At 38.0% G+C, this 288,358-nt stretch overlaps 6 protein-coding genes across 16 annotated transcripts; 2 read left to right on the forward strand and 4 right to left on the reverse strand.

Annotated features, from left to right (window-relative positions):
- Positions 1–2,150: 2,150 nt before the first annotated feature.
- Positions 2,151–20,494, forward strand: NPR2 (natriuretic peptide receptor 2). 2 transcript variants are annotated; one of them, XM_074280333.1, is made up of 23 exons: positions 2,151–2,272; positions 2,875–3,592; positions 4,452–4,657; positions 10,783–10,896; positions 11,211–11,346; positions 12,106–12,200; positions 12,440–12,572; positions 12,793–12,877; positions 13,400–13,520; positions 13,875–13,949; positions 14,155–14,232; positions 14,424–14,528; positions 14,621–14,692; positions 16,745–16,904; positions 17,135–17,290; positions 17,518–17,686; positions 17,856–18,002; positions 18,262–18,385; positions 18,581–18,649; positions 19,368–19,542; positions 19,617–19,715; positions 19,938–20,029; positions 20,214–20,494. In XM_074280333.1, exons 2-23 carry the CDS (start codon positions 2,926–2,928, stop codon positions 20,277–20,279), a joined length of 3,144 nt encoding a protein of 1,047 aa, XP_074136434.1. In that variant the 5' UTR covers positions 2,151–2,272; positions 2,875–2,925; the 3' UTR covers positions 20,280–20,494. The 2 variants fall into 2 exon arrangements, with proteins under 2 accessions (XP_074136434.1, XP_074136435.1); XM_074280334.1 differs by lacking the exon at positions 12,793–12,877 and having other exon boundaries at positions 12,440–12,576.
- A 73-nt stretch (positions 20,495–20,567) lies between these two features.
- SPAG8 (sperm associated antigen 8) lies at positions 20,568–24,393 on the reverse strand. The gene is made up of 7 exons (XM_074280346.1): positions 24,284–24,393; positions 21,820–22,449; positions 21,534–21,705; positions 21,347–21,392; positions 21,146–21,257; positions 20,925–20,983; positions 20,568–20,786 (listed from the first exon to the last, which is right to left on the reverse strand). Exons 2-7 carry the CDS (start codon positions 22,309–22,311, stop codon positions 20,645–20,647), a joined length of 1,023 nt encoding a protein of 340 aa, XP_074136447.1. The 5' UTR covers positions 22,312–22,449; positions 24,284–24,393; the 3' UTR covers positions 20,568–20,644.
- Positions 24,242–29,801, reverse strand: HINT2 (histidine triad nucleotide binding protein 2). The gene is made up of 5 exons (XM_074280347.1): positions 29,625–29,801; positions 24,986–25,126; positions 24,749–24,853; positions 24,557–24,629; positions 24,242–24,393 (listed from the first exon to the last, which is right to left on the reverse strand). The coding sequence occupies exons 1-5, from the start codon at positions 29,694–29,696 to the stop codon at positions 24,302–24,304; spliced, it is 483 nt and encodes a 160-aa protein (XP_074136448.1). The 5' UTR covers positions 29,697–29,801; the 3' UTR covers positions 24,242–24,301.
- Positions 29,802–42,333: 12,532 nt separating this feature from the next.
- Positions 42,334–92,719, reverse strand: FAM221B (family with sequence similarity 221 member B). 7 transcript variants are annotated; one of them, XM_074280354.1, is made up of 8 exons: positions 92,531–92,719; positions 91,622–91,715; positions 82,082–82,505; positions 64,200–64,343; positions 45,227–45,337; positions 44,854–45,051; positions 44,031–44,150; positions 42,334–42,617 (listed from the first exon to the last, which is right to left on the reverse strand). In XM_074280354.1, exons 3-8 carry the CDS (start codon positions 82,503–82,505, stop codon positions 42,469–42,471), a joined length of 1,146 nt encoding a protein of 381 aa, XP_074136455.1. In that variant the 5' UTR covers positions 91,622–91,715; positions 92,531–92,719; the 3' UTR covers positions 42,334–42,468. The 7 variants fall into 7 exon arrangements, with proteins under 7 accessions (XP_074136455.1, XP_074136454.1, XP_074136456.1 ...); XM_074280353.1 differs by having other exon boundaries at positions 92,431–92,719; XM_074280355.1 differs by having other exon boundaries at positions 42,334–42,431; positions 92,531–92,718.
- Positions 92,720–92,850: 131 nt separating this feature from the next.
- On the forward strand, positions 92,851–168,749 carry TMEM8B (transmembrane protein 8B). Of its 3 annotated transcripts, XM_074280350.1 has the most exons (13): positions 92,851–93,618; positions 119,357–119,546; positions 129,818–130,025; positions 138,428–138,561; positions 141,996–142,261; positions 142,891–143,216; positions 152,340–152,433; positions 152,611–152,734; positions 157,940–158,082; positions 158,602–158,780; positions 161,368–161,514; positions 162,852–162,968; positions 165,893–168,749. In XM_074280350.1, exons 1-13 carry the CDS (start codon positions 93,150–93,152, stop codon positions 166,226–166,228), a joined length of 2,733 nt encoding a protein of 910 aa, XP_074136451.1. In that variant the 5' UTR covers positions 92,851–93,149; the 3' UTR covers positions 166,229–168,749. The 3 variants fall into 3 exon arrangements, with proteins under 3 accessions (XP_074136451.1, XP_074136453.1, XP_074136452.1); XM_074280352.1 differs by lacking the exon at positions 119,357–119,546 and having other exon boundaries at positions 93,534–93,618; XM_074280351.1 differs by lacking the exons at positions 92,851–93,618; positions 129,818–130,025 and adding an exon at positions 139,257–139,431 and having other exon boundaries at positions 113,010–119,546.
- A 1,236-nt stretch (positions 168,750–169,985) lies between these two features.
- GGT6 (gamma-glutamyltransferase 6) lies at positions 169,986–174,971 on the reverse strand. Of its 2 annotated transcripts, XM_074280360.1 has the most exons (4): positions 174,691–174,971; positions 173,798–174,021; positions 173,568–173,681; positions 169,986–172,553 (listed from the first exon to the last, which is right to left on the reverse strand). In XM_074280360.1, the coding sequence occupies exons 1-4, from the start codon at positions 174,870–174,872 to the stop codon at positions 171,439–171,441; spliced, it is 1,635 nt and encodes a 544-aa protein (XP_074136461.1). In that variant the 5' UTR covers positions 174,873–174,971; the 3' UTR covers positions 169,986–171,438. The 2 variants fall into 2 exon arrangements, with proteins under 2 accessions (XP_074136461.1, XP_074136462.1); XM_074280361.1 differs by lacking the exon at positions 173,568–173,681.
- Positions 174,972–288,358: the final 113,387 nt, after the last annotated feature.

Below are 288,358 nucleotides of genomic sequence, written 5' to 3' on the forward strand. Positions count from 1 at the left end.
TCCAGAAGAGGAGTTAGTGACTCATCCAGACAGGTAGTCCCTAACCAACATGAGATTCTGATTCAGGTTCTCTGATATCAAATCCATTGTTTTTTTGCTACATTTAGAAAATTTATGCTAACTTCTGTACTTCTGGTAGGTTTGTAGGAAGCCATGTGACTCTTTAGTGTCCAAAACCCTATCATCTCGGCATTAAATTGTACTCTCCTGGGTAGCAGGGACTGTCGGTTTTTGGACAGGCAGAATACCTGGCACAAAATGTTTATTGAATAAATGTTATTTGCTTAATCTCTGACTATAGCTATGCTTTATCTCAAGTTGTTTCTTTCCTTTTGGATTGTTTCTCCTTTTTCCTTTCATTCAAGATGTTTTCACTTCACTAATTGAGTGCTGACACAACTCATGTGGTTTTGACTTAATTACTGTACACTAGATTTGTCGATACCTTTGTTACATACCTACAGTCTGGGGTGCCTGGTTGGGTAGTCAATAAAGAATTTAATTGAATTTGTCCTGAATTTCCAATTATGGCCACCAGATGTCGCTTTAATTTCAGGAAAATTGCATGCATGTCAGCCTGGGAGTTCACTTCCCCAGGACAGTGACATCTGTTAACTGTGGCTGGAAGGAGTAGAAATATCAGAGGCAAAGAATCATAAGATCTCCATCTAGTGCTAGCTTTTGGTCTGACTTTGGCCAGGACTCACTTTAGCAGAGAAGAAAGTGAGGTTTTTAATCTCTATTTTTTTTTCCTCTGGAGAAGGAATTCCTCAAGATTTCATTTATATTCCCTCCTAGCAGTCATGATATGACTCATGATATGATAAGCTGTTCTTCAGGAATAGAACAGTATCCCCAGAATGGAATTAGACTAACAGGGGAGAAAGAAAGGAGCCATAGTTCAAAGAGGGAATGTAAAATTGGAAGTGAAGTCTTCTAGGGTCCATTTTAGCTGCAAAGGACTTGTTGCAGGACTTTCATTTTGTTCCCATTAAGCCAAAAGAAAGATCTTTCTTGCCTCGGGTTGGAATGAATTTTCATAGTTATAAGAAATCTTGTTTAGTCAGCAAGGACTGATTAAGGGTCTCTGCTGCTGAACATGATGGGGCTATGCAAAGACTAATCAGCAAGACGAAGGAACAGATAGACTATCTTAGTAAAGGGAAAGGAGCTCAGGGATCATTTAGTGAAATTGGTCACTTGGCAGATGAAGAAACTGAGGAACATTGAGTCTGAGTGACTTGTGGCCAGACAAGTAGTGAACCTTAGAAAGAGAAATATGACTCCAGAGTCAGGGCACTTCCACTCCACCTCTGTACTGCTCCCTTCTCTTGAAGTAGTATAGATCATAAGGGGTTACATTGACATGGGTTTGGAAGTTACAAAGATAAGAGAGGAAAGATGGGGGTACTGGTAGGGAGATAAGGATCCCATTGCGGTTTGTTGGGAAGTTGAGGGACCTGCAGGGACATGGAGATACAGAAAGGAGTGAAAGGGAAGGCATATGAAGAGAAATAGAAAAGCCCACTTATCTAGCAATGCTTGTTTCCAGCCAGCCCCTCAAAGGGTATCCTGAATAAAGTAGAGAGATGAAGGGTTAAATGGGCACGAAGAGGAGATTAACCTTGGGGTTCTAGGTCACCTTTTGGAGAAGTGGATGTATTGGGGGACTGGAACAGACCGTATTCCGAGAGGGGCCCAGGGAAAGTGTAGGGGTGAAGATGTCGAGCGGTTCTCCAGAGAGAAGGGAGAGAGATGCTTTAAAGAATGGGAGAAATGTGTAGCCTTCTGGGAAAGCTGGTCGGGCTCTGGGGGGGTATCCAGGGCCTTTAGGAGAAAGTCATTGCGGGCCCTTTTGGGTGAGGGAGCCGGGTACCCCTTCTGCGGGTCCTCCAAGGGGCCGAGCCCTCTCCAAGGAGGGCAGCCCCGGTGGGAGGCAGGAGGCGCCGCTTCGGGAGGGTGGGGCCGGCCGTGGGAGGAGGAGGGGCTGCTGGGGCGGGGGCGGGGGCAGGGGCCGCGGGAGGGAGGCGCCGGGAGGGGGCGGGCGGCCTGCCCCGGGAGTCGCACTCGGCCGCCACCGGCGCAAAGAACGGAGACGGGCCCGGGCCGGGCCGGGCGGACCTGGCCGAGTACACTGGAGCCCGGGGGCCCGGACGGGAGGAAGCGACAGCGAGCGCAGGCCGGGACGCGGGAGAAGCCGAGCGCCACGGAGTGGAGCCGGGACACGGGTGGGGCCGCAGCCTCCGACCGGACCAGCGCCCTGGTCCGCTAGGTCAGCCCCAGCGGGAGCCTCCGAAGAAGCCTTTCCAGGGAGATTTAGCCTCTCCTTCCTCCCTTCCCTCCCACTCCCTAGCCTGATAGCCTCCCCAACGCTGACACCCCCTCATGCCTCCTCCTGGTCGCCTTCTACCCCGCTCTCCCTCTTCTGGTCCCTTTGAGCTGTGAGTGTGATCCCCCAGTCCCCCAGGCCGCTTCTGGGTACCTCTCACTGCCTCAGCTTCAGTCCCCCAGGCCCAGGCCCCGGCCCCCACTGGCCTGCACTCATGCCCCCTCTCAGCCCCAGAGCCATTTCCCCGCTGGAGTTTTAAGTGCCTGGGGTTCCCTCAGCCTTAGACTCTTTCTTCAGCATCAGGCCCCTCTTAGCTCCTCCCTCCTCCTTAGGCCCCCCTCCCCCTCTTCCAGCCCCAGGCCGCCTCTCCTACCATAGCTTCAGGTCCTCTCCTCTCCAACTCCATCCTTACTTTCCTTCCTGGTCCTTTTCTCTGGCTGCCTATTTCTCTTCCTTTTCTATGCCCAGGCTGTCCTAGCTCCGGTCTCCAGCTAGCTCCCGGTGCCTTGAGGCCTCAGGCTGGGGCTTGTGTCTTTCCCTTGTAGGCCAAAAGGGACTCCAGAGTTCTGAGGCGGTGGGGCAGCTGCCTTCTCCTCATGGCGCTGCCCCCACTCCTGTTGATGCTGGCAGCCTTGGTGGGTGGGGCACGCCCCCCGGAGCCCCGGAATCTCACACTGGCGGTGGTACTGCCTGAACACAACTTGAGTTACGCCTGGGCTTGGCCACGGGTGGGCCCTGCTGTGACACTGGCCATGGAGGCACTGGGCAGAGCGCTGCCAGTGGACCTGCACTTTGTCAGCTCTGAGATGGATGGGGCCTGCTCGGAGTACCTGGCGCCACTGAATGCAGTGGACTTGAAGCTCTACAATGACCCCGACCTTCTCCTGGGCCCCGGTTGTGTGTACCCCGCTGCTTCTGTGGCACGGTTTGCCTCACATTGGCGGCTGCCCCTGCTGACTGCAGGTGCTGTGGCCTCGGGCTTTGCAGCCAAGAGTGAGCACTACAGAACTCTGGTCCGCACCGGGCCCTCTGCCCCCAAACTGGGCGAGTTTGTGGTGTCGTTGCATGGGCACTTCAACTGGAGCGCCCGGGCTGCTCTGCTGTATCTGGATGCCCGCACCGATGACCGGCCCCACTACTTCACAATCGAAGGGGTCTTTGAGGCCCTGCAAGGCAACAATCTCAGTGTGCAGCATCAGGTGTATACGCGGGAGCCAGGTGGTCCTGAGCAGGCCACACACTTCATTCGGACCAATGGGCGCAGTGAGTGTAGCCTGGGCCTCTGCTTGGGGTTGTCTGGCTGGAGACGGGAGCCGTGGGGGCTTTGTGTGGGAGAGAAGTGATTGTGAGGGAAAGCTTCTGGGTATTGTGGTTGGAATACTAAGGGACATTGTGAAGAGATAAGTAACAGGAGCATGTGGAAATAGCATGTTGTAGTGAGAGGGAGGATCATTTTTAGGGAGGAGTGGGGCTATTGGGCTCCATGAGGTTTTGTGGGTATTGTGGGAGGCATAGAATGTTGGAAATGAAATTATCCTGTAGTTATTGGATATGATGGTCTAAAGGGCACTCTTCCCCTATTTCCAGACGCCTTATGCCTTTTGTAAGTTCTTTTTTAAACTAACATCCTTTGCTTAGGATGCACTACATTGGGTTAAAGTTGAGTGTGTTTTAGTTGGGAAAGCCAGCTAGGATTTAAATTGAAAGTTTCTAAACTCATGACCCCTAAATTACTTGTTTATTTCCAGCTTTCCATTTCTTCACAATCCTGCTCCAATCAAAAACAGGATGGGGGACTGAGGAAGTGAAGGAGAAAGTGGGGAAAGTGGGGGTGTGAGAGAGAGAGACTGGGGATAAGGAGAAACTTGAGGGAGTACATCTCTCCCTGTGGAGGTCAAGCTATGACTTATGCCAAATGTTCCTTATGGCTCCAGGATACTTGGAGCACACTCCTGGGAAAAGGGATGCATTTTCTGAGTATTTTAATGGCTCTCACTTTTCTGTTGTGGGAAAATAGAAAAAACAAAAATAAAATCTTCCTTCAAGTCCCAGGGGAAAGAGCTAATTTGAAGATAATGTTGCCCTTCCTAAGGGTACTCCATTTTAAAATCCCTGCCCTCAGTTGTATACATTTGTGGCCCCCTGGAGATGCTGCATGAGATCCTGCTTCAGGCTCAGAGAGAAAACCTAACCAATGGGGACTACGTCTTCTTCTATTTGGATGTCTTTGGGGAGAGTCTCCGTGCCAGCCCCACCCGCCTCCGAGGTCGGCCCTGGCAAGACAATCGCACAGGGGAGGAGGCCCAGGCCCTCAGGGAGGCCTTTCAGGTAACATATGGATGGGAGCCAGAGGTGGATTAGATGGACTATCAGCCATGGGAAAAGAGGAGGAGGGAGAAGTGTTTTCTGCTTAATTTATTGCCTCTTCTCCCACCCTATAGCTTTCCCCAACTAAAGTATGGATTCTAGAATGAAAATGTTCTATTTCCTTTAAGTTATTTTCCTTTGGCTTGTTATTATTGTTTATGATGAGATTGTTGATTTTCTTTTTCAAAGAATTTTTAGTGAATACTTACTTTGTGCCTAGTCCAGTGTTAGGCTTCTGTGGAGGAGATAAAGGAGAGAAAAGGCATTTTCCATGTCATTAGAGATCTTATATCCTAATTGGGAAACACAGTACACATTGGACAGTTAGCTATTTTGTACCAAAACATTTGGCACAGATAATAAGTGCTTTTGAAGTTGAAATGAAGCATAATTCTGTTTGGGCAGAGCTTCTCAGAAAGCCTCATAGATGAAGTTGGGCTTCAAAGGTGAGTCATATCTGAATAGCATAGAATGGGTTCAGGGATGGAAACTGGGGAATGTGTGGACAACATGAGCAAATATACAAAGATGAGACTAAGCTTAGCATATAAAGAGACGACCTTGACCAAAGAGGGCTTATTTTGGTGAGCAGTGGGAAACAGGTTAGATAAACAAGGTCAGATTATGGAAAGCTTTGAATGCTAGGCTAAATCAGGACTTTATTTGAAGTCAGTGAAGATCCATTGGAGCATTTTGAGGAGATGAATGCTATGATCAGAAGTATCTTTAGGAAAATTGTTCTTTCAGTGGCAATGGGGGTAGATCTGGAGTTAGAGACACCAGCTAGGAAAGACTATAACCTCAGCTGTAAAGGATAATGATAGCTATTATGGAAATGAAGGGATGAATTCAAGATAATACTTTGAAAGATGTATCTCCAGGACTTGGTCATTGATTGAATAGTGGAGAGATGGAAACTCAGTGGTGATACTGAGGATTTGAATATGAGGCGAACTGGAGTACCATCATTAGAAATAGAAAAGTTTTTAGGGGGCACTAGTTTTGTAAGAGAAGATAACAAGTTTGGTTGTAAAAATACTGATTTTAAGATAATAGCAAAATAGCAAAATAAAGATGCCCAATAGGTGGCTCTATAACTGGACCTCAGGTAAGAAGGATGGGGGTGGAGTAGGAACTAGAGTTGGAGACCTGAAGTGACAGTTACCTGCCTTCTTGTTTCTCCTCCCCACCCAGGCCTTCCCCCCCTCTTCCCCCTCCCTCCACCCACCTTACCTATTGGAAATATTTCATTTCTGCTCATTATGTGCTCTGTGTTGCTCTGTAAAGCTCTTTTTCTTTTTATATGTGATGTTGATGAAAGCTTTTGAAGTCTCTCCTGCCTTTGGGAGTTTATATTCTAAAGGAATTACACAAAAGCTGGCAAGAAAGGAGAGAGGTACATTTTTGTTAAAGAGGCAATAACTTGAATCTGAGGTATAAGGAAGAATTTAGGCTTATTCTATTCCTCCTAAGAGGGCCTAAGGAAGCTCTTTGGAAACAAGAGGAACACACAGATCTGGAGAGTAGGGGAAGTAGGAATGATGGCAATATGGATGGTAATTGGGCATGAGAAAGAAGAAATCAAGCCAGGAAGTAGGATATGAGAGAACATAGAATTGGATGGAATAGAAATGAGAAGAAAAGAGGAAGACTAAGAAACCAGATTCGGGCCACCAAAGTATAGATGTATGCTTTTCAGAGAATGGCAAAAGGCATGTAAAACAAATTTCTGTCCAGACACTGTTAGATTATCTGTAATAGCGAGGTGGCATAGTGAATGGAGTTCTAGACTGGAAGCCAAGACCTACTTTCTTTTCTTGCCTCAGACACTTTCTAGCTTTGTGATTCTGAACAAGTTACTGAAGTTCTCTCTGCCTCAATTTTCTCATTGTTCAGTATGGGGATATACATATCTCACATGATTAAATGAATGAGGATCAAATGAGGTAAACTGTCCCAAATCTATCCTTTCTCCCATCAGACACATGTCTAATAAATTTATCTCTGGATCAGGGAAGATGGGTAATTGTCACTGTGGTATTGTTGGGGTGTGGGGTGGGGAATAAAGCCCTGGATGAGGAATTAGAATACCTGGGTTTTAGTCCTATTCCAGTTTGTGATCTTGAGCAAGATATTTAATCTATATCAGCCTTGATCCCCACATCTATAAAGTGAAAATAATATATCTGTATTCTTCTGTTGTTGTGAGGAACAAATTAAGTAATATGGATGAAAGGGCTTTTTAATTTTTATTATTTTGAAAGAGAGGAAGCTTTTTTTTCTTTTAAACATATTTCCACGTTTATCATGCTGCACAAAAAAATCAGATCAAAAGGGAAAAAAATGAAAAAAAGCAATCAAACAAAAACAACAACAAAAGGTGAAAATATTATGCTGTGGTCCACATTCAGTTCCCACAATCCTCTTTCTGGATGCAGATGGCTCTCTCCATCACAAGTCTATTGGAATCGGCCTGAATCATCTCATTGTTGAAAAGAGCCAGGTCTATCAGAGTTGATCATCACATAATCTTGTTGCTGTGTACAATGTTCTCTTAGTTCTACTCACTTCACTTAACATCACTTCATGTAAGTTTTTTCCAGGCCTTTCTGAAATCATCCCGCTGATCGTTTCTTATAGAAATAATATTCCATTATATTCATATACCATAACTTATTCAGTCATTCCCCAATTAATAGGCATCCACTCAGTTTCCAGTTTCTTGCCATTACAAAAAGGGCTGCTACACACACTTTTATCCATGTGGGTTCTTTTCCTTTTTTTTTTTTTTTTTTTTTTATGATTTCTTTGGAATACTGACCCATTGGAGACACTGCTGAATCAAAGGTTATGCACATTTTGATAGCCTTTGGGCATAGTTCCAAATTGCTCTCCAGAATGATTGGATCAGTATTGTATTAGTATCCCAATTGAAAGTGATTTTTAAAAAAGTGTATTTTTACCTAGCTATAGAGTTAGGACAAAGTAAATAGTGATATATTGTTAGAACAAGTAATTCAATAGTCGCTGTTAATAAGTCTGAATGTGAGTTTGTTTCTCATAAACCATATACAGAATCCAATTTCACAAAGTTTTAAATTCTGTGTCCCACAGTTAATATTGGAGAAAAGTTCTTCCAGCCCTCATCCTTCTTCTCAACATACATAAACTTTAAATACTCCATAATTTTTGTCCTTACAGGGATGATATCACTTTATCTTCTCTACTCCCTATGTGGAAACATGTTCCTTCTCCTGCTGAGTTTAAGTCCTGAATTGATTTTCAGCCATATCTTTGAAGTTATTTCTTTCCTTCTTTCCTCTGTCCTTATGGGACTGTCTTTTCTGACTTTGGTTACTGATGTGAAAAAAGAGGGATCTAGGCACAGTATATTGTTGGAAGCTAGTTAACAACTGAATAACTAATTGAATCTGAAAGAAGATAAAGGATAGAGGTAAAATGATAATGTTTTACTAATATTTCAAGGGTGCCATCTTTGAGTTTTTGTTCTTTTTCATCCTGGACTGGGAAGATATGGGAAGGGGTAAGGGGAACTTTGAGCAACATGAGAAATGCTCCATGGCTTTATGTGGGTCTACAGTTGGTATGACAGTTCAGGTCACAGCTATTTAGTCATGACTTTGGATTGGTTATTTCTAAGGGCTGAATTTTCCTTTGGATTGTAAAGTTTCATATGACCAAAATTGTGGAATCAAATTTGACTGTGTACACATGTGGCTGATTATTATACTTGGGTAGCAACTGAACCAAGCAGGTCTAGGATGAAGAAAGGAAAAGAGGGGAAGAGGATGGTCAGGATTGGGTATTTTCTTAGAATGGATCAGAGCAAGCAGATTATATAAATGAGATAGATGGGCTAGAAGTCAAACTTAGGAAGATTAGCCAAAGCAGGGAAAAGCAGGCAAGTACCATGGGTCTAAAGTAGGCAAAGGGTCAAAAATCCATTGACATCAATAGATCAGGTAGCCATGGCTTGTAGACTAAGAAACAAAAGGATCAGGGACTAAATGAGTAGCTAAGACTCTGGGTAATAAGCCTAACTTTGGGTAATAAGAAGTCAGGATCTAGACAGTGTATCTGAGTAATAGATACAGAGCACTAGTTAACAATAGAGCTTAACACTAAGCTAGTCCCCATAAGGCAAGAGAGATTTCCTGTGTATAATAATTCCTTTCCAGGTATAGATCTGGCTTTAGGATGTGAGCAAGCAAGCCAGAATGCAGAAGGTACATCTCACAAGAAATGTTTTGGGATAGGCATGGGTGGGGAGCTTCATGGATGGATCTCTTATCTGGACACCTTATAGGAGTGTTGTTCTCACTCTCAACACCTCATGTTATTTCATCCTTTACCATTAAATCCCTTTCCTTCCCTCTTACCAGTATTACCTAGCAGGATTTCCTCCTAATCCCTAGAATTATTCACATATGGATCTTTTTTTTTTTTTGAAAAAAAATTCAGTAATACCTTTTGTTTTTAATATTAGTTATTTCTGGATATAACCCTTTTTCTTCCCTATCTATCAATCTTTTAATCAACAAATATATCATCTAGGTACTATGCCAGAGACATAAACAAAAATTGGACAATTTTTCAAGAAGTGTAAATTCTGTTGGGGTAGAGAGGGACAACATGAACATAAACAGAACAGACACTAAAGGGAATTGGACCCTCCCTTGAAACAAAGAAAAATGATTAAGCAAAATCAACCTATACATATATGTCTTGAGAGACAGCATAGACTATAAGAGCAGAACATTGTATATACATTGTTAGATGTGGTCATTGTATAAGTTGTTTTTGCTTAACTATCTTTATTACAAGTTTCAATACCCTATAGCATCTACCTGTATATGTACTTGCTGTCTCCCCTGATAGAATATATAAGTTCCTTGAGGGAAGGGAGGGGGAGATTTTTTTTTTATTATCTGTTCTGGTCCTGCTTATTGACTATTGTCAGCTCTTACAAATGTTTCATTTTTTTCTTTGAATTGTTCATTTATCATTTCTTGTTGTACAATAGTATTCTATTTTATTCACATATCACAGTTTGTTCAGTCATACCCTAGTCAGTGGGTACCCACTTTGTTTCCATTTCTTTGCTACCACAAAAGTGCTGTTATGAATATTTTATTATGTAACAGACCTTTCTCTTCAGTTTTGACTATTTTAGTATATATGCCAGTAGTGGAATTGGTAGTGGGCCTATGGGCATTAACACTGTAATCATTTTTTTTTACATAATCACAGATTATTTCTCTTCCTCCTCCTCCTCCTCTTCTTTTTCTTCTTCTTCATCTTCTTCTCAAGTAGCATTTTATTTTTTTCCAATTACATGTAAAGATAGTTTTTTTTTTCGTAAAGATAGTTTTTAATAATTATTTTTTATAAGATTTTGAGTTCCAAATTTTTCTCTCTCCCTCTCTTCTCCTCTCTCTAAGATGGCAAGCAATCTGATACAGATTATACATGTGCAATCATGTTAAATATATTTTCACATTACTCTTATCTGAAAGAAGAAATAGAATAAAAGGGAAAAAACATGAAAAAGCAAAAACCAAAAAGAGGGTGAAAATTGTTTGGTGTGCTTTGATCTGCATTCAGATCCCATAGTTCTTTCTCTGCATGTGTATAACATTTTCCATCACAAGTCTTTGAATGTTGTCTGGGATCATTGTATTTTTGAGAAGTTAAAGTCAATCAGAATTGGTTTTCACACAATGTTGCCAGTACTGCATAGAATGTTATCCTGGGTCTGCTCACTTCACTCAGCGTCATTCATATTACAAATTATTTTTGAGAATAGTTGAACTAATTGAATAGCTCCATCAACAAATGTATTAGTGTTTCTGGTCTTTCTACTATATCTCCCAACGTTTACTTTTTTGTTCTTATTTGCATGATGTGAAGTAAAACCTCAAGTTATCTTAATTTTCATTTTTATTAGCCTTTTTTTTTTTGGAGCAAAATATTACCTTATATTAAAACTATCTGATTGGATATTTTCTTATCTTTATATCTGTCCTGATGTCCTTGCCTATTTGGCCCATTGTTCCTGTTTATAGACTGTGTTAGTTATTACATATCGAGAGCCTCCAAATCCTGAATATCAGGAATTTCAGCATCGTTTGCTGCTAAGGGCCCGGACTGACTTTGGTGTGGAGCTGACTCCCTCCTTGGTAAGAAGCTCTTTCCTTATTTGAGGTGTGTATACCTCAGAGAAGCCCCTTCCTGACCCAGGCCACTCCCCTTACCCTCCATTTCTATTCATTTAATTCTAAATACAAAGTCATCTTATTCATGGATCTAGATTATGAATTCTTACCATTCTGCTCTCCCTTCACTGGGAAGCTTTGCAGGTTGGAAGTGGCTCCTGGGAGCCTCTAGAGACAAAGGATGAAAGGAAGTGGGGGGAGACTGGAGAGGGGAGGAAAGAAAAGGGGGTGGTCTTTGAAAGTATGGGGGAGAGTAGGGCTGAGTTTGCCATTCCCAGATGAACCTCATTGCTGGCTGCTTCTACGATGGGATTCTGCTCTACGCTGAGGTCTTGAATGAGACACTGCAAGAGGGGGGTACCCGGGATGATGGACTTCGAATAGTGAAGAAGATGCAAGGGCGCAGATACCAGGGTAATCATAAATAACTCACATTTATGTAGTACTATAAAGTTTAAAAAGTGCTTTTTTCCTTAGAAGGGCAATTTAGAGTATTGGAGCAAATAGTGATATAATGGAAATAGCTAGCCCAGGGTATGGGGTTAGAAGATTGTAGTTCAAATCATGTGGGCCACTTACTACCTGTATAACTTTGGGCAAACCACTTCACTTCTCTAGAGTTCAGTTTCTGTATCTCTGAAATGAAAGGATTGTACTAGATGGCCTCTAAGATCCTTTTCAATAATAAGTCAAGTGAGATATTTGTAAGGAACTTAGCAGAGTACCTGACATATAGTAGACACTAAATATTCCCTTCTCTTCCCCTAAGATTCTGATACTTTTTAAAAATTGAACTTGTGAAACTCCTGACAATGTAGATCCAGATAGACTCTTAAAAAGAGTTGTCTGGGGGAGAGAGGTTAAGTGATTTGTTCAGTCACTCAGAAAGCATGTGTTCAGAGGTCGGACTTGAACTTAGGATTTCCTGACTTTGAGGTTGTCTCTCTATCCAGTAGTGCAAGTTCCTTGTAATGATTGTGGTAGAGGGTGGGTACCAAATATCAGAGAGCAGGGGCTGCTAGATAGAGTAAGAGGAGTAGATGGGAAGTAGAAGCATGGGGGTGTCAAGATAAGAAGAGAACCGAGAGAAGAGTGTGTTGGCAAAGAAGATGAGAGCAGGAGAACCAACAAAGACTATCCTGAGCATCAATGCATCTTTCTGTCCCATCTCAGGTGTGACAGGGCTTGTTGTAATGGACAAGAACAATGACCGTGAAACAGACTTTGTCCTTTGGGCCATGGGGGACCTGGACTCTGGGGACTTCCAGGTGAGGGGGGGGTGTTCAGTCTGTGTCCTTTTTTTTGGCTGTGTATGTTTGGTCTAGAGTCCTTGAACCTGACCAGAAGGCAGTACTGGAGTGACAAATGGTAGAATTTTTTTTTTGCATAGTTATAACTTGTGATAGGGGTGGTGGCTATTTTGGGGAGTTTACAAGGAAAGGAAATGTTTTGTATATGAAAGAAGATGGGAAGTTGCTGTCTGTGATCCTTGCTCTCTACCATGTAGCCTGCAGCCCATTACTCTGGAGCTGAGAAGCAGATCTGGTGGACTGGACAGCCTATCCCCTGGGTGAAGGGGGCCCCTCCTTCTGATAATCCCCCTTGTGCCTTCGATTTGGATGACCCGTCCTGTGATAAAAGTGGGTGTGTGCAGGGGCTGGGGGCACAGCCTCCTCCCTTCTTTCCCAAATGACCCTTTCTTCCCCAAGTAACTGCCAAATCCTTGATTTTGGGACTGCCTCCTTCCACCTGCCTTCTTTCCTAGCTTTACACCTCCCTTTGAATACCCTTGCCCTTTCTTAAGGCATCTCCTTGCATACCTTCTTCTCAAGTGACCACATCCTCCTCCTTCCTATACAGCCCCTCTTTCAACTCTGGCCATTGTGGCTTTGGGTACAGGGATCACTTTCATAATGTTTGGTGTTTCCAGCTTCCTCATTTTCCGGTGAGTTCTTGATATTTTATGATGCCCTCTGTCACTACATTGTCCCCACCCCATCATTATTTTCCTTTAAAGGCTTAGGAGCAAACCCTAATTCTTAAACTGAGCCAGGGAAGCATCCCAGAGGCTAATCCATTGCACTTATTTACTTGCCTCCTTTCTATCTTAGGTTTTCCAAAATTGGCCTGTGTTTGAAAGTGGTATCCCTAGTGGGGCATATCTTGAATATGGTGGCCTATCTACCAACCCAAGAATCAATAATGTGTTTAGAATCTCTTGGGATTGGGCTCTTGCCTAATCTTTGGACTGATTTCATGTCTCTGGGTTTGAAGAACAGTTCATGTAGAATTAATTTATGTAGAACACATGCTTATATATATATATATATTATATATAAGATATGGTGATTGCATTATTAAAATCTTTGATCTACCCAGGTCAGGGTCTCTCCCTTGTTCCCTTGTCCCAGTGCTGATCTATGATGTGGACCTGGGCTGGGCTGCTTGAAGTGTGCTGTCCTTTTAGGAAGCTAATGCTGGAGAAGGAGCTGGCCAGCATGCTGTGGCGAATTAGATGGGAGGAACTGCAGTTTGGCAATTCAGAGCGTTATCACAAGGGCGCAGGCAGCAGGCTCACACTGTCCTTGGTGAGACTGCTGCAGGTTTGGGGCTTCCTCTCCCTCCTACTTTGAAATTTCATCTGTCCTCAATTACATTCTCCTCCCTTGCCATATTTCCTTGTTACCTTCCTTACTCTTTCCCCAAGGAGAGCTCCAGTTCCATTCCCCAGTTCTTCACCCTCATTTGATTAACTTTCAGGCTCCCCTCTAATAAATATTCCTCCTCTCCCACCCCCATTACTTTACTTTTCCTGGTTCTTCCCTGGCTCTGAGCTCTTTCTACCAGCCTCGGCTCTCTGGCCTGTAATGATAGCTCCATGTACTGCAGCTACTGTCCAACCTTCCTTTCCTTCCTTCCCCCCATGTCGCCCTTGACCCCAGCGGGGATCCAGTTACGGCTCGCTCATGACAGCCCATGGGAAATACCAGATCTTTGCCAACACCGGTCACTTCAAGGTGAACAAACTTCTGCTCTCAGCCCTTGTCCTATTCCCTATGTTCCCTTACCCTCTGGTCACCCTATTTTTCACCCCCTCCTCCTGCTCAGCAGTGTAATAACTGGGCTCCTGAACCTGTCCCTCCTCCACCATCCCTAAGCCCCACAAATTCCTTCTTCTTGCTTGGATCTTAATCCTTTCTCTCCATTCTACTCTTTCTCCAGGGAAATGTTGTTGCCATCAAACACGTGAATAAGAAACGCATAGAGCTAACACGGCAGGTCCTGTTTGAGCTCAAACATGTAGGTCCTGGTATGGGACACTGGACAAAGGGGATAGTGGGAGGAAACTTGAAGATCAGAAAGAAGCAGATAGGGGAAGGGATTAAGGATTTAAGGAAGATTTAAAATTGGAAGAAGGGTTGAGGTAGATTTTACCAATTTAGGTAACTTTGGATACCTCTGACCTGTTATTTTCTTCCCAATCCCTCCAGATGAGGGATGTTCAGTTCAACCACTTGACTCGATTCATTGGAGCCTGCATAGACCCTCCCAATATCTGCATTGTCACAGAGTATTGTCCCCGAGGGAGCCTGCAGGTGATAGTGTTAAGGGGAGGTTGGGATTGTGCAAGCAATGAATTTGGTGATAGTGTCAGAATTGGGACAGATATATCCTTTGTCACTTCTAGGACATTCTAGAGAATGATAGCATCAACTTGGATTGGATGTTTCGTTATTCACTTATTAATGACCTTGTGAAGGTGAGTATTCCTTTTGCTTTGGGGATAAATTAAATTACTCTTCAGTCCCTTTTTTCTTGGGAATTGAATATGGGGGGGCTAGGTGAGGGAAAATCTTTGGAGATAAAGGAGAATGAATAGAAAGATGACACAATAGCAATCCCAGGGAGGTTACTTTGACTCGCCCTTGCCATCACAGCCTTCCTTGTTCCTCTTTACCAGCGAGAACCTGAGAAAGAATTGGCAGAGTCACATTTAGGGGAGGATTAGGCATTGCTCACTACTGACTGGAACAGTTTAATGCTTTGGGTTTGGATCTACTTCCCAACCTTCTCATGGCTCTGAAAATGGCAAGTGAGCAGCCATTACACTGCTACCCTTATCTCAGAGGGACACTTGAACCCCTTCTTTTTGACCATCTTTGTAACATCTTCTCTGCTATTTCACAAGCAGAATCCTGAAGCTTTTTACACCTTTTAGGGAAAAAGAAACACAAAAGGGAGAGTTTATGGAGCAGAGGGTTCTGAATGTCTAGATGTACTTTAAAATTGTGGTGGTATGGCTGGCTTGATTCCTGGCGATTTTTGGTGGATTTTCAGTTCATACCTCTCTTGCTGTCCCAACTTGTCTAGATGAGGCTCCAGTTCTCTTTAATTCTAGCTACTTGGGCCTTTTCTGTGACTTGAGGCTGCCATAACTTCTGGTTGCTTCCTTTATTTACTTTTTGCTAGAAGATTTTGTAGCTCCTGGTTTCAGGAGCTCTTCTTTCCATGGTTTAGTTTCTCTTTGGTTTGAGTGTAGATCTAGCATCTTCCCTTTTACATCTGAATCTTCTAACATTACCAGGCAGTCTAGGCAGGCCATGGGAAAAGCATTACATTTTAAATTTAGATTTGGGTTCAAATCTCAGCCTGGATAGTTGTTAACTTAGCCTTTCATTTCCTCATTTGTAAAATTGTGCTTTTACTGCCTATCTCATAGAATTATTGTGAGGAAAATGCTTTTTAACCATAAAATGTTGCATAAATGTGGGTTATTATTAATTATTATTAACATGCTCATGAGCCAGTATTTATATCTGGTACAAGTTCCTAGTTGCATCATCTCTTTTATCTGGCATCTAGATACTGCCTGCCTCTAATAGTCATATAGTGGGGTGTCTGGGAGGCTTGCCAAGCTCTTTTCAGGGCTTCTGATCCATCTTTGATGTTCACCGTCACCTAACTTTGACATGTGGCTCCAAGAAACCATAGCGTATACAGTGGTCACACCATGATAGATCTAGGCAGACAGCCTGGGTGAGGTTGAGGGTAACCCACAGACCCAAACCCATCCGAGAGTTGGGGTATCTGCCCCAAATATGTGAAAACTCCCCCTGACAGAATGGGCAGATGAGAACAGTTTGTTGCAAGTGCTCTCTGGGTGGCTAAAATAGCACTGTGGAGCACTTAGAGCTTAGTCAGACATTGAAGACACCAAGGTCCTTCACTGCCTTCTGGGCCAAAGCTAGGTCATTCTCACTTTTATTTTGCTACTTTGAAGAGAGAGTGCGGCAGTGACTTTGTGCAAGTGCCATGCTAAAATTCAATTCACACTCAAGTCAAGATATCACTTCATGACCCCTTTTTGAAATAAAGGACAAACAACAGTCATAGTTTTTATTGTATTGAGCTGTTAACATGCATGTACTTTATCTGGAGTTTTCTCACTTGGCTTCTGTTCTCAGTCACCAAAAAGACTAATTTCTAATCTACAAATCACAGGCACCCTTTGACCTGTCAGCTGATCTGCTAATTACTGATTAGAATTTTTAGCATAGTTGACTCTCCCACTAATGTATATATTTTTTGGTTCCTTCAGAGGGGTGGTTTTTCAAAATCAGCTCATTTAATTTTTATAATATAAGATCCTTAAAACATACATTGAAACTAATAGTTCTATTAGGAAAGGGCAGGTGTGTGTGTGTGTGTGTGTGTGTGTGTGTGTGTGTGTGTGTGTGTGTGTGTGTGACAATTTGTCACAGACCTCTCCGTTAACTTTATTGGTCCCAGTGACTTGGTTTGTATCCTGCAGGGCATGACCTTTCTCCACAACAGCATCATTGCTTCTCATGGGAGCCTCAAATCCTCCAATTGTGTGGTGGACAGCCGGTTTGTGCTAAAGATCACTGACTATGGCCTGGCCAGCTTTCGGTCAGCTGCTGAGCCAGATGACAGTCACGCTCTCTATGCCAGTGAGCCCCGCCATCCTAAAGTCACCTTTTTTTCCCTCCCTCTTACTTGTGATTGTCTCCTTTTGGATTATGGTGGGATGAAAATAATGGGTTGTTCCAAGAGGGGGCGGGATATGGAATTTTTCTCCTCCTGGGGCATTTGTGAGTTGAAATGTTATGGGTTTGAGTCTTTGGGAAGACCTGGGTGCTGCCCCATTTCATAGCTCAGATCAGCCCATTTACACTTTCAGAGAAGTTGTGGACAGCACCAGAGCTATTAAATGGGAGCCGCCTACTGACTGTAGGTATCCAGAAGGCTGATGTTTACAGCTTTGGGATCATTCTGCAGGAGATTGCACTTCGAAGTGGCCCCTTCTATGTAGAGGGCCTGGACCTCAGTCCCAAAGGTGACTCTTCTCCTCCTTGCCTGCCCCTCCTGCACAACTGTCTGAGGCCAGGTTTGATCTCAGGTCTTCCTGAGCCCATGGCTAAGGGCTAAGGGCTCTGTCCCCAGGGCCTCCTAGCTGTCCCAACTCCCTGCCTCTGAGTGGAAGGTGATGGACCCAGAGTCCAGGGATGCGCACTGTAACTTTCTGGGCTCTCCTTCACCTCCTTTTGCTTTCTCCACCCTCAGAGATTATCCAAAAGGTCCGCAACGGTCAGCAGCCATACTTTCGGCCAAGTATTGACCGAGCACAGCTCAGTGAGGAGCTAGCTTTGCTGATGGAGAGATGCTGGGCTCAGGATCCAGCTGAACGACCAGACTTCGGACAAATCAAGGGCTTCATTCGACGTTTCAACAAGTGAGAGGGCGTCAGAGGCTGGAGGGTTTCCCAGAGTGAAGCTGAGTCCTGGGTGCTTTGGAGGGGCAGGCAAGGAGGACTTAAGTGGAGGCTCAAAGAGAGGTACGGGGGTATTTATATGTGGTTTTGGGGGGAGGTTCTCTGAATAAAATGCCCTTTCCTCCCATAGGGAAGGTGGTACCAGCATCCTAGATAATCTCTTGCTTCGAATGGAGCAGTATGCAAATAATCTGGAGAAGTTGGTAGAGGAGCGGACACAGGCCTATCTGGAGGAGAAGCGCAAGGCTGAGGCCCTCCTCTACCAGATTCTGCCACAGTGAGCTCCTTGAGAATCCCTTCTCTCCCCTCCAACTCAGTGGCGCTTTCCCCTTATCCACAAATCTATCCCAGGCCCCCCTTCCCAAGGAAGCCTTCTACCTCGGGGTCACCCTCCCCTTCCTGCTTGCTCCTTCCTCCCCCCCTCCCCCCGTTAGAGCTTGTGCCCCTCCTGTTGGAAGAGGGAGCGAGCTGCATACTTTCAAGCCCTGCTTCCAGGGCTTTCTGCTGCCACACATTCATCCTTCCACCCTTCCCAGCTCAGTGGCTGAGCAGCTGAAACGAGGGGAGACTGTACAGGCTGAGGCCTTTGACAATGTCACCATTTACTTCAGTGACATCGTGGGCTTCACAGCCCTTTCAGCAGAGAGCACCCCTATGCAGGTGAGAGATTTTTGTAAGCCAGAGGCTAGAGGGGCCTTGGAGAGGATTGGGGTCTCTCTGGGGGGGACTTGGAGTACTGGAATTTGGGAGTGATATTAGATTTCTATCGATGTCAGGATTCTATCTCTTGGGGAAAGTCATAACCTTTGTAGAAGTCAGGAACTTGAATCTCAGAATCTCCCTATCCCATGTCAGGTGGTGACACTCCTGAATGACCTATACACCTGCTTCGATGCCATCATTGACAACTTTGATGTGTACAAGGTGGGAACCAGGGTTAGCACCCCTCCCCCCAAACCTGAATCTGGTTTCCTGAAATCCTGAAACCAGATTACCTGGGGCTTCTGAACATGAGCCCCTGTGACAAAATGTGGGTCTGGGGACATTGTATACATGTATTCCCAGGCTCTTATTTGATACTTTCTTTGGAAACTCATCCCCACAATTATAGGTCTTGGGCTGATAAGGGAATTTGGGGAATAAAAGAAACTTTTCATTTAAATCCCTCTGTTGGCAGAAATTGAATCCTTATTCCATAGATCCTTACTGTAGCCTAAGAGCCTCTAGCTGTAGTACCCCTGGGTTATTCTGCCTCCTCTCTGCAGTCTGCCATAATTGTGCTTGTCCACAATAGCTTCTAGGATTCTGCTTTTCTCTAACTTGTTAGTTTCCTCCATTCACAGTTCCCAGCTGCAGACGTGATATGTTTATATTGATATAACTTCACTTATGGTCAAGGGGAAGGCAGTTTCCAGTATGTGAGATGAACTTTTTTAGTTCCTCACTTTGGGTCTCAGATAGTAGGACTAGATGAGTAAAACTGTCCGTGGTCCTTAGTCATTCCCCTTTCTTTTCGCCTCCTCCTATCCTTTCCATTCTCTCTCTGCCCCCTTTGCCCCATCACCTTCCATATTAGTCATCACACAAATGGAAGTGATGGAGAGTACGCTTCCTCACTTGACCCTGCTATTTTCCCTTATAGGTGGAGACTATTGGTGATGCCTACATGGTGGTATCTGGCCTGCCTGGGCGTAATGGTCAGCGCCACGCCCCCGAGATTGCTCGTATGGCCCTGGCCTTGTTGGACGCTGTGGCTTCCTTCCGAATTCGGCATCGGCCTCACGATCAGCTCCGACTGCGAATTGGTGTGCACACTGGTAAGACTAGCTCCGGCTTCTGACCCCCACCCTCACATGGCTAGAGCAGCTCTCCAACTTGTCCTTCCGTATAGGGCCAGTCTGTGCTGGAGTTGTTGGCTTAAAAATGCCCCGATATTGCCTGTTTGGGGACACAGTGAATACTGCCTCACGTATGGAGTCCAATGGTCAAGGTGAGATATTTCCCCAGGGGTCCTCTTTGCACTCGAGTTATGAAATTTTTTTAATCACCCTACAAGGTTCTTCATTTGGTGCAAGACTTCTCTTCCCCTCCCCTCCTGTTTGTGGCAAGTGGATGGGAAGATACGGGGGAGGGAGCCACAGTTTCATTTCTTTCCCTTATTTCCCATCCCTAACCTTGGTCAGCCCTTCTCTGACTGTTCTTGACTTCTTAGCCTTGAAAATACATGTCTCATCCACAACCAAAGATGCCCTGGATGAGTTTGGCTGCTTTCAGCTGGAGCTTAGAGGAGATGTGGAGATGAAGGTGATTGGGGACTGGGTGGTAATAGGAGGGGATGAAGGAAGGGGTTGGTAATGGTGTGAGGAGAAAGGAGATAAAGGGGTACCTGGAAAGTAGAGAGAGGGAAAAAGGGGACTGGAACTAATAGAACAAGATACTGATGTGGGTGGGATTGGGGGGGTGGTGCTTTGATTTTCTGTCATCACAGGGAAAGGGAAAGATGCGAACATACTGGCTCTTGGGAGAGCGAAAAGGACCATCTGGACTGCTGTGACCTCAAATACCTTTCTCTCTCCTGCCAGCCCCCAAGAATCTGTGGCCATAATCTTTATTATTCACTAGCCATATGGGACACTATCACAGAGCACTGTGTGTGCACTTATTATTTGCCCTGGGGCTTCTGACTCTGGGCCTTGTACATATTCTCCTTCCTTGTAAATATCTGTATCTAAACCAGAATATTTTGGTCAAATACAAAATGACAAAACCAGTCTTGGGTTTATAATCATAACTCACGGCACCTCTCCCTCCTTTATCCAAATAGGTGTCTCAGGACAAGGAATAATATCCATTTGTGTGATTTATTTTCTTCATCCCCCTTATCCAATCTGCTTTTCTACCACCATTCCCACCTCAAAATCAAGGACAGTTCTCAGAATTGCAGGGTAAGGGCTGGTCCATGCTGCAGGGTAAGGGCTGGTCCATGCATAGAGGAATAGATGTTAGAAAACTACAATTTTTTCCAAATGGGATGACATCATGTCCACATATTGGTGACAACCTGAAAGGTTCTCTAAGTTAGGAGGATAAAACCTCTTCCCATCAGCCTACCCAGCAATGTTTCTGTTCACCATTTCTCCCCCAAACTTCAACATGACCAAGCCCTCCCTCCTTCCCCCAGGAAGTTCCCTTAACACACCCGAAGTCTTGGATCTCTTGGATGCAGTAGGGCTCTGGGTGTTGCTGCAGGTCCTGAGGCTGTATGGGGAGGAGTGGAGAGTTGGGGGCAGGGGAGAAGAGCCTTTTCCCTCCCTTTATTTTCTTGGGTGGCCTTTCCTTGCTCAGCATCCCAAAAGCTTCAGCCAGTAGCCCAAAAATCTCTTCTCTCCAATTTATTGAAGATCTTGAGAATGTTCTCACCTGGGTGGGAGGTGGTGGCCTGGGTCCATGCTGCTTCCTCTTATAGTCATGGTGTGTTACAGACTCATAATTGAAACACTCCGGGGGCCTCGATTCCTGGTTTACTTCCTTCCTGCATAATCCTAGAGTTGAGAGCCATTTCCACCCCTCCAAACCCTCCCCTACTTGCCTGTCCTCTCCTCCCCCCCCTCCATCTCTCACCAAATCTGGTCGTGCAAAAACATCTCCAGCATGGCTTCTCTCCTGCCTAAGGGAAGGATGAGACAAGGGGGAGGCTGGTCAGTGGGTGCCAGACCTAGGCCGGAGGGATGCCAGGAGGATGGGCCTTCAGTTCCTACTTCATTATCACCCTCTCCCACCCACTTCTCTCCTTTGCTATTGTGTGTACCTCGGAGGGCTTTACGAGGATTCCCTGGGTCTTGGTAGGAATCTTTGTGGGTGGTTCTGGAGGGCGGGGGGGAGCATAGCTCCAGGGTCAGCAGTCCCAAATGTCCGTGGCGGTAGCAGAAACCTTCGTTTACCTCGTCACCGAGGACCCGGTCCAGCTCGTTGGTGGCTCTCTGTGGGACACGAAGTCTTGCGTGACTCCAAAGCGCCGTCCCCCTCCTTCCCCCCCAATCCCGGTGGGTGGGCACCACCCCCGTCCCCAGGGGAAGGAAAGGAGGCCGCTCTACCTCTTCCACCCAGTTATGGATCAGGCATTGGCCTCGTGGCAGCCGCTCAGGAGGCGCTTGGTACTCGGGGTAACCAGCTGGGCCTGGGACTCCCGGCTCGGGGATCTGCAGCTCTTTCCAGGCCTCCTGCTCCTGAACTTGAGCTTGAGCGTGAGCTTGAGCTTTAGGCGGCCGGTAGACCGGTAGTTTTATGCAAGGCTTGGGGGGTGAAGGAGGGGGCTGCAACAGGAAGCATAGGGGCGTCAGTACGGGAATGCAGCAGGTGTCCAGGCTGCTGTCCGTGCCATAAAGAGTCCCGCTGCTCTGCTGGGAGTTGAGCAAGGGTTCTTCTCCCAAGAGGGGCAAGGTCTCATCTGTGGAGGTGTCCCAGGCCGTCGAGGTCGTTAGCGAGGATCCCTTCCGAGGGCTCAGGCTCCGGCCCCGGACCCGGGCCCGAGTCCCTTTGGGGATCCCCCCTCCGATCACCTCGCAGCAGTACGTCTTCCCCGGCATGTTAGCGAGTCGCTATGGAGATGTCTGGTGACCGCGCGAGATTGTGCCGGCCGAGGCTCCGAACGTCTGGACCCCTCCTAAGACACTGGGCTTCGGAGGCGCTCCCAGCCGGGACTCGGGCTGGAGACCTAGACCTTCCTGGAGCGAGGACGAGAAGGGAAACCACCCCCGCTGGGGCCGGGTCTTCTTCCTATTTCGGCAAGGGCTCCATCCCGGAGGCTAGCCTTCTCCCGCCCCCCCCCCCGCCCCGCCCACCACATTAGTGCCACCGATGCAGCCCCAGTTTGGTTGGCAGAGCTTCCCGCTGGTACCAGCGAGGTTGTGCCAGATAACTGACAGAACCATTCAACAAACATAGTACACGTAGGGTAAATACACTTTTGAATGTCAAAATATGAACTTCCGTTAAGAAGTTGCTGAAGATCGGATGATCAGGGCATTGTACCAAATTAATTAGGAGAGCGCACGTCGGAAGCTGCTGGTCCGGATGGATAGTAACTGGCCCGGATTAGGGTGATGGCAGTGGGAAGCGCGATGGATATATGATGGTGATCAGTTTATGTCCTTAGTATCTTGGGCCCTAACTAGCATTTTGTACTTCTGGTTTTAGGCAAAGCATACTAAGTATGAGATGCTGTGGTCACTTAGCAGGCTCCCATGCAGCTGTGTTCCTGCAACTGCTCTCCACTCAAGTGTGAAACTCCTGGAGGTTTTTTTCTTCTTCATATTTCATTTTCAAGTCCTGACCAGCTCAGTATTTGGTCCTCATTGTCTGCCTCGTTTTATGCTAATGATGCATTTGTTCCAACCGTTAAACATCCCTTTACAAGGTGCTTGAGACACTCCAGGGATAGCTTAGCCTCTCACTCCACAGCTGGCACAGACATTAAATAGCTCCACAAGAGAATATATTCTTCTTCATACAAACTGAATATAGAGTGTTATTATGATTGTGAATCTTTTTCTCTATTGCTTAAGTAAAATTTCCTTTGTGTGTGTGTGTTTTTTTTTAATAGTATCTATTGGGAAATGGGATATAGATGAAGAGAAACCCAAAAGTACCCTTCTCAGTACCAAATCTTACAGAAGTTTTTCAGTGGATTGAAAAATGCAATGCATCAACTAACTCCTTGCGTTCCAGCCCAGTATTTAGCTTTCATTCTCTTTCTATCCAAGAACTGTAAAACTGCCTTCTTTTACATTTCTATTATTTCTAACAAGTGAGACATGCTTTTAGATAATCTCACAAGGCACTTGCTTATGAAGAAAATAATTTGTAAACAAAGTGCTACAGAAATGTGAGTCATCATCTTAATATATTAAAAAAGCCTGGTATACTGGTTTCTCTGTGATCCTGTTCCTTCAGTCAAGGAATATAAACAAAGAATCTTTCCCCCATTTAGATCAGAAGCAACATGAAGTAGAATGAACCCCAGATTTGGAGTCAAGTATTTGGATTCAAATCTCATTTCTGACTTATTTTCTGTGTGACTCTTAGTCATCCTCAGATTCAATTTCCTTACCTATAAAGTCGGGATACTGTAGCACCTTTACAGGGTTATGGTAAGGATCGAATAAAATGATGTAAGGTGCTTTATAAGCATTAAAGCATGACATAAATGTGTACTATTACCACTACTGTGGGATCTGGAAAAGTCCCCTAATTTAGGCCTCAGTTTCTTTATAAAATAAAGGGTTGAACTAGACAACCTTCTAATGCTTCTTTCAGCTCTAACTCTAAGAGGCTTTTCTTTACTCCAATCATTTTCTACCATTGGTCCCAGGGCATCCCTCAGGCACTTGCTGAGATAGTCACTGATAGAAATTGGGATCACAACATCTATCTTCCTGTGCTCTACTTTTCCCATCTCCAATAATCAGGTTAGAGGAGCTTTGTTAAAATGGCTGAATACAGACATGGAATCAGAAGTCAAGGTTCAACAGGTTTATTAACAATCACAGATTCCCACACCTTTCATCCTGTTCAGGGTCAGCCTGGTGGCCACTGAAGTTGCCGTCCCCCAAGTATGTGCAGATGCAGGTGATACACAGACTGTGCTCCCAGCTTCCCATCGTTGATCACTGAAATTAGGTAAGGTTAGGGACATTAGGCACCTAAATCCTTGGTCAGGGGAAGCAATGCAATGTAAGGGTTAGGATTAGCACTGAGAAATGATGGGGGGCAGGGTAGGCTCAGTGGCTAGACAGCTTAAAAGGTTTGGAAATCAGGGCTTGGATCACTCACCTAACCGATATCCATCTCCTAGACCCTCGGCTTTTGCTGTCTGTGCAGCCACAAGCAGTAAGTGGCCCAGAAGCTGGGACAGGATTACCAAAACAAAAGAAAAAGTTAGGGACAGCACTCCCTGGTCTATAGTTAATTAAGCACCCCTTAGTCCAAACCTAATTTTCCTCCTGACCCCATACTCTCCAACACCTGTTTGTCCTGCTCTTCAGCCTGGCTGATCCGAGGAATGGGCTTCTTGGGAATGACTAGAAGATGCACTGGGGCCTGTGGGGCCACATCTCGGAAGACAAGACACTGGGAAGTAGAAGAAGAATATATAAAATAGAGTGTAATTGCAAAATGGGGTGTTGATGTATGTGTTTATGTGAAGTAAGGAGGTGATGGAGATTCTGTGAGGGTAGTTACAGGCTAAGGGGCTAATTCTACCTGTTGGTCCTCATAAAGGATGTCAGCAGGAATGCTTCTATCAATGATCCGGGAGAAGATAGTAGGAGCAGCTCCTCCAGGGGCTGCTTGCTGGGCTTTGAACACCTCATCCCCACCAGGGACCCCTGAAGCTCCTCGAACCTGAGATAGGGTAATAGATTAACCCTAGGTCAGTTAATCATTCAACAAACATGTAATGATTCCATTTTTTCTCCCTATCCTCAACTCTCCTGTACATAGGTCTACGCCAGGCAGAACTGTGGAGAAGAGAAAAAAAATCGTAGTTATAACAGTACAATTAATGGTACAGTTTATAAACTATTATAGGAGTCTAGAGAATCATGTGGGTTAGGGTTATGAAGGAATAATTTATTGGAGACTGCATGGGTTGGGCGATGAAGGTGGTTGGACTTAAGTAGAGAGGCATGGCGATTGGGGGAGGTACAGGCACAGGTTATATCATTATTATTACTCAAGTTTGGGCCAATAAGCTTAGACAGAACCCCTTTAATCCACTTTAGGTAAATCCCTTGGCACTAGGCATTTTGATAGTGCCTGAAATCTCTTCAGCCCTTGGGCATTATGGAACTTGAATAGTAATTTGCTAAACCATTCATTAGAAAGTTGCTGTACTCCCCAGAGGGCAGATCTTCTATTCAGGTTTAACTCTACCCTCAGCAGCTTGAGAGACCCAACCGGACTATCTACAAGGTTTGATTGCTTTTATTAAGATACTGCAGATAGATACATCTAGAGAGATTAAAAGAGCCTAAATATCCAAATCTTTATTAAATCGGTAGACCTTTTTCTAAAAAGTGATTTAATACCCATTGTCATCTTCACTGTCACTAATTAGGTAGGTGAAGTCACCTAGACTCTTTGAGCTTATTTTTTGGTCTATACCATGGGGATAAATGAAATAAGTATGCACTGAAGTACCAAGTACTGAGGCCACAGATGGAAAAAGCTGAACCTTGTTCTCAAGTTCACTAAATTGTAATGAGAAAAGACAACATACATAAGAGACAGTTTGGGCTTCAGGGCAGATGGCAAAAGGAGGCCTTCCTTAGAATATAATGAAGAAGGAGGCAGCTAGGTGGCCCAATGGATAGCGCACCACCCCTAAAGTTAGGAGGACCTGAGCTCAGATCTGACCTCAGACACGTAACAGCTGTGAGACCCTGGGCAAGTCATTTGACCCCAATAATAAAAACAAGAATATACTGAGGTTTCTTCCCCCACGGAAGTCCAATATCCTTAGGAAGTGGGGAATGGATCTACAGGTTAGAGTGAAGAGGTGCCAAGTTCCACTGAAAAGGAAGGGGATTTCAGAAAAGAATTTTTATTGGTAAGAAGATTGCACAGGAAGGCATTCAAGAGAAAGGGGAAGTTGGGTTCTCAAATAAGGATGATACTCAAACTACTTACCTCAGAGAAAGTCTATTCAAAAGCACTTTGTAAAACACTATGTACATATTAGTGAAGCAGACTGCTTTGTCTGGCCAGCCAGCTCACCATTTACCAATTTGTAAAAACAGACTAACCAACAAATCATCTCAGTTCGAATCTTAGAAAATGTCAGAGTCTAATACAGAATTATTCGAATGTTGAGGGTTTTGTTCATTTTTTTTTAAAGTTCATGTACAAACCTGATTTGGGAAACAAATTAAATATCCTGGCTAGAACAGAGGGGAAGTGGTATATGTAGGAAGGCAGTGGTGGTAGATAAGGTTGGTTAAAGGAAAATTTGCCCATATTGTGGTAGACCTTGGGAGCTATGTCATGCCTAAAATGATACACCACTGATATTTTTTTAAAGCCGATTTTATAGTTCTTAAGAAGACATATGATACTTTGTTATAAATTACTAAAATATCACTGTTTGTTCTATCAAATCAACTTATTAGTAAATCATAATACCATTCTAAATGAGAATTATTTTGTCTTCCAGCCTCTCCCTTTACTTCAGACCAATATTTAACTGCCTAATAAACATCTTCATCCCTCTGTCCTACCAGTATTTAAGTTTAATTTATTTCAAGTCAAATGATCGTCCTTGCTCCCAAATCTGTTTTCCTGACTTCCCTATTTCTGCTGTTACTATGATCTTCAATTTCAAGTCTCAAAACGGCATCATCTCTAAATTTTCACTTTCCTCATAAACATATATAATCAGTTACCAAGTAGCTACTAAATATTCTGGATTTACTTTCAGTGCCATTTCTTCAAACTATCTCCTTCTTTCCATTCTCACTAAAACTACTGTGTACACCCTAATTACCTTTTAGCTAATCTGCTTTTCAGCTTCAAGTCATGACCCCCTCAAATCCATTTCATGCAGTAACAATTTTATTTTCACAAGTTTATTTTCAGATTACATCACTGCTCAATAGTCTTTGATGACTTCTTATACTACTGAATAGTCCAAAATTTTTAGGCTGCTGTATCAACATAATTTGGGGACAACCTAGCTTTCCAGTCTTCTCTACCCACTGAGATTTCCATCCTATAATTCTATACTTCCAATTAGACAACTCAACAAGTGTTGGTACGTTTTGTATCACCTCTGTACCTATGCTTGAATCTATGCTTCCCTATGGAAGCATCCTAACCATCCTTCAAGGTTCAGCTCAAATGTTAAACCCCTTTCCCTAAGCCAAAAAATATTTCTTCCCTTCTCTGAATGCTGATAGGAGTTTGTGCTTATGTAAATTGTTCTATTCCATTTTATATTTGTTATTTTGATCTATTTTCTTATTAGACTATAAGCTCCTTGAGAGGGGGGGAGGGTATATCTAATTTATCTTTGAATTTCCTGCCACCCAGAGCCCTGTGCTCAGTTTGTAGTAGGTATTTGGTAATTATTTATTAACCTTTGTATTCAGTAATATAGCTAATCTCTTTCATCACAGAGGAGAAAGTCCATCTAAATCACTTCAGTTCTTCTGTGTACCCCAGGCAACACATATTTCCCAATAGTGGAATGGAGCAATCCTTTCCTGGAGCCACTTTTCAGTTTCTATTTTCACTGGATTCACAATGAAGAGAATCATTGCATTGGAACAAGTTGTCTGTGGACAGTAGGGAACTGATTCAAGCGCTTATGTAAGCACTCTGAAGGAGATGTGCTGGCAATGGTTAGGGACAGTCTTTCCAAATGTCATCCTCCCCTCTCTCTCCATAGATCTATGAAAGCTCTGAATCAAAAATCAGAAAACTGGGTAGCATTTCTGACATAATTTCATTTTTTCTTTTGTGTGGTTTATATTAAGTTTAACAGCTAAGATTTAAACAATGATGTATTCAGAAAAAAAAATACAATTAATTTGCACCCCCTCAGTATACCCCTCTCCTCTTAGAAGCCCTCACTGAGTATAAATAGGAAACCAACGAAGCTATAAATTTAGGATGATTCACACATGAGAAAAAAAATTGACTTTACGGATAACAGATTCTAGATGTTCAGTAAAGAAATACTGGGGAAAACCAGTACTCAGAAACTTGTTACTTGTTGTGCTTCATTACAGGCCCTGTGATATCATGGAAAATGTATCAGACTGGTGCCTCACTTCTTGGGTGAGGCATTTAACTATTCTGAACATTTTCACAACCGTAAAATAGGAATGAAAATTCTTGCTCTGCCACTCAAAAAATCATGTTGAGAAACACATTAAATGTAAAGAGGATTTGTCGTTGTAAATTGCTATGTGACTGTAAACTATGGTTATTCTCGGGCATGACCCAATAAAGTGTCCTACAAATCTTTCTATGAGAAGTTCAGGAGTGGGCCTAAGGAACGCTTACTGAATTAAGTTGCTTTCTTTTTTAAAGGAAAAAGTGTGTACCTAAAATACCAATTATGAATAAAAAAAGGAAAAAATTTACTGATATTTGCATTCACAAAATTCTTTATTGTTTCCTATTTTCTGTCTAGAAGATGCTTAAGTCGGTGAATTGTGGATTGTTGTCCTTCCTGCTGGAAAAGGACCCCCTAGTGTTAGGGGCAAGTTACGGGGCGGCGCACGGCGGTGATCAGAGCCGTAGGAGCTCGCCATATCTGCCACAGCGGGGAGGGGGGGGGGCAGACGGAAGAACATGACACGAAGCGCGCTGACTCGGGCTCCCACCCCGTTTCTGCGGGACCTTGCGCCGTCCACTCCTTCTATCCTCGGTTCTAGATTTCCTCCTCTCTAGCTCGCGAGGAAGAGAAGGTGTAACACGAACACTAGGAGGGGAGGGGGCGGGAAGGGCCTGCGCGGAGTAAAGACTTAACAGCTGACTCGGACGCAGCGCTTTACGGCTTGCAAGGCACTTTACACCCGAGTTGTCTCAGGTGGCATCTGGGCTTTTGAAGGAGGCCAGGGATTACGGAGCGCGCACCACGCAAAATCACGGGGGGGGGAGGGGACGGCACTCCGCACGTGGGCTACGCTTAGCAAGCCAGTCTGACACAAAGAGGAAGTAAATGGAGGCAAATAGAGGACTGGAAGGGTGGGCAAGCCGCAGCAGGGCCAGAATCGGGCTAGGCGGGGCGGAGGGAGGCAGGCGCGGAGCAGCCCAAGGTTCGCTCAGCTCAAGCCGGGGACAGAAGGAGCGCCGGTGGGATCTGGGCAGCAAGCGCACCTCACCCTCACCTCACCTGTAGCCGGGCGGCGGCCCCAGTTACGCGTCGGGTCACACCAAGGGCAGCCCAGGATATTACAGCCGCCATAGCAGCCCCGGAGCCACCGTCTGTTCCGAGCGCCTCAGGCCCCAGCCGCCGGAAGCAAAACAAACCTTTCCTTCCATTGGCTGGTCTACTCGCCTGTCTGCGGGCTCTGCGGGCTCTTTCGTTTCATTGGCTCTGTCCCTTCTAGACCTCGGTCCTAGAGTTTCGCTCTATTGGTTCCGTTCCTAGGAACTGTAAAGTCAGCTTGCTTTTCATTGGCTCCATCGCACGGGGGGCGGGCCTTACCTTTCACATCATTATGTGGCCTATTAGGAGCCTGGCTGGAACTGTCAAAAGGGTGCGGATCTCTTTCAGCTCTTAAGGTTCTACTATTGGGAGGACATCTTTTATTCCATTGGCTCTCCTAAAGGAGGGACTGAAGGGCGGAGGGAGAGAGAGAGAGGGACAAGAAACTGAGACCTAGGGGAAGAGAGAAAGAACTCACTGCTTATTGGTTAGTTTCTCTCCCGCCTCCAGTCCTCCCTCTTAAAGTTAACTCCGTGCAGTCGTATCACTGTGATGGAACTTGTAACTTCTCGGAGATTTTCGTGTTCTCTGAGAGTAGTCGGCAGTGAACGTTCCATTTTGTAGATAAGGAGATTGAAAAGTTCTGCCATCCTCTCAAAGAGACAACGGTGGCAAAACGGAACGCGCACTGCACGGGCATCCGAAAGCTAGAGCCTCGTGTGTCACACGCGCTTAAATTACTAGCTACTTACTAGTTCCTACCTTGAGTTATGTTTTAGGATGTACAGATCACTTTTCTTTTTTTTTTTACAATAGATTTTTATTTTCAAAACGTTGTGCTCCTATTCAGTCCCACAATCCTGGGTGCAGATGGCTTTGTCCAGTACAAGTCTAACGGGATTGTCCTGATTCAGGGTTGTTGAGAAGAGCCAAGTCCATCCGCGGTGATGATCACGTAATCGTGTGGGTGCTGGGTGCAATGTGCTCTGTACTTTCCTCACAATCCTCATGAGCAAGGATCATTATAAGAGTCCAAAAGCTTAAATCACATTACCCAAGGTTATGGTTACTCGAATCCAGATCTCCCGCCTCAGAAGTGTTCGGCTTCCGTAAACCTCAGTTTTTCCCCTTTGGAGAATGAAGGGGCCGGGCAAAGAATCTATCCTCTGGTGGTCTTCTAGGTTCTTCCAATTACCGCAGTTTGTGATTCTGGGCTAAGCATCCTTAGGCATGTATGAAGCTGCCAGGTCCCTTTTTTTTTTTTTTTTTTTTTTTTTCGCCCCTAGCCCTTGGCACAGTGCCCTTGATAAATGCTTGTTACATCAATGTCTACACCTACTAAAATCGCTTCGAAAATAATCATCTAAAGTCATCTCATGTCCTTCTATCCCTACCCCTGTGATAGTGCAAAGGTTGCAGTTTCTATTCCAAGAAAGAGGAAACTGAGACTTAGACGCTCCCAAGGAAACATCGAGTTGGCAGCGGAAGCAAAGACTGGAACCCAGTTCGTGGTTTTCTGCCTCCTGGACCCTTACTCAGGAAATGGAAGAAGCTCAGGAAAGAGATAAATAAGGAAACGTTGGAGGATAAAAACAGGTCTGTAAAATAAAATTAAACCCTACCTTTTTGATGGAACAGGTACATGGGTACAGTGAAGAGAAAATAAGTAATCTGTCCTCCTTTCCAAATGATGGTTGAACCAATTCCTTCTTTTTTTAAAAGGAAAGATCAAACTGAATACCTAGCCAAGGAATAAAGCTACGAAATTCATTCTCAAAACTGTCATTTCATTTGATTCTCCTGCGAGACAATTAGTACAAATATTTTTACTCACTTACATCAGTTCATAGGAGTCTTTCTAGGCTTTTCTGAAATCAGCCTGCTCATCAATTTGTATAGAACAATGATATTCCATTACATTCATATATCATAATTTATTCCCCAACTGATGGACATCTTTGCCACTACAAAAAGGGCTACATTAAAAAAAATTATAGCTTCCAGGATGAAATACAAACCCTTGTGGCATTTAAAGTTCTTTATAACTGGGTATTAGCATTTATAGACTTATTGGGCAGTATTTTCCTTTACACATTTTTTCTTTTTTTGTTATGAACTCAATAAACACAAACATGACATTTCACTGTAAAAAAGAAAACAAACAAAAAAGATTATATATGCAACAGTGAACTTCAGTTATATATTGTTTGTTTTTTCTACTCCAGGCAGCTTAAAGTAATTGTTTTACATAATTCCAATTTTAAAAAAATTATTTTTAAATTATGAACTCAACACCAAAAGAGTATTTCCATACATCATAGAACACAAAGAGAGAATGCTATATGAAACCATGGTTTCCATTTCATACTACCTGATTTGTAAAAAAAAATACATAATAAATTTTATATCCTACTTTTGAAACTGTCCTGCTTGTCTGTGCTTCCTTCTCAACTTTCATTATTTTCTGTGCATTTGAAAAAAATGTTATAATGACATTTGGGGGGGGCATCACTATTACTAACTTCACCTTATCACCTCAATAATTAATCAAGAAGAAAAAAGGGGGGAAAGCCTTGTAACAAATATTCATAGTCAAACAAAACCAGTCATAAGGTGTACATTATCTGAGCTTTGTATCCACTAGTTCTCTGTCAGGAATCATCATAAGTGCTTTGGAAACATTGTTGGTCATTTCTTAAATCAGCGTTCTTAAGTCTTTCAAAGTTGTTTTTCTTTTTCAGTGTTGTTCTTGTACACATTCTTTTTCTACTCCACAGTTCATATTGCTCAGGATTCTCTGAAATAATTTCTTTTGTCATTGTTTATGGCTCAATAATATTTCTTTACATTCATATATCACAATTTGTTTAGTTATTTCCTAATTTCTAAGAAACAATATAAGGTATCCCCTCAGACTCTATTTTTTCTCTACTTCCTTTTTTAATCCTCCCTTTAGAATGAGAAAATTGTGACTATTGTCTCTCTAGTATTATCCTCCCTTTTTACCCCATCTTCCCCTTCCTTTTCTATATATTTGCCTGTGGTTTGATGCATTTCCACACAAAATGATGTGAATTTTTCACCTTTGTGCATTTCAAAGCAGAGGGAAGTTAATCTAAATTTTAAAAATTAATTTAATTCTTTTTTTATTTTTATTTTTATTTTTTTTATTCATTTTTCCAAATTATCCCCTCCCTCCCTCCACTCCCTCCCCCCGATGGCAGGTAATCCCATACATTTTACATGTGTTACAACATAACCTAGATACAATATATGTGTGTAAATACCATTTTCTTGTTGCACATTAATTATTAGCTTCCGAAGGTATAAGTAACCTGGGTAGATAGACAGTAGTGCTAACAATTTACATTCACTTCCCAGTGTTCCTTCTCTGGGTATAGTTATTTCTGTCCATCATTGATCAACTGGAAGTGAGTTGGATCTTCTTTATGTTGAAGATTTCCACTTCCATCAGAATACATCCTCATACAGTATTGTTGTTGAAGTGTATAGTGATCTTCTGGTTCTGCTCATTTCACTCAGCAACAGTTGATTTAAGTCTCTCCAAGCCTCTCTGTATTCCTCCTGCTGGTCATTTCTTACAGAGCAATAATATTCCATAACCTTCATATACCACAATTTACCCAACCATTCTCCAATTGATGGACATCCATTCAACTTCCAGTTTCTAGCTCCACAAAAAGAGCTGCCACAAACATTTTGGCACATACAGGTCCCTTTCCACTCTTTAGTATTTCTTTGGGATATAATCCCAATAACATTAATGCTGGGTCAAAGGGTATACACAGTTTGATAACTTTTTGGGCATAGTTCCAAATTGCTCTCCAGAATGGCTGGATTCTTTCACAACTCCACCAACAATGTATCAGTTTTCCCATATCCCTTCCAACATTCATCATTATTAATTTAATTCTTAAAATTAATTTTATAGTTATAATTTTTTTGACAGTACGCATGCATGGGTAATTTTTTACAACATTATCCCTTGCACTCACTTCTATTCTGAATTTTCCCCTCCTTCCCTCCACCCCCTCCCCTAGATGGCAGACAGTCCCAATGCATGTTAAATGTGTTATAGTATATCCTAGATACAATATATGTGTGCAGAACCAAATTTCTTGTTGCACAGTAAGAATTGGATTCAGAAGGTAAAAATAACCTGGGAAGAAAAACAAAAATGCTCACAGTTTACACTCATTTCCCAGTGTTCCTTCTCTGGGTGTAGCTGATTCTGTCCATTATTGCTCAATTGGAACTGAATTAGGTCTTCTCTTTGTTGAAGATATCCACTTCCATCAGTATTGTTGTTGAAGTGTATAGTGATCTTCTGGTTCTGCTCATTTCACTCAGCATCAGTTCATGTAAGTCTCTCCAGGCCTTTCTGAAATCATCCTGCTGGTCATTTCTTACAGAACAATAATATTCCATAATATTCATATACCATAATTTACCCAACTATTCTCCAATTGATGGGCATCCGTTCATTTTCCAGTTTCTAGCCACTACAAAAAGGGCTGCCACAAATATTTTGGCACATACAGGTCCCTTCTCCTTCATTAGTATTTCTTTGGGATATAAGCCCAGTAGTAGCACTGCTGGATCAAAGGGTATGCACAGTTTGATAAGTTTTTGGGCATAATTCCAGATTGCTCTCCAGAATGGTTGGATTCTTTCACAATTCCATCAATATATCAGTGTCCCAGTTTTCCCACATCCCCTCCAACATTCATCATTATTTGTTCCTGTCATCTTAGCCAATCTGACAGGTGTGTAGTGGTCTCTCAGAGTTGTCTTAATTTGGATTTCTCTGATCAGTAGTGATTTGGAGCACTGTTTCATGTGAGTGGAAATAGTTTCAATTTCATCATCTGAAAATTGTCTGTTCATATTATTTGACCATTTATCAATTGGAGAATGGCTTGATTTCTTATAGAGTCAGTTCTCTATATATTTTGGAAATGAGGCCTTTATCAGAACCTTTAACTATACAAATCTTTTCCAAATTTGTTACTTCTCTTCTAATCTTGTTTGCATTAGTTTTGTTTGTACAAAAGCTTTTAAATTTGATGTAATCAAAATTTTCTATTTTGTGATCAATAATGATCTCTAGTTCTCCTTTGGTCACAAATTCCTTCCTCCTCCACAAGTCTGAGAGGTAAACTATCCTATGTTCCTCTAATATATTTATGATCTCGTTCTTTATGCCTAATCATGGCCCCATTTTGATCTTATCTTGGTATGTGGTGTTAAATGTGGGTCCATGCCTAATTTCTGCCATACTAATTTCCAATTTTCCCAGCAGTTTTTGTCAAGTAATGAATTCTTATCCCAAAAGTTGGGATATTTGGATTTGTCAAACACTAGATTGCTATAGTTGTTCACTATTTTGTCCTGTGAACCTAACCTATGCCACTGATCAACTAGTCTATTTCTTAGCCAATACCAAATGGTTTTGGTGACTGCTGCTTTATAATATAGTTTTAGATCAGGTACAGCTAGGCTTCATTTGATTTTTTTTTCATTGAGGTTAATTTGATGCCTACTTCCCTTACCCTTTTCTCCATGCTTGTATATAGTTCCATCAATTATATGCTTTCTCATAGTCCCTCTAAAATCAGTTTCCTCTTTTGTGTTTTTGTCTCACATGACATTGAACCTCACAATTGCTTTAAACTGAGTATCTTTAATTATTAATGATCGAATTTTTAAATATAGTTGTTGATAGCTTAGATTTTTATCTTTTGACAACTTATTTCTTGGGGAATACAAGCCTGTATTTTTTGCCTTTTGGAATATTTTATTTCTAGTCCTCTCATTTATATTAGAAGTTGTTTAATTTTATGTGATTTTGATTTTAGTTTCCTGGTACTTAAACTCTTTCTGGATTCTTACAGGAATTTTCTTTTTTTTTTTTTTTTTAAACTTTATTATTTATTTTAAAGCATTTACATAAAACTTATTTTTATGTGAGCCACATGACAAAAAAAGACAAAAAATAAAGCCAGAAAAATTAACTTCAATTTGTACTCAAAAGTTTTTCAGTTTTCTCTCTGGAGGAAGATAACATTTTTCCATCATTAGTCTTTTGGAATTGTCTTGTATCGTATTGATCAGGATAGCTAAGTCTCTTAAAGTTGATCATTGTGACACTGTTGGTACTATGCACAATAATTTCCCAGTTCTCATTTTAGTTTGTATCAGTTTATATAGATCTTGCTAAGTTTGTTCCTGAAACTACCCCTTTGTCATTTCTTATAGCATAACAGTACTCCATCACAATCATATACCACAACTTGTTCAGCTATTCTTCAATTGATGAATATCTCTTCATTGCTCAATTCTTTGTCACCACAAAAACAGCTGCTCTAATTATTTTTTATATATAGATCCTTTCACTTTTTTTTTTGATCTCTTTAATATTAGTGGTATTACTGAATCAAGGAGTAGACACAATTTTACAGCCTTTGGACATAGTTCCAGATTGTCCTTCAAAATAGTTGGACCAATTAGTGCATAAATGTACCTATTTTCCCTCATCCTCTCCAGCAGTGTGCCTCAGAATTGTTTTTAAGTTGCCTTTCTTTTCTTTTTTTTCTTTTTTAATTTTTTTTATTATATATATATATATTTTTATAATATTATCCCTTGTATTCATTTTTCCAAATTACCCCCCCTCCCTCTATTCCCTCCCCCCGATGACAGGCAATCCCATACATTTTACATGTGTTACAATATAGCTAGGTACAATACATGTGTGTGAATATCATTTTCTTGTTGCACAATAAACATTAGATTCCGAAGGTACATGTAACCTGGGCAGACAGATATTAGTGCTAACAATTTACATTCACTTCCCAGTGTTTCTTCTCTGGGTGTAGCTACCTCTGTCCAGTTGCCTTTCTTTAATCAATAGTGATTTAGAGCATTTTTCATAAGACTACAGGTAACCTTTAATTTCTTCAGAAAACTGCATATTTATAGGCATTAAACAGCTATCTATTAGGGAATGGATCTTATTTTTAAAATTTGATTCAGTTCCTTATATATTTGAAAAATGAGGCCTTTATCAGAGAAATTTGCTGCAATTTTTTTCATTGCCTGTGGTACATTTTAGCAAGATGTAGTTTCCCTGCTGATGGTTTTAAATTGCATCTATTTCTGTATTTGCTTTATCTGAGATCATGATTGCTACTCCTGCCTTTAGCTAAAGTATAATATATTCTGCTCCAACCACTTATTTTAGTTTTGTGTGTGCCTTTTTATTTCAAGTTTGTTTCATGTAAACAATATATAGTTGGATTCTAGTTTCTAATCCATTCTGTTATCTGCTTCCATTTTAATGGGTTAGCTTTTCCATTCACATTCACAGTTATGATTACTATTTCTCTCCATCTTGATTTTCTTCTATTCTTATCTTTTTATCCTGCCTTCTTCAAAAATCTATTTTGCTTTTAACCATTTGATCTGCATCCCTTAAGCCCTTCTTCATTCCTCATCCTCCATATATAATATTCCCTTTATTTCCCTATTAGACAAGATATATTTCTATGCCCATCTGTGTGTGTGTGTGTGTGTATTTTCTCCCTTTTAACCATTTCTAATATGAGTGTGATTCAAGAATTGCCCACCTCTCCTATTTCCCCCTCAACTATATAAAACCCTTCCTTGTGTGTCTCTTTTATGCGAGAAAAGTTTCCCTATTTCAACTATCCTTTTTCTCCTTTTCCCAATGCATCCCTTTTTCACCCCCCTGTATATTTGGAGATTTCAACATAATTCAAATCTGTGTAGTCTATGTAGACTCTTCTTAACTGCTCCAATGATAAAATTCTTAGGAGTTTCATAAATCTCATTTCCATAAAAATAGGAATAAAATCAGTTTAGCTTTGAGAGCCTTATGGTTATTCTTTCCTGTTTACCTTTTTATACTTCTCTTGAATCTTCTGTTTGAATGGCCTATTTGAATAGGCTTTTGTATTTTATATCAAGAATGCTTAGAAATCCTCTATTTTATTAACTATCTATATTTGTACCAATTTGGCTGGGTAGATGATTCTGGTGGAATCCTAACTTCTTTGTCCTCTGAAATATCAGATTTTAAGTTCTCTGCTCCTTTAAAATGGAAGCTGCTAAATTTTGCATGATATTTGAATTGCTTCTTTCTGGCTGTTTGCAATATTTTTTCCTTGTTGTGGGAGCTCTGAAATTTGGTCATAATGTTCCTGGTAGTTTTCATTTTGGGATTTCTTGAGGTGATTGGTAGATTTTTTTCAGTTTCTATTTTATCTTCTGATTCTAAGCTGTTTGCAATTTTTCATGATAATTTCTTAAAATATTAGGTTCTTTTTTTTCTTTTTGATCATGGCTTTTAGGTAGTTCATCAATTCTTAAATTATCTGTTCTTGATCTATTTTCAAGGTCACTTTTTTGAATTAGATATTTCACATTTTCTTTTCTTTTTTTTTTTTTTTTTCTTCTTTTGACTTCTGATTTCTGGGCCTGCATTCTCCAATAGATTTCTCTTACAGATTTCCCAAGTTGTTTTTGGCTAGAAAAATATCTTCTGACCTTTTGTTGGTTCTCCTGCTCCAAAATTTGATTTGAAATATTTTAAAATTGTTTAGAGGGGAATGTTGGAAGAGTTCCGCTAGAGTCCTGGCTTTTAAGTTACCATCTTGTTGGGTTTTCCTCTTTTGATGTTGAAGCTCTGGATTTTGGCTGTGATATTCCTGGGACTTTTCCATTTTAATCTCCTTTTAAGAGGTTATTGGTAAATTGTAATATTTTTACTTTGCCTTTTGGTTCTAATAGTTCTGGATAGATTTCACTTCCAAGGTTTTAAAAATTCATAGTTTTTAGGAAGTCCAATAATTCTCAATCATTCCTTGACCTGTTTTTCCAAGTCTGTTTTTTTATATCAGATTTTTTATATTTTATTTTTTCAATTTTATTTTGTTCAAATATTTTTTTGACTCATGGAGTCTTAATTATTCTAATTTTCAGGGACTCAATTAAGGTTTACAATATTTTCTCCTAAGTTGCTTATTCTCCTCCCAATTTTTTCCTCAAGACCTTTATTTCATTAAAAAAAAAATCTATTGCTTCACTTCTAGGTATTCAACTAGTTCTTGAAAATCTTTCTCCCCCCTCCTTTGAGTCTCTTCAGTTGTTATGGGGTTAACATTTGCATTAATTTTTGATACTGTAATTTTAAAAAATGTAATCATTTCTCCAGTCTTTTTTTCTCAACTGGAGTTTTGTGTTAAGGCCAAGCTTCATCTCTTGATACATCTTTGAGTGGTGTGTTCAACCCAGCTTAGTCCCTGGATTCTTAGGCTGACCTCCATTTTTTAGAGTTTGGGCTCCCTAAATTTTAGAGATTGAGAACCCTTAATCCTCAAATCATTCTTTACCATCTAAGGGACTGAGTGTTAGCATCCTCAAAGATATTGTTCTTGTCCTCTCATCATTGTGGCTTCTACTGGGCAACATTGTGCTTGTTGCCTGCTGCTGCTCCCTGAAGTTTAATAAGTCCCTATTTGGGGCTGTTTAAATAAAATACACTGGAACTTAAGCAGAACACTCCACCCTTGTTCCTGGACACAGAATTTTTCAGGTTACAGGTATTTAATCTCTGGTTGTGCTCTGTAGGTAAGGGCCCTTTTGTTTATGGTCTGCTAGCTGACTTGTGTAGTTTTGAGAAGGAAAAAAATCACTAATTTCTCATTGAATTTCTTATTGTTTGGTCTGGAAAACTTCAAGGTTTTGTTGGTATATATATATTTGTTGTTGGAATAGGTGGCTGCTACCTATTCATGTGGCCATCTTGGCCAAAAGAGTTGTATAATTCAAAGTTGCCACATCACCTCTTAAGTGTTGTCCTGCAAAATAATCCCACACATTGTGTGGATTGAGGCAGCTGGGTGGTGTGCTGGTGGGCCTGGAGTCAAGAAGATGAGCTCAAATCCAGCCATAGACACTTACGGGGTGATCTTGGGCAAGCCACTTACCTTGCAGGGTGGTTGTGGGAATCAAAATAATATTTGTAAAGTACTTAACAAAATTCCTAGTACATTAGTAGGTATTAGTAGGTAAAAATGCTGGTTATGATGTCAGTGTCTGAAAATGTTGGTTGTTTCTTTCCTTTAGTCCATTATCTCTCTGCCAAGAGATGGTAAAATATTTATTTTTAGTTTTCTGAAGTTATAATTGGTCATTGAAAGATCAAGTTTTTATTGTATTATAGTTATCATACAAATCCTTTTCGTCTGAACATTTTACTTTGCATTAGTTCTTGCATGTTTTAGATTTCTCTGAATTTCTTCCTTTCATACTTCTTTTGCATCACATTATTTCATAATTTATTTGTTGTTCAGTTGTGTTTGATTCTCTGTGATTCCATTTGGGGTTTTCTTGGCAAAGATACTGGAGTGATTTGCCCTTTCCTTCTTCAGCTTATTTTATAGATGAGGAAACTAAGGTAGACAGGATTAAATGACTTGCCCAGGGTCATACAGCTAATTAGCATCTAAGTATGTTTGAACTCAGATTCCCCTGTCTCCTGATCTGGTGCTCTCTCCACTATACTACCTGGCTGCCCCATCATTTATTTAGATATTCCTTAATTGATGGGCACTACACTGGTTTTTTCCCCCCTTGTTGCTACACTTAAAAGTGCTGTTATACTTTTTTTTTTTTTTTTTTTTTGCATTTGTGGATCCTTTTCCACACTTTGATTTCTTTGAGGTACCCAAACTTAGTAATGGTTAAAAGTTATAGTTTAATGACTCTTGGAGTATAACTCCAAAATACTTTCGAGAATGGTTGGACCACTCCATAGAGCCACTAACAGTTTATTAGTGGCTGTGCTTCTCATAGCTCATCCAACAATCGTCATATTTCCTTCTTTATCTTTGAAAGTCTTATACTTCGTACACTTTTTATTCCAGGCAGCCACTTTTTCTACTTGTTCTGTATTCATGATACCCCATCTCCTAACTCTATGCTTTCCATGGCACTGTTCTCCATATATTGAATGTATTTATTTCCTTCTCTACTCCACCTTATAGAATCCCTAGCTTCCTTCACAACTCAACTTAAGTCATATATCTTATAGGAAGCTTGTTTTGATCACTCCAAGTTGCTGGTATCCCTGGAAATCTCTCTCTCTCTCTCTCTCTCTCTCTCTCTCTCTCTCTCTCTCTCTCTCTCTCTCTCTCTCTCTCTCTCTCTCTCTCTCTTCTTGTATATATTTTTATCTATCTCAATATAAAGGTACAGATAGATAGACTTCTAAGCTCTTTATATCTATATAACTTGTATTCAATTTTCTATGCATATATTTTCCTTCCAACAGAATATAATCTCCTTGAAAGCAAATACTGTTTGCCTTTGTATCTCTGGTGCCCAGGCATAATGCTTGACTTATAATAGCTCTTAATATTTATTGAATTGAATCATAAATCATACTTCCTATATACCATTGATGATTAATACTGTAACAGGGCTGGCACATCTGGTGGGTCTTATGAATAGAAAAATTCAGTGCATCTCCTTCAGGTAGGGTTAGTGACTGATGAAGCCTTGATCTCTCTCCTTTTCTTCCCTGCCCAGAGAAATTTTTACACTAACAGGGAAAGGTAAAGACTTAAATCCAGGGACAAAGCTTTAACAGATAGATTTTAGGACAGGATTTAGATTTGTCATAGATATCATAGATGATCAGTTCTAAGTACCATTTTGTAGGAACAGGTGATTGGTACCTAATTTGGCAATAAAGATAGTTCTAAGTTGGATCCAATCACATTTCCTCATCATTATGCAAGCTGGGTATGGGTCTAGCCTACCACAATGACAACAAATGAGGAAGGGACTAGGGACCCAATAATGAGGGAACAGCACTGAACCTCCCAACCTTCATTAGCAATTCTTTGCATTCAATTCACTTTTACTTCTCAGACAGCATTTCCAAATCTTATGTCCTGTACCCTGATCATCATTCTCATCTCAACTTCTTCCCCTCCCTTTAGAAATGTGGACTCTTGTCCCTTGGATGGTTTTACATCCACTATGTTGACATGTATACATACTCATACATATCTGAGCTATTGATGCAAATATAGGCTGTACTACCTGCTCTTTTCTGATTAATTTAAAGCCCAAGAGAGGTCCACTATTGATGGTATCAGTGTTTACTTTTTCTCTTTTCAAAAAGAGAAAATTTTAAGAGTAAGATATATATCAGGTGTTTCAAAGGTCTTAGTGTAGTTTTGAGCTTTTAAAACTTAAAGTTGTACTAAGACTTTGGGATACCTTAAGTATGTGGTAGATCACCACACTCATATCCCCTATATTCACCACACCCACATCCCCTATATTCAGATCAATATTGGAGATATATATATATATATATATATATATATATATATATATATATATATACATACATACTCAACATACTAGAATACATGTACACATGTAGCTATATGTGAGCATATCACATAACATACTGCACACACAATATATATATATATATAACATATATGTATATATATATCCATATCCACACCACACTATTTTACATGTATATGCGTTCATATGAATTCATATAGAGGCAATACATACAGAATGCACTAGTATATTCACACACATCTGTGTTTATCCATGTCCATATACTGTGGACATATCTTTATTTCCTGGCGTTGGAGCCCAGCTCACATGTTCCTGTGCCGGGTGTAATACTGCATGTCCCTGGGGAGGGAAGAGCAGAGTACGTGAGGGTTGAGGATCAGAAGGGCTTGCTGGGGCCAGGACCAGAAGGTCCAGGGTGCCCAGAAGGGCCTGGGGGACTCTGCTTCACAAGGGCCTCATATTCCGAGGAAGGGAGGATGATATCTCGGAGGGCAGGCATCTCAGCAAAAGGTATGCAGTCAGCTCCTGAGGGGGAAACCAGCATGGGGGGGGGGGAAGAGGGATGGTCATGGATAGTTGTGGGGGGGTGGCTATAAGGAGTGGATGACAATAAATAAGATGGGCAAGAAAAATGGTTAGTTGGAAGATACTCTGAGAGGTATGAGAAATGATAACATGAGAGCTGGTCCTAGACCCAAGGAGAATGGCACGGGAAGAATAGATATAGACAAAAGGATTTAGGGGAAGAGGTGGGAAATTGGAGCAGATACATAAAAAGAAAGTCAGGGGGTGTGGGTAGGTTATGGGAATTGGGAAACCCCTTACCATATTAGCCTCCTGCACTGCATGGCTTTTCTTTCCAAATAGAATTCTTCACCATATGGTCTTCCTTACCTTTTGACTCTTCCTCCATATGGCCCTCATATTTCTGTACAGCCAGCTTCATTATATGGCTAACCTTACCATATCACCTTCCTTGACATATGGCTCCCTTGTCCATCTGGCCTCCCTCACCACCCTCATAAAGCTATTTTTCCATCTGGCCTTGTAAGGGGAATGCTCATCTTGCTTTGTTGGGATTTAATATGCATATCCAATTTTAGTGTTTATTTAACATATTATATGTATAAAAACATAATTAAGGGACTTTAGGATAAGTCCTTTTCCCCTGGACTGAGGATCCCTCAAGGATGAGTCTTCAGGGAGAATTTGGGGAATTGAGCCAATCTGATAACATAAGTTTGAGCCACAGTTTCCTCCTTCTGCTCTCTCCTGTGTTTGATACCTCCAAGAAGAGAGGAAGGCAAATGGAGCAAAAACCTTATTCTTTCCATTTAATTATGAGAATGGAAGGAAGTGGGTCAGAAATTGAAATAAAGGAATAGAACCAGTGACTTGTTGCTCTCTAAGCTGAATCAGTCAAACCAATCAATTTTGTTTAGACTTCAGTTAAGTTTGGATTAAAAAAAAAATCCTCCTCTCTTTTTATACCAATGTTTAGTTACTCTTATTAGTTTTGTTCTCTTTCCCTCTAATTTTTGAGTAAAAAAAAAGTTCCTTTCGTATAAATTGTAGCCTTGTGTTAGCTACAACTAAGGGGTCTGGGGAATATATGAACCCCATAGGAAGTATGTACGGTGATGGCAGCACCAAGCCACCTCCAGAAGCTAGACAGAGAAGGCAGAATGGGGAAAAAGGAGAAGACCCAGGAGAGATGGCTGTGGATGCGGCAGTGCTTTCTACCTGGTTCTTCACCATGTGGTGTAATTGATCATACTTTTGTACACATGGCTCCATTTCATGTACGAACCTCCTCACTCCTCCAGACGCCTCCCTCACCATGCCCCCCCTTAGCGCACAGTCCCCCTCACCATAGCGCTCCACTCTCCATATGTCCCCCTCATTGTACAGCAACCTTCGTCGAACGGCTCTTCTCACCAATTGGTCGCCCTCCCTGCCTCCTGGTCTCCTCCGACTCAAAGAATGTCTCGTGCTCCTCCCATCTTCGGTCACACGCGGCACAAAGGAAGTTTGACTGGAAGAAGTTACACTGGCAGCCTATGAACCGGCCGAGGGAAGGGGGCAGCAGCAGCAGAGGACATGGAAAGAAATAGAGCATCCTCCAATCTTGGTTCCCCTCTCCCACTTAGATCTTCCCATTTTCATTCTTTTCATTCATATTCCTAACACACCTCCCTCTCGCTTCTCATTCCTCTCACCACTCCCATTTTAAACTTCACCCCATCCCCACTTGTATTCCAACCCTATTCTGAACCCCGATGTTTATATAACTAGCCTCTATTCCCATGCCCAATCTCTCATCATATCCCCATTATCTCTGCTCACTTTCCTATTCTGATTTTGTCACCTTTCCTTTTTCATTCCCAATGCTATTTCTATCCCCTATTTCCATCCCTAAAATGACACTTTTGTGTGAAACCAGATGAGTTGTAAATAAATCTCATTCTTTTGTCCATCTGGAAGACCTGAGTTTGCATTAAAAAAAAAAATCCTGAGAGGAGGGCTTTGGTTTCCCTGATTCCACTTGTTTTCCATTACTCTAGCAAATAAATCTCATCTGAGTCTTTTGTGCTTCCGAAGAACTACTATCAATACCCTTGGTTGCTTTCCCTCCCCAAGTTACTTCCCGCACTAGCCATTGCTCCATCTCCACTGACAATTCTATTTTCTCCAATCAATTAGTGCTTTTATCCCTCCCCCCATTAGCATTTCCCATCACCCGTTCCCAGGGGAGTGATACCGCGATGTCGACAGGCATGGGACCCAGTGGCTAAGTGCTCCTCGTGGTTGTGTTTGCAACGACAAAGGGCCCTCCAAGCTTTGGGATCAAAACCGGATCGTTTCTGAAGCCAGAACTCTCCTACTTCTTCTGGCCGTGATGGGATGAAACAGAACATTTGACACCGGCATGCAGTCTTGGTACAGGGAACAGATATATCTGTGTGGGGGAGAAATAGGTAGGGAATGATCTATCCCTCTCATAATTGACATTCCCCAGTGCCCGAGAGGATCCAGCCTTTATCTCCCTGCTGTAAAACTGGATCTGGATGCCCTCTGCTCTCTGTGATGGGAGGATTCTTCGGCTACCCATCTTCTACCTTTTTCTTTTCTACCTGAGATGATCCGGTGATGGGCCAGCAGGTGTCCACAAAAGCACTTTGACTCATTTCCAATACGGTAGCAGTCCCATAGGTAATGAGGGCAGCGCCAACCAATGTAAAGACCTGAGGACAGGAGAGACAGAAGAGAACTGAGTGACCAGAAAAGGAAGGGGTCATGCTATAGGAAGCTGGGGTAAATTAGGTGGACCACTTGACTGGGCAGTCTGGAAGACCCTCATTTTTTCTCCTATCCATTCACTTCTTCAGGGCTGATACCTCTATTTCAAGGGTAACAGTGTTATGGTTCAGTGAAACCAAACGACCTTTTTGCCACTCATTACTTGCATAAGCTTGGTCAAGTTATTAAACTTCTCTGGTCCTTAGTTTCTTCAACTGTAAAATGAAAAAGTTGGATTACATGACCTCTAAGGTCCCTTCTAGCTCTTTATGAATGAAATTATGGACATACTGCAGCAGCTAGTCCCTTCTGTTCTCCAAATATTTTACTTATGCCTCAAGAATTTTTAGTTGTCCCCAAATAGTCTCACCTATTCTTGGAAGAGTTTTCATTATGAGTGAACTTTTCTAATCCAAATTGGAGGATAGAGCTCTAGAATGTTAGAGCTATAGGGACCTTAAAAATCATCTAATATAACTTCCTCAATTTATGAAAAGGAGACATTTCTGGGATTTTTTCTTCTAGTCCTGAACTTAATACTAATTAGCTGCATGCTTTTGACCAGATCATTTCAGATTTCTGGGCTTCAGTTTCTCACCTATCATATGAGGATTTTGGATTAAATGGTATTTTCCTATGATCCTATGAGAGGCAAAAGAACCTCATTTAAATTAAAAGAACCACTATCAATACCAATATCAAATTGGAAAGGGGTTGCCTTTTTCCCTAAGCTAATTCAACATTTATTAAGCAGCTACTATGTGCAAGGCCATGAAAACTTACATCAGATTGGAAGGTAGAACATATAAAGAGATAAAGGAGTTTTGGAGGAAGAGCACTAATAATTAGGAGGAATCAGTAAAGGCTTTAGGGAATAAATGACACCTGACCTAAATCTTGAATGAAATTAAAGATTCTATTCAGCAGAGCCCAGAGGGAATGAACTCTAGACCTCTGTTAAAGGATGGAAAGTTGAGTTTTGGTGGGGAGGCCAATTTAGTTGGAACAGAAAGTGAGTAAAAAGTAATTACGTGCAACAAATTTGAAAGGCAGGTATAGCCAGATTATAAAGGGATTTCCAGGGCAAGTAGCTTGTATTTTATCTGAAATACTTTATGGAACCCCTGGAGATTTATGAAAGAAATATGGTAGAACTGCGAAAAGGGCCTTTAAAAAAAGAAAGGGACACCCAGGAGCCATTGGATTAAGTGGTGTTAGCCCCAGGAATAAAATAATTGAGAGATATGTTAGGATTGGCTCTAAAGACAAAGAAGTGAATTAAGAAATAATCAGTGGAGTCAATCTGTAGTCCCTGAACACTAGGAATAATTTTAATTGTCAAGATATCTTGTAGCCATGTTTCCTTATTTTTTTAATGTATGCCACAGTCTATTTAACTTTAGTTACTAACAATAAAAACTCTTAAAACCTGAAGTGTACAGAAGCAAACCTTTGTGCATTTGCTTCAGGGACAGGGACAGGGACAGGCAGAGAAGTTTAGAGATTTTGTTTCCATGCTGTTGGAATGAGGGGAAGGAAGGAGTGAAATTCTTCCTAGTCAGAAGCAATGATTAACAGCAGCCAGAAGGAGTAAGTGTTAAATTCCTGGGGCCCACTAGAAAGAACAACCATAAAAAGGTAGTCACACTGGGTCAGAGAAGTGTCCCTGAGAATTCGTAATGATAGGAACGCTTCATCCCAACAATTTGATTATAAGTATAGGGATCTAAAACTTCTTGGGACAGGAATAGCCCATGTCTTTAGTGGAAACTTTATAAGATGCTTTCAACTGCTCAGAGTTAAGAGTTCATATTCATTAGAGAAATTCCAGGATGTCAGAATCCTATGATGTTATTCGTCAGATGTCCATACCTGAAAAAAAAAAAAAAAAAGGAAGAGAACGGGTAGTATATAGAAAGGAGTAGACCATTAGAGAAATGACTAGGGGTAGAGATGGAGGTATTTCTAAAGAACTGTAAGCAAAGAGCCAAACTCTGAGACAGAAATAAGGGGAGAAAGGCTGTGATTCATGGAAGTGAGTAGAGATGGGAAGAAGTCTTAGTAGATAGTGATGCTCCCATAACTTAGCCAAGAGGTTTCAGAGACATACAGTTTATCCTCGGAGGTTGGTAGTTTTTTTTTTTTTTTACTTAGCTGCTGAGATAGTGCTAAGAAGTGAGGATTAATCTACAGTTTCCCTAGTATTCCTATAAATTTTCTATGGAAGTAGATTGTACACAATTATATAAAGGGCAATGTGAATTCTACTACTTGACTCTTTTACTTTGTGTTTCTTTCACGTCTTAATTAAATGCTTTTGTTGTTGGAGTTAGGTGTCTCTTATATGTTTTGGTGTCTCTTGTATTGTGTGATGGCTAGGAGCTATGAGTTGTTCAGTTGTTTGTCCCAAACTTATACATTGAAACCTAAGATGTAAAAAAGGTTTCTGAGTTGTCTGAGATTTGTACTAAAGATGCTTGAGGACTTGCATAGAGAACTGAAACTCTAATTTAGAACAGTAGAACTATTGCGACTTCACAGGGTAGACTGAGCTCTAGGTTATGAGAAAATAGTTGGAGAATAGAATCCCAATTAACAGGTGGTTATATTGAGCTGGGAAATATGCTAAGGTATAATTAGTTCAGAGGTACAAATAGTTGTGACTAAGATTATTCAAAGATAGAACTATCAAAATTATATGGAAGTAACTTTGTCAAGAGGGATAGGGAAAGGAGATCTTGAATACCAAGATACTTTGGAAGGAGATTTCCAGAAGAAATCTATCAAAGATTATCACAGAAGTTGGTAGAATATTTAAGCAATGATCGAAAGTTCTCTAGATTATGAGAAGTTCACTAAGGTCCTCCCAGAGGGCTACCTTAACAATGCCTAAGGTGAGAAATATAAGCCTATAAGGGTAGAAGGACAGAGAAGAGTAGTTTTGGACTGAATAGGGGAGAATTGGGAGGACTTTTGTCAGTCTGAAGGATAATTCTCCTTTAAAAGATGAAATTATTATTTTAAGAGACTGTGACAGAGGGAAGAAAAAGCAGAACCAGTAGAAGAAGTGGAGTTAAAAAAAAGAATATTAGGTGGCTGAAATGCCAGAGTTCTTTTTGGAAGATGGAAGTCACCTATAGTAATATTAAAATGATACTCTACCTGAGGTGCAGCTCTAACCAGAAATGATGAAGCAGAGATCATTCACTGCCTTGCCCAATCCAGACTGTATGTATAGCTCTGTAAATCCCAGACAGGCAGGGGACAAATGAACCCTAGACTCAGGGAAATAGGTAAACTGAGGCTCAGAGACAATGAGTAACTTACTTGCAGACATTATTTGTAAGGCCAGGGTTTAACTCATTGAAAAGCTTATAAAGCCTTGGCCAGGCTGAATTCTATGAAAACCCACCCTTCTGAATTGCAGAAGTGAGAATGGGGATAATAAGACATTAACACAGACTTAAGAGCAGGGAGCCACTATTAACAGGGTTGCTGAAGTCTTCTCCAGGAGTTAATATTTTGCCTCCTGACTCATTGAGGGGGAGAAAGAGGAGAGAAGGTTAAAAATAAACAGTGACTTGGTTTTTATTTTTAAGTCAGGGGAGGAAAGGAGGGAGGGAGGGAGGAAGGGAGGGAGGGAGAGAGAGAGAGAGAGAGAGAGAGAGAGAGAGAGAGAGAGAGAGAGAGAGAGAGAGATACACAGAGAGAAAGACAGAGGCAGAAACAGAGAGAGAGAGAGAGAGAGAGAGAGAGAGAGAGAGAGAGAGAGAGAGAGAGAGAGAGAGAGAGAGAGAAATTGTCAGGAAATGACCTAAGATGACTCCAAAGTAGGAGAAGAAGAGAGATACAGGCTACAGTTTTCTCTGAGTAATAAATGAATCTCGTCTACATATTTTGTGTATCCCAAACCCAGTATTCATATCTGTGTTCACTTTCTGCCCCCCCCTTTTATCCTACAAGGCTTGAAAATAAAGCCCCTTAGGATAAAAGTCAGATTGGTCATATGGGGTCTGTTAGAACAAGTTAAAAATGATTGTTCTTGAAAAGCCTGAAACGGAGCAGACTAAGTTTCCTTTGTATATTAAAGAACACCAAATACAGTACATGCAAGCTTTGTGCTCACTCTTAAAGCCTGTTCACTCAGATCAGAGAGTCAGGTTCCTTACACAAACATAAGGCTTGATAGCAAGACTTACAAAAAGTTTAATATTTTATTCCCCCCCTCCAATTGCATGTAAAAACAATGTTAATATTTTTTTTTTCAAATTTTGAGTTCTCTCCCTTCCTCCCCTTTCCACTGAGAAAGCAAATGATTTGACATAGATTACATATATGTAGTTATGATTATAAGACTTATGTTTCTTAGGAACCTAGATTTAGAGCTAGAAGTAACCTTAAGAGATCATATAGTTACAGGCAAGGAAACTGGGGCTCAGGGAAGTTGGGTTTTAATCAACATAGTAAAATAGTAACTGGTAGGGTCAGGATTTGAACTCAAGTCTTTTGACTATTGGGTTTGAATCCCAAGCTCTGCTCCCCAGTCCAGTGTTCTTTTTACCACACTAAAGTTTCCCTTAAATTTTTCTAATATTTTTCCTATTATACTACATAATGCCCCCTACACCTTTTCTGATCTGTTTCCTTTTAGCTACAGATATTTAAAAACTATTAGAAAATATCCCAGACTAAGTGCCCAAGGTCAAGGGGAGGAAGAAGAAACTGGGTGACTTTAATTATAGTTACATTACAACTTTTCCCCATCAAGTTTCAGTATATCATAGAATGGCAGTAGAAATCAAATGTGGGGATTCCTTTAGGAGTTTTGCGGAAAACACAGATGACCCAACATGGGCAATAGCAGACACAGAGCTTATGACCAAATATTTACCCACATTTTATAATAAGGTTTTGTAAATACCCTATAAAAAAGAAGAAAAAATTCAGACTTCTTTGGTAAGAAGAGATGGCTAAAATATTTTATGAGATTTTGCAGATCTCAGAGTGTCCTACCCTTAACCTCCACAATGTGGAAGTACAGTTATTACTTCTTATTAAGTAATTACTCTTATACTATACTATAGTATAAGTATTACTACTTATTAAGTAATAACCGCATTTCTGTGAGGAGTGAAAACCTCCCAATAAGAAATAATTGGAGATACCAAGCCAGAAGGGAACAAGTACTTCAATTCTTGGGGCTCACAAAAGAAAAAATGTATGAAAGGGGAATCCCTAGATTTGGAAGTACATTGGCAGAAGGCTCAATATCCCTAATGACCCATCTACTAATTATCCCCACTTTTCTTCCCTTTGGGGAGGAATATTTTATTTTCTCCGCAATTACATGTAAAAACTATTTTAACATTTAAAAAAAAAATTTCAGTTCCAAATTCTCTTCTTCCTTCCTTCTCTCCCTCCTCCCTAAAAAGTAAAGAATTTGACATGGATCATGCATACCTTATTTTTCTCCCTAGTTGTCTTTATCTATCACCAAGTATTCTCACCTATTCTTCTGACCAATCATATTGTTACCCTCAGGTGTTTCCCTCCACTTTTGTAATTCTCATTTGTCAATTTGGTGTCCTCACTTCTATTTTCCAAATATCTTCACCAGAGTTAGCATCTTTTGATTTTCTGCATAAAATATCACCCAAGACATAGATGGCACACTAAGAAAAGGTTTGTTTTTTTTTTTTTTTTAAGAGGGAAAGAAGTTGGAAGGGCCAAGTGAATATGTTGGATTTTAGGAGGATCCTAAACTCTCTTGATGGATTATATTGGATTACAAAATTTAGTAAGATGACACTTAAAGAGATAAATGTGAAACTCCAAGCTAAGCTAGAAGGGACATCACAATTCAACTATTCTAACTCCTGTATGTATAGATGAGAAAATAGAGGCATAGAAAAGATGATTTGTTCAATAAGACAGAGTAAATGGCAGAGCAAGAATTTAAACTCAGGACCTCTGAGCCCAAATCCAGGTTTTTATACCCTGTACTATTAAGTTTCTTTTGGATCTAGGCTCAAAAAGTAATTTCAGGATAGAAAAGGAATATATGCTCTGTAGACAAGTTTTCCCTTAAACATTTTTTCCCTTAGTTTAAAAAAAAGTTCATTTGGGGGAAATAAAAACCAACTTGTCTGAAAAGAGAAAAGAGATTTGTATGCATTCTGGCTAAAATGTCATTAAAAAGGATGATTCACATATAGAATGTTTTAAGAACTAGAAAATTTTCTTACCATGTGATATCATTATTTGTATTATTTAAATATGAGGAAACTGAGGTTCTGAGGGGTCACATGACCAGCCAGGTATTAAACTAGTAAATGTTGGAGCTAGAATTTTCCTTTTTCATTTTTGAATTTAGAAAGTTTTGAAATTTTCATTTAAGTCTTTCCTGAATCCAAACAAGTATTCATTGCAGTATTCCAAAGTGTGTGGATGTAACAGTGATAGGGATTGTCCTAACAAGAGCCTGTAGAACTGAAATGAATGAATAAACAAACAAACAAAACATTTATTAAATGCTTACTATGTGCTAAATGCTAGAAACAAACAATACCTGGAAGGGAACATCAAAGCTAGGTTATCTAAGGAAGCTGATTCCTTGCTACCCATAAAGTTTTCCCTTATAACTGTGGCCCCATTCTGCTACTATGTAGCACAGCAGTGTACACAGTAAAGATTTTAATACCTCTTTCACTGGTTGAATGAATGAATGAATGTTGAATGTCCTAACATTTGACCTCTAATTGTCTCCAGCTACTCCCAGATGGTTTCACTTATTTCTAAGGAGAATGACTTAGATGAGTTTAGAACAGTCAATAGTAGACAGAGTTCTGACCTAGGCACTACAGAGGAATACACAGAAGGGGAAGGGAATAGCATTGGGGTGGGGGAGCCAGTTCTTCCATCTTTGGGGGTCTGATTATTAAATTTTCAGTGTAAGTTTTTATGTTTTGAAAATTGGCAAACACTACAGGAAATGATTTATTGTTTGCTTAGATTTAAGAAAGTGATGGAAAAAAGTTAATTCAGGTTAAACATAAAACTGTGTTGTGTGTACATTTTCTTCCTGCCCTGCCCTGAGCTAGATGTTAAAACATTTACCAGCATGCTCCTGGAAAAAGGTGATGTAACTCTGGATGGAAGGGAGCTTACAGATGCAAGGAAACACAGAATATACACAAAATTAACAAGGCAGGATATTTACAAAATAGATACAGACACAGTGTATAATTTAGTCAGCCCCAAACATCTGGATCTTAAATTTCTTGTCGCTACACAGTTTATGTATATATATATACTGTCATCTGTGAATAGTAGACTACTTGTTCCCAATTAGGTTGTTCTCCAGAATCTGAAGATGATGTCAGAGAATGGCCCCCTCTGAAAGTGAAGTTAACAAGGATAAACTCATAATGGACTGGAGCCAATGAGTCAACAGGCAGGGTGATGTGGCTGCCAATAAAGCTGAAGTGAGCTGCTCAGGCTGTAAGAGGAGAAGTGGAGAGGCTAGGAGAAGAGGAATGTTAGATTAATTGAACAGGTTAAGCTATAAACCTGGAGTACTGAATTCAGGTCTGGAACACCACATTTTGACTACACACAGAGTAGATATGGTCTCCAGAGAATAGTATCCAGAAGGAAGAAGGAACTTGAAGCTGTATTATGGGAAAATTGCTAATTAGCTTGAACAAGCCACTATGTAATGGGGAAGTCAGGGGCAAGCTGGAGCCTGCTATAGCAACATTATATATATATATATACACACACACACACACATATATATCTATATCCCAAATATCCTTTCCTTTCCTTTTCTTCTCTTCCTTTCCTAAAGGCCAAAGTGTCTTTGTAGCACAAGAATAGAATTACAATATGTGGGAATAATTAACTTATTTAACTATAATAATTTAATTAGCAATATAATATGTTATAACAAGAATTAGTGGAATAAAAATCATATATTCTCTGAATTGGAAGCGACCTTAGAAAGTCTGTTGTAAAAATTACTATAAATCACTCTGGCATCTCTGGCAAATTGTTATAGACCTTAGATGAGCACCTTTATCAATGGGGAACTTATTACTTAACGAGACAATCTATTTCATTCTGTGATAATTCTTTCTCAATTCCTCAATAGTCAGAGCTTTTTCATCTTTCACTTATGAAAACTTGGATTTCCTAGTTATTCTAGAGAAGAATATGCTGGATTTGGAGTCAGAAAGACCTCAGTTCAAATAAAGCCTCAGATACTAACTAGCTGTCACTTAAATCTCTGTTTGCCTTAGTTTCATCATATATAAAATGGGGATAATACCTACTTCCCAGGGTTGTTGTTCCTACTTTTACTCTGCCATCTTGGCTCCACCCCCCCTTCCCAGAGATGTTTTGAATTTTCAAATAAGATAATAATCGTAAAAGCTTAGCAGAGTGCCTGGCACATAATAATGCTATATAGATACTAGTTTATTATTATTATTATTTCTGCCCCTGCCAACCTGATTTATGAGGTTCAGAGATATGTCATAGCTTAGCCTTAATTATCTACCTCTGCTGCTACTACTGTTGTATCTAGGTGCCCTTTCATAGAACTTCCTTCCTATCTGTTCCCTGTCTTCACACACTTCCAAGCATAGAAGTGTTTCTTTTCTTTCTTAATTTATGTATGTATGTATGCATATTTTATATCACTCATATTTCCCAGCATTATACCTTTTAGAGAGCCATCTCTTATAAGAAAGAATAAAAATGAAAAAGTAAGAAAAAACAGTTTAGCAAGACTAACCAAGACATCAAACATTTTCAGTATCATAAACCCGTGTTCCACACTTTTTGTCCCCCACCTCTGCAAAGATAGATGTGTCCTCTTTTATTTCTATTTGGTATCAGACTTGGTTATTATAATTTTATAGAATTCAATTTTTATTGTCCTATTATTTTAATTCTATTTACATTGATGTAATAATTGTCTGTAGTATATATGTTAAACACATGCCCCTGAGGCTCCATTGCAGCCTTTAGCACTATCCAGTGTGATCCCAACCTGATTAAAATGCAACCGGGAAATACTGAATAATATAAATACAAATAAAATATAACACAAGTAATAATGTATGGTTTTCTAAGTCAATGCAGGGAGGTTTATTGGCCCCCTTTTCCATTTCAATTTGATACCACAGATATATAGTACTTTCCTGGTTTTGTTTATTTCACTTTGCATTACCTTCACAAGAATATTCTTATGCTTCTCTGTATTCATAATATTCACCATATCTTATAATGTGGTAATATTCAATTCCATTCATGCATCACCTTTTGTTTAGCCATTCCCCAAATGATAGACATCTACTTTGTTTACAATTTTTTGTTACTACAAAAAGTTCTGCTATAAATATTTTGATGTATATGAGACCTTTCTTTCTTATCATTGACTTCTGTGGGATTTTCCAGAGAGGATGGACCAATATACAGCTCTATCAATAATTTTGGTTGTTGAGCAATTTCAGTAATATCAGACTTTTTGTGACTTCATTTGGGGTTTTCTTGGCATGTTTTTGACTTTTCCTTCTCCAACTCATTTTATAGTTGAGGAATTAAGACAAGCAGTTTAAGTTTTTCCAGGGTCACATAGCTAGTAAGTGTTTGAGACTATATTTGAACTTAGGAAGGTGAGTGTTCCTGTATTCAGGCCTGGAACTCAATCCACAGCCTCATCTAGCTGTTCCAAAATGTGTTAAAATTCCTGTCTTTTCACAATTCTTCCAACATTGTTTATTTTCATCTTTTATCTCATTTGCCAGTTTGCTTAATGTAAGGCAAAATCTCAAAATTGTTTGCATCTGCATTTCTCTTATTATTAGTGATTTATATAGGATGTAAACAACTCTAAAGTAGGGACTTTGATTTTTATCTTTATATGGCTAGAGTTTGGCAGTGGTTCTCAAACTATGGCCGGCGGGCCACATGAGGCCCACTGAGGATGTTTATGCAGCCTGCCGGGTTATGGCAAATGGGCTGAGGGGTGGAGACAGAGTGTGAATTTTTGTTTTTACTATAGTCCGGCTCTCCAACAGTTTGAGGAACAGTGAACTGGCCACTGATTTAAAAAGTTTGAGGACCACTAGACTCTAGAGCACCAATCCCTGATATATTGTAGGTATTTAATAAATGCTCATTCTTTGGAAAACTGAAGCAATATTTTGTATAGTTAGTAGTTTTCAATTCTTCTGAGAACTGTTCATTTCCTTTGGCCACTTATTTATTAGGGAATGACTATTGTTTTTTATGTATTTGTGTAACAAACAGTTCCCATTTGTATAAATAACGAATCCCCTTGAAGTGGTAACATTATTCAAATTTGTACTGCATGTTTTCATTGCATATATTTTATATAATTATAACTCGGATTTGAATGCACACAACCACTTCATGGGATTTATTATTGGTACTTATTTAGGGGATAAGTTATAATTCCCTATGGATGTTGAATATCAAACCTGGTTCACTGATATTTGAGATAGATTTTTCCCCCTAATAAACATCCCTCCTTATCACAACCTCCTGATTGTGTTAATTTTGTTTTTACAAAAGTTTTCAATAAAAACTTGTCCTCTCAGATTTTTTTATGAAAGAAGAGAGCACAGAAGGCATAGTACATTGGGAAGTATGTGCCATTATTATTTCCATTTTATAGATGAAACTGAGGGTTAGGGAGGCAAGTAATTAGTTTAGGATCATATAGCTAGTAAGTGTACAGGACAGACTCTGAATCCAGGATTTCCTAACTCCAGATTCAGAGCTTTTTCCATTCATTAAGTTACTTTTTCAGAGGCCTTTGTCCTAGCATAAGTTAAGAAAACTTCCCATCCTAAAAGGGCTAGACAGTCTTAACATAAGATACATGTAAGATACTCATCCAGAGAATAACAAATAAATATTTTAGACTCTGAAATGCTAAATGTTGATACTACTTAATCAACCAATAAGCATTTATTTGGGTGGGTATGTATTTTGTGATATGGGAGAAGCTGTATCTATATATGAGGGACTTCAACTGTGCTTTTGGCAAACCATAGAGAAGTAGTTTACCATGCAATTGATTAATAACTCAGTCATAAAATTTAATTATGGCACTTTCCTCAATCAGCTAGATTAATAGCAATATCAGAGGGTAATCAATACATATATGTTGGCTTTTTCCAATGGTTGTAGTATTTCCCATTGCTCACCAGAGGGCACTCAGAGTACAGATTGGTACCACTCCCTCTTCTACCAACCTAAGCTTTTTCTGGCTTGAGGGCCTAGAAATATGATCTGAATCATATTCAAAAATTAAGATAGGAAAATCAGCTTATCCCTGTTTATAGGGTGAGCCTTTATTATTTATCACTACTGGCTCTATTCATAGGATTTAGGTCATTTTTAATGGTCATTTGATTATTCCCCACACAATTCCACAAAATGAGACAGACATTTCTTTCTTACTCTCCTGCCCTCCACCATCTCTATGTCTGGGTCACAGGAAGAAAGATAAAGGAAGGGAATTTGGATTAAAAACACATCAAGATTGACTTGACAAGCAATCAAAGAAACAGAGGGAACATGTTGGATTGGAGACTGGCAATATCTCCTGCTTGATCTCCTATGACTAAGGGTAGTTGTCAGTCTTATTTATCTCCAATCCAAAGTTGGCTTTGCTCTGCAGTCTCTCCTTTTGGATTTCTGCTTCAGCTATCACAGGTCTTTAGGACCCTTTTCCAATCTTTGCTTTGCTCTGCTCTGGTTGACTGTTTGGTAAGGGAGAGGCCCATAGCTGCATGATTGCCTTGACCTACAAGTCAGTCAACAGATTTTTAGTAAGCACTTACTATGTGTCAGGTATTACCCAAAGTGTACAAAGAATAGGGATACAAAGAAAATATACTCTCTGTACTTGACATCACCTTCTAAGAGGAGAGACAACATTTAAATACCTATGTTTATACAAAATATGTAGATGAAAGGTTATCTCAGAGAAGAACTTCTAGCTGGAGGGACTGGGAAAAGTCTCCTAGCAGAAGTTAGGATTTGAGCTGAGTCTCAAAGGAGGTTTGGGGAGTTTGGGGGAGTAAAGGTGGGTAAGGAGAACATTCCAGCTATGGGTATAGCTAGTGAACAGACATAGAGTTGGGAGGGCACTACAGTAAGGCAGATATTGCTGGATTATAAAGTACCCAGAGGGGAATAAAGTGTAAGAAGATATATAGGAAGGAGTCAGCTTATAAAGGAATGAGGGCTAGGGTTGCCAATAGAATATTTATGTTTAATAAATACTGAGAGTAATAAGGAGTCACTGGAATTTATTGAATGAGAGTGGTGGTAGTAGTGACATGATCAGATCTGGGCTTTAGGAAAATCTCCAGAATACCCTGTCAGATACCTTTCTTATCTAATTTAGAGAAAGAAAGGCCCCCTATGCTTTCTTAAGGTATCTAATCTCTAAACTCTTATTTGCATAGAAGGAAATTATATGGAATGCTGGAACTGGGCATAATTCCCCAGGTGACACCCTTAAACACAGTCCAGGGGACAAGGTTTCTCTCATGTACCTAGCTAATAAGTCTTGTTGTGCCTCTCAATTACTTGTGGGGCCTTTATCCTCTCATTTACTTATAGGGCTTTATCCTACTCTTGAACCTATCAAAGATTCTCAATTCTACCTAAGACTGGGGGTGGGATGGAATTGATAAATCAAAAACATAGAAAAAAATGGGGCAATCCAATCTTTCCTGCCAGGGAGGGCATGACCCACTATTATTAGTTACTTGTCCTTGCAAAGACTCCAAGTCACTATGAGCTCACATTTACTGAAATCCCAAGAGGAAATTATGTCATGCTTGGGGAAGGATGATTGCTGGCATATATCAGATCTTGATAATATAGGTCTTTCTAATCAGAACAATAATAGAAGTATTCAATTGTCCCTAGGCAGTGAAAGGCCTTGATCACAGAATTAGCAGCTGAGTGGAACTGCTAGGAAAATAACTGTTAAGTTAGGTGAGCCTTTTCTCCAACTAAATATTGGGGAGATATAAATTATTTGCTTGGCATCTACAAGAAGGAGATAGCAAAAGAACAGAAATAATGCTTATTCATCCAGTCATTTTTTTCACCTGTCATGTCTGATTCTTCATGACTTCATTTGTTGTTGTTGGGTTTTTTTTGGCAGAGATATTAAAGTAATTTGCCATTTCCTTCTCCAGCTCATTCTACACATGAGGAAACTGAGGCAAATAGGGATAAGTGACTTGGCTACAGTCACACATCTAGTTAAGTGTCTGAGATTAGATTTGAATTTAGGAAGATGAGCCTTTCTGAAGACTACAGGCTCTTTTCATTTGATCACCTAGCTGTTGTATGGGAAAAATGCTCAAGGACTCTCAAATGGAACTGATAAAGAGGCCAGAGTCCCATCCCCTATAACAAGAGGAGCAATAACAGTGTATTAAAAAAGCTCCATCTTGTGAAAGAAAACAGAGAGCAATTCTGTAGATTGAGTGTGTCAGATTTGAAGAGTCACACACTTTCCCTGGAGGAATCAATACCTGTTATACATATGGAGTGACTCATTCCCTAAAGGGGAGAGGAGCTCAGTTAATGGATGGCAAGGGGCCACTCTGAATTCAGAACATCCTCATCTATAATCGAAGAGTCAAAAGTATATTGGAAAGAACTTAGGACTAAGCAGGAGAGAGCGCTTAGTAAAAATGATGAAAAGGAGAGGACAGTTTGTACCTAGTAGATTCTTCAGAGGACTATTTGTGTCCAAATTTCAAGGTTTTCAAAACACAGGAAAAGAAAATTAAAATATCAGATGTTCAGGGAAAGCCTGAGGGACAGGCTGAGGAAAGGGACTTTTAGAAAGATGTATGAGTTGGGATGAGGGGAACTTTTGGACAAATGTGTGGATTGAAGACAAGATTTTTAGGGGAAGAGTGAGTGGGTGGGAAAGTGGAGAAAGAAGAATGGGTATACAAGTTATGGTATATGATTGTAAAGGAATACTACTGTGCTGTAATATAATATAATATAACATAAGGTAATGTTATCAGTATACTTAAAGCTATGGATCTTTCCCAGATGGTTGTAGGTGGTGGCAAATAAAAAGCAGTAGATGACTTCTAATGATTTTGAAGCTTAATTTCATACATGCTAGAATTCTGATGTAAGCTTGGGAAAAATAACTGGAATAGCTCTATTTGAGTACCAAATATTGGGAATATTTATCTGAGGCCCTTGTATCCTCTCTTTGGCAAATGATTATCATAGAAGCTTTTACAAATAAATATTAAACATGATATGTGTGAATGTGTGTTTTATGTTTTGACCCATCTGTATATGAACTTGATATTTAAATGCACATATTCACTTATTTTTTGAAGTTATTTTGGTTAAGAATATATTGTTCCTTTATTTAGTCAAACACAAAGAACTTTCAACACTTAACAGCTTTCTGCCTGTGTGGGTGTATGTTTGTGCAAGTTAATTACTTCAGTGAAAGAAGAGATTCAGAAAGTCTAGATAATTGGAACTGTGGGCCCACAAATTTTAATGAATAGTTGGTTTATTTCTCTTGTTTGGATACTATAATGGTATAGATTTCAATATAAGATTAAGGGCTGAATAGTTGGGTTACTTTGTTGGGAATTTGTACATCAGTAAATATGTCTGTGTGAATAATCTGAATCCTGTTTTTAGGCAAAAGGCAAAATCTTGTTTTTAGGCTTGGCAAAATCATTATAGTTACATTGTGGTAACTATGGCTTTGGTTTTAATTGTAAAGTAGTGCCTGAATTCTCAATGAATTTTCTTCCCCTGTACCCTGCACCCACAATTTTTTTGTGTGTTCACTATAAGAATGAGAGTGATATTGAGTTTCTAATTAGAATTGTTCCATCACTATTTGGAACTTAAATCTGCATTCATAGTATATTGTAGGTATATGAATTTTGATGTTTCTTCCATTAAGCCTTTGGATGCATCTACTATGGTCTGTTAAACAAATGATGGATATCTATTAGGGATTTTGTAGAAGTGATTACTGTAGTGAAGGGGGTTGGACAAGAACAATGCCTTCCAGATCCTATCTAGCTCTAAAATTCTGATACAGGTAAGACTTAATGCCAAAAGATCCAGTTTGGGTATGTGGGCACAGATGGCAGTAGAGTTCATGCATAAGGGTAGGATTTAATTTCCAGGGCCCAGAATAAATTTGAAGAAATTGCTGACTAGAAGTTGCATGTCAGAATCTGGCAGAATTTAGCTGTTCACTAGAACTAATTAGAAGGCATTTATTAAGGTCAAACTGATGACTTATTTATATATATGAAAGTGTTATCAGTATACTTAAAACTATCAAGCTCCTTACTAAAATAGTTTGAAAGAAAGGTAGGGGCTGGGTTGTAATGATGGGGGTGATTTTTAAAAAATTGGGTAGGAAAAGGTAAAAGGGAACAATTGTATTATAAAAATAGAGTGAGAAAGGAAAAGCTAAAACAGAATGGGGGGAAGGCTGTTAATAGTGGAACCTTACTTTCATCTGGGTTGAAGAAGGAACAATCTGGAAGGGTGTTGAGGTCGTCTGAACATGTAGAGAGATGAAAAAATTGGGGAACAGGCTGGGGAAAGGGACTTTTAGAAGGATGTATGGGTTGGGATGAGGGGGACTTTTGAACAAGCGTATGGATTTGTTGGGGGCGGTAGCCCCTTTGATATTTCTTGTTTAATCTCCAACTTCCTTTGGGCTAGTTTCAGTTTTTAGCCCCCATTCTAATGATCTGAAATTCCTTTCTGGGGAGAGATTGAAGGAGATAACAAAAGAGAATCTTTGTCTTATTTACAACAACAGAGAATTCTTGTATTATTGACAAATATCTCCGGAACCTCTTGATAACATCTCTGTGCAAACATTGTTTTGATGACTCTAGTAATCATGTATGTATATAAGGCAGGCTGAAAAATGAAATCTTTGCATTTGGTGTATACCAGCCAAATGCCCGTCAACTGACGTCCTCCTTTTCAGGCAGTTTGGGTCTTCCTGAAGGCCAAATGCCTGTCTATCCCTTTACTATCAATAAAGACTTTGTTTCCATACAGCATTTAAGTAGCAAATTCCTTTGCTGCCGAACCCTGCCCTTGGTTACTTTGGGGAAGGAAGGAGAGAGAAAAAAGGAACTGACCCATCTCAGTTTAGAACCTCAGTTTACTCATCAGATTGAGACAGGATTTTTAGGGGAAGGGTGAAATGGAAGTTGTGGTGTATGGTTGTGAGGGAATACTACTGTGATGTAAGAAATGATGAGCTCTAAAAAAAGGAAAAGGACCCATATGTGCAAAAATATTTGTGGCAGCCCTTTTTGTAGTATCAAGGAACTAGAAACCAAGTGGATGCTCATCAGTTGGAGAATGGCTGAATAAGTTATGGTAAATGAATGTTATGGAATATTATTGTTCTAAAAGAAATGATTAGCAGGATTTCAGAAAGGTCTAGAGGGACTTATATGAACTAATGCTAAGGGAAGTGAATGTAACCAGAGAACATTGTACACAGCAACAAGATTATTTGATGGACATGGCTCTTTTCAACAATACAATGAGGTGATTCAGACCAATTCCAATAGAGTTGTGATGGAGAGATCCGTCTGTACCCAGAGAGAGGATTATGGAGACTAAATGTTGATCACAACATAGTATTTTCTTTCTAAAACTTTTTTTAAAATTTAAAATTTTAATTTTTTTATTATAACTTTTTATTGGCAGAACATATGCATGGGTAATTTTTTACAGCATTGTCCCTTGCACTCACTTCTGTTCCAACTTTTCCCTCCCTCCCCTCCACCCCTTCCCTAGGTGGCAGGCAGCCTTATACATGTTAAATATGTTATAGTATATCCTAGGTACAATATATGTGTGCAGAATCATACAGTTCTCTTGCACAACATAGTATTTTCATCTTTTTTTTTGTTTGTTTGCTTTTTGTCTTTCTTATTTTTCCCCCTTTGATCTATTTTTTCTTGTGCTGAATTATAAATGTATTAGAAGAATTGTTCATGTATAGAAGAATTGTACATGTTTAATCTATATTTGCAGTTTCACAAGTAATCTTTTTTATTGTACTATGTCATTCAAATACATGTTTTGTTCTCTGAATTGGAAATAAAATAAATTGTAGGAAATAGATTGTCTGCCTTCTCACCTGGTTAAGTATCTTTCTTAGTGTCAGTGGATGACTAGCAGGAGCGTGCTGCTCTCTAGGGTTATGCTGAATGGGGAAATCAAGGTTATGCAGAGTTTTATAAGAGTTTTTAGTTGATAATTACAATATAGGCAGAAGACTTAAGTGCTTTTCCTCCCTAGCACCTATAACACTTGGCCTAAACCAGCTGGTGAGCCTCTACCGTTTACATCATATTACAACATGCACATAATGTCTACATAAAGACAAGGAATATTTCAACTAAGCAAATGTTTGTATCTATGTATCTGTAGATGAAGATATTTACAAATAAAATTTATATATATATATATATATATATATATATATATATATATATATATATATATATATATATATATATATATACATATGCTCACACACTTGTGCTTACATATGGTATAGGCAGAGCAGAAGATAGGGATTAATATATGTACTATATTAATACACAATATATGTGACAGATTATACATATCAAAGAATTGTTAGAATCCCCAAACTTTGACCCTGGACTGAAAGGATCCCAGAAAAAGAACTGTATGATGACGACAGAGTCCTCCTAATTAGCCTCTTCTTAGAGGAATTTCTTTCCCCACAGAATTAAAAATGTGACTTTCTCATCTGATACAGAGAACCAAAAGTTCTTGGGGATGGGTGAGAATAATTATTCACTTCCATAGGGATTAAATTTAACAGATATGCCTTGTATCCTTTTAAGAACCTAAAAAATTCCAAGAGGGCAGAGCTTTCTGTAGAGACTTAGAACTCCGAAGACAAAAAAAAAAAAAATAAAAAAAAAAAAATCTCAAGAATAATTTCACTAGATAATTCTTTGAGTATCCTAAGCTTCTGTGGTCTAACATTCTCCCTGATCTAGGAACCATAGTACCTGGAACTTCAGTACCTGGTCCAAATTCTGACTTGCTGATTTTGACAGCCCTAGATCTTGCTCACATGATTTTGATTGGGCAGCTGGTGCTTCTTTTATCTTGACTAATCTTCATGCAAGCTGTCTTTTCTGGCTTGTGCTTAGCCTGGCCTTAACTATCACAAAGGACTGTGACTGCTCCAGTTGGACCTGGACTAGAAGCCAGATTCCTCAAAAAGACCACTATCTGAATTTGCACAAGGTAGCAGATTTACAGATAGATTTACAATGTGAATATTGTTTATAACAACAGAGTATCAAGTGCTGGAATGCCAAATGACTGACACATTGTAAGCACATAATATTTGAAGATTGAGTAATAAATCCATGTTGGTCGGTATGCAATACTGTGGAACTGGTTCTCTAGATATTTCCAAACCAGCTGTTTTTTTCTTGTAACTGATTGATTATGTTGATCTTTCCCCTCCTTCCTCTCTTCCATCCATCTTGCCTCATGTCCTCTTCACTCATATAAATAGTTCTTGGGTTCTTATGCCTTACCTGTGTGCAATACTAAGGTTTCCTTAGTTTCAGATCCCTGATTGGCCCTTAGTTTCCCCAGTCAGTCTTATCTGTCTAGATCTTCTCATTCCCTCTTCCCACTGCCGAGGCTCACCTGACTGGATGGCTTGCAGTGTTGCATCCTTCTCCCACTGGAAAAGTTGCTTCATACGACATCCAAACTTCTCCCTGTGCATAGCTTTGGCAACTGCTAGCACCTCTGGCTTGTCGGATGGGGCAGTGGCACGTGCTGTATAACCTGTGGGGAGTGGGCCACATAACCTGGGGAGCCCTGTAACCTGGGGGTAAGGATGTTCATGAAATCTGAGGGAAGAGAGACATGTAAGTAATCTGGGAGACAATGGGGAACAAATAACTTGGGGGTTTGATTCTGTGTTAGCAGAACAATGGTCATATGACTGGAGGAAAGGGAATTTTTGTAATTTAGAGGGAAGATGATATAGTGTATACTATATCTATATATATCTATATAGATATATACACTAAATACATAGTAGAAGGAGTGACAAATTTAGGGTCAAGAGAAATTACTTAAATATTGACTCTTTTTCTAACTTTGGGCAAATAATTTTACCTTTTGAGATTATTACCTACCTCATGTGAAGAAAGAGTTTTGCTAAGGTACCATTTAAAATATTATTATAATGGAGAGGGGTATGATGAAATATCCTATTTTCCCATAGTGAATGAAACTTAACTTTTATTTTTAAAATCCTGCATTGTAAATTGTAAAAACATGAAATATAATAGACAAGTGCACAGTGAATAAAGAACTTCAGTTTCATTGGCACTTTCAATCAATAAAATTTTTTGTTTTTCTTTGAGGTCTTCAGAAAACTTGTCTAACATAATTATCCCTTCCACATTGTGACTTTCTTCATAGTGTTTTTGCTATATTGTAGATTGGCATGAGAAATTAAATGGGAATTTTTTGGGAGTTTTGCAGAAGTTGCAGACAACTTGTAAAGGCCAGCAGATGACAGAAAAAGTTTAGTAACTTAGAAATGTATTTAAAAAAAAAATATATATATATACACACACAAACATATACATATAGTATATATATAAAATGTGTACATACATATACATAATTGTACAAAAATACATATATAACACATATATAGTATATATATATATAATTGTATAAGTCAAATTTTACAATAAAGTACTCTAAACACTCCATAAAAGAAAAAAAATATTCAGACTTTTTCTCTGGTATAAAAGTTTCCAATTTGTAGTGGTATTGCTCCCTAACTAGGGATAACATTATTAATGGTGGTTAATTTTTGATAATTCTACTTCAGATAATCAAAAAATAATACATTGAGAAGCATTTTAAGATCAACATCTTCAATTCTAAGTTTTTCTTGGGTCTGAGATTTTCCAGGGATTATTTGTGAATTATTTCTATTGATGCTTTGTTTTCTGTATTCAGTAGTTTTGGGCAGCTTTCTTGGATTATTTCTTGCATCATGGTATTAAGTTTTAATTTTAGTTTTTAATTTGTAATATTCTTCTGGGAGACTTAAAATCCTTAAGTGTCTTTTTGCATTCTACCTTTGAGAGAAATGGATTTTGTTTGCATAAGGAATAAGGATCACATTTTTTGGACATTATTTTTCTCTTCCAGATTCTTTTACTTCAGCATATTTGTATTCCTAATCACTTAATTATTCTCTCCTTTGCTTCTTTGGAGAGACTTGCCACCATGGATACAATTATTTCTGCTGGATAGGATATGAATTCTGCAATTTGCTCATTTTTAGATTTTTGTTTTAAGATGTCTAATTTTCCTTCTGAACACTTTGGGAGCATCCTTCTGTACTTCTATGCTTTCTGGGGAATTCAGATGGTCTTTAATGTCATTAATGATTCAATTTCCTTTGTTTTGCAATAGTTATTTGAAGATGTTTGTGGTCTTTTAATTGTCTTCCCTTCTATTTTAATATCTTCTATATTGATTTACTTGCTTGTTATCTAGTTTTCTTCTTCCTGAGGTCCTTGGTAATTTTTTTATTCTTTCATTTCCTTATTCCTCACTCTCTGGGTTCAAAGTTATCATTCTCCTTCTAATTTTCATTCATCTCAGTTCCTGTTCTAGGGTTCAGTGAGAATAAAACAGAACTGATCTTAAATGGATGCCAAATCCTTTATCTTAGTCCTGGTATAGTCTCATATGCATCTTACTAATTCCTTACCCTAGCTTTCTTTGTCCTTTAGCTTTCTGGTTGGAATAGCTTCCCTAAACAGAGCAAACTTCTACTTTCCTGTGCCTCTTCTTCCTCTGAAAGTGGATGGTCAAAACTAGGTTCTTCTGGTTGTTTTTACACAATGGTGATAAGGGTAGGTATAAATTGCCCAAAAGAAATGGAAGTAGCAGCAGGAAAAGTGCTCAGTGGATTGGATCTCAAAGCACAAACTAGTAGGTTGAGTTGTGTGTCCTGTCTGAATCTGGGAGCTAGTTATAGATGTGTTGTGTAAGAGGCTTGGAAACTGAGTATTATCTGTTACTAATTCACAAGTCTTGTTAGGTATTTTAGTGTCAGAATATGGAAAGATTCTTTGTGCTCTGTCCTGAAAAAAAAAAAGAGAGAGTGTTTTTTTGGAATTAATGAGGACTAGAGAACATGTAACTTTAGTTCTCCGTTTTATTTGTCCTGAAATTTTTCAATGTTTCAGGAAGATTCTGATTTTTAGGATTCTGAAACTGGCACCATATTTCAATGATGTCTTGATTGCTGATATATAAAAAATCGTGGAAAGATTTCAGAAAGGTCAGAGTAGTTTTGGACTTTGATAGACAAATTTACAAATAGAAATGTGACTTCAAAACTAGTACCCACCTTTTTAAGCTACTGAGTCACTACCTTTGAAGTTCACCTCATCCAATATAATGAACATGCCAATGAATATAATGTTCTTTGCCAATGTTAATTTGTCATGCAGGGTTGAAAATGTGCTTCACCACAAGATGTCACTGAGGGACAAATTGTTTACTACTCAAGCACAATATTATCCACAAAATAAAACTACATATGAATGTATATCCCTTAATATCATAGAAGGAGGAAGTTCTATAACTCACTCTATTCATCTGCGGTTAATTGGGTCCTTTCTCTGACATCTTAAATCTATATATAGTTTTTGGAAAGTTTTTCACAAAGTCTTCTCATATCTATATTAAAGGTTTGCCCTAGGAATATAATAATTTTACTTGTTTCTCTCAGTTCTCTTGCAAGCATTCAGGATAATGAGATATTGAACATAATTTAGATTTTTATTTAATCCAATGGAAAACATGGAATTATGCTAAAGTTTCTCAAAAATTGAGAAAAACTGCTCATCCTTCTAGAAGGTATCAAATAATCTTATTCTTGAATTTCAATTTCTCTTGGTTTCTATGCAGATAGTATTAATACAACTTACTTCTTAGTTTATATGTTTTTTTTTTTGTTTTTTGTTTTTGTTTTTTTTTGCTAAGCGATTCTTTTTTCAGATCTTTTTCCAGGCCCTAGTAAAACTGGGCATCTGCATTTCCTCTTCTGTACTCTCTTGATCAGAATTCAAATCCATTTCTTCCATTTCCATTCAATGTTCCCTCTTTTTAGATATATAATTAGCATTCTTCTCTAAGGGTACATGCTTTATAGTAGAGAGTGTATGAATCATACTATTGTAGTATATATACCTTTTTTGGATGGAAGCATTAGTTAGAAGCTCTTCTAATTTTCTGGAACTGATCCATGATAGCAGCAGTTTTGGGAGCTCTCAGACCAGAGACAGTAAGAAGGTTGGACAACTGGTTGGAGAAAGATTACAGGGGACTCTTCACAGGCAATGGATGCAGTTTGTACTCACTGGCAACTCTACTACTTATAAAAAATTATGGATCACAGTTCCATGTTAGACAGGAGTCAGAGTAGAGCAGGAGCCTTGGATTCAGTTCTAGGACAACAAGGACCACTAGTATTTGGGCCTCCAGTGAGGCAAGAACCCTTCCTAGTAAAGACGAGAACATAGACCAGGAGAGCAATGACTACACCTCTCCTAGGATCACATTATCCTGAAAGCACTGAAAACTCTCAGAACTCCAGAACTTACTTTGAAAACAACAGCATATAAAAGCCTGAAGCTTGAAAGAGTGCTTACTCAACTCTAGGTGAACACAGCTCAACTTTAACATACAGGTCAAAGAGAATAAACAGGATGGGAAAATGAACAAATAACAATAACAAACAACAACAATAACAGAATTTGACCAAAAGAAGCTACTGTGGTGGCAGGGAAGACCAATACTTAAACTTAGAAAATTCAACAATATGAAACCAGCTATGAGCAAGGCCTCAAAGAAAAATGCTAGTTGGACTCAAAGCCAGAAAGAATTCATTGAAAAATTAAAAGAATAAAAATGATAAGATAAAAATTGGGAAAAGAAATTAGAGTAATGTGAAAAAATTATGAAAAAGGAATTAGCAGCTTGGTAAAAGAGGCACAAAAATATTGAAGAAAAAAACTTTAAATAACAGAATAGGTCAAATAGAAAAAGAGATACAAAAATTGACTGAAGAAAAGTAATCCTTAAAAATAAATTGGCAAATCAGTTCCAATTGATCTGTAATGAACAGAACCAGCTACACCCAGAGAAAGAACACTGGGAAATGAGTATGGACCACAACATAGCATTTAAACTCTTTCTGTTATTGTTTGCTTGCATTTTTGTTTTTCTTCTCAGCTTATTTTTACCTTCTTTCTAAATCTGATCTTTCTTGTGCAGCAAGATAACTGTATAAATATGTATACATATATTATATACATATACATGTATGAGACTAACTGCTATCTAGGGGAGGGGGTGGAGGAAAGGAAGGGAAAAGTTGAAACAGAAGTTTTTGCAAGGGTCAATGTTGAAAAATTGCCCATGCACATATGTTTTGTATATAAAAAGCTATAATAAAAAATGTAAAAAAAATAAATTGGCAAAATGTAAAAAGAGGTACAAAAGCTCATTGAAGAAAATAATTCCTGAGAATTTGGCAAATGCAAGCTAATGACTCCATGATACTTTAATAAGAAAAAATAAAATGAAGTCAAAGGAATGAAAAAATAGAAGAAAATATGAGATATCTCATTGGAAAACCACCTAACCTGGAAAAAAGATCAAGTAGAGATAATTTAATAATTAGTGGACTATTTGGAAACCACGATAAAAAAAGAACCTAGACATCTTCTTGCAAGAAATTATCAAGGAAAACTGCCATCCTGAAGAAATAGAAATTGAAAAAAAAAACCCCAAATTATCTACTGAAAGATATCCAAAAATGAAAATTTCCAAGAATATCATAGCCAAATTTCAGAGCTCCCAGATCAAGCAGCCAGAAATAAACAATTCAAATAACATATCACCACAGTCAGGACCACACAAAAATTAGTAACTTCCCTGATAAAAAATCAGAGGCTTGAACTATCAAAAGATCATAATGAAAAGCATAGGAATTAGGATTACATCTAAGAATCACCAACCCATAAAAAATGAATAAATATAATTCTTCTGGGGGAAAATAGATCTTTAATGAAATTGGGGATTTTCAAGCATTCCTGATGAAAAGACCAAAGTTGAATAGTAAATTTGACATTAAAACAAAAAAGTCAAGAAAAGTATAAAAAGCTAAATGTGAAAGAATAATTATAGGAAAATTCCTTTGTGGGGACATATATATGTAATTCTTAGGAACTTTATCATTATTAGGGCAATTGGGAAGAGTGTGCAAAGACAGAGGGTATAGGTTTGAGTTGATTATGTTGAGATGGTCTCCAAAACAAAAAGTAGGGGTGTAGAAAGAGGAATGTAGAGGAAGAAGGGGAAAGAAAAAGGTAGAATAGGGCAAATTTTCTTACACAAATGACATACACAAGGAAGAGCTTTTACAGTGGAGAGGAAAACAGGAGGAGATTGAGAGAAATTCTTGAACCTTACTTTCATCAGAATTGGTTCAAAGAGGAAATAATATATATACACACTCAGTTGGGTATAGAAATCTATCTTACCCAATAGGGAGATTATAGGGGAAGAAGAAAAATATTGGGAGGGGATTGTGTTAAAAAGGAGGGCAGATTGGAGGAGGCAATGCTTAGAATCAAGACAAACTTTTGAAGCTAAAAATAGAGAAGGACAAAAAGAAGATGAAATGGAAGGAAGATGAAATGCACAGTTATTGATCATAAATAGCAACATATATGGGATGAGCTAATGCATAGAACATAAGCTGATAGCAGAATGGATTGGGACCGGAATCTAATAAAAAAGTTGTGTTCAAAAGATATACTTGGGGCAGAAACATAAAGAAGAGCTAAATTAAATTGCTGGAGCAGAATATGTTGTTGAAGTGAAAAGGGCAGGGGGTGCCAATCATGATCTCAAACAAAGCAAAACAAAATATTAAGTCAATCAAAAGAAATAATCAGGGAAACTACATTTTGCTAAAAAGGTGTCATAACAAAGCTTTTACAGAAAATTTCTCTGATAAAGACCTAATTTCTCAAATATATAGAAAAATGAGGCAAATTTATAAAAATGAGCCATTTCCTAATTGATAAATAAATCGTCAAAGGTATGAACAGTTTTATAAGGAAGAAATTAAGGTATCTAGGAAAAAAGGAAAAAAATGTTCTGAATCACTATTGATTAGAGAAGTTCAAATTAAAAATAACACCTACCAGAAATAAAAAATCCTGGAGGGGATGAAGAAAATAGATACATTAATGAATTGTAGGTGAAGTAGTGAACTTGTTTAATCATTCTGAAGGACAATCTGTGCCCAAAGGACTATGAAACTGTGTCCACCATTTTATCCACCAATATCACTATTAGGTCTGTACACCAAAGAGATCAAAAAAAGGATCTTTATGTATAAAAATATTTATGGCAGCTATTTTTGGTGGTAGCAAAAAATTGGAAATTAAGGGGATGCTCATCAATTGATGAGTAGCTGAATAAGTTGTGGCACATGATTGTGATAAAGTACTATTGTGCTAAAAGAAATGACAGGGAAAGATGGTACAATAAAGGGATTTGTTTGAGCTCTTAGTTCTTATCCAAACAATATTAAAATAACACCTGAAAAATTAATTCTGAAATGGCAGACTCATTAGAAGGATATGGTGAAACAATATTTCAGCTAAGTTAAGTTAGTCACCAAGGAAGATCTGTCTCTCTCCCCAGTGAAGGCGCAAAGACAGTTTAGGATGCACCAATAAGCCAGCAGCAGGCCTTGGCAGAAGTAATGATTTCTGGAGCTCTCAGCTCATAAACAGTGAGAGGGTTAGAGAGTTAAGTTATAGGAGAACTTTGCTGGCACTAGGAGAAGGACTCTGTTGTATTGCCTATATCAGGTTTCAGCTCTCAGTCCCAGGGGGAAGAGATGAGCAAGGACCCTGTTCACAATTCTAGGGTAGAAAAAAGTATTTGTGGTCACTCATAGACCACAGCGTAGACCAAGAGAGCAGTTACCCCTACTTCTCAGATCATATCATCTCAGAAAAATGGAAAACTTTAAAAAAAAGACACACCCTCTCCCAGAACTACCTATGAAAATAGAACTAGCATCAAAAACCTAAAATTAAGACAGTGCCCCTAGGTGCAGAGTCCAACTTTAATACAAATATAAACATATTTATATTTAACATAAATATAACAATATAAAGTTAAAATTCAAGAAATCGGCTAAAAAAATGAGCAAACAACAACAAAAAAGAACCTGATCATAGAAAGTTACTATGGTGACAGGTCAGACCAAAACACAAACTCAGAAGAAGACAATGAAATTAAAGCTGCTACATGAAGAGCCTCAAAAAAAGTGAATTGGTCTCAGCTTCTAGAAAAGCTCAAAAAGGAGTTTAAAAATCAAATAAGAGAGGTAAAGGAAAAATTTGAAAAAAGAAATGAGAGTGATGCAAGAAAATCATGAAAAAATAAATCAAAAGCTTGGTAAAGGAGTTACAGAAAGTGTTGAAGAAAATAACACCTTGAAAAAAAGAATAAGCCAAAAAGGTATAAAAAAAATCATTGAAGAAAAGAACTCCTTAAAAAAGAAATTGGCCAAATGTAAAAAGAAGTACAAAAGCTTACTGAAGAAAATAAATGCTTTAAAAATTACAATTCAGCAAGTGGAAACTAATGAATCCATGAGCTATCAAGAAACATAAAGCAAAATAAAAAGAATGAAAAAAAGAAGAAAATATGAAACATCTCTTTAGAAAAACAACCAAGCTGGACAGCTGATCAAAGAAAGGTAATTTATAAATTGTTAAGACTACCTGAAATCCACAATCAGTGAAAAGAGCCTATAAATATATTTTAAGAAATTATCAAGGAAATTTGCTTTGTATCCTAGAATTAGATGATTAAATAGAAATTGAAAGAATCTACAGATCACCTACTGAAAGAGATCACAAAATAAAAACTCTTAGGAATGTTATGGCCAAATTTCAGGAGAAACTATTGCAAGCAGCCAGAAGGAAACAATTCAGATATCATGTCATCACAGTTAGGATCATACAAGATTTAACGATTTCCATATTAAAGATCAGAGGGCTTTGAATATGGTCTTCTGGAGGATATAGGAGCTAGGAGTACAACCAAGAACCACCTATCCAGCAAAAAAAAAAAAAAAAAAAAAAAAAGGATAATTAAACTGAGTAATTTTCAAGCATTCCTGTTGAAAAGACTGATAGGAAATTTGACATCCAAACACAAAACTCAAGAGAAGCACAAAAAGTTAAACATAAAAGAATAATCATAAGGGACATTCCTATATGGGAAGATGACACATATAACTTCTAAAACTTGATCATTATTAGGGCAGTTAAGAAGAGCATACATAGACAAAGTGCAAAGATGTGAGTTGACTATGATGGAATGATATCCAAAAAATAAAATTAAGGTGTGGAGAAAATGATATATTGGAATGAGGTTTTATAATCTCACATAAAAAAGGTGCAAGAGTTTTTGTAGTGGGGGGGAATGAGAGTATTAATAGGAAATGATCATCAGAACTGGCTCAAAGAGGGAATAATATACATAGTATATAGAAATCTATCTTACATTGATGGATTCTGAATGTAAATTAAAGTGGACTATTTTTCACTTTCTTTTTGGGGGGGAGGTTGTGTCTTTTACAATGTAACTAATGTGGAAATATGTTTTGCATTATTTCATATGTATAAGTTATATCATATTGCTTACTGTCTTAGAGAGAGAGGAGAGGAAGGGAGGAAGAAAATTTGAAATTCAAAATTTTCAAAAAATAAATGTTAAAAAATGTTAAAAAAAAGCTATTATATCATAAAAAGAAATAGGACAGGATGGATCAAAGAAGGGAAGTTTAATAGAAAGGAGGGCAGACTAAGGTGAGATAGTGGTCAGAAAAAAAAAGTTTTAAGGAGCAACAGGGTAAAAGGAGAGAGGGAGAGAAGAATAAATAGCAGGAAAAAAACAGGATGAAGGTAATCAATAAAAATGGGATGCGCTCGCTCATAAAACATAAATATATAGCAGAATCAATTAAAAAAGAATCTTATATATCTTTGTTTACAAGAAGCAGAGACATACACAGAACAAAAGTAAGGGACTGAAGTGGCATTTGTTATGCTTTAGCTGAAAATTTTAAAAAGCAGTAATATATATATATATATATATATATATATATATATATAATCACATCAGACAAAGCAAAACCAAAAATAGATCCAATTAAAAGAGATAAGCAGGGAAACTACATTTTGTTAAAGGTACCATAGATAATGAAGGATTTTCAATACTACACATATATGCACCAAAGGAAATAGCATCCAAATATTTAAAAGGAAAAGTTCAATGAGTCATAGAAGGAAGTAGACAATAAAACCATACTAGTGTAGGACCTCAACTTTCCCATTTCAGTCATATAAGACTAACCAATAATAAGAAAGAAGTTAAGCAGGTACATAGAACAATTAGAAAACTTCAGAAAAGTTAGAATTGCTAGTCTCTTGAAAAAATTGAATGGTAATAGAAAGGAATATGTCTTTTTTCAGTAATACATGGCACCCACACAAAAACTGACCATGTATTAGGTTATAAAAACCTCAAACCAAACACTGAAAATCATGAATTTTAAATGAATTCTTTTCAGATCATAACAAATAAAAATGCAATAAAATTACATTTGATAAAGTTCCATGGAAATCTACTTTAAAAATCAGTTGGAAACTAAATCTAATACTAAAGAATGAGTGTATCAAAAAACAAATCATAGAAACAATTTCGTTAAAGATAATGATAATGGGGCAGCTAGGTGGAGCAGTGGATAGAGCACCAGCCTTGAATTCAGGAGGACCTGAGTTCAAATCTGGTCTCAGACACTTAACACTTCCTAGCTGTGTGACCCTGGGCAAGTCATTTAACCCCAGCCTCAGGAAAAAAAAAAAAAGAAAAAGATAATGACACACTATACCAAAACTTATAGGATGCTACCAAAGCAGTAGAGAAAGTATCTCTAAATATTTACATCAATAAAATAGAAAAAGAGATCATTCAATTAGGCATGCAATTAAAAAAACCAGAAAAGGGATAAATTAAAAATCTCCAGTTAAGCACCAAATTGGAAATTTGAAAATCAAAGGAGAGATTAAGTTGAAAAATTGAAAGAAAACTATTAAAACTGAAAAATAAAACTAGAGGATAATTTTAAGGAAAAACTCCAGCAAAACAAATTAGTGGTGAATTTGACTAAAAAAAGAAGAAAACCAAATTACCAGTATCAAATTCACCTTTAACGATGAATTAAATGATGAATTAATGAAAAGGGAATTAAAGCAATTATTAGGAGTATCTTTGTCCAATTACATGCCAATAAATCTAACAATTTAACTGAAATGGATGAATATTTACAAAAAATATAAATTGCCCAGATTAACAGAAGATGAAATAGAATACTCAAATAACTATTTTAGAAAAATAAATTGAGTAAGCCATTAATGAGCTAGCTAAGGAAAAAAAAAAATCAAGATTAAATGGATTCACTACCAGGAATTCAGGGCTGGCTCAGTATTAACAAAACTATCAGCATAATTGACCATAGCAATGCCAAAATAACACAATCATATGATTATTTCAATAGATGCAGTAAAAGCTTTTAATAAAATACAATATTCATTCCTATTAAAAACACTACAAAGCACAGGAATAAATGGAGCTTTCCTTAAAGTGATTAGTACCACCTACTTAAAGCCTCTAGAAAGCATTATTTGTGATGGGAATAAGCCCTAGTTCAGGGCTTCTTAAACTTTCTACTTGCAACCCTTTTTTGCTGGATAAATTTTTTGTAACCCCAGATATGTAAATATAAAAAATAGATATGCAAATCACTTATTGATAATTTCATGACCCTCACATTCATAAGGCACCAAGTTCCACAGTTTAAGAAAGTTTGAGCTAGTTAGTTGTACTTTGTGCTTGAGGAGTATATAGTGATATCACTATGTTGGGGTCAAGGTACAATGTGTCTGATTATGGTCAATCAAACCAATACAAGCTAGAAGGCTCTACCACAGGTTGGGCATAAATAGTTTATATGAACATTTGGGATGGCAATGTTGCTAAATTTGTGCATCTCATGTTTCCTTTCTGCTATTTCAATTCTACTTTGCTCATAGAGCCCAGTTCCTTCTTTGATAGGGCACATCATGCTGGGTGGTCCTGTGAGAGGGTCTCCCATGTCTCACAATTGATTACACAGTTCTTCACAGACCTCCTATCAATTCTTCTGACCTCTGTTTGAATGCTTGTCTTATGTGGATTCTCTGTAAAAAGTCTTTAAGGCAAACATGTATTTGGCATTTGAACAATGTGACCAGCATATTGAAGTTGTACTCTCTGCAATAGAGTTTGAGTGCTTGATAATTCACCTGAGAAAGGACTTTAGGGTCGGGTTACCTTATCTTGCCAAGTGATTCAGAATCTTCCTAAGACAATTCAAACAGATGTGATTCAGTTTCCCAGCATGTCATTGGTATACTGTTCAAATTTCACAGACATGAGGAAGTCAATACAATGGCTCTATAGACCTTCAGTTTGGTAGGTAGCCTAACACCTCTTCTCTCTTACACTTTCATTTGAAGCCTCTCAAAAAGTAAATAAGCTCTGGCATTGTACATATCAATCTCACCATCTATGTGTACATCTCTGAGAAGTATATTGTCAAAGTAAGTGAAGTTATCCACAAGATTGAAAATTTCTCCATTTGCTGTAACCAATGCTTCCACTTATGGATGGTGCCACACTGACTGTGGAGAAACTGTTTTTTTGGTGTTAATTGTCAGGCCAAAATTAGCACAAGTGACAGAAAAATGATCCATACTTTATGGCATCTCAGTCTCAGAGTCTACATTGAGTGTACAATCATCTGTAAACAAAAAGTTGCATAGCAACTCTCCCTTACTTTAGTCTTGGCTTATATTATAGCCTTTCTAAGTTAAATAATTTGCCATCAGTGCAGCAGCTGACCCTGATGCCATTTTTATCTTTGTTCTAGATATCTGACAGTATCACTATAGAAACAAGCACATAGTCCTGTTTTACTCCATTGGTGACTGGGAAAGAGTGAGAGTATTGTCCATTATCCAGAATACACGTAAGCATGTCATCACTTGAACTGGCATATAATAATAACTTCTTTGAGCATTCAAATTTTGCCATATCTTCCACAAGCCCTCATGACTGACAGAGACATCAAAGGCTCTGGACTGATCGATAAACATTGTGTACAGATCTTTCTTTTGCTCTTGGAATTTCTCTTGGAGTTGTTGGGCGGGCTGGAAACAACTTATCAAGCATTTCTCAGCCATTTCTGAAGCTACACTGGTTCCTGGGCAGATGATCATTTTCAGGTGAAGGATCTGCTAATTTAGAACAACTTTGGCAAGAATCTTATTGGCAATGACTAAAAAGAGACCACTCTGTAATTGTCACAGGATAGCTTATTTCCCTTTCCTTTTTACAGACAAGACAATGGAGCAATCTTGAACTCCAGAGAGATAACCTCCTATTGCCATATAACCCAGACGATTTCAGTCAGCTTTTGTATGAATAAATTTTGTAAATCTCATCTGGAATAGAAGGAACAACAGGCACTTTGCCACAAGACATTCAATGATATTCAAATACTCTTTTTGAGTTAGAAATTTAGATAGAAATGGATTAAATTCAACCTAAGGTATATGGTCAATAGCTTTAGCATTTAAGTGTTCAGTCCATCTCTCCAGGATCATATCCCTATCACTAATCAATGCTGAGTAGTTGAGATACACCATAGATCTTTGGTCCATAAATACCTTTTGGGAAATCATAAAAGCACTTAGAATTGTTACTATCAGCATAAACTGAATTTTAGCCGCCTTCTTACTGAGTAAAGAATCTTACATTTCTCTAAGCTTTGTTTATACTTTACTTTTGATGGAATTAAATGCTGCCTCCTGGTAAAACCTGTGGAGTTCTCATTTTGCATTTAGCAGCTTCTGAATTTCTATATCATTTTCATCAAACCAGACCTGATGTGTGTGAGTATTCTGGCCTGGAAGAGTAAATGTGATGCTGTACACCAAATGTCTGAAAGCTGCCCACTCCTTTTCTACTTCACTGTTGCCAATGTATAATTGGCAATAGCTTATTGGCTCAGCTTTCCCTCCAAGTCAGTAACAAACTGTTCAGGCATGAAGAAGTGCTCTAATTTGTTGACATTAAGTTTTCTTGTGGTTATCTTGTCTCGGGGCCACTGCTTTTGCTGAAAGCAAATGTTTATCTTGGAGAAGATAAGTCTTTAGATTGATATAACACTCTGTGCCATTCATTGCTTTCATCACCCATCCTGTATCTTCTCTTTACAATAACAAGTCTATTCAATGCCAATGAGTGCTGCAAGGGTTAATGCACAAAGTTTTATGGCATTAAGTATTGATGAGAAGGTTATGAGACAAACAAGTCTTCACTAGTAAGTGCTACCATTTCTGACTCCATTTCTTTTCAGAACTTTCTGCCATGTCTTGATAGTTCATGGCTATTCTCTATTAAAGTCATCTAGGATCATAAGCTTATCTCTTTCATCACATTGATGATGAGTATTTCCAAGCCTTCATAACATTTTTCTTTGACCTCATCAGGGTTTATCATGGCAGCACATGCACTGATGCATAGCTTTCCTGTAAGTAGCAATCACATTGTCATAAATCTGTCATTCACTCCTTTTGGGAGGCATATACGCTTGTTGACTAGATTAGTTTTTGCTGTAAAACCTATGCTAGCTTCACTGTACTTTCCATTACTGTAGCCATTCTAAAAAAAATACAATGAAAAAAGGTATATCCAGCTCCAACTTCAGTAAACTGGTATTTATTTGCTAGCCTTGTTTCACTCAGGGCTGCTATTTGGATGTGATTTCTACTTAGCTCGTTCATAACCAAAACTGTTCATCTTTCAGGTCTCCTGAATTTTGTGTTGTCTAAAAGTGTGCACACATTCCATATACAAATGATGAATGAACTCGTTTTCACAAAAGTTTTTTGTACTCTTTTTTTGCTTGTTTTGACTGCAAGAAATCCTACGATTTCTGCCTGCCATGATAAGCAGACCAGGGTTGGGTTAGGTAAAGTAGATAATTCTAAAAATCCTTTTCTAGCCTCTTTCTTAGGCTAGGTTGAGAGCAGTGTGGTCCTTTAAAAAGGCTGCTCAAAGAAGAAATAGGAAGAGGAATTCCATATAAAGTAATTGTAGACAATATGAAATACTTAGGATTCTACCTACCAAGACAAACCCAGAAACTATATTAACAAAATTGCAAAACACTTTTCACACAAATAAAGTTAGACCTAAAGAGTTGGGAAAATATCAATTACCCATGGGGAGGCCAAGCTAATGTAATAAAAATGACAATTTTACCTACATTAATTTACCTATTCACTGCCATATCAATCAAACTACCCACAATTGTTTTTTTTTTTTTTTCCCTGAGACTGGGTTTAAGTGACTTGCCCAAGGTCACACAGCTAGGAAGTGTTAAGTGTCTGAAACTAGATTTGAACTCTGGTCCTTCTGAATTCAAGGCTGGTGCTCTATCCACTGTGCCACCTAGCTGCCCCCCACAATTGTTTTATAGAGCTAGAAAAAATAGTAAGAAAATTAATCTGGAAGAATTTAAGGTTAAGAATATTAAGGGAATCAATGAAAAAATTGTGAAGGATGGTGGCTTAACTGTACCAGATCTCAAATTACATTATGAAGTGGTAACTATATAACAATCTGTTATTGGCTAAGAAATAGAATCAGTGAAGAGATTAGGTACATAAGACACTGTAGCAAATAGTCACAGTATTCTAGTGTTTGAAAAACTCATAGACCCAAGGTTTTGGGACAGGAACTCATTATCTGACAAAAACTGTTGGGAAAATGGGAAAACAATAGGGCAACAACTAGGCATAGAGCAATGTCTTATAGTATATACTAAGATAAGGTAAAAATGGATAAATGATTTAGATATAAAAGGTGATATCATAAATTAAGGGAGCAAAGAATAGTTTACCTATGAGAGCTATGGAGAAAGTAAGAATTTATAAACGAAACAGATAGATAAGAGCATTACAAGATATAAAATGGATAATTTTGATTATGTTAAATTTTAAAAAATTCACACAAACAAAACCAATGCAAGCAAAATTAGAAGAAAAAGTAGAAATTTGGGAAAAAATCTTTACAAATATCTTTGATAAAGGCCTCATTTATTAAATATAGAGAACTCTGAGTCAAATTTGTAAGAATACAAGTCATTCTCCAATTGATAAATGGTTAAAGGATATGAATAGAAAGTTTTCAAAGAAGAAATCAAAATTTTCTTTAGTCTTATGCAAAAATGCTCTAAATAACTATTAGAAAAACATAAATTCAAACACCTCTGACATACTACTTTATACCTATCAGATTAACAATATGACAGAGAAAGAAAATGACAAATATTGGAAAGATGTGGAAAAATTGGCACATTAAAGAACTACTGATGGAACGGTGAACTGATCCAACCAATTTGGAACTATGCTTAAAAGACTATAAAAATGTGCTAACCTCTGATTCAGTAATATCCTTATGAGATTTGTATACCAAAGAGATTTAAAAAGTAAGGAAAAGCTATTTCTACAAAAATACTTATAGCAGTTCTTTTTGTAGTGGCAAAGAATTGAAATTTTGAGAGGATGCCTCTCAACTGGGGAATGGCTGAACAAGCTGTAGCATATGATTATAATGGAATATTATTGTGCTATAAGAAATGATGAGCAGAATATTTTCTGAAAAATCTGTACTTATATGAGTTGATACAATGTGAATTGAACAGAACCAAGTGAACACTGTACATAGTTAACAGCAATATTGATGACCCCACTTAACCATTTTCAGCAATATAATGATTTATGACAATTCCAAAAGATTCATGTCCACTTCCAGAGAAAGAAAATAGATGCAGTCTGAATAATGGAGTCTGAATGCAGATTGAAGCATACTTTAAAATTTTTTTGGGGGGGGCATCTGTTTTTCCTTTAGAATGTGTTTAATATACAAATATGTTTTGCATGATTGTACATGTATAACCTTTGTCAAATTGGTTGCCTTCTTAATGAGTGGGGTGAGAAGAGAGAGAAGAGGAGAATTTGGAACTCAGAATTAAAAAAAAATTAATGTTAAATATTTTATATGTGATTGGGAAAAAACTAACATATTTTAAAATAATAAGAATCATGGGTAGTTTTTTTTAAAGGAGAAATACCTATATGATCAATGCAAAATATAGTGAGAAGAATCAGGAGATCATTGTGCACAATACCAGCAAAGTAGCAATGATCAACTGTGGAAGACATAGATACTCTGATTGATACACTGATCCAAGACAATTACAAAGGACTTGTAAGGAAAAAGTGATATCCACTTCTTGAGAGAGAACTGATAAACTCTAAATGTAAATTAAGATATAACTTTTTCTCATTTTTGGTCATATGGAAAATGCATATTATCACATGACCGATTTTTTTTCCCCCCTGAGGCTGGGGTTAAGTGACTTGCCCAGGGTCACACAGCTAGGAAGTGTTAAGTGTCTGAGACCAGATTTGAACTCCTGTCCTCCTGAATTCAAGGCTGGTGCTCTATCCACTGCGCCACCTAGCTGCCCCTACATAACTGATTGATATCCTATTATTTGTCTTCTCAATGGAATGGGGAGGGATGGGAGGGATGAGAAAATCTGGAACCCAAAATTTAATTGGAGAAAAAATGTTAAAAGTAAATAATAAATATAAAAATAAAAAATAAAAAGAATTACCAGATAAACAAAACAAAACAACAACAAAAAAAAGCAAGAGGTATCTAATAGAGAGGAGTTATAGAGTTCAAAAGAAGGAGATCATTTAACTTGGAGGTGGTGACGGCAAGGAGGATTATATAATTTTATAGGAACATGTGAGCTTAAAGAGAATAGGGAGTGGCTTAAAGAGAATAAGAAAGGCATTGTATAATCTGGAAATAAATCTGTAGGAAAAGCACTCTCCCAAGGAAAGCTGATAAATGGGGATCTAATTTGAAAAGGGGGGTTATATAATTTGGGAGGAGAGGTGCAGTATAACCTGTGGGCAGGAGGAAATCCTTATAACTTGGGAGGTGAAGTCCTTCTAACCTGAAGAAACAGGAATGAAGGTGGAGGTGGAGATGGAGATGGAGAAGAACAATTGAGGTTTTGAACAGTGCTTTTGGGATGGAGACAAGAGTAGCTTGGAGGGAAAGTATGTGTCTCAGGACTGTGATGATGGTTATGGGGCAAGGGCTTGGGGAAGTGGATAAGGGCTCTGGAGAAAAGGAATAGGTTCTGGGATTGGGGGTGTGGAGGGAGATTCTGGGGGAGCAGTTATTACGTGTGGTTGGTTTCTTCACTGTCTTCTTTCCTCGGCCACTTCGATGGCTTGTTTGGATATGGTCATCACTGATGCCTTCTTCATACTGTTCCTCTTGGTCTTTAGATGTGAAATTTTTGGGGGATTTGACTGGATGGAAATGGCCTGCAGACAGTGGCTTCTCTGCTGGGCTCTTAAAATCTTCAGCATTGTGGGCCTCTCCTTCCTTTCCAATGGTATGGGCCTCAGAAATAGAAGATCTACTTAGCATCTCTGCACCGAGAGCTTCAGTGATAGGTTCCTCAAAGAAGATGGATTCCTCAAGATTGAGGACCTCCTCAGGAATGGGGGTCACCATCGATGTGGGGAACTCAGGAGCAGAGGCCCCATAATTGGTAATCTCATAAGTGGAGGCTTTCTGTTTTTTTTCCTCATCAGCCTCCATCTGTTGGTAGAAAAGCAAATATGGTTTATTAGATAGAGTTTGGAGGATCAAAATCAGGATTACCAGGGATATAAAGAGATGAAGAGTAAGATCACAGAATAAAAAGCAGGAGAAGTATAAAAGATCAGGGAGGCAGGCAGTTCTAGTTCTTGAGGGAGCTCACTAGGAAGTCCAGTTGTTCTCTAAGAAAGATAATACAACCTAGTACTCTGGGGAGATAAAGAAGGTAATGATACGTTAGTCCTTTTTGTCATTGGTGGCATATGGGAAGCAACAGACTGTGAACATAAGATAAAGATCTCATACCAGTAGAGTTGTGTTTGGGGGATGGTTGGTTTGGGTTGGAAGATAAAGTAGAGAAGATCAGTGATAAGGTAAAATAAGCACAAATATGAAGAGTTTGTGAAGTCTATGAGTTAGCCTATAAGCATATAAAGAGCAGACAACGAGGCATAAATAGTAGTCAAAAATCAAAGGCTGGCAAGTTGCTAGGAGGGAAAGGGACAGAAGAACAAAGAGAGAATGTGGGAAAAGGAACTATTGTCAATGATGTGGTCATTAAAACAACTTCATGTTCTAATTACATTTGGACTAGAATTAACTTCCAGCATCTTTGGGAAATGAATGTAAACTGTAAACTGTTATTTTTACCTTCTGAATCCAAATCTTCCTGTGCAACAAAAAATTCGGTTCTACACACATATATTGTATCTAGAATATACTGTAATATATTTAACATATATAAAGACTGCTTGCCATCTGGGGGAGGGGGTTGGGGGAGGAAGGGAAAAAATCTGAATAGAAGTAAGTGCAAGGGATAATGTTGTAAAAAATTACCCATGCATATGTACTGTCAAAAAATGTTATAATTATAAAATAAAATAAAAAATTAAAAAAAAAATTAAAAAAAAAAAAAAAAAAAAAACTTCCAGCATCTTAATCTTAGGCCACATCTACCTTGGCTTTATAACCAAGGATAAAGACATTGCCTAGGAGAGATGGCTTAACAGTTATAAAAGGTAAGATTTTTTTGGATTCAGAAATATTTTATTTAGATGTTGAAGGCTCATGTTGTAGGTTTATGTTCAAACAAATATATATAGCTATGAAAATGAAAAGGCCATAAAGAATGTGGGATTGGACATCTACTCTTTGACAGTATTACATTTATGTAATTTTGCTATATCATATACAATAAACATTTAATTAAAAACAACTAATAAAAGAAAATTAAAGTCTGGTCCAATCTAGAAATCATTTGAGTCAAGGTGGGAAGTGGATTGAGAACTGGTCCTGGAATAAGGAAACAGGAAACTTAATCCTGCTTCTGATACCTACTGATTGTGTGATCATTGATAAATTACTTAAACTCTCAGTGTCCCAGTGAAAGATTGTGGCTTGTTCATACAATCTAAAGATAAATTGCTTATTTGCATTAGCAAAGAAAGATCTCATAACAATGAGATCATAGGTTTGGACATACACAAAAGAACAATATAAATGGAAAGAAGCAAAAGAAAAATAAAAGCAGAGAAAAATATAATTTTAAATGTGAATGGTTTAACATTAACATATAACAGTGATTATATTAAAAGAACAAAATCAAAAGCCTAGCATAATAAAAGAGAGGTGTTTCTGGGAGATTTCAGATAGGGAATACTTCTAGGTTTGAAATATATTGACACAACTCATAAATACAAGTTTGAGGAACTTAGGGTTATGCTATAATTATGGCAAATGGGGGAAATTTTGGAGCCAACCAGAGAAAATGAAGCCCTTCTTCTAAATTTTCATATTTAACAAATAAATGTTTATATAAATAATTTCTTCTTATCACAAGAAGCTTATAGCAGGACTTTTTTCTCATCATAAGCCTAATAGTGGAATCTCTGGGGCAGAGTATGGACATTTTTAATCACTTTGTCTGCATGGTTTCCAAAATGGTTGTACTGATTTATAGCTCCACTATGATCAATGCACTGCAGTGCCCGTCTTTCCATAATAGCCTAGTCCCCTGCCTTCTCCAAACCTGCTGATGCTGACTTAGTCTTATTTTAATATCTTTGTCAATTTGCAAGGTATGAGGGGAAACTTCAAGTTTGATTTGAACAATTCTTCCTCACAATTGTTAATAATTTATAATTTTTCTTTTGAAAACTTCATAACCTTTGATCTTTAGTTTTTTATTTTATCTGTCTGTCTGTCTATCTATTCATCTATCTAGTTGTTACATATCTTGGATACCAAAACTCTTATCCTAGATAAATTAATTTTGTTTGTGTAAAAGCTTTCCTTTTCATAAAATTAAAATTATTGATTTTATCTGTTGTAATTGCCTCTCTTTCTTGTTTGGTTAAGAATATATCTCCCATCCATAGCTATGAGAGGCCTATGATCTGCTTCTCTTTTAATTTTTTTATAGTGTGATCTTTAATATTAAGGTCACATATCCATTTAGAATGCACTGTGGAATAGCTTCTGAGATGCTGGGTTTAAGCCTAATTCTGCCAGACTTCTTTAGAGTTTTCCTAGCAGTTTAAAAAAAAAATCAAATAGGGAGGAGTTTTTTTTTTTTTAAACAAAACAGAGTTTTTAAAATATCAAATAGGGAGTTCTTTCCTAAGTAATTAATGTTTTCCAGTTTATTGAACACCAAGCCATTGGGTTTCATTTTAAAAATTATTTTCCCTTGTCTAAACTTTGACTTACTTCTCTATTCTTTAACTATTACCAGAAAGTTTTGATAACTGCTACTTTATAATATAGTTTGAGGTCTAGGAGTACCATTTCTTCTTTGTATATAAATATTTTCATGATTTCTTTTGATATTCTAGATTTTTATGTTTCCAAATTTATGTTATCTTTATCAAATTCTATAAAGTATCTCTTCAATAATTCAATTGGTATAGCATTAGAAATATACATTAATTTTGTTAATATTGTTATGGCACAGCTTAGTCAGAAGCATTGAACATTTCTTCAGCTATTCTTTTTTTATGTTTCCAAATACGTGTAAAGATAATTTTCAACATTCATTTTTGTAAAACTATATGTTCCGAATTTTTCTCCCTTCCCAAGATAGCAAGCAATCTCATATGGGTTAAATATGTATAATCCTTTTAAATATAGCTCTATATTTGTCATATGGTGCAAGAAAAATCAGACCAAAAGGAAAAAAAAAACCCATGAGAAAGAAAACAAACAAAAAAGTGAAAAGACTATTCTTCAATCTATATTCTCTCTCTCTCTCTCTCTCTCTCTCTCTCTCTCTCTCTCTCTCTCTCTCTCTCTCTCTCTCTCTCTCTCTCTCCTAAGACAATTGGGGTTAAGTGATTTGCTCAGGATCACACAACTAGATAGTGTTAAGTGTCTGAGATCACATTTGAACTCAGATCCTCCTGACTTCAGGGCTGGTGCTCTATTCATTGCACCACCTAGCTGCCCCCACATTCAGTCTCTATAGTTTCTCTCTGGATGTGATTGGCAGTTTTTGTCTCAAGTCTATTAGAATTGCCTTGAATCATTGCATTGCTGAGAAGAACCAAGTGCATCACAGTTGATCATCACATAATCTTGTTACTGTGCACAATTTTGTCCTGGCTTTGATCACTTCACTCAGCATCAGTTCATGTAAGTCTTTTCAGGCTTTGCTGAAATCAGCCTGCTCATCATTTCTTATAAAATATTCCATTACCTTCATATACCATAACTTATTCAGTTGTTGCCCAGCTGATGGGCATCCACTTTTTATTTCATTACAAAATTTCATTACAAAAAGAGCTGTTATAAACATTTTTGCACATATGGGTTCTTTTTACTTTTTAATTATCTCTTTGGGATATAGACTCAGTAGTGAAACTACTGGATCAAAGGGAATACAGAGTTTTATAGCCCTTTGGGCATAATTCCAAATTGATCTTCAGAATGGTTGGTTATTTTACAACTCCACCAACAATTTATTAGTGTTTCAATTTTCCTAAACCACCTTCAACATTTATTATTATCTTTTCCTGTTAAATATCCAATCTTAGCCAATCTGAGAGGAGTGAAGTGACACCTCAAAGTTATCTTAATTAATTTCTTAGCCATTATCATTGTTATTTATTTTTTTGTGGAGAATTTTGTAATTGGGTATTTTTGATACATAATTTCATGAGGGGAAGTGTGACAATAAAAAGAAAAATGGCTTTCACTAGAAATTGATCTGGATTCAAGTCCTGCTTCATTGGGTTAGTCATTTAACCTATCAGTGCCTTAGACAACATTGTAAGACTATATTTCAAAGAAGGAATGATATATATTAGTAGAGGAAACTGCTTATCAGGAGTTCCTTATAGATCTAATTAATTTAATTTAATATTGAATATTTTAGACAGAAAGTGTAGCTAACATGAAATTTTTGAAAATAGAATTCTCATCACATGACATGGAACAGAGTTTCAGAAATTCTGACTTTGGGAATGGATGATTCCAAAAACTATTTTACTTGAATGAGTATAAGAAATATAGCAAAGACCATTCTAGAATTAGCTACTCCACTACCTAGTCACCACAGTAAAAGATAACATTTAAAAGCTAAGAATATCAGACATTTACTAACTGCCTACTAGGCAAGCTAGTGGCACAGTTTCTAGGGCTTGAAGTCAAGAAGACTCATGGTCATGATTTAAAATCTGGCTTCAGACACTTACTAGCTGTGTGATCCTGGGCAAATCATTTAACCATGTTGGCCCCTGTTTCTTCATTTGTAAAATGAGTTGGAGAAAGAAATGACAGAGATTCAACAACAACAACAACAAAGTGCCTGCTACATGCCAGGCACTGTGCCAAGCCCTAGAGATAAAAAGAAAGGCAAAAACCAGTTGAATCTTCCAAAGAATTCTCAGTCTAATCCAAACAATTATATGAAAACAAGCTGTTCAGGATAAATTGGAGAATATCAATAAAGGGAAGAAAATAGTAGTAAAGGGGATCAATAAAGGCTTCTCATTAAAAAAAAAAAATTGAATCTTAGCTGGGATTTGAGGAAAGCCAAGGAATCCAGGAGGGAGATGAGGAAGATTATTCCAGGCATGGGGAAGAGCCAAGGTAAATGTCCAGAATGTGGAGATGGAGTTGTGTTGTGGAAGCAACAGTGTTAGTGTTAGGACTCAAAATACATGTCTGAGGTAAGGGCAGGAGAGTAAGATGTAAGAAAAACTAAAAAGATGGGAGGAATCAGGCTATGAAGGGCTTTGAATGCCCAACAAAAGCTTTTATATTTGATTCTGGAAGTGATAAGGAGCCTTGGAATGGGGAATTGATATGGCCATAACTGAACGTTAGGAAGACTAATTTGATAGTTCAATGGAGGATGACAAGGCTGGGAGATCAATCAGCAGACTAATGGAATAATCTAGGTCTGAGGTTATGAGGACTTATACCGGGTGTATTAGTGTCGGAAGAGAGAAAAGGATGTATTCAAGCAGTGTTATGAAAGTAAAATTTATAGGACTTGGCAGCCAATTGGCTATGGGGGGTAAAAATGAGGATTTGAGGGTGACACTTAGGTTGCAAGCCTGGGTGAGGGGATAATGATATCCTTGACAGTAATAGGAAAGTTCAGAAGGGATATCCATTTCAAAGAAGGAGTATTCATTCCAAACAAAATAGTAATACAATTCAAGAGGCAGACCAAATTTGGAGTAAGAGGACTTGGGTTCAAAATCCAATGCTGCCACTTCCTGTGTGACTTCGAAGAATCACTTTACCTTTTTTGGGTTTCAGTTTCCTCATCCATAAAAAGGGGTGCTGGATTTGAAGGGGGAGCATGTCTTAGTTAAAAAATGTCAGCAATCATTTATCAAGAGATGGGAAATTAGAAGCCTCTGGAAAAGGGAAGAAGTTTGAGCCTCATAATGCTGACAGTTAATAACTTACAATAACTTATAGAAAAACATACAGGCTTGAGAGCCAGAAGTGGCTTTATTGCACTGGGGCTAGGACACTGCTCTTGAAATCTGTAGATCTGGAATCTAGCACTTACTAGCTGTGTGACTTGGGGAAGCCACTTTACCATTGTGGGTCTCAGTTTCTTTATCTGTTAAATGAGAATAATTACTTCTTTGTCCTGCTTTCCTTACACTGTGATTGTAAGAACCAAATGAGATACTGAATATAAAATGGTTTGTAATTGTCAAGTGCTATTAAACATGCAAGTTTTTTTTTCTCTAAAGAAGGGTGTCAGCAATAGAATGTCAGAAATGGATGAGGTACATGTATAGGGACAACATTCCAGGTCTGAGCTTCTAGTTAGCAGCCTTTCTAAATTAATTGAGCAATTATAGTTGTTTTCTCTATCTCATCTAGGTATTCAGAATAGTGCAGACTTAGATGATTTTCTGTTGTATTTATGTATTAGAGGATTCTGAATTAGCAGGGTAGCAAAGGAAGAATAGGATATACTTGGAGGATATTGTGGAGTTGAATTTATAGGCCAAAGGAATGATAATTTGGGGAAAAGGGAATGATCCAAGAAAATAGTCATTTAGTCTTCTGGAATTCTGGGCATTTTAAAAATCACATATTTTTTCAACTAACAATCATGTATTTCCTCTTTCACTGACCTCCTCCCATTCCCCCACTGGAAATAAACAACAAAACTTTTGTTAACTAACATACAGGATCATCAAGCAAAACAAGCAAGGGTCTCATTCTGCACCTTGAATTCATCACCTCTCTGTCAGGAAGGATGTGAATAGCATGATTCATTGTTAGTCTTCTGGAAACATAGTTGATTTTTACATTGATCAGAGTTCTTAGTTTTTAAGGGTTTTTTGGTACAATGTTCTTTTATAGTATAAATTTTTCTCCTGGTTCTGCTGACTTCACTCTATATTAATTTAACAAATTCTCAATTTGAGTGGTGGAGGAGTAATTTTCTCTTGCTAGAGAAGGACAAGACTATACCCTATTATTATATTGGAGGCATTAGTAAAGGATCATTATGGCCCAAGGTTGATGTTGCATATTTTTATCTCAGGATAACAAAGAATTGTTGGGCTTCAGAGGAATCATTAGAAAATATTAATCTTTTGCAGTAGGTTAGTGAGGGAGGAATGGTTAATGGATCAATTGTAGTATGAAAAGACAATTAGCCCTCTACAAATTTCAGGAAACATCCAATATCTTTGAAGGGTAATAAAATATGTCAGTTTTGGGTTGTATTCACCTTGTACAGATTTTTTTTTGAACACTGCTGAAAGATGATATATGGAAAGATCTATTAATTCAATTCAAGGTAATGCACATATTTAACACTTTGTATGTAGGTAAATACAAAGTTTAAGTTAAACATAGTTCCTGCCCTCCTGAAGTTTATAACCTAGTAATGTAGATAAGACATTTATACAAATAACCATAATATAAAATGATGAGGGTGATAGCCCCTTTAAGATTCCTTGTCTGATCTACAACTTCCTTTGGGACTGATCTTTGATTACAAGATTTGGTCAAAACCACCCTTTTGTAAGGGGAGAAATCCTATCTGAGCGAGTTTGGGCTTGTACCCAGCCCACCAGTTCTGAGCTGGCTTGGATTTTCTCAACCCCTAACTATCTGCTCAGGTTTCCCCAAAAACAGTTTCTTCCTTATCTGAAAAGCCCGCCAAGAATTTGCCCACTGCCCTAGGCTTCTTGGAGCAAATAAAAGAGTCAAGGTGAAATCATCCCTTGGCTGAGAGTTGAAAGATGCCAGCAACCATGCTTTGCATCACTCTCTGTCCCACCACTTGTGGTGTATTTCTTCCTCTATCTAATGCCTTTTACTAACTAGACTTTAACCTTGCTTCCAAACCCTGCAATAAACCTCTTTTTATCAATCTAGGTTTTTGGGCCTGTAAATTCATTTACAGGGGACTCTCGCAGCCACTAGACTTTATTTAACTTTGTATCCTTGCACTGAATCCAAAGGGGTTGGAGGGGAGCTCTATTTGACTCCCTGTACCCCAATCCTGCCAGCAGACCTCAATTAATCCTAATTTCAATGAGGTATAAACCTCATCATTAGGTATTTACCTCATCAAAACGAATGGATAAATATATCAGGAAGGTGCAATGTGAGTTCCAAGTGGGAAGGTAACTGTTACCTAGGGAGGGTGAGGAGAGAGAAATGAAGCAGAAAAGACTTCCTAAAGGAAGTATCATTTATGTTTGACTTTAAAGGATAGGTAAGAATGGGGGGAAAGGGTTAAGGAAGAGAGGAGAGAGAATTCTAGGTATAGGGAAGAGTGTAGTCAAAAACAGAGTTAAGAAAATATAGGAAATCTAAGAGATAATAAATAGTTCATTATGTTACTTGGAAAGATGTAATTCTCTTCAATTTTTCCATGAAAACTTTGAGTGTGTATACTTGTGAGTGTTTTTTGTCACCAAAAAATTCTCATATAAAGAAATTTTATGGTAAATTATGTGTTTTTTTGAGGGAGAATTAGGAATTTTCCAAAATAACTAAGTTGAATTTTAGCCTTTTGTATTTGATATACATTTCTATTTTTAAGGAGAAATCTGTGCATGTGCATATGTGATTTACTGGATCCAATAAACAGATATACTATTGTCATGATTGAAAGGTCTTTAGGTTTCCAAAATTAAGAATATTCTGGGGAGCAGCACTCATTCTTTTGTCTGCTGGTCTGCAAGATAAATGAACAGAAATGAATGGACAAGGATGAAGGAATTTCAGAGGGGCAGAAAAAGAGATGACTGTTGAAAATGGGGATATGATAAAGGGAGAATGGAGATCTAATTGGATAGAATGGCAGGAGAATGAGAAGGTAACACATAAGGAAGAGAATAAAGAATATGAAGAATGGATGTGATTCGAGATAGTTAAGGTGTTATATGATGGGGGAAGAGGAGAGAGGGTCCTTGATGTAGGTGGATAGAGTAAATTGTGGGGCAAAGATAGAATATGATGGAAAGAGCAGGAAGGACATAATTTGGAGAAAATGAGAATGAAAGGCATTTTGGAAAACTGGGCATATAATTTAGGACATGAGGGAAGGATAAGGGATATAAAACGGGGAAAAGAAGAGTGAGAGAATACAGAGATGAAGGGACATACAGGAAGCTTTGTACCTCTAGTTTACTTGGAACAGCTGATCCTTAGATGCACTCCTGGAACTCTGAGAACAGAAAACTTGAGGGATGATCAGAAAGGGCAAGCTGGAGGCTGCGTAATGAAAAGTGAGAGCCCTTAACAAAAAGTCTAACATTTGGGGTGAGTAAATTAGGGAAATCTCCAGAATTAAGGGAAGCTGATCCTGGGGGTAGATCTAGGATCCAGGGAAAGGTTTTTTTGGGAGAGGGTGAGGTCTAAAAAAGAGGAGAAAGGCCCAAAATGGAGGGCCAGGATTAAGGATAAAAGTCCTCTGGAGGAGGAGTATGTAGAGAATTGGGGTAGGGAGCCGACCAAGGGAAGACAGGTCTGTGGAAGTAATTTGGGGGAGGGGAGGGACTAAAGATTTCCTTTAAGATATGAGGGGGAGGGATTTATAAAGAAAATTCCAGACCAGTAATGGAAAGATCCATTACCCTGGCAACTAGAATCCCTACTCCATAGCAACAACAATTTCAATTGTTAGGGAACTGGTTCCTGAGAGGGTGACAGAATGGAGATGCTGGGAATATCTGGGAAGGGATGCTATGAGTAAGGGCAATGATATAAAGCTGGCAGTGGAGGCCCGAGATAGGGAAGGGGGTGGAGATGAGGTGTTTGGAATGGGAACTTTGAGAGGGGTTGGCAAAAGGGATATAAGAGGATTGTCAGTGGGGACGTTGTGGAAGCTAGTTGAGGAGGGATGTGAGATGAGGCCTTAATGGAGAAGGTTAGTAGAGGATGTGGAGAGGGGTTAGCAGAAGAAATGATGGAAGAGGGGATGTAGTACTAGGGGCTGTGGGAGGCCAAGGTCTGAAGTTAGCTTTTTCTTGAGGCGGGAATATTTCTCTGCTGAGGGTTGTCACTACGAGGAAGAGGAGCAGTCTCACTGGTAGTCGTGATGGGGTCAGATTCTGTGGAACGTCCGGGAAGCGTTCTTCCAGTGGGGGGGGCAAAAAGGGGCGGGTAAGAAGATGAGGTTCTGTCTCTGGAGCGGGAGGGCAGTCTCTGTATGGGGCCAATGGGGCTGGTCAAACTGACCCTGAGTATGACCAATGGGATCGGGTAAGGGGGTGGGCTTTATCTTACAAGGCCTATAGAGCCAGTGGAAGGCGGGGCGTCAGAATGACGTTGGAATGGAGGGCCTCTGCTTGGCCTGGTCTTGCAGCTCAGAGCCGCCCCCGCCCCCGCCCCCGCCCCCGCGCCTGGCCCAGCCCTGGGACCCCAGGCCCGGGTCGCCGCAGCCAAATGCTAGGGGCCCGCCCCCTCCTTTCCATCCTCTCACCCATCCTCCACTTTCTCTTCTAGGAACCCCAGCATCAGAATTTGGACTCCAGCTCACATCCACTCATTTAGGACCCTCAAACATCGCTCCCCCCCCATTCCGGGACTATCTCCTTCTCCTCCTATTCCTGGAGCCCCCTTTCCTCCGCCCCTTCCCCTTCGCCTCATCTCTTCTCACATCCTGGAAACACGCCTAAATCCTTGCTTCATCTCGTCTTTCTCGTTATGGAGCAGAACGGCGGCCTTTTCCCACTTCAGCACCAAGAACAGCCCCTCTTCCTGCCTTTTTCTCACCCGCTCTCCCAGTCGCAACCCCTCTACTTATCTCTCTCTCAGCAGGACTCCCTTCCTCTTTCCCAGCCTCTCTCTCAGCCCCAGCCCCTTTCCCAGCCCCAACCCCTTTCCTTGCCTATTCCCCAACCTCTGTCGCTACCTTTGAATCAGCCCCTGTTCCTCTCGCAGCCTCTTTCACAGCCGTTACCCCTTTCTCAGTCTTTGTCTGTTTCCAAGCCCTTATCCCTCTCCAGACCTTTATCTCTTTCCCAATTTCTGTCCCTTCCCCTTTCCCAGGCTCTGCCTCTCTCTCAGTCCCTGTCCTTGTCTCTCTCCCAGCCTTGGCTCTGGTCTGGGCTCCAACTGCCACCTTCACTATTCTTGCTGTTGCTGCTGCTCTTTGTGCTGTGCCCAGGGGCTGGTGAGTGCAGAAGCAGAGAGGCTTTGGAGGCTAGAAGGGGGTTATCCTGGAAGAAGGAAAAGAAGGAGAAAGGGGAGGAAAGGAAGAGGGAGAGAGGAAGGGGAGGGATAAAGGAGGGAAGAAGCTGGGCATGAATTGGGGAAATCAGATTGGGGAAGAGGTATTGAAGAAACAGGAAAGTCCGGAGAAGAGGGACTATAAAAGCGGGGACTTATAAGATCAGGGACGGGGAAGATGAGCTAGAGGCTCTGTAAACTGTTTTTCCCGCAACCCTCATTCCTGTTGCTTGCTTTCTCAAATAGTGTTTATTATTACTGGGGAATAGGGCTAAAAAGGGGAAATGAGAATAATAGTTGCCCGGTTTTACTATTAATTTTGCCATTAAAGTCTGAAGAGGGAAGCCATAGCCTTTGTCCTTGGGAAGCCTCCAGTTTGATGCTTAAGACAAGAAACACATAGGTTTAGAGTAGTTTCCTAGAAGCATTTTTAAATATAAAGTGACAAAGGTAAAATCCTATTATAATTGACTTTAAGGGAATGTTCAAGTTCTTTACCATATTGTGTCTTTTCTTTATAAAGGAATATTGATCAAAGAAGTTGAATGTCTCAGATAACTGCAAAATTTTAATATTTCTATCAGCTGATTGCGTTTCTAATTAACTTTAGATACAGAAAATTTTAAAGTTGGAAAGAACCTTTTGGATAATCTAGTTTAACATCCTTAATTTACAGATTAGCCGGCTGAAGTCCTAAGGAGATTAAATGATTTGACTGAACACATAGTGAATTAATGGAAAGCCTGGAACAAGAACACACGTCTTCTAATTCCTAGTTCAGTGGTCTCTTATAACTACATCATGTTGTTTCCAACAATAGTTCTCTGTCTGGGACAAAGATAAAGGCAAAGGCAGTGAAAAGGCTAACTTCTAACCACTAGACCACCAGGGATCATATGTATACCATGTCTGTGGGTGAGACTGAGGTTTTCCATGGAAAAGCATCTCTCTTGTGCTTTCTGCTTGTGTTCTGAGTCCAATCAGGTTGTAGTATGAATTGTATATGGAAGGTAAGTAGACAGGGTAAGGCAGGATAGGGTAGCTACAAGTCCCAGATAGGAGATAAGAGATCTTGTACTATACTTATTAGTGCAAGAGAACTACTTGTATTGTAGTGATAGCTATCATAACCCTTCTTTGTTGGTGGGATGTCCTTAAAGAGCAGAGAGAATTATTCAGGAAATTGAGATAATAAGTCCCTTCAGGGAAGCCAGAGGAAATGCTGAAAACACAAAATTCTGTCCTTGTGGCTCAGCTTAAAGGTAGTAGCATAGAGGAAAGAGCAATGGACCCAGTGTAAGAACACTTACAACATGTTTGTTCTAACTTATTACTGTGGAAAAGAATGATGATGATAATACACTACTTTGAGGGGAAAATATGCTTTAAACTTTAAAGTGTATATAAATGAGAACTATTCTTTTTGTTCTTAAAATTATAAAAGAACATTTTCTTCATTTATTCTCATTTATGTTTTTACTATTTTTACTATAAGTAGTGAAAAAGTCCACATCATTGAACTGAAACAGTGGGAACCTTCCGGGGGTGCCTGGGGGTTTTTCTGCTGCTGCTGCATTTACTCTCAACTTGGATTTACACATTAAAGTATAGGAAAGAGGGATGTAGTTGGGGGAGGGGGAAGAATTGTACACACTAGTCATAGGATCAGAAGATTTAGAACTTGAACAGATGTTAGGGTCCCATCCCTTCATTTTTACAAAGATAGGGACTGAGATTTAGAGAGGATAAGTGATGTATTTAAGATCAAACAGTAAATAGAATTCAAACCTGGATTCTCTACACCCCTTCAAAATTTCTGTTGATGTTAAGGTGCTCTAATTGGCAACAAATGCTCTATGGCAATATGCTACCCTTTCTCTCTCTCATTTTCCTTTTCTTAAAAACTCAAAAAATTAATTTTATTTCTAAGACAAATTTATTGAACCACTGTTTGAAGTATGATTAGAAGCACAGAGTATTGTTTGAGGATAGGGAAGAATGTGTTAAACTAGAGACTTGCTCACTTAACAAGAGAATGTTAAACTGGAATAATAAGGAAGAGAGAAAAATATTGGACAAGGCTGTTGAATCAGAAACTCTGAAGAACAGAAAGGTAGCAATTGTGGAGGAAATGCACAGTAGTTTACAAGATAAGCAAAAATAGTGTTCATAATCCTACTTGTGAAATGAGATGTCTGTTGAAAATAGTATGAATTAGAAACAAAGGGAAAGCATAGTGGTAGATCATTTGGCTGAGGATAGAAGAGAACAGCAAGTAGTAGTGTTGAACTATGTAATAGACTTCCAGATCAGATGAAGAATATGGATAATACCTTTACAAAACAGGTCACAAAACTGGTACAGAGACAAGATACAGAAATTGTGGGGAATTTAAAATTTCCCAGTCTTTTCTGGGAATTTTATTCTACTAGAAGTAGAGCATTTGATAAATTCTTGAGTGACTTCTAACAATTTGATTTTTAGAAACTAGAAGTTACAAAGGGTAATTTCTTCTTTAGACCTTAGCCTAATATGGTGAAATTTGATGACCTGAATCAGAAGTATACTAATTTTGTATGTGTGTGGCACTTAACATTTTTTTGAGCCTTAGTTTCCTCTTCTAAAACAAGAAGCTTGGATTAGATGATCCAAGGTCCTCTCAGTGTTGTATCCTAGGGTACTATAATTTTTTTCTTGTCTTACATATTATGTTGTTCTTCCTTCTACTCTTCCTCTTTTCTCTTCCTTTTCCTCCTTCCACTGTGGGTTCATGAAAGTCATGCCACATTAATCCACTTTTTTTCTGAGACATTTGGGGTTAAGAGACTTGCCCAGGGTCACAAAGCTAGGAAGTATTAAGTGTTTGAAGTAGGATTTGAACTCAGGTCCTCCTGACTTCAAGGCTGGTGCTCTATGTACTGTGCTATCTAGCTGCCCTACTTTTTTTTTTTTTTAAAATAGAGTTATTGCACTAATATTTGAAGGAAATATTTTAGAACTAGCACAATTGTGTTTCAGTAAAACTTTTAGCAAAGTTTTACATGATATTCTTGAAAATAAGGTGAGAAATGTGGGTTGGATAATAATATGATTAGATGGATTCATCATTGATTGAATAACCATATCCAAGGAATGGTGACTAATAGACTGATGTCAATATTGAAGGAGATCTTTTTTTGTGTGACTCAGAGTTGTATCCTTGACCCTATCCTCTTCAACATGCTTTTCAAAGACTTGGAATGAAGACATGTTGAAAACATGCCTAAACAATTTGTCAATGGCATAAATCTGGGAGGGATAGCTATTACACTGTAGATAACAGAATTGGAATCCAAAAATATCTTGATAGATTGGAATAATTGATAAAAATCTAGCAAGATATTATTTAATAGATGTACAAAATTCATCAAGAGAGTTTTTTTTTACTTCATGAATTTACAGTGTCTTGAGTTTGTTAGACTTTTGATTAGATTTCCTATGATGACGATAAATCTATTTCTTGGTACTTCTAGAAGAGTTAGGTCTCAGTGATTATAGATAAATTGATTGGATTGAACTTTTGTGAGACAGATTATGGGAAAAGATGCTTCTTTTTACTGACCTATAAAATTCTTTTAAAATGTTTTTTTTTTCTTTTAAAAATTACTTATGCTCTTTTAAAAATATTGCAATAAGTTCTCTACGATACTCCTTTTATCTTCTTGTATAAACCTTGCTGGTTATACAGTACATTGAGCAATGCTAGTTAATATTTAACCATGCTTGACAACAAATGCCTTATTCTACACCAACAGTATACCATCTCTTTGATGAGAATTGGGAGATGGGCTACTGTACCCATCAGTATTCTGAAGTATAAAAAGGGAATCTTTGAAGACTCTAGCCTCTTTTCTCCCTTTGGTCTTTTTCCCTTTTTTTCTTTTTGGAAGACCAGAGCACAGCAAAGCTAAGAAAGAACTTGTGTTCTAGGGGTAGACAACTTTCTTTCAATAGTCAGTAATGTCTGCCTTGGGCAGAGGCACATGGCAATTGCATGTACTCTCATGTCCACAAAGCCCAAGAGTTGGATCCCATGTTCTTGACTTCAGTCTTAGAGAGTCATTTGCTTAACCTCTTAACCTGAGAGAGCCCTGTAAATAAGGGTCAGTGTTTCTGAAACCTAGCCTACTGGCTTAGAGCAGGGGAGAGAGTTCCTAGGTAATGTGACTTGGGCTATTTGAGAAGTTTTCTGCTAGCTACTCAAAGTTCAAGTATTTGGGGACCTAATTTTATATTGAGAATGAACTTTTTGACCGTGCTAATTTCTTGGAAAAAGAAGAACCTACATATGACCCTCAGTCTTGGAGTAGCAGGAGAATTATCTATGCCATGATAAACAAAAGACCTGACCTGGTGTTATTTAAACAATGGAAGTCTGATGAATAACTTGTAACATCTCTCTAGCAATCCCTAAATTTGTTTCCTGATAGGGGAGTATAAATATCTTTGGGTAGTACCATAAATCTGAGTATTTCTGTTGTTCCTGGGAGCCATTATAGGTGTCTCATATGAATCAAGAACTTACTGGAATGTTGGGGGATTGCTTATTTGCCAGTTGCAAATATGCTTCCTTTCTGAAGGACGTGCAGATCATAATGAGTTGCTAGTTGGAAGATTTTAGGATCATGAAGGAGGGTGAAAATCACTGTGAGGGAGAATAGCATTGATTGTTCATGGGTTATGTCAATTTTTTATATGTTTTTATCCACATTTGTGAAGATTCTAGTCTTAGATCTAGTCTTAAAGTACTTTTGGGTTATTTTTAAAAAAATGTTAATATTATTTCCAATTACATGCAAGGACAATTTTTAATTTTATTTTGGAGGGTTGAGGCAATTGGGATTAAGTGACTTGCTTAGAGTCACACAGTTAGTGTTAAGTGTCTGAGGCTAGATTTGAACTCAGGTACTCTGATTCCAGGGCTGGTGCTCTGTCCACTGCACCACCTAGCTACCCTAAGGACAATTTTCAAAAGATTTTGAGTTCCCAATTTTTTTTCTTCTTTCTTTCCCTCCTCTCCAAGAAGGCAAGCAATATGATATAGGTTATACATGTGCAACCATGTTAAACACATTTCTACATTAGTCATTGTGAAAGGAGAAGCAAAATAAAAGGAAAAAAGTGCCAAGAGTATGCTCCAATTTGCATTCAGACTCCATAGCTCTTTTTCTGGATATGGATAGCATTTTTTTTTTTTTTTGTTCCTAAACTTTTGGAATTCTTGGATTATTGTATTGCTGAGAAGAGCTAGTCTATCATAATTGCTCATCATACAATGTTGCTGTTATTATACACAGTGTTCTCCTGGTTTTTCTCACTTCATCCAGTCTCAGTTCATGTAAATCTTTCAGCTTTTTTCTGAAATATATCTCATCATTTTTTGTAGCACAATATTATTCCATCACATTCATATACCCAACTTGCTTAGCCATTCCCCAGTTGATAAGCATTCATTCAATTTCCAACATTTTGTCTCCACAAAGAGAACTGCTACAATTAAAAAAATATATATATATATGTATGTATAAGTCCTTCTCCCTCCCCTTTTTATTATCTTTTTGGGACACAGACCTAGTAATGGTATTGCTGGATCAAAGGGTTATATTATGACATTTACTACAAGTAATCTTAAGTGAGGAAGATAAAATAAATCAATGTTTTTTGATATTGGGAATTTGAATTGGATCTTATCTATGTAAACCAGATTTTGGGGTAATTAGGTCATGGGTTACATGGAGAATAAGATACTTGATTTGATAAGTTAGGCAAACAGATTTTAAAAAATCAACTGCCCAGATAGAAGATATAAAATATAAGAAGATGATGTATATAATAGCCAATAGTAAAAAAAAAATGAGTTTAGTTAAAAACTCAATAGGAATTAATGTTATGCTATGAAGAGTAATAACTTTGGAAGTAAAGGACCTACTGTCTTGATTCTAGTTCTGTTAGTTTTTACACACACATGTGACCTTAGGTAAATCACTTAATTTTTCTGGACTTCAGTTTCCTTATATGTAAAACAAAAGGATGGGACTGAATATCTTCTTAGCATCTATGAGCTCTTGAGTAAGATGTAGCCATATAGAAAGCAAATAGACAACTTCTATATGAAATTGGAGTACAACATGGAAACTTTCAAAGTAAGGCATGTAAATAGCACAATTATCAAATTAAAGGAGCAACTTCAGGAAAATATTTGAACTGGTCACTAGGAAACAATCCTTCTGTTCACAGACATGAGATCACCTCCAAGTATTTATCACCTCCAAGTATTTATCCTTTCTTGGTACCTGATTACAGAAATGTATTGTTCTTGGATTTTTATACATCAGAAATCTGAGATCTAGAGTAGTTAAGACACGGACCCAATGTTAAATGGATAGTAAGTAGCACAACTATGATTTTAACTTCATTTTCTACTCTTTTGGCCCTCTCCATTATACCCCCAGGAACCTTGTTATCCTATAAGATTCTATCAGTGTTAGTATTCATCTTATCAGTGTCTTTGGTTCTTAGGATCTCTCTGATTTGAGGGCAGAGCAGGGAAGACCTTCTAAAAATAGAGCTTTTTTTTTTTTTTTTTTTTTTTTTTTTTTTTTTTTTTTTTAAAGGAGGGCACTGCAGGCCTTCTAACTTTTTTTCTTATTCTCATTTCTCTAGCTGCATTCCTTTGTATTTCTTCATCATACCTCCATAACAGGCATCTTCCTTTTTCCCTCTAAAATTTTCAATTTCCTCTTGTATGTTGTCTTCCCCCATTAGACTGATTGAACCCATATTCTTTGACTACAAAGCAAGTAATTTTTCCTACTTGTTTTTTAGAAATTTAAAGTATATGGTATGTGGTATACCACATTGTCTCTCAAGTGAGAGAAAGGAAATGGATTTATTGGCATATGATTCTAATTGAAAATGATGATGTAGGTGAGTAACCAAGGATAGTGAGGAAAATTAAAACCATGCCACTTGAGGATTGTTTGAAAGAACTGGAGATGTTTAAAATGGAGAAGAAAAGACTAGGGAGACCATGATAGGTACTGTATGTATTTGATGGACTATCAAATGGAAGAGAGATTATCTTTGTCCTATTTGGATCTAGGGAATAGACTGAGGAGTAGTATGTGGAAGTTTCAGGGAGACAGAATTTTACTTAACACAAAGAAAAACTTTTTAATGATTATTTTTATCCCAAATTAGAATGGGCTAACCTGCCAGGCATGAATTTTCCCTGTTACTGGAGTTCTCCAAAGGCTGGATAACTCCTTATTGGCAATGTTATGGAAGGGATTACTTTTCAGGCATAAGTTAGATTAAATGGCCTCTGAAATCCCTTCCAATGCTGAGATTTTATCATTTTTGTGACATCTCAGATGCTGACTTATCCTATATACAGTATGACATGAAAGTCAAAACAATTGATGAACTTTAAGGCTATATTGATAAAAGTATGGTATTCAGAACAAGATAGATAATGGTTCTGCTGTTCTCTGCCTTGGTTATATCAAATCTGGAATAGCATGTCTAGTTCTAGCAATCATGTTTTAAGAATATAACATGCTTTTTAGGTCAGCTCCATCTTGTCCCCAGATTGAAAGGCATGAATCCAGAGGAATAATAACATATGGAGTGATACTTAGAAGAGAGTCACCAGAATAATCAGGGAACTCAAGACTATGTCTGACTAGAAATAGTTACAAGAATTAGTAATGATTATCCTGGAGAATTTGTGTTTTGGGGAGAATGTAGTGCCTTTAACCTGGATATTATGGTCTTATGCATTCACTTAGATGCTTCTATGTGCATATGTGACATGTGATTATAAATTAAGAAAAGGAATTTCAACTTAGTGATACTGGTATTGTGATGAAAAATTTTATAGCATATGAATACAAGTATGTTGATTTTAGTTGTCTAAGTACAGTAATGCAATATATCATGCAAAACAGTGGTCATTTGTGTGAAGATATGCTCTATAATGATCTCAGTGTTGTAAAGAAATTTCCTCTTGGATAACTCAGGCTACAAGAAGTAGCTGGTTGATGAAATCACACATTCTTGAGATTTGACCCAACATATAAATATATTTCTTAGTATGACCTGTATGTTGGCAATTGATTTTATATTAGGTAATGAAGTCATCTGCAAGAGTTTACAGATCTTCATGACATTCAAAATCTTTTCATTATCTTTTTCTTCTGATTATAGTATTTAACTGCTATTCTTTTGTATATATTTTTGGTGGGCTTTTGTGTACAAGTAATTGACATGACTTTAAAGTAATGAGACAAATTCCATTAGCCAAATGAAGAAATTAGACATTTTTACTCTAAGGTCACCTTTCCACATTTATGATCCTGGCCTTTGGTTTGTAATGAGTGGGATTCGACCTGGTTCACCCACGCCATTATGTGAGTATATTCATGACCATGGCTTGGGGAGTGTAAAAAATTCTTCAGCCTGTATATAATGACATTTTTTATTGTGAATTTGGAAATATTTTCATTACTGTGGACTGGATGTTACAATAGTTATTTATAACATAAATATTATTGGTACCTTTTGTTTTTATTTCACATCATTTTTGTAGGCGTTTCTTTCCCTTTGTGTCTCAACATTGAACTCTTTCATACCAAATTTTAAAAAAATAAGCAAAAAAACCCCCAAAAAACAAAAAACAAAAAACCAAATGATATAGTGATCATGTCTGACAGTGTAAGCAACATTTTGCCCTTGTAGTCACTGTTTCTCTGTTGAGAGAAGGGAGGGACATGCTGTTATTTATACCTTTTAGAGATCCTTTCGTTTACATTGTGACATTGAGTGCATTGTTCTCCTTTGTCTCTTTATTTTATGCTATTTATCAGTTTACACAAACCTCCCTTCTTTCCTTTAAATTCATTTTATTTGTTATTTCTTACTACTACACAATGATATTCCATCATGATATTCATATATCACAAACCATTCCCCAGGAGAAGGCCACTCACATTATTTTCAGTTAATTTGTTACCATAGAAGTACTACTATAGATATTTTGGTATGTATGGGACCATCTGTTCTGTTTTTGTTTGCTCTGGAGTACTATCCAGTAGAATCCATCCATGTCTTTCGAGTATGCTTATATGCATATAACAAGGTCAAACTTATAACTAAACTGCATTTAATAAATTGATGATGAAAATAATAGGTTGTTATACATGTTTTATTGTTTAACAAAGCACTCTAACTCATCTCATTTGAGCCTTATAGAACTCTGCAAATTTGTCATTCCCATTTTAGATACAAGAAAATTGAGGTTCAGAGAATTTGCATGGCTTAACAATGTTGACACAACTAATAAATATCAGAGGGGAACTTTGAATTCACCTTCTTGGCTTCAATTGTAACATTCTATCTTCTGTACTCCACCATTTCTATCATCTTATTACCGTATAATACATTATTCATGGAATTAGTTATCATGGTGGGGTTTATAAGGAAATTTATTGCTATTTGTTTAGGTAATGTGACTTACCCTGGACATTGTTGGTTCTGTATAGAGAATTCAGCTGCCATCCTTATCTTGGTGTTACAATGGGATTTATTCAGGATAAAGCAGTCTTTATATGAATGCCCTCATTATCATCTTGGTATTATAATAACATCTGGCTATAACACAGACTGTGTGTGTGTGTGTGTGTGTGTGTGTGTGTGTGTGTGAAGGCTTTTCTTTCCATGACCTCGGTGTTGTAGGATTTGCCTCTGATAAAGGAGGATATGTATATAAAATTTCTATAGAAAACATAGTACACTGGAAAGAACATTCAACTAGAGTCAGAAGATCTACTAGTTTATTTGTTGTTTGCTCATTGACAAGACCCTCAATTTCTCTGTAAATTTAGAATGCTAATACCTGTACTATCATAGAGTTGTCATCTGACTCAGATAATGTGATTTATATTATTATAGTTTTTCTGGTATTGTGATGGCATTTCTCACGTAGGCCATATGAATGGAAGGATTCTGTTAAATTATTTGGTGGGTAGAGTCTAGTAGTACACTTGACTCAATAATTCTAAACATCATTCTACTCTTAATGCAAATCATTTTTTGGTGCCTCATGTTGAGCTTGCAAATATCATTTCAGGGAAAATTATGAGAAAGCAGGGATTCTGGAGAGGACATTGGCAAGTTGCAGAAGTTAGTGCTACTGAGAATTTAGTGGCACAGCATGAAAATGAAGTGTTAAGACTTGGGTGGCAATGAAGAAAAGTAGGCAGTGATAATTCCCTATTTTTCTTTTTCCAGACTATGTGATACATGGGGGAGAAACAGGGTTGTATTGAGCCAGTTGGACCCTGTTAGAGATCAAATTTTCAGTGTGACCATTTATACCATATATAAAAAATATGGTATATATAAAATGTGACCATATATAAAAATTAGCAAATGCTACAAATCAGAGCTTGAATTGTAATTTTGTTGATTGTATAGACTTAAGAAAATGATGGAGAAAATATCAACAATATCAACCTTTAATATAAAAATATCAATAATCAATAATGAAGATTAAGCTAAAACATGGATTGGTATTAGTATACATTTTTCACCATTCTCCTGACACCATATAGGTTTCAATAATGGACTCACTTTACTGATCCTTTCTTTCTTGTATAAAACTGGGTGCAGCATGTGATCATGCTCTTAGTATTAATACAGTTTACACATTACTATTGCTGATCTCTACAGCAGCAGTAGTAGAAACCATAGAAACTTGTACTACCCAGGAGGAACTTTGTGGCAGAGCTCTTAAACTGTAAGGGAGCCTGATCCACTTATTGCCGAGAGTTTCAGGGCCAGATTGCCCCAAACTTCTTAGAGAAAAAGGAACTCAGCAAAATTCTGCCTCTCCTAACTCAATTCCACCCCCATCGCTGAAGCTGAGAAGAACTGTTAGAAGTGGGTAGTAAGAGGAGAACTTTAGCCCTTTCCGAAGAGTAAGTACTTGGTCTTACACTTCACTTCTGACCCATATTCACTCTTCTCCCTCAGAGCTGATTGTTTATCCAAACAGAAGCAGCCCCATAGGGTTCACTGCAGATAAATAGGCAGGGAAAGAGACGTCAGGGAAGAGGGAAAGGAATAGAGAATCTCATGAAGCAGTTGAACTTCCAATATTTCCAACTGTTCTGGGAGTTGTCTTAAGAGTAGAATGAAAGAAGAAACATATACAAAGAAGTGGAGGAAAGTAAGGAAGAGGACAATAATGTGTATTAGTTTCTTCCTCAGCCAGAGATAGACTGACTACTTATGTTTATTGACTGTTCAATTTCCCCACTTTCCTAGGGTAACTTTAACTAAGGGAGTTTCTCCCAAAGTATCTTTTTAACACACTTATTTATCTAATTAGTTTCAGTAAATACTTTTTTTTTTCTTTCAGAGATAATGAATGAATGAAAAAATACTTATTAAATGCTTACTATGTGCCAAACATTTTGTGTTAATTGCTAGGGACACAAAAAGAAAATCGAGATAGTTCTTGCTTCCAATCAACAAACACTTTAATTGGGAGAGACAACACATAAAAAAGTGTTTTCAGTTGCAGGGTGGATGGAAAGTCTTAAGGGTGAAGAAGTAGGTCAGATGGCAAAGTCTAGGGATCCCTCAGTTACCCCGTAGGTTGATGGTGGTTCTTGTTCAAAATTTAGAGGCAGGACATAAGATTAACCTGGAGGTAGGAGGCAGTTTCATAGTAGATAACACCTGATGTGCTTTTGTCTCTTGGAAAGGGATAGAGTTAATGACCCCATTTCATTGAAGTATTGTGAACAGTTAAGGAGCAGGGTGGTTTCTGGGGACTGGAGAGGGGTAAGAGGAGATAATAAGCTTTAACTTCAGTAACACAGACTGTAAACATGGGTTTTTATGTGCTTATTGAGTGTTCAAAGGTATGCACAAGGTTTCACTATAAAATAAGGAGACTGATTTTACCTCCAAACAAAAATGAATCTCATTACTTTATTGTCTTACTCTGTAGCTTTGTTATTAGGAATTTGACTTTATAATATGATAATACTAGCCACATATTTGAGCACTTATATGGATCTTAGGTTTTATTTTTGATAGAGAATCACTCAGGCATCTTTTGCCTAGGGACATTTCTCATAGGATCACTTCTGAGTCTGGCATGAACCAAGTCACCACTTTGTCCTTTCATCTGCAGGCCCTTGAGGAATGGAATACCTCTTCCCTTTCTTTACTACTGCTGTCCATTATTTCACACTTTCAGTCTTTTGGATCTGAGAAACAAGATACAGTCTCCCAATTTCTCCCCTATCTTCCTGCCTTGAGCAAACTTTAAGATTTTGCTATATGTAACATATATAACAGATATAGTCTGAATGCTGCATTGATGCATGAATGAATATTAAAAGATCCAAAGGAAGGCCTCCTGTTCATGGGGTAGATGGTCATCTGTGGAGCATTTATGAAAGGATATGGACATGGATAAACATGTTCCAGGAGAGGGAGTTCACAGATATCAAAAAGACTCACTGTGTTCAAGGGATGAGTGAAAAAAAAAAAAAGGGGGGGTGATTAAAAAAAAAGCCCAAGAAAAGTTACAAAGTGATAGGAATTCTAAACAATTTTGTGATACAAGCTATCCTTTCTTCCAACACAACTTCAAGAGTTTGGAAACCCAATTGCTTTGTGGGATTACCTATTCCTTTTCCCTTCCCTACTTGCCTCCCTCCTTTGTCTGGTAATGTGCTCTATGACATTGAACTCCATAGCACTGTCTCTACTTAGATAAATAATCATGTGTGAGATATAATAATAGCAACTAATATCTATAGAATACGTACAATTGGATTGGTACTATGCTAAGCTCTTTACAAGTATCTTAATTTGATCCTCACAACAACCTTGGAAGGTAGGTGCTATAATTAGCTCCATTTTAGAGACGAGGAAATAAAGGCAAATTAATAACTTGCAAGGTCATATAGTAGTGTTTAGTAATGTCTGAGGGTGTATTTGAACTCCTGTTTTCCTAAGTGTGGGTCCAGTACTCCATACACTATACAATATAGCTGGGTGATAGAGAAGGAGAGGAATAAGCATTTACTCTTTGGTGACTGGGAATCCCAGAGCTCCCCTCCTAACAGTAACTCCTAGAAGTCCCATCCAACTTCAAGACTGTCAGAGATGGTAGATCTAAGGTAGAGTCAGAGTTAATCAACTTTATAATGAAGACAAATGGGGTAAGGTCTGATGCTTCTTAGATTTAACTTCATATCTTTAGGGCTCATCAACCACCCATGCCCAATAAATATAATTGTCCTTTATGTCTTTTAATTTGCCAGTGCTCCTGGGTTCCTTCCTTCCTCAAAGAGAACTTCCTTGCCACTGGCAACTCAAACTCAACACTCTGAAACTAATCTCATTTCCCTTAAACATGTCCCCTTCTCCCCCTCTCCAACTTCCTTAGTTTTGTTTATGACAGCAATAAGTGAGCAAGTACTTATTATGGGTCTACTATGTGCCAGGCTTTGTGCTAAGTGCCAGTGATAAAAAGAAAGGCAAACACACAAGTCTGCCTTCAAAGAGCTTACAGATCATCTTATCTATTAGCCTAAAAAACATAAGGGTCAGTTCTTATTTCTAGGTGGAGTAGTAGATAGATCTCTAGGCTTGCAATCAGACCTGAATTAAACCACCTTCAGATATTTATTAGCAGTATGACCCTGGGCAAGTTTTTTTTTTTAAACTGCTATTTGCTTCAGTTTCTCCAATTATAAAATGTAAATGCTATCCTCAGTGTAGCAAATGAGATAATATTGTAAAATAGCATATTACTTGGTACATAGTAAGCACTTAATAAATGCTTATTTCCATTCTTCCTTTTTGTTAAGTTCTATTGGTTCTAGTTCCATACTATCTCTTGCATCCATTTCCTCCTCTTCATTAACCTTCATCCTATATAAATTTATAACCATATCTAGCCTGGGTTTTCATTATATCTCCTCTGCCTTCAGCATCTTCTTTAATTTATCCATTACATGAGAAATAATCTTATTAATATGTCTGACTATTAACAAATATCTTTAGTGGCTCCCTGTAAAATGCTTATAAGACAAATTACAGATCCTTTATTATGTATTTCATTCTCTACTTTTCAGGGACCAACCTCCAACCAGACTTATATCTGTATACCTTAAGATGTATACATCTGAGGGTATTAGAACATCACCACTTTCTTTCCTTTCTCCTTGCTTCATAAACTCTTAATTTCAGCTAGACTGGGTTATGAACAATTCTTTCATCTTGTTCAACCATATTTTGCCTCCATTCATTCATGCAGTTGTCACCCATGTCAGAAATTCACTCCTCTCTACCTTTGAAAAAATTACTGTTCATTTGAAGTCTAGTGTAAGCTCCACCTCTTCAGGCATTTACTGAACTGTCCTTACTCCACATCAAAGGGAATTTTTCTTTTTCCAAGTCTTTCTAGAACACTTTGAACTGTTGGTGCCCTATCTAGTTTTTTTGCTAACATTCTATCTAGTTTTTGGTGCTCTAATAACTTTTTAAACTTTTAAATTTTTTTTTTTTAACTTATTAGTGGACATGTTGTATGCCCTCTGGTGGATTGCAAGATCCAAGAGGGCAAGGACATGTATCCCTAATGTCAACTACAATGACTTTTACATAGTAAGCTCTTAATGTTATATTGAATTGAAGACCATAGCAAAGGTAAAAAACAGCTGTTGATTGTTTTGTCTTCTATATGTCTCTTAAGGAGAATCAAATCTATTTTCCATGAAAACCATTTACAAGTGGATTACAACAGACACTGCCTTTTTAGTTCCCATTTGCTCAGGAATTTTCCAAGGAATTTTCTTCCTTAGGTTTTTGAATCTGTCTATCCTCATCCCTATTTCCTCTGACTGGAATACTACCAAGCATATCTTCATGACCATGCTTGATAGGATCATTTTCAAAGTGCCTCTCACTGTGGAAATGTTGTCTTAGACAATTATCTGACATTAGAGGTGAATGAATCTTTCCTTGCTTCCCAGAGAGACAGACCCAGAGTGTTTAAGTGATTTGCCCATGGGTCTCACAGGTATAAGTGACAAGGAGAATGCAGTTATTACATAATTAGGAACCGACTTCAGAAACTTTGATTTTATCAAGGTTATACACTGAATGAATGAATGAAAAAGAACTGAAAGCCTATAAATCACTGGAAAAGTGCAATCTGCATTGGTAGAAGGCTTTTCCTCAAGGAAAATTCAATGAAATTCTGGAGCCCAGTTAAAACAAATAAAGCTGTTCATTTTTTCCCTACCCTTAATCATTTAGACTTTCCAAGCAGGTGGATTTTCCTGAGAAAGCCACATCCTCCCTACATGGATAGAGTGCTAGGCCCAGTGTCAGGAACACCTGATTTCAAATCTGACTTCTAGACACTGTGTGACCCTGAAAAGTCACTTAACCCTGTTTGCTTTAGTTTCCTCATCTGCATAATGAGCTGAAGAAGGAAATGGAAACTCCTCTAGTATCTCTGCTGAGAGAACCCCAAATGGGGTTATGAAGAATTGGACACAACTCAATAAAAAGAGAGACTTCTGTGGCTGGAAAACACATGTTACAGGGTGTTCATGCTACAGACTTCATGACTTTCCTCCCCTGATCTTGACTCTTTGGGTGCCTAGTTTAAAAGTTTTTTTTAATGATCTTAGGGGAAAGTGAACTTGACCATCTTCAGATGAAATAAAACTTGCATTGGCTGAGCTATTAAGTATTCTGAAGATTTTGAACTTCATTTCAAGGAGTGATGATATGCAGAATATCATGGGGGACATTGTAGGAGATGCCAGAGATGTGCAAATGCCAGGTTTTATTAAACTTTCATAGGAGTCCTTTTAGGAGTCCCTTCTGGAAGGGATCTTTGAAATCATCCAGTCAAGATCTATGGATGAAGAAACTGACAGAACTCACTTGTATCAAGTTACATGAATAGTAAATAGCTGAGTGGGGATTTGAAAGTCCAAATACAGTTCTCACATCTGTAGTATTGGTGAGCAGTTCTGGGAAGGATAATGCCAAAGCAATACAATAACCAACAAACATTAAGTTCCTGTGGCTTAGTCGAACTGAGACCTGTTAAAGATTTTAGCTTAGAAAGGTCAAGGTCTCCCATTTCATCCAGGGCCAACTCCAGTCTATTTGGACCCAGAGGGCTCTGGATGAGAAAGTGAGGCAGGTGACCTTGCACAGCCCTCCCTCACTTAAATTCAACTCACACGTCATGTCATCACCACCTTGATGTCATGATCCTCTTCTAGAATGAAGGACAAACAGTAGCTATGTGACAGGCACTGTACTAAACACTGATGAGGACAAAGTAAAAGTCTTTGCTCTTTAATGGGGAATAAACATTACACACCACACACACACACACACATACACATATACACATACACACACACACATATATATATATAAAGAGTAGGGGTTACTTTAATAAATGAAATCACCCCATTACCAAAAATAAGTGAAACATATTACTGAAACATTCATTAGGTTAAAACATATCTCAGTAGTTGGGGAATCTAGGTCTATAAAGGGCTGGGCTTGGGGTCAGGAAGACCATAATTTAAATCTGGACTCAGGTACTAATAGTGTGACTTAACTTCTGTTTGCCTCAATTTCTTCATTTGTAAAATGAAGATAATAGCATCTACCTTGCAGGATTCAACTCACTTGTGAAGATCAAATGAGATAATTTTCTTGGCAAGGTAATCCGGGTTAAGTAACCCAAAGTCACACAGCCTAGTACATATTAGGTACCTGAGGCTAAATTTGAAGTCAGGTTCTCTTGATTTCAGGGTCAGTGCTCTTTCCACTGTATCATCTAGCTGCCTTCCCCTAAGATAATAATTGCAAAGTACTTAGCATAGTGCCTGGCATGTAATAAACATTATAGAAATATTACCTATTTTCCCTCCCAAGGCAATCAGAGTTAAATGATTTGCCCAGGGTCACACAGTATGTGAGGCTGGATTTAAACTCAGGTGGTCCTAACTCCAGGGCCAGTCCACTGTGCCATTTAGTTGCCCCCAATGTTAGCTATTAATGTTGTGGTGGTGGTTTACTTGATATGAACAATGTGAAGAAAATCCATTCACTTTGGCTGAGGGGATGTAGTAGCCACATTGAGGGGATCATATTTGTAAATATTGAGTAGGAGTTGGGATAGATACCCTAGGATAAATATATACAGAATATCTAAAAACATAGTTTGAAGAATGATGGCACTAATAGCAGCGGAGAGGACTAGAAAAGGTGACATGAAGAAAGGAGCACATGACCAGTGTATTGAAGGAAATTAGGGATTCTGAAAGATGAGGGAATACATACTTGGGGTAGGGGACAGTTGGTACAAAGGTATGGAGATGCGAAATGGAGAAGAGCAAGCAGTCTACTACGACTAGATCATAAGGTATATAGAGGGGAAGTAAAATGTAGGAAGACTGGAAAGGTAAAAAGAGGTTAGTTTGTGAAGAGCTTTAAATTCCAGAGCACTTTATATTTGATCCTAGTGGTAACAGGGAGATATCAGAGATTGAGTATACTAAAGTGGTTGGGATGTCATGGGAATATCTGTATTTTAGGGAGAAATCTCTTTGGCAGCTTTGTAGAGGTGGATTGGAGCTGGGAGAGATATGAAATAGGGACACGACTTCAGAGGTGATTGCAGTAATCCAGGCAAGAAATGAAGAGGGCTTGAACCAGGAACATTTTGGAGCATGTACAGAGGAGAGCAACTAGGATAATAACTAGGACTATAGACTGTTATTGCATGACATCAGGGAGGTAATGCCATGACATACAAGTGAATTGGATTTAAGGGAGGGAGGGCTGGGCAACATCACTTGCTCACTTTCCCCTCCAGAGATTGTCCAGTGGCAAGATATAAATTAGGACGACTGGAGGGATCCTGGATAAAATGGGAGACCTTGGCCTTTTTTAAGTTAAGGTTTTCAGTAGATCTGTTTGAGATTGTACTCATCCAATGATTAAGACTAAATGGCAATTGAGGCAAAGAATCTCTACTTCATCCAAAAAAAAATCTAAAGTAAATGAATTGAATGAATGAATCTGGGAGAGGAAAACCCTCAGGGTTTCTGGCCAAAGAAAATGTAAATAGACTGGAGACTACATATGCCATGTTATAATTGCTGGAAAAAAATGAGGCTGTTTAACTTGAAGAAAAGAAGACGATGAGAGGGGAGATATGCATGATAAGAGTCTCCAAATGTTTGAAGGGCTGTCTAATGGAAGATGAGTTAATGTTGTTTGGCTCTAGTGGGCAAAGCTAAGTATGATGGGTAGAAGTGATAGGGAAGCAGATTCTGGGGGAATTAATATAAAAACAGAGGCTTTCAGTGGAAGCTAAATAAAAACTTGTCAGGGAATTTCAGTCAGGTATGGACTGGACTGGATAAGTCCTGAGGTCCCTGAGAGGTAGCATGGTGTAATAGATGCCATGTTGAAACTTAAAAGAGTCAGGAAGTCAGGAAGTCAAATCCTACTTCTGATACTGAACTTTAAGACCATGGACTATTTATTTAACCTCCATGAGTCTCATTTTCTTATTGGTAAAATTTTACCAATTGGTAAAAATTGGTAAAAAAAAAAAAATAATACCACAATACCTACTTCACAATAATATTATGAAGCTCAAATGAGATAGAGTAAAATACTTTGAAATTCGTGATATGCTATATAAATACTATCATCTTCACTATCATCATCACTATTACAACTCTTAGATTCTAGGGTGTCCCAAGAAAGGGAAAATGTCATCACAGCACATAGCTTTCTTGAATGTCTTCCTGTGAGATAATATATTGGGAAAGGCAGATAGAATTTCTATGTATCCACATCAGGGTAGTGTCCTATGGATTCCAAAGCAATATACCTATATCTTTCCTAGAAGAGGATAGATTTACCTCGGTCTGAATCCTGAATCCACAAACAACCATATCTGCCAGGAGGTTCTGCAATAACATTTGGCCTGATTAATGCCCACTGGCAGCAGTTGCTGTGGCTAGACAAATGCAGCCCTGTTTTAGCTAGCTCCGTTTCTTTCCAAGTCATGGCGCTGATGAGCTCCTTTTCGATTCTGCCATTAATCTAGCCTCTGATTCTGACAAAAGGTTCCTCATTTTCCTACTTTTACAAAATGCACGCATTCAAGCACGGGGGAGGGGGGGAGGAGCGGGGGGGGGGGGGGAACTTGAGCTCTATCTTTCTGGCTCTGGTCTTTCCAGCGTAATTGAATTAAAATGTCTTAGTTTCCTACATCCATAACACACATGTCCATTTGAATCTCCATTTTTTTCTCCTTCCTCCCAGCTTTCACAATGGGGACTACTGGCTCTTTGCCAAGTAAATCTTCCTTTCTTTCCTGTTGGTCCGACCCATCTCCTCTTATCTCTCTTGGAAGGTCAGGCTCACTTGCTCTCTGAATGAAAGACAGTCTGGTGCTTCTGCTCAATTACTAATTGTCAGATCTCCTGGGAGAGAAGATATGGTATATCAAGGGGTATCATGTTTAGGTCTTTTTCCATAGCATTCACCTTAATTGCTTGGCACTGTTTGACTGTCAAATCTCTTAATACCATAGTGATGAAAGACTGACTCGTCTCAGGTTATAGTGAATAGTTTGATCTAGAAATATTCCTGGTTAAATTTGATCCTTGTGAAGACCTCATATAGGCTGCTATTTTAAAGTTTTCCCAAGAGACGATTTCTGGAAAAAGAGGTCTAACATTCCTTCTGTTTGCCCCTGACGTGGGCAGGGGGAGAACTACAGAGAATGGAAGATACTTAGGGTGCACTAATATTTGGGACTTATTAGAAAAGGTTCATATTGAACAATTCCTGGGGGCTTTTCTGCTACTCTGTGTCCAGTCAGAGAAACATAAGAAGATATGGAGCATATTTGTTGCTGTTCAATCATTTTTCAGTTGTCGGACTCTTCATGACTCCGCTTGGGGATTTCTTGGTAAAGATACTGAGATAGTTTTTCTTTCCTTCTCCAACTCATTTTACAGTTTACTGAGGCAAACATTTTTCACCTAACTGGTAAATGTCCAACGCCAGATTCAAAACTTAGGAAGAAGAGTCTTTCTGACTCTAGGCCTGGCACTCTATTCACTGTGCCACTGAGATGCCCATGGGGCATATTACTATCTCCTTATTCAGAGGCTTCCTTTGTGTTCATCTCCCAATTTTCTTGCAGTTAATCTCAGTTTTAACTCAATCACTCTGTAGCTTTGCTTGTCACATTACCTCATTTTCTTCCCTTTTCAAGATTCTCTTCCTCAGAGCCATGATTAACCCTTGACACTCCTTTCATTTTTTCTGTCCCTTTGAAGAGGCTGCACCCCATGCATGGACTCCTTCATCTTCTTGTTTCAGAATACTTCATTTACTTCAAAGATCAGCTCAAATTCCACTGTTTACAAGAAACATTTTATGATCTCCTAGCTGCTAATGCATTCCCATCCCATATTTTGTACACACATGCACACACACATAAACACACACACTCTTGAGGATAGAGATGGTTTCATTTTTAACTGTAATCTGAGTGACCACTGTAAGTGCTTATTATAACATATATAGCTCGTGCTTATTATATACTTGTTGATTGATTCTTGAATTGAGGTTCTAATGCTCAGCCTAGGTATATCTATCTGTCCCTCTATCCTTAGTTCAAAGTTACCCTCCTGGGGTAGTCCTATTTGAACCTTTGGAGCTTCCTCCTGCTTCTCTGTCACTTGAGGTTTTGTATTTCACAAATTATCCTTGGGACTTATCCAGAGCTGGTTCTGGCTACTGTCACTAAGTAGTCCCCATCATCCTTAATATCCTTAGCCTCATTGGATAACTGGGCTTCTAATCTCTCTAACCTTTATCAAATTTCTCCCAAGAGTTTCTCTCTGGAGTTCCCTGGTATTTGGAGGTCTCTGTCTTGGAGCTGCCTTTAAATATGCAGAGAACCAGTTGCTTGCCCCTCTCTACACTAATTCAGCATATTCTGTAGGTCTCCGTGGGCAGTATAATCATCTGTTGCTATCAATCATTCAAACAATAAACAGTCAAGTTTTTTTGGATGCCAGACACTTTACTGAAGGCTAGGAATACAAATGCAAAAGCAAGGTAGTATCAGTTCAGACCTGAGAGAAGCAACATGTATATGTATATATAGAGATACACTTAGACATATATATATATATATACATATATATATATACATACATACACTTATACAAATAAATAAATAGTTTACAAAGTCTTTTTAATAATTAGCATCTGAGAGAATCAAAAAAGTTTCTTTATAGTATTTTGGCTTTCATTTTTGAAGGAAGATAGAGATTCTAACAGGCAAAGAGAAGAAGGGAGTACATGTTGGGCATGGGAAAACTCTTATGTACTCATAGAGTTGGGAAATGAGCTATTCTATATGAGTTTAGCACGTGGGTCAATTTGGAGGCTGGGAGAGAAGTAAGTGTCAAAAGAGAAATAGTGTATGTTAAACCTGGAAAGGTAGGTTGAAACCAGAATGTGAATGGCCTTAAATGACTTTGTATTTTTCTATTTTCTCCTAGTGCCAATAGGGAGCCACTTGAGCTTTTTGAACAGGCGAATGACAAGGTCAGATCTGTGTTTTGAACTATCACTTTGGCAAGTATGTAGAGAATAGATAGGAATAAGAAGAGAGCCTTGAGGCAGGGAGACTTTTTTTTTATTTGATAGTTTTTTTTCCAATTACATGTAAAGACAATTTTCAGTATTCATCTTTGTAAGATTTTGAACGCCAAAATTTTCTTCCTCCCTCTCCTTTTCTCCTCTTTCCCCCTCAAAACAAGCAATCTGATGTAGGTTATACATGTTCAATTGTGTCATGCCACATTAGTCATATTGTGAAAGAAGACTCAACAAAAGGGAAAAATCATAAGAAAAAAAAGAAAAAAGTGAAAAAAAATGCTTTGCTCTACATTCAGGCTCCATAGTTTTTTCTCTGGCTATGGTGATAGTTTCCAGGGAGACAAGTTAATTAGAAGGCTATTGTGATAGTCAAGCTATATAGATAGATAATTACTATAGTCGTGCAAAAAAGGGGTGGATTTGAGAGATGGAGGCAAAACTGGTAAGACTTGGCAACTGGTTGGATATAGTGAGGAAAAGTGAAGTGTCACCTGAAGTCACTATGGTCTTCTGGAGTTCTGGGGGCTTCGAGATCAGATCTGCCTCCTCCTGTCCTGTTATCACCACTTATTGCATCTGGCCAGGGGTCTTCTCTCCTCTGATTTCTAGCAAACTGGACTCCTAACTCCTCTGATCCCTCCTCTTCCTGAACAATCTCACAGGTCTTTTGAGGTTTTCTCAGGGTTTTTATTACTCATAACCACAGGGAGTTGGACAGGAGGTAAAAATAACAGACATGAGAAAAGTTACAAAGTTACAAGATCTTAAAAGCTGTTGTTTATAGAGCCCTTGCAAAGTACTTTAAATACATTTTCTCCTTTGATTGTCACAACAACCCTATGAGGTAAGTACTATATGTAGTGTCTCTATCTTATCAGTGAGGAAATTAAGACTCTTGGAGGTTGTTAAATGAGATTGCAAGGTCATAGAGCTAGCAAGTGTCCAAGTTGGGTGGGATTTAGGTACCTCCTGATTTCAAGTCTGGTACTCTTGTCTCAATGCCATTTGGGATTCTTAGAATATAAGCCATGCCTGTTTTTTACTAGAATGTTAGAAATGATTTCCAGAGCTAGGAACGATTTTTAAAATTATTATTATAGCTTTTTATTTACAAAACATATGCATGGGTAATTTTTTCGACATTGACCCTTGCCAAATCTTCTGTTCCAACTTTCCCCCTCCTCCCCACTCCTGCCCTTAGATAGCAGATAGTCCAATACATGTTAAATATGTTAATGTATATGTTAAATCCAATATATGTATACATATTTATACAGTTATCTTGCAGCACAAGAAAAATCGGATCTAGAAAGAAAGGAAAAAAACCTGAGAAGGAAACCAAAAATGCAAGCAAACATTAATAGAAAGAGTGGAAATGCTATGTTGTGATCCACATTCATTAGGAATGATTTTTTAGCACCTTCCAGAGCCATAAGTAGGCCTAGTAAGATAGCAGGAATCCTAGGATGCCACAGTTTAGAGGGAGAACTTCTGCAGTATTGTTAAAATGGAGTTTAGTAGCTGGTTAATAAGAGTAATTAGTTTAAAAAGGAAACTACTGAGATTCTTGGATCATTGAGTATTTACATCCTTTGAAGTCCTTTCAGTAGTGGTGATTTTGTGGTATTCCGGGACTTCTGCCTCCTCTTATTGCCCAATGCATTTTTAAAGTTTTAAAATAGGTAGTTACTAGCTATTTGGGTTCTCCCTTAACTCACTCATCTCTTACTTCTTGTTTTAAGAGTTAATCTCCTAGGAATAAGAAGGAATCTCCCTCCTTATTCCTAGACCTAAATCTCTTGTATCCTTTCTCTTGGGTTACTCATCCATCATCTTGCTGTAGGTCCCTAGGAAAACTCACAATCACTTGTAGTGAATGAGATTCCTATATGTCTCAGAAGAAATTCCATACTTTTTGTGTCTATCTCAGCATGGTTTAACTTCATATAGAACAATTTTCTTAGGTATTTCCTACTTTCTTAGATTTGGACTCAGAGGAGATATAATTGTTTTCAGGCACATGAAAGGATGTATTATGGAAGGAGGAATAGTCTTGTTCAGTTGCACTTCAGAATCTAGAACTAAAAGGAATGGGTGTAAGTTGCAAAGAAACAAATTTAGATGTGATACAAATAGAAGCTTCTTTATAGTAAGGTCTATTTATATGTAGACTGCTTCAGAAGGCATGGGTTCCTATCTCATGGGAGGTCTTCAGGCAGAAACTTGGTATGTTTTAGAAGGAATTCTTTCTGGGTGCAGATTGAACTATATGACCACCAAAGCCCCTGCTAATTCTGAAATTCTGTGATTCTTTTTTCTGTCTAAGCACCCTATTATGGGGAGGTCATTGTAGAAAATTTATAGGATAACAATGGAAGATTTCTGGGTCATTTATAGGATGTTAGGTAAGAAAGCAAAAGATATTAAACAACTATTAATCATCGTGGTAATCATTATGGGGTAGCTAGGTCGTGTAGTGGATAGAAGCCTGGACACTGGGAATCAGATAGACCTGGACACTGGGAATCAGATAGACCTGAATCCCAATTTAACCTCAGATGCTTACTAGTTGTATAACCCTGTGACACTTAACCTATCTCTGCTTCTGTTTCCCCCTCTGTAAAATGGAGATAATAGTAGCATTTACCTTCCAAGGTATCCCTCATCCCAAATGAGACCATAATTTTGTAAAGTGCTTTGCACAGTGCCTGGCATATATATACATCTTAGCTATTATTATTTTTATTATAATTGTTATTATTATTATAGCAATTTCTCTCTTACTCTTTCTTCCCCTTCCCTTTTGCTTTCTACCTTATTTTTCCTCTCTCTCTCTGATTTTCCTTCCTTTCATCTTCTCTCCCTCTTCCTTTCGCTTCTTCTTTTCTCTTCCTCCCCTCTTCTCTTTCTCCCTCTCCCTCTTTCCCTCTTCTCTCCTTTCTCCTGTTCTTTTTCCTCCCTCCACTCCTCCCCCTCCCATCTTGCCTTTCTCTTGCTCTTTTTCCTTTCCTCCTTCCCTCTTTCCCACCCTTCTCCCTCCCCCTGTCCCCAGGTGACCTTTTAGGATTATTGTTAGAGGTAGAAGGAGGATACAGCTTCTGCTAGCATATGACTGGGGTGGAGTAAAGGTCTATTTTGGTTACTGTGTAGGGATTTGGGAAATAACTGTTATAGCACCTTCTAGTCCTTGACCTTATCTTTTTGTTCTCATTAAGGGGCTCATTGTGGTTATTTTTGAGATATTGGGGTAACTATGGAGGATTTAGGGCTTATAACCTAGTTACAGAGAACTGATTTAGGTCATCGTAGTGGATTCAGGGGATCTTTATGTAGAGACTTTTGAGAGCCAGAGTTTTCTTCAACTTTCATTTCTCTCTGTCTCTAGGAGGGTCTATTGGAAATCGCCATAATGGGCTTGGTTATTATCATTTGAGATGTTACACATTTTCTCTCTCTCTCTCTCTCTCTCTCTCTCTCTCTCTCTCTCTCTCTCTCTCTCTCTCTCTCTCTCTCTCTCTCTCTCTCTCTCTCTCTCTCTCTCTCTCTCTCCACCCCCTCCACCCACTCTCTCTGTCTTTCTTGGTCTCTCTGTCTCTGTCTCTTCCTCTTTGACTCTGTCTCTCTGTATCTGTATCTTTCTTGTCTTTTTCTGTCTCTGTGCCTATCTGTCTTTCTGTGTTTCTTTTTTTCTCTGTCTTTGTCTGTATGTGTCTGTCCCTTTGTCTCTCTGTCTGTTTCTGTCTCTCTCTGTGCCTGTTTATCTGAATGTCTCTGTCTCTCTATCTCTCCCTCTCTCACCTCCTCTTTCCCTCCCTTTCTCCTTCTCTCTTTGTCTTTCTCTCCCTCTCTCCCTACTCCTTAATCTCCCCCAGGGGGCCTCTTCCTGACTGATTACTCCACCTGCTCACCCCGAAAGCTGAGTCCTTTCCGATCCTTTGCCAGCACTGAGCTCTTCCACTTCCATGTCCCTGAGGACACGGTCCTGGCTGTCTGGAATCTCATCATCTTCAAGGAACAGGGGGGCACCTTTGGGGACCATTGCCCAGACCAAAGTGTGACTGTGTGAGTAAACCTGGTCTTCAACTTTTGACCTTTAACCATTCCCTGATAGTGTGACCTCCCATTCTTGCCTCCTAGTCCCTGTTAATATTATTATAACAACTAATATTTATGCTCTTAAAAGTACTTACATTCATTATCTCATTTGATCATCACAACTCATAAGGTATATGGCATGAATTTAATATTTTCTTTATATGTAGTAAGAGACTAACACTTAGGAAAGTAAGATATCTTCCTCAAGCTCTTACAGCAAAATAAATGGTAAAGCCAGGATATGAATCTAGGTCCTCTTGAATCTTGGCTTTTCCTAATGCACTCACACTCCTCTGGAGGCAACATTCCTTTAAGTTTAAGATCTGAGTAGATTGTCCTTATTAGGATTGGGTATATACAGAAGAGGGAAGAACTATGTTAAAAACAAAACAAAACAAAAAAAACAAACAAACAAACAAAAAAAAACAAACAACAACCACCAAAAAACCTATGCTTCTTGGTGAGACACTATCCATACAACTTACTCTCCTTAAAAATTTCCTTCTATCTGTTCCAAATGAAGGTGGAATGTGAGGCAGAGTTGGTACCTTTTCATACTTTTTAGAGCTCTCTACCTCTTCAAACATGTCTTTTTGCTCTGTGTCTTAGAGTGCATTGAAATCAAAACCTTTACTTGCTTGTTACTAGTACCTCTATCTTATTTGATCGTGAGCCAGGCTGTTGACCATATCTTTGTTTTCTTCCCATCATCTGTTCATTTTGCTTGCTTTGGCAAGAAAATTGGCCCTGTTTTCATCCCAGATTTGCCCTGCCCCCACTATCTTGGCTGAATATCTCCTGGCTTCAGCCTCCAATTACATCTCAGCCAGAAAAATTATCTGCCTTTGTCCTACAAATACCAACAGTTGCTTGCACCTGCACCCTGCCATAATCTCTTAGCTGTATTGCTGTGTATCAAGTCATTACCATTTGCTTGCTGACCTTGTATGCTGAGCCTCTGCAGGTGATTATTCCTAAGGAGTAGGTTCAGCCAAATGAGCTCATTGTGTGTGTGTGTGTGTGTGTGTGTGTGTGTGTGTGTGTGTGTATATCTATATAATTACATCTATCTAGATATACATATATGTACACACATATGCATATATGTGTGTCTGTCTATTTTTCTATCTGTCTGCCTGCCTATCTATCTATCTATATTTACCAATCACTTAGAGCCAAGGAATGAATAAGGTTATCATTCAGGTGCTAGAAGGGAAGGAAATAGATTTCAGGAATAGCACTTCCAGCCAACTGAGGAGAACAAGGTTAGCTCTAGGTCCCACATGTGTTAGAATTCAATTCCTCTTATACCTGTAATTTAGTGCTACATCAGTCAAGTTGGAGTGGAGAAGTGGTACTTTAGAAATTCTAGGAAGCTTCTTGATCCTAGTTTTCTTATCTGGATCTCATTCATTTTTCTAGAGATCACATGAAGGTTTGATATTCTGACTGGATGGTTCAGCCTCTGGACTTTTTCCCATGTGCTTGAGAACAGTCAGTATAATATAATAGAAGGAATTCTATCTATAAATCTACAAATGAGGGGTTTAGACAAGATGATCTCTGAGATCCTTCTAGCTCTTAATCTATAAGTTTCCTACACAGTTCTTTTGAGGACATTATTACCAAGTTGCATCTGGTATTTGAAGATCTAGAAATGGAAGGAGACTGAGAGTTGATAGGATGATTGTTTTAGAACTGAAAGAGACTTTATAGACCATCTAGTCTAATCCCCAAATTTTATGGATGAGAAAACTGAGATTTTAAGAGGTTGTATAATTTGCCTAGTTATTAAATTTTGCCAGAAGTAGGATTTGATGACTTCAAGTTGAACCATTTGTGCACTATGCCATTAATTTTTTTAGGTTATACATGTATATTCATTTTTTAAAAAAACATATTTCCATATGAGTTATTTTGGGAGAGAAAAATTAGAACAAAAGGAAAAAATGAGAAAAAAATAGAAGAAAAAAATGGTGGAAACAGTATGCTTTGATCTGCATTTAGTCTCTATAGTTCTTTCTCTGGATATGGATAGCATTTTTTAATCCAAAGTTTATTAGAATTATTTTGGATCACTGAATTACTGAAAAGAGCTAAGTCTTTCATGGTTGATCATTCATATTAGGATTTAATCATAGGTTATATAAGTTTTTTCAGCTCAGGACTTGGACTGGAATAATGAGAACCAGTTCCAGGAAAGCACTTATGAGTCAATCTAGGATGAATATGCTTGAGGGGGAAGTGGCCATAATTCTGCCTCTCTTGATCCACTAGAGCTTCTGAATCAAGGTCTGGCTGGGTTTTCAACTTGGAACCCTCCACTGAAAGACAACATCTTGATCAGCTCTGCTTAAGATTCCTAAGCAAATGCAAAAGATGGAGAATTCTATTCCCGTCTTTCGCCAGGTGAAAAAGATAAGTGGTTTTATAATGTTAAATTTTGTGTCTCTCTTGTGAGTGAATGGATTGAATGCCCAATCATCATCAAAGGAAAAAAAAATCCATTTTGTGCTGTGAAATATTAGTCAGCCTTCCCTAGAATTCCCTCTACCTAAATAGAACATGGATTTCTGTTTCTTTCTTTTATCCCATATTCTCTTGTTCCTTGAGGCTCTTGAGGAACTCTGTTGACCAAGACCTCATGAAATGTGTGAGCATTCCATTACTGAGACCAATTTTACTGCCCCTTTAGGGTTGTCCTCTTGATTTCTGACCCAGTGATTTGAAAACTAGGCTCTGTGCTTGAATACTGATAAACACTGAAAGGGCAAATTACCTTGTGTATGACCTAAGCTATCCTTTCTGGTAGATTTGTTCACTAAAAACAATATGACTTGGCCATGACTTGGCATATGTAAACTAATTTTCACTTCTGGGTATTGTTATCAGTGTTGTTTAATATACACTAGGATTGGAAACAGCTCACATGGTCTAGGCATTTAGTATGGTAAAATGGAAAAAATGGTATGCTTGGAGCCAAGAGAAAATCCCACTTCTGACATTTTGTAGCTATATGACTTTAGAAAAATCTTTTTTTCTCCTTCTCTGAGCCTGAGCTGCCTGGCATATAATATCTGCTTAGCTACATCACAAGATTGTCATGAAGGTTAAATGAGATAATATATAAGAAACATTCCATAAATCTTTAAGTATTATATACATGTCAGATAGTATTAGTAACCTACTATGAATTTGAGGACATGCTAAGTCTCTCTGAAATGGAGTCATCTTTGCCTTTTGCCACCGAACCAAATCCTAGTAGGAAAAATGTATTTCATTCGAAACAGACCAGTCTGGGAATGAATTAAGATTAATCCTCATTGAGTTTGGATTCATCTCTTCATTTACTTCCTGTACCAGAACCACAGGTCTTCTTGAAAAAGAAGAATGACTCTAATGATGTTGGGGTTCTCAACCAGATCTTGCTTGGTATTCTTTTTGTTATTTCCATACATTTTAGACAAGGTCTGAGATGCCATAACTTGTGGTGGGGGAGGAAGAAGCTTGCAATTTAATCTAATGGAGGGAAAATCTGAAGAACAGATTCCATATTCCGAGGATATATGGAGAACACTGTAATGTCATTACTGTAATGTCAGAACACTGAGAATATGAGAACATTGTAATGTCATTCAGATTATGTAATGCACCAATGGTCTCCCAGTGATTTATAAAGTACATCTTCCAAGACCTGCTGGACATCTGCTTGGATGACATTCTCATTTAGATCTGAAATGGCGTCACCCTCTTAGCTAAGACTATCCCATTCCTCCTTTCTAGGCTTTGACCTGTGGCAATCTGACTAATTGAATGATGTAATTCAACCCTGTAATTACCATCCATCTCCATCTATACTTCAGCCTTAGTCTTCAGGCCATATTACTGAGTGGTAATCACTGGCACATCCCAGCATTTCCTGTCCCACCTTCCCCATCAAACAACTCCCTAGACTAATTTGACTCATTCTGTACACTCTGTCATCCTTAGAATACCCAGGTATTAGGTGGAGTTGATGGGGGTTGAAGTCCCTTTAAGCTAGGATCTTTTGATTCACAAATCCTGGTTAAAAAAGCACTCTTTTGAATTCCAATGATATCCGGGCTTTCCCCATCCCCTCCCAGATCTAAGCTAACTTGAGTTTTCCCAACCCCCATAAACAGTTTTATCTAAAAACTCATTGAATTCTATTCAATGCTGATCCTGGCTGAAAATCCACTGGGAGCCTGGGACTCCACCCACCTTCAAAAACACCAAGAGCCCCCATTATAAAAGGGGCAACCTTGGAGTCCATGAGTTTTGCAGAAGTCCTAAGCATGGCATCCTTATGCCAGTCATGTCAAGGGTTTCTGCCCACCGGACCTATTCTGGTGCCCTTTTATCTCTACCCTCAACTTTACTAACTAAACTTTCCTTCCAAATCTCTACAATAAACCTTTTTATCAATCTAGGTTTTCGGGCCTGTAAATTTCTTTATAAGGGGACTCTGCGCTGTCATGGGACTATCCTTGCCCCAACCCAAAAGGGGTTCCCCCTTTCCTAAATCTCATCAGGGTTACTTCTGAAGTTTCTGGTGTGTTAATACATCTACTTGTATATCTGCTTTGGCTGTGCTGGGGTCTTTTCCCCCTCATTCTTCCTTAATCTAGTGCATACACATGGAGAGCTTGGTATCTGTAAAGACTTTTAGTGAAAGTTATTAGGAATTCCCAGAGTTAAAAGGTGGTTTAATGGTGGGATTAAAAAAAAAAAAAAAAAGTTGGAGTCAGGAGGAAATCCCACTTTGCTGTGAGATACATATTAGCTGTATGCCTTAGAGAAATAAGTTTTATCTCTTTGAGTGTGAGCTTCCTTATAGTTATATGTAAAAGAAGGATGATAATATCTGCTTACCTAAGAGACCATCTAACTCAACTCTTTTTAGATGTGCATGGGAAAAGTCCTCATTAAGCAGCTTTATTTTTTAATAGTATTTATTTTTCCAAATACCTTCAAAAGTAGTTTTCAGCATTCACCTTTGCAAAACCCTGTGTTCCAAGTTTTTCTCTCTCTCCCTCTCTCCAAGACAGCAAGCAATCTAGTATAGATTAAGCATGTGCAATTCTTCTAAACATATTTCCATAATTGTAATACTGGACAAGAAAAATCAGATCAAAAGTGGGGGAAAAAACACAAGAAAGCAAAAAAAAACCAAGCAAACAACAATAAAAACAACTTTGCTTTGATCCACATTCAGTGATTATAGTTCTCTCGATGCAGATGGCAGCTCAACTCTTATCTGAGAAATATATGATATCCCAACAAATGTTCATCTTGCTTTCATTTTGAGTCTTTTGGTAATGGGGAATCCAGCCCTCCCAAGGCAACCTATTCTACTTTTGGACAACTTTTAAAGATTGGAAAATTTTTCCTTATATTATCGTTCTATAAAAAAAAATGAACAAACTGATTTTAGAAAGACCTGGAAAGAGTTACACAAACTGATGCTGAGTGAAATAAGCAGAACCAGGAATACATTGTATGCAAGAATGTTCCATGGTCAACTATGAAAGATTTGGCTCTTCTTAGTGGTTCAGTGATCCAAAGCAATCTCAATAGATTTTGGACAGAATATGCCATCCACATCCAGAAAAAGAACTATGAAGATTGAATGTAAATCAACATATGATATGTTCAATTCTTTTTTCTGTTTTTGTTTTTCTCTTCACCTTTTTTATTGTTTGCTTGCTTTTTTTCTTTCTCATTTCTTCCTTTTTGATCAGATTTTTCTTGTGCAGCAGGATAAATGTGGAAATATATTTTGAAGAATTGCATGTGGTTTTTCCCTTTTCTTCTGATTTTCTCTTCCAACATTATTTATAAAGCAATGTATATTAAAAAATAAATAAACTTTAAAATTCTTTCTTTAAACTTAATTAAATTAAATCTAGAGTTGCCCCCTGTATAAGTCTTCCTGATTGTCAAGCTCCTGTCTTCCAGAGCTGGTATAATGAGGGCCATAGTGAAGCAGGAGGGAACTGTTTCCTTTACTATAAGTTGTGGTCCCTTTAAGAAATTGTATTTCCTTTTGATCTGTGATCCCTTTCAGAGTCTCAGCTCTTCCTGGGGAAGGCAAATCCTGCACCCCATAAATTATTTTTCCAGGATGCCAGGACCTTTGATTCAATTAGAAATCCTGGTCAAAAAGCATCCCTTTGAAGTGTTGTTAATTCCAATTGGAGATCCGGGGTGAAAATTGATAAGAATCTAAGCCCAAGAACCTTGGCTCCTGAAGCCCCTACCTGGTCTGATCAGCTTGGGCTGTCCCAGCCCCCACCAAGATACCCAATACAACAGGTTCCCTCAACTAAAGTCTTTGCAGATGGGCCTAAGTAGCTTGAGATCTCTGTCACTCTCACCTCCAGGATCCTTCTGCCCACTGAGAAAGCATTCTCAGTGCCAAAACTCCATTTTCCATAGATCTGCCAGTATAGAAGTCGGTCTCTTGGTATACTGATTTCTAACAATAAACTTTCATTTTGCAACTAATAATTCGGGAATGAGTGAATTCTTTCACTGCTAAACTTGCAGCCGATTTAAAGGGGATTCTTAACAATTCTAATTGCCACTAACCTCTTGAGCACCAGGAACTGAGACCACTCAAACATGTCAATAGGATTGAAAATTTAGAACTGGAAGGGATTTGGGAGCTCATCTAGTCAGACCCCCCCCCCCCCTCCTTCCCTTAAAACAAATAAACAAACAAACAAAACTATGGATAAAACTATTGAGGCCCAGAAAACTTAAACTACTGGCCCAGGGGCAGGTGGGTAAGAATTCACAGAATTAGGATTTGAACTTGGGTTCTCTGCCTCTAAATTTGGTGCTCTTTCTACTGACCCTACCTACATTTAGGTACAACTAATTATGAAGGGGTGGCATACAATGAGCCTCACTCTGTAGTAATTGAAGTGAGGGAAACTCCTCCTGACCAATCCCAAAGCAATTCCAAATATTTTAAAAGGTGATTTTGTCAAGAAAGTAAGGCCATCTAATGTACAAAGAGTTACCTATGAGTCACTTGTATTCCCTCCATGGGGGGATAAAGATCCCTTGGATGACCTTGTACTACTCTAAGCCTCAAAGGCAGAAGTCTAGCCAAGGAAAAGCTTTACTGAGTATTTGTTTCTGAATTGGTCTGGAAGCCAAACAAAGAGACTCTCCTTCTAGCCTGAGATAGATTTGGGTTGGCAGCACATCCAGATCAAGTGGGGCCCTCAGTCCCTCCAAGAACATACTTCCTAGTCTTAAAAACCATTCCCTCTCTGCCTGGGTTACTATCCTTCTGATTAGCAGCTGCTCTTGGTTTCTGTGGGTTCTGCCCCAGTCTCTCTCCATGGCTCCAAAGAGTCTTGTCCTGAGCTACAAGATATCCTCCACTGACCTTGCAGATATCTCCTTTGTCCTAGTCCATCCATTCATCTGTTCATTGGAAGACTTAACTCTTTTCTTCCCTGAACTCCTGTAAGCTGCTGCCCACTTCTCCTTCTGTTCTGATTAGTGAGGGCCTCAATTACCTGTGTATCTGGGTCCAGGCTTCAGCTATCTCTCCTCATCAAATGGCCTTCATTCTCCTTCACCCTCTTCCCCAATGCTTTTTGTTCTTGAACCATAGTCAGACCAGTTCTTTCAATGCTCCTCAAAAGGATATGTCAGTTTAGTCTTATTCTATTTATTATCCTTGTGATTTAGGCCTAAGAAATGGATGTGTGATTCCATCAAAGGAACTTCCTCTACCAATGCAGCTAGTACCATCTCTTCAGCTCTCTTAGAGAGTTGCCTATGATTCCAATAGACTTGTGATGGAAAGACTTATCTGCAGTCAGAAAGAGGACTATGGGAACTGAATATGGATCACAACATAGTATTTTCACCTTTTTTTTGTGGTTTGCCTGTTTTTTTGTGTTTTTTTTTCTCATTTTTTCCCCATTTTGATCTGATTTTTCTTGTGCAGCACTGATGAGGTAACATGGAACCAAATGGTGAGGTATATACCTCAATAGAATTAATTGTGGTCTAATGGCAGGACTGGGGTACAGGGAGTCACATGGAGCTCCCCTGCAATCCCTTAGGATTCAGCGCAAGGATACAAAGTTAAATCAGGTCTAGTGGTGGTGAGAGTCCCCTGTAAATGAATTTACAGGCCCGAAAACCTAGATGGGTAAAAAGATGTTATTGCAAGGTTTGGAAGCAAGGTTAAAGTCTAGTTAGTAAAAGGCATTAGATAGAGGAAGACACCAAAAGCGGCAGGACAGAGAGTCTCTGATGCAAAGCATCTTTGCTGGCATCTTTCAACTCTCTGCCAAGGGATGATTCCACCTTGGCTGTTTTATCTGCTTGAAGGGGCATATGGGTGGAGCCCAGGTTGATTCCTCAAAGGCCAGAACCCACCAGGTAGGGGTTGGGCTGCCTGAGCAGATCATTAGGTGGGGCTGAAAACCCAAGCCAGCTCAAATCCGGTGGGGGCTGGGTACAAGCCCAAACTGGCTTGACCAGATCTTGAAAATCAAAGATCAGTCCCAAAGGCAGTTGGAGATCAGATAAGGAATCTTAAAGGGGCTATCGCCCTCATCAGCACCCTAGATGTAGAAATACATTTTGAAGAATTGCACATGTTTAAGCTATATTGGATTACTTGTTCTCTAGGGGAGTGGGGAAAGGAGAAAGAAAAAATTGGGACGCAAGGTTTTGCAATGGTGAATACTGAAAACTATCTTTGCATGTATTTTGAAAATAAAAAAAGCTATTATTAAAAAGAGAGAAAGTTGCCTAGAACACTGAGAGTTTAAGTCACTTGCCTAGGATCACAGAAACAGTTCATGTAAGAGATGGAACTTAAACCCTGAGGTTAACTTTTTATCCATTTTCTGCTCAATAAGTTTCCAAACCAAAATATTTCTTTTGTATCACTCCCTTCCATATGATTTCTCTATCAGAAGAAGGCTCAAGAATAGATATTTTTGTATTTGTATCTTTAGGGCTTGGCATAGTGTTTGGCGAATAATGAATGCTTAATAAATAGTTTTTTTATTCATTTGTTTATTCAACAAGCATTTATTAAATACTTGACATGTATATGAAGAAAAAAATGAAACAGTTCCTGCTTTTAAGGAGCCCACATTCTATTGGGGAAGGTCATTCTGGCTCTGAGTCTCTGGGAATCTTACTCTTGTCTGGGCTCCTTTCTCACTGTCTTTTTGATTTTCTGAGACATGTTCACCAGTTGGTTGTTAGAGCTGGTGAAACTTGGCTTTACTTCATCTTCTAAGCTCATCTGCCTCCTCTGACACTTTTGTGATATAGCACAAAGCACTTAAACTCTTTTCTTTAGTTTCTTTACAATAAGGGGTTTGCACTCTATGATTTTGGGGGGTTCTTTCAGCTCTAAACCTACAACCCTGTGATTTTGGCTCAGTCTGTCCAGTGGCCATGTCTCAGCTGTGGGCACCAGTTAGTTACCTGGTATCTTTCTTCATCACCGCAGCTCTTCAGCAGTTAGAAGCAGACTCTCTGTCTCTTCTTGTTTGAAAGCTTGTCCATCCCTACTAGACCACCCACAGGGTTCCTGCTTCCTGTCTACAGAGTGCTGCCAGCTGCCAGCTCATTTTCTGAGCTGAAATGACTGAACTGAATGAATGATCCCTCCTGACTCAGGTTTCCAGCTCCACTCACTTTCCTAGCATCACTCTGATGACTCATTGCTCAGAATCCTCAGGGGAGGGGCCTTTAATTATAAAGGTTCCTTAATTATAATTATATAATACAAGACATTTCAAAAGTTGAAAAACATATAATAATTCCTAGCAAGGGTAAGGGGTACCTGGTATTCTTGACTTTTCACCGCATATTTTAACTCTGGACCTCTGATAGCTTGATCCTTTGACCTCGCATCCTGAGAGTAGTCAGGCAGCCTTATTCCAATCCCAAATTCCCTGATTTCTGACCATTTCCCCAATCCTTGATTTGGGAGAGGGTGGTATGTGGTCCATGTGAAGACTGCTAATGATGGCAGTTGGGTATGTAATGGACAGTTCTAGTTTATTTTCTTTATGACTTGGGTATTATATCTTTCTCTATTTTTATTATTTTTTTAAAATCTCATTTCCTATTTGTTCCTCCATTTTCTGTCTTCTCCATCTCATTTTCTCTCACCCCCCCCTTTTTGTCTTTGGTCTTTCATTTCATTTTACCTTTCCTAGGTATTTCCGCTCAGGAGCACCTCCTGTAATAAACCCTCTAAACACACACTTTCCACCGGATACAGTGGTACCAGGGGTCTTCTCATTAACTCTCAGCTGGACTTTGCCCAATCGAACTTCAGGAATCTTCAATGTCAGCAGCCCCTTGCCTGGGGACTGGTTCCTGGCTGCTCACCTTCCCCAGGCCCATGGACGCATCTCTGTCAAGGTGGGTCAGGCCCTTTTCCCATACTACATCTTGGTTGAGTGCTGTGTTGGAGAACCAGTCCCTGTCCCATGACTGTAGACCCATGCCTTCTCAAACTCCTTCCCTAGCCCCATTCCCATCCTCAGAAGTGGTTGGATTCTGGAAGAAACAGGTCAGAAGTCAAGTCCAGATAAGTCAACTAAGGTTGATAAAGTTTATCAATTAGGTAACTTAGGTCTAGGTCAATGGGCCCCAGAGTCCCCAGTGTTTTCTTAGTTGTCAGGTCTATGATCCAAAAAACTGAACTCAGTGACCTACAAGGAATTTGAACATTTTGGCACTGGTAAGATCTATTATTTTAATTGCATTTATTATTATTGTTAATGAAATAACGTCAAGGGAAAATAATGACAATAGTAACTTGTAATGTTTTACAAAGTACTTCACTTATATGATCACATTTGTTTTGCTATAAATAATAGGGAGAAGAAAGTTCATTGCTGTTAGCCACACCAAACCCAATCCCAATGAGTTCTAGGACCAGGAAGAGAGATAATGCTTAGTTCCTGACAAGTTGATCACTTTAAGGATCTAGAAGGGTCATAGCCCCCATGCTCTGACATATTTACAAAAAATCATGCTAAGTATATACTATTTGATTGTTTTCCATGATTGTTTCAGGCTCCAGTGCCTGAACTAGCTTTCTGACATTTTGATTTTGTCTTTCGTTTCTTCATCTTTTCAATTTTGTTCAATTCATTCCAATATAAGCTAATAAACCTTTGTGAAGCATCTACTATGTACAAATGAGAAGCAGTGTGACATAAGTGGATGGAGATTGGGAGGAAGACAATTAGAAGATGTGTGACTCTGGGAAGGTCATTTAACCTCTCTGTGAGGATAATTCAAGAAATTCTCTAAGACAGTTCTTAGGCAAGTGTGTGTATGTGTGCATCTTCTGTTTTTGGAGGGATTTGCCCAGATGAAATCACAGATTCTTTTCTAATTCTTTCAGTGATGGAAAATGACCCAACCCCTGTTCTCAAGGAATTTACAATCTAGCAGGGGAATATGCACATAAATAATTATGATACCTGAGAGAAATTATCTTTTCTCTATTGTATTTAATAATTAATTATTGAATTAGGACCAAGGTTTTCCCCTTTTCTACTTTTTCATCCAGAAATTAACCAGTGTGGGAAATATTGAGAAAGACTTATCCAAGTTGAGATCTAATTAAAGACAAAGAAATTTTAAGTTTAGGGGAATGGGTCAATTCCTGCTCATTGTATTTACTCTGACAGGTCTGGGAACATGTGGATTTTCTCTTTTGTCAGATGAAAAATGTGAAAATTGATAGGTTTCTATGGCCATGATTTGGCTATTCAGTATCAACTATCCCAAGATCCTCACTGGAATTGATACCCTTTTCCTAATTTCTTGTTAATCAATTAGAATTGATTGCCACCCTTAGGAACACCACCACCCTTTCAAGCATTGAATAGGTTCCATGAGGGGACTTTGTTATTTGAGAGTATCCTTGAACAATTAATTTTAAAAATAAAATGCTAGCATTATTAATAAAATAAAATAAAACTGCATCTCTTGAACTTTTAAAATGTCACATACATACTTATTACTAAGGGCTTAGGAGAAATCGGACAGAATAGTCTGAGAAATTCAAGAAGGAAGGTACATTTCCAGCTGGGATAATCTGGAAAATTGACATTATGGAAGAAGTAATATCTGAAGTGGACTTTGAAAGAAAAAGACTTCAAATGTAGACATCTTCCTGGCATGGGTGACATCCTATGCAAATGCTCAAGGGTGGGAGAAGGATGAAGTGAAAGAGGGAGTAGTATAATTTGTTAAAGTGTAGACTGTGTGCAGGAGCTTAAGCCATGAGGCTTAACAAATTCTATGAAAGTTTTTAATTGAAGAGTAATGTTATTAGATTCATGCATTTCAAATAGAGGTCAACCCTGAGATGTTGATGCTATTATAGTTGAGGGAACTGAGGTAAAAAGAATTACATAGTTAGAAAGTGTCAGAAACTGGATTTGAACTCAGGTCTTCTTGAGATAGGGATAGCACTCTATTACTGGGTTACCTAGCTTGAGGAGAGGGAAGAGTTCTCTTAGTCTATTTTATGATTATTACTCACTTATAGCCACCCAGCTGACATGTCTCTACTGGTAGTCCCTCTGTTGTAGCATTCTTCTTCAGGAAGCTCCTGGTTTTGGCCCAAAAAGTGTCTTCCCTTTCATATTTCTCTGTTCTGTTGTTTCATCTCCCTTTCCTAGTATTGAGAACGGTCATCAATCTCTAAACACCAAAAAACCCTGCCATCTACTGGCAGGATGGGACTAATTAGTTTTTTTGTTTGTTTGTTTGTTTTAATCTACTCCGAGTCTCACACTCCAGGAAAATGAAAAAAACTTTCCAGGACACCTTTGTATCTCGAATCTCCTTTGTAAGATAGGGAAAAAAATAGAACAAAAGAGGACCAGTAATTCTTTCAGAAAGTATGGAGAAGCAAGAACAAAATGTCCAGATGTATTTATACAAATGTTCAAGGGACCAGTAGCAAATAGGATGATGGTTAATGAAGAGAGGCAAAGTTAATAGGTGATAAGTATCACTGAGACTTGATGAGATGGTACTTATATCTCAATTTTGGGTTTCCTCTGAGCCCATCTCTCTCCCAAACTTATCTGTTTTTGTTGAGTATACAATCATCCTTCCAGACAGTCAGATTTTTAACCTAGTAGTTAATTTTTGACCCTTCACTTTTTTTTTTTTACCTCCACATCCAATTAATTGCCAAGTAATGGTTCTACTTCCATGATATCTCTTGCATCCTTTCCCTTTTCACTACTTAAATGGCTATCATATCATTTCAAGTTCTTTATCACCTCTTACATGGACTTTAGTAATAGTTTTCCAGTATCTGCCTTTTTTTTGTTTTCAATCCCTCCTGCCAAAATAATCTTCCTAAGACACAGAACTATGTTATTCTCCTGCTGAAAAATCTTGGGGCAGCTAGCTGGTACAGTGGATAGACTGAATTCAGGAGGACCGGAGTTCAAATCTGGTCTCAGACACTTAACACTTCCTAGCTGTGTGACCCTGGGCAAATCACTTAACCCCAGCATCAAAAAAAAAAAAAAATCTTTAATGGTTCCTTTTTGTTTCTAGGTAAAATACAGACATATCCAGGCATTTAAGGTGCTCTATAAAGCGGCTAGAGCCTGTGTTTCCAGCATTATTTCACATTATTTCTTGAATTCTATTCCAATTAAAATGGCTTCCTCAAATTAGACATTTTATCTCTTGCCTCTATATTTCCTCCATGTCTGAAATGAATTTTCTTCTCATCTCAGTCTCTTTCTTTGAGGCACAGCTGAGGTATTGCTTTCTAATCAAAGTCTTCCTTGATATATCTAGTTGCTTAGAAGCCGGCAGCAGGTATGGTATATCATGTAGTCTTTGTTATGGAATTTTAGTCCAAAGACTTACATTACATTATGTTTCTTTATATTGTGGCACATGCAAGACCACCAGCCAGTCTGACAGGTTAACAATAGATAGCATTTCTGATTGACGTCAGTGTTGGGATATGGGGTTATCTTGGTATAGATGGTATAGATTTGGAGTTAAATGTGTGTGTGTGTGTGTGTGTGTGTGTGTGTGTGTGTGTGTGTGTGAGAGAGAGAGAGAGAGAGAGAGAGAGAGAGAGAGAGAGAGAGAGAGAGAGAGAGAGAGAGAATGAATATGAAGAGAGAATATGTGTTGGGTAAGCTATTTTTCCATTGATACAACATTAACCTTTTGTAGAATGAGTTCGTCACTGTAGATTCTTGAATCAACTCAAAATGACTAGGTCTTTTATAAAGGTCTATGAAATTTATTTAAATAGGGCTATTAAGAAAACTGGTGAAAGTAAAGAGGATGGGGCATTTGATCTCTTCAAGGAGATTTTTCATTCATTTATTCAACAAATATTGGAGTACCTAAGTATAGGATACTATATGGAATGATATAAAGGTGCTGTTCAGTCACTTCAGTTGTACCCTACCCATTTTTTTCTTTGGCAAAGACTCTGGAGTAGTTTGCCGTTCCCTTCTCTAGTTTATAGATGAAGAATTGAGGCAAACAGGGTTAAGGGATTTTCTAGGATCACACAATCCGTAAGTGTGAGATTGCATTTGAAGTCAGGAAAATGAGTTTTCATGATTCCTAGCCCAGCATTCTATATACTATGGCACCACCTAGATGCTCTGTATATTGTTTTCAGTTGTTTTTCAGTTATATTTGATTCTTTTTGACCCCTATTTGGGGTCTTCTTGGTAAAGATACAGGAGTGGTTTGCCATCATTTTTAGAGATGAGGAAACTGAGACAAAGAGGGTTAAGTCACTTGCTCCAAGTTCAGACTGCTAGTAATTGTTTGAGGGACCACATTAGAATTCAGGTTCTCGTGACTCCATGCTTGGTGTTGTATCCATTCCACCATCTATTGATAAAAAAGATATTCCTAATTGATATTGATATCAATATGGAGATATTAAAAGAAATTGAAAGATAATTTACATTATAATCTATAATCACAGAATTAAGTGGAATGTAATAAACATGTGAATCCTACCAACCAAGAGTTGCCTAAATATTTCCCTAATACATAGATGTGATTGACCTCCCATATCTAAAAACTTTAGGTGACTTCCTAGTAGCTCTAGGATAAAATACAAACACTTCAGTGGTGGTGCATTTAAGTGTTTTCATAATTTGGCTCCAATTTACTTTTCTTGCAATGTTTCACTTTACACAATCCTAGCTAAATGGATGTTTTTCCTTTTTTTTCCTTTTTTTAAAATTGTATTTATAATTTTTTGACAGTATATATGCATGAGTAATTTTTTTATAACATTATCCCTTGTATTCATTTTTCCAAATTATCCCCCCCCCTTCCCTCTACTCCCTCCCCTTGATGACAGGCAATCCCATACATTTTACATGTGTTACAATATAATCTAGATACAATATATGTGTGTAAATACCATTTTCTTGTTGCACAGTAAGATTTGGATTCCAAAGGTATAAGTAACCTGGGTAGAAAGACAGTAGTGCTAACACTTTACATTCACTTCCCAGTGTTCCTTCTCTGGGTGTAGTTATTTCTGTCCATCATTGATCAACTGGAAGTGAGTTGGATCTTCTTAATGTTGAAGATATCCACTTCCATCAGAATACATCTTCATACAATATTGAAGTGTACAGCGATCTTCTGGTTCTGTTCATTTCACTCAGCATCAGTTGATGTAAGTCTCTCCAAGCCTCTCTGTATTCCTCCTGCTGGTCCAAATGGATGTTTTTCAACCTGATATTTCACATTGCTATGCACTTATACAAGCTGTCATCCATAACTGAATTGAATTTCTACATCGTCTTGGCTTCGTAAGATCCTTATCTTCTTTTGAGGTTCTATTTAAGTTCCATTTTCTTTGTGAAGGGCTCTCTGCTATTGTTGCCTTTGGATACTACTTACCTTTGCTATTAATCTCTTTCCCTTTTCACATGATTTCATTGTTATGCATGTTATATTCTTCCATTTAATGTGTGAGCTCATTAAGGAAAGAGACCAAAATTTTTTATTTTGATTTTTTTATACCCAGTACCCAATATGGTACCTTATATAAACAGTAGGTGCTTCATAAGTATTTATTGAATTTAATTGAATCACATGAAAACTAGGATCCATTCTGCCAAGTAGGACTTGGGTTATTTTCCAGTATTAATTGTCATAGTATCTGGACTGATACTATGTTTCCATTCCTCAGATTTAGACTTATTGGTCAGGTGTTTCCTGTCTCAACATGTCTGACTTCTCTTTTTTGATGGTTAGTTAGTGTTAGTTAGTGAGTGTCTCAAACTGTTGAAACAATGAGCCTAAATCAATATAATAAATGTAAATTTTTAACACGTTAGTTTAATAATTAAATTACATAAGCTGTGGGAAACCTGAAAGTTTTAATTGATTATAAGCTCAGCATGAGCCAATAACACAAGATGGCTATTAAAAAGTGAGTGCAATTTTGGGTTAAATTAATTATACAAAATCTAGAAAAGGAAGGACCCAATTTAAAAAAAAAAGTAATTAATGGTCTCTTCTGGTTAGAGCACATTTGTTCATACTTGAGCACAATATTTGAACAGATATATTAACTAACTTAGAAGGGGTTAATGAAGTGTGGAAGCCATGATGTGATAAGAGGAATGTTTGAGGGAATGAGGGATGATTAGCCTGTGAAAGGGAATAGTATACATATATGTGTGTGTTTGTGTGTGTGTCTTAGGGAGGAAAAGGCATTATATCTGTCTTCAAATGTTGAAGTAGGTTATTGGAAGAAAACTTTTTCTAAGTAGCTCCAGAGGGAAGAATCAAGATTACTTGTTGAAACGCAGAGAAAGGTAGATTTTTTAAAAATTTATTTTATGAAAGAATGTGCCTTCTAATGGAATAGGCTGACTTGTTATTTTGTGATTTTTTTTCTTTTTCTTTTTCTTGTTTTTTTTTTTTTTTTGAGGTAATGAAAGTTGAGTGACTTGCCCAGGGTCACATAGCTAGTAAGTGTCAAGCTAGATTTGAATTCAGATTCTCCTGACTCCAGGACTGGTGCTTTATGCACTGTGCCACTTAGCTGTCCCAGCTTTTCTATCCTTGGAAATGTTTAAACCAAGGTTGGATATTCATCTACTTTGAATGACATAGAAAAAAGCATGTAGTAGGTGCTTTGGACTAGTGATCCCTAAAGGAACTTTGCACCTTTGCACTTTTAAGATTCCGTGATTGTAGATCCTTAGTATAACAAAGTTATTTCCCTGATTGGATGGGCATTTTCAAACCCCTTCTAATTTACATTGGCACAAACTATCCTGCCAGTCTTGTCCAAAGGCATCTTTGTTGGAATCTTCTTTTCTCAGGCATATTGATAAGTCTACAGTTAGTTTGTATTCAGGGCAGTGCTGCTCTTTGGCCTGAGTTCTTGCCCACAGTAGAATCTCTCAGCTGTTGCTAGAAGTGTGATAGTTGGTCTTGGCACCAGAAGTGACCACAGAGTTTTCTCTTTAACTGAAACACAGGTTGTAGGGCCATATCACTTTGGTGGTGTGACTGACAGTCATTGATCAGTTCTATCTGGTCATAAATTTCAAAAAATGTAGATTATTGATTGATTCAATGAAGAACTTGCCCCACCTGCTTGGTAGATGTGTGGGTGAGTGTCTACTCAATTTAATTTTGTGAATGCTTATTAAGCACCTAATATGTGCCAGGTACAAAGCTAATATCTACAAAGACATACACAGAAACAAAACATTTCTACCTTTAAGGGGATTACTTTGCACTGTGAGAAACAAGAGGTACATAGATAAGTCAATATAAAACACATACAAAGTAATTCGGAGTGAGAATATCAGCAAGGTCCCTTGAAGGTGGTGCATCTAAGATGAATCTTAAAGAAAGCTAGAGATTGTGAGTCTGATGTGAGAAAGGACAGCATTACCTGCAAAATGGTATAAAATGTCAAGAAAGTCAAAGAAGCTCAGTTTGCCACAATTAATGCTTAGCTAGATGAATTCATGGTACTCTTATGGAAGATCTAGAGCTGATCCTAGGATATTGAAATGCCTGAATATAGAAAGTAATGAGACAAGAATAACTAATAGAACTCAGAACTAAGAGTTAGAATAAAAAGGTGGAGACAACATACAATTAGAAAGATTTCAGGTCAGAAGTCCATAGAATCCAGCATAGGCTGGAAGGATAAGTAAGGATCTGAGCAGGCTCATTTCAGAAAATCAGAAAAATTTGGAAAATTAGAAAATCAGAAGAGTCTGTTTTATCTTTGTCTCTTTTTTCCCTCTCTGCTTTATACACATACACACACACACACACACATACACACACACACACACACACACACACACACACACACACACACACATATATATATATATTTTATATGATATATTTTATTTTATAGTTCTTCCACTTCCTCTCCCTCAGCTCAAGGATATCTCCAAAATGAGTGTTAGAATTTGTCCCTTCTGTCCTTTTCCTTTCGGGTCTCCATGATGTGTGTTAGCACTTCATTAAAATAGTAGAATATTAAAGCGAGAAGGAACCATAGAAATCATCTGTTCCAATCCCTTCACTTTACAGGTAGGGAAATCAAGATCCAGTGGGGAAATTAATTTACTCATGTCAACCAGCTGGATATGACAAAGCTAGCATTTAAAATATAGATCTTTTGATTCTTAGTTTAAATACCTCCCTCATCTTATGCTACTTTCCAGTTTCTACTCCAGTCCCTTCAGGTCTCCATGATATGGCAATATCAGTTCCTTCTTTGTTTACTTCAGGGTCTTCATGATGAGTGCCAGTACCTCCTTCAACCCCAGTTGATCGTCCGTCGATTGCTCGATGTTGCTGTCCTGGTTCCTGGTCGTCCCTCAGAGCAAACACTTTCCTCTCATAACCGTTCAGCTCTGTTCAAGTGAGTCTGATGTACCTTGACTTCTCATTACCTTCCAATTGTCCACTAAGTCCCGACATTCTTGTGCCTCTTTCCCAATTGTTTCCAAAACTCTTAATAGATTAAACCAAATAGATCTTTCTCTGTCTTTGTCTCTGTCTCTCTGTCTCTGCTCTCTCTCCCCTCTCTCTCTTTTTCTCTTCTCTCTTTCTTTTTTCTTTCTCTTCTTTTTCTTTCTCCCTCTTGTTTCCCCCATCTCTTTCTCCCTCCCTTTCTTACCTCTCTGTGTATGTCTTATTCTCTCTCTCATCTCTCCCTCTCTTCCCACCTCTCTCTTCCCCTGTCTCACCTCTTTCACCTTTCCCTACCCTCTCTTTCTTTTTCTCTTTTCCTTCCTCCCTCTCTCTCCCCTCCTTCCCTCTCTCACTTCCCCTTGCTCTCTCTTCTTCACTTTCTCCCCCTCTTAATCTCTCTTTCCCTCCTTCCTCCCTCTCTTCTTCCCTCTCCCTCTCTTTTCCCTTTTTCTCCCCTCTCTCCCTTTTCCTCCTCAATCTCTCAGTCTCTCCCTTCCTCCCTCCATCTTCTCCTTCTCTTTCCCTCCTACCAACAAATGCACAAAATTTCTCCTTAATAAAAGCTGACATTTTAATAAAAGTTGCTTGTATATGCACTGAAGTAGGAACTACAACTATTTTTTTTTTATCCCTATTCTACAGATTGGAGCACTGAGACTTAGACTGAATGGCTTGTCCATTATCATATAGCTACTAAGTATTCCAGGCAACATTGAAATTCAGGTTTCTCTTGTCTCCAAGTTTAGCACCCTTATTCCTACACCCAATGGAATGCTAGGAAATGTTTAACAATTGAATCTCCAAAAAGAAAAAAAATGTATGTATGACTCATTTTTAATTTTAATCTGCACTATTAACTGTTTTCTGTCACCTTCTTATTTTTAAATAATCAACCAAACAGTAAAATCAAGCCCTGATTTGTAGCCAATTTCCGAGGTGAAAATACTCCCACTGAAAATTTAACAGTTAGCTGTCAAGTACACTACTGACTGTACCATAGCACTTTCTTAAAAAATCGAGCTCTCTCTCTCTCTCTCTCTCTCTCTTTCTCTCTCTCTCTCTCTCTCTCTCTCTGTCTCTCTCTCCTTCTCTCTCTCTCCTTCTCTCTCTCTCCTTCTCTCTCTCTGTCTCTCTCTCTCTTTCACACACACACATATACTATACATATGTCTAGTGTACAAGATTAAACTGTGCATTACTTTGAAGAAAATTTAGCTGAGGAACAAATATGCTAATCAACCATATAGCTTCTTGTATGAAGAATTTTTATGTCAATAAATGTCCAAATAACCATTCATACACACATAAAACAGTCATAAAAAGGCAATGGAATGTAATTCTGTACCTTTGAAATTTGAAGATGTATAGTTTAGCTCCAAAGCCTTCAGCCAACCTTGAAATCACAAGAAAAAGAAAGCTTCTAAGAAAGCTGAGCAGAGCCAATTCCTGGAAATTGGAAGATCTCTAGCTTCCAAAAATTTTTTCTTAAAAAAGCCCAAAAAACTTTCAGGAGATGGAAAATCCATTCCAGAGTCCCAGATTCTGCAAAAGGAAAACCCCTCTCCTTAAATTTTTTTTAAAATCTCCTTTATTAATCCTTCTGTTCCAGGGTATATTATCTCTACCAAAGATCATCTCTCTCCCCTTCCCCTTCTACCACTTGGAGCCCATGCCATTTTGTGATATCACTATAGAATAAGGGGGAGAAAGAGAAGAAAGGAAATTAAAGGGACTTCAAGATCAGTATTTCATTTAGGGGTACAATAGATAAAATTCCCTCTCCTTTTCTCTCCTCCAATTGTTTATACCATTGTATATATCTATATATATGTATATCTGCTTTTCTTTAGTGGCTATTTTATTTTCTCTATTGTCTTTTTTTGTTGCTCCCTGACTTCTTTTGGAGGATTGAAAGAGTAGGAGAGTGCATAAGTAAACTGAGATATTGTATGAATTGTTTCTCTTGAACATATTCATATTTCCTATGGCCTGTGGCTGAAACCTTCTTCTCAGGCTATCTTTCTTTTCAGGGAGAAGATCAGTAGAGACTCAGAGAAAGCCTTCCTATGGCATTTATGAAAAATATCTCATTTCTCTAACTGATTTTCTTTGTTCTTAAAAATTGTCATACTTTATACTTAAATACTGTTCTTAAATACTTAATTTTCACTACATTTTATTTAATTTGCACTCCTATTGAGGATCTAGAATGCAATAGAATATTAACTAGTTTGCCTCATGGTTGTAAACAGATACCTAACCACTCTTGCTTCCTCAAGAGCTAGTCTTTTTTGTACTTCTCTAACTCCTGACATCCATGTAGTAGACACCTCCAATTAGGAAGAGAAGATACTGCCATCTGGTTTACCTGTACTATGATAAGCCTTCAGGGGAAGATCAGAAGCTTCTTTTTCTCTTTGGCCCTGTTGATATGAAATGACTCTCCACTCTCTAGTGCCAAGACAAGGAACATTATGAAGACTAACTGATAGCCTCCATGAACTGGCTGTGTCTCAACAAAAAGGTGCCCTTAAAAGAAATAGTTTGTATTGGCCATCACTCAGTCAACCAGTTCTCTTTGGCCATCCCCCGGCCCAGTTGTAGGGATGAATAAGATATTGCTACATCAACCCAAAGAGTGCTAAGCCTGGGTACGTGACTCTTCCCATGGTACTAGTGTGTATACCAGTTCCACTGATTATTGTTATAGCAGGGAAAACTGAATGAAACCACAGAGGTATGAGTAAGCACAGTTGTGGTGCATGATTCTTGAATCAGCAGATATGTCTCTCAGGAGCTTGGGGTGGATAGCTTCCCTGATGTGTCAATGTTAACTTTTCACCACCTTGTTGCCAGTGAGGAGCTTATCTTCTGTTTCCTGCCACCAAGTTTCTCTCCTTTTTTTCCTCTTCAAATATTATAGGAACTTTGGGATCCATTTACTGTATTCTCGTTAGAGCATCAACTCAATCCCTTGGCTTCACTGGTAAAATATAGGTGACAGATCCCGAACCCAAGGACTGGCTTGTACTCCTTACTTTCAGGTTTCCACCCCCTTTATTATTTTTGGCCCAATTAGTAGTTTAGATCCCTTTTAGGAATATTGTCTTTGAATCCTCTCCTTAGGATTTGATGGCAAAAAATTTTAAGTGTCTTTAACATGAACATGGTTCCTACCAAGAGAGGAGTAACTTTTGTTATATTTTCTTTCCCTACCTAAGCTTCCTTATATGCCCCATATATTACCCATATTCTACCTCACTGATGTCTTTAGAGCCTCATTACTATAATCTTCAGGGTCTTTCCTCTCACTTTTGTCTCCTAGAATTCCTCACTCTCAAATCCAGTTTGTCATCCTTGTCCTTGTGTCCCCCCTTCCAGGGTCTTTGTCCCCAGTTTCACCTCCAGGGTCTCCGTTCAGCTGAAGTGTGTGGGATCTCGTGGGGGCAATGGCTGCCCCCTGATGATGCATCTGCGCCCCAAGGCACCTCCCCTGCACAACTCAACCTCTGTGGCCTGTGGGGAATTGGCCCCATGTGGGCTGGAGCTGGCCCTGCCTCCTTGGGGGGACTGGGTCTATGTACGCGTGGAAACACCACGGGGTCTCCCTGGAACCCTTCGATTCCAGCTGTGTGTGCAGCTACAAGGTCAGCATAAGGGGCCCCTGGGTTTCTATACCTTTCCTTGGGGACCCCCTCATAGGAACTTCCTGTGCCCTACCCTAGGACTATCCAATTCCAACTTTCTATGCAAATATAAGGAAAGCCTGCTGGACTCTATCTGAGGTCCCTTGTTGGAAATATCCAGCATATCTATCCCCTACCATAAACCATCACTCTTGTCAGAATTGTAGGATTACAGCCATGCATGTAGCTGTGAAGTCAGCCACAATATCCTAGGTCCTTTTCTGGGATCCTACCCTAGGATACTTTTTTCTTTCTTCCCTGTACTATAGATTAATCTGATTTCTACTGTGATCTTACCTCACTCTGATTCTCTTTAAAAAACTTTCTTATAGTGATACCTTTACTTTACCTCAGGGTGAGTCAAGACCCTCAGGATATGGTTTGAGAGGCTATGCATAAGCCATGAATTCTCCCTATAGACTACTCCCAGTTCAATGTGTCTGGAACCCTGGTCCCTTAAGAGGCTATACTGGGTGGGGATGGAGGAAGGTTCTGTTTAATGACCTTGGGGGATTTGGTTAATGTGGGAAATTTGGGGTTTGGATTGTGATAATGATGGGACTGTCAATGAGCTATAAGCTTCTTCCCAGAGTGCCCCCAACATGGCCTGTCTCGAGCCCTGGTACCTGGAGCAGCCATGAACATGCCCCAGTCTCTGGGTACTCAGCTGCCCCCTCAAGAAATACCACCTTTGGGAGCCCCTGAAGAAGGGTCTGGGAGCACCTCTCCTCCTGACCACTGCTGGCCAGTGCGTCCAACGTTGCGGAATGAGCTGGATACCTTCTCTGTCCACTTCTACATCTTCTTTGGCCCCAGTGTGGCCCTTCCACCAGGACGTCCAGCTGTGTTTGCCTTGAAGCTTCTGCCTGTGCTGGACAGTGGAGGGGTTCTGACCCTGGAGCTACAGCTCAATGTGGTATGGATGGGGCAGGGGATGGGGCTCAGGGGAGGGACAAGGGAAACAGAGGAGAAGCTGACAGCGTTCTCAGCTTGAAACTTTAGGTAGTGGTATTGAGTACTTTATAGCCTTCAAAAAGCCTTCCTACATATCTTCCACCCAGCCCAGAAATCAGTGTTGGAAGAAACACTAAATTTCAGTGAATTCAACCTCCCACCTGCTATAGGAATTCCCTCAACAATGTCTTTTTAAGATATCAAGTATTTTCAATTATGAGACTGTCCATTCCACTCTGAGGCCAGATATATGTTCACCCTCCTGTAACTGGGGACTTGAGAGGAGACCTTATGAGTTCCTTACCCTTAGATTAGGAGTTACCTGAGAACAGGGATACTATTTTCTCCATCAAACCAAAGATTCCCCAAGGACAGAGACCATGTTTCTATTTTTAGACTAGCTATGTGTGATTCAGGGTGGCAAGTTTAATGTAAAGAGTTTGTCATAGGATTTAGAACTGGAAAAAAATTTTTTTTTTGAGAGCGTCTATTCTAAGGATTCTTTACCTGGGGTCTGTGAAATGTGTGTGTGTGTGTGTGTGTGTGTGTGTGTGTGTGTGTGTGTGTGTGTGTGTGTTTTACTATTTTGGTAGCTATTATTTCAATATAGTTGACTTCCCTTATAATTTTATGTATTTTATTTTACATATACATATGTATATGTATATTATAAAATTATTATTCTGAAAAGGGCCCATAGGCTTCACCACATTGCCAAAGGGATCCATGACATAGTTTAAGAAATCCTCATCTAACCCATTTCCTCATTTTAGAGGTGAGGAATTGAGGCCCAGGGAAGTAAAGTGACTTGTTATAGCTATCAACATCATTCCTACAAGCCTCTTTTTTGGAAAAAAAAAGGCAACTCCACTTTAAGATCTACTTGTTATGCAATAGTCAAATGGAAGAGATACTTTTCTTCCTGTGGATAGTGAAAAAATAGTAGTCTAGGACCCTGCTGTTCCCTTTATCATTTTCAATGCTGCAAGCATTTAGCTAACAAAGGGGTAATTTTTTTCCTTTTAAGAACAGTGCTTAATTCCAGCCTTCCCATCAAGTCTTTCTCTCCACACAGAGTCCTTTCTTCTGCCTTTTTGTTTTTTTAAACTTTATTACCAAGGGAAATGAGTCAGGGATAAAGGCTATGTACAGATTAAGGAATCATCAATTAAGTTTCATCTTTAGGGTAATCTTATCTACCCCATTTCTAGCTAAAATAAATATCCATCTGATATAAATGTTGTATTCATTACCAGCTCACATTTTTAAGAGAACTATTCAGCATCTTCTAGATACTACTGTTCACTGACCAACTTATTTGACTTCTGATGCTGACTTATTTCTAGTCTCAGAGGATTGTGTGTGTCACCTTCACATTGCCATCATAGTATCCTCTAGCTTCTCTTGCATTTCAAATTCCTAGAACCTCTCAGTTCTACTTTTTTCTTTCCTGCAGTGTACCTCATTGCATTTGAGAGTTCTTCAGAGCATTCTTTTGCCTTTACTACAAGCTCATTAAGTAGGTTTCTTGATTTTTCTTTCCTTTGACTTTTACAGCTAGCTATGTTTTAAAAAATTTATTTTTTTTCTAAGATGAAGATCTATTTTCTTTCTCTCCCACCTCCTATTTCTCTATCCCATTAAGAAAGCAAGAAAAACAAAGTCTCCTGTTACAAATGAATAGGTAAACAAAACAAATTTCAGATTGACTATATTTTTAAAAGTCTCAATTCTGAGTCCATCATTTCTCTGTTGGGAGGCACGTGTGTGGTTCTTCCTGAGTCTTCTAGAATTAAAATTGTTTTTTGTTTTTTTTTTTGTTGTTGATCAGAGTCCATAAGACTTTGAAAATTATCTTTTTATCATATTGTTGTATATGTTTTCCCCAGAAACATTTCCATTTCCTTATATATTACACAATACCCAGACTTTTAAATAATCATTGGTAGGGAAATGTGATACAGAGGGGCCTCTATTTACTTCCCTTTCCAGTATCATTTCCCCTAAAAGTTAGGGTTCAAGTTATTTTTGTGCCATTATATAGAGGTTCCACAAGGGGGAGACATTTCCCTTTGACAGTCAGCTTCTGGATGTGTTAACTTTTACATGTTTATAAGTGGAGACTTTAGAGATAATTTAATGAAATCTGTCCACTTTACAGATGAGTCCTTGAGAAATTATTATTAGGTTAAGTGATTTTTTTGGTAAAATGTTTCTCAAATTTTAAAAGTACTATGTAAATGCTAGCAGGATTTTCTCTCTAGTCTATTAGAATAATAGCTAGCATTTATGTATTGCTTAAGGTTTACAAGGTGGTTTTATATATTATTTCATTTAATCCTCATAACAATCCTGGGAGGTAGGTGCTATTATTATTTCTATTTTACAGATGAGGAAACTGAGGCTGAGAGAAGTTAAATGAGGAAGTAAGTTAAGAGGTTTCCAACTTCTAAAACAAAAATGAGTATTGAGTCAACTTTCTGATCCTCTCAAACCCAGTGAATAGCCGGCACTCAAAGCCCCTTCAAACCCACACAACCTCAAGTGCACAGCTGTCCCTCTTTTGCCTTTTAGACCCAGAGCAACCTCAACTCTGACACTTTTCAATCAGATTCTTAACCTGGGCCCTGTGAACTTACTATAATTATTACAATAACTATTTCAATGTAGTTGATTTTCTTTGTAATCCTATATACTTTACTTCATGTATTTAAAAACATTTTTTTCTGAGAAGAGGTCCATTGGCTTTCCCAGATTGCCAGTGGAGTTCTATGATACAGTAAAAGTTTCCTTTCCATAGATGGTGGGGCCAGAGATGATGATGGAGTTTCCTGACATCCATCAGACTCATTCTCCAGCCCCATTCCATCTTCCATTCAAAACTAATAAAGACTGAATCATTTTTGGATTGAGTGTTTTGGATCCCATTCTTAGTTGTTTTCATGGTCTGCCCAATGAATATCTAATAGAAACATCTTCTCCCAAGGACTTGGCAACTTCACTTCAGTATTAATAAATATTTCCTGTATTGTTTCCCATTTAATAATCTTTTAAGAGTCAAGGATTTTTGTAGAATTCACTTAAACAACAAATTTACCTTCCCTTTCCTGGGCTTATCATGTCCTCCCCTTTTTCCTTATCAGTGAGTTGTCTTCTTCTATACCTGATGTCCAAAAGAGAGACTGTAAAACACTACTGCCACATTCAAGTTCTTAGAACCTATTTAGATTTATTCAAGCACTGCTTAAGAAATCTCAGGTTTTCCCCTGAATCTTCTTCTTTCAGACATAGCTAGTCACGTGCTATAGCAAGGTGAAAAGACATTTACTTAAAATAGAATTTAAGATATATATATATATGTATATATCAACAAGATATAAGAATCAAGTGGAATAAATGAATGAATGAAAAAATAGACACTGTATATTTAGTCCTGGGGATACAAATAGAAAAGGTGAAGAAGTCCTTACTCTAATGGCACTTACATTCTTATTGGGAAAGACATCACATAAAAGGTCTAGCTTCAGGGCTGATGACAGTGGCAATAGTAATGGATGGCAAGGCCCAGGGGTCTTTAGGTTGTAGCAGCAGATCAGATGACAGTGCCCTAGTGTCTAGGATCTACAGAGTAATAGTGAAGTAGATGATAAGACACCATTGGAAGGAAAGAGATTGGTAACTCATCACATCTAAGCGCTATTAATAGTCAAGTGTCCTAGAGGTGGTCTGGGTAGCCTAGGGCTAGCAAACAGGAGTGAAGGGAAGTCAAAGGGATAGGGTGGTCTAGGTGGTGATGGTAGTAGCAGGCAAATGTTCCTGCTTCTATTGCCTTTCAGTATTTATCATTATCTGTATTCTGCATAGACTTGTGAGGAACATAGTTTCCAATGATAACTGCTAAGAAATAGAAGAAACCCCTGGTCCAAAAAGGAGGACCTGGAATGAGCCAGAGTTTGGTCACATTTTTCAAAGATTATAAATGCATTTATAACCTGATTAGAAGCTCAAAGCAGTGAGACAATGTTTTCAGCTATTCAAAGGGGAATGGGAAAAGGATGAGATATATATATGCATATTTGAGCTATTCATGCTAAGTGGGGGATTAAAGGAGAAATATAATAGATCTGGACATAGGGAAGTAAGGGTCCAGGGAGAAGACATCTGCAAACACAATAAATCAGAAAGCAGGATGTTTGCTGCTCTTTAGATAAGTTAGGAACCAAGATTTCTGCTGTTCTCTTGGAGATGGTCATTTGGTTTCAGCAAAATTGGTCAAAATTGGTTTCAGCAGTTGCAGTTGTCTCCAAGTTCAGCTAATGTTTACTTGCAAAGGATCACTAGTATGTCAAGCAGCCCTTGGCTGTAAAAGTTCCCCTGAATGTCTAGTTGTTTTGCTACTCCATTGTCTGTGAAAAAGGGAAGCTCTAGCATATTTAATCAGCTATTTTAGGCATTAAAAAGCTCAAAGACAAATGTTACTCTGAGAAGTCTGAGAGTGTTTGGGGAGGAGGTATGATGGTGGTAGAAGAAACTATTAGGCCAAAGAGGAGACATAGCTACTTTTTTGAAATCCATTTTTTAAACTATAAAATCCCAAACTTTTAAGGAATTTAGTTCGTGAAGAATTTAATTCCTTACTTGGTTAGTTCAGTACCATAAGCTCATACATTGGGGAAAAAAAAAGTCTTCTGAATCCATTCTTTCAACACTACTCATGCTGCACATGAAGCACCATACCATACAACAGCCACCTGGGGAGGGTGTGCTTTTCCCAGAGATCAAAATGAAGGCACTGCAGGTCTGAAAGGCATTGCATCTCAGCACTGGATCTGCAAAGCATTGAACTCCAGTCACTGTGGCTTCTCATGACAGGAGCTGTAGTTAGGAGGAAGTCAAAAGCCTTTGCTTCCTAAATGGAAGAGGAAAACTTGTCTTATTAGTAGCAAAAGAGTTAGACATAGCTGTGGCACAGATTTCTGCCTTTGTTCTTATTTTCTCTTTCATTTTTTCTAGAGGCTTACTGGAATAATCCCACATCCTGATTGCAATCTGATATAGGTTTTACATGTACTAACATGCAAAATATATAGTCATGTTGTGAAAGAAGAAACAGGACAAAAGGAAAAAAAACCCATGAAAACAAAACAACAAAAAAAGTGAAAGTTGTATGCTTTGATCTGCTTTCAGACTCCATAGTTCTTTCTCTGGGTGTGACTAGCATTTTCCATCATGAGTCATTTAGAATTGTCTTGGATCACTGTATTGCTAATAAGATCTAAGTCAATCAAAGTTGATCATTGTACCATGGTTACTTTTATTATTCTCTTGGTTCTGTTCACTTCACTCAACTTCAGTTCATGTAAGTCTTTTCATGTTTTTCTGAAATCTACCTCTTCATTATTTCTTATTGCATAACAGTATTCCATTACATTCATATATCACAACTATTCCCCAATTGATGGGCAATCTCTTAATTTTCAATGTTTTGCCACCATGAAAAGGGCTGCTATTAATATTTTTGCACATGTAGGTCCTTTCCCCCTAAGGTTTTATGATCTCTTTGGGATACAGACCTAGCAGTTGTATAGCAGGATCAAAGGATATGCACAGTTTCGTTCTTACAAGTTTTTTTTTTTTTTGCCCAGCCTCCTATCAGGTGTAGACATTCTCATCCAACTCCAGTTGGTGCTGGGCATCATTGTCTGCTGTGCTTGGCACAGATTTATGAGGGATATAGTTCTCAAGGAGAAATGTACTCTTATAATAGTGCTTGGGAGTAGAAGGTATTTGGCTGAAGAAAAGAGCTAACTTCTTTTTTTCTCTTTTTTTTTTTCCTCTCTTCCTTTCTCTTTCATCTACTTTCTTTCCCACTCTCTCTATTTCATTCCCTCTCTTTTTCCCTTCTCTTTTCCATCCCATCCTCCTTCCACCCTACAGTGGGTGGTGCCCATTCTTTACTAGCTTTTTCCCACAGTCATCTCCATGGGTGTGACTTTGCTCTTAGTCAAAGACTTTACCCCACCCTTCTTGGGGACTGGTTCTTTTGGAGAAATGGTATTCTGAAACTGATTTCTTCTCACTTACCAAATCTCCTCCCACTAGAAAACTAGACTCATACTAAGTCCAGGACATACAGATTCATTCATTCTATTTTGATTCTGACTGGCTTTAATAATATATATCAATATTATATCTTCTCTCTAGCATTGAACACCCAGATGGTAGTCCCAGAAATTAAACAGAGAATCTATTTTTAGCATATATATATATTTATCTATATAAAATCTTCTGATGTATGCATTTCCATTTATAACTCCCACCCCTTCTCAGCTGCATTCAATCCTCTAGGCAAACACATAAACAATGTGTGAAAAAAAATTTAAAAATGGCAAATCTAAGAGCAAAACATTCTTTTTAAAAATTATCTTTTATTTTTTCCAATTACATGTAAAAACAATTTTAAACTTTTTTTTTTAAATTTTGAGTTTCAAAAAACAAATTCTTGAAGGAAATAAGAAATAGGAAAGCAGACTCAATTTTCCATAGAGAATAAGAAGATAGGATGGGGCAGAATAGGAGAATATAGAATTCATCTGAGTCTGACTCCAGAGCTCAATGGATACAGCATTCTATCTCACTATGTCTTAGTACTGTTAAGTTCAGATCACCAGCTATGATATAGGAATAAGACTGTGTTACTTTTTTAATTCCTGTGAAATCATAGTGGATGCCATTAGGGCCTGGGCCTTGTCAGGGGCAGGTGATAGTCTTCTTTCTTTTGTACATCATGGAAACTTTTTTCTCTGCCATTGGTGATCAGTGGAAAACTGCAACTATTTCATATTCTTCCTGAAGTATATTTGTTTTCAGTTTTTTCATTTTTTTTCTGGTCAAAGGGGCAGCCACATTCACTTAAATTTTCTGGATCAAGGGCTTGTAATTTCAACACAGAAGAAGGGAATTTTCCATTCTCTTTTGCCTCTTCACATATATAAACTTTCTTTCTTTCCTTTTTTTTTTTTAAAACAACCTTTTTATTTTTAAAACATATGGGTAGATAGTTTGCAACATTTACCCTTGCAAAACCTTGCTTTCCAAATTTTTTTCTTTCTCCCTTCTCTCCACCCTCTCCCCTAGATAGCAAGTTAAACATGTGTAATTCTTCTACACATATTTTCACAATTATCATGTTACACAAGAAGAATCAGATCAAAAAAGGAAAAAAAATAAAACAAAATATAAACAAACAACAACCAAAAAGGTGAAAATACTATGTTGTGATTGACACTCATTCCCCATAGTCTTCTCTGTAGGTACATCTGACTCTCTCTATCACAAGACCATATAATAAACTTTCCTAGCCCAAATTCAGATATAGGAAGTGGTTTGGGTACTTACTTCTTCCCTCTTATAAAGAAGGTCAAAGTCCATTTGATTTACCTGAGAAGGTTTTATATTACTTATGTTTTATGTTAGTTTTTAAATAAGGTTTTATATTAGTAACAGCAGAATAACAAATAGAGAATAATTTGGTTCTGAGTTTCCCTACTTCCAACTCTACCCCTGAAGTTGACATCCAGGGCTTGTGCAAAGAAGAGGCAGAACTGGATGACTGTGATAAAACTAGATTCTATATCATAGGAAGTGCTAGCCCTCACTCCTGTATCTTGAGGTTTTGGTGCACTAACCAAGCTTCCCCTTCCTCTGGAAAAAGTTGCTTCTCTTTGAAGATATCACTAATAAGAATGATAAGTCCCACTGCAAAGTTGAAGCAGTTCTGACAGTTCTAGCCCCATAAGACCAGAAGGTCCTGCCCACCTTCGAAGTTACCAGAGGGAATCAACCCTCTGATTCCTGCAAAAAAAGCGCTTCATTTTGGGACAAAAAGACATTTAATGTTGCATCAAGAGTCTTTCTTTGTTCCATGCCCTTATGACTTGTCTTGGACTCAGAACTCTGCTCAGCTCTACCTATCCCTGATCAGATTCATGTCCTTCATATATGATAACCTGATTCATGCTGCTCAACCAGTGATGCCTTTTGCCAGTCCCTATGTAGTCCTAGTGGTCCCTCTGGTTCTTCTGTCTGCTTCATCCTTCTCCCTCTCTAATGATCTGTACTGGCTGTCCATATCTGACCCCTGCGCCATCTGTTATTAGGAACCCACATCCCCCAAGTCTTCCCAAAATAAGACAGGGATAAGTCATTGGAAAAAGTCCAAAGATACCCAGTAGGTATTAGTCTTAGAAGGGTAATGTTCTAAAATCTCAGGTGTATTGCCAGATTCCATTCCTAGCTAGATTTCCTTCCTTCCTTCCTTTTGCTTGGCTTCTGAATCCTTTCATTTAAATTCAAATGGATATTGGCCCAGGTCTCTCTCAGGTTCTCTTTGGCTCTGTAATTTCTTTTCATCTTCTTTGTGAGCCCAGCTTTTCATTTCTCTTTCATTCCTCGGACTGGTGGTTCCTATATCCTTTGAAGGAGAAAGGCTTCCTTTCTCCTCCTACATATGATATACCACCTACTCATTTTGTTGGCACTAGAGATCACAAATAGAGGCAGTGACTTGTGGTGATAACTGGTGGGTCAGTGGGTACCTAGTATACTGAAGGGAAAATCAACTATATTTCATTTAAGTCTAAATTCAGTGTTTCTACTTCAGGGGCTTTCCTTCACAAAAACCATCATAAATAAAATAATAAATAAAACAAATTAAAAACTCCCTAGAGTTTTATATAATCACATGTGAATAATAAAGGCTGGAATTGGAAAGAAATTGATTGAAGGGGTTTACATTTGTGAGAAGGGAGAGGATATATCAGGTACTACATAGGTATTCCTAGTTAGAGATTTATGGGAATCTGGGAATTATTCTGAAGGAGCAGGGGGACAAGGTAATTAGGGAGAAAGTCCTCTAGTTGATATGAAAGTCATTTATAGGCTTGGTATATGTAGGCATGAAGGGTTATGGTAGTGTTGGGGAGAGGTTCTTGGAGATGTTTTTTAGCAGTATGGGAAACCAAATTGTGAGGCAAGTGAGGGTGGAAATCCTTTATACTTTTGTCTCCTGTCTCCCCTCATGCAGAGCTCACTGCGCCAGGAAAATGCCACCGTGTTTGGATGCCTGACTCATGAGGTGCCTCTGAGCTCAGGTGACACTTCTGTAACCTGCTCCACAGGTGAGAATGATGGAGTCTGCATAGGGAGTAAGGAGGGAAGGAGATGATGGGGGAGTGGAATAAGGGAAGAGGAAAAGAATGGGGAGAGAGTGAAGATGTCAAGGTAAAGAGGAAGGTGATGGGGGTTCCTTTCTTCCTTCACCCCCTCATCCCCAGTGACCCCTGTCTTTTGCTCAGAATCCCTGGCTGGCTTCATTCTCTCTGTCAATGCTGCTTCTAAAATCTCCAGACTGCGGATCCCTTTCCCCCAAACAGGAACTTGGTACCTGACCCTCCGATCACTGTGTGGAGCAGGCCCGTGGTAAGAGCAGAAAAATGGGGGATATGGTGATGACTTCAATCAGGAAAGTCACAGTGAAAGAGTGGTCATTTTTAGGGAGCACACTAGAAGGACAGGCTGGGGGCACCTATAATGAGAAGGGGTTCTTCCCTATATAATTGAGTCTGAACTCTAGCTTAAGGGCCCAGATACTTAGTTTCTCTGCTTCCTGCAGTCTGGCACCACATCTTTGTCCAACTGGGTTTCTGCTTTTGCAGAAGAGGGAAGCTTTTCTCCGCTCCTTCCCTTCCATTCCCAAAGCTCTACAAGGGCCTTCTACAACTAAGAATTTTACTGTTGGAAACAATGGAGAAGCATGGTGGTGGGGAATGGGTGGAAGGTAGGGAACCAGTCATAAATGGAGCTAGTTGGGATCTCCCTTAGTTTCTCTTCATCCTTTTCCTTACATATCTTCCTCCTCCTAGTTTTGAAAGTCTGCTACAACTGCCTCTATGCCTGTTTTTGTTCTTGGGGCTCGTGTTCCTTGATTTAGCCAGACATTAGGCACCTTCTTTCTCACTATTGGAGAAACAGTGAGGGAAATGGGCACCTTGGGACAAGGCATTGAAGTGAGACATTTCCATCTCACAGTAAACAGCAGATGGTTTTTCTCCGTCTCAACGTTTCCCTGCATCACCTAGGAAAGTTATCTTGGGTCATTCTCTGAAGATAACGCCCTCCTGCCTTAAAAATAAAGTCATGACAGTGTTTATTTTTAAACTTGCTTTTGCAAGGCAGCAGGGGAAAGTTTTAACACCTTTAAGAGAGGGCATCTGTGACTGCGTGGGAGAGTCCTGAGCATGCTCAATACAGACCTCCCCCATGCTGAGCTCCTGAAGCCACCACACCCATATCTGTGGCTTGTAGTCAAAACTCTCTATGGGGTTCAAATATCCAGCCGCTCAATTTCTCTAAGCTTCATATTCTCCATATATAAAATTGGGTTAATAATCCCCAGCGGAAAGGTGAACTTTTATTGTTATTGCCCACAAAAGGCCTGGTTTTAGGATAATGACAAGGCTTTCCTTTTGTACCCTGGCCAGCCCTGGCTAATTTGAGTGTAATTTCCTATAAAGAAAAGTTCATAGTTATTTTTCTCCATCTTCTCATCTCCTGCTTTGATGCTCCTCCCCATCCCAGTCCAAACCTGCACTGAGATTTTGTGTGTCTTTAAAAACAATTTCTTACAAATCAGGGGCAATGAGAATGTGGTCTCCTGACAAGCAGGGTGGGGTTTTATATCCTGTACCTTAGAGAGTGCCCTGGTCCTCAGAGTTTATTTTTTCTGACTTTTTCTTAGCTAAAGGATCAATAAGGGGGAAAACCAAGGGATTAAACTGGCATATGAGACTGTCTCTGTGATTTCATTAGTATGAAAAAATTCCTAGCGAGAAGTTGCTCTTCGGTCAATAGATTTAGAGGATTGTCTGGGACACTGAGAGATGTGACTTGTCTAGAGTCTTACAGTATCAAATTATCAGAAGTGGGACTTGAATCCTCTTCTTCCTCCCTCCTTGGACTACTCTCCATCTTTTCTCTCTCAAACAAGGATCTAAATCTATAGTAATATCCAGCAAATCTGGAAATATTCAGAGTACAAAGGAAAGAGTACTGACTTTGGAGTGTGAAGATGTGGTTGAAAATTCTGCCTTGTGCCTGGGACAAATCACTTTAATCTCTGTAAATTGAAGGAGTTAGACTGGATGTCCCTTAAAAGTAACTTCCATTTCTTGAAATATCTTTGGAAAGGGGGTGCTGTTTTCCTTATTCTTCACACTGAGGGCCAACTATTCTATTCTGTGTTAGATCCAAATGAATATTTATTGAGTTTCACAGATTAACTTTTTGATCCACTTAGAAGGTCCTTCATAGATATTCCATTTGGAAACTGAACTATATCCACAAATAATAGCTGTATCATCTTTGTATGGCAAGTGGTTCCACCTCAAAATCAATCATTACTGATTGGCCACTGGAAGAGTTCTTCCCAATCCAAAGACAACACATTAAATCCATACATTCCTAAGGGGATGACAAGACTATCTTCACCCTAGCTTCTAGGCTTACTTTTATTTATCAATACCCCTATCTAAAGCCCACAGGAGAGATTTATTTGGACTCTCCCAATATTTCTCTCAATGATTATTAAGCATTGTATATTAAGCATGATATTAAGTGTCAATTTTGACAACAGCATTCATTTCTTTCTCTAATCAACTTAGGGAAACTACATGCCCCATCCTTACTTGCTAACCACAACTGGTGAAGGGCTGGGGAAATGACCCCCAGCTTTAACTTATAAATCCTCTTTACTCTTATGTGCATTATGTATTAAAATACACCTGTGATGGAGATTCTAGGGTCTAGGGTTGTTCTCTGACCCTCTTTTTCTCATTGAGGATTAAATCTGTTTTCCATAGCTTTCCTTGAAAGCAAAAATAATAGCAACATTTTTTTTTTCTTTTGGAAGTGAGTTTGATCAACCAACCCCCTTTTCTTTGTCTGTAGCCTCTACTCACACAGTATGCTGAATTTAGTCCAGGGAATTTTCTTTCTTAGACTTTGAAGTCATTTGAACGCCATTCCCTCCTGCTCTTGTCAGGAATGCTATCAAGACAGAAATTTCATCTTCTTGACCAGGAGATAATAGTAGATAAATAGTAACTTTTCCAACAGTTTCTTCAATTGTAAAACTATTATCTACATAGTTTATAGGTTATTCCTGAGAGTCAAGTAGAACTGAACTTTCCCTTTGAAGGTAGAACTTTAGAATATTAACAGACTCCTTCATCTTGATGGTTTGAGAGGAATAGAAGGTCCCCAGTCTTTCTTGATTCGTTGATCTCTCTTTCCCAATGTGGGATTTCTCTCAAGGCAGTGTGGTAGTACAAAACGAGTACATGACTTGGAGCTAAAGATTCAAATACTAATTCTGAAAAGTACTAGCTGTGTAACTCCGAGAAAGCCACTGAATCATTTAGCTTCAGTTTTCCTCTTATGTGAAATGAAATAAAATGAAAATCTTCCATAATATTTGAACTACTTACTACACGAGGTTATCATGTGAAAAGTACTTTGAAAACTTTCAAGGGCTATACAAAAATTGAGTTGCTATTATTTTATTTTTATTATCCAGTTTCTTGCTTTGCTGCAAGTCATTACCCAACTCTGAGAGGCTAGAACATACTTCTTTTTGAGTACCATTGATTTCCAGTGCCTGAGCAGGTATGTGCACCGTAGGAGATGAATATTAGGAAGCACAATTGCATAGTTGTTGGTTTGTTTATAGCTCACTTCACACCTGTGCTTTTCTGGGGGATACCTGGGGCCTCATGACAGTATTAAACCATAGGGGATGATTCTTCTTCCAAGGCCATCCCTTATGCTCTTGAACTTGACTTATCTGTTCTTTGGATCTACTCTCACCTTTTAACCCAGGTTCCTGTGTATCGACCTTGTATAAAGGCACCCAGTTTTCTTTTCTTTTCTTTCTTTTCTTACAGTCTCTGAAGAACCCAATATTCTTCTTAAGGCTTACTATTTCTTCCTCTCCCCTAATCTCCTTCCATTAGGACAAGAAGACAGATAAGAACTTAAAATAACAAAAAAAGGAAGAGGTGAAAGTTAGTTGATTTTTTAAAGTTTATAGGAATAGGTGGTCCTGTTCATCAATGAAATGGAAGTGATGGTTTGAAGTTTGAGGCCTTCTTCTCTGATCCAACTCTTGTGTTTTGCCTCTGTAGTAAGCCTCACCTAAATCCTGTTTGAGTTGGTGCTGACCCAAGTTAATCAAGCTCTTTGCCTAAGGATTGGAGCGGATGCTAGCTCTCCGGTAGGATTCTCACCTCTTCCTGGAGGTCTCTTTGGCTTGGCCTCTGGAGGAGGAAGGCTCTTTTCTATTTGGCCCTAAATCTTCCTCTTCTGGGCTTCATGCCATCTGGTCCAATTAGTCACCTCCCCCCTTCCTGGAAGACACTTTCTTTGGCTCTGGGCTCTTGGAATTCCTAACTTTACTCTAAACCACTTCTCTTAATTAATTGTCAATTCAACAAATATTTATCAAAATGCTACTGAGGGTTGTCACCTAGACACTATGCTAAGTGATGGGGATAAAAAGGGAAAAATGGAGGAAAATGGAGACAGTCCCCACCATCAGGGAGGTTTACATTCTACTACATTCCCTCTGCTGTTCAGTTTTCTCGAAACATATTCACTAGCTGATTGGTAAGACTGGTTCTTCCTTTAGCTTCTTCAGCTATAGTCCTAGGCTCACTCACATCTGGATTGGCTTCTTCAGTAGCTACGGCTTCTCCACTATGGGTCTGGCCCCATCTTCTTACAGCTCATTGCATGACTCTAGTTGGCTAGAGCATCCAGAAGCTAACTGCCATCTCTCTTCCTTTTTCAAAGTCCATGCTTCTTGCTGCACCTCCCACTAAGTTCCCATTTCCTGTTTAAAGAACTATTAATTCTTATTTTATTTGCAGAGTAGAGGAAGGGTGAGAGGCTCTCCTTGGGAGGGTCACTTGGATACTCAGGAGTGCAAAGATGGTAGCTATCTAGTCCGAGGAGGTCATGACCAGTGTGTCCATTATGCTGCTCAGTTTGAGTATAATGATCATGGTTATGGTTAGTTGTGCCCAGGATAAGGAACACTGGCCCCGAGGATCATGTGTGTCCACTGAGTTAGTCACAGAACCACAACATCACAAGAGTTGGAAGGGAACTTGGAGCCTATCTAGTTGAAACTGTGTCTGAACTAGAGTCTCCCCTACAAGACATTCAACAAGTCTCCATCTGGTATTTTTTTGGAGACCTTCAGTGAGGGCAAACCCATTTCATTCTCTCGTGAGGCAGTCCATTTCCCTCTAGAAGAGATGTAATTGGTAGGACTCTTTTCCTTGAGCCAAATCTAATTTTTCCCTTTTGTTACTTCTACCCATTGCTCTTAAATCTGACCCCTGAGGTCAAGCACAACCATTTAATTCCTTTTCTCCTTGATAGTCTTTCAAATAATTGAGTATTTTGGAGGAGGATACAGATGATCAGTATAGTAGTTAGTGTATCCAGAGTGAGGGTTATTTCGCCCAGAGTGATGGCTAGATGTCCATATATTCATCCAGTGGAAGTTAGAGTGTCTAGGGCAAGGATCAGAGGTACCCAGCATGATCATCAGTGTGTCTGCAGGTTTGAACGCTGTAAGAATGTCACTGCTGAGGTCCGTCTCCGGACCTTCCTGTCCCCATGCATTGATGACTGTGGCCCGTATGGTCAGTGCAAACTTCTGAGGACACATAACTACCTGTATGCAGCTTGTGAGTGCAAGGCTGGTAAGTGAGGAAGTTGGGGGAAAGGGCATGGGATGGAGAGGCCAGGAAAAACTGAGGGGCTAAGGATAGGAACTTGGAGGTCCTGGATTGAGACTGCAGAAACTGAGGCAGGGTTGGGAAGAGTGAGATTTTGTAGGGAGAGTCAAGTATGGGGATTTAATATGGGCAAGGCCATGGGAAGGGAGGAAAGACCAGTATTCTGAGGAGGAAATGAAGGACCAGAGATGTTGAAAGAAAACTGGGTATGAAAGAAGGAAGAGGATTTAGACCTGAAGGCATCTTAGAGATCATCTAATCCTACTCCATTTTTCAGAGAAGGAAATTAAGGTACAAAAAAATCAAGGGGCAAAGGGCAGAACCTGAGAACAGGAAAGTAGGGATAAATTCTCTTTTCTCAAACTCTAGAATGAAAGCATGGGGGATTGAGAAATTCATAGGGTAAAAAGAGTTCATAAAGAGCATGAGTCCTAAGGCTCCTGTTTCACACTGAGCACTGGACTTGCCCTGATCCCCCCCTAGGCTGGCGTGGCTGGGGCTGTACGGACAGTGCAGATGCTCTCACTTATGGATTCCAGCTTCTGTCCACCCTGCTGCTCTGCCTGAGTAACCTCATGTTTTTGCCACCTGTGGTTGTGGCCGTTCGAAGTCGCTATGTGCTGGAGGCTGCGGTCTACACCTTCACCATGTTCTTCTCCACGGTAAGTGGTCTCAGGGAGTATCTTGGTCTCTACTTTCACCCTGGGCTTCTCTGTAGTGCTTGGGGTTTGTGTGTGAACACCCACACCCACACACGTGTGCAAACATACATGTATGTTGGGCTGGGCACTGTGTTTGAGACCTCATAGCTATTGCTTGTTTTTGAACTTATTCCACATGGCCTAGAGTTCACAATCATTCCTTACCCTTGAATCATCCCTAATCTCCTTTTCAGTCTGCCCTGGATCTGTGACTTAGAACTGAGTGATGAAAGACAGATCCTCCAAATGACATCTATTTCTATCCCTTCTACAAGTAGAAGCCCTTTAGTGATGGATTTGGGACCTCTTCTTGTCAGGGTACATAGCCACTCCCTGCACCGGAATGCTCTGAATAGCCATCTTCAGTGGTCTGCTTTTGTCTCCTTATCCATACCTGTGCTAAAAATTTTTTTTCTTATGATTCTTTCTTAGATTTTCCAATCTAGAAAATATGGTATTTTTTAAGATTTGTTTGTAGGAGTTATGGGGTAGAGTTTCACTGTATTTCTTCCTTCTATTTTGCAATCTTTCACTATTAATATTTTATCTCCTGTTAGATATGCCCAAAGTGGGGTCAGAAGGCATTTTCAGGGGTACCACCTTCACTGATAGTAAGAGAAGAGAATGCAGTTTGACTTGACTTTGATTCCTTTTTTTTTTTAATATTTTAATACTTATTTTCCCCAGTTATATGTAAAACAAATTTTTTACATTTATTTTTAAAATTTTGAGTTCCAGATCCTCGCCCTTTCTCTTCCTTCCCTATATTAAGAAGGCTTATGTGAAGTTGTGCAAAACATTTCTATAAAAGTCACATTACAAAAGAAAACACAGATCTTCTCCTTCCTCCATGGAAAAAAACCCTCTAAGAAAAAAAAAAAGTAAGAAAAGTATGCTTCAGTTTGTATTCAGACACAATCAGTTCTTTCTTTGGTGTGGATAGCATTTTTTTTTTTTTTGGGTCATAAGTCCTTCAGAATAGTCTTGGATCATTGTATTGCCGAAAATAGCAAACTTGACTTTGATTTTTGACAAAATTCTAGAATGTATTATTAAGAGGTTGAATAGTAAATATCTAGCAAAGGAAGCAGTGATCATCAAGAACCAGAATGGTATGATCAAGAACAAATGAAGTCAGAATAACTTTATTCCCTTTTTTTTTTTTTTTTTTTGACTAGGCTATTAAAATGGTAGCTCAGTATAAATCTGTAGATAGCATTTGCCTAGATTTAGGTAATCATTTGTTAAAGTCTGTTGTGTTATTCATGTGGGAAAGATAGGCGGACTGGACTATTAGATGGATTAAATTATGGGTTAATTAGAGAATTAGTTAAATTAGATGAATTAGAGATTGATTGAACCATTTGACAGAAAACAATTATCCCTTCCAAATCATGACTTTCCCCATCTCAGTTTTAATATGTCATGGGTTGTCATAAGAAATTAAATGGGAATTTTTGGGGAATTTTGTAGAAGCTGTAGGTAACATTTAAAGATCAGTAAATGACACAGAAAAAGTCTAAAACTCAGGAATGCATAAAATGTATGTATAGTATTATATAATATCACCCTAAATTTTATAATAAGGTACTATAAACACTCCATAAAAGAAAAAAGGAAAAAAATTCATGCTTCTTTGGTATGAAAGAAGAGCCAAAAATTTTATATAGATTTTCCAGATCATGGGGATATCATGCTTCTAATCCTCCCCCCTCAATAATATCATTAGTACTCATTAATTATTTTATGTCAGCTGGAAAGAAGATTTTCAGTGGAGTCTTAAGTAATTTTTTCTTGACCTCGTTTTATTTAGCATTATTATTATTAGTATTTTAATCAATGACTTGGATAAGTCTTCTTATCAAATCTGCAGATAATGCTAAACAAGGAAGAGTAAAGCACTGGATAACAGAGTCAGAATTCAAAAAGATCTAAACAGGCTGAAACAATGAAATAAATATATTTAGACTTTAAAAGATATAAATGTAAAATGGGAAAGCATAAACTCTGTGACCTCTATCCGAGGCACAGGCCTATGATCTAAGACAAAACTTCTTAAACTTTGGGTTTTGATTCTAAATAGGATCCTGTAACTGAAGTGGGGGTTGTGAAATTATGATTTATTATCAGTAAATGTTTGACTTGTATGCCTATTATATATATGTATACACATACATACATATATACATATACATATATATGTACTTTCACCGTGGTGTGTGTGTGTATAAGTACCTGGGGATGCACAAAAATTTCTTGGGCAAAAAGGGGTTGTCAGTGGAAAAAGTTTGATCTAGGAGGGAAATGCCAAATGCACTGGAACATGCCTCTTATAAAAATGAGTACAGCTCAAACCAGATTAAAATGTAATTGAGAAATATTTAACAAAATAATTAAAAATACAGTTAAACTTAGTTAATGTTATCATCAATGTAGATTGTCATTGGACATTTTAGTGATCCCCAAGTTGTTGTGAATTTAACACTGTTGATGTAGGGCCTAAGCCTAAAATTTAATCCTATTAGTGACTTCTGACCTCTGCTCCTAGTTCTATCATGCATGTGACCAGCCGGGCATTGTGGTTTTCTGCATCATGGACTATGATGTTCTGCAGTTCTGTGACTTCCTAGGCTCCCTCATGTCTGTGTGGGTCACAGTCATTGCCATGGCTCGTCTGCAGCCTGTGGTCAAGCAGGTAAGTCTAATATTAATTTCAGGAGGAGGGAATAAACTCTAAGCAGAGGACTAACCTATCCTGAAAATCCAGTCTATTTTTTTCTAGTTTTCCTCTTCTTTCTCCTCCTCCTTTTCCTCCTCCTCTTCCTCCTTCTCCCTCCTCCTCTTCTTCTTCCTCCTCCTCTTCCTTTTCTTCCTCCTCTTTCTCTTTTTCCTCCTCTTCCTCCTCCTCCTTCTCCCTCTTCTTCTTCCTCCCTCTTCCCTTCTCCCTCCTTTTTCCTCCTCCTTCCTTCTCCTTTTCTTCCTCTTTTTTCTCTTCCTCCACTGGAGAGTTAAGTGACTTGCTCAGGATAATGTCACTAAAAAATGTCTGAGGTCATATTTGACCTGAGGTCTTCCTGACTCCATGGCCAGTGCTCTATCTTCTGTGCCATTTACCTACCCTCTCCAAAATTTATTTCCTATCTACAAATGGCCGATGTCTGAGTGAGGATGCTCAGGATATAGACATTATACTGATGGCCAGAGCACTACAGGGTGATGAAGCCCCCAGAATTTGAACAAATTAAACCCAAGCCTTGGGCAATCTAGACAAAGAATCTATGTCCTTCACTCATGCCTGAGCTAGTTAAGCAGAGTAGTAATACTCAGAATGAGAATATTTTTCCTATCCTATCCTATCCTATCCTATCCTATCCTATCCTATCCTATCCTATCCTATCCTATCCTATCCTATCCTATCCTATCCTATCTTATCCTATCCTGTCCTATCCTTATCCTTATCCTTATCCTTGAGAGATTGATCAAGGAAATAGGATAAAAGGAGAATAGCTGAAGTCTCCCCAGTGTAATAATTGGCTATTCATAATATGAGAGAGAAATAATTTTTCCCACTTATCTCTCAGTGCTTTACTTTCATTATTCTTCATTTAAAAGTGCCATCCTCAACTCAGCAGTTAGAACACTGGACCTGGAGTTAGGAAGATCTACCTGAGTACAAGTCCCTGTGTGACCTGGACAGGTCAATTACCTTCTGCTTGATTAAGCTTTCTCAAGTGTAAAATGGGGGTAATAATAGTATTTATTTCCCAGAGTCATTGGGAGAATAAGATGGATAATATCTGTAAGATATTGTTGTCCTTAAATATACTCCTTTTTTCAGTCTCCCATATCTCTCTCCCATCCCAAAATTCTGGCCCTGATTTTGAGTACTTTCTTGGTCCCTTTCCTATCTCCAGTTTTCCCTCTGCTCTGTGATCTCCCCCTAGCATCCATCCAATCCTATTTCTAGGGTCCTTTCCTCCCAAGGCTCCTGATCTTCTGACTCTGATCTTACCTTTATCTCTTCTTCCGCAGGTTCTCTACCTGCTCGGGGCCATGCTATTGTCCATGGCTCTGCAGCTTGACCGACATGGCCTCTGGAACCTTCTTGGACCTAGTCTTTTTGCCCTTGGGATCCTGGCTACGGCATGGGTAAGGATGCATGGGGAACAGTGGTCCTGGCCTGGTGACGGTCAGTCACATCATGAGTAATGGAAGTCAGAGAGGTAGGGGTGGAAAGGGAATGTTCTGATTATGTCATGTGTGAGGAGAGGATGGTCCAGCATGGATTCTATAATAATTCTTCCCCTCAGATGTGGGGTTATAGATTTTATTCATTTTTGGAATCCTTTCCTGTGGGATCTTATGTCCATGTCCTCATCCTACACTTGTATTTCTACCCTAAACCCACATTCTTATCTTTATTCCATATCTGTATCCTTGTCCCTGCTTCATCTCCACCTTTCCATTCCATGTTCCTATCTTTATCCTTTCTTCAAATCTTCCCCATATCTGCATTCATGGCCCCAATTGGCTTTATGTCTTTATCAATATACCTGGTTCCAAAATTCCATTGCCCATGTATCCTTGGGCTCCATAGTCCCACAGACCTGTTACTGTGCCTCTGAGATACTCGTTTCAGGGTCAGGGAGAATTTGATCTTGTTGCTTTCTTTTGTCACCTTTGAATGATTTGGACTTGCGATTAATTTTCATAAACCCAAGGGGAGCTTCCTGATCTGGCTTCCCCTCTTTCTACTGCTCCTCACAGAATTCCTTAAGTTTTTTCAGCATTTGTATTGATGATACCCACAGAAGAGTTCAGTCTTAAGTTAAGTGATCCTGGCTCTTGGGTGGATCACAAAGATTGTCTTTGATTCTTCCCTGGTTTCCATTCTATTCTTGTTTTGCTCAATCTCTTAATCTTTGGAGCTGGATTCTCTCATGTAGCAGCTAGTTCTCCTTACTAGGACATGGAAATCCTGTCTTTGAGGGAGCTAAACCCTAACTCTTTTTTTGTTCTTCAAGTGAGCTTGTTTACTTCTCTTAATTTTAGTGACATCCAGAATATTCTAATAGTAGTACTCTTAATAGGTTACAGGATGAACTAGGTCCTAAAGCAAACTGTTTCATTTGTTGCTATGTCCCCTCAAATCATCATTTGATAGCTAGCCTTCTAGTGATACTCCAGATTCAGCTAGGCTGATCTTCTGATGGCAAAAATATGGACTATCATTGCAACTGCCCTTAAACCCTAATAGTTTAGTAGGATCTTTTCCCGTCTCCCCACTTCTTTCTCTAGTATGTGCTCTATTGCTCTAGCTTTTCAGAATTCAGTCACCTCCAGGCCATAAACAAGCTATTTTACTAACATCACAATTTACAGAGACTTCCATTTTTTCTGAATAACTGAATATATATTGTTTTCATAGGATTATGGATTAAGAACTGGAAAGGACCTTAGAGGTCACCGAATCCAACCTCTCATTTTACAGAGAAAACTGAGGCTGAGACAGATTGAGTGATTTGCCCAGATAGTAAATGTTCAGGGCAGGATGCACATCTAACTCTTTCTGAGTCCAAGGCTAGCATCCTATCCATTGACCTCCTAGCTACCTTCTAGCTACCTGGTCAGGCTTTGGCTCTGTCCTAGCTGGATCCCTATTCTATTTCTATAATATTTTATTATTTTTTTTTCTCCTCAGGGCAGGTGACCAGCCATTATCTTGATCATTACTAGACCAATAACAGCTTTTCCCTCTCGATGTTAGCAGAATTACATGCTCCTTGCTTTAGCTAAAGGCTCTAAAAGCAAACTGGTATCCCTTTTTTTCTGGTTATTACCTGAGTTATGAATATGATTAATAGGTCAAGTTTTTAAGCCAGGCACAATGAATGATTTCTGTTTGCTGCATCTATTATCTTGAACTAATCAGATTGATGGAAGCCACCCCCTGCTTGTCCTGACTTAAAAGATCTATTTTCTCTTTCATGCCCAATTGACTCCATGGTTCTCAGACCTTTAGCTTACTCTTGATACCCTCACTGGTCTGGGCCTGTTACCTTCTTGGCTTCTACACCAAATCTCTGGGCTTCTGACTTATATCTAACTAATCCACTATTGTATTTTCCTATAAAGTTACTATAATCTTGACGTGGTTGAAATTAAGATGGATTTTCCTTAATTCAACCATAATTATTATTAAGACAATAATAACCACCACCTACATCTCTATTGTTGATTTTCCCCAACAACTTCATGTGATAGTTCACACATAAGGAAACTTAGAATCACTGTTTAAATGGTTTACTTAAAGTCCTATGGTTTTACAACAAAAATAGGTGTTCTGGCTTACAAGTCTGGAGAGAGAGAACTTTCATAGATTCATCCTCCATGAATTCTTAGTTCTTTACTATCTTGTCAGAAAAAGAGAGGAAAGAAGGAAAGAGTGTGGGCTTCTTTCAACTGCATTAGTAGCAAACTCTTTGTATTGGACCTTTGATTTCAGTGGTATAGGGAAATCTCAGTGTAGATGGTCACTTGCTTTAGAAGTAGTAATCTTAGAAAATTTCCAGAGGCCACTGAGAGATTAAATGACTTTTCTAAAGTCTCAAGGGAACATTTCTGGAGTATTTTTACTTCCTACTCTTGTCTCCTCTGGGTCTCATTATTCTGTACATTTTCTTTGGATACCTGCATTTTTTAGTTTATCCCATTTTATGTTCATCATCGCTTGTTCTTCAGAGTGTTTTCCCTAAGGCTCAACATTCTCTTCAAGCAAACCTGGGACTCAGCTCACTTAAACCCAGTGATTTAGAGGCATGGAGCCTGAGTTCAGGGAAGAGAGACCAGGGTGGAAGTGGCAATATCTAGAGTTTGAGCAAGACAGAAGCAATAATTGGGGGAATGAGGGTAGGGTGTCCTATAAGTAATCCCAGGAGAGCCTTAGCTCTTTAACCCTTGATCTCCACAGACTCTCCTTGGCTATACTCAGTCATTGCCTGTGCCCCTCTGCCTCCGTCTCCTCCCCCAGTCCTTGCTCTCCTGACTCCTGACTCCAGATTCTCTCCCCCCAGACGGTGCGCAGTGTCCGCCGCAGACACTGTTACCCTCCGACATGGCGTCGCTGGTTGTTCTACCTATGCCCGGGCAGCCTCATTGCCGGCAGTGCAGTTCTCCTCTATGCCTTTGTTGAGACACGGGACAATTACTTCTACATCCACAGCATCTGGCATATGCTCATTGCAGGTAGTGTGGGCTTCCTGCTACCCCCTCGAGCCAAATCTGATGGCAAAGTCCCCCCGCTCTCCAGGCCCCGGGGATGCGGGTACCAGCTCTGCATCAATGAGCAGGAAGAGCTGGGCTTGGTGGGGCCAGGTGGTCCTTCCATCAACAGCATTTGTGCCAGCTGACACCTGTCCCCGAGCATGCAGTCCTCCTTGGGGACGTTGAACATCCCGGAACACATGACCTGTCGTTGGGGACCTGGAGTCCTCCTTGAGAATGAGGAGCTCATCAATGTGGAGACCCAGAGCCCTCTTGTGGACGCATGGCTTTGGGGACACAGAGCTCTCCCTTGGGACATGGAGTTTGTCCTGGGGGCACAGAACTCACCTTGGAAGCACCCGTTCCTCCCCGTGGATGTGGAGCCCACAGACCCCAGAAATTTTGACTTTTCCAACAACTGCGGCCATCTATTGCTTTGTGCCAGATTCTTGACCCAGTTGCACAGTGTCTCACCCTTTGTCTTTGAGTGGATATAACCAGATGGAAGAGTAGAGGGAGACTTGAGGGGGAGGGGAGTGTCTCTAGAACTGGAGTGTATTTCCAATGAAATGTGTGCCAGCTCTTCCTTTAGTCCTATATTTTTGGACATGCAGAGATTGGGGGTCAGAAAATAGAATATGGGTTAAGGGTCAGAGGTAAAGCGGCACCTTCTTTGCTTCCCTGGTCCTATTGAATATTCTTATGATTAAAGAGGTCACTGTGAATGCTAGATATCACATCAGGAAGAAAAAACAAATGAAGTTCCTCCTCATCCCCATTACATTCTGTAAATCACTAACCATGTGCAGTTCTGGGCACATGGCCTTAGACAGAGGGATGGGGAATGCTCTTGTCTAAGAAGAGTTTAGAAAATCCTCAGGTGGAGGTGGAGAGACATAGAAACTCTAGACCTTAGAATGAGGGGTAACAGCTCTTTTAGGATTTGAGAGAGAGAGGCAGGTTTAGGACAAATAAGCTGACACAGCAGGGTGTGGTGGGTAGGCAGCTGGTCTTTGCATCAAGAAGTTCTGCCTTAGAGACACGCTGATGGAACATAATGTTTGGGCGACTTTAGAAAAGTCACTTTATCTCTCAGCGGCCCCTGGAAATTTTCTAAGACTGTTACTTGTAAAGCAAGTGACCATCTACGCTGAGATTTCCCTACACTACTGAAATCAAAGGTCCAATACGAACAACAGGGACTACATATAAGTAATATATTATGCCTGAAACATGGTCAAGGCTGAAAACATGAACATGTTTAAGGAAGGTTTTGATAAACCCCTTAATGTCACATCCTTAATGGGGCAGTCAAAGATGTTTGGAGATACTCCTCATCTGGGAAGGTAACACCACAGAGAATACCTGGCCATCCCTGAGACTCCTTCACAGTTCTTCAGAGCTAAAATCCTGAGTGGGGGTCACATAGTTCACCCAGGAGGGCAATGAATTATGGCTATGCTACTTTTTGAGGATTCTTTGCTCAGCAGTGACCCTACATCACACAAGAACACATACTTTCCAGGGCAATGGACTACACACCTACCCACTGACCCTTTGCGGTTTTCAGCTTTGACATAACTAACTACCAGATCATCCTTTTCTTGTAAAATCCAGGAAAATCTCATCCATCCTCATTCTTACCTGCCACTACTGGGAACTATCACCAGGGGACGCTTGGTTTCTAAAACTCAGCATTTTCCCCTAGGATCCTGGGTTTTGAATTGGAAGTGAGCTTGTGTTACAGATGAAGAAACTAAAACCTTAGTGAATAATTTGCTCAAGGACACACAGGGAATAAGTATTAGAGCCAAGATTTGAAACTTCTGCCTTCATATTCAGTATTCTGGATATTCATCTGCATTTTAAAAAGTCTTTACTACCAGAAAAAAATAGGGGTCACAACAATAAAATGAAAATGGGGGAAATATAGGCGTAGAGCTTCAAATGGGAGGATGTCAAACTTTCAGGTGTGTCATTCATACTGAAGATTGCATGTTTGGATTGCTCTGACTGGTTCTTAGTCTAAATCTAGTTCTCTAGACCTTAGAATGAGGGGTAACAGTTCTCATTGGATTCCTTAGGACTTCTCATATCCCCTTTTTGGGTTGGAGGGGTTGTCCTTGCCTCCCCTTTTCTTCAGAAAGAGGAACTTTTTCTGTGTTTCCAGGTCCCATCTGATTGATGGGTAGAATAGTTGCCAAGGGCAACAATAAGCTGAAGTGTTAATCATCTCTGATTTGTATAGGAAGAAGTCTTAATGCTGCCAAATCAGTGTTCCAGAGTTGGAAGTGACCCCAGGAGTCTTTTGGTTCAACCTGCCCAAGAATTCCCTTTATAACATGCTTGACAAATCCAGCCTCACCTTTCTGGAGTATACATATTGTTTATCAAATCTCTGACATGTACAAAGTTTGAGAGACATAATTTCTGGGTAATTAATTATGGCTATCAGGGAAAAAAAAAAGGGGCAGCTAAGTAGCACAGTGGATAGAGCACCAGCCCTGAATTCAGGAGGACCTGAGTTCAAATCTGGTCTCAGACACTTAAAACTTCCTAGCTGTGTGACCCTGGGCAAGTCACTTAACCCCAGCCTTGGGGGGGGGGGATTATGGCTAGTGAATAATTAATAAAAAATGGTCATTTGGCTGTCTCTGGTAAACCAAAGATCCCTCCTGGAGTCCTCTTAACACTTATATACTCTTGGAAGAATAATGAGTGTTCCCAACAGGTGGCATTCAATTCCAAGTGATTAACAATTAATGAATGAATATTAAAATGAGAGGCAGACCTATTCTAATGAGGAATCAGGGGCCATGACTTTGATTATGTCACTTTTATCTCTATTCAGGTCTCTCCCAGCTCACTATCTCCACCCAACTTTGTCTCAATAGAAGCCAATGACCACGAATTCTACTAGAAGAGAATGCATTTTGATGGCATCTAAACTTTCCCAGTTAGAAGAAAGTTAAATCCAATCTCATTATCAGTCCTATTCCTCTGATTTGACATAGTAGAGAATGAGGAAATAGAAAGGGAAAAAAATCCTGAATCGCCTCAGTAATAATTGATTATTAACTTGAGAGATATAATCATTTCTCTGGAACCCATCTGACCTTATCCCTTGGTCCTAGTTTGGCTCACTTCGCTCAAGCAGACCAGTCTAATCCCTTTTCCTTGTCCTCTTGTATCAGAGTGGAAGCGTGGCGTGTCTCAGAGAGTCCCCTTTACCCCAAAGAGGCACATCTAGATCCAAGGGTACACACACAGATGCATTCCAGACCCTCAATGGCAACTTCAACATGTTTCTACATAGCTAGCACTGTGCATGTTTGTGCACCCTTAAGTGTGCCCACTACATGGAGGCATGTTTATATACCATGCCTCCATGCCTCCATGTAGTGGGCACACTTAAGGGTGCACAAACATGCACAGTGCTAGCTATGTAGAAACATGTTCAAATGTATACATACACATTTACACGTTCTCTGAATAAAGAGACAGCTTCTTAGGGTCACCTGGTCATGGAAATGGAATTCAAAGGATACTTAGTCTAACCCTCTCATTATAGAGATGAAGAAACTGAGATTGAGTGACTTGCCCATTATAAACAGTCCAAGGACACATGGTTAAATGTAAGGGCAGGACCAGGTTGCTATGCTAGGCCCTTCTCTGGGAGTTCAGCAGGGCACAGAGAAAATGTGGAGTTCCAGAATTTTGATGTGAGTGATCTAGAATCCAGGGGAAGGAAAAAACTTTATTTAAAATTTTAAATCAGCCTCAAGTTCAATGACATTTTAGAAACCAGGTCAGGATAACTCCATACCTCTTGGGGCTCTCCTTCCCTTTTAATGTTTCGATAGTAACAATTTTTTTTTTGCTTCAAGTGAGATGAAATTAAAATTATTTTTCAAAAGGAACTTTTACTAAAAACAAAACAAAACAAAACAAAACAAAAAAACAAAACCCAGAACAAACCTAAGAGACCAGAAACTGATGCTGAAAGAGTTTAAAGGCATGGGATTTCTTTTCCAAAGTCAAGTCACAGATGGGATTGACTAGTCCAGCTTAGAAATTATAGCTTCAATTTCTTTCCCTCACCCCTATCCTGTCTGGGATATCTCCTCCAAAGTTTTCCTTTTCAGTGTTTTTTTGGGATTACCACCCCCCCCTCTCTCTTTCAGCCTTTTCCCTAGCAAGGCAAAGACTGGAATGAGAATATCAATCATATCTACTGGATTAGGAGGGCAGCAGGTAGTTAATAGACCACTTCCATGTGAATCACTGATTCTCTCAGGATGCATTAAGTGTACCAAGATATTGGAATTATCAAATGTAGGCTACCCCAAATATAAGCAAGCCATATACCTTCCAGCTCTGCTCCATGAGATTTCTTTGCAAGTAAAAAACATATAAATAAGTATACAGTGAATAATAATATCAATCATAGGCCGAACCAAGGATTTTTATAAACTAGATTTGAGGGACAAAAGTGTACCCCATATTCAGACCAATATGGCAGATGACAGACATCTGACAATGTTTTTCCTTCTCTTCTGTTTCTTAGTAAAAAGACTTTTCTTAGATGTGAAATGTAGCTTTCAGTTCTGATATCCTCTAAATCTAATTTAAACCTTGAATCCCAGATATAGGAAGTGATTTTCCAGAAATAACAGAGCAAGATGGAAGCAAAACTACCACTGACTTCCTTGTTTTCCTTTTTCTGCCCAATCTTCCTCCATATTTCCCAAGCCCTCTCACTTAACCCTGGGCCCTGCATTCTGCTGTTATAGGGAAAGGGAGGCAATAATCATAGCCCCTACTACATGCCAGGCACAAATATCTCATCTAATCCAATACAACGATACACTGAGTACAAAACAGTTGTATATCCCTGGTTGTATAGCCAATACAACAACCTGGGACATACATGCTATCATCCCCATTTGTCTAAGGATACACACACACACACACACACAAATACACACATGTACATGTATATATATGTATGTATGTGTGTAAATATATAAATAGAAGCTGACTCCAGCTCTAGGCTGCAGCCACTGTGGCATCTGGCTGCCTCTGGTAATAGGACATTAATAGTCCCTGTGACTTCTTACACAGCTCAGGGCCACAGATGCTTCCCAGGCTCATCCCTCGGGATTTCCTCGTAGCCACCTTTGCATGGAGAAGAAGCAGTAGTTCCCTGACCACCTCTGGAGATCAGTGCCCGACCCCAGCCCCTCCCCTCCCTGACCAGCTTTCAGAATGGGAGTTACTGGGTCACGGCCCATTCTGAGATCTGGAGTTAGCCCATTCCCCAGAAGAGCTTGTGAGGTGGGGATAACTCTCCGGGCTAATGCCCACGTGAAGGGTAGGAGCTGGCCGGGAAGCCTGTGGCCCTGACGTGTTCGGCATGGGTGGTCACTAGGAGCAGGGCCTCAGGACTGGGGGCCTCCGTTCCAGGAAGGGTCTTCCTGCAGGTAAGAGGGGCCCCGTTGGAGCCAAGCTTGATGTGTAGCTGGGGCTGAGTGACAGCATCAGGCAGGGGCTGCTGGAGAACCAGGTGGCTGAGCAGGGTCTGGGCCACAGCCAGGGGTGCAGAGGACCCTCCAGAAGCTGCCAGAGCCAGCACATCACCCTCAGGCCCGCAGCACAGCAGGGCAGGGCAGGCCCAGCTGACAGTCCGGGAGTCTCCCACAAAGTCACTCAGGAGAACACCTGTGGATGGCAATAGCCTCCCGGAACCAAAGGTGCTGTTGAGGGAGGAGGCGACAAGGAGCACTGAGCCCTCTCTGTCCATGGCTGCCAGGATGCTGCCTACAGGGGCTGCAGGAGTGGCCTTGGCATATGCACCCTGGGCAGCTGCCAGGAACTCAGGGCAGGGATCAGAGGGGAGCCCCCCTGCCTGCAGGGGGTTCCTCAGTATCTTCAATAGTAGCTCACCAGCTGTGGGATTTGAGGTGGTAAACAGCAGGCCTTGGGGCAATGCAAGCTGCACGGCTGGCTCCAGAGTGGGCAGGATGCCATGCGGGGGCTCTTCTAGGTACAAGTCCTCTGCCACTGGGCGCAGGAGAGCACTCAGAAACTGACCATCAGTTTCAGGAGTCTGGGCAGCTCTCTGGAGGACAGCAGCCAGACCCAAGTTGGTTACATGGCTACCCTGGCCCAGCACGGTTCCATTGGGGTGGCACAGTAGTGGGCAGAGGCCTGTGGCCCGGCCCGCTGCACCCCGTTCTGCCAGTGCCTCTGCTAGAGCTTTGTCTACAGAGAAGCCATCTTGGGCCAGGGCAATGGTAGCAGCCAGCAGCTGGGGCCAAGGCAGACGGCCTAGGTTTTGGTGTAGAAGGCGGAGGGCAGGCAGAGCCCCTGGCATTCCCAGGCCAGGCGCCAGAGCCTGGGTGGGAGCCGGCATCAGGGCCATAGTTTGATTGGATGAGCTGTTATGGAAGAGGGCCCAGAACACAGCACCTGGGAAGAAAGGGAGAAGATTTGTGGCCGTCCTGTTGGGTGGAAGGATGGGAAAGGAGACTATCTCTGACACCGCCTGGCTTAGGGGTTGAACATTCCCATCTCGTGGAAGAGAGGACATATGTCATATTGACATAATTCTGAAGGCCTGGGGGAGGGGCTCACACTAACCCAGTACATCCTAATTGGGGGACTAACTGACATGGTCCAGGGTGGGAGGGATCAGGGGGTCAACGTGACTTCATCTTGATGGGTCAGAGAGAGAGCGTAATGCTGAAGTGTTCCAGGGGCATCGAAGGGCCACGCCAATCTCAACAGCAGACCGTGGCCAAGCCACTCACCATTTATGTGAGCAGAGACAAATTTTATCCCTAGTTTTCTTTGTAAGCACTGAAACTGCTCACATGGACTTTAACCACTCCCACAAACACAATGGTTCCGTCCTAGCCTTACTGTTAATTTTTATTAGATAAAACGGCAGGGATGATTCTAAGGTCCCTTCCAATCCTGACAAGTTAATGATTGTGTTTGAGATAACTTCTCATGCATGGCATTTGAATTAACTCAGACCAGAAGAGTTGGGAGGCTCAGGCTGAACTCATTCAGGAGAAAAGATCAAAAGGATAACATTAACTTTGTCCATGGAGAATCAGGGGTTTGCATCCTAAAATTATACAGTTGGAAGGAACTTCAGAAGTCATCAGAGGCTTTCCAGTCCAGCCTCCTCATTTGACAGATGGGGATACTGAGGCTCAGAGACGGTAAGTGACTTGCTTAGGGTCATACAGTTACTTAATGTCAGAAATGGGATTTGGTCTTCTTGATCCCAAGTTCAGTATTCTCCCCCCTGTTTCATACTACCTCCCAAATCTAGTTATTCTTCACCTGAAACAACCCCCCTTTATAACATTTCTTGACCACGTTGAGGGGTTTTTTTCTGATCTATATGGAGAATAGAGGAAGACTCAGGTTATTATTTGTGACAATTCTGGGAGACTTGGGAATCATACTAACCCAATCCTGTTTCATGGGGATGCACTAATGCCAGGCAGAGGGCAGTTCCTACCCCTGCATCCACCACATTCCCCCCATCCAGCAGCAGGTCTCTCCCTAGGGTGGAACACGTATCTGTGACAGGGGAGGAAGATAGGTTAAGAGTATTTCCTCCATGCCCACCCCTGCGTCCCTACTCCTTTTCCCATCTCCCCTCTTGCTCCTGCTCCTTCCCTTCCTATCCCACTGACCTGACTCACTGATGACCGCCCCATGAGGATATACGCCAGGGCTGTGGTGGTGTCCAGATGTGTGGTGATCAAGGCTCTGGGTCTTAGCAGCTGCCACTTCCTGGTGTTGGTCAGAGGCCCCCGTGGGTCGCAGCTGCCTGGCAGCCAAGTAGAAGCTTATTCCAAGCAGCAGGAGGGCTGAAAGTATCCCAGTCCAGACCTTCAGACTGCTTTGGGCAGGATTTCTGTGGATGCAGTGAGTGGGTGGGTGGAAAACCCGTCAAAGAAGCTAAGCTTGTCAGGCAGGTCCTCTGGAGGGAAAATCTTGCTAACTGGGTGGTTTTAGATGGTGAAGAATACTGCTTTGGAATAGGTGGTCAGGGACCCCTGCCATGAGGTTTGCTGTCTCAGTGTCCTCAGTCCTGGACTCCCGAGGCGGGCAGTCCAGAGTTGCTGATACATACACTTTGAATCTCAGAGTTTTGGATGGAACAAAGCTTGAGATTCTTAGGCAAAATTTCCTCACCTGCACAATGGGGATGACATTAATCCTTGCATTGTCTACCTAATAGAGTCATTGTCAAGAAAGTATTTTGTGTACTTTAAAGCTGTATAGGAATGCGTTATTATTATTATTCAAATGATTGCTAAGTAAGCTCAGTGCCCTGCAGTTCCAGACAGGTGTGTAGTAGTCACAAGACCAAGCTCAGAAGAAAGGGAACTTGAGCCAAGAGACCAACTGAGGCCCGATCCTTGGGCTAATAATGCCATTTCTACTGACCTTATCAAAAATGGCATTCATTCTGCAGGGACGTCTCTGACTGTCTCTCTCTCACTGACTCTCACGAGCTTTCTTTTTTACCTCTTAGCACACAGTGTAGGTACAGGACAACATCAACCTCCCCTCAACTCACGCTTGTGGAGCCATTTGGTGACCTGAGTCTGGAAATAGCACCACTTCCATTTCTTCCTCTTCCTCCTCCTCCTCTTCTTCATCCTCTTCCTCTTCCTCAGATTCAGATTCCTGGAAAAGTAGCTTCTGATACTTCACAGATCCCAGACTGCCAGCTTGAGAGGCAACCCTGATCTGCTCCATTTCTCTGAAAACTCTCCTGCTGATGAATGAGCAGCCTTATTTGTAGAAGAATAATGGGACACCATTAGCAAAAGCATAGTTCCTGTGTCAGTTCTGGGAAAGACAGGGGTGGAGGAAGGGGTGGAGTTAGCAGTTCCACACCTGTTGGAACTTGACCTGTGAGGAGGAGCAGGTCTATCTGGTGGAAACAGGATTTCTGGTGCCCGACTCTAAGGGATGGGTGAGCCAGATCTGAGTGTCGCTAGGTGAGAGACAGGATCTTTCTTGCAGAGGGAACTGGAGCCCTGCTTACTACCAGGCTCCCCATGTTAAGAAGGTTAGAGACTTCCAAACTCAAGCAATTGACCCTGTCTCCCTCATCTCCCTTCTTCACTGATACCTCAAGTCTTTGAGTCCTTTTTGCCCTTTTGTGGCAATGGTTAAGTATTGCCCAGGTCCTTCACCTGGCCCGAGTTCTCACAGTTGGACTCTTGGGAATCCATAGCTCTTCCCCTTCATTCCCAAGCTTGTGAATGAGGGAAAAGAAGGAGAGATGAGAGGATGGGAGAGGATGACAGAATGCATGTTTCTTGATGGCAGAGAATGCTTCATTTTTGTCAGTGAGGAGGTGGAAGAAAGTATGACCGGGAATAATAAATAAGAACAGAGGGTTCTTGTGAAGATAGGATGATGAGAAAACAAAGTGCTTTTCAATTCCCAAAGCATTATTTTAAAAGCAAAGTGCAAGCTATTATTTGTATCTACACATAGTAGGATCTTAAGAAAAAAATTTTTGTATCCAACATATATATATATATATATATACATATATATATATATATATATATATATGTTGGATACAAAAATTCCATATTTGTAAGGATATATATATATATATATATATATATATATATATATATATGTTGGATACAAAAATTCCATATTTGTAAGGATATATATATATATATATATCCTTACAAATATGGATCTAGAATGATAGGACCTAAGTGGTATGAAATATTGCAAGAATTTGTGATGTCTTCAAATCCTCTAAATCTCAGGGTAGGCTATATTCCATGAAGTTATGCCTTGTGCAAGGATTACCTGAGGGTCTGGATAGAGTACCAGGCTGAAGTCAGGCCTCAGAAGCTTACTAGTTGTGTGACTCTGGCTGGGTCACTTCACCCTGTTTGCCTTACTTTCCTTATCTGCAAAAAGATCGGGAGAAGGAAATGCAACTCCCTCCAGTATCTCTGCAAAGAAAATCCCAAGTGGGGCCATGAAGAGTCAGTCACATTTGAAATGAGTGAACAACAAATGCTTTGTATGGGTGGTGAATTTAGGGGCCTAATCTGAGGTTTTTTGGGGGAGTACAAAGTTATTCTGTGATTTGAAGGTACATTTAATATAAAAATTGTGTTTTCAAGAGGATTATCTTCCTCCCCAACATTTTTTGGTTTATGTAACAGGGGAGGGAGGGCCTCCAAGAGCCTTCTCAAAAGTCCAAGATGACCCTTATTTTCCCAAACTTGGACAGAATTATCTCTGTTTCTTTTTCATTCACCCAGAAGCTCAAATCTGTGCTCTGTTAAGATAATTTCCCTCTGCTCAATTTCATGTTCTGAGATTTAGGATCTATAACTAGCAGTATATCTGCTGGAAAGAAGTCTTTAAAAATTTGGACTGGGGTGAGGCAAGGAGGCAATAAATCCCCTCAGAGAGTGCTCAATGTTAGGAACCACTAACCAGATATGGAGTTAGAGAGTGATGATAATGCTAACTAGCATGCACTTTGCAGTTTGCAAGGCCTTCTAAAAATGCTTTTCAGCTCTAAATTTATGATCCTAGGAAATCAAGTTAAAATCCTTTTTTCTTTTTAATTCTGCATCTCAATATTATGCTTTTTTAGAAGTATTTAGCTGTATTTGGGTGTCAAGAGCTTGTAGAAGACAATGGCATGGAGACAACTTCTCACAGATCTTTGAGGGAAGACTTCAGGCCTGAGACAGAAGAGAAAGGCCCTGCCTTTGAACAAAAATGGAGAAATTTGAAGCTGCATTTTTAGACCTACTGGTCTTGGAATCTTTTTCCTAACAAAGTGGAGCTCTTCAGTAATCACTGAAAATAGTTTCTTTATCTGAATCCTAAGGGTGAGACTAACTTCTGGGAAGATTCAGAACAATATGGTCCAATCCAGTCTAATCCAATTTAGTTCAAGTCAATGCAACAAACTTTTATTAAGTATCTGTTCCTGGGTTAGGCACTATGACACAAAAATGCTGCCGCCCCCCCCCCCCCAAAAAAAAAGAAAAAAAGAAAAGGGGAAAAAATGAAACAGGATTTTCAGGGCTCATTCCAGGGAAGGGGAGAGATATTGAAAAGTCTTTTTTGGCTATTCTAGGGAATACTTTGAGGGGTTTAAAAGATTGAAGGAAATAGAAAAACAATAAAATGCAGAACAAAAAGTTAATTAAATAATTTAATAATAATTTAAATTAATTTAATTAAATTTCAAAAAGAAAAACAATTATTAAATGTAGAAATAAAAAGAAAAACAATTATTAAAATGCAGAAAAAATTTAAAAATTAAAAGGAAAAAAAAAAACAAAAAAGGGAAAAAAATAAAAGACCATGACATTCTTTACACAATACACAAAATATACACAAAAAATAACTTGATAATATGAAGAGAGTTTTCTTCTTGTTTTGCTTTGAATGCATGCCTTTTTGTTAATGCTGATGGTACTTCTTAATCAAGATTTTAAAATTTAAAAATAGATGAAGATAAAGCATTTACTATGGTCTTACTATGTGCTAGGCACTGTACTTGGTGCTGGGAGTACAAATACAAGATAATGGGTGGGCATAAAAAGTAGTGGAAAAGGGGATACTTACTAGTCTTCCGGAAGGCATGGTGTTTAGTAATGAGAAGGGAAGAGGCAGTATACTAGGAATAGATTCCAAAACTCCAACCTAACCTCTGTCTGCCTCAGTTTCTTCATCTGCAAAATGGAGATAATAGCACCTACCTCACAGGGTTATTATGAGGACAAATGAGATAATGTATATTCTCCTCCTCTTTCTCTTCTTTCTCTCTCTCTCTCTTTCTCTCTCTCCCTTCCTTCCTTCCTTCCTTCCTTCCTTCCTTCCTTCCTTCCTTCCTTCCTTCCTTCCTTCCTTCCTTCCTTCCTTCCTTCCTTCCTTCCTTCCTTCCTTCCTTCCTTCCTTCCTTCCTTCCTTCCTTCCTTCCTTTTCCTTCCTTCCTTCTTCTTCTTCTTCTTCCTTCTTTCTTCTTCTTCTTTCTTCTTTCTTTCTTCTTTCTTTCTTTCTTTTCTTTCTTTCTTTCTTTCTATCTTTCTTTCTTTCTTCTTTCTTCTTCTTTCTTTCTTTCTTCTTTCTTTCTTTCTTTCTTTCTCTTGTCTTTTCTTTCTTTCTTTCTTTCTTTCTCTTCTTTCTTCTTTCTTTCTTTCTTCTTTCTTTCTTCTTTCTTCTTCTTTCTCTTTCCTTTCTTCTCGACTTGTCCAGGGACACACACACAGCTAGGAAGGGGTGTCTGAGTTAGGTCTTCCTGACTCCAGGGTTGGTGCATTCCCCTCCTCCCCCAAACAATTTTGTAAAAGGATAGTAGTGGATAAGCATTATACTTGAAGTCAGGAAGTCCTGGGTTCAAGTTTAACTTCAGCTATTAGCTGAGTTAACTAGCCAAATCACTTAATCTCTTGGTACTTTAGTTTCTTCATCTATAAAACGAAAGTTTGGACTCAATGGCTTCTGAGGGTCCATTCATCTCTATATTTGTGATCTTGTAATTAAAAGTCATTTTCTGTGGGAGCTATGATGGGTCGTCCTTGCTCTCAGACTGCTTTAACCTACTGCCACCTGGTGACCGATTCTAAGTATTATTCTGAGGCAACACTGAAATTTTAGGCATTGACATTTAAAACTAGAAGAAAAAAGGCTTAGAAATCAGATTGTCCAGTCCCCTCATTTTATAGGTTCCTGGTTCTCCATCATTATCATGGATCCGTGTTTTCTTGTTAGAATGGCCTTCTGTTTTGGCATTAATGGGGTCTCAGGATAAGGTGTGAAACTCTTGAAAGTCAGTTCTTTCACAAGGCTTGAATCTCTCTTGTACTGATTAATGTTGAGGTCTTTATTCTGTCATTGAGAAGTTTCCTTTATAGAGTATGACCTTTGCTAATTAATCCTGAATTAGAAATCGGTGATTGAGAGGTTCACAGACCAGATTTCCTCTGCTCCATTCTTGGATGTGTCTACATTCCATCTCTGTTAGGGAAGGGATCACATATTGGAGATTTCCCTCTAAGGAATAGAATTCAAGACTGTGAATGTCTCCATTCCTCTCTGTCCACCATGTCTTCAGTTCTCTAGTCTCCTGGCTTTGAAATCCTTGGACAGCCTCTTTAAAAGCCAAACACAAGGGTATATAGCTCAGGTGAATGAATTAGTTGTGTAATCATTAATCACCCTTAATTTGTCTTAACAGGAGATTCACTCCTTACCAAAAGATCAAAGACCTCATTAGTGGGCAGCAGATCAAAGATACGAGGGGAATTAATTCCTTATCAAGGAATTGCTCTTGGTCTACTGGAGAACTCATCAATCCCAGAACCAATGGTTTTATTAAGCCCCTACTGTGTTTTAGGCAATGTGTCTGCCTTGGGGATACAGATCCAAGGAATGAAACAATCCTAATTCTCAAGAAGCTTACACTCTATTGGGAGAGACAGTGGGACAGGAAGAATCCAGGATGGTTTCTGGACATTCTTACTATATATAGATGAAGAACCTGAACTCAAAATAAGGGGAATGATTTATTGAAAGTCACATGGCTAATTAGTGCTGGAATCTGGATTAGAACACAAGCCTTCTGACTCTTCAGTGGGTTCTCTTTCTAATATTAAAAAAGTTTTTTAATTGATCCTCTTTTTAAAATATCATTGGCTTTTTTGTGGTAGCAAAGAATTGGAAAATGAATAGATGCTCATCATTTGAGTAGTAGCTGAATAAGTTGTGGGATATGAAGGTAATGGAATATTATTGTTCTATAAAAAAATAAGCTGATTTTTAGAAAGGTCTAGAGAGATTTACATGAACTGATGCAAACAAGCAGAACCAGAATACATTGTACACAGTAACAGCAAGAATGTGTGATGATCAATTATGAAAGACTTGGTTCTTCTCAGTGGTTCAGTGATCCAAGGCAATCCCAATAGACTTTGGATAGAAAATACCATCTGTATCCAGAAAAAGAACTGTGGAGATTGAATATAAATCAACATATGCTACATTCACTTCTTTTTTTCAGTTTTTTTCACTTGTTTCATTATCAATGTGTTGGGGGGAAAGGGTGGGAATAAGCATTTACACTGTGTGCCAAGCACTGCTCTAAATGTGTTACAAATATTTGATGTAGGTGCTGTTATTATCTGCATTTTATAGTTGGGGAAACTGAGGCAAACAGGGTTAGGTAACACAACTGATAAGTGTCTGAGTCTAGATTTGAACTCAGGAAGATCAGTTTTCCTGACTTCCAGATCCAATATTCTATGCACTATGGAGCCATCTAGCTGCCCCATGTACTTACTGTATATAAGGCATTGCCCTAAGTGCTAGAGATACAGAATAAGCAGAATTAATTAATACAGAATTAGTCCCCTAGAGGTGGAAGGAACTTCAGAAATCATCTAGTCTAATTCTTTCATTTTATAGATGAAGAAGCTGAGGTCCAGGAAAGTTAAATGGCTTTTAACAGGTATTAAGTATCAGAGGTGGGATCTGAACCCAGGGACCTCTGCCTTCAAAATCCCACCTTTAAAGTACTTGAAGTCTGATCTGGGAGAAGGGTGGGATTTTCTGTAGGGATGGAGGAGAATGGAGTTGGGGTATGAGGAAAAATAGGATCATTGCTTCATTTCCCATAGGCATTATACTGCTATTAAAAGTCTTAGTGTTTTTTTTTTTTTTTTTTTTTTTTTTTTGGTCTGCCACATAACACTTGACTTATACTGGATTTGTAAATCATCTAAACCCTCATAAATAGTTGTTTAGCCACATCTTCCCCCATTTCATTTTCAAAAATTAAAATGTTTTGAAACTATAATCTTAATGATCCAGAAAGACATAATCAAATAAACTTAAAAAATAAGGTTTGCTCCCCCATTTCATACTTGTGTAATGGATTTTTTTTTGAGCTCAGATACAGAACTTTATATTAATCGCTATTAAATTTAAAATTTTATCTTGTTAAATTTGGCAAACTATACCAGACTGTCATTTTGGGTTTTGATTTTGTCATCTGATATATTTGTATCATTTACAATTTTGATAAACAGATTTCCCCCTTAATTAAGATATATTACTGATGATAATGTTTGAGCAGAGCAGGATTAATAATAAAGCCCTTTAGCTAGCATACCACCTGAGATTTCCTTCCCTAGACTTGTTGGGGAGATAACTTTATATTTCTTGTTTGTTGGAAGCTTGCTCTTGAATATGACATTGTGGTGTGATAAAGGCAATGCACATGATAGATGGTGAACTGATCTTGGAAGTAGGGAGTCAAGTTTAAATTCTGTCTCTGACAATTACTTATAATACTGTTGTTGATGAAAGAAATGCAAATTAAAAGAACCTTGAAATGTCATTTTATACCTATCAGATTAGATAAAATGATTGAAGAGGAAAGAGACAAATCTTAGAAGAAATAAGGAAAAATTAGGACACATTCATTGTTGGTGAAATTATCAACTGATCCAACTATTTTGGAAAGGAATTTTGAATTATGCCCAGATAGTTCCAGCAATATCACTAATAGGTCTTTTTCTAAAGATGATTAGGGTAAAGTAGGGGAAAATGTTTATAGCATCTTTATGGTTGCAAAGAACAGGAAATTTCAAGGATGTCCATCAAGTGGGAAATAGTTGAACAAGTTGTAGTATATAATTGTGATGGAATACTACTATGCTATAAGAAATGATGAGTGAAATGATTTTAGAAAAACATTGCATGAAATAATGAAGAGCAAAATGAGTAAAACCAAGAGATCATTGTATATAGTAATAGCAATATTGTTTTAAGAAAGGCTTTGAATAAATAAGTAATTTTGACTATTATAAATGCTGAAATTAACTATAAAGGACATATGAAGAAAGATAATATCTGCATCCAGAGAAAGAACTGATAAATAGAAGTATGTATAGAATAATTTTGGATATACACACACACACACAAACACACACAGACACCTGTTTTTGTTTAATGTAGCCATCTCTGTGATGGGAGAGGGTAAGGAAGAAAAAATTTATGCAATAATTTTATTATATGCATAAAAGAAATAGCAAGTTGTAGACAATATATTTGCAGTTTCATGTGCAATCATCTTTTTAACTATCTGGTGCTATGGAAATGCTTATTTTATTCCATAAAATTAAAAAAAATACTGTGGTTCTTATTCATTTAGTTTTCAATCTTGTCTGACTCTTCATAACCCCATTTGGGGTTTTCTTGGCAGAGATACTGGGAGTGGTTTTCCTTTTATTTCTCCAGTTCATTTTATAAATGAGGAAACTGAGGCAACAGGGTTACGTGACTTGCTCAGATTCACACAGCTAGTCAGTGGCTGAGGCCAGATTTGATCTTGGTAAGATTAGTCTTCTTAGACCCTCTATACACTCTATGCAGTATGGAACCACTAGCTGCCCCACTCTTAACCTTAGGCAAGTCACTTAACACCTCTGTGTAGCATGCTACCCTTTAACACTTCTATATCTTCAATTTTGGACTGAATTTGTCTAAACTAAAGGAATCACCTTCCCAATATCACCTCCTCTCTTACTTCCTTATTTCTGCTAACCTGTGACTATTGCCTCATGCTGTTCTCCCCAACTAGCTAAGGTAGTAATCCTTGCTCTCACCTTCCAACTCTTAGCTCTAAGCATCCACTATGTCTTGAGAATGAATGGAAAATTCCAAGTGAGATGTTTTTCCCTATCCCAGTCTGTTCTTCACATAGGTTTTGCTATCTCCCCTTGGGGTTGGACTTAAAGAATATCAAGAAACAGGCTAAAGATGACTCTTGGGTCTTTATTTCAATTGCTTTTTCAACAAGGGATAGAAAAGCAAAGTATAGCAAAAAGGCAACACAGAGTGAAATATGTACTAAGACAGAGACCTAGTTTCAAATTCTGACCTTAAGGCATGTTAATTATGCGGCTAGTGGCAAAATAAAGTGAAAGTCCTGGAGGATATGTATAGATATACACATTCAAAGGTGTGGGTAGACATTGATGTGTATTCACTTGACTGATTTGCTGGGAGATGAATAGATATTTCTAGTCTATTGCTATTATCTAGTCACAAGGAGCTGCCTCATAGCAAGGAGTCACCAATAGCTACCACTTGTCTTCCCTCTGTTAATTATCTTCTGTTTATCCTATATAAATCTTGTTTGCACATTGTAGTTTGAAGCTATGTGACTGAGCTATCCACTAACAGAGTGCTGGACCTGGTTTTAGGAAGACCTGAGTTCAAAAATCCAGGCTCAGAAACGTTGTTGTTTGGACCATGACCCCAGGGAGCTGATGCTATGATATGTAAGTGAATTGGATTTAAGTGAGGGAGGACTGCGCAAGGTCACCTATCTCACTTTCCCCTCCAGAGCCCTCTGGGTTCAGTGGCCAGATGACTGGGTATGGCTCTTAATTCACTGGAGAAAGAAATGGAAAACACTCCAGTATCCTTGCCAAGAAAATTCCATGTACATATGGTCCATGGGGTCATGAAGACATGACTGAATGACTAAACAATAGCAAACCTATAAGAAGTAAAGTGAGGCATAACATCTATGGCCCCACAGCTATGTTTTAATATTCATCCACTGGGTCCTTTGGCAATTTGTAGCATGAGTTGTATTCAGTAAAACTTGGTGTTGTGGAAAAAACTCTAAATTGGAGATTAGGAGACTTGGCTTCTTATCTTAGCTCCCCAAATAGTTTATATATATATATATATATATATATATATATATATATATGTGTGTGTGTATATATACATATGTATATATACATATATATATACACACATATATATATTTCAATAGTATTTTATTCTTCCAAATACATGCAAAGATAGTTTTCAACATTCACCTTTTCAAAAATCTTGTGTTACAAATTTTTCTTCCTTCCTTTCTTCCCTTACCTCTTCCCAAGACAGCAAGCAATCCAATATAGGTTAAACATGTACAAATTTTCTAAACATATTTCCATAATTGTGGTGTTGTGTAAGAAAAATTGAGATCAAAAGGGGAAAAAATGAGAAAGAAAAAACCCAAGCAAACAAATAACAAAAAGGTGAAAAGACTGTGCTTTGCTCCACATTCAGTCTCCATAATTCTCTTTCTAGATGCACATGGAACTTTCCATCCCAGGTCTATTTCTCCAAGATCTCTCTGGTCTTCATTTTTCTCATCTGTAAAAGGGAGAAAATTGTTTTTGGAGAACATTGTTAATGTTCTTTTTAGTTCTAATTTTTTATTCTATTGTGATGATGTAGTGCAAGTACAGATTTCTTGGGATGGTATCTCTCCCCATAGAGAGTGTAGGAACCTGCTTCTGGGAGAGTATGGAGGATGTCTAAGGGAAGTGCCTTGTTCAGTAGGCTGACTATGTAGTGAAGATGAGATTCCTTGATTTGATGGTGGAGAGATTCAAAGTGGCCCATCAGCATCAGCTTAGGCCTTTTTGGGTAATTTTCTCTACTTTATTTGGCAACTTTCTTTTATCTCATGACATAGGAAGAGAGACTAGCTGAGAGGTTTGGGTGCTTGATCTCCTCTGGGACCATTTGATCTGAGAAACTGGCTTCTGCCCTTGGTCTCTATATCGTTTTTTCCCTAGGTGAAAGAAGTGGACCTCCTTGTGGTTTTCAAATTCTAGAGTATGAGTCTGTATGAAATAATATCCCTAGAAGCAAGGATTGACTTTTGAGAATGGCCTTTTAGATCCAAGCCAATTGAAGCTGAGATGAGGGCACATGTAGTAGTCATACTGAAGATTGAGATAATTTGGTAGGAACAATGCTACGTAAGAACTAAGCTTTTGAGACAGAGACTAAGATGGTGTAGGAGAATTGCTATTCCCAAAATATTGAAGTCAGTGGAGGTTGGTGGTAGAGTGAGAAGCAGAATGCTTAAACTTTGTTCTTGCTATATACTTTGAAGTAAATATGTCCTTGTAAAAGTTAATTGGTGTTAAGTGGTTAAATGACACTAACGCACTAATCACCGGCTCCTGTGTGTGTGTGTGTGTGTGTGTGTGTGTGTGTGTGTGTGTGTGTGTGTACACAACAGGAGCTCAAACTGATGGCAAGAAAGAATAGATACATATCCCTCACTTCACTATAAAGATCTAACAAAGTGGTTTCCAATCTTTTGGAGTATGAGAAACATTTTTTTTTGAGGCAATTGGGATTAAGTGACTTGACTAACCTAGGATCACTTAGCTAAGAGGCCAGATTTGAACTCAGGGCTGGTGCTCTATTCACTGGGCTACCTAGCTGCCCTGAGAAACCTTTTTTAATATTGAATTTGTGTGTGTGTGTGTGTGTGTGTGTGTGTGTGTGTGTGTGTGTGTGTGTTATTTCACCTTCCACCTCCATGATAGTAGTTGCTTTATTAATATTTATGAATTGGGAAAATAAAGGTTAAGGAAGTTACTATGGATTCAGTAGCAATTTTAAATGAATGTATATTTTATTAATTACAAATGAATTTATATACATTTAAAATGGTAATGCATGCAAGGCATATTTATTCAATTTACAGAAGGTCTGTTTGTTATACTGTCACACTGAATTTTTTGTTGGAGCTAAATAAAGATCTAAATAGTGATGCTTGATATTCATATAACTATGTCCCCTTTCCCCTCATCCCAGGAGTACTCAGCCCATAAGCTGGCAACCACTGATCTAATGCTTCCTGATCCATTATCACAAGAGCCATTTGGGGCCATTTGGCTGCCTCTGGATGGTATTTTAATTTTCTCCACTGGGGCTGTACCTCTTGAAATGACTTTTTCTCTCTTTTCAAAAGGTATGTCTGTAGGAATTACCCTGGGGAAGAGGTGTTAGAAGTTAGTCCTTGATGGTTTTTTCCTTTGAAAGCTCTTGATTTCTTTCATTGTGAAAAGAACACTGGGGATAGAATCTCTAGTAATGAACTAGTTATAAGACCACAGGCAGGTCATAATCTCTCTATATAAAAGCAAGTTATTGTTGTTCACAAACTGTGCAATACTACAAACATTTATTAAGCACCTATCCATCTTATTCAATGTACTCTCTTAGGGACTCTGAATACTGAAATATTCAGTAAATCTGGGATACTCATTTTCAATTCTTTGGAGACTGTGGTTTTTCTGAAGTACTCTGATTCATGGCCATAAAACAACAAAACAATAGATATTGAATAGGTGGGCTTTTGTTTCAGAGAGAAGTTTGGGGCCATTAAAAGAAGTTTACAATTTCCCCAAAGCAATTAATCCCCTTTTTTCCCTCTCATTTAATTCTGAACTCAACTTATTATCTGTTTGTAGTATCTGTCTAATCATAGTACATATACTGATGGGTAAACTCTCTGGATTTTCTACCTAACTGTATGCTAACGTATAGACAATAGGTATTCATCATCAATTTAGTGTTTCTGGGTGTATGTGCAGACTGCACTCTCTTGAATGGTTATGGATCTCATCAATGAGATTTTGAGACAGAAGTAATGAACAAGTTTAAATAAAAAAAAGCTTGATGAGAGAACCAATTAGATAAATTTATCTTTAGGGCAGTTAAGGGAAAAAACTGAAAAGAGGGCAGCAAAAAAGTGAAGGAGAAGATCTGCATGATTTTGTGTGTGTGTGTGTGAGATAATTGGGGTTAAATGACTTGCTCAAGGCCACACAGCTAGGGAGTGTTAAGTATCTGAGGCTGGGTTTGAACTTAGGTCTCCTGATTCCAGGACTGTTGCTCTATCCACTATCTCTCTAACTATCCTAAAGATTTTTATAATAAACCTTTTGCACAGTGAAGGACAATAGAGCCACCATAATTGAACTATTATTTAGCAGTCCCAGTTGCTCTTATAAGGGAGGCAGAAATGGGCCAACAGAGAAAAAAGATGCGAAAAGCAGTTGGACTAGACAAATGATCACAGAGGAGTTCTGTTCAAGATATGACATGATGATGGTGGTTTTGAGGAATCCATGTTCAAACTATCCGAAGGAAGGTAGGTATCAACTGCATGGGGAGAAAATCTCATGATTCATTTATCCAAAAAAGAGAATGTCATTATCTGTAATTCTAAAGTCCTATTTTTCCATATCTATAAAATTTTTCTGAGAATAACCTACACAAACATTAAGGCTTGGAGGGTGGATTAGTTGTTGGTGCTCTCAACAATAAAAAGAAATTTTGGAAGAGAGGAATGTTTGGGAGAAGAAAAAAGCTAATGAGTCCTATTTGGACATGATGAGTTTGAGATCTTTCAAAGGCAATTGGTAACTCTAGACTGGCACACAGGAGAGAGGTTAGGGCAATCTATACAGATATGGGACTCATCTACATAGAGATGATAATTGAATCCATGGGCACTTCTAAGATTACCAAGTGAGATACTTTAGAGAGAGAAGAAAAAAGGGACCAGGATAGAACCTTGGGCGATACTGACAGTTAATGGGGATTCTCTGAATTAAGGTCCAACAAAGGAGACTGAGGAGTTATTAGGCAAGTAATTGAAGAACCAGGAAAGAGCGGTGTCATAAAAATATTGGGACAAGAAGATATCCAGGAGAAAAGGGTGACTGGCAGTGTCGAAAGCCTCAGAAGTATGAAAATTGAGAAAAGGTTCTTAAATATGATTTATTAGATAAAAATTCAGTATTTAATGTTCTTCCCCAGCAAGATTTCTCCCATGCACATGTCAAGATTATAGAAGATTCCTTGAAAGAGATATTAGTAGAAACATCTTTGTTTAATGATCAGTGATAACTTGCAGTGGGGACATAAAATAGGGAGACACATTTGTGAATTCTGTTATTGTCCTGCACGAGCTCGTGAAGTTAAAGTTGAAGAGCAGTCTTATAAATATAATAAAGTCCTCCAGATATTCCTATTTGCAGGAAACATTGTGTTGGTTGTTTAAAATTCTGGAAAGAGTTTTACACAATTGAGCCTCTTGTATGAGATCCAAAATGGGAATGTTATTATTCAGTCATGTCTAGTTTTTTTTTTTTTACTCCATTTTAGGGTTTTCATGGCAGTGATATTAAAGTGATTTGCCATTTCTTCTCTAGCTCATTTCACATGAAGACATGGAGGCAGATGAGTTAAGTAATTTGTCTAGGATTACATAGCTAGTAAATGTCTGAGGCCAGATTTGAACTCAGGAAGAGGAGTCCTTCTAATTCCAAGCTCAGTGCTCCATCTATTGTGCCACTTAGCTGCCCCAAAATGAAACAGAAAGATGCAAAATGACATAATCTATGTCCTTTTGGTGTTTGAATATAATTCCGGGGATAAGACATATGTGAAAAAATAAGAAATACTGTGGAACATGATTGGGCCAAAGGAGAAGCTTGAATAAAGTGTTTTGAAGTAGAGAAAGCTTCCTGGAGGAAATAGCACTCAACATGGGCTTTGTTAATGAATAGTTTTTTAGCAGATGGAGACATGGAGGGGAATGTTTCCATCCTATGGGAGAAGAGGGCCCTCTGTGTTTAATTTAAAACTCATTTTTTTTCTGATTTCATTTAAATAACCAAGGTAGAGGGATTATTACTGACACAGATAGCTAAGACTGCTTTTTTTTTTTTTTTTTTTTTTAACTTACTGTCAAGATGATCAAACTGAATTGTGTATATAGATAGAATCTCAGTTTCCCATTGTCAAGGAAAGTATTTTGTTTTAGAACAATTATCAGACACTAGGTGGTGATGTTGACTCAACTAAGCAGTAGGTGAGTTGCTTTCCAATGTCATCAAATTACTGACTGCACTAGAGATAATCTTAACGATTGCCTAATCATGGAATTATGGGATGGAAGAATTAGAAGGGACCTCCATAGGCACCTCATTCAAAATATACCTCAACAAGCATTTCTGCGATGTCACACCCAATAAATGACTATCCAATTTTGGCCCAAAGATTTACAGGGATGGGTAGTCCACTTTCTCCACAGGCAGCCCTTTTCATTTTTGAGGAAGAAATGGTATTTAAAGCTTAAATTTTCCTTAAATTCAAGCTTAAATTTATCTTTTTGCAACTTTCATTCATTGCTTCTCATCTTGCCTCCTGACACCAAGCAGAACAAGTTAAGTCATTTTTCCATGCGTTAGCCCTTATAAATACTTGAATACAAATGTCATGTCTCCCGCAAGTTTTCTCTAGACTAAATGTCCTAATTTCTTCAACTCACATAGGACAAAATCTAGTCTGATCAACATCATGACTAACCAAACTTCTAGATGTAATGACTTGATGAAATGATAGAGAGCTGATGAATCCAGAGTGGAGAATAAGACATATTTTTTGGTCATGGCCAACGCAGGAATTTGTTTTCCTTGACTGTATACATGCTTGGAACTGTTTTTTTTCCTTCCACTTTTGCTTTCCCAATGAGGGAATGGATGAGAGATGGGAAGAGAAGGCAGCCTTTCACTGAAAAAAAAAAAGAAACAATTTTAAAAAACAAAGTGAATGAATTGGATTCCATTGCCTTTAAGGTTCCTTCTAGTTATAAATCTATGATCTTTTAACTGTGAAATATTTGAGTTTCTAAGGCTGAAGAGTGAAGAACATCAGTTCACAGAAGAGAGAATATCTTTGCTATTAGCTAAGGTTGAAAGTAGCTATTAAATAATAAACATGATGGTAATAATAAACAACATTTATATAGCAAAAATAAAGCACTTAAAGGTGCTTTAAGATTTACAAAGCACTGCACAAATATTATCTCATCTATTCCTCACATTTATTCTTCTTATTATCCCCTCTTTACAAATTAGTAAATTGAAGTTTAGAGAAATTACCTGACTTGCTTGTAATCATACAGTATCTGAGGCTGAATTTGAATTCAGTCTTCCTGATCTCCACAATTGTTTTAACCATTGCTAAAGTTTCGAAAGTGTTTGATTTCAAATCTTTCGGGAATTTGGCATCCTATTATTAGCATTCATATAGCCCTGATTATGTATCAGACATTGTGCTAAGCACTTTACAAATATTATCACATTTGATCCTCACTACAATCCATTTTTAAAAACAATTTTATTTACATTTGTTTTTAAAACTTTGAGTTCCAGATTCTCTCCCTTCCTCCCCTTCATCCCCATTGAGAAAGCACATGGAAAGTCATATAAAACATGACATGTAAAAGTCATGTTGTGATAGAAAACTTAGATCTTCCCTCTTCCCCTGCCCCTCAAAACCCCTCAAGAAATTAAAATTAAAAAGTATGCTTCAATCTGTATTTAGACACAATCAGTTCTTACTGCAAATATAGATAGAATTTTTCATCATAAGTCATTCAGAGTAGTCTTGGATCATTGTATTGCTAAAAATAGTGAAGTCATTTAAAGAATGTCTTTATTTTATAGTTGAAGTAATTAAAGCAAACAAAGGTTAAGCCCAGGGTCATACATATAGTTAAGTGTCTGAAGTCAAATTTGAACTCGTTTCCTCCTCCCTCCCTCTCTCCCTTCCTTCCTTCCTTCCTTCCTTCCTTCCTTCCTTCCTTCCTTCCTTCCTTCCTTCCTTCCTTCCTTCCTTCCTTCCTTCCTTCTTTCCTTCCTTCCTTCCTTCCTTCCTTCCCTCCTTTCTTCCTTTCTTCCTTCCTTCCTTCCCTCCTTTCTTCCTTTCTTCCTTCCCTCCTTCCCTCCTTTCTTCCTTCCTTCCTTCCTTCCTTCCTTCCTTCCTTCCTTCCTTCCTTCCTTCCTTCCTTCCTTCCTTCCTTCCCTCCTTCCCTCCTTCCCTCCTTCCCTCCTTCCCTCCTTTCTTCCTTCCTTCCTTCCTTCCTTCCTTCCTTCCTTCCTTCCTTCCTTCCTTCCTTCCTTCCTTCCTTCCTTCCTTCCTTCCTTCCTTCCTTCCTTTCTTGTTCCTTCCTTCCTTCCTTCTTTCTTTCCTCCCTCTCTTCCTTTCTTTGTTTCTTACTTTTTTCCTTCCTCTTTCTTTTTCTTTCTTTCATTTTTTTTTCAAGTGCAAATGCAACTGTCTGCCTTAAACAGAGGCTGCACTTATACATTATCCAGATGTTTGGGCATTTAACAAAACAGTCTATCATTCAGATGTTTACAAATATCTGGAGGTTCAGTAGTCTGTAGACTGAACATCTGGATGATTGAATGTTTTCATTTTTTTCCCTCCAGATGTTTGGGGACTCATGGAGATGCAATTTCTATTGTTTTCCAGACTTAAACTTTGGAGGCACCATATTCTGTCCTTGATGTGCCATCTTGGTTGTTACTACTTCCCCAGAGTAGAAAGTAATAGGATGTGGTGCTCAAGTTAACTGGTACTTTGAATTCTACTCCTTAGGCTCCACTTGGCTTGCTTGGTAATTATGGGCAAGAAAAGTACTCAGAATCAGGACTGGAGTTTCTAACTCTACCAAAGACTTTAGAGAGTGTATTTTTTTTTCCTCTCTTGCTGGTAAACAGACAATTCATCTTTACCTGTTATAATAAATACTTCCTTTCCTCCATGTCCTTTCTCCTCCTCCCCCCCAATTCCCTTCAATCACAGTGTCTGAATGAGATCCAGATTAGAGGATTATAGACAATAATCCATGAATTCCAGTTCATTTTGATTCTAAGACAAATTTCTGTAGCTCTGGCTCTGTTATACTCTCTGCAGAATGGGAACACTAGCTTGGAATATTTCACAGAAGTCTTAAAGTAAGAAAAATGGCTCTTTTTCTTTAGTAACTCCCTAAACATTAGAAGACAACAAACACTAGGACCAGTGACAGGGAGGCAGATTTTATTCATATATGAGAAAAAAAATTGCTCCCCAAGTGGACCTGGCTGCTTCACCAAGTAGTGACTTCATACCCTACTTTCCATTTCCAAATCAAAATATTTTGTCCCTGCTTATTTGTCAACATTTTTACACTCCCTGACTACCTCCCTGAGTTCCTTGAGTGCAGGCTGATGTAATTTTTTTTCCTTTTAGGTCTAGGGTTTGGCACATAGTAGGCACTTAATAAAGCTTGTTGAATTGAATAGGATCATTAATTTAGAACTAGAAGGGAACTGAGAGTTTTGAATAGGACCATTTCTCTAAATTTAGATAGGACTTTAAAGGTTTTTTGGTCCAACTCATTAATTTATTTTTTTACAGATAAGGAAACTGAGGTCCAAAGTTAAGTAACTTCTCCAAAGTCACACAGTGGTGAACAAGGATTTGAACTCAGGTCATTTGATAACAAATTTAACCCTCTTATCACTGCATTACAATATATGATATAGGTGTGCATATTTATAGATATCTATTTTCACAAATATATACATACATGTATCTCTATTGCATTATACATTGGTGGCCCTGTCCTTGATGTGACATCTCGATTGTTACTACTTCCCTAGAATAGATGTGGTGCTCACTTTGAACCCTATTTCTTAGGCTGCTCTTTGCATATATGTATCTGTGTGTGTATATATATATATATACATATATATATAATATGATAAAATATATAATTATATATAATAAAATAACATGTATTTATAATTATACACATGAAAAATATGTATCTATATACACATATATTTACAAATACATATATAAATATATATGTGCATATAAATACATACACACATTTATATACATACATTTATATATATATATAAGTATATATATATATATACACACACACACACACACATAACATACACACATCTAAGCTTTTTAAACATAGACTGGATTCTAGAATGGGGATGGAGTGACATATGGTGTTCTGTGAGTTGGGATTGACTTTGGAATGATTGATCCTTAATATAAGAATCATTTCTGTATTGGGAAACTCTGGGTTGGGTAATCTGGAATAAGGACTCTGTGTTGAGAACTCTTAAATCAGAAGTTTTTTTTGTTTTGTTTTGTTTTACTTTGTTTTTAGGGATGTGCTTCGGAATTGGAAGCTCTGGGTTGGAGGTTGGCTTCAGAGAAGAAGGAATAAATATCAATGAAGGGCTTGGGTTTAGATTGGTGGGAATCTTTGTATTCACTCAAAGTCCTTCTTGAATACTTTGATGTTCTCATTTCCACATAGTGAACTTCTATTTAGTTCTGAAAAAGAAAAATGATTCTAATTAATAATCTTAGCCTCTTCTGCAAAAGAACTTGCCACCTACCTACCCACCTCCAAATGGTCAGGGCTTAAACAAATTTTTTTTGACGCCAATAAATTGTGATGAATTAGAAAGAAATGTAGAGTTGGATTAAGAAAACTGGACCTGAATTCTCAGATGAAGAAATTGAAACTATTTCTAGTCATATGAAAAGATGCTCCAAGTCATTATTAATCAGAGAAATGCAAATTAAGACAACTCTGAGATACCACTACACACCTGTCAGATTGGCTAAGATGACAGGAACAAATAATGATGAATGTTGGAGGGAATGTGGAAAAACTGGGACACTGATGCATTGTTGGTGGAGTTGTGAAAAAATCCAACCATTCTGGAGAGCAATTTGGAACTATGCCCAAAAAGTTATCAAACTGTGCATACCCTTTGACCCAGCATTGCTGCTATTGGGCTTATATCCCAAAGAAATACTAAAGAGAGGAAAGGGACCAGTATGTGCCAAAATGTTTGTGGCAGCTCTTTTTGTAGTAGCTAGAAACTGGAAGATGAATGGATGTCCATCAATTGGAGAATGGCTGAATAAATTGTGATATATGAATATTATGGAATATTATTGCTCTGTAAATAACGACCAGTAGGATGATTTCAGAAAGGCCTGGAGAGACTTACATGAACTTACATGAATGAGCGAAATGAGCAGGACCAGGAGATCGTTGTATACTTCAACAACAATACTATATGATGATCAATTCTGATGAACGAGGCCCTCTTCAACAATGAGATGAACCAAATCAGTTCCAATAGAGCAGTAATGAACTGAACCAGCTACACCCAGAGAAAGAACTCTGGGAAATGAGTGTGAACAACTACATAGAATTCCCAATCCCTCTAATTTTGTCCACCTGCATTTTGGATTTCCTTCACAGGCTAATTGTACACTATTTCAAAGTCTGATTCTTTTTGTACAGCAAAACAATTGTTTGGATATGTATACATATATTGTATTTAATTTATACTCTAACATATTTAACATGTATTGGTCAACCTGCCATCTGGGGGGGAGGAAGGAGGGGAAAAATTAGAACAAAAGGTTTGGCAATTGTCAATGTTGTAAAATTACCCATGCATATATCTGGTAAATAAAAACTATTAAAATATTAAAAAAAAAAACCACTGGGTCTGAATTTTGGGCTCTGTTATTTGCTACATGTATACATTTGGGCAAATCCCTTTGCCTTTGTGGGCAGTTTTCACACCTGTAAAATGAGGAGTTGGGTAAGAACAGGGGTTCCCAACCTTTTTCCATCTTTAAATTCCTTGGCTTTTAGCAAAATCTCCCTGCACCTTTATTTAATATGAAAGAAAATAAAATTCTAGAGCGAGGTGGCTTATTGGACAAAGCATTGGGTCTGAAGTCAGGAAGACCTGAATTCAAATCTTCATCCTGTTATTTCTTATATCATTGTAGTAAAGTCAGTCAACTCCTTTGGGCCTCTGTTTCCTTATCTGTAAAATGCAAGGTTTGGAATATTTGACTTTTAAGGCCCTGCTTCTAGATTTATAGTCTCATGAGTTCATTATGCCAAGGGATCAGGTGATGTAATAAAAAGAGGGTTTAAATTTTGAATCTGGGGACACAAGTTTTGGTCCTGGCTCTGCTATTTGTTACTTGTATGATTTTGGGCAAGTTATTGATAATTCTTTTGCACTGCCACGGCCAGAACAGTACAGATCAGAGATGAACCTTTTCCCACATGAATTTCTCTTAAGATGATAGGATTGTCAAGTCATTATCAGTCATGTCCAACTCTCTTTGACCCTATTTGGGATTTTTTTTGGCAGAAATAATGGAGTATTTTGCCATTTCCTTCTATGGCCCATTTTACAAATGAGCAAATTAAGGTTAACAGGGGTAATTGACTTGCCCAGGATCATACATCTAGTTAAGTGTCTGAGGTCAGATTTAAACTCAGGAATATGAGTCTTCCTTACTCCAGGCTTGACACTCTATGCACTGTGGCACTACCTAGCTGCCCCAGTGGATGCATAGTAATTTGCAAATCTCAAAGTACTATATAATTGCTAGTAATTATTATTATTAGCCTTAAGGCAACAGGCCTCCAGTCTGGTGATGACTTCATTTCCTGAGACTCTTGTGGTATGCTGGCTGAGCTCAAGTGACATTTCTAGAACAATATAGGAGTGTGCTGGTAACAGTCAACTTGGGCAAGGAGAGGAATGGAGAAATATATGCGACTATTTCTTTAAATTTAATTTAATTATTAACCCTTTCTAAGTCTAGACAAATCAACAAATAAACGCTCTGATTTATAGTTGGTTGATTTGGTTCCCATTTTACCAAGTGACTTCCAATATAACTTTTTTAGAACTTGCTTCCTGATTATACTTTTCATATTTTCCTTTATAAATTAGTGTTTCCCAGACTAAACTCACTCTCTCTCCCTTCCTCTGTCTCTGTCTCTGTCTCTGTCTCTCTTTCTGTCTCTCTCTGTCTCTCTCTCTCTCTCTGTCTCTCTCTGTCTCTCTCTCTGTCTCTGTCTCTCTCTGTCTCTCTGTTTCTCTCTGTTTCTCTCTCTCTCTCTCTTTCTCTCTCTCTGTCTCTCTGTCTCTCTCTGTCTCTGTCTGTCTGTCTGTCTGTCTGTCTCTGTCTCTCTGTCTTTCTCTCTCTCTGTCTCTCTGTCTCTCTCTCTCTCTCTCTTTGTCTCTGTCTCTCTGTCTCTCTCTCTGTCTCTCTGTCTCTCTCTCTCTCTCTTCATCTGTCTGTCTCTCTGTCTCTCACTCCCTTTTCTTCCCCTTCCAAATTTGTGTATATATATATGTGTAATATATATATATATATATATATATATATATATATATATATATATATATGTATATACACATACACACCATATATATGTGTGTGTGTGTGTGTGTATTGACCTTATACACACACAATATCTATATCTGTATTTGAACAGTAAAATATCTAAATAATCTACTATGAACACTTGTCCTTCACAGTGTGGTGACTCTCAGTAGCTCAGAAAGTGGGGACTGGAGCTGTATATAGAGAGAAAGAAGAAAAGAGTCACTTTCTGAAGTGTGTATTTGGAGAAACAAGTATCTTTGATAGTATGATGCAGATGTAGGTTTCTTGTAACACTTGATGAACAACCTTTAAAATACTTGAATTACTGCATTAGTATAAGCAGCAAACATTGATTTGTGTGTTTGTTGCCTCTCTTAAACATGCAAGAAATCAAGGTGTCATTTTGTTATTTATCCAATGAGAGAGCACAATATCTGAGTTTTCCATTGGTTGACTCGAGCCATAAGCCATCGCTGCTATCAGTTTTTAACCAATAACCCAAGAGTATCAAGCAACTCCCCAAGACCCCCAATCCTGCTACCAGCCCAGCCCTCCCAATCATCCAGGGGGAGAACCTTTGTGAAAATGGCTTCTACAACTGCTTCCACAGCTACTAAAGAGTCAGAAAAGAAAATTCTCAGCTACTAAGTCCTTGCCAAATGGCCCAGTATCAGAAATGAATATGGCTTTACAAATAATGTATATTTGGCCTTTCTATTTGACTTGCAGCTTAGACCTTCAAGGTATCTCTTTATTAAAATGTGACATCTTTGAGAGCAGAAATGAATTTGCATTTCTATTTTTAATCTGTAGGGCTTTGCACCTAAAAACACTTAATCAATGTTTTCCTCATTCACATGTTTATCTCATTTGACAACTCTATGAGGCAGGTGCTGTTATTATCTCTGTTTTAAAGCTGAGGAAACTGAGGCAGAGAAAGATTGAATGACTTCTCCAGAATCATTCATCTTGGCAGAATCTGAGCCCAGAAGTTCCTGATTCCAAATCTAGGGCCCTATCTACTATACTATGCTGCACTGATAGTAATATTTCTTTATCTTTAGATAAAAACTTTGCAAAGAGATGATCATGATCATTCTCAAGCTTCTTACAAATGCTTCAGGCTATTAGCACTCTCATTAGAGGAGTTCCACAGAGAGATGGGATTAGGTGAAATTCACTGTGAACAGTTCCAGCAGTGTGTTGAGGCAAAGTTGGTGGGGATGTATGAGGAGGGGGGAGGATGGTTACAGGTTTCTGGTGGATAATTAGTCTGGTCATATTCTGATGCCTTTAGGCATTTGAGTTGTTTACAGAATAAGATCAGGCTCCCATGTTTCCAGGGCCTCAGAAAGGACATGGCTGCCTTCCCTGGGATCTCTGGAAAATATGATTGACACCTGGCCATATCTTGATGTCACTTTAGCATCATCCTGACCAGGAGTGAGGCAGTCACATAAATAGAGTGTACAGGTGATTTTTCCTTTCTTAAGCAGTCTTAAAGGATCCTAGGGTTTATAGTTAGAAGGGACTTGACAGAGGATTTTTTTTTTGTCCTGTGGGAGTGATTGGTATCTTCCCATGATGGGGAGTAAGAGTGTAATTAATTTTCCATCAGGACAGAGTCAAGTTCAGTCAATAAAAGGCTTATTGTGTGCCAAGCACTCGGATAAGTGCTGGGGATGTAAATACTAGCAGAAAGATAGTATAGGGTCTCAAGGAGTTTGCATATTAATGGGGGAAGATAACACATAAAAGGGAAGGTAGCCCCCTTTTCTTCTGCCCCCTCTTCAGAGGAGAGAGTCTGGAGATTAAGGAGTGGATCCTGAAGGGGGTGAAGACACGATTGTGTTGGTCACTATCCTTAAAATGGAGGTTTGGGGAGTAACTGACCAATCAGAGGTAGAAACTGCAGGATGGTGTGTACTTCCCTAGTGAGAAGGGTAGGGTTGAGGTGAACTTCAAGGGTGAGGAGGTGATTTTGTAGAGTCAGAAGTGGAGCCTGGAGAGCTCTGAGTGTGTTAAGACCCATCTGAGACCTCATTTCTGAAAAGCCAAATACCTGAGGCTCTGCCCCATAATCCTGTGATGTTTTCAGTAGTATTTTTCAGAGCTTCAACTTAGGATCATAGAAATCATAGATTTTTGAACTGCAAGAGACTTTAGAGGCCATCTAGTTCAACCTTTTCATTTAACAGGGGAGAAAACAGGCTCAGAGAAGTTGTGATTTGCCTCAGGTAGTGAGTGGCAGAGTTCAGAATTTGCACTGGGGTCTTTTCTAACACAGGCTGATTTAGTAGAATCAAAGAATATCAACACTGGGAAGGACTCTAGAGGCCAACTAGTCCCTTGGGATCTGAAATAAAATTCTTTCTATAACATCCTTGGCAAATGGTTGTCCCACCTTTGTCTGAACACCTCCAGTGAAAGAAAATTCACTGCCTCTTAAAGTAGCTCTGATTGTTAGAAGAAATTTCTAGTGAGCTGAAATTAGTTGTGAAATTTTCCCTCATTAGTCCTCATAGTGCATCTGGAATTAGAAGAATAAAACCAATCTCTCTTAATCCCAGTAGTCCTCTAACTATTAGAACACAAAACTTAGAAATTGGATACTGCGAGGCAGGATGTTATAGCGGAAAAATCGCAAGTCTAGGAGTCAAGAGTTCTAGTATGTATCTGGCTACTAATGATCTTGGACAAGTAATTTCATCTCACCAGGTCTAATTTTCCTCAATCATAAAATAAGGCGTCTAGATTAGAGGCAAGTCAAATCTAACATTAAGAACTACTCCTAAGCCTGAGAGCCTAGGAGACTGTATTTACTCTCTTCACCATTAAGTGGTTCCTCTGCTCTGAACTCATTGTATATGGTATGGACTAGATGTCTACCTTGGTGCTTGGCAAAGATTTACTCATAGTTTAGTTTCTAGTTAATATCTGTGTTTTACTTGAAGGGAGTACTAGGAAGTCCAATATGTATCAGATTTGGGACAGGTATTTACTTTCTGCACACAAAATAAACACTAAGACTCAGTGTACATTAACAGAAAGAATTAAAATGGGATTCAAACTTAACCTACAACTACAGGGACAACTTTTCAGGAGTCTTATCAGATATGTTAGATAACTTATTAGATACATTAGATATCTTATTAGAACATAAAGAACATACAGGACTGTTAATTAGGTATTTTACATTTCACTTTGGCTCTGTGCTTCCCTCCTCATGGTAGATGTCTCCTGGAAAGCAGGGCAAATACTTGCGCTCATCCTCTTGAGGATCATTTTGAGGGGCATCTGCTCTAAGAGCATTAGGTAGTTTCCAGGTAGTTCTGACACAAGGGCCAGGACTTTGAAATCTTTCTAACTCACAAGGTTACCTCCAAGTCTAAATTAGTTCATTTTGAGATTGATACTAGTTCAACTAAGTAGCCTCAAATCCAGAATCATTCTCACCTAAGCCGTACTTGGGCTTTAGCTACTTTGTGTTCAATAGTCCAATGGTGGTTGGGTGGGGGAAAGGCACCAGCTTTTTCCCTTGAAAGTATGGAGTTATATGATTGTAGCATGGGGAAATTCAGATGAAAAGCATTATTGACGGGTTGTAGTTTCTGGGAGGTATATAGCAACAATCCTGCGGGGCCCCCAGACCTTAAGAGTGCTATTGTTTTAACAATTTAACTACTGTTTTGTCAATGATCTTAAAGTCTCCTGGCCTTAGGAATATTATAGTATAGTTCTACAAACACTGCTGATTGCCAGGTAACAATTGGTCAGTGATAACAGGGTTTCTGAGACAAATGGTAAGGTACATATGAGACTACCATAAAATTCAATATTGAAGTGCATCCCAGACCATTCTTCAGTTCTACCTCTAAGCCATAAAATTAGCATATCAGTGACATGAAGAACTGGACCTCTCTGTCTTTTCTTTTAAATTTATCTTCTTGCTCCTGATTCTTTGCTAAAATTATTTTGGAACTTAGTCTGCTTCAATTGGTATTACAGTTATAATAAACTTTGTCCCTTGACTTGGAGATGGGTTCAAGCTTGCAAATTCTTTTGAGATACCTTGCAACACCCGTCTACATCCCCAATCTTTTGGGGTCTCCTTTGAATCTCAACATTGTTTCACATAGATAGCCTTAACAAACTTAATTGCTATTCATAAGGAAAGGAGGAAAACAGCTGCTATCAGAAACTGTCTTAGTATTTAGCCTCCATGCCCACAGTGGCAGTGGGTAGTACACATGGGAGGAGTACCCATGCTCCAATGCAAGGCTGGGCTCTAATTTATATATCATTTTAGACAAAGAGCTAATATAATACCAACATGACACTGTTATTTTCAGGACCTGTAAAATGAAGGTAGATTTTCTAAATCACCTAATAAGGAGACTGGAATTACAGAGCAGGGAAGTAGGAGTGAAAAATAAGGAAGCAGGGAAATTAACCCTAACAGTGCTATTCCAGCAAGATGTTGAAATGAGAAGCTAAGAATGTACTGGTCAAATTGTGTTTCAGTGGTTCACAGTGATATTTCCCCCCATGATCAAAGGAAGAGAGTCAGAAGCTTTCTCTTTCCTTTTAAAAACTCCTCTGAGCCATTGGTTCCTGGGGATTCAGCTGCCAATGAAAGGGTTGCTTTTGTCATTTCAAGGTAACTTTCAGCACTGAGTTATCCTCAATGTTCCTAGGTGCTTAGCCCTTACACATGAGTGGCTGGAATTGGGAAAGACAACTCTGTTCAACCTCCATTACTCAAGAGTCCTTCCAGCTCTAACATTCTATGAAACAGAAATAGTATTAGGTTCAGCCATGTGTTCAGATTTGACAGATCTGGAGCTGAAAGAGAGAACTGTGGCAACTCCAGGAGACCCAGAGGGTTAATCTTATGGTAGAGCTCTTCCATACTGGTGTTGAGAAGAGTTTTAACTTGCCTTTGATGATTCTGTTCAATTCTATCAGAATTAACTTAGCAGCCTGCTGCTTGCTGAGGGGGATACAAAAGAAGTCTAGGATTTGGTTCTTGCCTTCCAGAGCTTACAGTCATTTTCTGCTCTGCTTAAATGTATTGTTTTCCAAAAATTATGTTCTGATAAGCTTGAATCATAAATATTAGGTTGCATCAGAGGCAGACTCACAGGAGAGCATGGAAGCCTGAGGGAAACCATTGTGAAGGGCCCTGGCAGGGAAGTGTTTAATGTGTAAATTTCATCATTGTTTTAGAATTAGTAATAAAACATTCTTTGAGCTTCAAAAGCCTTATGAACTGGTTGGCAGGGAAATGGATACTTTAGAATCTCAGTCCAGGGGCAGCAGCCTGTTTCTTTTTCTTTCTTTCTTTTTTCTCTTATTTTTATAAAAATTATATGTAAACATTTTTAACATTTATTTAAAAATTTGACTTCCAAATTCTCTTTCTCCTCTTTCACCTATCTCCCCTTTCCCCTATTCTTGAGAAGGTAAACACATTAATAAAGATTCTACACATGATGTCATGCAAAAACATTTCCATAGCCATATTTCAAAAAAAGCAAGAAAAATAAAGAAAGTGAGAAAATAATACTTTAGTTTGCATTTAGAATCCATCAGTTCTTTCCTTAGGTAGATTGGCTTTGCTTTATCATGACATGTGGAGATACGTAATGTGGCTTCTCAGAGTCTATCTGCTACAGTATGTGAAGCCTTAGGCCTCAGTTTCCATTTCCTAGAAATCACAGATCCTGAAGAAACAAAACTTTGGAAATTCCCTTATGCAACTAGCACCTCTCCCCAACCAGTTTAGTCAGCTCATCATCACTCCACCTGTACAGACCAATCAGTTTTAAGGTCAATGGGTAGTGGGCAATCTGTGGTTTTATGCTATATAACCAGCTTCTGCTTCTGTAAAATCTTCCTACCCACTTCTCTAATAAAAGGTTTTCTACCTTCACTTTGAGAGGACCCCGAGGAGTCATTTTGAGTTAGGGTCTTCGTATCCCACACAATGAGTCCTTTGGAATTGTCTTGGGTCATTATACTGTCAAAGTCTTTCACAATTGATCATCATTACAACACTGCTTTTAGGGTGCACAATGATCTCTTGGTTCTACTCATTTCACATTGCATCAATTCATATAGGATTTGCCATGTTTTTCTGAAACCAACCTGCTTTATCATTTTTTACAGCACAATAGCCTCCATCACAATCGTATGCCACAACTTGTTCAGCTAATTGATGGAGATCCCCTCTATTTTCAATTCCTTATAAGTTGCTATAGATATTTTTGTACATTTTATTTTTTACTTTTGTCATTTTGGGATACAGACCTAGTAGTGGTATTACTAGATCAAAGAATATATACAGCTTTATAGCTTTTTGGGCAGAGTTCCAAATTGTTTCCCAGAATGGTTGGTCCAGTTCACATCTCCACCAACAATTCATTATTGTACCTATTTTTCCTTCATCCCTCTACTATTTGTCATTTTTGATAGGTGAGAGGTGGTACCCCAGAATTGTTTTAATTTACATTTCTCTAATCAATAATAATTTAGAGCATTTTTCTTATAGCTGTAGATAGGTTTTATTTCTTTTTCTGAAGGCTGCCTGTTTATATCCTTTCACTATCAATTGGGGAATGGCTCTTTTTTATAAATTTGATTCAGTTTTAGATTCAGTATATATAGAGGTACCTCAGTATTTGTCATTAAGTACTTACAGAAGACACAATGAATGGTGAAAACATTGAGTACTGGAAAGAATTTTTCCCATAAGGAGTATATCTTTGGTCCACAGCCTAACTATTCTTCCTTATCCAATTCCCCAAGAGGCAAATGAGGCTTCCAGTTGCAGAGAAATAAGCCAGCCCAGCTAGATTCCTTCCTTCTTGACCCAATTTACTTTCTGAGAGGAACCTTCACCTTTATACTTTCCCTAATCCCATACTATCCAAGCTGCCTTGGTAGGAAAGCCTGAATGTTTTGGTGGAATCTATAGTCTCAAGCCCTCTGAAACCCAGGGCTCTGGCCAGCACTTGAGGCCTGGGGATGCCAGGAGATTTGGGTCTTTGGTTACTGTTTCAGTCACTATCTGGGCTCTTGCTGCTTCTCTTCCTGCTGAGCATTCTGGTCACTCCATATGCCTTTTGACATGACTGTTTTGGGAGCCAAGAGACTACACCCTGGGGTTACATCACCCTGCAGGAATTGTCCCTCAACCTGTCCACCTATGCACACAACCTCATCATGGGCTCCATTGTTAGGACCTGACAATCCTGTTTTCTCTGGGGTGGAGTTGTCCATAACCCAGGGCAATAGCAGCAGTAACAGGGACTGGGCCAACCTCACAATCTTACTGCCCAACCAAGACAACAACCAAACTATAAGAGCCAAGCAAACATCAAGTTTTGAAGCAATTTTCCTTGTCAAAATGTATTGAATATCAAATTTGATGAGTTTTGAAGTACTACTGTATTTGAGAAATGAGAAATCAGAGAAACATACTGTCAAGTTTTTGATATTATTTCATCGTTTATAGTACCTTTCAGTAACATGTAGTTTTCCTGCTTATCTCTTTTACTTAGGTCCATTTTTTTTTTCTTTTGCTTTGTCTAAGATAATGATTATTACTCGACTATTTTTATTTTAGCTGAAGCATATTAGATTCTGTTTTAGTGTTTTATTTTAAATCTGTGTGTTTTTCTCTTTCAAGTATGTCTCTTGTAAGTAACAATTTGGTTTTTAATCTATTTTGCTATCTGCTTCCATTTTGTGGGTAAGCTTATCCCATTCACATTCAGTTATGATAACTGAATATCCCCCCCCCATCCAATTAACTTTCTTTCTCTCTCTTATTATTCTGTCCCTCATCAAAAGTCTATGCCTGTCTTAATCTTCTCCCTTCTTTGTTATCTGCATCTCCCTCCTACCCCTTCACCTTCCCTTCTTATTTCCATATTAGGTAAGTTACAATTCTTTATTTCTTATTTATATTCTTCTTTCTTTGAACCAATTCTAATGAGAGTGAGGTTCAAACATTGCCTGCCCTCCTATTTCCACCTCTATTGTAAAAAATTTTTCTTCTATGCTTCTTTTACATGAACTTTTTTTTCCTATTCTATCTCTGCCTTCCCCCTTCTCCCAGTACACATTTCTTTATCCATTCTTTTTTTCTTTTTCTTTTTTATTTCTTTTTTCTTTTTTGCAGGGGGAGATGATTACAAGTCCTCTGAAGCACTTAAGCTTGGGGCTGCCAGAAGTCTTGGGTCCTCTGCCAGCATTGCAGTCATTGCCTAGGCTCTTTCTGCTTCTCCTCTTGCTGAGCACTCTAATCACCCTTCTAGTATTACTGTTTTGGGAGCCAGGAGACTACATACACTCTGACTCATGTCTAAGTAAACTCCTATTAACTGCTCTAATAATGATATTGTTCTTAGGTGTTGCATGCATTATCTTCTCATACAGGAATGTAAGCAGTTTAATTTTATTGAGTCCCATGTGATTACTCTTTCACAGTTACCTTTTTATGTTTCTCTTGAGCTTTTATTTGAATATCAAATTTTCTATTCAACTCTTTTCTTTTTAGAAAGTCCTCTATTTAATTAAATATTCATTTTTTTCCCCTGAAGGATTACACTCAGTTTTTCTGGATAGGTGATTCTTGGTTGTAATCTTAACCTTCCAGAATTATATTTCAAACCTTCTGATCCTTTAGCATGGAAACTACTAAATCTTGTTGATTCTGACTATAGTATCATAATATTTGAATTGTTTCTTTCTGCTCATTTGAAATATTTTCTTTTTGATCTGGGAGCTCTGGAATTTGGCTATACTGTTCTTAGGAGTTTTAATTTTGTGATATCTTTCAGGAGATGATTTATGGATTCTTTCAATTTATATTTTACCCTCTAGATCTAAGATATTGGGATAGTTTTCCTTGATAATTTTTAGAAACATAAGAAATTTCTTTGAACATAACTTTCAGATAGTTCAGTAATTCTTTTATTATCTCTCCTTAATCTATTTTCTAAATCATTTGTTTTTCCAATGAGATATTTCATATTTTATTCTACTTTTCATTATTTGTACTTTGTTTTATTGTTTCTTGATGTCTCATGGAGTCATTAATTTGCACAATTCTAATTTTTAAAAATAATAATAACTTTCAGTTTTTCAAAATACATGCAAAGATAGTTTTCAACATTTACTCTTACAAAACTTTGGGTTCCAAATTTTTCTCCCTCCTTCTACCCCTCCCTAAATAGCAAGCTATCTAAGATAGCTCAAACATGTGCAATTCTTCTAAACATATTTCCGCATTTATCGTGCTGCACAAGAAAAATAAAATCAAAAAGGAAAAAAATTGAGAAAGGAAAAAAACCGAGCAAACACCACCACCAACAAAAAGTGAAGTTACTCTGTTGTGATCCATATTCGGTCCCCGTAACCTTGCTCTGGAAGCAGATGGCTTTCTCCATCACAAGTCTATTGGAATTGCCTTGAATCAAGTGATTTTATTGTTGAAAAGAGCCATGTCCATCAAAACTGATCATCACATAATCTTGTTGTTGCTATATACAATGTTCTCTTGATTTGTCACTTCAAGCCTTTCTGAAATCAGTCTGCTGATCTTTTCTTACAGAACAATAATATTCCATTACATTCATATATGGTTCCCCAATTGATGAGCATTTACTCAGCTTCCAGTTCCTTGCCACTACAAAAAGGGCGGCTACAAATATTTTTGTACATGTGGGTCCTTTTTCCTTTTGTATGATTTCTTTGGGATACAGGTCCAGTAGAGAAACTGCTAAATTAAAGGGTATGCATAGTCTGATAAACCTATGGGCATAGTTCCAAATTGCTCTCCAGAATGGTTGAATCAGTTCACAACTTCACCAATAATGTATTAGTGTCCCAGTTTTCCCACATCCCCTCCAACATTTAATATTATCTTTTCCTCTTAGCCAATCTGAAGTGGTATCTTAGAGCTGACTTATCAATTCTAACTTTTTGAAGGAATTGTTTTCTTCAGTGGGAATCTGTACCTCTTTTTAAAATTTTTAATTTTTAAAATTTAATTTGTATTTTAAAATTTTTTTATTAAAAATCTATTTACAAAACATATGCATGGGTAATTTTTCATCATTGACTCTTGCAAAACTTTGTGTTTCAAAGAATTTGTACCTCTTTTTCCATTTGACTGGTTCTGTTTTTTAAGGAATTTATTTCTTCAATAAATTTTTATGCATTCATTTTCATTTGTCTTATGCTGCCTTATATGAAGTTCTTTTCTTTGGTGAATTTTTATGTTTCATTTACCAAACTCAATTATCTTTCATAATTTTCTTGCATATTTTCATTTGTTTCCCTTATTTTTTCCTTTACCACTCATCTCTTCTTTAACCAATCCAAGAATTCTTGTTGAGCTTGGTTCTAATTAGCATTTTCTTTGAGATGTTTTTAGTAGATATTTTCCCAAAGTTATTTTCTTCTGAGTTTATATCTTATTCTTTCCTACCACCATAGTAGCTTTTTGTGGTCAAGTTCTTTTGTTGTTGTTGTTGTTGTTGTTTTTTTGTTCATTTTTTCAGTTTGTTTCTTGATTTTGAACTTTATGTTAAAGTTGGGTTTTGCTCACCTTGGGGTGGGGAGGTACAGTGTTAAGTTTCAGCCTTTTTTTGTATTGCAGTTTTCAGAGCAAGTTCTTAGGGTCTGTAAGTTTAGATCATTTAAAGTGATCAGGGACCTTAGAGATCATTTATTCAAACTCTCTTATTTTAAAGGGGAGGAAACAGAGGCCTAGAAAGGTTAATCTGACAGATTTCAAGACTAAATTGATATTTAATTTTAGGGTTTATAGGGGCAGCTAGGTGGCGCAGTGGATAGAGTACCAGCCTTGAATTTAGGAGGACCCGAGTTCAAATCTGATCTCAGAAACTTAACACTTCCTAGCTGTGTGATCCTTGGCTTAGGGGGAAAAAAAAAACTCCAAATTCAGTGTTCTTCCCATTTGATAAGGTAGGGTGGTACTAAATTGAGGTAAGTCTTAAATTCTAGGCAAATATCTGCAACAAAGATTATTCTGCCATTAACCTGAAGGAAGGATTGCAGGGAGAAAAGGAGACTTGATAGACTTGATAGAAGGTCATTGAAATATTAGAGCAGCACAAGGACAGTAGCAATGAAAACAGAGAGGGAGAATCTGGAAATCTAGAATCTAGAAATGATGCCCAAGATGTGGGTAAATGGTTAGTTATGAGACATGAGGGAGAAGAGACAAAGGTAAGAGTCAAAGAGGAGTAGTAGTAAAAGAGGGCTAGAGGGGGAATCTCAGTTCTGCCATTCATTACTTGTAGGACCTTGACCCTAGTTTTCCTCATTTATAAAAAGAGCAGGTTGGACTATTGTTGAGCTGTTTTATCTATTTGGGGTTTTCTTGCCAAAGATATTGGAGAGATTTGCCATTTCCTTTCCAGGTCATTTTAGATATGAAAAAACTAAGGCAAACAGACTAACATTGACTAATGACCTGGCCAGAGTCACACAGCTAGTAAGTATTTTAGGCAGGATTCAGGCCTTCCTGACTGTAAGTCTGACACTCTACTACACCACCTCAGTTGTTCTAATAATAGATTATAAATCACTTTAAAGTTTGCTAAACACTTACATTCATGATCTCATTTAATTCTCACAATAACCCTGTAAAATAGGTACTTTAGATACTATATCTCCATTTTGCAGATGATTAAACTGAGGCTCAGAAAAGTTAAGTGAGTGTTCTATGGTCCCATAGATGTTATGTTTTGGGGGCGGGATTTGAATTCATATCTCTCTTTTTTTCAAGTCCAGGGCCTATTTCATTGTAACATAATGTCTCTTTAATGAACTCATTTTGTACCTCTTTTGGAATTAGTACATTCTGACTTCGGAATCTCTAGTCAGTTCATTCTCAGATCACCTTCCAGGCAATTTCTCCAACTGTCAGGGATTTCTCTCAGTCATTGCCTGAAATGGTTTGTTCATTCAATTTAAACAATTAGTTAATGAGAAGATGGTCTTATTTGGCTTTTCTTGATCATCTAGAAGGTTCCCGCTGAGCTTCCCTAATGGCTTTGCATTCCTACTTACCCCTTGGCAAAGCCTAAAGAGAAGCATCCAAAACCTATTATTTAATTTAGTTTTCTACTCCTCTGTCTATGGGCCTGTGATTGCTGGTATTGCTTATTATTATTTTTTTGTACCCTCTCTGACATCACTAGTAAAGAAGGATGTTTTTGTTTTTTTCATTGCCCCAAAGTAGCCAGCTTGAACAGAGTTTGAGAGTACATTGCAGAGGGACAAGTTAGCACTAGAATGTGTATGATGATGGGCCATGGTCATAGGAAGGAGCCCAAGATTAGATGACCAGTTCTCAAAAATTTTGGTTTTAAGGTGCCAGGTGGCCATAGCAAAGATACAAAGACTGGTGTCTTATCATAGGCTTAGAGGTAGGGAGATCAACAAAAGCTGAAATGAGAGCAGGGAGTGCAGAGTGGAACCATCCTAAAGGTAGTTGGAAATATGGAGATATTTGGGAATCAAAAAGATGACAGCTAAAGCCATGAAAGTAATGAGCTCAATGAAGAAAAAAGTATAGAGAAGAGTGGGGGAACATGGGGTAAGAACTGACAATTTAATCTTAGGGAAATATATATCCATGATAGATTGGGGGAGGAGGAGGAGTGGAGAGACAGAAGTCAGGAAGGTAGAAGGACATCTAGGATAGTTCAGTGTCCCAAGAGAAAGAAGAGTATCATTTCTTAAAGCTGTGGATTCATCAAGAAAAATGAAGGCTGAGAAGAAGGTCTTGGAATCAACTAAGAGGGTTTCTTGACCTCAGGAAAAAAGTCCTTTTAGCTTAGTAAAGGGCAAGGGGAATGGGACAGAACAGAAACTGGACAACAGGGGAACTAGGAATGGATGGAGAGAAAAATGAAGGTATTGATGGTGAAAGGTCATATTAGTCAGAGAAGGTTTTTTTTGGATGAGAGAATCTTAAATATGTTTCAAAACAAAGGATTAGGAATTAGTGAAGAGAATGAAATCTTAGATCTAGGACTTGAAGGAACCCCAGAGGCCATGTTACCCAATACCATTTTATAGATATAGAACACAAGGTCCAGAGAATACAAAGTCCTTTAGAACTCTGAAGTGTATAGGATAGGATCCCGCAGGAGTTTTCAGTAAAGAAATCCTAGAGTATATATAGATGGGGGTTAGATTTAAGCAGGAGAAAGGATGCCTTTCCCTGAAGATGCAGGTAGGACTCACAATTCTTAGTATGTTCACTTAGTAAAAGCAGGAGAAAAAAGTAGAGCGAGCTGGTTCAGTCAAATGAAGTGTGAAAGTGCCTCATTAGGAGCAATTTAGCTGCAGAATAGTGACACATGAAAGCTACATTTAATGGTTCAGGAATCTGTGGAGTTCACACAGAACTGTACAAATGGCTAGGCAGGCAAATGGGGGAGTAACTTGAAAGCCACTTCTATGGAATGCAATTTGAGATAAAAACTTCAGCAGTTAATTAGCCTAGGAGGAGTCCATGTGGATGCTGGTGGTCAGCACTAAGTAGAGCTCTTGTCCAGATGTGTGGGCTGCTCACATGGTCAGGCCTTCTGCTTCCCTCCCCCTTTCCTCCATTCAGACACCTGAATTAAAATGCACTGAATAAACTCAGAACATCTTCTTGGAATCCCTTTATGAGGCTTTTCAGGAAACCTGTGTCCCTGTGGAATGGTACAGTGGTAAATGTACTGCATTTATAGCCAGAGCAATTGAATGTGTGATCTTGGGCAAATCACTTAACCTTTCTAAAGACTCAGTTTGTTGGTTATAAGATTATTCAGTTATAATAGATGACCTTTAAGGCTATAAATCTATGATACAAATGCCTTTTCCAGGCATATTCACCTGTTCTGTCCTATGGGATGAGCTTTTAGTAGGGATGGACTATTTAAATGTATCAGGATATGATAGGAAAGAAGGAAGAATGGCTTTTAAATTGTGATTCTTGTTTATACGATTTCAGAGATTGGAGAAATGTTTGGCAAGTTCTGAGATATTTAGAATTAGTGAATTAGCATTAACTGAATACCTACTATGCACAAGGCCTTGAGCCAAGAGTTTTTCATAAGGCTACATTAATCAGCATCATAGCAATATGTTTTTTTTTTTTCTTGGATTGAATGCACAACCTCATCTCTGAGATCTTTAATCCTGACTCTCACCTTTTTATCTGCTATATATTGCTTCCTCATATTCTCATCTGGTTTCTAATCTAACTGAGGCCTCCAATTACTCAATCCTTCTCTTTATTCCTCTCTTAGTTTCCCCATTTTAGAATTGGGGTTAATTACTTGACCTTTTAAGGAACTTTCTCTGCGAAACGCCGGAGCTTGAAATATCCCCATATTTCACTCTCTCTGCTCTTATTCTGATTCTTGTGCTGCTGATTGGGGCATATGCAGCCATGACTCATATCAGAATCACAGGATCAAATTTCAGATAGGTTCTTATTGCTCCATCTCACTCATTTACTAGAGGCTCCTCAGTAGGTGCAGAGGATAGTATCTTCATCTGTAAAATGGGGATAATAATAGCATCTACCTTGAAGAGTTGTGAAAATCAAATGAGATAATTATCTTTTAAGCACTTAGCATAGTGCCTGGCACATATTAGACACTATATAAATGCTTCTTTTTTTCTTCTTGATGATCCTAGATCTGGGCCTTCTTCTTCTTTTTTTTTCTCCATGCTATTCCTCTTGGGGATTTCATCAGCTATGGGTTCAACTATTATTTCTATGCAGATGGCTCCCAAACCTATTTCTTATGCCAATCCCTTTTCCAAATTCCAGTTATATTTCCAGTGACCACTTGGATTTATTCCTCTTGTATATTTCATGAGTATCTCAAGTTCAAGTGAGAAACACATAACGTATCATCTACAGTCCTCTATCAAATCCTCATTTCTGTTTAGGGCAATACAATCCAAGGTTGGCAACTTTGGAATCATTCTTAATTCTTTCTTTTTCCTAAATGCTCTTGTGTGGTACGGAAATGGTGAGGGGTCACCATTTAATAAAAAAGCTGGAGAGAGCTCTAGAGAAAAGCAAAGTTTATTGTACATTCTCTCGAGAAGGGCGTCCCACCCTTCGAGCAGACAATTGAAGAGAGGAAGCGCCTCCTGTGGGCAGGACAGCCCCTTAAATCCCTAACGCAAAACGCCCCCTCCCACCACTGACCCTCATCCTCATTGGCTGAGAGTCTTACATTCTAAACACGAGATCTGCCCATGAAATTGAACTTGACCAATAAGTACATAGTTGCCCATATTTGGATGAAATAGGGGAGATGATATCATAGGAGGGGAAGGCAATTATGCCCTTTGCTCGAACTTTAGAGTCCTTCAGGCCTACTCGAACTCTGAAGTAGATGAAGCCTTACTCGATTTTCGCAACTGTCTTGAGAGATCTCACCTCATCTCATTCACTCTGATTCCTTAGCCCCAATCCAGTCAATTGCTAAATCTTGTTGATTTTATCTCTACAGCATGCTAAACTGTGTCCGATTTCTTTAACTAATTACAACTGGAATTGATGAGGTCTAGAATTGGTGTATCTAAATGAAATTAGGTTTAATTGAAGTCTAGTGGCAGGTTCGGGGTACAAGGAGTCAAACAGAGCTCCCCTGCAACCTCTTTGGATTCGGCGCAAGGATACAGAGTTAAAATGAGGTCTAGTAGCAGCACAAGAGTCCCCTATAAAAGAATTTACAGACCCGAAAACCTAGATTGATAAAAGAGGTTTCTTATGGGGTTTGGAAGTAAAGTCTAGTTAGTAAAGTTGAAGGTAGAGATAAAAGGCACCAGAACCAGGATTCCAGTGAGTAGAGATCCTTTGGCGGGCCAAGTGTGACATAGCTGCCATGTTTGGGACCTCTGCAAAGAGAAGACTCCAGTTTGACTCTTTTATAATAGGGGGCTTTGGCTACAAGCTGAAGTCCCAGGTTGGCTCCAGGCTGAGTTTCAGCCAGGGTTAGAATTTGAATTGAATTCAATAGGTTTCGGGACTGAGCCAACCCCACCCAGATAACAAAGATGAAACTGTTTGTGTTGTGTAGAATCCCCTCCCTGAGGCAGAGTCCAAGGTTTTCTCCTTTAAGGATTTTTCAGAGTTTTGGGATTTCCTCATCAGAATGAGGTTTAATTGTTGCCCATTCCCCCTATTCCTTCACCTTTATAGGCTTTTACTTGCATGCCTGATTATGTGAGATATTTTTTTCTTACCTTTCCTCTCCCTTTAAGAATACATTCCTTTCTCTCTGCTCTTTCCAATTTTCTTTTGAGATAATCAAAACATTATAAACCCACATCTAAATTCTCTGTCTCATTAGACTCCCTCTATGATCTCTTGATGAAATTAGGATTTTGAAGAGACACATAATCTCATTTTAGAACGTAAATAGTTTTTCTTTGTTCAATACCTTATAGTTCTTTTTCTTTTCTTTTTTAAATTAATTTTATAATTATAAATTTTTTTGACAGTATATATGCATGAGTAATTTTTTTATAACATTCCCTTGTATTCATTTTTCCAAATTTTCCCCTCCCTCCCTCTACTCCCTCCCCTAAATGACAGGCAATCCCATACATTTTACATGTGTTTACAGTATAACCTAGATACAATATATGTGTGTAAATCCAATTTTCTTGTTGCACTTTAAGTATTGGATTCCGAAGGTATAAGTAACCTGGGTAGATAGACAGTAGTGCTAACAATTTACATTCGCTTCCCAGTGTTCCTTCTCTGGGTGTAGTTGTTTCTGTCCATCATTGATCAGCCGGAAGTGAGTTGGATCTTCTTTATGTTGAAGATTTCCATTTCCATCAGAATACATCCTCATACAGTATTGTTGTTGAAGTGTATAGTGATCTTCTGGTTCTGCTCATTTCACTCCGCATCAATTCATGTAGGTCTTTCCAAGCCTTTCTGAATTCATCCTGCATTTCTTACAGAGCAATAATATTCCATAGCCTTCATATACCACTTATAGTTTCTTCTTCATGTTTATATTTTTATGTTTCTCTTAAAACTGTGTTTGTATTTCAAAGTTTCTGTGCAAATATGGTCTTTTCATGGGGAATACTTGGAAACCCTCTTTTCCTGAGTAAATCATTCTTGATTGTATGTTTAAAATTTTTATCTTCCCAAATGTCATATTATGAATTCTTCATTTTTTTATGGTATTGGCTGCTAAATTTTATGTATTCCTGATTGTGGTTACTAAATACTTGAATTCTTTTTTTCCTTAGAAATTCCTTAAACATTTTTTCTTTGATGTTGAAATTCTCAATGTTGACAAGAATCCTCTTTTATAATTTTTTTACGCTCCAGTAGATCTTTTCTGTTTTTCACTTTTCTTTCAGATTTGATGATACCTGGACAGTTTTTTCCTTTATTATTTCTTCAAATATGATATCTAGGATTTTTAAAAATTGTGTTTTCAGGTTGTTTAATGAGTCTTCAATCATCTATGCTTGATCTGTTTTCCAGGTCAATTGTTTTACTATGTTTTATTATATTTTCTTCACATTTTTTCCAGCATTTTGACTTTGTTTTAATATTCTCATCATGTTTCATGGAGTCACTAACTACTATTTGATCTGTCCTAATTTTGGGAGTTTGCTGTTTAGGTAAAGCATCAAGTTTTTAATTTGGTTTCTAATTCTTTCTTTATAGCTCTTTTTTACCACCATTTTCCTCTTTAATTCTCATTTAATTTATAAACACATTTTAAACTCTTGAAAAAAAAACTTTTGCTTTATCTTTCTCACTAATTCTAATTGAATTTATGCATAAGCTGTGTTTTTCTTTGAGGTTTACTTGTAGATATTTTGGAATGATTAGCTTTTCTCTCACTACAATAGCTCTTTAAGATCAGATTCTTTTTTTGTTTACACATTCTTCCAGTCTACTTCCTGACTTCTGATTTTATGTTATTCTGTTACAGCCTTCAAACTGGGCTGGAGGCCTGAACTGAGATCTTTATTGTACTCTTAGGGGTCAGAGCCACATTCAACTTGCTCCCAGTCTAGTACACAGTTTATAACCTGTTACTTTTCTATATCCTGGACTACCACCCCTAGGCAAAATCCCCTCAGTCTGCCCTTACTCTGAGGTCCTGAACTGGGGAGTGAGCAGCTAGCAGTTAACATCTGTTCCTGCTTCCTGCAAGAAGTTATTTTCTTCTGGAATCTTTTCTTGTTCTGGTGTATAGATTCCTGCTTTAGAATGATCCAAGCTTTTGGCTAGAACCTATCCCAGAGGCCCAATGATTTCTTGTGATTTTTTTATTGGAATTCTCAGTCACAATTTGATCTAGTGCATCTTCTATCAATGGTCCTCAAACTTTTTAAATAGGGGGCCAGTTCATTGTCCCTCAGACTGTTGGAGGGACAGACTATAGTAAAAACAAAAACTCACACTCTGTCTCCGCCCCTCAGCCCATTTGCCATAACCTGGGGGGCCACATAAACGTCCTCACCTGGCTGCATCTGGCCTGCGGGCTGTAGTTTGAGAATCCCTGTTAATCTAGATCTTTGTGGAAGAGTTGGAGGAGAGCTCAGTTCTTATTTCTATTGCTTATCCATTTTGACTCTTCTTTAAACCTATTACTTGCAGAAAAGGTGATGATTGGTAAAGGGGTTTCTCTCATAGGGATTTTCTTTTTTCCAATAAAATCACAGGTTCATATTCTGTCTCTTCCACTTCTCTCCATCATAGGCTGTGTTTCAGATAAACTGTTACTATTCTGCAGGTTCAGCATTCCTTGGTCCTCCCATTTGTATAGGCTGACCCCCTTTTTCAGGATGGCACTCCTTTCTAACCCCTACCTCATAATTGATAGATTCTTTCAAGACTCAACTCAAGTTTCAAATCCTATATGAACTTTTAAAAATCTTTCTCTCCCTCTCAGTTTTTGATGTTCTCTCTTTCCTCAAGATTATTCTATTTACTTATATGAGTATGTATTTATTTCCCCATAGATTGTAAACTCCCTAAGAGTGGGTACCATTTTATTTTCTTTGTATATTAGATCTTAGCCCAGTTCCTTTTATGGACTCTAACTGCTTAGTCTCTACCCTGTCACCCCCCACCCAGTTTCTTGCCTTACTTGGGTTTTGCACAACTTACATGACTGATTTCAAACTTTTCTCAGCTAGTTTATCTCCTGAGCAGAATTAGTGCTCTATCTTAGTTAGCTCACTTCTGTTTTTGCTTTCTCCAAGGGACTCTCTGGGAATTTACCCAATCTGAGCAGGAGTTCTGGAGAAACTTGGAGTCCAAGGACCACTAGAGAAGTCTCTAAAGAGTGCCTGCCCAAGTATTCTGTATAGGAGAGACCCCTCACAAACAGGAAATATTCTGGAATGAATTCCAAAATTATGTGGGACAGTGACCTTTACCCATATTAAAATTCAAGACTTTCAAGGTAAATAGCAAAAAAAGAATTTAGTGCGATCTCACGAGAAAGGACAACTCCCAACAGACAAGGTATCAGTAGAGGAGTGCAAAATACAAACTATAAAACACAAGATTATATAGACCCTAACCAGAAAGCTCTACCTTTCTTTTGATCTTTCCTCCCATTGGCTGGGAAGTTCTAATTTATCCAGAGCTCTAAAACAATTGACTAATATTAGTCAATAACACACTCTTTATTGTATTAGGCACTCAAAAGCAATGAAAAGATGTGTGTGTGGAGAATAGGAAGGAAATGTTTGTTTATCTAAGATAATTGAATACTTGCAGCTTTTAGCTACAGTGTCAACTTGTTATTGCAAAGTCTCAAGTCACAATTAGGGCATAGGGCTACATTCTTACTTCAGTTCATATCTGACCTTGTATTCAATTATATAGTATAGATACTTTGAGAATAGCATATACTAAAATGCTAGTTATGTGGTCAGACCCTAAATGCAAGAGGCCTAAGGAAAAGGAGTGATCAATATGACTTGGAGTTATAAAATACTACAATTTATGTTGGATACAAAAAATTTTATTAAGCAGTTTAGAATACTGCACTAATAAATGAAGACTATTAGTTGACAAGGACATCTGCTTTCCCCTCATTTTTCCACTTTAAATGGTTTGAATAGCCAAAGACAAGATTTATTTATTTATTTTTTAAAAGTATTTTATTTTTCCAAATATACGCAAACATAGTTTTCAACATTTATCTTTGCAAAATATTGTGTTCCAATTTTTTCTCCCTCTCTCCTTGCCCCCTCCAATACAGCAAGCAATCCAATATAGGTTAACATGTTCGATTCTTCTTAACATATTTCCATATTTGTGAAGACATGACTTAAAAATGAAAATGGAGAAGTTTAAATAATTAAAATTACAAAAATTTAAATTACATTTGTCTCTTTAATTTCTATTGGAAGGATTTGTGACTATAATGATACATCAACTAAATCTGATAGTTTATGCAATATTCTATACCAATAGTTTATCCATTCTGTCTCCCCTTCCACCTACACAATAAAGATGCATTTTCTCAATTCTTCCTAAGGATTGAGTTTCTTGTTCATGATAATGAACAAAATGTTCAAGTTTTATGTTTTTGTTCTTTCCATTTATATTGACAACTTATTTATATTCTATTTATTATATAGAATCCTAGGCTTGGAATCTAATGAAACTGAGTTCAAATCCTATTTCAGACTATGTTTTTGTGATACTGGACAAACCATTTGATCTTTTCTAGGTCTTAGTTTCTATAATATCATCTATAAAATGGGAATGATATTAGTACCAAGTATTATTGAAAGAATCAAATGAGACAACATGTAAAGTGCTTTGCAGATCTTAAAGTACTATATAAATACAGCTATTAGTGTACAGATTGTTTTCCTAGTGCATAAAGCTGTTTTTTTGAGCCTATATGTAGGACTATATACTTATCTTTTTAAAAAAATTATGCTTTTTTTGTTTTAATGAAGCAATTGGGGTTAAATGACTTGCCCAGAGTCACACAGTTAGGAATTATTAAGTGTCTGAGGTCATATTTGAACTCAGGTCCTCCTGACTCCAGGGCCAGTGCTCTATTCATTGTGCAACCTAGCTGCCTCTGTACCCTTAAGTTTTTGTTAAACTTGGTTTTGCTAGTTTTGGTCCCTGTTCCAGTCTGTTAAGACCATTATGAATCTTGATTCTATCATGTAGCAAGCTAATTATCTCTCTTGATTAAATTCAATTCAATAAGCATTTATTATGTTCCCGCTACATGTCAAGGTACTGTGCTAAATGCTGAGGAGACAATTTTGACTCTTCCCATTCATTTTTGTTTCTTAATTATTCAAAGTATTAGGCATGAAGTTTATTTCAATGGTAACTTTAGAATTTCAGAAGCCATTTTTCCTCAAGCTGCTTTCTTTTGTTCTACAAAGCCCTGGCTATCTGAGCCAGGTGAATTTTACCAGCCAAGAATGGGGGAGGTAGACTTGAAAAGCAAGTTGCTCCTAGTAGTTCTTGGGTAAACAAATGTCTTCTACATAGCTGCTACCTCTGACTTTCTTGTAATGTCTGTTGTTTCTTGACTCAATCTTGGGAAAATACCTTGAACCCATGTTCTCTTTCCTGTGCTATATATACTAAGACTCAGACCTCTCTCCTTATTACCTACCACTCACTTGCATTTCTTGACCGATATATATGCATATGTATTTACATATATATACATTCATAAACATATACACCTAAGTATATATTAGATACAATATATCATACATGTACCATATATGCATATGTAACCTGACATATATACGTGTGTGTTATTGAGCATTCTGAGCTTGTATTTGTCTGATCAGCCACAGTTGGACATGCTGTAACTTGACTAACATATTGTTTCATTTTGGTCCTCTTTGAGAACAAAGGACAACGACCAATATTATATGTATAATTATTTGTATGATAATTTGTATACTTTTTGAAGGGAAAATACTAGTAACTTTGAGGCTCAGAAAGTGCCTTCCTAGAAGACATAAAGTCTTATTTTACAGATTAGAAAACAAGACTAAAAGAGGAAAAGTGCCTTTTCCAAAATTACACAATTATTGAGTGGCAGAGTTGGAATATGAACCTGGATCCTCCAAATCCAGGGCTCTTTCTATTATATCCTGCTGACTGAATGTTTCACTTGATAGAGAAAGAGAAACTGTTGCTGGGATAATTACCAATATTTTAAAGTTGAATATTGAGTAGCTTGGTTAGCTTCATAAGACGCAAAATGCTCTAGCTTCCATACTAAGCATCAGGCAGGGTGGAAAGCCTCTACTTGAATATCTGAAAGACTATTGCCAGTTGAAGGCCATTTGTGATTGAGAGGAAATCTTTAAAACTGGCTTGAGAGAGGAGCTCCCAGAATGCTAAGCAGGACTCCTTGCTCTAGACAATTTGGCAGGTCTGATGGATGTACTCACTCAGCTGAATGATAGACCAGAACATCAGGGGAGGGGGAGAGTATGGAACACAGAGCTCAGATTATTGTGTAAGTCCTTTGCAGACCTTAAAACCTATATTAGCTGTAAATGCTAATATGGCAGAGACAATTCTGGTTTTGGAGCCGGAAAACATAGGTTTGAAACCCAGCTCTGCCACATACACACTCAGTCAAGATGGGATTGGAGGCAGCCAGGGGTGGTGAGTAGAGAGCTGGTTCCAGAAAGAAAAAGATGTATGAGACGTAGTTATCAAGGGATAGACTTGTTAGGATTTGTGTTGGTGTGGGAATCATAGGATCATAGACTCATAGTTGGAAGAGAGGTCATCTGGTATGACCTCCTTCATTTTATATACACAAAAGAAATCTGATGTTCAGAGAAGGCAATTGATTTCCCCAAGATTCACAAGTAGTAAATATTCCATATTAGTGATTTCCTATATCCTTGAAGTATTGATAAAGTGGACATGAATATGTTTGTGTTGAAATCTATTTGTATTTGTTCCTAAGTATTCAGGGATTTTATCCCAGTGAGTCCCCCAAATAGTTATATTTAATTATAAATTATAATAAAAAAATATATATATATAAATATAAATATGATAAAATATAATATAATTAGCTGGAGAGGAGGCAGGTCAAGTGCTCAATGAGCACTGCTCCTCGTGGAAGTATCCCCAGATATCCTAGCATGGTTTCTGGTAGCCTGGTTATATTTCTTCTGACTGCCAAATTTCTAGTGCTTTCCAATTTTTGACTCTCATATACATATCCTCAAGGAACAAAGAAGTTGAATGAGGATTTACACATTTGATTTTGTCAGTTTTTAGTATCCTAAGATTATAGATTTAGAGCTAGAAGGAAGGTTAGAAGCCATTGAATCCCATCTTCTTATTTTACAGATCAAGAAAATGAAGCTGAGAGAAGTTAAATGATTTCTCCAGTGTCACAGAGCTAATAAGGGTCTAAAGTAGGATTTGAATCTAAGTTGTTACTGATTCCATGTTCAATGCCTTATACATAACAGAAGATTGTGGTCTGGGAATATGCCTGGGTATCTTTATTGAGGTCCTGAGGATGATCATTTGAGAATGGTTAATCTTAATCCTGCATCAGAATCCTAGCATTTAGAGGAAGGGTCTGCTCAGTGCTGGCCATATATTACCTAGAATATAGCACTTAGTTCTGGATATCACATTTTAGGAAGTAAACTGACCAGCTAGAAGTCAAAGAATTTAGAGACTAACAAATTTAAGTTTCTTTATCTATAAGTTAGGGGTTTCATTTAATTCCACAAATCTTTAGTAGGTGTATGTATAAAGCCTGTTATTGGGTACACAAAAATGAAAAATAGTATAGTCCCTGCTCTCAAGAACTATATATTCTATTATGGAATATTATTGTTCTGTAAGAAATGAATAACAGGATGATTTCAGAAAGGCCTGGAGAGACTTACATGAACTGATGCTGAGTGAAATGAGCAGGACCAGGAGATCATTATATACTTCAACAACAATACTATATGATGATCAGTTCTGATGGACATGGCCATCTTCAATAATGAGATGAACCAAATAACTTCCAATAGAGCAGTAATGAACTGAACCAGCTATACCCAGTGAAAGAAATTTGGGAGATGACTATAAACCATTACGTAGAATTCCCAATACCCCTATTTTTGTCCACCTGCATTTTTTATTTCCTTCATAGGCTAATTGTACACTATTTCAAAGTCCTATTCTTTTTGTACAGCAAAATAACTGTTTGGATATGTGTACATATATTGTATTTAATTTATACTTTAACATATTTAACATATATTGGTCAACCTGCCATCTGGGGGAGGTGGGGAAGGGGAAGGAGGGAAAAAATTGGAACAAAAGGTTTGGCAATTGTCAGTGCTGTAAAATTACCCATGCATATATCTTGTAAATAAAAAGCTATAATAATAATAATACAAAAGAACTATATATTCTAATGTGGGGAGAGAAGAACCACCACATGTATATAGGTAAGCATGGTACAAGACAGAATAAGAAAGACAGAAACACAAAATAACGGGGTAGAAAGATGAAATGTTGATAGGAAAAGGAGAAAGAACCAGGAAAGGATGGAAGGTTGAAGATGCAAGAAGAGGAGATGATTGTTGGAGCAAGTCCTGGGAGGGGCCAGGAAGAGAAAGAAGACAAGAAGAGAGGTGGTAACTTCCTGGCCATCATTTTCATTCTCATTTTCCTGATCACTTACTTCCTCTTCCCTCCTACTTTGGATTCTATCCCTGGAACTACCTTGAGCTCTCATAGAAGAGCTTTCACATTATTCTGCCTCCAGAATACCAGAGAACTAGGTCTCCACTACAATTTTCTGCTGCTATTCCACACAATACTGCCCATAAATTAGCTATCCTCTTTATCCTCCTTATCCCTTCTCATCAAGGCTTGAGAAGAAGTGGACAAGGTCCAGCAGAGGGGATATGAAGAATATGGGAGAGGTTTTGCCTAACAGCTGTCTAAAATTTATATAAGCTCTGCATGCAGCTATGAAATCTGCTGATGTAGATAGAGATGTTGTCTTTTTATAAATTCATTTCTTTTAGATTTTTAAAACTAAAATTTCATTGTTATATTTTATTTTTAGTCAAAAGTATTTTTCAACTGATATCCAAAGAAATCCCTTTATAAAATATGTTTTCAGAACAGAGTACAGATTTTTAACAAAAAGGAGGAATTTTACTTTAATAGCATGGTACTAACCAGAACAGTCTCTTACTGTTGACTTTATTTATATTGTGTTTTGGCTGTTTTATTCATTCTTCCTGTGTTTCTCTGACTCTTCAGCTTTGGCATTCTTACAATGTAGTAATAAACCATTGCCTTTAAATACCACAATACATTCATGCATTCTCTGGTTACAAGGCATGTATTTTGTTTACAGATTTTTATTATCATGATTTTTATTGCTTGTGAGCATTCTGTCACTGTTGATCCATCATTGGGTTAAAGTTATAGGATCTGCACCTCTGGGTCAAAGAATATAAAAAATTAAAAACTTTTCTTTCATAACTCCAAAATGCTTTTTAGAATAGTTGAAATCAATTTAAAGCTCACCTCCCAACTGGTGAATTATATTTCTATATATTCCACAAGTCCTCCAACTGTTTTTTCATTTTTTCTCATCTTTCTCAAACTAAGGTTTGATGGGTATGAGGTGGTAGCTGAGGGTGGTTTTAATTTGCATTTTCTGATTATTAATGATTTGAAACATTTTTAGGTAGCAATTGATAGTTTTTTCTTCTTTGGAAAATTGTTCACATTCTTTGTCTACTTTGTGTCAATTCCCTATGGATTTTGTATTTCAGACTTTTAGCAAAGATTTTTGATGCTAAACTTTTCCCCCATTCTGTATCTTTTCTCCTGATTCTAGCTGTGTTGATTTTATTTGTGCAAAAGCTTTAAAATTTTATATAATCAAGATTGTCAGTTTTGCCTTTTATGATCTCTTCATTTCTTTGTCTGATTATGAGCTTTTCTTTTACTCATAATTGTGAGAGCTATAACCTTGTATTCTCTTCTACACTTTTATGGTATAGCTTTTTATACTGAGATCTTTTTTTCCCTTTCAAATGTATTGTGGCATAAGAAATAAGTCGCTGTTCTAAACTTATTTTTCATCCAATTGCTTCCCAGTTTTCCTGGCAGTTCTTGCAATGTGCATATTTTTAATGGTAGAAAATACTGTGGTTCATGGCTTATAGTTATTTATTTTGTAAAAAGTTGAGTCACACATGTAGTAAAGACTGAAATCCTTTGATGGACAGTTACACTCAAAGGGTATAATTTAAAAACTTCAGGGGCCACAAATGCCTGGCTCCTTCGTCTGAAGAACATTTTAATCCCTCTATATGTGAAGGAATTTCTTAAATCCTCTGAGTAAAGACAGGAAGAATAGTATTACAAGACCTTTAGGTAGAATCCACCTAATTCAGTAAGTGGACAATATTGTAGATGTTCTGCAACTCCCAGAAATCAGAGTTTTTCAGAAATGCATTTACCTATGGAAGGTTTATAGCATCTGTGAAGTCCTGTACTTTTCTAATCTTGAATTTAGAAATTGGAAAGAAACAGAATTCTTTTATTTAATCCAAGAGTCCTTTTGTGTTCTTGCCAAGAATGACTGCTTTTTTAAAAAAAAAAAAGCCTACAATGTGTTGATTAGTCCCCAAGAATGTTGGCCTGGGAAATCTCACAAGAGAGTGATAATGCATTCTCTGTGGAAGAAGCCCTAGCAACAAATGACAAATTAGTGGAGAAGCAGCAAATAGCAGTTATATGGGCAGAGAGGAACAACAGCTGTGGAATTTGGTCAAAGCAGCAGCTGAAGTGCCATCAGTTAGTTGATAGGAGATGGAAATATTGGGAGATGGGAGGTGTTCTTGCATCAATGCATCTTTAGAGGTATAAATTATGTAGTTCCCTTTCCCATGGACTTAAGAATCTATGGGATTTATTAAATTCCTTTATTCATAGGAATCAGAGAAAGAGTCTACCATGAAATTTGTTTTGTGTGATTTAGTGGCTAAAGAAGCAGTCTTGGACTCAGGAAAACCTGGATTCAAGTTTTCTTACACACACTGCTTGTGTGATCAAGTCATTTATCTTCACATTCTAGGAAACTTTCGAAGACTAAAATTTTCAAAGAAGTTTAATGCCTTGCATTGGTAAATGAAGTTTCCTAAGTATAGTTCCCTATACTTAAAAACACAGATTCAGTCTCTATCCTATCCACTTTACTATTCTGCCTTAATGAAAATCTTGCTATTTATCTTTGTTGGTAGAGAGGAATGTTAACTCCTTAAGGGTAGAGACTGTGTTGTATTCCTCTTTGCATCCCAAGTGCATGCTTGTATATATTTTCTGTATGATTCTGTTACTCCATTTAAGGTTTTCTTGGCAAAAATACTGAAGTGGTTTGCTATTTCCTTCTCCAACTTATTTTAAGATGGGAAAACTGAGGAAAATAAGTAATTTTCCCAGAGATATACAGCTAGTAGGTATCTGAACTCAGATTTAAACTCAGATCCACCTCTAAAATAGAAGACATAACATATTTCAATTTACAGTGCTCCTAAAAAGCACTGGACTGGTGTCAGAAGACCTGTGTTTGAATCTGTGAAGGACTCAATGTGAACAATCTGAACTATGTGAACAAGCCGCTTCCTGTCACTGAGTCTTAGTTTCTTCATCCATCAGATGAGAAGGTTGGACTGAGTGACTTCTAAATCCCCTACCAACTCTAATGTTCTATGATTCTGTGATTCTAGAAATGACAAATCTAGGGGACATATCATAACCTCCCCTTTTCTAGCAAAGGAAGACAGTGTATTGGCAGCCCAATGTTGGGGGGGAGGGAGGCTCAAGGGCATTTTACTCTTTTTTTTTTTTTTTTTGGTGGCTGCCTTTTTAGATGCCAAATTTTAGATTCTGTAGGCATCCAGCACTGTTGTAGCCAATTTTTAATGAGCGTATACAAACTCTCTTTATTATCAAGATACGCCTATATAACTCCCATTATAATTAAGCTCTGAGAGAAGCTGTATAAGTTAAGTGTCAGTTGCACAAGAATTTTTTTCCCTTTGGTATAAAACATGATCTTATTGGAACTTAAGCTGTTCTCATATCATGTTGTCCTTTCCACTTATGGGTGAACTAGCTCTCTTTTCTGCATAAGGTAAATAGAAGGGAATCCAATTAGATTTCAAAGTGGTTGGCTGGAGGATGAGAGGGGAAGATATCATTTTTAACTATTAATTTGATTTCTGCTGTTGGAATACTTGTGACTGACTTACTTGAGATTGTCAGATGAAGAAATAAAAGATTAGGTGAGAGATAGAAAAAAATAGGCAACCTTCTGAAACCCAAACCTTTTGAAAGGACAAAAATTTTGGCTTGGTTGTTGACAAGCTGGCTAGCTTTAGGCTACAAGTAGTTGACTTCTCTGGTCTCAGTTTCATCAGCTGTAAAATGAAGGGTCAGATCTTAGGCAATTGGCTACAATAAAAATCACAGTAACCCTGTTATCAGAAGACCTGAATTTGAATCCTGTCTCTTACTACCAATTATATAACTTTGAAGAAGTCACAACCTCTCTGAAACTCATTTTTATTATCTATGAAATATAGGGGTTAGGCTATAAAAGGCCTTTGGGTCCTTTCCTGTTCTAGATATTTGATTCTATAGCTGAGCGGGAAAAGTCCTTGTACATAATGACTTAGTTATTTAATGAAAGATTATGGCAGACAAAAAAGTCAATATAAATTTTTGTTGCTTTAAGATGGTGATTTTGTCAGGGTCTGACTCAGGACAATATCCTAGTAATTTAAGTTTGATATTGAAAGAACATGAGACTTCCCATCAAACAGGTAACAAAGGGAGATTTACTTAGTCATAGCAAGAGAAGGATATTTAACTAGGAGAGCTGATGAGATTTTAAGTTGCTTTTGTTGAAGCTCCCATAGGCCTCTATTGATCAAATATCCTCCTCCTTGTCTTTTTTAGTATCAGGCAATGAAGAAGTGATATAAATAGTCAATTCTTTCTTGTCACTTTTCATCACGAGTCCTTTGGGATTGTCTTATATCATCATATTACTGAGAATAACTAAGTCATTCACAGTTGATCATCACACATGTTAGTATTATTATATATAATGTTCTCCCGGTTCTGCTTGCTTATTCATTCATGCTTGCATCAGTTCATGTAAATCTTTCCAAGTTTTTCTGAAATCAGCATGTTTATAATTTCTTATAGCACAATAATATTCCATTACATTTATATACATTTCTCAATTGATGGGTATCCTCCCAATTTCCAATTCTTAGAACTGCTAGAAATATTTTTGTACAAATAAATTCTTTCCCTCTTTATTTGGAACAGATATACCAATAATATTGTTGAATCAAAAGTAGATATAGTTTTATGGCCCTTTGGGCATGGTTCTAAAATGTTCTCCAGAATAATTGGATCAGTTCACAATTCTACCAATAGTGCATTAGTGTCCAAGTTTTCTCATACTCCCTTTAATATTGATCATTTTTCTTTTTTGTCATATTAGATAATCTGATGGATGTGAAGTGGAATTTCTCAGTTGTTTTAATGTGCATTTCTCTAATCAATAATTATTTAGGACATTTTTATATGAATATATATGTGGGTATATATATAACTTTGATTTCTTTATTTGAAAACTACCTGTTCATATCCTTTGACTATCAATTGGGGAATAACATATCCTTATTTTAACTCATTTCTCAATATATTTGAGAAATGAGGCTTTTATTAGAGATACTTGTAAACATTGTCCCCCAGTCTGCTTTTCTTCTACTTTTGATTGCAATAGTTTTGTTTGTTCAATTAAAAAAAATTTATAATCAAAAATATTTATTTTATAATAATCTTTATATCTTGTTTGGTTGTAAATTCTTCCCTTATCCAAAGATCTGGCAGGCAAATTATTCCTTGTTCTTCCTCATTTGCTTATGGTATAGCTATTTATAGCTAAATAATGTACTTATTTTGACTTTATATTAGTATATGGTGTGAGATGTTGAACTATACGCAATATCTGCCAGACTATTTTCTGGTTTTCCCAGAAGTTTTGTCCCCAAAGTGTGGGTGGATCTTGGGTTTAGCAAACACTCTATTTCTTAGTACCAGATTGTTTCTCAATACCTTTTAAGGAATAACTAGCTTACCTGCATGGGAGGGAGGGGTTAGGATATTGTTCCTATAATACCTAGTTAGACTATATTGGGAGTATTATTTTCAATTTTAGTCATTAATAAACTACAATCAGAAAGGTGAAGGTCCCTGATGTGATACTGTGTGATGATTAATTGGAGGAAATGTTCAACTCCTTAGAAGACCAGAAAACTTGGGGGTGGAAAGGGAGAATAAGAATGACACAATAATGATTTTAAAGTTCTAGAAGGATTTTTCTGTTAAAAAGGGATTAGATTTGCTCTATTTGGTCCAGAAGATAGAATTAAGTGTAATAGTTACAAGTCTCAATTAGGTAAGTTTTAGGTGAGTAAATATTTCCTTAAAATTTGAATTATCTAAAAGTAAAAGAAGGTTCTCTAGGGAGCTATCTCTCCATTTACTGGAGATCTTCAAAAGCTAAGATCTGTCATCAGAGATTTTATAATGACAATTCTTGTTCAGGCGTGAGTTGGACCTGATAACTATTAAAATTACTTCCAAATCTGATTCTCTGAAGGATTAGACAATTTAAAGTGATGATGAAGGTGGAGTCTTTCTTGATCCTACTGATTATCAGTGGAATTTCATGGCATTTAGTTTATATCTTTCTTATTCTCAAACCATGTATTATTTTGCTTTGCAGTTATTTTATGAGTCATGTCCCCCATAAACTCCATGAGGAAAATGGTTATGGTTTTACTAAAAATTTTTATGCTCCAAGTTCCTAGATCTGTGTTATGTATGCTATAGATCAGGGCTTCTTAAACTTTTTCCACTTGCAACCCCTTTTCACCTGAGAAATTTTTACATGACTTCATGTATATAGATATATAAAATAGTTGTACCAATAAAATATTTATTGATAGTAAATCACAATTTTGTGATCCTCCTATCCAATTATGAGACTTCATATGGAGTCATGAACCATGGTTTTAAATATCTGGGCTATAGATGCTTTAAAATGTTTGTAGGATTTCTATTGAATTGAAGCTTTAATTTTTTAAAATTATAAATCATTAAAAATTATCAGAAAAGCACAAATACAAAATGTCATATCAACTTTTGAGTATGCAAGAAAGGAGAACAAAATGAATTTCCAAATACCAAATAAGTAAAAAAATGTTTTGAAATTTTGATACCTTTGGATTTTTCTTTCCTTATGACATTGTGATATAGTGGATAGAGAGCTAGCTTTGGAGCTGAAGACTGGAGTTTAAGTCCTATTTATGATACAGTGCTTATGTTACCCTGAGCAGCCTATTTTTTTTAAAGTGCTCTAGATAACGCTGAAACTACAAGGAAAGGATAAGACAGCAACCTGAATTGTTAAAAGGAGTATTTCTTCAACCTGAATTTCACAGGATCATAGGTTCAGAACTGGAAGGAACTTTGGAGTTGATCAAGTTTATTGTTCTAATTAAAGTTGAGGGACATAGTAACTTAGCCATGCTCACACAGAACGGTAGGTTTGGTATTTGACCAAAGTTCTCAGACTACAAATACATTGCTTTTCACAGATCCAGTCCCTATAGTAATTCTTGTGGTTTGTGGTTCCTGTGACTTTCTATGGTTGTAATCAACATGCCTCTAATTCAGGTTTTATTAATCCTGTTCTGTTTAGGATTTTTTTTTTCATCTTTCCTTGTGAGTTTCATATTCTTTTCCAGCATGATCTGGATTTGAATCTTGACAGTCTAAGATAATGGCTCAAGTCCATTGAAATGAAATGTTATAATGATAATGTCATTCACCATTTTGATTCAGGAAATGAACTGCAGAGGTAAGTTGTGGATACTGGTTGGGTGGTAGATCATTAATAAAAAACTCGGGTCAGCTAGGTGGTTCAGTGGATAGAGTACTGGAATCAGGAAGACTCATCCTTCCCAAGTTCAAATTTGTCCTTAGACACTTACTAGTGCAAGTCATTTAATCCTGTTTACTTCATCTGTAAAATGAGCTGGAGAAGGAAATGGCACATCATCTCAGGATCTTTGCCAAGAAACCCCTAAATGGGATCACAAAGAGTGAGATATGACTGAAGTTACTAAACAACAATAAAAATAGGACTTTTAGTTGCTTGCAAAGACCCTGTGAGCCAAGACTGGTATGTGGTGACCAAAAGAGTTCTTAGTGTGCTTTAATAGAAGTGTAGCTCCTTTTTGGCAAGAGGGCTGATGAAAAGCATGGTTTTTCCAAGGTGGAAGAAGGGAATGAAGGAAATAGGAGACGCAAACTATGAGGATGAGGGAAAGCTGGGGAACCTTTGCTCTTAGCTGAAAGCTCCCTAGCAACCAAAGAAGGTGGTTGTTCCCTCACCAATAGTTAAGACTCCTTTCTGCATCACTGGATCTCAAGGAGTGATTATGGCTGCATGGTATTTCCTATTTGTCTAGAAGTTGCTGTTTATCACGCTGTGAGAGACATGGTGAAACTATTCCCTCTTTATGCTTTCTCCCTTACCTCAGCTTTGCCTGTTCAATTGGCATCATTGCTCTCTGAAGTTTTCCCACTCTATTTAAATCTTTTTATAATTTGCTCTCTGTACTTTGATAAGAAGTTTTGACTTTAGCTAAAGATAAGCTGATTTTTGTTGCATTCTGAGAATGTATGCTGTAAATGTAAGCCACACAAGGGAAGGAAGGTCAAAAAGAGAATCTAAAACTAATTGCTTTAGATTTCACTGGGAGCTTGTATTAACTTCCCTTATTACCTGCACAAAATGTGGCTTCAAAAGTATAGTGTCAGGGTGAAGGAAGGATATTTAGATTTTTAGCAACATGACAAATTCTCTTATGTATCATCAAATCATACAATTTTAAGTAGAAAGAGAACTTAGAAATGGTTCTTTTTAATTCATTAATTCATTTAGCTACTTATTCATTCATTTTTATATCATTCATTCAATCATTTATTCACTCATTCATTTTCATTTATTTATTGAAAGACTGGATCTTCCCAATCTTGCCTAGACTGGAAGTGTAGGGGTTACTTATGGATCTGATCTTACCATTAATTAGCAAAGAATCTTTGGTCAATTCATTTCCTGATCCAAGTTAGCTTGCTCTTCCAGGTAATCTAGAGACCTCCCCCCTGGTAGCTTACCACACAGAAGCAGAACTTAATGTTGACACCTGATTGTCATAGCTCACTACAACTCAGAATTCCTGATTTTAAGAAATCCTCCAGTTTCAACCCTGGCAACAGGGATTGTTGTATTGTGCTATCATGCCTGACCTTATATATAGGTTGCTTAAATATAAATAAATTCAACATAGTGTTTTCAAATTTTTCCTGCTTGTCTATTTTTCTTCTTAGTTTAATTTGTGCATTTAAAAATGCTTTCATGTTCTCTTTTTTTTCCCCTGAGGCAATTGGGGTTAAGTGACTTGCCCAGTGTCACACAGCTAGGAAGTGTTAAGTGTCTGATACCAGATTTGAACTCAGGTCCTCCAGACTTCAGGACTGGTGCTCTATCCACTGCGACACCTAGCTTCCCTACCTCTACTCTTGAACTACATCTGTCCCAAGAAAAATATAATCTTTGTAACAAACAAGCATAGTCAAGCAAAACAAATCCATATATTTGCAAAGCAAGTCCATACATTTGCCATTTCCAAAGATGTGCATCTCATTCTGCATCCAAAATCTATTTTCCCTCTGTCAGCGAGTTAGTAGCAAGCTTTCTCATCTGTTTTCTTGAGTTGTGGTCACTGGAGTAATCTGAATTCTTAAGTATTTCAAAGTTGTTTTTCTTTATAATTTTATTGTTCTTTATGAAGTATTCTCCTGATTCTCACTTCACTCTTCATCAGTTCATGCAAGTCTTCTCAGATTTTTCTGATATCTCTTGTTTGTCATTTCTTATACCTAGCCCATAGTCTATATTTTATTAATGCACGTATATATTATGTGTTACTGTCATCTTTGTAGCTCTAATACTTTAAGCTATATGTTTCATGAAAGAAAGAATCTTATGTTATTTAAACTTTGTGTCTTTCCCAGGCCTATCCCAGTACTCCACATAAGCAGGCACTTATATGTTTATTGAATTTTATGGAAGCTATTGAGCTAACTTAATTGGCTCTGGGGCAGATAGTTTGGGTGGCAAAGGTGAGGTCTAGATTCCGTTGGTTCTTTTATCTCAGAGGGCATTTGGGCAAGCTCAATCCTTAACAGTAAGTTCTGCCTTCACCCTACACTCCGGGATCAATCTTGTTTAGGAAGATGGAAGCTATTATAATTCCTCACTGGCTCAGTATTGAGTTAAACCAATGCTCATCCTGCTCTGGCACCCCAGTTCACAGGGAATGGGTTTTCTGAGTAAAGGAATCAGTTTCTCCTCCTGAATCTCAGGTTCTTAAGTTTGCATTCCTAACTCCCTGCTTCTGGGCTCCTGACACCTACCAGCTGCCCACTCAAAGCTTGCTGATAACCTGTCTTAGCCCTATTATGGATATAGAACTACAGATTTTAGACTCCATTTTAATCTTGGTTAATGAATAGAGGCAATATGATCCAGTGGAAAGATCATTCTTTGGTTTTGGGGGATAAAAGGACCTAGGGTTAAATTCTGATCGTTACTTATTGCCTGAATGATCTTGGGCAGATCACTTTCTAACCCCCAGTTTCTTTTATCTGTAAAATGAATGGGTTAAAATGTTTTTAAGCTCTAAAATTTATGATTCTCTGACTTTATAGTTTACATGCACCTGGTTGAATGTAAATTATAAGATAACAGGGACTTTTAAAACAAAGTTTAATTAATTATTATTATTATTATTTTTTATCCTGAGTGCCTAGTACATTGCCAAGCAACAGCTAAGGGCTTCATGTTAATAAATGTTTACTGAATTAGATGGAGCAGCTAGCTGATACAGTAGATAGAGTGCTAGTCCTGGAGTTAGGACTTCCCTCAGCCTCAGGCACTTAGTAGCTGTGTAGTCTGGGGCAAACCCTGTTTGCCTCAGTTTCCTCAACTGTAAAATGAGTGGAGAAGGAAAGGGTAAACCACTCCAGTAACTTTGCCTAGAACATCCCAATGGAGTCTCGAAGAGTTGTACATGACTGAAACAACTGAAAAATAACAACTGAATTAAATAGGATTTCTCTCCCTACTTTTAGAACTGTTTTCTATTTTCTGTTTGTCCTTAGAACAAGTATTCCTGTCTAGATTCCTGGGTCTATTCTTCTCTTATTGGACTTATTCTGTTGCTACCTGATTCCCAATTATGGCACACATCACTTGCTCCTTTCATTTTAATTTCCACTGTTCTTTTCTGGGCTAAAAGTCCCTCTCTGGATCTGGCTGATCTTTTCAAAATCCTGACCCCCGCTCCAAATGAATCTGGCCCAGTTAGCTATCCCTCAGTGCTTGGGACATTTTGTTCTATTATGGCCCTTGGTAATCAATAAGTATTAAATCAAGGGTCATTAGACAGGCTCAGCAGTGTGAACCGGCTGGGTTTTGTGTAAGGAGGGGTAGCTTAGAGATGGATGATCATCTTGGGACTCCAGGGGACGTGTACGAGGAGAGATGCCAATAGAGAGCAACAGCCAAGGGCTTCATGTGTATTAATGAATGATCCATCAAACCCTGCCAGTGGCAGCGGGCAATCAGGGAGGATCATTCGTTTAAACTTCATTAGGGCTGCCAATACTTTGAGTTCTTTCTTTTTATTGGCTTGGAAAGTACAGTGCAAATGTCCTTCCTTTGTTTTGAACCTTGATGTGAATGGCCCAGTGGAGTTAAACTGACAAGAATTCATTGGCCATTCCCTTGCTATTCAAACCCAGAGCTCAGCTTTAAAGTATTGGGGCCCCCAGTTGATCAGTATGAGACATAATGAAGACTTGTCTCTTGAATTTTAAAAAATGCATCCACATATCTGCCAATTGCCAGGCTCCTGTCTGACAGCAAGTCTGGGACAGAGTGTTTGTTGAAATTGGAAAAAAAAAAAAAAAAAGTAAAAATTAGGAGGTCTCTGGAGTAGACGAGAAAACAACCAAGATGGAGAAGCTCAAGAAATATCTCTGTGATTGCAACATAGATTCTCACTCTGCTGCATTCTTCCCTAATCCTGATTCTAGGTGACAGTCTGCTCGGTGCATTGGAAATAACTTTGGGAGTCCTGGGTTGGAATCATGATCATATCTCTTGCTGCTTGTGTGACTTTAGACAAGCCTTTGTGCATCATAAACTAATCTCTAAGATAATTTGTAGCTCTAAATTTGTGATCTTATGAATCTAAGAAGGAAAGAGTGGTGCCAGAGTTGAGATATGGAGTCATTGTTCCTATTTAGATCCTGGTCTGCTGGATGTTGAAGGTCTATCTGATTTCCTTATGCACCCCAAGCTGTGGAGCAGAATGTATTAATTAGATTATGTTTGGTAAATGTAGCTAGAAGAACTGGGCTTGTTTTCCCCTAGATTCCCATTAAAATTTATTATTCCTATAATCCCAATGGGAATTAAAAGGATGGGAGCAAGTGATATGTCCATAATTGGGAGTAAAAGTCATGCCATGGAGCATATGGGAGCAAAGAGGAAAAAAAAAAGAGAAAGAGAAAAGGAAGAAGATGAGAAGATGGAAAGGTTGAGAAGAAAACCAGAAGTTTGTGCAAATACCAAGTATCTCTGTAAAGCAAGTAGCATGTCTTTGTTTAATGAATCTGAACTGGTCCCTAGGTATTGGTAGAACTAGCCAGTCAGACAAAATTGTGATGAGCCTTGGTGAACTTCTAGATAGGGGGAGCTTTTCATTTAGCAGCCAGTTGGCCTAAAAAGTAGTGACATTATATTTAAAATGATTGTACAACAAACTTTTATTAGATTGCTGGCTTTCTTGAGGAGGGGGGAAATAAAGGAGGGAGGAAGATAAAAATTTGGAACTCAAAATCTTACAAAAATGAATGTTGAAAACTACATGTAATTGGGGAAAACTAAAACAATGTTAGACAAAAAAAGAAAAAAAAGTAGTGACATTAAAAAAAAAAGAACTATATGGGATCTTATGGATCATGTAGTCATTTTACAGATGAAGAAAGTTCAGTTAAGAGAGAGGAAACCATTTATGGAATGTCATACAAGTATTAGACAGAACTAGCATTCAAATCCAACTGATTCCAGATTCACTACTTTTTCTACTTTGTCACATGACTCATGGCTTTTTCTTTAGGTCCAAATTAATTTCAAAATCCTTTAGAGAAGATCTAGAATTTTCACTATTCCAATATCCAGTCTCCCTATACCTCTCTTTCAATTAATAAAATGTTTCTCCAATTATAGGAGGCAGTAAATTAAATTAAATTCAGACTTTCCTTAAATTATTCCATGCAGGAGTTGAGAAGGAGTGGACTGAGAGAATCAGGACTGGTAGAAGCCAAGGTCTCATAATTTTCTTCTCTTGCACCCTGCTCAAATCCATAGCACTCAACAGAATATAATCTATACTTTAGTTATCAGAATGTAATTATTTTATTTACTTTCCATTAAATGCATCCTCTTCTGGGAATCTGAGAATGATAGATCATAAATTTGGAGCTGGAAGGACCTTAGGAAACAGCTAGTCTAACTCCTCTCATTTTATAGTTGAGGAAACAGATCCAGAAAAGGGAGGTGACTTTCCAAGATCCCATAGGTAGTAAGCAGCAGAGAGGGGATTTGGACCTGTGACTTCTGATACCAAATTCCATGTTCTTCCTACTGTGCCATTCTGATTTCAAAGTAGTTCTGCTATTATTTAAAGGTAGTATTGTCAAAGTCAAATAGAAATGGAGCCATTAATCCCTACAGAAGGATCCCTATAGGCTGCATTTTGATTTAGTTTTAAAATGTAATATTATCTATGTTTTATTGTATTTTTATTTGGTATATTAAATATTTCCCAATTACATTTTCATCTCATTCTGGCGGCACTGGGGAGTAAAAAAGCACAGAACAACACTATTCTGTTATTGCGTAGGAAGAAAATAAATACATACATAAATAGAAATAATAATAATATGAACTACATTCTCCTCTTATAAAAGGAACCCCAAATTTAGTCATTTTCTTTCAAGGAGGGAAATGTATCCTCTATGATTCCCAATGGGACTCCACCTATCCTATAGAATAAAAGAAGCTATATAAGGTATTTGCTAGCAGCCAGTTGTCCCTGCCAAAAAGGGTGGAAGGAATATAATCAGGGTAAATATCTTTTTTGGAGGCAATTGGCATTAAGTGACTTACCTGGAATAAGTGCCAAGGTCACATGTGAACTCAAGTCTTTTTGACTCCTGGCTTGGTGCTTTATCCATTGTACCAACTTACTGTCTTTGTCTTCTTACAGCCAATGTTATTTGTAATCAGAGCACAACTATAGTGGGGCAATTTGAACTTGGTCCAAGATGCTGAAATTTGGAAGTTGTTAGTAGTACTTGTACTTCTTCAGCACATAAAAATAACTGAGCTTTGTACTAAGTTACCAAGATTGTTTAGTTACAAACAGGAACATAGCTGACTTCATCCCTCCCCTTTCCTGCCTAGTAACCATATCTTGATCTGATTCCACTCTTATTTCTTCTCCACCCTTCAGTCTCTCTAGGAATGGCTTCAAGATATTTCTTTTTCCCCATGATGAAGTAGTGTCTTGGGATCTTTTACCCCATGGAATTTAATGTCCTACATGTTGGAGTTTCCATCCCTAATCCAAGGTAAATATGGTCTCCATTTTAACTGTGCTTGCCCTAGGTTTTATGCTTTCTAGTTAAAAACTGATTTTACTGTTCAACAAAAAGGTGATCCAGGCTATTTCTAATAAACTTGTGATGGAGGGCCATCTTCATCCAGAAGGAGGACCATGGGGACTGAGTGTGGATCACAATATAATATTTCACTCCTTTAGTTGTTTGCTTGCTTTTTGTTCTCTTTCTAATTTTTTTCCTTTTGGATCTAATTTTTCTTATGCAGCATGATAATTGTGGAAATATGTATAGAAGAATAGAATGTGTTTAACATATATTGGATTACTTGCTGTCTAGGGAAGGGGGTGGAGGGAAGGAAGAGAGAAAAAATTTGGAACACAAGGTTTTGCAAGGGTGAATGTTGAAAACTATCTTTGTATATATTTTGAAAATAAAAAGCTATTATTTAAGAAAACTGATTTTAACCAATAAATTTAGTGTCAGGATCCAAGTTTCCAGCCTCCTAAAATGTCCCCATGGAGATGTGTGAATCAGGCAGTGGAAATGTGCAAAGAGGGTCATGTAAAAAAGGGCACTCAGATAGGTCCCCTCCTAATTCCCATTCTTCCTCTGCTTCTGGGCTCAGAATATACTTTGGGTAAAAAACTAAAGCGAACAATTTAGCAATACTTAAATTTGTATGGGGAATAGAGCTTCTTTGAGATCAAGACAGACTATCCACATTAGAGGCAAGCTAGGCCAGCAAGAAATTCCCTATTTGCTCTACTTTCCATGGTTCCTCCATGAGCACAATAAAATCTTTTTCATGATGCTTCCAGATGTTGCCTTTGACTTTGGGAGGGTATAGCAATGTCTAGCTGGATTTATGATGGTGATCTGGTCCTTCTTCAACTTTTGCCATACTGACCCATCTAGGGTCTCAGATTATCTTGGTTCCAATTGGATTTCTTCCTCCTTTTCCTCAGTTCAGATTGGCTCCCTCCTGCAAGGTTTGATGATCATTCCTTTATCTTTCCAAGCCTTGCAATACTTGGTTGCCCCTGCCCTGACATTTTAATCATCCTCTAGTTTTCTTCCTAAATTTTAGTCATCAAATATCCTAGATTCAAGTGGCTCTTTTTAGATCCTAGAGAGGTGATCAGATCTCTGTTTCTGTCTCTGTCTCTGTCTCTCCCTTCCACTCTTCCCCCCTCTGTCTCTATCTCTGTCTGTCTGTCTCTCTCTTTCCTTCTCCCCTCTCTCTTCCCTCTCTGTCTCCACACACATACAGATACACACATACACACACACATATTCCCCTAGAACATAATTACATTGGTAGTTTCAGAACACAATGAGCAAAAAATAAATCCCAACCAACACAAGAGTTTGGCCCATTACTTAGACTTATTTCTACAAGGAGAAATTCATACATCAGCAAAATCTCAAATGAAGTGCATTACAGCAGAAACACAAGGCAGTGTCTAATAAGATCAGAAATGTTATAAAGTCCAAAATATATATTTTGGCTTTTTGGGGGCAATTTTCAGTGTTAGTTATTGGTCATAGGGTAAAGCAAAGCAACTGGACCTAATGGGGTTAGAACTTGTGATCTTAGGTTCACTAAAGCCACACTAACACCTGAATTAAGGTGGTGCAAGTCAACTCTAAACTCCTCAGATCAAGCTCCTTAGATATCTCCAAGCTTCCTCACTCTTCCTCTTAAACCATGTATCCACATATAGGTATCAAGTAGTGAACATCATAAGAACAAATAATGCTCAAGCATTGTTCTTCTGTGCCCATTTAGTTACATGTTGCCCTGTGAATGTCTCAGCCACATTGGAGAGAGGGTGAAATAGGCGATCCTGTTCTAATATGGGTTCCCACATTTATACTCTGCTTATGTAAGTGTTCTGTAGGAAGGTCCAAATTAAAATCCAGCATTATTTACTTAATCTTTGTTTTCCTTAGTTTCTCCAATTGTGAAATAGGCATAACAATAGCACCTATAGCGTGGAGTTGTGAAAATCCAACAAGATAATATTTGTAAGTGCTAGGCACATAGTAGTTACTATACAAATAATAGCTATTATTGTTATTGTTATAATTAATATAAAGTGGCACTGTCTGGGTTTGAAAACAAAGTCTTTGGACTCAGCCCAGTCCTTTTCCCATAACCCTGCAGTGATAGTGAATACTCATGAGACCTCCTCTCTCCCTTTCCCTTCCCACTAACATCCTGTATGTCATATCCAAGCTCATGAATTGTGAACAGAATTGCTGTTTTGTAACTTTGGGTGCTAATTATCCAGCTGAGCTTTTGATTTTGCCATTGGACTAACATGGCTGCAATTGTTTCCTAAACAGATCCTCTGCTAGCTTCTGTATTTCTTCCAAAGCAGGCTCAGAGATCCCACAGTTAGAGTTTCCATAAATATCCTCTGGAATGACCTACAATGGTGATTGTATGTACTCTTCCTCCCCATGCTTAGGCCCTCTAATCGTATCCTACAAGGTGCCTCAAGAAAGCTCCTAAACCAGGCTCACAATGAATGAAGCTACCTTTAATAGCCTGGCGAATGAGAATTATTAGCATGTGTTATTCATACTTTTTTCTCCCTCCCCCCACCCCCAGCCTTATTCAGTGGCACGGACCATGCACATGGGAAATAAATATATAGTCTCTGCAGATCAGCAAATCTAATGTACAGCACAATTATTTAAAGATTAGGCAGCATGTTCTTTTTTCCTGCAGAAAGAAAAAATCCAACCAAAATCTTTTTCAAAAATCAAGCTTGCTACAATAATGACCTAAAAAAATGGACACAGCACTTTTTTTTTAATGACATAGCTAATATATCTGTGAGTAATTTTATAAGTGCCATATTGTTGCTATTAAAACAGAAGCAACAATATATCCAATCACTTAGTTTCTCATTTCACTGGGCATCATATGAGAATCCCTAGTGACATTTATGGTGTACTAATGTTTATTGCATTTGCCATCTTAATATTTGATCATGACAGGGGATATTTATGACTGCTTTAAACTATTCTATTACACAATTAAATGAATAACTTTAGCTCCCTCCCTACCTCCCAGCAATCATTTTTACTTGATAGAAACACTTCATGTTGAAGCCTATTTGTAGACTGTCGCTTTGGTTCTTAGTTGCATGCTTTGTTGCAAAACTCAATGGGCTTCTATAGCAGGGTGATTTTCAATAAATGGATATGATTCTGAAGACAAATGGAGATTTAATCAATCAACAAAAAAGGCAATTATTAAGTGCACTGGGGATACAAAACCCTAGAAACAGAAAAGGTACCATAATAAATGTTTGTTGAATTATATTGTTATTTGTGTATTGTATATCCAGAAGGAAACTATAGATGATGCTTTCCTAAAAGAGATTATACAACAAAAGGCAAGATTAAATAGTGATTAGGCACTCCAGTTGCTCAGCTGTTGTGTGTTTCTCATTCTATGAAAGGCAGAGGATAAAGGCTCACTCCACCTTTCTGAGGATTTCATCTCTCAAAATATTGATGAAGAAATAAGAGAAATTGCTACCTTGAATGGAAATAAAAGGACCTTAGGAGAAAATGACCATACCATCTTAGAGTAGCATAGCAAGACCGTCAGCAATAGCACGATTAGGCATAGTTTTTAGGCAAGTTGGTTTTCAAATGTTTCAGGAAAAATAGAAGTGAGCCCATGATTGAAGTCTCTAAAATGAAAGATGGCTCAGAAGGGATGGGAGATTCCTAAAACTGAAAAACTGGCTATACAATTGTAAACAACATTAATGGCAACAAAAGGAGAAGCACCTAAGGTAACCAATGTGACTTCACAGGGAGCTCTCTGACAAGCCCAGGTTAAAAAAGGAACATACACCAAAAGGATCATAAAACCAAAGACAAATGCTAATGAATCATAAAAATAATTTTAAGGAAACTAATAGAAAATATTCAAGACAATAAAAAATATTTTGAAATATGTGTGAAGCAAGAAGAATGAAGAAGAGATGGAGCCATTTTAAAAGGAATGATAGTTTAATGAGAGAAAGCAGTTTTTATGCTTTCATTTTCCTTTCATCTTTTTAGAGATTTCAGGAAAATGCTCTACTTCAAAAGCATATGGCAAATGATATTGAGGGAACAACAACCTGTAATATATAAGGAAGTAGTAAGAACTCATTTAGCTATTTTAAGAGAATTTGAATCTCTTGGCCTAATGAATTATATCCAAAAGAACTAACCTTGTACTTTTGTATACACTTGTAAATCATGTTAAATATATTATTACATTTGAGCCCCACAACAAACCAGGGAGGAAGGTTTTTTCAGGTATCATTATATAGAGGTATAGTATAATAGAAAGAACATGGATTTTTCAACCATTCCCACACCATGCACTTAATGATCCATTCCAGGATTTTGCTAGTTTTTGTTAAGCTTGCCAAGCCTCACATATTCCAAGAACACTCTCTCTGATTTTTTTTTTTTTTTTTTGGCCTGTTTCACTGCTTACCTTCTTTTGCATCAAAGATAGCTAGGTGATGCATTGAATAGAACTCAGGCTCTGGAATCAGAAGACCTACTTCATGAGTTCAAATCTGGCCTGAAACTATTGTATGAATCTGGGCAAGTCACTTAGCCCTATCTGCCTCATCTGTAAAATGATCTGGAGAAAGAAATAGCAAATCATTCCAGTATCTCTGCCAGGAAAAACTTCATATGGAATCACAAAGTTGAACACTACTGAACACCAACAAAAATATGTGTCTTCCATTTTTCCTAGTACAAGATAAGCTCCAAGAGGCTTGGATTGATTTGACCCTTTTGTTTCTACTACTTTTTATAATGTGGTTTTGTCATCATGGGAAACTCCTGCCATAGAGGCCTAGAGAGCTGAATGAAGTATACAGAGATTAAAGGTATTTGCCTATGTTCCCATAACTAGAAATTATCAGAGGTCAAATATAAACCCATGACTTACTGACCCCATTTACTATATCAGCTTGATTCTTTATCTTGCATGTAGTAGCTACTTAATATTTGTCTGCTTGATTTGAATGTAAACCCAGAGAGAAAGGTATACTGTTTATAGAAACAATTAAAAATTTAATAGTTTAGTGGGTGGAGAGTCCTGAACCTGGAGTTAGAAAGAACTGGACTGCACTGGAGTTCGAATGCTGCCTTAGATATTTATTAGATGTGTGATCCTGGTCAAATTTCTTGGTTTTCCTCAGCTTCAGTTTCCTCATTTTCAAAATGGGGAAATAATAGCATCTACCTTGTAGGATTATTGCAAGGATTGAATTAGATAATATATGTAAAAGTGTTTCATGAACCTTAAAGTACTATGTAAATTTTAGTTATAAATATTATTTTGATAAGATAAACTATCTTCTGAATTAAAAATGTCAATGGAAAATCATGATTTAATTAATTCAAATTTATTTTCATGATCTCATCTATTGTGTAGGAAGGAAGACACTCGAATTTTCTAGATTCCAGAATCCTTATCTGACTTTTATGGCCATTTTATAAATATGCAAAATGAGGAAAACCTTTCCCTAAAATACCCTTTTGTATGGCATTTTACAGAAGCGGATTATCAGTGGTTCAGGTCTTTGCAGGTGCCATCCCTGTCTGACACTGTTTGTAGTCAAAATTAAACTTACTAAACCAGTTTCTATTGTCTGATAGATGGTTTCAAAAACAAAGGACCTTTGAGATCCATTAATCTCTCTCGATTAATTGACAGATGAATAGATTGATGCAAAGAAAAGTTAGGTGACTTATTCAAGAACACACAACTATTGAATAGTAACTGAAGCTGAGTCTTTGAATTCCAATGCTCTTTTTTTACTACCTTCTTCCTCCTCCCTCTTCTCCTCTGGGGCCCTAGCTGCAGACACAGCCATCAAATATTCAACATTTTCAAAGTTCATTACACATCAACTTTCACCTTCTTCAATTTGGCATTTCAAATTTTGGGAAGAATCTCATGTCTCTGGGACACTCCTGTATTGGTCTGACAGGAAGAGAGGAAAATAAGAAAAAAAGTGGTACAAGCCATAGTCCTAAAATCATCAGTTCATTTATGTTTCACCCTGAGGCTATTTCTAGGTGTGTGTTTACCTTACATTCCTGGAACTTTCCCATCATTCATTGCAACCTGTCTTCCTTGTTCTTTGTCAAAGAGCTTGGCAAGTCTCCTATCCAGGGCATCCTTGCTGAGGATTGGGGAAAATGGACTTGGGGGCTTACCTTGTTCACTAGATTGTGGTGAGGTGCTAATTAAGATGAAGAATCTTAGTTTTATCTAAGGGAAGAGTTAGTCTTATCTCTACCTGGGCTATAGGTAACCTGAAGGATACAGAGATGAATGAAAGCAAGGATAACATCACATATGTCTGCAGTACTTTAAGCTTTATAAATCACTTTCTACAAATCTGGAAAACACTTTGGATTTGGAGGCAGGAGCCCTGGGTTCAGATTTTAGCTTTATCAAACCAAGTGGTTGAGTGGTCTTGGACAAACCATTCAATGAATCTAAGACTCATTTTCCTTTTTTTGCAAAATGAGACCAGAGGCTCTCTAAGATTATTTCTCACTCTAAATAAATGATTAGGAGTGGTACTCATATTTTGCTGTTTAGTCATGTCTAATTCTTCATGGGCTTTCTTGACAGAGATATAGAACAGAGAAATTGCCATTTTCTTCTCCAGTTCATTTTGCAGATGAGGCAATTGAGGCAGACAGGGTTAAATGACTTGTCTAGGGTCAGACACTTTGTAACTATCTGTGGCCAGATTTGGATCAGGAATTCCTAATTTCAGGCTAGCATTTTATTTACTGTACCTCCTAGCTGCCCACAACGGGAGTTCCTACTTTATTGATGAGTAGAGTAGGACTTGGAGTAACTAGAAGTACAGAAGGGAAAGAGAAGATAACAAATATGTATTTATCTACTGTGTGCCAGAAACCATCCTAAGAACTTTTAACTTGTTTGTTAATATTAGTTCACTGGATTCTCACAACAATATTAGGGGGCTAATCTGGGGGAGGAGGTGGTGGGAAGGAGGGGAAAAATTGGAACAAAAGATTTGGCAATTGTCAATGCTGAAAAAAGTTACCCAGGCATATATCTTGTAAATAAAAAAGCTATATAAATAAAAAAATAAAAGTGAATGTAACCACATTATAAAGCTCAAGCATGATTTGAATGAAGTGAGATGAGAGGATAGCCCCCAACCTATCCCTTTATGGAAGTGGGAGATTACACATTAAACATATTTCTGAACTTTTCCAATGTAACAATCAGTGTGTAGATTATTTCTTCTTGTTTTTTTTCTTTCTTGATATATATATAATATATAATGTAATATATCCATAATGTATATCTATAATATAAATAATATATATTATTTGTTATACAGAATAGCCTTATGGGAAGAAATACTGGGGATAATAGCAATGATGCAAAAAAAAGGCATTAATAAAAACTTTTAAAAAATGTAATAACATATACTTTAACATATTTAACATATATTGGTCAACCTGCCATCTGGGGGAAGGGGTGGGGGGAAGGGGGGGAAAAGTTAGAACAAAAGGTTTTGCAATTGTCAATGCTGAAAAATTACCCATGCATATCTTTTGTAAATAAAAAGCTATAAAAAATAAATAAAAATAAAAATGTAAAAAAAAAACCAATATTAGGGGGCTATTATTATCATCCCTATTTTTTTTAGGAAGCTGAGGTAAACAGAAATTGTGGGACTTGTCCAGGATTCCACAACTGAGAAGTGTTTAAGACCAGCTTTAAAATCATGCCTTTTTAACCCTAGGCTCAATTCTTCATACACAACACTACTTCACTATTTCTAAAATCTCTAGAAAGTCTCTCTGGTTCCTGAGGCTTTCTTTCAATAGACTGTTTCATAGGATCATAGATCTACAGTGGGAAGGAACATCACAGCACAACCCTCTCTCCCATTATCCAGAGGAGAAAACTGATGCTCACAGAGGTGCTAAGGATTGGAAGAAGGATTTGGATTCAGGCCCTCCCAACTTCAGAATCAGAGTCTTTCTGCTCCAGGCAGAGATATTTCTGTTTCTGAGCTCTTCCTAGCTGGAAACTTCAAGCTTCCTTAGTGACTCCTTGCCTAAACCAATCTTGTGTGCCTGCTAGGAATCTCCCCTACCAAAAAGCCCCTTTCTCTGTTTCCCTGAAGTGCTCTGATATACTGAAGGGTGATGTTGGGAATCCTGCCTTGCTGAGTTGAACTAGGGAGGAATAGTAAGAGCCTGAAGCGGGGTTCAAAGGCAGACTCTCTCAGGTTCATCACTCATGTCTTTTACTTGCCATGGCCTAAATACCAGCAAGGGCTATGTCCTCAGTTGTATCCTTTCTCTACCTTTTTTCCCCTTCTGCTTTGAAGCTAACAGCTGCTGCCATCATGAATAGGGGAGTGTTACTTCTGTGGTTATTCCTGTCTCCTCTTCTTACTCCATGCTCCCTTCTTGGGTGTTTCAAGTTAAGTCACATAGGTAGCCTTCCTTTGTGTAAATGAAAAGGTGGCAAATAGTGGGCTCATTGCTTTCAGAGTAGATTGGATGGTCTAGCTCTTTTGCCAAGGCCCCTTGAAAGTCCCAAGGCCCTTCCAATGAATTGGAGGATTTGCCCATTGTCACACAGAAGAGAAATAGCAGACCTGGTATTTGAACCCCAATGTGATTCAAACACTCCACCATGGCTGCCATTATTGTTTTTGCCTTTAACTTTGCAGCTGGAGGAAATCACTATTCTTTGATGATCTGTCAGCTCTATGCTTCTGCCATTGTTTATCTTTGGGTTAGGTGAAAGAAAGCTTGCTGATAACTGACCCCAGAGATTTCTGGGTAATCTTGGGTAGGCGGGGGCCAGGAACTGACCAGGAATGGAATCCAGCCTTTGCAGCTTCCATGCAGACTATTTGATTCCTTTGGGACTTAAGTCTTCTCATTTTTAAGATGAAGGGGTTGAGCTAATAAAATGATAACCTAGAAGGGATTTCAGAGCCATCTAGGTTAGTCAACCATATATTATATACTTGTAATTAAGTGCTTGCTATGCATTTGATATCATGCTAAATGCTGGACACAGAAAGGCAAAAACATGGTCCTAACTGTTAAGAAGGGGGGAGGGAATAAACATAGATATTTGTATTCAAAAGGCAGCTACATGACCTGAGTTAGGAAGCTCAAATCCAGCTTTGGATACTTACTAGCTAGTCAACATTATATGAATGTTAGCTATTTTTATTTTTGTTATGGTGTGTACATGAAATATCATAAGTGAAGGACTAAAGACTTAATGCAGAAGATAGAATTTGAGCTGAGTCTTGAACGACTTCAGGAGCTAGAAGTGAGAACATTCAGGGCATGGGGGCAGGCAGTGTCTAATTGCTCATTTTACAGTTCAGGAAACTGAGGCCCAGAGAATTATTTGCTCAAGTGGTATGCATCATAGGCTATGTTTGAATCCTGGTTCTCTGACATCAGATTTAGTATTTTTTTCACTGGACAATGCTGCCTCCCTGACCAGATCTTAATCTATGAATCTATAAGAGATTTTGGGGGTAAATAGTTTTGGGATTCAGCTATAAAGCTCTTTCTGGTCTTGCAGGGGGTGTAAGCACAAACACCCCCCCTTCCATCCTGTCCTTCTCCTGGGGAGTTGTTGCACTCGCTAGCAGTTCTTCAGACCCCCTTTCAAGAGGGAACTTTATTAAAAACAGTCAGACTTCTCAGGGTCCAGCCCCCCACCACAAAAAGATATTCTTTGTCATTTACTCGATATATTGATTTTTTAATATTTTAAAATAGCCTTCATTCTTCTTGGGGATTTCTGAAGGCCAGAGTGACAAAGACATATTTTTTAATCAATAGCTGTTAGCATCATGTTCAGCTCATAATTCCTGCTAAATATTTTGCTCATCCATCATCAAGTTAAACCCGTTGCTGTCACCTGCCTAAAATGTGAGTCATTGCCCAAGATCCCACCTGTGGGATGCTTCACCTTCCCTTTGGCATCTGCAGGCTCTCAGGCGGAAGCAGGCCAGATTCCTTCTGGCCCTCCCTCTGCCCACTCATGCCTGCTGTGCAGGTGTCAGCAAGGACTCGGAGGGCTTGATATTTCTTTAGGTTTCTGCTTGTCAAACTCTATGAGGTTCCCCTGGTAAAGGGCCTTTAAATCCTGTTAGACTCTTCAGGAAGAGGCTGAGCAGACATCTGAGACAGCTTTTCAGGCTGCATTATCTATTTCTAGGGTTACAAAATTTAGAACAACAACAACTAGAAATGGCCATAGATGTTAATAAGCAACTGATTCTCATAAACAGTTATATTTACTGCTCCTGGAACTATGCCTCTGACTTTCTGCATGGCCTCAGAGAACAAAACTAAGAATAATAATTTCAAGGAAGTAGATTTATTTTTATTTTTTTATAAAGATTTTTATTTTCAAAATCCAAACATAGTTTCAGCATGCACCCTTGCAAAATTTTGTTTCAATTTTTTTTCTCCCTCCTTTTCTCCTCACCCTCTCTCTTGGACAGTAAGTAATCCAATATATATTAAACATGTACAATTCTTCTATACATATTTACACATCCATCATTCTGCACAAGAAAATTCAGATCAAAAAGGAAAAAAATAAAAAAAAAAATAAAATGCAGACAGCAACCACAACAAAGTGAAAACACTATGTTGTGATCCACATTCAGTCCCCATAGTCCTCCTTCTAGAAGCAGATGGCTCTCTCCTTCACAAGTTTATTGGAATTGTCCAGAATCACCTCATTGTTGAAAAGAGTCAAATCCATGAGAGTTGATCTTTGCATAATCCTGTTGTTGCTGTACAATGATTGATTTCCTGGTCCTGCTCATTTCACTCAGCATCAGTTCATGTAAGTCTCTCCAGGCCTTTCTAAAATCATCCTCCTGATCATTTCTTATAGAACAATAATAAGGAAGTAGATTTAGACTTGATAGAAAGAAACACTGTCTGACAATTAGGTAACCAACAAAGAAATGGGCTCTGGTGGGACAGGAGTGGGAAAGGATTTGTGGTGGATTCTTCCTCACCTGAGATCTTTAACCACTTGTCCTATATGTCATAGGGATGATTACTCTTCAGACATTTTAGACTATATGACTTCTAAAGTCCCTTCTAACTCTGATTATTCTGTGTTTCTATGATAGATCAGGGTCCTCTTTTCTGAGGCACCAGGAAAGTGTGCCTGGATTCTGCCAATCTGGCTTAGCTTCTGATACCTGAGCTGCTCTCAGACACCACTGCTGTACCAGGCAACTCTGTTCTCAATTCTTAAGTCTCACAGTTGTTTGTTTTTATAATATAAGTATATGTTATATAAATATTAGTTTATAATATTTATAATTTATAATGTAATTATATACCATTTAGACTATTTTATAATAATTATTCTTCTAGTCTTGCTCACTTTACTCTATGTCTGATCATATAAGTCTTTTCATGTCTCTTTGAAACCATTTCTCCCTCATTTCTTACAGCAAAATACTATTCCATTATATCCACATATGACAACTTGTCCAGCCATTCCCCAGGTGATTGGCATCCTCTTAGCTTCCAGTTGTTTGCCACCACAAATAGAGCTGCTATAATCATCTTATAATTATAGACCTTTTCCTTTTCCTCCCATCTCCTTGGGGTATAGACCTACAAGTGATATAGCTGTATCAAAGGGCATGCACAGTTTAACAACTTTTGATGCATAGTTCTAAATTGCCTTTCAGAATCACTGAACCAATTCACAGTTCTACAATAATAAACCCATGTGCTTGTTTTTCTGCAACCTAGCCAACATTTGTCACTTTCTGCTTTTTGTCATCTTTGCTATTCTAATGAATGTGAGATGGAACATCGGAATTACTTTAATTTGTGTTTCTTTAATTATTAGTGATTGGATGCATTTTTTCATATGGCTACAGATAGCCTTTCTAAAAGCTAATCACACTGGCTGCTAATCAATGGGGATGCACACAAGTGTTAGCTTGTGAGTGATGGCACTAAAAACTCCAATCCCTTAAGGTTATTCTTAGAACCCTGATATGAGTAATAGTCAGTTGCCTGCCAGAGAGAGTAGTCCCAGAGGGGATGCCAGTGGGAAGTGATTGTGGCAAGCCCCCACAGAGTTTGCTAGGAAGTCAATGCTTGAGGTCTTTAGGTATACCAAGCATAAAAGAATGTGTGAGGGAATTGAGATTTCAGTGCTCAGTAGGTATGGTTGGTTGCCTTCCACTCAGGAGTTTTAAGCTGACATTGTTAATTTTGTTCTCCCTGTTGTAAAGAGTCAATGTGTGAGAGTAATCCTTTCAGGTCATGAAAAGTTGGGAAAGTGATTAAAACCTGGGTGAATGGGAGCATAATTTAAGCTAGTAATGAATCTTGATGGAATTTTCATACTCCTAAACTAGATAGGAAATCAGATAAAGGAAGACAATGGAACTGGGGTAGGAGGGATCTCAATTGGTAATAAAACAAATACCTGATACTGAGGTCCAGAAGGGGCTTGCTGTATAGAGAGAGTGAATTAGAGTAGCTGGGGCGTGGGTCACTGCCTGGCAGCCTTAGTAGACATTTTATTCCCAGGAGTTATATCAGAGTGTGGCAGAGTATTGCAATCAGTAATTTAATAGATAAGAATTTATTAAGGATTTACTATGTAACCAGGCCACATATAATCAGCTAGCACATATGAATGAATAACATCTAATCACTTGTCTGACACTATGATTATGCAACTGACTGGCAATAGGCACCATGTTAACAGACTTAGATAAATTAGTAATTAGTAATTGAAACTGAATTTACATAATTAAGTTTCCGTGGTCTGCACACATGCATTTCTCTGGTTTAATATTGAAAAAGTTGTATGTCCCTGAAACTAAGGATAATTCAGTATAAGAAAATAATCAAATATATGTTTTAGACTTTACAAAAAATGGGTTTCAAAAAATTCATGATACTAATAGGAATATGAGTATTGTGTATAATTTCTTTATAGATTTTATCTATTATATAATAGACCCTAAAAGAGGGGAAAAAATCTCAAGAGGGTGGAGTCTTAAAAAACACATTTGGACAATTAGTTCATGATCTAGATTGGATTAGATAGCCCTTAAGATCTCTCTCAACTCTAAGATTCTCTGAATCATGTCAAACAAAAAGTAGAGATATCTGTAAAAACAATGTGACTGCACAGGGAGCTCTCTGATAAACTGCTTATAAAAGATAGGAGCCGGGGAACACATCTAAGGATAATGTAAAGACAATTCAAGATTAACATAAAACTGTAATAATCATGTGAGAAAGGCTAAATTCTAGTTTGTGATGAATTTTTTTTAAGTTCCCTGTGGGAGAAGATTTAAAAAGGGATAGATTCATTCTATATTAAGATAGTGGATTGTTAACAGAGAAAAAAGAGAAAGTAGAACTGCCCAACTCTTTATATGCACCCATCTTTTCCAGCAGACAGAATAATCTTCAAATTGGAGATGGCATAGACAAATGTAGTTAATTGGGAATTGAAGCCCAAGATTGTTGAACAGGTGGTAAGAGAAGATTTTGCTGCTTCAAACTAGTTCAAATTTGAGGGCTCAAATAAATTACTAGGGTATGGGAGGAATTCTCAAATGTTTATGAAACTCATGTGATCATCTTTGAAAATCTGTAGAGAATAGGAGAGATGCCTATATGAAACAAATATCTTGATTTCCAAAAAGGGAGAAAAGGTAAACTCTATAGATTGGTCTCAATCCCTGGAAAAAAAATAAACAATGAGTTACTAAACTGATAAATTGAGATCTCTTTAAAAAGAAAGTAGTGTCTGTAGAAGCAACCATAAGTTGGTTAAGAGTATATTATGTTTGACCAGTGATTCTCAAATGTTTTATTTCAGGACTCCTTTGCTCTCTTAAAAATCAAGTATCTTCAAAGATCTTTAAAAATTTATGTGTATTATTTTCATCAATATTTAGTGTATTAGAAATGAAAACATCTTAGTATTATAATGAGAACAGTTTTGATGTCTCAGACCAACTAGGAGATAGACACAGTTCATCCTCTCTCATACTCTAAGGCCAACAAGAGACTAGCAGAATAGGAAGTCTCTGCTGCCTCCTCTGGAGCAAACAATTATCCTCAAGTCCAGAGCTTGTATAATTGCGAATCTAGAATGATTATTTGTTTTTTACATAATTTAAGTATCTATGAGAAGTGACTACTCAGAAGCTCACTTGCTCCATAAAAATTCTCTTCTCCGTGAACCAGTTGAACCTTCTTCATGACTTGGATGGTAAATATGAATGGGAAGAACCTCTCCCAGAATCCTTTCCCCATTTGTAAAATAGGGATAATAATGGCGCCTACCTCACAGGGTTGTTGAAAGAACTAAATGAAATAAGATGTAAAAAGGCTTTGTAATTCATATTTTGTTACTCAATGTTAGCTAATTGTTATTATTAAATTATATATAGTGGGTTTTCTTCTTACAACATGACTAATGAATTTTGCCTTGGCTTAGAAGCCACAGGAAGGAACAGGAATATGGATCTGGATGCATGTGATATGATATTCCAGATCCTAGTATATAGTCTGAGGTTATGCAATTAGACAGGAATAGAAAAAGAATTATTAAGGCAAAGAACCTGGGGACTCCCACAAGTTTAGAAATGATATTAACTTCAGTTTTCCCAATGGATTGAAGGATGGGAAATTACTAATGTTCATGATACTCACAAGTGGGTTTTTGCTACAGCTAATGATGGCAGATTTCACAAACACACTGTTTCTGGGTAAGCCTTTATTCCTCAGGCTCTTAGACCCTGTACTGACCACTTGTTGGGTCTTGACTCCGTCTTTTGCTGGTTCCCCCCCTCATTTCTCTTTCAGAGAAATGCAAGAACAGTGGGAGGCAGTTTTCCAACCAAAGGTGCTCTGGTTTCTACCCCTTTGGATTTAGCCCCCCTGAGGCAGACACTCTGGGCTTCAAGGTATTCTCATCAGGAGGGCAATTCACCCTGTGCCTCAAAAAGCCGTCAGAGACTGGCAGCTGATGCCCTGAGAATATGCCTTTCTTGCCATCTGATTAAGGGCAAAAAGGAGGCTTTTTAGGATAACATAAAGCTAGGAAATTGGCAATTTTATTCCTTTGAGCAGCTTTGAATCCCCATCAGCCAGAACCTGATTGTGCAGAGAGGTTTCTTATGATTATGATTTTCTCTAATCTGTCTGTTGGGGGCTTTTGAAGTCTCCCTTCTGCCTCTCTCTGTTAGACTCAAGCAGAGTTCACAGGCTGGCAGGCCAGGTCAGGGAACACTCTATTTTCTGAATGCTTGAGTCCTTTGGCTTTACCCATGACACCAGCCAGTTTTGGAGATAGGGGATGATGTACAAAAGGGCCCCTCAATAGAAAATAAAGTTGGTTCATTGAGGAAAATGGAGAGATAGTAAAAGCTAACTACACAACCCAACACATAACACCTACACATTCACAAACATAAAACAGTTGGAAAATATGGCTTTTAGTTCTCAGTCACTAATAATAACTATCTAATGCTTTAAGGTTTGCAAAGAATTTTATATAATATCTCATTATTTCCACATAACAACCATGGAGGGTTGATGTTATTATAACCCCCATTTTACAGATGAAGAAACAGAAGCAGAGAGACATTAATAGAAGTTGCCAGAATAATGTAGCTAGTAAGTGTGTGACACTGGACTTGAACTCAGATCTTTATGACTTCAGAGCCCAGTGCTCTCTCCATTGTGCCACTTATAAGCCTCTATTAACTCATTATATCACTTTGGGTGAATCATCTGCCATTCTGAGACTAATTTTTCCCATCTGAGGATAGGAGTAAAACCTAAAATAGAGAATGTGGCACAGAAGAAAGAGATCTGGATTTGTAATCAGAAGACCTGCTTCAAATCCCAGTTCAAACATGCTAGCTGTTTGGTCATGGATAAAGCATTTAAAAGATGATTGCACATGGAACTGCAAATCTATCATGTACAACTTGCTATTCTTTTTTTTTTTTTTTTTTTGGAAGAATTCTGTGTTAAAGTTTCTATTTCTTTAGAGTGTTAATATTAGCTTCATACATAGTCTTGTTGTGAGGAAAGCACTTTGTGAGTTTTTTTCTTTTTTTTTTTTTTTTTGAGGCAATCAGGATTAAGTGACTTGCCTAGAGTCACACAGTTAGTGTCTGAAACCAGATTTGAACTCCTCCCAATTCCAAGGCTGATGTTCTCTCCACAGTGCAGTCTTAACTACTCCATACTTTTTAATTCTTAAAGTACTACATAAATGTGGAATACTACTCTTACTATGTATAAGATGAAAAGGTTAAATGATAGTGTTCCTCCTAGTCTATCTTTCTCCCATGTACCAACTATTATTTTCAGTTCCTTCTCCTTCTCTTGAGCTAGGAATCAAGTTTGACACTTTACATGAGTTTTCATTGACCATGTAAGCCCGCAGTGATCTATCTCTCCTCTGATCTCATATAAACTCATTGTAATTTAACTCTTTTATGATGCTTCTAAACTCTAGAACCCTAGAACAGTTGAGATTAGGAACTAAGTTTGTCACATGTTCACCCTGAAGGTCATGTGTCTTTCTGAGCAGAAGTTCTGAAAAAATTTCAAGTTTTCTATGGGATTTATATCCTGGATGACATTGTACCCTTAACTCTGCCTTTTTCTGCAGGGTAGCATTGACTCATTATCTGGATGTTTTTGAATTTGTGAATTTACACAATCAGAACAGCTCTTGGGCCCTATTCATTCCACTAACAAAATCTTGCCTCTTTCTTGAACTAGATATATTTCAGTGAGCCTCAGTCACATAATCTTGGTATGATGCAGTAGATTATCAACAGAATAGGTAAGCATTCTTGGTAACTATATGCAGCATTTTCTTTTAGCAGAAGAATGGTAAAAGCAAGGAAAAATACATATAAATATAAGTATGTATAAAATAATTTTACATACACATACACATACACACATTTGAGTCTAATCATAGCCATCTCTAGTGCATGGAGAGGAGGGCAGAAAAAAGAAGGAAAATCATGATTACTTTATTATGTATTTAAAAGGAGTAAGGGACAGTTAAGTGGCTCAGTGTTTAGAGAACCTGAGTTCAAATCCAGTCTCTGATATTTAGCATGTATGTAACCCCAGGTAAACGACTTAATCCTGAGTGCCTAAAAAAAAAAAAAAAAAAAAGTTGCACATGATAGATTTGCAGTTTCATGTGCAAGCATCTTTTTGAAAATTCTATTACATTACAAAATGTTTGTTTTACCCTTTGATCTAGCAGAATCACTACTGGTCTATATCCTGAAGAGATCATAAAAAAGGGAAAAGGACCTACATGCGCAAAAATGTTTGTAGCAGTTCTTTTTGTGGTGACAAGAAATTGGAAATCGAGGGGTTGTCTATCAATTGTGTTATAGCTGAATAAATTGTACTATATGAATTTAATGGGATATTATTATTCTATTAGAAATGATGAGCAGGATGATTTCAGAAAAACCTGGAAAGACTTACATGAACTGATGCTAAATGAAGTGAGCAGAACCAGGAAAGCATTGCATATAGTAATAACTAGATTTTGTGATGATTGACTATGATAGACTTAGCTTTTTTCAATAAATAGCAGTCCAAGATAATCCCATTAGACTTGTGATAGAGAATGCTATCCACACACAGAGAAAGAACTATGGAGACTCAATGCAGATGAAAGCATGCTATTTTCACTTTTTGGGGGGTTTTCTCTTTCTCATGGCTTTCCCCTTTAATTGATTTTTCTTTCACAACATGACTAATTTGGAAATAGATTTAAAATGTTTGTATATGTATCATATATATCGCATTGCTTGCTCTCTTGAGGAGGGTGAAGGGGAAGGAGGGAGGAAGAAAAATAATTTGGAACTTAGAATCCTAGAAAAATGAATATTGAAAGCTATCTTTATATGTAATTGGAAAAAATACTGTTAAGTGGAGAAATGCTTGTTTTATTTCATAAATTAAAAATACAAAAAATAAAATACAAAATATATAATATAAAATCTACTTCAAGGTCTCATATTTGCAGACTCTGTCAGACCTTGAACAGCAGATAGGATTGCTATGAACACAAGAATTCTCAGAAATGTACAATTTGTGTTGCTTAGTTCCTTGTGGCTGTTCCCTTCATGAGTAGGAAATGAATGATGAGGACACATCGTTCCTATTTCATATTCAATTGAAATTTCTAGTAGGGCCAATCTTTATAAGAAGACACAAAAACTCTGGACTTGAATTTGAGAACATGGCTTAACAAAAGCCATAGAAAGTGAGATTCAGTATACACTGTAACTCATGAAAGCCAAGGCCCTCCCCAGACTCTAGACAGATCTGTCAGTGGCTGGCAGTTCATGAAGCAAGGTGAGTGCCCAGCAGCCAGCCTTGGCAAAGAATAGCACCACGCTTTTGCCCTTGAAACATCCATGATTTTGATCTTGGTACCCCTCTATATCAAAGTCATTCCCTCTCCTGTTCCTTGTATTGGAACAAAAATCCCACCATGTTGTGTCATTAGAAATGGAGAAAAGCACATGTGGATAGAAAAACAGACACTAGAGTAAGAATCAAATACTTTAGCTCTTAATATAACACTGTAGTTGCATAGTCCTAAAATACACTGTAAACCTTTAGAAAGTAAAGAACACATTTCATTCTTGTCTTATCTCTGGGACAAGTGCTAACCACAGAACTAGTTCTTAAATATGTTTAATGGATTGACAGGGGTGTTAACATACCAGAGCTCATATTGTGGTGAAGTACTGGCTATAGATCCAGGAACCATTAAAGGCTTTCTTCAAGTATTTGCTAGAGCAGATTCAAGCTCCTATATCACTCTGACTCAGTGTTTTTCATTGTTCTGGTTCTGAACATATTCTCATTACAGTCTTACCTAGTCCAAAGTCATACCTTTTGGGTCTGGATTGATGTTGGAGAGTAAAAGTGAAGACTTGTAGTGCTAGGTTAGACACTCTATCCTAAATTAACATATCCTCCTCATATAGTTTTCAAATCATTTCTTATCTCCTCAAACCTCTAGCTTATCTATCAGTCCTTTCTCTAAGTAAAATCACATAACTTTTCTGTTGCTAAAACAATTGATATCCTCCATTGTGAGCCCTCTCAGCTCTCTTCCATGCCTGAGAACCTCTTTTCTTCTTTCTGTGACAACACTGTCTTTGATTCTATCCTCTCTGATATCTTTTAGGAATTTGTCCCATGATAATCTCTCTTTTCTTCTCTTTCCCTACTCTTACCTTGCAGATCTCTAGAATTCTTTAAAAATATTCTCTTCAATTTGCCATTCCCTCTAGCTTTATCCTTCCCTTTCACTCCTAGACTGGGGGAAAGACTACATTCTTTGTTTTTACTTCCTCTTTATTCATCCTCTCTTAAACCTTTTCTGCCCCACCATTCTACTTTTCGCATGCAGTCCACCCATGACCTCTAAATGATTAAATCCACTTACTTTCTCTCAGTTTACATCCTTGACTCTTCTGCAACATTTGACAATATTGACCACTCTTTCTTTAGATTTCCTACTTAGCTTCTGTGATATGTGCTGATTCTTCTTCTGTTTGATCATTTCATCTCCATCTCTTTCTCCTGACCTGATTTTAATCTTAGCCTAAAGCCTAAAGCCTTTGTTTATTCTCACTCCATCTCTTGTCTATCTTGTGTATACTACAATGGATTCAATTTTTGCAGCCACATGTTTGTTAAATAAATCATTGTCTGAATGTTTCTCAGGCCCTTTATTCTACAATAACAGATCAAGTAAAAAAAAATTGTATATAACCAGAAGGAAGTCATTAATAGCTTATAGCTTATTAGATAGTTCTATTATTTGCAGATCTTGTGAAATAAATTGGCATGATCTTCAAACAAAGATCAGTTCAGAATTGTGTTTGATAATGTGACTAAGAAGAAGTAGGATTTAATTTTGAAGAAATCACAAAATTAAAGGATAGCTGAGAGAAGATGATCAACCTAGATTGACCTAAACCTGTGTACTATACTTAATCATTATCTTGAATATCAATTCTGCATCTTCAGATGAATGCAGATTTTTTCCACTTTGATATCTTGCTTTTATTCAAATTCTACTCACCTGAAGTTGTTCTCATCATCTTCTCCCCCAAATAACATTTAGAAGTCTTAAACCTCTTATTTTTCATGATATATGTATATCTTTCCAGTCACCCTGGTTGGAAACCTAATTGTTCAGTTCTGATCAACCTGCCTCCCCAAGATTTCTTGAATCCATGCCCTGTTTTCTGCTCCTAAGGTCCTCTCCTTAGATCAAGGATTTCTATATCTCTAGTTTATATTATTTTTAATAATCTCAAAATAATCTCCCTTTCTCTAGTTCTCTCCTTTCTTGTCTATCCTTCACACAACTGCCAAAACAATTTCCTTAAGGCACAATTCTAAGCATATCGTTTTCTTGCTTAAAATCTTTTTCTGCCACCCATTACCTCTTGGATAAAATATAAATTCCTTTGCCTAAAATTTAATATCATTCAGAGTCTGGATCCAACAAACCTTTCCATTCTATTTCATGTTACTTCCTTTTACATACTCAAAAAAATTAGTGGAATTGTACTAGTAGTTGTTCCTCAGATTTGAAATGCTGTCGTCTGCTATGTGAAAGAGGGTAATAGATGATGGAGATGACAGAGGTTTCATTAAACTGTCATATTAATGACTTCTTTTGAGTCACATTATAAAATACAATTCTGAATTGTTAAGATATCTAAGATCTCATATGAAGACCAAGACAATTTATTTCACAAGGTCTTCAAATAATAGAACTATCTAATAAGCTATTAATGATTTTCTTCTGGTTATATAAAATGTTTTTATTTTTACTTGATCTATGTTATTGTAAAATAAAGGGCCTGAGAAACATTCAGACAATAGTTTATTTAACAATTATGTGGTTGTAGAAACAAAGGTAGTCAAGGACAATGATCATTGGCTATTATATTTAATATATAGTTTAGAAGGAATGAAAAACAGGAAAAGATGTATGGATTGAAATACCTGGTTTCTTATTGGTATAGGGGATTAGGAGACACTGAGGTGAGAAGGAGAAGAGTAGTTTTGTGACATTCCTTAAGTCAGAAGACATTTGGAAGGGGGAGTAATCTTGTGATTTCTTTAAAATCATATGACTTCTGAAAAGCTAACTTCACAAAATGGTGGACAAAAGCAAGATGGAGTCACTAATGCTATTTTAAAGTAACATTTGTTTTGCTTGGCTGTTTAGTGATATTTTAAAGTCCTAACCACTAAGCTAGTCATACAAGGTTTTGTTGCTGGAGGATATTATTCTGTCTTACAGGTGGTAGAAATACTGAATTGTCTAATCAGATTTTGTAGGCTATCTCTTTTTCTTTTTAGCTATTGTTTTGGGTTCTCCTGGGCACTCTTCACTACCTCCCACTTCTTGTCTGACCTCATTGAAATTGGGACACTGATGATTTCAAGAGCAGATCCTTTCTAACCACTTCAAAGTCATCAGATTGCTAGTTGGAAGAGGGTACAGGCAGTGAGAAAATGTTTTTCAGTGGCCTTTGACAATTTTTTAACATCTGGTCCCATTGAAATTTGGAAGGAGAAGAGCACTTCAGAATAATGGAAATTAAATCAAGAGAGCACAGAACTCCTCCCTAGGAGAGAAGCAAAGCACTGAGGGCTTACTTAGTATCCTCTGAAAGGTTGTAACAAGGAGTAATGAGATGAAATAGAGTAAGGAAAAACGTCAGGCAATTGTGTTTCATTGTGAGAGTCATTAAGCAACAAACCCACTCCAACAGGGAACACATGACAATCCCATTTCCACTGGAGTGGAAAAAAAAGAACTAGACAATATTCTTTGGGGAACAGCCTCAGAGCCTCAGCTTCTGCAAAGTTGTCCCTCCCAAAATAGTTCTAAGATTTTTCTCTACCCAAGATTTAGAATTAAAGACTTTTAGAGCCAAAAGGAAGGACCTTATTGTTCATCCTGTCCAACCTCCATATTTTTAGAGATGAAGAAACTGACTGGAGAGAGCTAGGGAGACATTTCAGACTAGTGCATAGGTTATGTGGGGAAATAATATAAACCGATAAAAGTGGAATGATGCCAGATCATAGAATGTCTAGAATGCCAGACAGTGGGATTTGAACTTGACAAATAGGGAGCATTTATGGGTTTTAAAGAGATGAATTACAAGAATTAACTACCTCCCTATTGTTTGAAGAAAGACTTGGAAAGGAGGGAGAAGATAAAAAGGAAGACTTCTTAGAAGATTCTCATAAGAATCTATAAAAGAGGAAATGAGAGCTCATACTAGGGCAAAGGCAATAGAAATGGAAAGGAGGGGACAGATATGAGAGATATTTTAGAAATAGAATAAATATGACTTGTAAATTGATTGGATAAGAGAAATGATGGAGAGGGATGAGTCAAAGATAGCATCAAATTTTCAAATATGGAGGATTGAGTGAGTGGTGATGGCACTAAAAATCATAATGATATAATAAGGAGGGGATTGTTTGGAGAAAGGAAATAAGTCTGATTTTGAATATGTTTAGTTTGAGGTATGTCTCCATTGAGATATCCTGTGGGTTATTGAAGATGTAGGTTTAGAGTATAGGAGGGAGCTCAGGAGTGGAGAAAAAAAAAAATTAGAGTCATTCGCAAGGAATGATAGTTGAAGTTCTTGAAGGAAATTGAGAGAGCCAAGAAATAGTATAAAGAGAGCAAAATAAATGTCTGAGGGTAGAAGCTTGGGTAAAACTTTAAGGGTAATGAAGAAAGTGAAAAGAAAAGGAAAGTAAGGAAATAAGGAAAGAGAAGAAGCAGTGAGAAAAGAAGGAGATGAATCAAGACAGTACAGTGTTTTTGAATGTAAGGCAGGAAAGAATAGTCATCATGAGAGAAGGGGAAACAGGGTAAAAACCTGCAGAGAAGTCAAGAAAGATGGAGTTGGAAGGAAGACAATTGACTTCAGTCCCAGGACAAAGTAATTTTTGTCAAGTGGTGGGAATAGAAGTCAGACCATAAGGGGCTAAGGATTGAGCACATGGTAAGTGAAGTCATCAGGTAATAATAATTGATAGTATTTCTGTGGTACTTTTTGAAGTTGCAAAACACTTTACATATGTTCATTTAATCCTCACAGTAACCCTATGAGGTAAGTGCTATTATTATTTCTGCTTTATGGATAAAGAAATAGAGAATGATAGAAAGTAAATGACTTGTCTATGTATTTGAGATAGGATATGGACTTGGATCTTCCTGACTGTAAGTCCTGTCTGTATTTACTCTTCTATCTAGGTATTTTGAGAGGTTGGATGGTGAAGGAGAAAAGAGACAAGATGGTAGCTGGCTTTGATAAACATAATGAAAGGCTTTTTTGTTTTTTAGCATTCAGAAGATCTGATCAAGTTTGTATGTAGATGGAAAAGAATGAGAAAGACTGAAGAAGGATGAGAAAGAAAGGATGAATGCTAGAGCAAGGACCAGAGGAAAATTGGCAGGAATGGGGTGAAAGGTGGAGATCACTTTAATAAGAAATGGAGCTACAACTTCCCTTAAACAGGGGAAAAGGAGGAGGAAATGTGTAATGATGATATTGAAGAAGGGACCCCAAAATTCTAAAACTCCTTGAAGGAGAAAATCTCCTTCAACTCTGCCTCAGTGAGAGACCACCCCAAGGAATCAGATTAAGTGGTTTATCTAGGTGGAGGTGGTTCAGTCCTAAACTAAAAGAATTCCAAACCTATTGAATTAAAGAGACTCATTCCATTCTAATTCCAGCTCAAACTGAAATCCAGCTTGTAGATTAAAAGAGCCAACTTGGAACTCCACCCACTAGCCCAGCCCCCATGGAGCAGGATTGGAATGTAACCAAAGACTTCCTTATAAAAATGGCAATTTAAAACTCATTTCTTGCAGAGGACCTGACATGCCAGGGTATGCCATGCTATGCCAAGGAAACCTCTGCCCACTGGAATAATATTCTCTTCTAGTGTTACCCTCTCTTTATCCTGACTTATTTTCCTAATAAGGCTTATGCCCTTATGTTGGAATCTCTCTACTAGAAACTTTACTTCTCTGTCAAACTTTGCCTTTAAGGAATTCAGCCTTTCTATTCTTGCATAGTTAAAGGCTGACTTCCCAATAGCAATAATAAACCTCTTTCATCAATCTAGGTTTTTGGGTCTGTAAATTCCTTTACGGAGAACTGCGTGCCAGAAGGGGGTTCCCCCAAACTCCCTACCACTGCGCGGAATCCCAAGGAGATGTAGAGGAGCCTAACCTCTCCATTTGGTTCCCTGAACCTTGAACCTGCTCTCATCATTTAACTCCCTGACCACCAGAAACCTTAATCTTATTTTGGTTCCCTAAATCTAGACTTCATCATTTGGCTCCCTGAAAGGGAACCCCAAAATCTAACCTTTTCAATATGAAATTATAACTAGAGAAGAATTGAGAACTTCTTTTTGATGTTTTGAGTGAAGTAAGAGGTTTTAAGTGTTGGACATAGAGATGTGGAGACAAGAGGAATGAAGAAAAGATTTGGAATAGTCATTGTGGGTAATAAAACTTTTTTCTAAAAAAATTTAGTGGATAGTGTAGTACTTGGGGAGTAAGGAAGATCTGAGTTCAATTGATGCCTCAAGCACCAACTTTGTCATCCTGGGAAAACCATTTCCTTTCTTTAAGACTCATTTTCCCCATCTGTAAAATGGGGATGAAAATAACACTTACTTCCCATTGTTGTTTTACGGATCAACTGTGATAATATGTGTAAAATAGTTTCCAATCTTACAACTGCTATATAATTTCTATTCATGAAAATGATGATGCCTTGACTTTATTTTCATTGGTATAGGGAACTCCAGATAAAGACACATTTCCCCTTCTATAAATCAATAACTGTTCCTTTGTAACTTTCAGTCTTAGATAGTCACTTGGGGCACTAAATTAAAAGATTTATTCTGAGTCAGAAACTTGTAGTTATCAGAGATTGTGTGTCTTTCTCTTTCTAATAACAGTTCTTTATCTGTTGTATTAATAAGTCAATAAGCGTAGATTGTTTGCCTACTAGCCTTAGGATCCACATAACTCCAGGAATTTTCTCAAGTTCAAAGTAATGAAACTAGAAGACAGGGGGTGTAGAGTACCAGTTTTCCTGGATTTAGTGAACTGGAGTTTATTCCTTTAATCTAACCTTTAATTCTTAAAAAACCAAAACAAAACATGTCATGGCATCCTAACAGCTATTAAAGAAGGCAGAATGAGTATTGTAATAATTTACTCTGCCTCAGAACACAATGGGAAGTTCTTCCATTTGGATGGAAGTTTTTGACCTAATGAAAATTCAGGTAAATGGCACATCATCAACTGGTATAGTTTCAGTGTGAGGAACGGGGAGGAAAGCTATATTGTCTTGTCTTTAAACCACTTCAAGCTTTACTTCCCTTCATTGTAATAAAATTTAGAGGCACCGGTATTATTTTTTCTAATGTCTTAAACATTGTCTTTGTTTTCACATAATCTTCACAGCCTCCTCCCTCTCCTGTGCAGAAAGTAATCCCTTGTAACAAAGAATAAGAAAAAGAAAGGGAAAAAATAATTTCAGCAAAACCAAGCAAATCAAATCAACCCAGTCTGACAATACGTTTCATTCACAGTCCCCCACCTCTGCAAATAAGGGAGGAAAGTACATTTTCCCTTTTCTTCTTTGGGACGAAATTTGATCATTATTGTTCAGAATTACATTTGGTTTGTTGTTGTTTTTGTTTCTTTTTATATTGTAGTCCATTTCCTGATTCTATTTATTTCACTTTGCACCAGCTCATATATCTCTTTGCACCTGTTTGCACTTAACAATTGATATTGCTATAGTATTTTAAAGTTTGCAGAGTACTTTAAATCTGCTATCTTAGTTGATGCTTACAACACTTCTATCAAGTATCTGGGGAAGTATTTAGTCAATAGGATTTGTAATAGTTTGGATATGGGAATTCTCTTGAAGCTTCCAAGCTATAATTAACAGTCTTAGAAAGCTGCCTGAGGCTTAGAGGTTAAGTGACTTTTGCAAGATCACAAGAACAGGATGATTTGCATGTGGAATTTGAACTCAATTCTTCCTGTCTCCAAGAGCAGTGCTCTCTCTACTCTGCCATGCTTTCTCTCTCTATGCTTTTTACAGTTAAAGTCAAGTGACTTGGCCATGGCTGGACAACTCCAAAGTATCCCAGATAAGATTCAAATCTGGTCTCTCTCTTGATTCCAAATCTGGCTTTTGTTCTTTATATTACATTGACTCTTGTTGAGGTCAAGTGGAGTAAAGAATTTTGTAACTTTAAATATGAATGATTAGTTTTAATTTTCTACAGCCCTCATTTTCCCTCTTCACTATCTCATAGGAAATATCCATTGATAGGATGAATTATTAGCCTCTTTCTCATTAAACAAAAATAAAATCATATTAAACAAATCACTTCTCCCACCTTAGACTGAAGATGAAATTTCTATTGTGCATGTGGATAGAGTCCTGGGATTGGAGTCAGGAAGATCCCCACTACCCCCCCTTTTTTCCTCCCCACCCTTCTCTTCCATGCACTCCCCTCCCCTCCTCTCTCTTGTCATTTCCTCTCCTTCCCTCTCCTTTCCTGCCATTCCCTCTCCTCCTCTCTCTTCTCCTCCCTTCTCCTCCCCTTTTTCTCCCCTTTCCTCCCCTCCCCTCCTCTCTCCTCTCCATCCAAGTAGTGTTTTGATATGTCCTTATATTTTAAAATTAGACTAAAAGAAAGAGATGTGTGATAGCTGTCAAAGGCAGCAGGTTTGATTGATATCTTAGACTCCACCGAGGATGAAGGTTGGAAAACAATTTCTATGATATGCAAAAGAACATTTAAGGCAGCCTTGAGTCCCAGAGAAGGGAGGAAAAACGCAGAAATGGAGTGAGTCAGTTGGGGAGTATTGGACTAAATTAAGTACCAAGAGGGTGGGAACCTTTTAATTCTATCTTGAACTTGGGGCAGCTAGGTGGCACCATAGTGCATAGAGGGCTGGGTCTGAAGTCAGGAAGACTTATTTTCCTGAGTTGGAAAATAGCCTCAGACACTTACTAACTGTGACTCTGAGCAAGTCACTTAATTCTGTTTGCCTCAGTTTCCTCATCTGTCAAATGAGCTGGAGATGGAAATGGCAAATTATTCCAGCATTTTTCCTAAGAAAACCCCACACGGGATGATGAAGAGTCACACATGATTGAATAGCAACACCTGCCAGTAGTGTGTCCCCTATAATTTGGTCCTCAATCCTCATTTTTAACTCTTTCCACTCCCTACTTGGGCAGTTTCATTGTTCCTGCATCTTCAGCCTCTATCATATGACTCCTTAAATTACATATTCAGTTCTGTTCTCCTTTCCTCTCTTTCACCATCTTTTATTCTGAATACCTAATGGGGATTTGATTGTCTCCTCAGGTACATTGAATAAAGACCAAGGTCTCTCAGTGCATCCAGGACCAGATGGTTCTGGAGAGAAAAGTGAGGCAGGTGACTTTGCCCAACCCTCCATCACTTAAATCCATTTCACTTGCATGTCACAGCATCACTTCCCTGATGTCATGGTCGTCTTCAAGAACAAAAAAAAATTCAAGAACAATAACAAGTGTCCCAAACTCAGCTTATTATTTTTCTTTCAAAATCTACTCCTCCTTATGACTTTATTATTTTTGTAACTGGTACCATTCTACTCAATTTCACATTTGAATTCTTGGTATCACCTCTAATTCTTCCTGCTGCATTTCTGAAGTCGAGGACCATTCCTAGGAGATGAGAGGTCAGCAGCATTGTTCCACAAGGGAGAAACCTACATCAGCATCTTTTAATGGTGTTGGTTGGAGAGTTAGGTCCTGGATCTTTGGTTGGGACAAAAGAAACTCTGGAATATTCCATACCTTTATAGGAAAACTTTGTCCTGGAAGATTCTGGATTTAGACAATTTTGGTATCTAAAAATTTAATGAGCTTTGAGATGGTTCGATGGGTGGCGTACTAGACCTGGAGTCAGGAAAACAGTTCAAATCCAGTCTCAGATACTAACTGTGTGGTCCTTGGCAAGTCATGCTGTCTACCTCAGTTTCCCTCTTTGTAAAGTGAGTTTATAGAAACAAATGAAGCACAGAAAGTTATAATAACAAAGTGAGGATATTATAACCTTCTGTGATTTCTATTGTTTCTATAAATTCCTTAGCATGACATTTAAGAGCCTTCACAATCTCTGGTTCCAACTTATTTTTCTAGAATTATTTCATATTCTTCCCCTACATACTCTATGGTCCAGTCTAACTGGATTTCCTAAGTTCCATCTCCTACCTCCTTGCCTTCATCTAAGCAATCCTCCATTCTTGGAATGCACTCTATCTCTTTTTCTCTGTCACTCAAAGTCCTTATCTTCTCAGGCACAGCTCATATGCCAGATCCTCTCAGAAGCCCACCTGGAGTGTCTGTTACTGCTCTGTCACCCTCTGGTTATTCTATAGGTGTGTGTGTGTGTGTGTGTGTGTGTGTGTGTGTGTGTGTGTGTGTGTAGTAGAATATAAGCTTCTTTTGGACAAGGATTATTTCATTTTTGTCTTTGCATTCTCAGTGCCTGGTATAGTGCCTGAGACAGAACAAAAGTTTAATGAATGCTTCTTGAATTGATCTGAATCTAGTACTTATAAGCACTTTTCTCATTATACCCCTGAGGGGGAGTTAAGAAATGATTTTAGTATGCTTGTACTATAATTCTGAGAAAACATCAGGGGATGTTTTCAGTGTTTAAATGCATAACAAGCTCATAAACGAACTTAGATTCATGTGCTTGTTTTAATTCATGCACCAAATTTAAAATATGTATATGTATATATATTTACCATTTTGTCTTATGGGAATATAGAAATAGATAGGTATATATGTATATTTACCATTTTATGTCTTCTGGGAGCTAGTTATGCATGTTGCATGGTTAATTCTGGTGATGAATTTTTTTTTACATAAAACATTAAAAAGTAGCTTATTAAGAATAGATGTTCTGAATTCCTAGTAAAATGAACCTTGTGAGTATTCTTGTTTGCCAGGCAAGGCAAGGCAATAAGCATTTATTAAGGGCTTACAATGTTCTAGGAACTGTTTTTGTGCTGGAGATATACATTGTAGAAAAAAAGAAAGATTCAGCCTCAAAAAAAAAAAAAAGATATTCTCTGCCCTCAAGAAGTCTACTTTCTAATGAAAGAAAATAACAGTTCTCAGGGTTACCTCACCTAAGTAATTTGAGAACTTTAGTACCTGCCACTCTCTTCTCACCATATAACAGGTTTTCATATTCCCCTCCCCCAATATTTGTCATTTTCCCCCTCTGGTTCATTAGCCAATCTAATAGGTACCTAAGAATTGTTTTAATTGGCATTTCTCCAATCAATAGTGAGTTAGACCATTTTCCATACAGCTATAAATAGCTTGATTGATTCATCTGAAAATTTCATATCTTTTGATCATTTATCACTTGGGACCGCTCATCATTAGTTACAACACAAGAATATTCAGTTACATTCATATAGTGCAACTTGTTCAGCCATTCCCCATTTGATACATATTCTATCAATGTCCCATTCTTTGTCATCACATAAAGAGCTGCTATAAATATTTTTGTACATATGAGTCTCTTTCCCTTTTTGATGATCTCTTTGGAATATAGACCTAGTAGTAATATTGCTGGATCAAATGATATGCATATTTTGATTACCCTTTGGGCAAAGTTTCAAATTGCTCTCTAGAATGGTCAGATCCATTCACAATTCTATCAGAAATGTAGTAGTGTCCCAATTTTCTCACATCTTCTCCAACATTTATTATTTTTTTCTTTTCTGTCATATTAACCAATCTGATAGGTGTGAAGGTGATACCTTAGAATTGTTTTAATTTCTATTTCTTTAATCAAAGGTAATTTAGATAATTTTCTTTTCATATGATTGGATAGCTTTAATTTCTTCATCTAAAAACTCCCTGTGCATATCCTTTGATCATTTATCAAATGGGAATGACTGGTATTCTTATAAATTTGATTCAGTTTTCTATATATTTTAGAAATGAGGCCTATCAGAAATACTGACTAAAAAAATTGTTTCTTAACTTTCCACTTTCCTTCTAATCTTGGTTGCTTTGGTTTTGTTTGTACAAAAGCTTTTTAATTTAATGTAATGAAAATTATCCATTTTGCATTTCATAATGTTCTCTATCTTCTTGTTTGGTCATGAATTCTTCCTTTCTCCATAAATCTGACAATTAATTTGCTCCCCTAATTTGCTTATGGTATCACCTTTATATGTAAATCATGTATTCATTTTGACTTTATCTTGGTATGGGAAGTGAGATGTTGGTCTATATTTAGTTTCTGCCATGTTTTCTTTCAGTTTTTCCAGCATTTTTGTCAAAAAGTGAGTTCTTACCCCAGAAATTGGAGTCTTTGGGCTAATCAAATAGATTACTATAATCATTTACTACTGGGTCTTGTGTACCTAATCTATTCCACTGATTGACCACTCTATTTCTTAGCCAGTACCTTAATTTTGGTAATTTCTGCTTTATAGTATAGCTTTAGATTTAGTATGGTTATTATTTTTTCTCAGCTCTATAAAATAATTTTGTGGTAGTTTAATTGTAGTGACACTGAATAAGTAAATTAATTTAGATTGAATTGTCATTTTTATTATATTAGCTTGGCCTACCCATTAGCAATTTATATTCTTCCAGTTGTTTAGATCTGACTTTATTTGTATGAAAAGTATTTTATAATTGTGTTCATATAGTTCCTGCATTTATTTTGGCAGGTAGACTCCTAAATATTTTATATTATCTATAGCTATTTAAAACGCAATTTCTCTTTCTATCTCTTGCTTCAGGGCTTTGTTGATAACACATAGAAATGTTAATAATTTATGTGGATTTATTTTATATCCTGCAACTTTGCTAAAGTTGTTAATAATTTCAAGCGGTTTTTAGTTTATTCTCTAAGATTCTCCAAGTATACCATTATATTGTCTGTAAAGATTGATAGTTTTATTTCCTCCCCATTATAGTCTAATTCTCTCATTTCTTTTCTTCTTTTATTGCAAATGATAATATTTCTAGTATAATATTGAATATTGAAATAGTGATAAATGGGCAACCTTATTTCACCCTGATCTTACTGGGAAGGTTTTTAGCTTATCCACATTACAGGTAATGCTTGCTGATGGCTTTAGATAGATTCTTATCATTTTAAGGAAAACTCTATTTATTCCTATCCTCTCTATTATTTTTTAATAGGAATGGGTATTGTGCTTTGTCAAAAGCTTTTTCTGCATCTGTTGAAATAATCACATAATTATTGTTATTTTTGTTATTATGCTAATAGTTTCCCTTATATTGAGCCAGCCTGCATTCCTTGCATAATTGCTATCTGGAACTAGTGTAGTATCTTTGTGATAAATTTCTGTTATCTCTTTGCTAATATTTTATTCCAATTTTTTGAATCAATATTCATTAGGGAAATTGTTTTATAATTTTCTTTCTCTGCTTTGGCTCTTTCTGGTTTAGGTATTGACATTGTATTTGTGTCATGAAAGGAATTTGTTAGAATTCTGTTTATTTTTCCAAAGTTTATATACTATTGGAATTAGTTGTTTTAAATGTTTGGTAGAATTCATTTGCAAATTCATTTGGTCCTGCATGTATACATATATTGTATTTAATTTATACTTTAACATATTTAACATGTATTGGTTAACCTGCCATCTGCGGGGGGAGAGGGGGAGGAGGGGAAAAATTAGAACAAAAGGTTTGGCAAGTGTCAATGCTGTAAAATTACCCAGGAATATATCTGGTAAATAAAAACTATTAAAAAAATTCATTTGGTCCTGGAGATTTTTATTTTAGGGAGTTCACTGATGACTTAATCAATTTCTAAATAGGGTTAAAGATTTTTATTTCCTCTTCCATTGATCTGGACAATTTGTATTTTTTCAAATAATTTTTCAATATACTTATATTAGGCTATAATATATATTATGCTCTCCAGTCACCAGATCTCTGGTGGTCTCTAATCTGGAGATGTCTTCAGTTCCTGAATGTTTTATAGCCTTCTTGCTAAGTTCAAGTAACACTTATAGAGGTGTTCTTGAAAAGCTTTAACAATCAGGCTCTCCTGGGGGGAAAAATGTAGGAACACACATTTTAAAGTATAACTGAATTACTAGTAGTTAAGTCTACTCATTGACACCAGAGGCAGCGAGGTAGTTCAATAGATAGAATGCTGAGCTTGTAATCAGAAAGACCTGAGTTCAAATGTGATCTCAGATATTTATTAGTTTTCTAACCCAGAGCAAGTCAGTTAAACCTATTTGCTTCAGTTTCCTTATTTCTAAAATGATCTGGAGAAGGAAATGGCAAATCACCTCAGTATCTTTGCCAAGAAAACTCCAAATAGGATCAACCAAGTCAAATGTGACTAAACCAATTGTCTAGTAAAAGTCTAGATAATCAATTAAATAATAAAACAAAACTTAATTTATAGCATTTGATGATTTCTGAGGTGATAATGGTTAAACTGAAAATTTAACAGCTTCCCCTGGTTAGAGTTGATTATAGTTTAAAAAGCACTATCAATTTGGGAAAATTGGGACACTAATGCATTTTTTTGTGGAGTTGTGAACAGATCCAATCATTCTGGAGAACAATCGGAAACTATGCACAAAAGGTAATCAAATTATATACTCTTTGATCCAGCAAAACCACTACTAAGTCTATATCCCAAAGAGATCATAAAAAAGTGGGAAAAGGTCCACATGTACTAAAATACTTAAAATAGCTCTTTACATAAGTGGCAACAAATTGGAAATTAAGGAAATACTGAATGATTGAACAAGTTGTGGTATGTGAATATAATGGAAGATTCTTTGCTATGAGAAATAATGAGTATGATGATTTCAGAAAAACTTGGAAAGATTTACATTAACTGATGCTGAGTAAAGTGAGAAGAACCAGGAGAACATTATCCATGGTAATAACAACATTTTGTGATGATTAGTTATGATTGATTTTGCTTTTGTCAGCAATACAATGGTCTAAGACAATTCCAAAAGACTCATGATGGAAAATGCTATCCATCTCCAGAGAAAGAACTTTGGAGTCAGAATGCATATTCAAGCATACTATTTCCCCCTTTTTTCTTTTTCTTTTTCTTTTTTTATTTTGGTGGCTTTTCTGATTTTTATTTTTCCTTTTGGAACATGACCAATATAGAAATGTGTTTACATGATTGCACATATGTAATTGATATCAGATTGCTTGTCATCTTGGGGAGGTGTTAGGTTCTTACTAAGTGCTAATGAGATAATGAGATATTAGGTTCTTACTAAGTGCTAAGTTGGTACTTAACAATTCTCTAGTTCCGGCCTTTAAAGGGAGTTTTACCCCTTTGAACTTCTGGGGAGGAGCTTGCATGTTTAAGAGGAGCAAGTTCATTGGTTGAAGTATTTTTTCCCAGAAGCCCTTGCGTTATCCCATGCCCATTCTCTGGGAGGATAAAAAAAGCAACATTGAGCAAGGAGAGAGAAGAGTCTACTCTAGGTCAGAGTTAGAGGCTCTCTACAGGAAGAAGAATCTGGCTGAGAGATTGAGTTGAGACAGCAGATCTCCTCCCAGAGAGCGATTGGCAGTCTCTGGAGACAACAGAACTTTATATATTGGTGCCCAACGTGAGGCAAGGACTTTTGCTTATCCTGACAAGGACTTATTCTGAGCCCTTCAGAGGAGCTAGCCTGGACCTTCTCAGGGAGAGTATGTGGGAGGGATAAATGTTGAAATGAGGTGATTCAGGCCAATTCCAATAGACTTGTGATGGAGAGAACCATCTGCATCCAGAAAGAGGACCATGGGGACTGAATGTGGATCACAACATAGTATTTTTACCTTTTTTGTTGTTGTTTGCTTGCTTATTTTTGCTCTTTCTCATTTTTTTTCTTTTTGATCTGATTTTTTTGTGCAGCATGATAATTGTGCAAATATGTATAGAAGAATTACACATGTTTAATATATATATTGGATTACTTGATGTCTAAGGCAGGGAGTGGCAGGAAGGGAAGGAGAAAAAATTTGGAACAAAGGTTTTGCAAGAGTAAATGTTGAAAATTAATGAGGAAATTGAAACTATATCCACTCATATGAAAGAGTGTTCCAAATCACTACTGATCAGAGAAATGCAAGTTAAGACAACTCTGAGATACCACTTCACACCTGCCAGATTGGCTAAGATGACAGGAACAAATAATGATGAATGTTGGAGGGGATGTGGGAAAACTGGGACACTGATACATTGTTGGTGGAGTTGTGAAAGAATCCAGCCATTCTGGAGAGCAATTTGGAACTATGCCCCAAAAGTTGTCAAAATGTGCATACCCTTTGATCCAGCAATGCTACTACTGGGCTTATATCCCAAAGAAATACTGAGGAGGGGAAAGGGACCTGTATGTGCCAAAATGTTTGTGGCAGCTCTTTTTGTAGTAGCTAGAAACTGGTAAATGAATGGATGTCCATCAATTGGAGAATGGGTGAATAAATTGTGGTACATGAATGTTATGGAATATTATTGCTCTGTAAGAAATGACCAGCAGGAGGAATACAGAGAGGCCTGGAGAGACTTAAATCAACTGATGCTGAGTGAAATGAGCAGAACCAGAAGATCACTGTACACTTCAACAACAATACTGTATGAGGATGTATTCTGATGGAAGTGGAAATCTTCAACATAAAGAAGATCCAACTCACTTCCAATTGATCAATGATGGACAGAAACAATTACACCCAGAGAAGGAACACTGGGAAGTGAATGTAAATTGTTAGCACTACTGTCTCTCTACCCAGGTTACTTATACCTTCGGAATCCAATACTTAATGTGCAACAAGAAAATGGTATTTACACACATATATTGTATCTAGGCTATACTGTAACACATGTAAAATGTATGGGATTGCCTGTCATCTAGGGGAGGGAGTAGAGGGAGAGAGGGGAAAATTTGGAAAAGTGAATACAAGGGATAATGTTGGAAAAAAAATTACTCATGCATATGTACTGTCAAAAAAATTATAATTACAAAATTAATAAAAAAGAAAAGCAAATATTTTGAAAACAAGAAAGCTAAAAAAATAAAAATGAACGTTGAAAACTATCTTTACATATAATGAAAAAATAAAATACTATTTTCAGAAAATAAATAAATAAAAAAGAACCTTTAGTCCAGAGTGTTTGTATTTTTAAGGAATGCTTTTGTATTGTAGTTTCCAGATCTCACACATAAAAAGACATATCCCCGTGTACCTTAAAGTGGTTCTCTTTTTGTCCCAATTTCACATTGGGCTCATGATAGTTTTAATTCTTTTTATCCATCTGTCCCTCAAGGTTACAGGAACTAGAAACCTGGCTCTTTTGCTAGCCTTCACATAGTCCAGTTCATCAAATCTCTATGCTCTTTGGTTTTTCGTGGTTGGTAGGTCAATAGCTTTTGGTACACGTGGAAAAGAGGACATCTATCTGGGGTTACTCAGGCTTGGTGATCTGAATATCCTGAATATTCTCTTATCTCCCCCTCACTTGTATTTTCAACTGTTCATTTTTCTATGCTTCCTAAGCTGATATGATTTTCTTTGGAAGAAAAAACAGAAATAAATAAACTGGGCTCCTGCCATCTACTTGTTTTCTATTGTAGTCATCCCATTTATCCTAGAAGTGATTCTTTCTCTTCTTCCATCCTTTTCTTGCCCATATTTTGCTTAAAAATTTTATTATCTTTTTACCTATTTTCCCATTACCCTTTATTATCTTCAGTGCTTTTCATGAATTTTGTTTCACTATGGACTTTTTATAAGATTGTGTCACTTTTTGTATTTTCTTCTATATTTGTTCTTGCTTCCATAGTCTCCTCCTTTATAAAATAATGGAGTTGGATCCCACGACCCTAAATTCTCTTACAGCTCTAAGTGTACAATCCTATAATACATGCTCGTTATAAATTTAAGTTGGGGGATGTAGACTCTGGGGAGCCACAATGGCCTGTTTAGGAGTCTCTTCCTTTTTTGTTCCTGACTGGAATAATTCTGCTGGAATTTTTAGAATTTCATTCTTGAAAGCTTCCCATCCCTCTTGGGCATTCACTGGGCAGTTTTAGTCCAAAGACCCTACTTATCCTTTCTCTGATCTTTTGAAATATGCTTTTCCCCTATCTAGGGCACACATAAGCCATGTCCTTTTTTTTTTTCTTCCTCAGAATCAAGTCACGGATACCAATTTTCCTTGTTGCTTCTCACTTTTGAAGAATGAAGTCACCATTAAATTGGGACTTTTCAATTCAAGATATTTTGTAATGAGACATGGCAAAAAATTATCACCAGGGCAATTAGTCAATGCAGAATTGAATGTGAGTTATCAAAGCTATGCTCTCTCTGTGCCTGTGTTTAACAGAAATGATACCTTAACCCCATCCTCTCCTATCTTTTCTGGTCTTGTGGTTTGAGCCTTTGAACTTGCTAAATATGATAATAGAAGAACCAGGAAGCAGAAACTCCCCAAACACCATTTCCAGGACCATTAAAAATTTTTTTTTCTATTATTCTACTCTTGTCTGTGCTTTCTCTTTAAAGCACAGGGCAAGGAGTGAGCATTAGTTTCTTAGACTATAGGATATGGTATTAAAGAAGGTTTGATTTTGTTTTCTTGACAAGTCTCATCAACAATTCAGGTATTTTATCCTTTTAAAGTTATTCATCCTCTATACCTAAGAGATTGAGCCCCATATGATAAATATGACTTCTATGATCCATAGTCATGATTAAATGTTGCTGATGACCTTTCAGAGTAAAATCTCAGAGCCTATGGAATAAATGGAGAAAAGGTCACAAGTGTAAACTTTTATTATGTGTTAAAACCCAGTGCTATCTCTGATCTAGTAGCAAGACCCAAGCTTGCAATACAAATCAGGCTGGTTTTGTTTCTTCCCTTTTCTCCATCTTCTCCCTACTTCAACAACCTTATAACTGATTGGTTAATGGCCAGTGACCTGTTTGTGGAGTTCACTCTTTGGCTGGGATTTTTTTTCACTTAATAGTATTTTATTTTTTCCAATTACATGTAAGGATAGTTTTCAACATTCACTCTTGTAAGATTTTGAGTTCCAATTGTTTTTCTCCTTCCTTTTCTTCTCCTCTCCCCCAGACAGCAAGTGATCTGATATAGTTCATAAAGGAAAATAATTTTAAATTTATTTCTATAAACTTATTTCTATATTAGTCATTGTGGAAGAAAACAAAAATGAAAAATCATGAGAAAGAAAAAAAAAACAAAAAAAAAGAAGAAAATAGTTTGCTTTGATCTGTATCCAGTCTTTCAAGTTCTTTCTCTGGATGTGGATAGCATTTTTTCCCTGCCCCCATTTTTTCCTGATCCAAATTTTAATTCATGCACTTGTCAATATAATTTTCCTGAATATGTTTGTGTCACTTCCCAGTTTGAAAGCTTTAATTGATTCCTTATTATTTCTGGGATAAAATATAAACATTTTCACCTGAGATTTAAGGTCTCAACAAGCTGATCCCAATTTTCTCTTTCAACCAACTACTTCATTCGCCATATTCCAGCCAACTAAGCTATGAACCTTTCTCTGATGTTTCTCACTTCTATGTATTTTTATAGTCACCCCCATGTCTATACTGTGATCTCTGTTTATCTCTGCCTATTTAAAAGATTTCTCTTACTTCAGGGGACACCCACCAAGATCTTCCATGAAACTTTCTCCAATCCTTCTAAACTGAAAGTGATTTCTTCCTTTAATTTATTTTTGCACTTTGGTTCTTTCTTTTGAACTTTTCACATTTCTCCTTTATGCTAATTTGCATACTCTAATTATTTGTCTCACCCTCCTCCCTCTCCCTGTGTTATCACATTAAATTTGAGAGCAGGGACTATGCCATTAAAAAAAAAAAAACCTTTTCATCTTTGTGCTTAGCAAGTGCCTTGTACATAGTAGGATTGTAGTGACAATAAATATTTGTTGATTTGCCTTAACTATTTTCACTTAGATATCACCAAAGACTAAGAGGACAAAAGATAATTAAATTTGGCTATTCTATTTGTGTATTATTTATTTTTATTATATTATTATTATTTTACTTTTTTCTTTACACAAGTGTTTCTTTGCTTGGAAGCTTAGACAAAGTGAGTTCCTGTCACCATGATGTCTTACATATCTTTCCATTTCACTCAACTAACAAAGAAGATTTCCTTCCTTCCTTCCTCCCTCTTTCCCTCCTCTGTCTCTCTCTTCCTTCCCTCCTTCCTTCCTTCCTTCCTTCCTCCCTCTTTCCCTCCTCTGTCTCTCTCTTCCTTCCCTCCTTCCTTCCTTCCTTCCTCCCTTCCTCTTTTCCTTCCTTCCTTCCTTCCTCCCTTCCTCTTTTCCTTCCTTCCTTCCTTCCTTCCTTCCTTCCTTCCTTCCTTCCTTCCTTCCTTCCTTCCTTCCTTCCTTCCTTCCTTCCTCCCTTCCTCTTTTCCTTCCTTCCTTCCTTCCTCCCTTCCTCTTTTCCTTCCTTCCTTCCTTCCTTCCTTCCTTCCTTCCTTCCTTCCTTCCTTCCTTCCTTCCTTCCTTCCTCCCTCCCTCCCTTCCTTCCTTCCTCCCTTCCCTTCCTCCCTCTTTTTCTCCCTCCCTCCTTCCCTCCCTCTTTTTCTCCCTCCCTCCCTCCCTTCCTTCCTTCCTCCCTTCCTTCCTTCCTTCCTTCCTTCCTTCCTTCCTTCCTTCCTTCCTTCCTTCCTTCCTTCCTTCCTTCCTTCCTTCCTTCCTTCCTTCCTTCCTTCCCTCCCTCCCTCCCTCCCTCCCTCCCTTCCTTCCTTCCTTCCTTCCTTCCTTCCTTCCTTCCTTCCTTCCTTCCTTCCTTCCTTCCTTCCTTCCTTCCTTCCTTCCTTCCTTCCTTCCTTCTTCCCACTCCCCAACATCGAATTTTCTCAACCCAAAACTCTGCCATTTCTTTATTTAACCACATCTTTCTGTATGCCTTATGTCTACTTCCCCCTTCCCTCCATACTCTTTTTTTTTTTTACCCTTATTGAGATCTTTTCTTTTACCCTTCTTGAGATCAGACCATTGAGATGTCTGATCATCCCACCTCTCAGAGAATTACCTTGCTTTGACTTCACTTAATCTTGACCCTAATGTCAATCAATTGAACTCTACTTTGTTCTCTACTTAATATCTTGCTCTCTTGTCCTACTACCAATCGCTCTTTGCAAAACTGCAGCCATAAATTATTCTCATTGTCTGCTTCCTCCCCTCCTACTTACAAGATGCTGAACAGAAGTGGAGGAAGTCATACAACTATGCTGACCGGGTGCATTATAAATTTATGTTTTATAACTTCAACTTGGCCTTCATTTGCAAAGCAATCCTTTTATTCTTCACTAATTCATAATTCATTCTCATCTCACTGTTCATAAAAGCTTTCCCAAACCTTCTCTTCTTTACTCAAGTCTCTTATTCTTTCTCTCTTCTCTCTCTCTTTCTTCAGCTGAGGACTTAAATTGAAGCCATTCCACATGACTTCCTCTCCTCTTCAGTTCAACTGTATTTGATATAATCTCTTATCAGCTTTTTTATTCCAGTCTCTCTTTCCAGCCCTTGGTATCATTCTATCTGATCTTCTCTAGCAGATTGCAATTTCAATGATCCCCACCCTATCTTTCCAATCTCATTGGACATTACTCACCAGTATTCATGCCGCGATCTAGTCAAATTGGTTTTCTTGTTCTTCACATCTTACACTTCCTTTCCCATCTCCATGCCTTTGCATTGTCCAAATCTATGCCTTCCCTCTTAATTTTGACCTATGAAATACCTCTTTTCCTTCAGGAACCACGTTCTACATGAAGCTTTTCCTGCTTCCTTCAGATCCTGGTGCCCTCACTCTCAAGGTGCCTGATATTTAATGATTTTGTATTTCTTTTTAGGAACACAGCTAAGGGACAGACACTATCTAAATGTAAAACTTTTATTTATCCCTGTTGAACTTTCTTTTATTAGAGTTAGCCTGTCTCTTGCCTGACATGGTCCTTTTGGATCCTGACTTGGATGTTCATTGTGTTTGATATCTCTCATGGTTTGTATTCTGCAAATTTGATGAGTCTAATATCTATGCCATCTAATTAATTATCACTGAAATCCTTTCAAGCTCCTGTGAAGCATGATGTAAAATTTTGCTTGTCCCAAAGTCCTCCTATGGCTTTGAGATTGGCTGTATGCCCATAAAACAAGATTGGGAGGGTAGTTAGGCAGATTAGGTATGATTACAATATTGCCTCATCCCTGGATTTAGAAGATATGATTGATAAGCTAAGGAACCCCAAGTCCAAGAACTAATTGGTAGTTATTAGGCAAAGGATCCCTGCCTTACTTATAATCTAGCCTTCAAAAATTAAAACTTGGAAATATATGGTATAATTAACTTATTACAAGTTAGGATTAGATGTCTGATAGAGGGACCTAAATCAGGAAGAGGAGTCAAAAGAAAACTCAAAATCTGAGTTCATTAGCTAACTAGCCATAACTTGCTTTTTGTTCCAAAGAAATGGACTTTGAGCAAAATGATGAACTCAATAAGTGACCTTTTGACTACTTCCTAAGGAAGAATTTCTGCTTTTATCTAAAAATGCTAGAAAAATCCATTGTCCTTTAAAATGATAAAGCTTGGTAGTACCCATCTACTTTTCTCTATAGAACAGAAAACTATGGATTTTAGCTAAACCAGTAACTGTACAAGGTGGAGATTCCGGCCAAGCAGCATCTCTTGGAAGTTATTGTAGAGTGATATTAAATGGAGCAGCATTGGATATTGTAACATTTGACAGACTACAGCAAAGCAGAAACCAGCAGAAACATAGCTAGTTCAGCAGACCTATAAGATCTGAGACCATCTGAGACTATAAGAACAGCCAAGTTTCCTAGGAGTAGCACAATGAGAGTAATAAATGACATCAATAGCACTGCAGGATCAGAGGTATAAGGAGACTTCCTTCCCACATATATGTCCTTGGTCTCTCTAAACATTCACACTAGTCACAAATGTTCCTTATGTGCCCTCTCTTACACATGTACTCTGAACATTTATATCCTCTAACTGTGTGCCTCCCCATGTATTCTCCCTTACATGTAAAAGAGCATCATAGGCTTTTTTAAAAATAGTTTTTATTTACCAGATATTTGCATAGGTAATTTTACAATATTGACAATGGCCAAACCATTTGTTCCAATTTTTCTCCTCCTTCCCCCCCCCCCCCAATGGCAGGTCGACCAACACATGTTAAATATGTTAAGAGTATAAATTAAATACAATATATGTATACATATCATAGGTTTTTGAAAGAAATGTTTCTAAGATTACCTTTCATTAAAGAGCTTGCTTTTGAACTATTTGTGCCCTCTGGCTGATTATTAAAAATAAATACTTTTTCCAGTGGGACCTCCTTAGCTATGGTTTTAGGGGATCTGGTTTCACAGAATACCTTGAATCTGGGGTAGTCATTCCCTGGGAGATCTTCTCTATAGGGAGAAAGAGTATCCTCAGACTTTAAAATGAATAAAGAAGTCAAGATTCATGAAAGGGTAGATCAGTATTGACTACTGCCAAATAGACCAGAACAGAGAGAATTGGAGAAAAGTTAGAACTTTTGGGACTAGAGCCACAAAGGCTTTGAGGAAGGTCAAAGGACATTACTGCAAGGTCTGTGCAAGATGGCTTGAAAATGGAAAGAAAAATTTTGGAAGTCAGAAATGAAAGTGTTCACTCTAACTAGTAGTCAGGAAACAGGTCAGGTCTTTTGTGCCCAAGTTCCTGTAGTGGTACAACAACCCAGAAATAGAGAGGATAGAGAGATAGTTAATAAATAGATGGATGGATAGTAGAGTATTTATTAAATAAGCACTTTATGTCCCAAAGTATTACGAGATAAGGATGCAAATAGAAATAAGCAAGGCAGTACAGTTTCTGCCCTCAAGGATTTATTTTTTAAAAATATATTTCCAATTACATGCAAAAACAATTTTTAACATTCTTTTTCTTTAAATTTTGAGTTCCAAATTCTCTTTCCCTGTTCCTAAGATAGCAAGCAATTTGATATATACATATATATATGTATATATATGCATATATATATAGATACATATCTATATATATATAGATATATACATATCTATATATACAGTCATGCTAAGCATATTTCCTTATTAGTTGTATTGTGAAAGAAAAAAACAGCTGCTCCCCTGCAAAACAAATCCATGAAAAAATAAAGTAAAAAATAATATGCAACCATCTGCACTGAGATTTTACCAGTTCTTTCTCTGAAGGAAATAGCATTTTTCATCATAAGTCCTTCAGAATTATTTTAGATCATTATATTGCTGAGAATAGCTAAGCCATTTACATTTGATCATCATACAATATTGTTGTTACTGTGTACATTGTTCTCCAGGTTTTGCTTACTTTACTTTGCATCAGTTCATGCAAGTCTTTCCAGATTTTTCCTGAAGGCAGTATGTGCATCATTTCTTATAATATGATGTTATATGTACCAAAACTCATTCAATTATTCACCAGTTGCTGTATTTCCCTTTAATTTCCAATTCTTTGCCAATAAAAAAAGAGTTGCTATACATAATTTTGTATTAATAGGAAGGGCCTTACATTCTGATGGATGAAGACAATACATCAAGAAGAGTGGGAAAAAATGGGTAAATTATGGGGGGTAAGAGGCCAGGGAATGTATAAGCTATTCAGTCACATTAGGACTACACTTCATTTATTAAAAAGTAAGAAATCTGTGGTTTATAAACACATTCATTTTTATGCTTTCATATTAAATTGGTTTTTCCTTTGTTTTTCTAGTAAAAAATTTTTTTTTCTAAAAGTATTAATCTTGTTTTCAGAATGGGATTTTTCACACTTTGTTAAAGTTAGGTGGGAAGATCCATGAACCTTTGGTGGCCAGGAACAGTAGTGAAAGAAATCATTTTAGCCTAAAGAATCCTGGAAAGTTAAGATGAGCAGAAAGTGAAGAAGGAACTCAGAAGCGAAAGAACCAGGGATATCTCGACAATGGCAATCTCTATAGCTATGAATCTGTGATCTCTTTACACCTTGATGATTTCCTTACAGAATTGTCACCAAATATAGGTATAACACCTTTTGAAGCAGTTTCCTGTTCTGCAGATAGTACATATTTCTCCTATATATGTGATGTGAGTTTGAGTGGGAAATTGCCCCCATCACAGATATAATTCATCTTTGGGCATTCAAAGTGATGGGGAAAATAGGAGCTCAGAGAGGCAGTTCTTCCCTCTGTTTTCCTTTGGGACTATTGGGACTGAGAACCTTTTGTTATAAAGTCCTTTAAGATACAGTTGTTTAAATGACAGTAATAAGAAGCACAATGCAAGAGAAAAAGTGACGTTTAGATTTTTGTCTTTAATACAAAGAACTGGGTGACCTCTAAAACTTGGAAGTTTTAAAGTTGACATTGTTATTTTCATTTTCACGGTAGTAAGGAGTTTGTTTAATCTACATGTGAATGAGCAATGCTTTTGAGACACCTGAAATGGAGAAAGTAATTGAAATCCTGTGGGAAATGGGCCTAGAGCCACTTGAGAGATTTATGAGTTTGGGTTTTTATTTTTATTTTTTAGTGAATGGACTCATGATTTAATTGGTATGGAGAGTGAGGAGACTCAATCTACTGAGCAGATTGGCATCTATTCTGTAATAGAGAATTGCCTGGGGCATTGAGAGATTAGGTGACATGCAAGAATCCTACATCTATGTGGGAGGCTTTCTGGATTTTAAGGCCATCTCTCTATTCATTATGTAACATTACTTCTCACATAATTTATTAATTATTGTAATCATTTCATATCCCTAGACAGAGTCTACAAAAAGCAACTAGGGAGTGGGTCGTCCTTGTATGATCTGTTAATAGTAAATAAAATTTTCAAGATTAGAACCAAGGAACTGCTTGCTCAAACATATGCAGTAAAAAGAAACCTCTAGCATATTTATTTCATTCTGAGTGACTTTCCCAGTCATCCTTCCTTTGTGCCATTGTAAAGCTCCTTCCTGTGAATGGAAATGGAATGGTAATGGAAAAAAAGATTGAACTTGAAAACAGAAGACATAATTTCCTACCTCTATGTCATTGCTTACACTGCTGCCTATATTGGATATGCCTTTCCTTCTCTCTTTTCACTTTTTGAATTTACACCCATTCCCTAAAAATTCAACCCAAATACCATTTCTCTCATGAAGTTTTTCTTAATCTTTCTATGAATTTCAATTTTCCTTATATTCTTCCCTGTTAGCCTCCTTTTTAAGTACCTTGTTTTGTTTCTTTCGAAGGCATTTATCATATAAATGTGATATCACCATTTAGTCACTGGGTGATATTTCTATTGTTTAATATGTACTCATGACTCTACCAGATTGCCAGATTCCATGCACTAAGGTACAGACTATGCCTTACCTACATTTTGTATCTTTCTTCAGTAGGCACTTAAAATATTTGTTGAGGCAAAATTGAACTATTGTCTGAATAGACATTTAGGCTTTTAGAAAACCTTGTCTGGGCTTGTTGTAGTGTAGGTATCTGATGCTAGTATTTGTTTTTTGCTATCAACATTAGACACCAATAGAATGTAAGCTCCCTGATGGTAGAAATTCTTTTATGCTTCCCTTCAATATCTTTAGTAGTTATTATAGTGCCTTGCATGCTGTAGGCACTTAAAAATACATGGTGAATTGGACTCAGATCCTTCTCTCTCTAGGGCTGGAGCTCTATCCACTGTGCCATCTAACTACCTAAATGCATGGTAAATTGGATTGAAATGCACATTTCATATCTTTCATCTACCCAGGACTTCAAAAACAAACTCTAAAGCTTTGTGATCCTGGACAAGATTCTGTATAGAGTGAAACTGATGAAGTTTTTTCTTTTCTTTTTTTTTAAATAATTTTTATTTACAAGATATATGCATGGGTAATTTTACAACATTGACAATTGCCAAACCTTTTGTTCCAATTTTTCTCCTCCTTCCCCCCCACCCCAGATGGCAGGTCGACCAATACATGTTAAATATGTTAAAGTATAAATTAAATACAATATATGTATACATGTCCAAACAGTTGTTTTGCTGCACAAAAAGAATCGGACTTTGAGATAGTGTACATTTAGCCAGTGAAGGAAATCCAAAATGCAGGCGGACAAAAATAGAGGGATTGGGAATTCTATGTAGTGGTTCATAGTCATCTCCCAGAGTTCTTTCACTGGGTGTAGCTGGTTCAGTTCATTACTGCTCTATTGGAATTTATTTGGTTCATCTCATTGTTGGAGAGGGCCATGTCCATCAGAATTGATTGATGAAGTTTTTTCATTGGAAGTAATGCTAAATGAAGAGAAGTGATTTTGTATTAACAGGCATAATAATGCCAGAAATTTCCAATAAAGGAATTAAAGTAAAGCTTGATAGCCCAGTTTCACATAGCATTTTTCTTCATGCTTCCTTCTTTGTATGGCAAGAGTATTCTGGGGGCTTAGGAGAGCCTTGTTACTTCATTTCCAAAAGGTCCTTTGTGATTTTATTTGGTGGAATCCTTGAGAAGGTATGAGGAGATGGGGATAGACAATGAGGAATTTGACAGAGGGCAAAATGAATTTTCTAACCCCAAGTCAGATAGCTGACTGAAGTCATGTGCTTCAAGTGAGAGGAGCAGCATTAGCTAAAAGAACAGACAGGCTCAGTCTGAAGTCTTCTTTTGGCATTTGAAGGTTACCTGGCTAAGTGTGGTTATCAGGGTCTTTGATTATATGGATTAAACAAGCTTTATTTCACTCTTGTCAAGGGAAGGCTTGCTAATCACTACATCCAAGGAGATGGCAGCAGAGAGCAACAACATGCTCTAAGAGGCTGAGGATCAGCAAATGATAATAGAGAATAACTTAGGAATATCTCAACGAAGACCAGCAGAGCTACCCAGAAGAGTTATAGAAAATAATATAATGACATCACAAGAAGATGTTAGTGTTTTTGCATTGTTTGAAGTATGACTTGTCCTGATTCTGATCATACTTGTACAACTCTTTTTGTGGATTTCTCTGTTCAGGTGTTCAGGCCACAAAAATTCCCTAAATGTATATATACTCATTCATATTCTTAAATCATGAATTTTTTTTGAATGTAAACTCTCCTATTAGGGGCTTAGTAAACCTTTGCAGATATGGTAGTGGGTTTTTTGTTCACTTTACCTGCTATGCTGTTTGGATTAAGTGCCTTTTGCTTTGAAAGCACCTGTCTTTTCTGGTTGTCTTAGCAAAAATAAGAACATTAGTGGGGATTGGTGAGCTAAGTTTTAGAGTAGATGCTGGTCTACGCTCACAATGAGATAATGCTTAGAAAGTGCCCACATTTGGAGAAGGATGATGGTTACTACATATATAAAGATGAGTTGCTATTATCCCTTGCTGTGGAGCCTTGGACTTAATCATTTTGAACTATTTTCCTTATCTACAAAATAGAACTTACCTCTTGTCTCACAGTGTTGCTGTGAGTTTAAAATGAGACAAAGTATGACAAAAGAATAGAGAACTGTAGTTCAGTGGAAGGAACCCCAGGCTTGGCGTCCAAGGATGTAGGCCAAAATCTCTGCTCTGTTCCTTGCTCATTGGAAGACCTTGAGCTTTTGTGATTCCATTTTTAAGTTTATTCATTTGTATAATCAATGATTTAGGTTTAGGTATGCTGTAACCAAGTCAGGAAAACTGCTTGTTAAATTTTTAGGGAGAGCTTTCATACCTCAGAGCAAATGCTACAAATCAGAGCTTGATTTATGTGTTTTTGATTTTTAGACTTAAGAAAGTGATAGGAAAATGTCAGTAATGTAGACTAAACTTTAAAATGTATCATATGCATATTCCCTCCCCACCCCCAGATTCATTTACTAAACATTTATCAGGAGACTCTCTGGTTGGACTAGATGATCCTTAAGGTTCCTTTCAGACTTATATCTTATGATCTTATTGCATTTTTGTTATTACTAAGCACTATCTTTCTTTTGTTTTCAATAATTAATATGAGTTATCAGAGATTGTTTGCTTTACAGGGTATGAATAAGGTGATTATTTACTTATTATTTACTTAATTCCAGACAGTAGAACTAATGGGTAACTCCATGAAATGGAAGAAGGTAAGTTTCAGAGAAATAAAAGGACATTCTACTCCACAGAGTAGGGAGTGACTCAGTAGCCCAAGTTATGGTATAAGGTAAAAATGGAAGTACTTTTGTAATTGGGGCAGGTTTTTCATGAAATTGAAGCCCTTAATAGCAGCTGTGCTCACAATGATGAGGTAAAGTAGAAGCTTATTGCTCATTGGAAAAAAAAAACAAAAACCTTTAGAATATTAGAATCCTTTTAGTCTTGTGGTTGAATGAGGAATTACATCAAATGGTGCAAACTTGGGAAAGGGAAGAAAGGTATAAGACCTGAACTTGGAAAAGGGACCCTAGTGAGAAACAAGAAGCCACCAGAAAAGGAGATTCTCAGGGGTCTTTTTTGTGGTCAGGGAATCAAGACAGAGTGGAATTGTCACTCCAAAAAAGGGAGATGTTGGTGCTGCAGTCATATTTAGAAGGCAGGAACTCCAAAGATCAACTTTATATAGATTTATAAAGAATGAACTGGCAGAACCAGGGCAAACATGAATGCAGTCCAAAGAGGCTATAGGAGATTTCTAAGCTGGCCAACAAGAGAATGCTGAGATGAAATAAAATAATGCCTGGCAGTTTCCTCACCTATTTTCCTATATATTAAGTGACAATTTCCCAGCTTTCTCATATATTCTGGTGGATTTCTTTCCTATTTATTATCTCAAGAAGTAGCATCAGTGGTATCTATTTGTGTATAGGGAGAGAGAATGATTCTAGTTTTTGATTTCCCTCCTGTTCTTCCCATTACTTTTATATCTTAAAAACTTTTGCTATTGGATTGGTAACTCTTTCTATTTGATCTGGTATTGGAGAGTGTTGTAGGTGGAGGCTCAGCATGTGCATAGTTAATTACCCCAAACAATTATACAAACCAGGAAAAATTCACAATGGACTCTAGAACTAGAGATACCAGATATTTCAGGAATTCAGTTTTTAAATCTTAAAATTAAGGCTTTTATAGTTTCATAGATGATGGATTAATTAAAGGAAATGTATAAAGTTTGATGAGAAATTTATCATGTTTTCCCTGAATGCCCTTAAGTGTTCTTGTCAAAAGGAATCTTAAACTGAGGGATCAAGGGACTGCCTTACTCTGGTAAAATTAGTGTTCCTATGTTTCTAAGTATATATCTGCCTCCTCCTCCATACACTGGATTCCAACAATTTCCAATGAATTCTACATAGTTACCTGGTAGTTGTTTTCTCATTCACAATAGAAATTATATAAGAAAAATGGAACGATGCATGTCTTATTCTTTTGAATTGGAAACCTTAGAGGAGTAGTGACTGAGGCCCTAAAATGCCTCTGCAATCAAGATCCTTATTTGTGTGATTCAAGGAAATATGTAAGCAGCTACCTGCCTGCTTTTGGATTCTCTAGCTCTTTGTTCGATTGCAGGCTTGATGTTGATGCAGAAATGTGTTTGGACTTAGATCAGCCTGTGCCCATGCGTGCAGTGGCTGGTATGATGGGACTGGGGGTGGATATTAGTGCACATCACCCTTCATCAGGTTGGGGGGAGGTAAGTAGATGGAGGAGGGGGGCCTTTGCCATATTAGGAAGGGCTTTCTATCATCAACATTAACACATGATATTAACTTTTCGTTCAATATCTTCCACTTACCAACTGCTTCAATTTTATGAAAAAAAGCAAAACAAAACAAAACAAAACAAAAAAAAAACCCAACAACGCATTTGAGAACCAGGGACTCATTAGCTGCAGCTGTAAGGCAGGGCTCTTGTGACTGGAATTCTTAGCAATCTGGTGCTGGGGCTGCTTACCCAGTAGCTGGCTTCTATAAACGCTTCGAAGAATTTTCACTTGCTTTCCGTGAATATTTTAAAGGGAAGTGTAATTGAAATTCTCTTCTGAATGCAGAGAGAAGATGACTCATACATCACTCTGTTATTTTCCTGTATAATAAATAAGATGGAATGCGAGGATTGGTGGAGCTGGACTGAACAAACAGCCTTTTGCATTCAAACAGAAACAACATCAACATTAAAATCCCAAACAGTCTGGCTGAAATTACATTTCCTGGCAATGGCAAGGACCCAGACAACTCAGAGACAGGGTAGTAATGCTGGCTTGCATGTGTCTCTTCCTTTGAATATTACTAGATGTGTAAGTGAAAAATTCTGCCAAGGCAATGCAAGTGGCTATTTATCTTGTAGGTCTTTTCAATGGGAATGGGAATAAGTCCACTTCCTTTTGGTTAGGGCTAAAAGTATTAGGGATGGGGAGAGGAAGGGACTGATCCCCTTATCTTCAGACTTCAAAGAAACTTTGATAAAGGTCTTCAGGCTAGCTGCAACCTTAGAAATGGGGAATGAAGAAGTATTTCTGGGAGCAGTGGATACTCCGAAGCAAAAGATTAGGATAAGTTATGAGGCATCGAGTTATACGGAGCAAGTGTGACAGAGGCAAGCGTGCTCTGGGAACATTAGGTGTTCTGGATTCTGGCTCTGGATCCAAGCTGAGTAGCTAGATGAATAATCTCGGGCAAGCCATTGAAGTGCCTCGGTTTTCTCTTCTGTAAAATGGAGGATAAAAGGGAGGCACAGGAGTTTTTTGGATTGCTTGGGGTTTAGATCTTTGATAGGTTCTCTAGAGTGGAAACCTCAGTGTTGATAAGAAACTCATCAGCAATTTATAGTTTTAAAAGTTTGCCTGGGGAAGGGGTAAAAAGCAAGGAGTGGGGCAGTTATAGTGATTAAAAAAAACAGAGTAAAAGAGCATCAATAGAGCATAAAATATACAGAAGATACCAGAAAAACTTTAAGAGACACAGATGCGAAGGGCAGTATTGTTTGTTGTCAGTAGTTTCAGTCATGGCCAACTCTTTGTGATCCCATTTGGATCCCCATTTGGTGTTTTCTTGGTAAAGATACTGGAATGTTTTTTCCCTATTTTTCTCCAGCTCATTTTACATAAGAGGAAACTGAGGCAAACAGGACTAAGTGATTTGCCTAGGGTTATATAGCTAGTAAGTGTCTGAGACCAGACTCAGAAAGATGAATCTATCTAACTTCAGACTGGGCACTCTATCTATGTATCTGTCTACTTAAAAAAACCTTAACAATGTGTAACATTTTAGAATAATATTTTATGTGCAATTTTAACCCATTCCCTCTTTTTTATTCCACTTGTCTGTGTTCTGTCAGAAACTCCCAATTCTGTGGGCACTGGCACAGCCTTTAGACCTCTGTTACCTTTAACTCTGACTCCAAGATCTGCCCACATCCCTTTCTGGTCACATGTGTCCCTAGGTAAAAACAAGCTGTCTGACCATGGACGTCATTTCTATTTTGGGCCTGGTTTCCTCATCTGTAAAATTATGCTTGTACTATCTGCTTTATTGGTCTTTTCAAAGAAAGTACTTTGTAAACAATTCATTTAATAGGTAGCATTTATAGATAGCCTTGTATATTTATATATCTAGATATACATATACATGCATATATGGAGAGAGAGGGACAGAAAGACACACATACACAGAGACAGAGGCACATACACATACACAGAGAAACACAGAGACAGAGACACACAGAGAGACAGAGACACATAGAGAAACAGGGATAGAGATAGAGACAGAGACACAGAGAAAGAGACAGAGATATCCACAGAGAGAAACAGAGATAGACAGGGAGACAGACAGACAGACAGACAGATTTTATATATATATATGTGTATATATATATATATATATGTAGAGAGAGAGAGAGAGAGAGAGAGAGAGAGAGAGACAGAGAGACAGAGACAGAGAGACAGAGACAGAGAGAAAGAGAGAGAGAGACAGAGAGAGAGAGACAGAGAGAGAGAAAGAGAGAGAGAGAGAGATAGACAGACAGACACACACACACACACAGAAACAGAGATAGAGATAGAGAGACACAGAGAGAGTCAGAGACAGATAGAGAGAGGACTGAAGAGACAGAGAGAAATACATAGAGACAGACACACACTCAGAGAGACAGAGACAGATATACAAAGAGACAGAAAGACAGAGACAGAGAGAGAAGAGTAAAGAGAGTGAGAGACAGAGATAGACAAAAAGAGACAGAGATGGAGAAAGATAGAGAAACACAGAGAAACAGAGAGAGAACAACAGAGACACAGAGAGTGAGACAGAGAGAGGAGTGAAGAGAATGAGAGAGCAAAGAAGGAAATGAGGAGAGATAGAAGAAATATAAGAAAGAAAAAATACAGAGAGCAGGAGAGAAAGGAGAGAGGAAGGGAGGAGACATATACAAAAGAGGAAAGAAACAGAGAGAAGAGAGGAAAAGAGGAAAAATACAGAGAGAGTAAGAAGAGGAGAGGATCTCCTGGACTTCCTGGCTCCAGGTGTAATGTTCTATAACAAATGTGAATTATTGGGTTGGTATAATGGAGTGGCCAGAATGCTGGCTTTTGAACCTGAAGAACTTTGTTTAAATTCCTGAGTACCTTGGCCAAATTACTTTCCTTGAACTGGGGGCTCGTTTTTCTGCTCTAAAAGTTGAAGGGGTTGAACCTGTACGATTCTTCCAGTTTTAGGCCCTATGCTTCTTGGTTATGGCTGTGACATAACTGTAACATAAGCTACAGTACAGAGTCTTAGGAGTCAGAGGACTTGAGTTCTATCAATTAATCACTCATTATTTATTAAGCACCTACTATGTGCCAAGCACTGAGCTGAGTGCTGGAGCTACAAAAAAGAAGCAAAAAATAACTCCTGCCTTCAAGTTGCTTACAATTGAATGGAGGATGCAAACATATATACAAAGCAAGGATAAACAGACTAACAGAGGGAAAGAAAGCACTAGAATGCAAGTGTCTGAAATTGTATTTGAACTCATGTCTTCCTGCTTCTACATCTAGCTCTCTAGCCACTGAACCACCTAGATGTCACATAATTGCTAGCTTTATGAAGCTACATTTGCCACTTTACCTTTATTGCCTCAGTGTGCATGTGTGTAGGTATATATGTATATGCATGCGCACATATATGTCTATGAGTATACACTTATATCTACACCTACAGCTAGGTGCTGAATGAATACAGCACTGGGCATGGAGTCAGGATAGCTGGATTCAAATTGGGCCTCATATTCTTATTAGCTGTAACTGTGGGCAACCCACTTAACCCTATTTGCCTCAGTTTCCTTATCTATGAAATGACCTGGAGAAGAAAATGACAAACCTCTCCAGCATTTTTGTCAAGAAAACTCCATGAAGAGTCAGATATGATTGAACAATGTGCACGTGTGCACGCACACACATTCCTCAGATATTTCTTCATTTGCCATCTGGTCTCACTTTGTACTTTTTGACTACACTGTGAACACAGCAAACTTATCACATCTCAAAACTCTGACTCTCTGGTTAGAGGGTGGAATTATAAATGCTTCCATTATTCCAGATATTATTCCAGATATCTCCCCATTGATAAATTTGATGCATTTTTACATTGAACTGTTTGTTTGTATCTGTGTACATATGTGTTGGTTGTTAATCCTTCCTTTTGAAGAGACTAAAATGACATCACTATTTGGAATCCAGTTATAATGTGTCCCACTCTGTCTAATCAGACCAATATAAGCTAGAAACATTCTACTACAACAAATAGTCCATATGCACATTTAGAGTGGAAATATCTTTTCATTTGTGCATCTCATGTTTCTTTTGAGCTACTACAATTCTGTTTCACTCATAAGACACAGCACCTTCTTTAATGCAGGAACATCACTTTGCCAGTATCTTCATTTCATGCAATCATTTCCAAAATTCTTCACAGAG

This window comes from Sminthopsis crassicaudata, chromosome 1 (genome assembly GCF_048593235.1).
Source record: "Sminthopsis crassicaudata isolate SCR6 chromosome 1, ASM4859323v1, whole genome shotgun sequence".
NCBI classification, from domain to species: Eukaryota; Metazoa; Chordata; class Mammalia; order Dasyuromorphia; family Dasyuridae; genus Sminthopsis; species Sminthopsis crassicaudata.

Excerpts from the sequence above, each read along its gene's own strand:
- GGT6 (XM_074280360.1), bottom strand. The coding sequence starts at position 174,872 with ATGGAGCAGATCAGGGTTGCCTCTCAAGCTGGCAGTCTGGGATCTGTG. Across the intron at positions 173,682-173,797 it reads GGCGGTCATCAGTGAGTCAG|ATACGTGTTCCACCCTAGGG; the intron begins GTCAGTGGGATA and ends CCCCTGTCACAG. Across the intron at positions 172,554-173,567 it reads TCCCCATGAAACAGGATTGG|GTGCTGTGTTCTGGGCCCTC; the intron begins GTTAGTATGATT and ends CTTTCTTCCCAG.
- TMEM8B (XM_074280350.1), top strand. The coding sequence starts at position 93,150 with ATGGAGCAGAACGGCGGCCTTTTCCCACTTCAGCACCAAGAACAGCCC. Across the intron at positions 130,026-138,427 it reads ATGGACGCATCTCTGTCAAG|GGTCTTCATGATGAGTGCCA; the intron begins GTGGGTCAGGCC and ends TGTTTACTTCAG. Across the intron at positions 162,969-165,892 it reads GGATCCTGGCTACGGCATGG|ACGGTGCGCAGTGTCCGCCG; the intron begins GTAAGGATGCAT and ends CTCTCCCCCCAG.
- FAM221B (XM_074280354.1), bottom strand. The coding sequence starts at position 82,505 with ATGGAGGCTGATGAGGAAAAAAAACAGAAAGCCTCCACTTATGAGATT. Across the intron at positions 45,338-64,199 it reads ACTGCAAGCCATCCAGTCAG|GTCTTTACATTGGTTGGCGC; the intron begins GTGAGCCTCGGC and ends TCCTGTCCTCAG. Across the intron at positions 42,618-44,030 it reads GCAGGGAGGGCGACCAATTG|GAGCTGACTGCATACCTTTT; the intron begins GTGAGAAGAGCC and ends TTTCCCCCTCAG.
- NPR2 (XM_074280333.1), top strand. The coding sequence starts at position 2,926 with ATGGCGCTGCCCCCACTCCTGTTGATGCTGGCAGCCTTGGTGGGTGGG. Across the intron at positions 13,521-13,874 it reads GCAGGCTCACACTGTCCTTG|CGGGGATCCAGTTACGGCTC; the intron begins GTGAGACTGCTG and ends CCTTGACCCCAG. Across the intron at positions 19,716-19,937 it reads TATGGAGTCCAATGGTCAAG|CCTTGAAAATACATGTCTCA; the intron begins GTGAGATATTTC and ends TTGACTTCTTAG.
- SPAG8 (XM_074280346.1), bottom strand. The coding sequence starts at position 22,311 with ATGCCGGGGAAGACGTACTGCTGCGAGGTGATCGGAGGGGGGATCCCC. Across the intron at positions 21,706-21,819 it reads TCCATAACTGGGTGGAAGAG|AGAGCCACCAACGAGCTGGA; the intron begins GTAGAGCGGCCT and ends CGTGTCCCACAG. Across the intron at positions 21,258-21,346 it reads TTTTTGCACGACCAGATTTG|GAAGGAAGTAAACCAGGAAT; the intron begins GTGAGAGATGGA and ends AGGATTATGCAG.
- HINT2 (XM_074280347.1), bottom strand. The coding sequence starts at position 29,696 with ATGGCGGCTGTAATATCCTGGGCTGCCCTTGGTGTGACCCGACGCGTA. Across the intron at positions 25,127-29,624 it reads GGGCCGCCGCCCGGCTACAG|GTTCGAGGAGCTTCAGGGGT; the intron begins GTGAGGTGAGGG and ends ACCCTATCTCAG. Across the intron at positions 24,854-24,985 it reads TCCTTTATGAGGACCAACAG|TGTCTTGTCTTCCGAGATGT; the intron begins GTAGAATTAGCC and ends TCTACTTCCCAG.